Below are 232,228 nucleotides of genomic sequence, written 5' to 3'. Positions count from 1 at the left end.
AAAACATACAGTACAGAAACTAAGAAATTGATATGCAAGGTTGTAATTGTAATTAAGATGTTGAGATTAAACACTTAGTGAGAGGGAAACTGAAGTTTGCCTTCTTTTTTCAGTTTTAAAAAGTGGCAGTTGCTCGACCACAAAACTGGTTCATCAATGGACAACTACACGCTACTATAGAGGCAAAGGAGGCAGCTGCCGCAGGGCCCCAGAGCTTGTAGGGGCCCCCAGTGGCTACAAGAGGAAAAAAATTTCAAATCGACCTTATAGTTTTTGAGAAAATCGATTTTAAAATTTCAAAGGAAAAAAATACACATTTAAAAACCAGCCGATTTTAATGGTTAATAGCAAATCCACCTTAAATTCTAGAAACCCTAAATTTGCAGGATATGTTAAGGAGATCATTGGGAATAAGAGGAAAAAACAATTTTTCAAAAAGACCTTATAGTTTTTGAGAAAATTGATTTTAAAGTTTCGAAGGAAAAAAGTATACTTTTAAATGCGGTAAATGGCACTTTTAGTACCTAACAGTAGTGTAATTTTACATGTATCAAAAGAAAGAGCAATACATTTCCTGACGGGGTTTCCAGGGGGTCCATACGCAGCCGCAGCACTTTGGCCAGGGATCGCTATACAGCCACAATATGGCTGTATGAAGATCCCTGGCATTTTTTTCCTCCGACTGGATATCTCCACGTATAAAACTATGAGAGACTGTTGCCTTTTGATTTTTTCGGAGACATGGCTGGACCCCTCCATACCAGACGCTGCAGTTGAGCTTGCGGGTCACACGCTTCACCGTGCTGATCGAACGCATGATTCTGGCAAGAAAACAGGTGGAGGACTATGTGTTTATATCAATAATGCTTGGTGCACTAACGTAACCATAATCAACAAGTCTTGTTCACCTGATGTGGAATATTTAATGCTGAGATGTCGACCGTTTTATCTACCCAGGGAACATACAGTTATTATAATTATGGCAGTATACATTCCACCTCATGCCAATACTAAGTCAGCAAATGAACAAGTGTTTGATATCATTAGTAAGCAACAGAATTTACACCCTGATGCAATTTTCATCATTGCTGGAGATTTTAACCAAGCAAATCTTAAAGGGACTCCGAGCTCATAAAAAAAATGAAAGTTGTACTCACCTGGGGCTTTCTCCAGCCCAGTGCTGGTCGGGAGGTCCCACGACGGCGTCCTGGCTCTTCTCCCTGCTCCGGAATGGCTGACAGGCCGCAGCCCGGGCGACACTCAGCAGAGTGTCGGGCTGCTCCTTCCGCATATGACGCGGATTACGTCACACGCCGGCCGCCTCGCGTCATCACGGCGGCCAGCGTGGCAGTACGGCGCATGCACGCTTTAATCGCGCATGCGCAGTACTTTCACGCTGGCCGCCGTGATGACGCGAGGCGGCCGGCGTGTGACGTAATCCGCGTCATATGCGGAAGGAGCAGCCCGACACTCTGCTGAGTGTCGCCCGGGCTGCGGCCTGTCAGCCATTCCGGAGCGGGGAGAAGGAGAAGAGCCAGGACGCCGTCGTGGGACCTCCAGACCAGCACTGGGCTGGAGAAAGCCCCAGGTGAGTACAACTTTCATTTTTTTTATGAGCTCGGAGTCACTTTAAGAAGGTATTTCCCAGATTTTATCAGCATGTGGACTGTAAAACCAGAGGAGAAAACACCTTGGATCATGTCTATACAAACATAAAAAGTGCCTATAAGATCACCCAACGCCCCCCACTGGGACAGTCTGACCATCTATCTTTGTTTCTTATTCCCGCATACAAAGCCATTATCAACACTGCTAAACCAATTAGCAAGTCTGTTAAAGTCTGGCCTGAGACTGCCGTCTCTCAGCTCCAAGATTGCTTTGAAAATACGGATTGGGATATTTTCTTTCATGAAACAGACCTGGAGACAAGTACTTCCTCTGTATTGTCATATTTTAATTTCTGTGTGGACACCATCACTGTCAACAAAAGAATTACGGTTTACCCAAATCATAAACCATGGATAACAAAAGAACTCAAGGGACTTCTAAAGAATAGAAACAAAGCTTTTAAAATACAGGACAAAGACGCATATTCTTCAGCCAGAGCAAGTCTGAAAAAAGGCATACGAAATGCAAAACTTAAATACAAACAAAGGATTGAGGAAAACTTTGAAAATGACTCAAACCCAAGGAGGATGTGGCAAAGCATTCAACTATTCACAGGTTACAAAAAGAAGAATAGCACTCAATATACACTGGACAATAACATCCCCAGCCTAGCAGAGGAACTTAACAACTTCTTTGCTAGATTTGAAAAAGACAACAATCGGCCTCCAGTCAACTTTGGGCCCACTACAGACTCACAGCCATTAATCCTTCACATACATGAAGTGCAGCAAGCACTCACAAATATCAACACCAGGAAAGCTGCAGGTCCTGATGGTGTGCAAGGACGTGTGCTCCAGGCCTGTGCTGGTCAACTAGCGAAAGTTTTTACACAAATATTCAACCTCTCTCTGTCCTTGGGTGTAGTTCCATCATGCCTTAAATCTACAACCATTGTGCCAGTCCCAAAAAATCCTAGGATAACCTGTTTTAATGATTATCGACCAGTTGCTCTAACCCCTGTCATCGCCAAGTGCTTCGAACGACTGGTAGCCACACACATCAAGGCCTCCATCCCAGCAAATCTAGATCAACACCAGTTTGCTTACCGAACAAATAGATCGACTGAGGATGCCATCTGTGTAGCTCTCCATGCTGCCCTCTCACACCTGGAAAAGCCTAACTCCTATGTTAGGATGCTCTTTGTTGACTACAGCTCAGCATTTAACACCATTGTACCTAGCCAGCTGACCAACAAACTCCATGCACTAGGTCTTGCTCCCTCCATATGTACTTGGTTATTGGACTTCCTTACTAATCGCCCTCAAACTGTCAGACTAGGAAAACAGACATCCTCCACCCTTACCCTGAGCAGTGGCGTGCCACAGGGCTGTGTATTAAGCCCTCTCCTCTATGCACTTTTCACCCATGACTGCCAGCCTATCCATACCTCAAACGTAATTGTTAAGTTTGTAGATGATACGACTGTCATTGGGCTTATATCAGACAATGAAAATCTATTAACCCTTCGCACACTCACATGCAAATGTTCAAACAATTGCATTCACAGATTCACTCATCCAGGCACAACTGTTATCCCTACAGCTAAATTAAAAGCCAGGGTTTTAGTTCACAGAAGAATGCATTCTTATGCTTAATCACCTATACTGCGCAGAAGTACCCAGGTAAACATAGGTGTCCTAACTCTGGCCCTGTAACATGCATAGTGCAGACATGCAAACACATTCATTGCATCAAACCTATCAATGGATTAGGAGCACACATCCTAACTTCCTCTCCTGGGAAAGACAGTGCATCTTACCAATCGCACAAGGGAGCTAATGTTATGTGTCCATGTGCACAATGCGCATACACCAGCATAAGCTGTCTGCATGCTGACAAACATACAGGGGAAGGGGGGAGTGCACCGAATTGGACCCTAGCCACAGGGGTCAATGATAAGAATAAACATACATATATCCAGGCACATCGCCTCTAGTTAGGACATTAAATAAATTATTAGGGAAAGGGAGGTGCTGAAGGGGGTGTGGCTAGAAAACAGCAAAAATCTATTAACCCTTCGCACACTCACATGCAAATGTTCAAACAATTGCATTCACAGATTCACTCATCCAGGCACAACTGTTATCCCTACAGCTAAATTAAAAGCCAGGGTTTTAGTTCACAGAAGAATGCATTCTTATGCTTAATCACCTATACTGCGCAGAAGTACCCAGGTAAACATAGGTGTCCTAACTCTGGCCCTGTAACATGCATAGTGCAGACATGCAAACACATTCATTGCATCAAACCTATCAATGGATTAGGAGCACACATCCTAACTTCCTCTCCTGGGAAAGATTGGTAAGATGCACTGCCTGGATGAGTGAATCTGTGAATGCAATTGTTTGAACATTTGCATGTGAGTGTGCGAAGGGTTAATAGATTTTTGCTGTTTTCTAGCCACACCCCCTTCAGCACCTCCCTTTCCCTAATAATTTATTTAATGTCCTAACTAGAGGCGATGTGCCTGGATATATGTATGTTTATTCTTATCATTGACCCCTGTGGCTAGGGTCCAATTCGGTGCACTCCCCCCTTCCCCTGTATGTTTGTCAGCATGCAGACAGCTTATGCTGGTGTATGCGCATTGTGCACATGGACACATAACATTAGCTCCCTTGTGCGATTGGTAAGATGCACTGTCTTTCCCAGGAGAGGAAGTTAGGATGTGTGCTCCTAATCCATTGATAGGTTTGATGCAATGAATGTGTTTGCATGTCTGCACTATGCATGTTACAGGGCCAGAGTTAGGACACCTATGTTTACCTGGGTACTTCTGCGCAGTATAGGTGATTAAGCATAAGAATGCATTCTTCTGTGAACTAAAACCCTGGCTTTTAATTTAGCTGTAGGGATAACAGTTGTGCCTGGATGAGTGAATCTGTGAATGCAATTGTTTGAACATTTGCATGTGAGTGTGCGAAGGGTTAATAGATTTTTGCTGTTTTCTAGCCACACCCCCTTCAGCACCTCCCTTTCCCTAATAATTTATTTAATGTCCTAACTAGAGGCGATGTGCCTGGATATATGTATGTTTATTCTTATCATTGACCCCTGTGGCTAGGGTCCAATTCGGTGCACTCCCCCCTTCCCCTGTATGTTTGTCAGCATGCAGACAGCTTATGCTGGTGTATGCGCATTGTGCACATGGACACATAACATTAGCTCCCTTGTGCGATTGGTAAGATGCACTGTCTTTCCCAGGAGAGGAAGTTAGGATGTGTGCTCCTAATCCATTGATAGGTTTGATGCAATGAATGTGTTTGCATGTCTGCACTATGCATGTTACAGGGCCAGAGTTAGGACACCTATGTTTACCTGGGTACTTCTGCGCAGTATAGGTGATTAAGCATAAGAATGCATTCTTCTGTGAACTAAAACCCTGGCTTTTAATTTAGCTGTAGGGATAACAGTTGTGCCTGGATGAGTGAATCTGTGAATGCAATTGTTTGAACATTTGCATGTGAGTGTGCGAAGGGTTAATAGATTTTTGCTGTTTTCTAGCCACACCCCCTTCAGCACCTCCCTTTCCCTAATAATTTATTTAATGTCCTAACTAGAGGCGATGTGCCTGGATATATGTATATATCAGACAATGAGGAAGCTGCATACAGAGAAGAAGTTAGGAACCTGACTGCATGGTGTGACATTAACAACCTGTTATTAAATACAAAGAAGACCAAAGAAATTATTCTGGACTTTAGGACCACCAAAAAGACTACTCACCTACCGCTAATGATCAATGCAGAGGCTGTGGAGAGAGTTTCCAGCTTCAAATTTTTGGGAGTCACCATCGCAGAGAACCTGTCCTGGGCTGACAATGCTTTAGCTCTAACTGGCAAAGCACAACAACGCCTCTACTTTCTGAGAAAACTAAGGAGCGCTAACCTCCCACAGAAGCTGCTGGTTAATTTCTACAGATGCACTATAGAAAGCGTTCTGACCAATTGCATGACTGCCTGGTACAACAGCTGCACGAAGGCTACTAGAGAAGCCCTGCAGCGAGTTGTTAAAACAGCAGAAGCCATTATTGGCACTGAACTACCATCACTGGAACTTTTGTATAATACTCGCAGCTTGAGAAGGGCCAAAAACATTATCAAGGACAACACTCACCCTGGAAATGCCCTGTTTGAGCTCCTTCCATCAGGTAAACGTTTTAGATCAATCCGCACACACACAAACAGACTGAAAGACAGCTTTTTCCTATCCGCCATAAACTTGATAAACTCTGAATCCTCTCTGAAATAATTAACACTGTGTACAAATTGTTTAAACATCTGTAATACCTGGCATACTTGTATAATTTCTTCTCTTCCTTGTTACTATCACTATGTTCCCTATATGCACCGTGGGGTTGTCATGAAAAGTAATTTCGTTGTGTTACACAATGACAATAAAGTGAATTGAATTGAACTTTTTTTTTATGTTTAGAGTGTGGGAATTTTTTAAAAAAAAATTATGTGGGGTCCCCCCTCCTGAAACTTTTAAACCCCTTGTCCCCCTTGCAGGCTGGGGTAGCCAGAATGTGGAGCTCCGACCGATTGGGGCTTCAAAACCTGACTATACCAGCTGCAAAAAAGGTCCCTTAATGCCAATTTTTGCTCCTGGGTATCTGTTGGGGGGGCCCCCCAGGTTTACTTTGCCCTGGGGCCCCATTGTTGCTTAAACCGGCCCTGACTTACACTCATTAGCTCTTTAAATTAAAGTGTAACATGCTGCATACTTGGTGCACATCTTTGGTTAAAAAACTAAACTCACCAAGAGATCAACATAAGTCCTCATATGTCCTCATAAGTTTTAAAAATATATATGAATAAAAACATGAATTACAAACAAAAAGGAAAAAAGTACCCCTTTTATCTCACTTCAGATTATGACAGACAATGAGCTTGCGCAGAAAGAGGTAAAATATCTTGTTTAAAACTATTACACAAAAATGAAACTAAGGAACAAAATTATTCATAAAGATAATATGAAATGCAAACACTTACTTGAAGGAAGTGAAGATGTTCCATTTTCTTGTGGAGAAGAAACTGGACTTGTTGGTGATGGTGGAGTATGAATATCAATTGTTGTTAAAGTAGGACTGGTAATGATTGAACTAGGGGAAATACTGGAATGAAGTATAGTCGAGTGATGTGACGTAGTACTAAAATGTGTTGAAATTGTAGTAGATGCTGATGTTGTACTATGTGATATAGAGGGTGTATGAGTAGTTGGAGTAGTAGTCTTGGTACTTGTTAAACTGGAGTGAGTGTTGGATGTAGTGGAAGGTGTTGATGTTGTGTGTGTGCTGGTAGAAGTAGTAGTAGGTGAAGTGGTGACACTAGTGATTGTTGTTTCATTGGTAGATGGCGTGTGAGATGTCGGAGAAGAAGTGGATGCTGTTGTAGATGGGTGGGTGCTTATGGTTGAAGTGGTGGTTGATGATGTGCTTGGTGTATGAGTAGTTACAGTTGATGTAGTACTTGGAGTTGAGGAGGTTGTGGGGCTTGTTGTTGATGTATGAGATGTGGAGGGTGTATGAGTGGTCACAGTTGTAGTTGGTGTAGTAGTTTTAGTAGTTGTTAAACTGGAGTGAGTGGTTGATGTAGTGGAAGGTGTTGATGTTGTGTGTGTGCTGGTAGAAGTAGTAGTAGGTGAAGTGGTGACAGTAGTGGTTGTTGTTTCAGTGGTAGATGGCGTGTGAGATGTCGGAGAAGAAGTGGATGATGTTGTAGATGGGTGGGTGCTTATGGTTGAAGTGGTGGTTGATGATGTGCTTGGTGTATGAGTAGTTACAGTTGATGTAGTACTTGGAGTTGAGGAGGTTGTGGGGCTAGTTGTTGATGTATGAGATGTGGAGGGTGTATGAGTGGTCACAGTTGTAGTTGGTGTAGTAGTTTTAGTAGTTGTTAAACTGGAGTGAGTGGTTGATGTAGTGGAAGGTGTTGATGTTGAGTGTGTGCTGGTGGAAGTAGTAGTAGGTGAAGTGGTGACAGTAGTGGTTGTTGTTTCAGTGGTAGATGGCGTGTGAGATGTTGGAGAAGAAGTAGATGACGTTGTAGATGGGTGGGTGCTTATGGTTGAAGTGGTGGTTGATGGTGTGCTTGGTGTATGAGTAGTTACAGTTGATGTAGTACTTGGAGTTGAGGAGGTTGTGGGGCTAGTTGTTGATGTATGAGATGTGGAGGGTGTATGAGTGGTCACAGTTGTAGTTGGTGTAGTAGTTTTAGTAGTTGTTAAACTGGAGTGAGTGGTTGATGTAGTGGAAGGTGTTGATGTTGTGTGTGTGCTGGTAGAAGTAGTAGTAGGTGAAGTGGTGACAGTAGTGATTGTTGTTTCATTGGTAGATGGCGTGTGAGATGTCGGAGAAGAAGTGGATGCTGTTGTAGATGGGTGGGTGCTTATGGTTGAAGTGGTGGTTGATGATGTGCTTGGTGTATGAGTAGTTACAGTTGATGTAGTACTTGGAGTTGAGGAGGTTGTGGGGCTTGTTGTTGATGTATGAGATGTGGAGGGTGTATGAGTGGTCACAGTTGTAGTTGGTGTAGTAGTTTTAGTAGTTGTTAAACTGGAGTGAGTGGTTGATGTAGTGGAAGGTGTTGATGTTGTGTGTGTGCTGGTAGAAGTAGTAGTAGGTGAAGTGGTGACAGTAGTGGTTGTTGTTTCAGTGGTAGATGGCGTGTGAGATGTCGGAGAAGAAGTGGATGATGTTGTAGATGGGTGGGTGCTTATGGTTGAAGTGGTGGTTGATGATGTGCTTGGTGTATGAGTAGTTACAGTTGATGTAGTACTTGGAGTTGAGGAGGATGTGGGGCTTGTTGTTGATGTATGAGATGTGGAGGGTGTATGAGGGGTCACAGTTGTAGTTGGTGTAGTAGTTTTAGTAGTTGTTAAACTGGAGTGAGTGGTTGATGTAGTGGAAGGTGTTGATGTTGTGTGTGTGCTGGTAGAAGTAGTAGTAGGTGAAGTGGTGACAGTAGTGGTTGTTGTTTCAGTGGTAGATGGTGTGTGAGATGTCGGAGAAGAAGTGGATGATGTTGTAGATGGGTGGGTGCTTATGGTTGAAGTGGTGGTTGATGGTGTGCTTGGTGTATGAGTAGTTACAGTTGATGTAGTACTTGGAGTTGAGGAGGTTGTGGGGCTAGTTGTTGATGTATGAGATGTGGAGGGTGTATGAGTGGTCACAGTTGTAGTTGGTGTAGTAGTTTTAGTAGTTGTTAAACTGGAGTGAGTGGTTGATGTAGTGGAAGGTGTTGATGTTGTGTGTGTGCTGGTAGAAGTAGTAGTAGGTGAAGTGGTGACAGTAGTGGTTGTTGTTTCAGTGGTAGATGGTGTGTGAGATGTCGGAGAAGAAGTGGATGATGTTGTAGATGGGTGGGTGCTTATGGTTGAAGTGGTGGTTGATGGTGTGCTTGGTGTATGAGTAGTTACAGTTGATGTAGTACTTGGAGTTGAGGAGGTTGTGGGGCTAGTTGTTGATGTATGAGATGTGGAGGGTGTATGAGTGGTCACAGTTGTAGTTGGTGTAGTAGTTTTAGTAGTTGTTAAACTGGAGTGAGTGGTTGATGTAGTGGAAGGTGTTGATGTTGAGTGTGTGCTGGTGGAAGTAGTAGTAGGTGAAGTGGTGACAGTAGTGGTTGTTGTTTCAGTGGTAGATGGCGTGTGAGATGTTGGAGAAGAAGTAGATGACGTTGTAGATGGGTGGGTGCTTATGGTTGAAGTGGTGGTTGATGGTGTGCTTGGTGTATGAGTAGTTACAGTTGATGTAGTACTTGGAGTTGAGGAGGTTGTGGGGCTAGTTGTTGATGTATGAGATGTGGAGGGTGTATGAGTGGTCACAGTTGTAGTTGGTGTAGTAGTTTTAGTAGTTGTTAAACTGGAGTGAGTGGTTGATGTAGTGGAAGGTGTTGATGTTGAGTGTGTGCTGGTAGAAGTAGTAGTAGGTGAAGTGGTGACAGTAGTGGTTGTTGTTTCAGTGGTAGATGGTGTGTGAGATGTCGGAGAAGAAGTGGATGATGTTGTAGATGGGTGAGTGCTTATGGTTGAAGTGGTGGTTGATGGTGTGCTTGGTGTATGAGTAGTTACAGTTGATGTAGTACTTGGAGTTGAGGAGGTTGTGGGGCTAGTTGTTGATGTATGAGATGTGGAGGGTGTATGAGTGGTCACAGTTGTAGTTGGTGTAGTAGTTTTAGTAGTTGTTAAACTGGAGTGAGTGGTTGATGTAGTGGAAGGTGTTGATGTTGTGTGTGTGCTGGTAGAAGTAGTAGTAGGTGAAGTGGTGACAGTAGTGGTTGTTGTTTCAGTGGTAGATGGTGTGTGAGATGTCGGAGAAGAAGTGGATGATGTTGTAGATGGGTGGGTGCTTATGGTTGAAGTGGTGGTTGATGGTGTGCTTGGTGTATGAGTAGTTACAGTTGATGTAGTACTTGGAGTTGAGGAGGTTGTGGGGCTAGTTGTTGATGTATGAGATGTGGAGGGTGTATGAGTGGTCACAGTTGTAGTTGGTGTAGTAGTTTTAGTAGTTGTTAAACTGGAGTGAGTGGTTGATGTAGTGGAAGGTGTTGATGTTGAGTGTGTGCTGGTGGAAGTAGTAGTAGGTGAAGTGGTCACAGTAGTGGTTGTTGTTTCAGTGGTAGATGGCGTGTGAGATGTTGGAGAAGAAGTAGATGACGTTGTAGATGGGTGGGTGCTTATGGTTGAAGTGGTGGTTGATGGTGTGCTTGGTGTATGAGTAGTTACAGTTGATGTAGTACTTGGAGTTGAGGAGGTTGTGGGGCTAGTTGTTGATGTATGAGATGTGGAGGGTGTATGAGTGGTCACAGTTGTAGTTGGTGTAGTAGTTTTAGTAGTTGTTAAACTGGAGTGAGTGGTTGATGTAGTGGAAGGTGTTGATGTTGAGTGTGTGCTGGTGGAAGTAGTAGTAGGTGAAGTGGTGACAGTAGTGGTTGTTGTTTCAGTGGTAGATGGTGTGTGAGATGTCGGAGAAGAAGTGGATGATGTTGTAGATGGGTGGGTGCTTATGGTTGAAGTGGTGGTTGATGCTGTGCTTGGTGTATGAGTAGTTACAGTTGATGTAGTACTTGGAGTTGAGAAGGTTGTGGGGCTAGTTGTTGATGTATGAGATGTGGAGGGTGTATGAGTGGTCACAGTTGTAGTTGGAGTAGTAGTTTTGGTAGTTGTTAAACTGGAGTGAGTGGTTGATGTAGTGGAAGGTGCTGATGTTACGTCTGTGCTGGTAGAAGTAGTAGTAGGTGAAGTGGTGACAGTAGTGGTTGTTGTTTCAGTGGTAGATGGTGTGTGAGATGTCGGAGAAGAAGTGGATGATGTTGTAGATGGGTGGGTGCTTATGGTTGAAGTGGTGGTTGATGGTGTGCTTGGTGTATGAGTAGTTACAGTTGATGTAGTACTTGGAGTTGAGGAGGTTGTGGGGCTAGTTGTTGATGTATGAGATGTGGAGGGTGTATGAGTGGTCACAGTTGTAGTTGGTGTAGTAGTTTTAGTAGTTGTTAAACTGGAGTGAGTGGTTGATGTAGTGGAAGGTGTTGATGTTGAGTGTGTGCTGGTGGAAGTAGTAGTAGGTGAAGTGGTGACAGTAGTGGTTGTTGTTTCAGTGGTAGATGGCGTGTGAGATGTTGGAGAAGAAGTAGATGACGTTGTAGATGGGTGGGTGCTTATGGTTGAAGTGGTGGTTGATGGTGTGCTTGGTGTATGAGTAGTTACAGTTGATGTAGTACTTGGAGTTGAGGAGGTTGTGGGGCTAGTTGTTGATGTATGAGATGTGGAGGGTGTATGAGTGGTCACAGTTGTAGTTGGTGTAGTAGTTTTAGTAGTTGTTAAACTGGAGTGAGTGGTTGATGTAGTGGAAGGTGTTGATGTTGAGTGTGTGCTGGTGGAAGTAGTAGTAGGTGAAGTGGTGACAGTAGTGGTTGTTGTTTCAGTGGTAGATGGCGTGTGAGATGTTGGAGAAGAAGTAGATGACATTGTAGATGGGTGGGTGCTTATGGTTGAAGTGGTGGTTGATGGTGTGCTTGGTGTATGAGTAGTTACAGTTGATGTAGTACTTGGAGTTGAGGAGGTTGTGGGGCTAGTTGTTGATGTATGAGATGTGGAGGGTGTATGAGTGGTCACAGTTGTAGTTGGAGTAGTAGTTTTGGTAGTTGTTAAACTGGAGTGAGTGGTTGATGTAGTGGAAGGTGTTGATGCTACGTCTGTGCTGGTAGAAGTAGTAGTAGGTGAAGTGGTGACAGTAGTGGTTGTTGTTTCAGTGGTAGATGGTGTGTGAGATGTCGGAGAAGAAGTGGATGATGTTGTAGATGGGTGGGTGCTTATGGTTGAAGTGGTGGTTGATGGTGTGCTTGGTGTATGAGTAGTTACAGTTGATGTAGTACTTGGAGTTGAGGAGGTTGTGGGGCTAGTTGTTGATGTATGAGATGTGGAGGGTGTATGAGTGGTCACAGTTGTAGTTGGTGTAGTAGTTTTAGTAGTTGTTAAACTGGAGTGAGTGGTTGATGTAGTGGAAGGTGTTGATGTTGAGTGTGTGCTGGTGGAAGTAGTAGTAGGTGAAGTGGTGACAGTAGTGGTTGTTGTTTCAGTGGTAGATGGCGTGTGAGATGTTGGAGAAGAAGTAGATGACGTTGTAGATGGGTGGGTGCTTATGGTTGAAGTGGTGGTTGATGGTGTGCTTGGTGTATGAGTAGTTACAGTTGATGTAGTACTTGGAGTTGAGGAGGTTGTGGGGCTAGTTGTTGATGTATGAGATGTGGAGGGTGTATGAGTGGTCACAGTTGTAGTTGGTGTAGTAGTTTTAGTAGTTGTTAAACTGGAGTGAGTGGTTGATGTAGTGGAAGGTGTTGATGTTGAGTGTGTGCTGGTGGAAGTAGTAGTAGGTGAAGTGGTGACAGTAGTGGTTGTTGTTTCAGTGGTAGATGGCGTGTGAGATGTTGGAGAAGAAGTAGATGACATTGTAGATGGGTGGGTGCTTATGGTTGAAGTGGTGGTTGATGGTGTGCTTGGTGTATGAGTAGTTACAGTTGATGTAGTACTTGGAGTTGAGGAGGTTGTGGGGCTAGTTGTTGATGTATGAGATGTGGAGGGTGTATGAGTGGTCACAGTTGTAGTTGGTGTAGTAGTTTTAGTAGTTGTTAAACTGGAGTGAGTGGTTGATGTAGTGGAAGGTGTTGATGTTGAGTGTGTGCTGGTGGAAGTAGTAGTAGGTGAAGTGGTGACAGTAGTGGTTGTTGTTTCAGTGGTAGATGGTGTGTGAGATGTCGGAGAAGAAGTGGATGATGTTGTAGATGGGTGAGTGCTTATGGTTGAAGTGGTGGTTGATGGTGTGCTTGGTGTATGAGTAGTTACAGTTGATGTAGTACTTGGAGTTGAGGAGGTTGTGGGGCTAGTTGTTGATGTATGAGATGTGGAGGGTGTATGAGTGGTCACAGTTGTAGTTGGTGTAGTAGTTTTAGTAGTTGTTAAACTGGAGTGAGTGGTTGATGTAGTGGAAGGTGTTGATGTTGAGTGTGTGCTGGTGGAAGTAGTAGTAGGTGAAGTGGTGACAGTAGTGGTTGTTGTTTCAGTGGTAGATGGCGTGTGAGATGTTGGAGAAGAAGTAGATGACGTTGTAGATGGGTGGGTGCTTATGGTTGAAGTGGTGGTTGATGGTGTGCTTGGTGTATGAGTAGTTACAGTTGATGTAGTACTTGGAGTTGAGGAGGTTGTGGGGCTAGTTGTTGATGTATGAGATGTGGAGGGTGTATGAGTGGTCACAGTTGTAGTTGGTGTAGTAGTTTTAGTAGTTGTTAAACTGGAGTGAGTGGTTGATGTAGTGGAAGGTGTTGATGTTGAGTGTGTGCTGGTGGAAGTAGTAGTAGGTGAAGTGGTGACAGTAGTGGTTGTTGTTTCAGTGGTAGATGGTGTGTGAGATGTCGGAGAAGAAGTGGATGATGTTGTAGATGGGTGAGTGCTTATGGTTGAAGTGGTGGTTGATGGTGTGCTTGGTGTATGAGTAGTTACAGTTGATGTAGTACTTGGAGTTGAGGAGGTTGTGGGGCTAGTTGTTGATGTATGAGATGTGGAGGGTGTATGAGTGGTCACAGTTGTAGTTGGTGTAGTAGTTTTAGTAGTTGTTAAACTGGAGTGAGTGGTTGATGTAGTGGAAGGTGTTGATGTTGAGTGTGTGCTGGTGGAAGTAGTAGTAGGTGAAGTGGTGACAGTAGTGGTTGTTGTTTCAGTGGTAGATGGCGTGTGAGATGTTGGAGAAGAAGTAGATGACGTTGTAGATGGGTGGGTGCTTATGGTTGAAGTGGTGGTTGATGGTGTGCTTGGTGTATGAGTAGTTACAGTTGATGTAGTACTTGGAGTTGAGGAGGTTGTGGGGCTAGTTGTTGATGTATGAGATGTGGAGGGTGTATGAGTGGTCACAGTTGTAGTTGGTGTAGTAGTTTTAGTAGTTGTTAAACTGGAGTGAGTGGTTGATGTAGTGGAAGGTGTTGATGTTGAGTGCGTGCTGGTGGAAGTAGTAGTAGGTGAAGTGGTGACAGTAGTGGTTGTTGTTTCAGTGGTAGATGGCATGTGAGATGTTGGAGAAGAAGTAGATGACGTTGTAGATGGGTGGGTGCTTATGGTTGAAGTGGTGGTTGATGGTGTGCTTGGTGTATGAGTAGTTACAGTTGATGTAGTACTTGGAGTTGAGGAGGTTGTGGGGCTAGTTGTTGATGTATGAGATGTGGAGGGTGTATGAGTGATCACAGTTGTAGTTGGCGTAGTAGTTTTAGTAGTTGTTAAACTGGAGTGAGTGGTTGATGTAGTGGAAGGTGTTGATGTTGAGTGTGTGCTGGTGGAAGTAGTAATAGGTGAAGTGGTGACAGTAGTGGTTGTTGTTTCAGTGGTAGATGGCGTGTGAGATGTCGGAGAAGAAGTGGATGATGTTGTAGATGGGTGGGTGCTTATGGTTGAAGTGGTGGTTGATGGTGTGCTTGGTGTATGAGTAGTTACAGTTGATGTAGTACTTGGAGTTGAGGAGGTTGTGGGGCTAGTTGTTGATGTATGAGATGTGGAGGGTGTATGAGTGGTCACAGTTGTAGTTGGTGTAGTAGTTTTAGTAGTTGTTAAACTGGAGTGAGTGGTTGATGTAGTGGAAGGTGTTGATGTTGCGTGTGTGCTGGTAGAAGTAGTAGTAGGTGAAGTGGTGACAGTAGTGGTTGTTGTTTCAGTGGTAGATGGCGTGTGAGATGTTGGAGAAGAAGTAGATGACGTTGTAGATGGGTGGGTGCTTATGGTTGAAGTGGTGGTTGATGGTGTGCTTGGTGTATGAGTAGTTACAGTTGATGTAGTACTTGGAGTTGAGGAGGTTGTGGGGCTAGTTGTTGATGTATGAGATGTGGAGGGTATATGAGTGGTTACAGTTGTAGTTGGTGTAGTAGTTTTAGTAGTTGTTAAACTGGAGTGAGTGGTTGATGTAGTGGAAGGTGTTGATGTTGTGTGTGTGCTGGTAGAAGTAGTAGTAGGTGAAGTGGTGACAGTAGTGGTTGTTGTTTCAGTGGTAGATGGTGTGTGAGATGTCGGAGAAGAAGTGGTTGATGTTGTAGATGGGTGAGTGCTTATGGTTGAAGTGGTGGTTGATGGTGTGCTTGGTGTATGAGTAGTTACAGTTGATGTAGTACTTGGAGTTGAGGAGGTTGTGGGGCTAGTTGTTGATGTATGAGATGTGGAGGGTGTATAAGTGGTCACAGTTGTAGTTGGAGTAGTAGTTTTGGTAGTTGTTAAACTGGAGTGAGTGGTTGATGTAGTAGAAGGTGTTGATGTTACGTGTGTGCTGGTAGAAGTAGTAGTAGGTGAAATGGTGACAGTAGTGGTTGTTGTTTCAGTGGTAGATGGCGTGTGAGATGTCGGAGAAGAAGTGGATGATGTTGTAGATGGGTGGGTGCTTATGGTTGAAGTGGTGGTTGATGGTGTGCTTGGTGTATGAGTAGTTACAGTTGATGTAGTACTTGGAGTTGAGGAGGTTGTGGGGCTAGTTGTTGATGTATGAGATGTGGAGGGTGTATGAGTGGTTACAGTTGTAGTTGGTGTAGTAGTTTTAGTAGTTGTTAAACTGGAGTGAGTGGTTGATGTAGTGGAAGGTGTTGATGTTGTGTGTGTGCTGGTAGAAGTAGTAGTAGGTGAAGTGGTGACAGTAGTGGTTGTTGTTTCAGTGGTAGATGGTGTGTGAGATGTCAGAGAAGAAGTGGTTGATGTTGTAGATGGGTGAGTGCTTATGGTTGAAGTGGTGGTTGATGGTGTGCTTGGTGTATGAGTAGTTACAGTTGATGTAGTACTTGGAGTTGAGGAGGTTGTGGGGCTAGTTGTTGATGTATGAGATGTGGAGGGTGTATGAGTGGTCACAGTTGTAGTTGGTGTAGTAGTTTTAGTAGTTGTTAAACTGGAGTGAGTGGTTGATGTAGTGGAAGGTGTTGATGTTGAGTGTGTGCTGGTGAAAGTAGTAGTAGGTGAAGTGGTGACAGTAGTGGTTGTTGTTTCAGTGGTAGATGGCGTGTGAGATGTCGGAGAAGAAGTGGATGATGTTGTAGATGGGTGAGTGCTTATGGTTGAAGTGGTGGTTGATGGTGTGCTTGGTGTATGAGTAGTTACAGTTGATGTAGTACTTGGAGTTGAGGAGGTTGTGGGGCTAGTTGTTGATGTATGAGATGTGGAGGGTGTATGAGTGATCACAGTTGTAGTTGGCGTAGTAGTTTTAGTAGTTGTTAAACTGGAGTGAGTGGTTGATGTAGTGGAAGGTGTTGATGTTGTGTGTGTGCTGGTAGAAGTAGTAGTAGGTGAAGTGGTGACAGTAGTGGTTGTTGTTTCAGTGGTAGATGGCGTGTGAGATGTCGGAGAAGAAGTGGATGATGTTGTAGATGAGTGGGTGCTTATGGTTGAAGTGGTGGTTGATGGTGTGCTTGGTGTATGAGTAGTTACAGTTGATGTAGTACTTGGAGTTGAGGAGGTTGTGGGGCTAGTTGTTGATGTATGAGATGTGGAGGGTGTATGAGTGGTTACAGTTGTAGTTGGTGTAGTAGTTTTAGTAGTTGTTAAACTGGAGTGAGTGGTTGATGTAGTGGAAGGTGTTGATGTTGTGTGTGTGCTGGTAGAAGTAGTAGTAGGTGAAGTGGTGACAGTAGTGGTTGTTGTTTCAGTGGTAGATGGTGTGTGAGATGTCGGAGAAGAAGTGGTTGATGTTGTAGATGGGTGAGTGCTTATGGTTGAAGTGGTGGTTGATGGAGTGCTTGGTGTATGAGTAGTTACAGTTGATGTAGTACTTGGAGTTGAGGAGGTTGTGGGGCTAGTTGTTGATGTATGAGATGGGAAGGGTGTATGAGTGGTCACAGTTGTAGTTGGTGTAGTAGTTTTAGTAGTTGTTAAACTGGAGTGAGTGTTGGATGTAGTGGAAGGTGTTAATGTTGTGTGTGTGCTGGTAGAAGTAGTAGTAGGTGAAGTGGTGACAGTAGTGGTTGTTGTTTCAGTGGTAGATGGCGTGTGGGATGTCGGAGAAGAAGTGGATGATGTTGTAGATGGGTGAGTGCTTATGGTTGAAGTGGTGGTTGATGGTGTGCTTGGTGTATGAGTAGTTACAGTTGATGTAGTACTTGGAGTTGAGGAGGTTGTGGGGCTAGTTGTTGATGTATGAGATGTGGAGGGTGTATGAGTGGTCACAGTTGTAGTTGGTGTAGTAGTTTTAGTAGTTGTTAAACTGGAGTGAGTGGTTGATGTAGTGGAAGGTGTTGATGTTGAGTGTGTGCTGGTGAAAGTAGTAGTAGGTGAAGTGGTGACAGTAGTGGTTGTTGTTTCAGTGGTAGATGGCGTGTGAGATGTCGGAGAAGAAGTGGATGATGTTGTAGATGGGTGAGTGCTTATGGTTGTAGTGGTGGTTGATGGTGTGCTTGGTGTATGAGTAGTTACAGTTGATGTAGTACTTGGAGTTGAGGAGGTTGTGGGGCTAGTTGTTGATGTATGAGATGTGGAGGGTGTATGAGTGATCACAGTTGTAGTTGGCGTAGTAGTTTTAGTAGTTGTTAAACTGGAGTGAGTGTTGGATGTAGTGGAAGGTGTTAATGTTGTGTGTGTGCTGGTAGAAGTAGTAGTAGGTGAAGTGGTGACAGTAGTGGTTGTTGTTTCAGTGGTAGATGGCGTGTGGGATGTCGGAGAAGAAGTGGATGATGTTGTAGATGGGTGAGTGCTTATGGTTGAAGTGGTGGTTGATGGTGTGCTTGGTGTATGAGTAGTTACAGTTGATGTAGTACTTGGAGTTGAGGAGGTTGTGGGGCTAGTTGTTGATGTATGAGATGTGGAGGGTGTATGAGTGGTCACAGTTGTAGTTGGTGTAGTAGTTTTAGTAGTTGTTAAACTGGAGTGAGTGGTTGATGTAGTGGAAGGTGTTGATGTTGAGTGTGTGCTGGTGAAAGTAGTAGTAGGTGAAGTGGTGACAGTAGTGGTTGTTGTTTCAGTGGTAGATGGCGTGTGAGATGTCGGAGAAGAAGTGGATGATGTTGTAGATGGGTGAGTGCTTATGGTTGAAGTGGTGGTTGATGGTGTGCTTGGTGTATGAGTAGTTACAGTTGATGTAGTACTTGGAGTTGAGGAGGTTGTGGGGCTAGTTGTTGATGTATGAGATGTGGAGGGTGTATGAGTGATCACAGTTGTAGTTGGCGTAGTAGTTTTAGTAGTTGTTAAACTGGAGTGAGTGGTTGATGTAGTGGAAGGTGTTGATGTTGTGTGTGTGCTGGTAGAAGTAGTAGTAGGTGAAGTGGTGACAGTAGTGGTTGTTGTTTCAGTGGTAGATGGCGTGTGAGATGTCGGAGAAGAAGTGGATGATGTTGTAGATGAGTGGGTGCTTATGGTTGAAGTGGTGGTTGATGGTGTGCTTGGTGTATGAGTAGTTACAGTTGATGTAGTACTTGGAGTTGAGGAGGTTGTGGGGCTAGTTGTTGATGTATGAGATGTGGAGGGTGTATGAGTGGTTACAGTTGTAGTTGGTGTAGTAGTTTTAGTAGTTGTTAAACTGGAGTGAGTGGTTGATGTAGTGGAAGGTGTTGATGTTGTGTGTGTGCTGGTAGAAGTAGTAGTAGGTGAAGTGGTGACAGTAGTGGTTGTTGTTTCAGTGGTAGATGGTGTGTGAGATGTCGGAGAAGAAGTGGTTGATGTTGTAGATGGGTGAGTGCTTATGGTTGAAGTGGTGGTTGATGGAGTGCTTGGTGTATGAGTAGTTACAGTTGATGTAGTACTTGGAGTTGAGGAGGTTGTGGGGCTAGTTGTTGATGTATGAAATGTGGAGGGTGTATGAGTGGTCACAGTTGTAGTTGGTGTAGTAGTTTTAGTAGTTGTTAAACTGGAGTGAGTGGTTGATGTAGTGGAAGGTGTTGATGTTGAGTGTGTGCTGGTGGAAGTAGTAGTAGGTGAAGTGGTGACAGTAGTGGTTGTTGTTTCAGTGGTAGATGGCGTGTGAGATGTCGGAGAAGAAGTGGATGATGTTGTAGATGGGTGAGTGCTTATGGTTGAAGTGGTGGTTGATGGTGTGCTTGGTGTATGAGTAGTTACAGTTGATGTAGTACTTGGAGTTGAGGAGGTTGTGGGGCTAGTTGTTGATGTATGAGATGTGGAGGGTGTATGAGTGATCACAGCTGTAGTTGGCGTAGTAGTTTTAGTAGTTGTTAAACTGGAGTGAGTGTTGGATGTAGTGGAAGGTGTTAATGTTGTGTGTGTGCTGGTAGAAGTAGTAGTAGGTGAAGTGGTGACAGTAGTGGTTGTTGTTTCAGTGGTAGATGGCGTGTGGGATGTCGGAGAAGAAGTGGATGATGTTGTAGATGGGTGGGTGCTTATGGTTGAAGTGGTGGTTGATGGTGTGCTTGGTGTATGAGTAGTTACAGTTGATGTAGTATTTGGAGTTGAGGAGGTTGTGGGGCTAGTTGTTGATGTATGAGATGTAGAGGGTGTATGAGTGGTCACAGTTGTAGTTGGAGTAGTAGTTTTGGTAGTTGTTAAACTGGAGTGAGTGGTTGATGTAGTGGAAGGTGTTGATGTTACGTGTGTGCTGGTAGAAGTAGTAGTAGGTGAAGTGGTGACAGTAGTGGTTGTTGTTTCAGTGGTAGATGGCGTGTGAGATGTCGGAGAAGAAGTGGATGATGTTGTAGATGAGTGGGTGCTTATGGTTGAAGTGGTGGTTGATGGTGTGCTTGGTGTATGAGTAGTTACAGTTGATGTAGTACTTGGAGTTGAGGAGGTTGTGGGGCTAGTTGTTGATGTATGAGATGTGGAGGGTGTATGAGTGGTTACAGTTGTAGTTGGTGTAGTAGTTTTAGTAGTTGTTAAACTGGAGTAAGTGGTTGATGTAGTGGAAGGTGTTGATGTTGCGTGTGTGCTGGTGGAAGTAGTAGTAGGTGAAGTGGTGACAGTAGTGGTTGTTGTTTCAGTGGTAGATGGCGTGTGAGATGTCGGAGAAGAAGTGGATGATGTTGTAGATGGGTGTGTGCTTATGGTTGAAGTGGTGGTTGATGGTGTGCTTGGTGTATGAGTAGTTACAGTTGATGTAGTACTTGGAGTTGAGGAGGTTGTGGGGCTTGTTGTTGATGTATGAGATGTGGAGGGTGTATGAGTGGTCACAGTTGTAGTTGGTGTAGTAGTTTTAGTAGTTGTTAAACTGGAGTGAGTGGTTGATGTAGTGGAAGGTGTTGATGTTGAGTGTGTGCTGGTGGAAGTAGTAGTAGGTAAAGTGGTGACAGTAGTGGTTGTTGTTTCAGTGGTAGATGTCGTGAGAGATGTTGGAGAAGAAGTGGTTGATGTTGTAGATGGGTGGGTGCTTATGGTTGAAGTGGTGGTTGATGGTGTGCTTGGTGTATGAGTAGTTACAGTTGATATAGTACTTGGAGTTGAGGAGGTTGTGGGGCTAGTTGTTGATGTATGAGATGTGGAGGGTGTATGAGTGGTCACAGTTGTAGTTGGTGTAGTAGTTTTAGTAGTTGTTAAACTGGAGTGAGTGGTTGATGTAGTGGAAGGTGTTGATGTTGTGTGTGTGCTGGTAGAAGTAGTAGTAGGTGAAGTGGTGACAGTAGTGGTTGTTGTTTCAGTGGTAGATGGTGTGTGAGATGTCGGTGAAGAAGTGGTTGATGTTGTAGATGGGTGAGTGCTTATGGTTGAAGTGGTGGTTGATGGTGTGCTTGGTGTATGAGTAGTTACAGTTGATGTAGTACTTGGAGTTGAGGAGGTTGTGGGGCTAGTTGTTGATGCATGAGATGTGGAGGGTGTATGAGTGGTTACAGTTGTAGTTGGTGTAGTAGTTTTAGTAGTTGTTAAACTGGAGTGAGTGGTTGATGTAGTGGAAGGTGTTGATGTTGTGTGTGTGCTGGTAGAAGTAGTAGTAGGTGAAGTGGTGACAGTAGTGGTTGTTGTTTCAGTGGTAGATGGTGTGTGAGATGTCGGAGAAGAAGTGGTTGATGTTGTAGATGGGTGAGTGCTTATGGTTGAAGTGGTGGTTGATGGTGTGCTTGGTGTATGAGTAGTTACAGTTGATGTAGTACTTGGAGTTGAGGAGGTTGTGGGGCTAGTTGTTGATGCATGAGATGTGGAGGGTGTATGAGTGGTTACAGTTGTAGTTGGTGTAGTAGTTTTAGTAGTTGTTAAACTGGAGTGAGTGGTTGATGTAGTGGAAGGTGTTGATGTTGTGTGTGTGCTGGTAGAAGTAGTAGTAGGTGAAGTGGTGACAGTAGTGGTTGTTGTTTCAGTGGTAGATGGTGTGTGAGATGTCGGAGAAGAAGTGGTTGATGTTGTAGATGGGTGAGTGCTTATGGTTGAAGTGGTGGTTGATGGTGTGCTTGGTGTATGAGTAGTTACAGTTGATGTAGTACTAGGAGTTGAGGAGGTTGTGGGGCTAGTTGTTGATGTATGAGATGTGGAGGGTGTATGAGTGGTCACAGTTGTAGTTGGTGTAGTAGTTTTAGTAGTTGTTAAACTGGAGTGAGTGGTTGATGTAGTGGAAGGTGTTGATGTTGCGTGTGTGCTGGTGGAAGTAGTAGTAGGTGAAGTGGTGACAGTAGTGGTTGTTGTTTCAGTGGTAGATGGCGTGTGAGATGTCGGAGAAGAAGTGGATAATGTTGTAGATGGGTGTGTGCTTATGGTTGAAGTGGTGGTTGATGGTGTGCTTGGTGTATGAGTAGTTACAGTTGATGTAGTACTTGGAGTTGAGGAGGTTGTGGGGCTAGTTGTTGATGTATGAGATGTGGAGGGTGTATGAGTGGTCACAGTTGTAGTTGGTGTAGTAGTTTTAGCAGTTGTTAAACTGGAGTGAATGGTTGATGTAGTGGAAGGTGTTGATGTTGAGTGTGTGCTGGTGGAAGTAGTAGTAGGTGAAGTGGTGACAGTAGTGGTTGTTGTTTCAGTGGTAGATGTCTTGAGAGATGTTGGAGAAGAAGTGGTTGATGTTGTAGATGGGTGGGTGCTTATGGTTGAAGTGGTGGTTGATGGTGTGCTTGGTGTATGAGTAGTTACAGTTGATGTAGTACTTGGAGTTGAGGAGGTTGCGGGGCTTGTTGTTGATGTATGAGATGTGGAGGGTGTATGAGTGGTCACAGTTTTAGTTGGAAAAGTAGTTTTAGTAGTTGTTAAACTGGAGTGAGTGGTTGATGTAGTGGAAGGTGTTGATGTTGCGTGTGTGCTGGTAGAAGTAGTAGTAGGTGAAGTGGTGACAGTAGTGGTTGTTGTTTCAGTGGTAGATGGTGTGTGAGATGTCGGAGAAGAAGTGGATGATGTTGTAGATGGGTGGGTGCTTATGGTTGAAGTGGTGGTTGATGGTGTGCTTGGTGTATGAGTAGTTACAGTTGATGTAGTACTTGGAGTTGAGGAGGTTGTGGGGCTAGTTGTTGATGCATGAGATGTGGAGGGTGTATGAGTGGTTACAGTTGTAGTTGGTGTAGTAGTTTTAGTAGTTGTTAAACTGGAGTGAGTGGTTGATGTAGTGGAAGGTGTTGATGTTGTGTGTGTGCTGGTAGAAGTAGTAGTAGGTGAAGTGGTCACAGTAGTGGTTGTTGTTTCAGTGGTAGATGGTGTGTGAGATGTCGGAGAAGAAGTGGATGATGTTGTAGATGGGTGGGTGCTTATGGTTGAAGTGGTGGTTGATGGTGTGCTTGGTGTATGAGTAGTTACAATTGATGTAGTATTTGGAGTTGAGGAGGTTGTGGGGCTTGTTGTTGATTTATGAGATGTGGAAGGTGTATGAGTGGTCACAGATGTAGTTGGTGTAGTACTTTTAGTAGTTGTTAAACTGGAGTGAGTGGTTGATGTAGTGGAAGGTGTTGATGTTGTGTGTGTGCTGGTAGAAGTAGTAGTAGGTGAAGTTGTGACAGTAGTGGTTGTTGTTTCAGTGGTTGATGGCGTGTGAGATGTCGGAGAAGAAGTGGTTGATGTTGTAGATGGGTGGGTGCTTATGGTTGAAGTGGTGGTTGATGGTGTGCTTGGTGTATGAGTAATTACAGTTGATGTAGTACTTGGAATTGAGGAGGTTGTGGGGCTAGTTGTTGATGTATGAGATGTGGAGGGTGTATGAGTGGTCACAGTTGTAGTTGGTGTAGTAGTTTTAGTAGTTGTTAAACTGGAGTGAGTGGTTGATGTAGTGGAAGGTGTTGATGTTGAGTGTGTGCCGGTGGAAGTAGTAGTAGGTGAAGTGGTGACAGTAGTGGTTGTTGTTTCAGTGGTAGATGGAGTGGGAGATGTTGGAGAAGAAGTGGATGATGTTGTAGATGGGTGGGTGCTTATGGTTGAAGTGGTGGTTGATGGTGTGCTTGGTGTATGAGTAGTTACAGTTGATGTAGTACTTGGAGTTGAGGAGGTTGTGGGGCTAGTTGTTGATGTATGAGATGTGGAGGGTGCATGAGTGGTCACAGTTGTAGTTGGTGTAGTACTTTTAGTAGTTGTTAAACTGGAGTGAGTGGTTGAGATAGTGGAAGGTGTTGATGTTGTGTGTGTGCTGGTAGAAGTAGTAGTAGGTGAAGTGGTGACAGTAGTGGTTGTTGTTTCAGTGGTAGATGGTGTGTGAGATGTCGGAGAAGAAGTGTTTGATGTTGTGGATGGGTGGGTGCTTATGGTTGAAGTGGTGGTTGATGGTGTGCTTGGTGTATGAGTAGTTACAGTTGATGTAGTACTTGGAGTTGAGGAGGTTGTGGGGCTAGTTGTTGATGTATGAGATGTGGAGGGTGTATGAGTGGTCACAGATGTAGTTGGTGTAGTACTTTTAGTAGTTGTTAAACTGGAGTGAGTGGTTGATATAGTGGAAGGTGTTGATGTTGTGTGTGTGCTGGTAGAAGTAGTAGTAGGTGAAGTGGTGACAGTAGTGGTTGTTGTTTCAGTGGTAGATGGCGTGTGAGATGTCGGAGAAGAAGTGGATGATGTTGTAGATGAGTGGGTGCTTATGGTTGAAGTGGTGGTTGATGGTGTGCTTGGTGTATGAGTAGTTACAGTTGATGTAGTACTTGGAGTTGAGGAGGTTGTGGGGCTAGTTGTTGATGTATGAGATGTGGAGGGTGTATGAGTGGTCACAGTTGTAGTTGGTGTAGTAGTTTTAGTAGTTGTTAAACTGGAGTGAGTGGTTGATGTAGTGGAAGGTGTTGATGTTGCATGTGTGCTGGTAGAAGTAGTAGTAGGTGAAGTGGTGACAGTAGTGGTTGTTGTTTCAGTGGTAGATGGCGTGTGAGATGTCGGAGAAGAAGTGGTTGATGTTGTAGATGGGTGGGTGCTTATGGTTGAAGTGGTGGTTGATGGTGTGCTTGGTGTATGAGTAGTTACAGTTGATGTAGTACTTGAAGTTGAGGAGGTTGTGGGGCTAGTTGTTGATGTATGAGATGTGGAGGGTGTATGAGTTGTGACAGGTGTAGTTGGTGTAGTCGTTTTAGTAGTTGGTAAACTGGAGTGAGTGGTTGATGTAGTGGAAGTTATTGATGTTGCATGTGTGCTGGTAGAAGTAGTAGTAGGTGAAGTGGTGACAGTAGTGGTTGTTGTTTCAGTGGTAGATGGCGTGTGAGATGTCGGAGAAGAAGTGGATGATGTTGTAGATGAGTGGGTGCTTATGGTTGAAGTGGTGGTTGATGGTGTGCTTGGTGTATGAGTAGTTACAGTTGATGTAGTACTTGGAGTTGAGGAGGTTGTGGGGCTAGTTGTTGATGTATGAGATGTGGAGGGTGTATGAGTGGTCACAGTTGTAGTTGGTGTAGTAGTTTTAGTAGTTGTTAAACTGGAGTGAGTGGTTGATGTAGTGGAAGGTGTTGATGTTGCATGTGTGCTGGTAGAAGTAGTAGTAGGTGAAGTGGTGACAGTAGTGGTTGTTGTTTCAGTGGTAGATGGCGTGTGAGATGTCGGAGAAGAAGTGGTTGATGTTGTAGATGGGTGGGTGCTTATGGTTGAAGTGGTGGTTGATGGTGTGCTTGGTGTATGAGTAGTTACAGTTGATGTAGTACTTGGAGTTGAGGAGGTTGTGGGGCTAGTTGTTGATGTATGAGATGTGGAGGGTGTATGAGTTGTGACAGGTGTAGTTGGTGTAGTCGTTTTAGTAGTTGGTAAACTGGAGTGAGTGGTTGATGTAGTGGAAGTTATTGATGTTGCATGTGTGCTGGTAGAAGTAGTAGTAGGTGAAGTGGTGACAGTAGTGGTTGTTGTTTCAGTGGTAGATGGCGTGTGAGATGTCGGCGTAGAAGTGGATGATGTTGTAGATGGGTGGGTGCTTATGGTTGAAGTGGTGGTTGATGGTGTGCTTGGTGTATGAGTAGTTACAGTTGATGTAGTACTAGGAGTTGAGGGGGTTGTTGGGCTAGTTGTTGATGTATGAGATGTGGAGGGTGTATGAGTGGTCACAGTTGTAGTTGGTGCAGTATTCTTAGTAGTTGTTAAACTGGAGTGAGTGGTTGATGTAGTGGAAGGTGTTGATGTTGAGTGTGTGCTGGTAGAAGTAGTAGTAGGAGAAGTGGTGACCGTAGTGGTTGTTGTTTCAGTGGAAGATGGTGTGTGAGATGTCAGCGAGGAAGTGGATGATGTTGTAGATGGGTGGGTGCTCATCATTGAAGAGGTAGCTGTAGATGACTCTGTAGTAGCTTAAAAAAGAAGAGGACACTTCTGTGATAACTATTTGTGCATAACTAGTGGGTTTTTATAACATGGGCTGTATTTAAAAGCACAAGTACAGTAACCACATTATAGAATCAATATGTACATTATCTATATCATGTGTATTAATTTAGGAAATAATGGATATAATATGGACATTGTATACAATGTCTGCATACAACTATATTTTCGTTATACACATTTGTGCAATTTACATAAGTTGTGCTAACATTTACATACAGGACACCTTAAATTTTAGTTATTCTGAACTTTTGTGTTAAAAGTAACTACTTTTAAATTTCAAAACAGCATCTAAAAACTATACAGATATCACGTTTTGAAAATACACGTTTATATTGGAAATACCGGCAGTTCTTGCATCAATAAACTGATGAACAATCACTACTGTGAAACTTGAACTTATTATAGTGACATTAATGTCCATTTTATAAAATGAGATATTATCACATAATGCAAACTTAAAGGGGAACTGAAGTAATAGCTATACAGAGGCTGCCATATTTATTTCCTTTTAATCAATACCAGTTACCTGGCAGCCCTGCTGGTCTATTTCTCTGCAGTAGTATCTGAATAAAACCAGAAACAAGCATGCAGCTAGTCTTGTCAGATCTGACTTTAAAGTTTGAAACACCTGCTGCATGCTTGTTCAGGGGCTATGGCTAATAGTATTAGAGGGAGAGGATCAGCAGGGCTGCCAGGCAACTGGTATTGCTTAAACGGAAATAAACATGACAGCCTCCATATACCTCTCTCTTCAGTTCCCCTTTAAACTGTTCCATAGAGATTTTCAGGGTATTTTCTTTTGCCCTGTAAAACACACCCATTGCGATGTGGGCTATAAATACACTAGGTTATAGTAGGTAAGGAGCAAATCTAAGTAGTTATAGTAGGTAAGGTGCAAAAGAAACAATCGTACCACGTATGGCAATATCAGTATAATACTCCTAGTAGGTTAAGGGCCCTTATAAGCCTTAAAGAGGAACTGTCGCGAAAATCTTAAAATTTAAAGCATACAAATAAGAAGTAAATTTCTCCCAGAGTAAAATGAGCCATACATTACTTTTCTCCTATGCTGCTGTCACTTACAGTAAGTAGTGGAAATCTGACATTACCAACAGATTTTGGTCTAGCCCATCTTCTCATAGGGGGGTTATCAGGGTTTACTTTATTTTTAAAAGCACTTAGTGAATGGCATTTGCTCCGCCCAACTGCCAAAATATTGTGTACCGAGCAGGGAGGCTGGCCAGCTTCTTTGTATTAATCATTTTTAGAGAATGTCTTTATAAAGAATAAAGGCCATGCTGAGAATCCCCCATGAGGAGATGGACTATCCCAAAACCTGTTGGTAATGTCAGATTTCTACTACCTACTGTAAGTGACCGCAACATAGGAGGAAAGTAATTTATGGCTAATTTTACTCTGGGAGAAATGTTCTTCTTATTTGTATGTGTTTTAAATTTTAAGATTTTCACGACAGTTCCTCTTTAAGGATAAGTTGTATAGCAACAGGCTCTTCAGCCATGTTTTGGGCCATAGCACCACCAAGGGGATTAGATGAACATACGCCATTACCACTCATTGATTCACCGAGCCGGAGGTAACGTTCTAAAAAAGTAAATTTCTGCACCACAGGAAAGAATGGTTGCGAATGTTTGGCGAATGTTGTATATGTCCGTGTTCTATGTCATTTTTTGTTTTTGCCACTCCTCTCAGTGTTCCGCATGAGCTGGGCTCCAAGTGGAGCTAAAAATGATAAAATAACTCTAATTAAAGATACTGATATTTTACTATGTGCTATTCTAAACCATTGGCGTTGCTAGCCCTATATATCCGTGACACGTGCCACAGATATGGCTTTGGGGTTCCCCTTATGTCCGCACTGGAATGCCCAAATTGTGGTGCCCCGAATCCTGGCAAGCGTGGCAGCCATTTGCTCTACACTGCGCCTGCGGCCACAATGTTGGTATGTTGGGGGTGGCGCTCACGCATGTCATCAGGCAGTGCTTCCGGCATCCAAGGAGGCGTCACAGACCACCAGCATCCCAACCCCTTCCTAATCAGGAGCAGAGCAGAGAGTAGCTCCACCTCCTGCATGTGTAGACGCTGTTTGGCCAACCGTTGACCCCCGCCGAATGCCATCCTGGCGTCCTTACTCCTGCCACCTGCCGGATCTGCCTCGTCATCACCATTCAGTCCCCACCATCCAGCCTCCACAGACTACCTCAGCCTGGCTCACTCCCTGGCCTGCTGTTGCCAGATTCGGACTCGCCACCACCAGGATAAGGTGCCTTGTCACAGCCAGCCCAGCCAGATGCCCCAGAGACCACCAGACAGGTAGCCTGCAGCAGTTCCCAAACAGTAAATAACTGCTGGCAACTGCAAGTGGTGGGGGTTAGGGGGAAAGAGACAGACAGTAGTGGAGCAGCAGGCTAAGAACAATTCTAGCCACATCCAGCCCAGTAGCCCCCCCCCCCTCTCTCTTTCCCCTCTTTCTCTTCTCTCTCTCTCTCTCCCCCCTCTTTTCTCTCCCCCATCTCTCCCCTGTCTTTCTGCCCCCTCTTTCTCTTCCCCCTCTCTCCTCTCTCTCTCTGTCCCCTCCCTCCTCTCTTTTCCCCTTTCTCTCTGTCTCCTCTTTCTCCGCCCCTCTTCTCTCCCTCTCTCACTTCCCCTCTCTCCTCCCACTCTACCCCCTCTTTCTCTCTGTCCCCCCTCTCTTTCTCCCACTCTTTCTCTGCCTCCTCTCTCTCCTCTCTCTGTCCCCTCACTCTGCCCCCCTCACTCTCTGTCCCCTCTTTCTCTGCCCCCCTCTCTCCTCTCTCTCACTGTCCCCTCTTTCTCTGCTGCCCTTCTACCCCCTCTCTCTCTGCCCCCCCCTCTCTCTCTGTCCCCATCTCACTCTCTCTGCCCCCCCCCCCTCTCTCTCTGTCCCCTCTTTCTCTGCCCCCTCTCTCTCCCTCTCTCCTCTCTCTCTGCCCCCCCCCTCTTTTTCTCTGTCCTCTTTCCCTCTCTGCCCCTCTTCTCTCTGCCTACTCTCTCTCTCTCTCTCCCTCCCACTCTTTCTCTGCCCCCTCTTTCTCCTCTCTCTGTCACCTCTCTCTGTCACCTCTCTCTGTCACCTCTTTCTCTTCCCCCTCTCTCTTTCCCTCCCTCCCCCTCTCTCTCTCTGTCCTCTCTCTCTCTCTGCTCCCGCCCTTTCTCTCTCTCTGCCCTCTCACACTCTCGCTCCCCTTTCTCTCTGTCCACTCTTTCTCTGCCTCTCTCCCTCCCTTCTCTCTCTCCTCTCTGTCCCTTCTCTCTCTGCCCCTCTCTCTCTCTATCCCCCCTGCTGATCTCTGCTACTTCCATTATGTACAGAATAAGCTGTTACTCTGTGCCTGTACTAACATAAAACTAGTTGCAGCATGCTGATCACTGCTACCTGCAGTATGTACAGAATGAGCTGTCATTCTGTGCCTGTACTGATAGTAAACTAGCTGCAGTGTGTGCTTATCTCTGCTGCCTCCAGAATATACAGTATAAGCTGTTACTCTGTGCCTGCGCTCATAGTAAACTAGCTGCTGCATGTGCTGACCTCTGCTATCTCCAGTATGTGCAGTATAAGCTGTTACTCTGTGTCTGTACTGATAGTAAACTAGTTGCAGTGTATGCTGATCTCTACTGCCTCCAGTATGTACAGTATAAGTTGTTCTTATAGTAAACTAGCTGCAGTGTGTGCTGATCTCTGCTACCTTCAGTATTTACAGTATAAGCTGTCACTCTGTTCCTGTACTGTTAGTAAACTAGTTGCAACATGTGCTGATCTCTGCTACTTCCAGTATGTACAGTATCAGCTTCTGTACTTATAATAATAGTAAACTCACTGTAGTGTGTGCCGTTCATTTCTATCCTCAATATGTACTTTATACGCTGTTACTCTGTGCCTTTACTGATAATAAACTAGCTGCAGCATGTGCTGATCCCTGCTACCTCCAGTATGTACTGGATTAGCTGTAAAGCCTGCTACACACATACAATTTTGATTAGCCAATTTTACTACTTCTAGGTAATATGAGAGCCCAGCTCTGTTCATAGTATTAAGTCTGTTGGCCTTCATACGTCATTGTGGTGGTAAAATTGGTCAGTGTTTGACCAGTCAGAATTGAATGTGTGCATGATGCATCTTTACTCTATGCCATACATGTCAAACTCCGGCCCGTGGCCCAAATCTGGCCCTGAGAGCCATCAAATTTGGCCCTCAAGGGGTTTCCCTACTTTGCATTATGTTTGGCCCACTCTAGACCACCGGGGAAGCTATATTGGAGGTGAAGCCCTAGATCACCAGGGAAGTAATATGGGGGAGGTAGGGGGAAGGCAATAAACACCAGGGAACTGTATGGGGGGGCTCTAGATACCAGGAAACTGTATAGGGGAGGGAGGATGACCACTAGACACCTGGGAACTGTATAAGAGTTGGAGGGCTGGCAAGTAGACACCAGGGAACTTTATAAGCAAGTAGACATTGAGGTTGGCCCCCGACTTGGTCCCAGTGTTCAGTTTGGGCCCTCTTTGTATTTGAGTTTGACACCGCTGCTCTATGCCTATACTGATAGTAAACTATATAATTTAAGGATAGGGGCTCCATCCAACATTTTGCTGGGTAAGCCCTTTATCGCTAGGTTACACTGCTATTAGGTTCATGTAATTTGGTCCCACCTGTGGCCACGCCCACTCTGTGCATGGCCACACCCATTTTTGGCACAACACGGTCTGTGCGCTTCAGGCTTTAACGCCGTGGTGCCCATGGGTGCCCCGAATCTCCTAGGACTCTAGCAATTCCCCTGTTCTAAACCTAACCTATACCTATCCTTGGGCGCCCAAATGACTGATAGTTATAGCCAATCGGCTGAAATGCAATGTAGTAGCCTATCCTGTACTAGCAGCTTCGGGCACCCAAATGACCGCCTATGCACCCGATACCTGAAATTTAACATAGGCACCTATGAGACCCCTGCTGATCATGGCGCCCAAAATTACCTGACCAACTCTACAATGCCCACGACCAGCCATTCACAGATATGGTGTTGGATGAGCCCTATGGGGTTTAGGGCATGAAAAGCTTTTTTTTCCAATGGATTTGCTTGAGGTCAGAAACACAGCTAAAGAGGCAGCAATTATATAACAAATCCTTATGGCTCGTAAGAACTTCTATGAAGAGCTGCATATGAATCGGAGGCGGCCTTTGGGGGGGGGGGGGGCAAGTGGGGCGATCGCCCCAGGCCCCACACCTGAAGAGGGCCCCGCTTGTCATGCCCGCCATACCACGTTCATTTTGGTGGTGGTGAAGGAAAGGTCTACAGAAGTCTAGCTGTTTGTGTTCTGAGCAGTGTATCATTTACAAATACTCAGATCTTCCTATTTTGTTTTATGCACCTTATATTTTGCACCAACCTCCCTTTTATTGCTTAGGTTTTTGTCTTCAGCATGCTTTACTGTACTATGCCATTTTCATTTTTGTAATGAATTTCTGCACTGACATGAAGCCTGCCAAATGTCAAATTAAGGTAACGTGCAAGAGCCCCATCCTGATGGCCCCAGGGACATTTAGGTCAGTGGAGCATGGACTGGAGCAGGAGGGGGCTCAGGCTGGAGCCTCCAGACTGGCTGGGGATTGGTGCTAGGTTTGATGGGGAGCTAGGGATAGGTAGAGCCTGGTTGGGGAGCTCGGGATAGGTACAGGCTGGCTGGGGAGCTTAGGGTGTGTGCCAGACTGGCTAAGGCTGGGTTTTAGGCTGGATGGGGAACTGTGGATGGGTGGTAGGCTGGCTGGGGAGCTGGAAGTGGGTGCTAGGCTGCCATGGAGAGCTGGAGATTGTTGTTAGGATGGCTGGGAAGCAAGGGATGGGTTCTAAGCTGGCTGAAGAGCTGGAGATGTGTACTCCGCTGGCTGGGGAGATCGGGATAGGTACTAGGCTGTTTGGAGATCTGGGGATGGTTGCTAGGCTGGCTGGGGAGCTGGGGATGGGTACTAGGCTGGCGGAGGAGCTTGGGATAGGTGCTAGGCTGGCTGGGGATGGGTGCTAGGCTGGCTGGGGAGCTGAGAATGGGTGCTAGTCTGGCTGGAGAGCTGAAGATGGGTGCTAGGCTGGCTGAGGAGGTGGGGATTGGTGCTAGGCTGGGCTGGGGAGCTGGGGATGGGTGCTAGGCTGGCTGGAGTGCTGGGGATGGGTGCTAGGCTGGCTGGAGAGCTGGGGATGGGTGCTAGGCTGGCTGGGGATGGGTGCTAGGCTGGCTGAGGAGGTGGGGATGGGTGCTAGGCTGGGCTGGGGAGCTGGGGATGGGTGCTAGGCTGGCTGGGGAGCTGGGGATGGGTGCTAGGCTGGCTGGAGAGCTGGGGATGGGTGCTAGGTTGGCTGGAGAGCTGGGATGGGTGCTAGCCTGGCTGGGGATGGGTACTAGGCTGGCTGAGGAACTGGGGATGGGTGCTATGCTGCCTTGGAGAACTGGGGATTGGTTCTAGGCTGGTTGGACAGCAAGGAATGGATTCCAAGCTGGCTGAGGAGCTGGGGATGGGTACAAGGCTTGTTGAGGAGCTGGGGATGGGTGCTAGGCTGGCTGGGGAGCGTGTGTGGATAGAAATATAAAATTTGGAATCCCCATTCAGCCTAGCATCCATCCCAGGCCAGCCTAGAACCCATCAGTTGGTTAAAGGCCACTAAATCAATATAACAATAATTACAAAACGTAATGTAATCAAACGGCGAATGGTAGTACCATTAGCCATTTGTTTACATTATATATTGTAATTGTTCCTATATTGGGTAGCTTAGTGGCCTTTAACAAGTTTTTAAACAATAATAAGGCATATTGCATTAGAGGTGAACAAGCCCGTGAGCGTGGTGGAATGGTATATGGCCTACACTTATGGCTCTAGGCCCCGCATATGACACTCGCCCCAGGCCCCGCGTACTCTAAGGCCGCCTCTGATATGAATACTGTTGAACAGGAGGAGATTGTTCCTTTATGTTCTTTTATTCGACCTTACAGTAGATGGCTTTTACTTGGGTAACATAAATAACACAAGGGCACTAGTTTGTGTGTGTGTCATTTTTAAATGGATCAGGTGTTACTTTAAATCATGGGGCCCCTCATCAGAATTTTCATGGAGCCTCCTAATGTTCATCCCTCTTCCATTAGTGATCTCCACTACCAGGCGGCCTATCAATGCTGATGAAAAATGACTACTGGACTGTGAAAGATCAGCTTTCACTTGGATTTGTTTGCTTTAAGAATACATTATTAGTAGCTGCAACATACAAATGAGTCAACCTATAACACAGCATGACAAAGTCTGTGGCCCCTTTTAAATTACCACTTCTTCTGAATTTTCTCATAGGTAATATTTTCACACCTTATTAATAAAATACCTCTTAAGCCCCTAGCAAGGAAAAACACTCAAAATATGGTTGATATTACTTTTTTACCTGCTTTTTTGAAGGCATGGTGGGAATTGCAAAATTACGAATCCGATAAAATTCTAAAATTGCGCATGGTATTCAGAAGGTTTTCCGAATTTTATGGATTACGTGTTTCCATTGTGAAATTGCAAAAGTCTAATTTATTGCGAATATATATTCGCACTAATCATAAGATTTGGTATGGCTAGTGCAAATTTCGACGTTCACAGTGGGTTACATTATCGCATAGAATTTTTACGGATACTCACAGAATTGCATAATTTTGGTGGGATTTTGCGACTTAGGTGGAAAACTTTTGCTTATAATTAGAGATGGCCCGAACGGTTTGCAAAACTTCGGTGGTTCGCGTTTGCGGTGAATCGCGATCTGTATGTGAGTTTGACCCGCCCCCTATACTACATCATTAGGGTCAACTTTGACCCTTTACATCACAGTCAGCATACAGAGGGTAGCCAATCAGGCTACACTCCCTCATGGAGCCCCCATCCTCCATATAAAACGTAGGCAGTGTCAGCCTTTTCACTCACTCGTGTGGTTGCAGTAATTAGAGAAGGGAGTGAACCTGCTGACATAGGGAAAGCTCAGTTAGGCTCTTGTGTTAGGCTTGTAATTTGCTCCTTCTTGCTGATACTTATTGATAAAAAGCACTCCTCATCCTCAACAGCTCTTTTGAGAGCTAATGTTGTTCTTGTGTTCAATTTTTGTTGTGTGTGTCCCACAGACACTTGTGTTGCATATACAGCCCTGTTGCTGGACCTTTGTAATTCCTACTGTGCCACTGACAGGCCCAGTATATTCAGTGACTACCTGTGTGTGTGACAGCTGCACATTTGTAATACCAATCACTGCATACCCACCTGTTCAGTGCACCTACCTACCTACCTACGTGAGCGCACGCATTGTTATATACCACCAGTCACTGCACCTGTTGACGGTACCTGTGTGTGTGACAGCTGCACATTTGTAATACCAATCACTGCATACCCACCTGTTCAGTGCACCTACCTACCTACATGGTGTGACAGCTGCACCTTGTATTGATACCAGTCACTGCATACCTGTTCACTGCACCTGTGTGACTGCACATTGTATTAGTCAAGTCAGTGCATACCTTTCACTTCATCCCCCCCAATATGGGCAAAACAGGCAGAGGCACCCAAGATAATAAAGTCGTTGTTTCATTGTGGACAGACCAAATTCAATCAGCTGGACAGTCACTGTTCTGTCATTGAGCTACCTCAGCCTGATGACCATATGGGCTGGAAAGCCGCCATCACCTGCACTCTACTCATGGTGCGCACCAGTCCAGCACAGCCGTCACTACACAAACAGCTGTTTGTGGTGCGTTACACAGTGAGTTTGGTCTGTCAGTGTGAAGCAGTACACTAATTACACTACCTGATTGATGTATACACATGCAAGATGTTTTAACCTTCTGCCGCCCGCGTCACGCTAGCAGGCGTGGCCGCGGCGGCAGCCCCAGGACCGCCTAACTCCAATTGGCGTAAAGTCCTGGGGCTCTGTTTTGCGTGAGATCGCGCGCATGGTGCGCGCGCATCTCATGCTCGGAGGGCGGAGCTCCGCCCGCCTTCAGTCTCCGAGCGGCTATTGCCGCTCGGGAGACTGTTAGACGGCGATCACGCCGTCTATTTACTAGGTGCAGCTCTGCGATGAGCAGCAGCGCTGCACTGGGGACAGCCGTGTGACACGGCTGTCCCCATGTGGGACAAGAGAGCGATCGGCTCTCATAGGCAGAAGCCTATGACAGCCGATCGCCATAATTGGCTGGCTGTGGGGAGGGAGGGAGGGAGGGAGGGAAGAAATTTAAAGAAACAGGGGTTTTTCAGGAAAAAAAACAAACAATAATATTTATTTAACAAAAAATAAACATGGGGGGAGCGATCAGACCCCACCAACAGAGAGCTCTGTTGGTGGGGAGAAAAGGGGGGGGGGGAAATCACTTCTGTGCTGAGTTGTGCGGCCCTGCAGCTTGGCCTTAAAGCTGCAGTGGCCAATTTTGCTAAAAATGGCCTGGTCACTAGGGGGGTTTAGCCCTGCAGTCCTCAAGTGGTTAAAGCACTTGAGGCCTCCAATTTAGCATGCAATGTGATTTCTGCCCTTAAAACACTGTTTTGGGTCAAATCCAGATTTTTCCCCGGGACTTTTGGTGTGTATCCCACTCCCCCATGCAAAAACTCAGATGTTAGACCCCTTGAAACATCTTTTCCATCACTTTTGTGGCCAGCATAAATGTTTTTAATTTTCGAATTTCGCCTCCTCATTGAAGTCTATTGCGGTTCAAAAAGTTTGCATGAACCAAACTTTTTGTGGAGGTTCGCGTTCCAAAAATCGGAGGTTTGAGCCATCTCTACGCATAATACAAACATAATTTTGCAATACTATATAAATTTGCTTGTTGGAATTCCATGAATTGTAACTTACAACTTGGAATTGTGCAATCTGATGTGAAACTCGAAATTCTGAATTTCAAGGAATCTGTGTACTTGCTGAATAGTTGAATAGTTATTTTGTAGGAAAGAAGAAACATTATCAACCAGGAGGAGAACATTCAAAAGAGAAAAAATAATTTAGTAAGGGCCTTTGTGTGAATGAAAGTTCCAATGTGAAACTACACTGGCAAATTCACATGCCAGTGAAAGGCAAATAGTTACCGTAATTAAAATTATGAGAGAATATCTAAAGAAAATTCTGAAAGAAGTCATTTGTTCTCATTCAGAAAAATAAAAAGGTGAAAAAACACACAATACCTGAAAAACAGCATTTTCAGGTTTACTAAACATAATAAATAGCTGTTTACCAGGTGCGTAGCAATAGGAGGTGCAGAGGTAGCGACTACATCCGGGCCTCTGAACCAGAGGGACCCTCCTTCATGCACCTTATTAGTTTTTTATTGGTGTTATGCTGATGATGAACACCTCTATATGTGCATTGAATAGTATAAAATCTTTAGCAAACTGTTGCTTTTAGGGATCAGTGAATAATGGCGCACAGCGCCTATGCATAAAAATGGCGCCGCATTAAAAAGATACGCTTATCGCTATTTATCGTTAGTACTGCATAATAATGGCGCACAGGGAAAAAAAGAAGAAAAACGGCACACACTAACGTTATTTATCAATAGTGGCAGACACTAACGTTATTTTTATCAATAGTGGCACACACTAACGTTATTTATCAATAGTGGCACACACTAACGTTATTTATCAATAGTGGCACACACTAACGTTATTTATCAATAGCGCCCTACATAAGCCAAACTGCAGACGTTATTTAACTGCAAAACGGTGAATGGATTTAATGTAACACTGTCAAGGTTAGGGTTAGGCACTGGGGGGGGGGGGTGTCTTAGGGTTAGGCACCACCAGGGGGGTCTTAGGGTTAGGCACCACCAGGGGGGTCTTAGGGTTAGGCACCGCCAGGGGGGTGGTTAGGGTTAGGCACCACCAGGGGAGTCTTAGGGTTAGGGATAGGTACAGGGAGGGTTCTGTGTGAGAGTAGGGTTAGGTATACAGTACAATATACACAACCAGGGGGTGGTTAGGGTTAGGCACCACCAGGGGGGTGGTTAGGGTTAGGCACCACCAGGGGGAGGGGTTATGGGTTAGGGATAGGTACAGAGAGGGTTCTGTGTGTTAACGCTAAATAACGATAAGGCTTTAACGCTAAATAACAATAAGGCTTTAACGTTAAATAGCGATAAGCGGCAAACGGATTAGCGGCAACACTGTGTGCCATTATTCACAGGCGCCATTTTCAGATGGAAGCGTTTTTTTACTCTGATTACACTTTTCTGACACGGCAGCTGTCCTTGGTATGTTTTGGGACTCCATATCAATACAGTGCTTGGGGCCCCATGTAAAACATGCACCGGGGGCCGCAAGCTCCCTAGTTAAGCCACTGCTGTTTACTAAACATAAATAGCACAAAATCTTCTGTGCGAGAGACACATTTAACAGATCAGAAATTCACAAAGCGATTCTTTGCTATTGTTATCTTGCCAACAATTCTGCAGTGGTGGCAAGCAGATCCGTTTTATAAAAATGAATAGACAAATACAGTCCTGGCCAAAAGTTTTGAGACTGTCAAAAATATTATTTTTCACAAAGTTTTCTGCTAAACTGCTTTTAGATCTTTGTTTCAGTTGTTTATGTGATGTACTAAAATATAATTATAAGCACTTCATATGTTTCAAAGGCTTTTATTGACAATTACATGAGATTTATGCAAAGAGTCAGTATTTGCAGTGTTGTCCCTTCTTTTTCAGGACCTCTGCAATTCGACTGGGCATGCTCTCAATCAGGGGGAGTAGCTAGAAATGACTGGGCCCCATAGCAAATTTTTTTCATGGGGCCCCCCACCCCCCTTCCTTCCGGACCTCCCACCCCAACACCCACAAACTCCTCCCGGAGCCCCAGCCCCAACAAAGATTTTACATCTAGTCCGAACAATATTTTTGATTGCTTTGTGGTTAAAGTTTAATCTGGCTGGATGGAAAATCTCTGTTGATTAAGTACAGTTAGCTGAAGGTAGCAATACATTTATCAATTTTTCTATTCAAATTCCAGTAGATTCGATCACTCTTAAAGTCGCGGCATCACGCCAGTCATCGTAAGAGTCCTGCACAGGCACAGTTCTCTAAAGACTAAAGGCAACCAACGGGATGACGCGACGGTTGCGCTGGGGGGGCACAAACGCGCGACTTCACCTGAAGTCGCCGCATTACCAGAGCCACCAGCAGGAGAAAGGAAGGGACCAGGAGGATGCCGGGGACTTTGTGGAGTACAGTAAGCTGGAGGAAGCCCCAGGTAAGTCCAGTTTTTTTTTTTTTTTGCCACTGCACAGGGGGGTGTCAGTGGGGTACACCCAAATGTACTATATCTTCCTGTAGTACATTAGTGTACCTTCTAAGGTAGTGGATGGTAGTTTGGAAGTTAGGAGACAGGGGGGATGTCCGAGAGCGAATACCATTTGTCACTAGTAGTGTTGGGCGAACATCTAGATGTTCGGGTTCGGGCCGAACAGGCCGAACATGGCCGCGATGTTCGGGTGTTCGACCCGAACTCCGAACATAATGGAAGTCAATGGGGACCCGAACTTTTGTGCTTTGTAAAGCCTCCTTATATGCTACATACCCCAAATTTACAGGGTATGTGCACCTTGGGAGTGGGTACAAGAGGAAAAAAAAATTTAGCAAAAAGAGCTTATAGTTTTTGAGAAAATCGATTTTAAAGTTTCAAAGGGAAAACTGTCTTTTAAATGCGGGAAATGTCTGTTTTCTTTGCACAGGTAACATGCTTTTTGTCGGCATGCAGTCATAAATGTAATACATATAAGAGGTTCCAGGAAAAGGGACCGGTAATGCTAACCCAGCAGCAGCACACGTGATGGAACAGGAGGAGGGTGGCGCAGGAGGAGAAGGCCACGCTTTGAGACACAACAACCCAGGCCTTGCATGAGGACAAGAAGCGTGCGGATAGCATGCTTTGTACCACCATGCAGTCATAAATGTAATAAAGATAAGTGGTTCAATAAACAGGGACCACGCGGCAACGCTAACCCAGCAGCAGCACACGTGATGGAACAGGAGGAGGCGCAGGAGGAGAAGGCCACGCTTTGTGAGACACAACAACCCAGGCCTTGCATGAGGACAAAAAGCGTGCGGATAGCATGCTTTGTACCGCCATGTAGTCATAAATGTAATAAAGATAAGAGGTTCAATAAACAGGGACCACGCGGCAACGCTAACCCAGCAGCAGCAGCAGCAGCAGCACACGTGATGGAACAGGAGGAGGCGCAGGAGGAGAAGGCCACGCTTTGTGAGACACAACAACCCAGGCCTTGCATGAGGACAAAAAGCGTGCGGATAGCATGCTTTGTACCGCCATGTAGTCATAAATGTAATAAAGATAAGAGGTTCAATAAACAGTGACCACGCGGCAACGGTAACCCAGCAGCAGCAGCAGCACACGTGATGGAACAGGAGGAGGCGCAGGAGGAGAAGGCCACGCTTTGTGAGACACAACAACCCAGGCCTTGCATGAGGACAAAAAGCGTGCGGATAGCATGCTTTGTACCGCCATGTAGTCATAAATGTAATAAAGATAAGAGGTTCAATAAACAGGGACCACGCGGCAACGGTAACCCAGCAGCAGCAGCAGCAGCAGCAGCACACGTGATGGAACAGGAGGAGGCGCAGGAGGAGAAGGCCACGCTTTGTGAGACACAACAACCCAGGCCTTGCATGAGGACAAAAAGCGTGCGGATAGCATGCTTTGTACCGCCATGTAGTCATAAATGTAATAAAGATAAGAGGTTCAATAAACAGGGACCACGCGGCAACGCTAACCCAGCAGCAGCAGCAGCAGCAGCACACGTGATGGAACAGGAGGAGGCGCAGGAGGAGAAGGCCACGCTTTGTGAGACACAACAACCCAGGCCTTGCATGAGGACAAAAAGCGTGCGGATAGCATGCTTTGTACCGCCATGTAGTCATAAATGTAATAAAGATAAGAGGTTCAATAAACAGGGACCACGCGGCAACGGTAACCCAGCAGCAGCAGCAGCACACGTGATGGAACAGGAGGAGGCGCAGGAGGAGAAGGCCACGCTTTGTGAGACACAACAACCCAGGCCTTGCATGAGGACAAAAAGCGTGCGGATATAGCAGCAATGCTTTTTGCCGCCATGCAGTCATAAATGTAATACAGATGAGAGGTTCAATAAACAGGGACCGGAAACGCTAAACCATCCCAGATGTTCATCGGTCATGTTACTTGGTTGGGGTCCAGGAGTGTTGCGTAGTCGTTTCCAATCCAGGATTGATTCATTTTAATTTGAGTCAGACGGTCTGCATTTTCTGTGGAGAGGCGGATACGCCGATCTGTGATGATGCCTCCGGCAGCACTGAAACAGCGTTCCGACATAACGCTGGCTGCCGGGCAAGCCAGCACCTCTATTGCGTACATTGCCAGTTCGTGCCAGGTGTCTAGCTTCATGCCCGGTTTCAGGTCCAGCGGTGCCAGCCACAAATCCGTCTGTTCCTTTATTCCCCTCCAAATTTCCTCCCCTGTGTGCTGCTTATCCCCAAGGCAGATCAGCTTCAGCAACGCTTGCTGACGCATGCCAACAGCTGTGCTGCACTGCTTCCACGATCCTACTGCTGCTGGTGCTGGGTTAGCATTTCCGGATGAGGTACAGCTTTGAGATGCGTTGGAGGAGAAGGAGTCAGAGAGGTAGGTGCTGCTGTTGTTATCCAGCTGTTTGCGGCGTGGGCAACACCCGCGCCGTAGCAGGTGAGGAATCGCTGCCAGGCTCCACAAGGTTCACCCAGTGCGCGGTAAGGGAGATGTATCGACCCTGGCCGAACGCACTCGTCCAGGTGTCAGTGGTGAGGTGAACCTTGCAGGCAACGGCATTCTTCAAGCTTCGGGTTATTTAGCTGACCACGTGCTCATGCAACTCAGGCACTGCAGAGCGCGCAAAGTGGTAGCGGCTGGGAACCACGTAACGTGGGATGGCCACTGACATCATGCCCTTGAAGCTGTTTGTCTCCACCACTCGATATGGCAGCATTTCGCAGGCCAGAAGCTTGGCTATGCTGGCTGGCTGTTACTGCCACGGCCCGGGGGTCATTTGCTGGCAATTTCCTCTTGTGCTCAAACATCTCAGAAACAGACAACTCAACCGTAGCGCTGCACACCGAAGGGCTGTTGGTTGTTGTGTTTGATGAACACTGGGAGACCTCAAGAGCACTAGTCCGGAAAGTGACAGTGTCAGCATCGTCTGATGTTTGTGAATGTTGTGAACCACGCAATGGCTGGGCTACTGCTGCTGCTGAGGCGGGTCTGGTGGTGAGTCTGGTGAACCCAAGGGAGGCAGTGTTGCTGGTGGTACCCTGTCCTGCCGCGTTTGCCCACAGAGTGGGATGTTTGGATAGAATGTGGCGGCTCATGCTGGTGGTGGAGAGGTTGTTAATACTTTTCCCCCTGCTCAGGCGGGTCTTGCACACCTTGCAAATCGCCATGGTAACATCCTCAGTGCAGTCTTCAAAGAAAGCCCAGACTTTAACTGGCTGAGGACTCGGACCTCGTGCGTGATGTGCTGGTGCTGCTTAACCCACTGCTGGACGCTTGAGAGGTCATCCAAGTAATTATCTGGTCCTGTTCTTTTGGATCTGTGAGGGTTGTTGTCCTGGACAACATGGGCAGTATTGAGTGGGTTTTCTTGGGTGCTCCCCTGTGGCCTGTACGTGAACCGTCAGGGGAAACACCTCTTCCCTTGCCCCTCCCTCTTTCACCGGATTTCTTCCTCATTTCACTTATCCTTAAAGTACACGCTGACTGGCAGCAGTACAGTGGCAGTACAGAAATGCTATACAGTGGTGGGTGAGCGGTGTACCACTATTGTCAGCAGTGACACAGAGCACAATGCTATACAGTGGCGGGTGAGCGGTGTACTACTGTTCCCAGCAGACACAGAGTGGAAGTAAACACAATGCTATATAGTGTGGCTGAGCCGTGTACACAGAGTGGCATTAAACACAATGCTATATAGTCTGCTATATAGTCACCCCGAACAGGGTGATGTTCTGCAGAACCCGAACAGTGGCAAACACTGTTCGCCCAACACTACTGGGAGGGAACGCAGATTTTAGTACCTAAACACACGATACAACATGTTTTCCGGGGTCGGACTCTGAGGCACATACAGATGGTCCCGATCATCATCCTCATCATACAACTCTTCTCCTGAGTCTGACCCACCCACCACCTCTGCCACCCCAACATCCCCAGACACAGACCCCTCATCGTCCTCAACATTAACTTGGGATGCTGGCCTGAGCCAGACCTCCTCCTCCACATCAGGCCCCATCATCTCCTCAATGGCAGCCCTCATTAATCGCTCTGGCGACGGACTGATGGACACAACGTTCTCCTCCGGGGAGGGCTGCTGCTGACCACTGGCTGCTGGGGTGGATGTTATAGCTTGCGTGGGGCGTTGGCTGTTGCTGTTGTTGGGAGTGCTGCTCACAGCGGAGGTCTCTGGGGAACTCATGTTGAGCTCATATAGTGGTTGACGGTGAGTGGAGTATTACTGATCCCAGCAATATACACACTGACTGGCAGAGTACGCAATGCTATATAGTGTGGCTGAGCGGTGTACACAGAGTGGCAGTAAACACAATGCTATATAGTCTGGCTGAGCGAGCGGTGTACTACTGTTCCCAGCAGAATCAGAGTGGCAGTAAACAATGGTATATAGTCTGGCTGAGCGGTGTACATAGAGTGTCAGTAAACAATGGTATATAGTCTGGCTGAGCGAGCGGTGTACTACTGTTCCCAGCAGAATCAGAGTGGCAGTAAACAATGGTATATAGTCTGGCTGAGCGGTGTACATAGAGTGTCAGTAAACAATGGTATATAGTCTGGCTGAGCGAGCGGTGTACTACTGTTCCCAGCAGAATCAGAGTGGCAGTAAACAATGGTATATAGTCTGGCTGAGCGGTGTACACAGAGTGTCAGTAAACAATGGTATATAGTCTGGCTGAGCGGTGTACACACAATGCTATATAGTCTGCTATATAGTGTCAGTAAACAATGGTATATAGTCTGGCTGAGCGGTGTACACAGAGTGTCAGTAAACAATGGTATATAGTCTGGCTGAGCGAGCGGTGTACTACTGTTCCCAGCAGAATCAGAGTGGCAGTAAACAATGGTATATAGTCTGGCTGAGCGGTGTACACAGAGTGTCAGTAAACAATGGTATATAGTCTGGCTGAGCGGTGTACACACAATGCTATATAGTCTGCTATATAGTGTCAGTAAACAATGGTATATAGTCTGGCTGAGCGAGCGGTGTACTACTGTTCCCAGCAGAATCAGAGTGGCAGTAAACAATGGTATATAGTCTGGCTGAGCGGTGTACACAGAGTGTCAGTAAACAATGGTATATAGTGTGGCTGAGTGGTGTACACAGAGTGTCAGTAAACAATGGTATATAGTCTGGCTGAGCGGTGTACACAGAGTGTCAGTAAACAATGGTATATAGTCTGGCTGAGCGAGCGGTGTACCACTGTTCCCAGCAGAATCAGAGTGGCAGTAAACAATGGTATATAGTCTGGCTGAGCGGTGTACACAGAGTGTCAGTAAACAATGGTATATAGTGTGGCTGAGTGGTGTACACAGAGTGTCAGTAAACAATGGTATATAGTCTGGCTGAGCGGTGTACACAGAGTGGCAGTAAACACAATGCTATATACTCTGGCTGAGCGAGCGGTGTACTACTGTTCCCAGCAGACACAGAACAGTAAACAGAATGCTATATAGTGTGGCTGAGCGAGCGGTGTACCACTATTCCCAGCAGACACAGAACAGTGAACAGAATGCTATATAGTGTGGCTGAGCGAGCGGTGTACCACTATTCCCAGCAGACACAGAACAGTAAACAGAATGCTATATAGTGTGGCTGAGCGAGCGGTGTACCACTATTCCAAGCAGACACAGAACAGTGAACAGAATGCTATATAGTGTGGCTGAGCGAGCGGTGTACCACTATTCCCAGCAGACACAGAGTGGCAGTAAACAGAATGCTATATAGTGTGGCTGAGCGAGGTACACAGAGTGGCAGTAAACAGAATGCTATATAGTGTGGCTGAGCGAGCGGTGTACCACTATTCCCAGCAGACACAGAACAGTGAACAGAATGCTATATAGTGTGGCTGAGCGAGCGGTGTACCACTATTCCCAGCAGACACAGAACAGTGAACAGAATGCTATATAGTGTGGATGAGCGAGCGGTGTACCACTATTCCCAGCAGACACAGAACAGTAAACAGAATGCTATATAGTGTGGCTGAGCGAGCGGTGTACCACTATTCCCAGCAGACACAGAACAGTGAACAGAATGCTATATAGTGTGGCTGAGCGAGCGGTGTACCACTATTCCCAGCAGACACAGAACAGTGAACAGAATGCTATATAGTGTGGCTGAGCGAGCGGTGTACTACTGTTCCCAGCAGACACAGAACAGTACACAGAATGCTATATAGTGTGGCTGAACGAGCGGTGTACTACTGTTCCCAGCAGACACAGAACAGTACACAGAATGCTATATAGTGTGGCTGAACGAGCGGTGTACCACTATTCCAAGCAGACACAGAACAGTGAACAGAATGCTATATAGTGTGGCTGAGCGAGCGGTGTACCACTATTCCCAGCAGACACAGAGTGGCAGTAAACAGAATGCTATATAGTGTGGCTGAGCGAGGTACACAGAGTGGCAGTAAACAGAATGCTATATAGTGTGGCTGTGCAAGCGGTGTACTACTATTCCCAGCAGACACAGAGTGGCAGTAAACAGAATGCTATATAGTGTGGCTGAGCGAGGTACACAGAGTGGCAGTAAACAGAATGCTGAGCGAGCGGTGTACTACTATTCCCAGCAGCGACACACAATGACTGGGGGGGACCCTGGCTAGCGTGGCTGGAGCGCGAACTACCCTGCCTGCCTACCCAAAGCTAAACCCACAGACAAATGGCGGAGATATGACGTGGTTCGGGTATTTATTTACCCGAACCACGTGACAGTTCGGCCAATCAGAGCGCGTTCGGGTCCGAACCACGTGACCCGTTCGGCCAATCACAGCGCTAGCCGAACGTTCGGGGAACGTTCGGCCATGCGCTCTTAGTTCGGCCATATGGCCGAACGGTTTGGCCGAGCACCGTCAGGTGTTCGGCCGAACTCGAACATCACCCGAACAGGGTGATGTTCTGCAGAACCCGAACAGTGGCGAACACTGTTCGCCCAACACTAGTCACTAGATATAATACTCAGAGTGATGATATAGCAAAAATAATTAAAAGACATTGGTATTTACTCTCTTATAGTTTCCCTGATATACGGTTTTTCAAAAATCTTGCACTTATCTCCTATAATAGGGCTCCTAACCTGCGTGATCATTTAGTTCACGCAGATTCTAGTCCTAGAGGTCAGTCAAGGTCTAATCGCAGAGGTACGTTCCCGTGCATGAATTGTGTTCATTGTAATTCTGTGATCAGGGGTGATCATATTGTACACCCCCATAGAGGTATTAAATTTAAAATAAACAATTGTTTTACGTGTGATTCTAGGTATGTTGTTTATGCACTGAAGTGCCCATGCGGATTGTTATATGTAGGACAGACTACACAAAAAAAATCAAAAACCGGTTATCGTCGCATAAGCATGCGATTGGGGAATCCTTGACTGATCAAGCAGTGGCTTATCATTTTCACCAGGCACAACATTATGTTAGCCAATTGAGATATATGATTATTGAGTAGGTTAGTCCACTTAGGAGAGGAGGTGACAGAGTTAAAAAGTTGCTATACAGAGAGGCATTTTGGATTAAAAAACTGGACACAATGGAACTGAGGGGCCTTAATAGAGAATTTGATTTGTTACCATTTATTTGATTTAGATAGTTTTGGTTGAGCAGGTCCTATGTTCCATTGTGCCCAGTTTTGAGCATGATATATGTCTTTTTATATTTTGCTCACTCCATGATATGTGGTACGAATATTGCTTTGAGCATCTCCTTCATTTATATAATATGTGCTGATTCACTTTGTGAGGGCTGCCACTGCGTGCATGATCTATGTTTGCGGTGCTAGCCTCAGATATTGATGTGTACATTAGTATTGTATGCAAGATCGTCCTCCTCTTTGTGTCCCTGGCAGCCCCCCAGTGATAGGTTTAATGATGCATGGCTACGCAGTAGAATGTACGCTAGTTAGATACTATGCTAGGTGTACATAGTGTAATGATATGTGGTGACTCTGGATAGATCTCCTCCCATTGGTTGCCTTGGCCCTTCCTAGTTACATCTAACAGCGCAGAGCGGCGTTAGCAACGCCGCGTGCGTCTGCTGTTGCTGGGTGATGAGATGGGCGGAGTCACTCTCCGCACTACACGTCACGTTTGGCCAGTTCCCCATCAGGTCTGCCGGAGCGGCGGCCTGGTGGGAGTGGCCCCAGCCTAGGGTGTGCGCCGGAGTGGAGGCATCCGTTGGAGAGGTAGGAGAGGTGGGGGAGAGCCTAGTTTGAATCATCCAATAGCATAACCAGAAGATTAGTCTCCCATCAGGTCCGCATAAGGTGAGACCTTAATGATTGGCTAGATAGGTTTGGGAGTATATGATTGGTTGCTCTGGGATGCTGCTGGGGTAGATATACTTGGTGTAATTCATTGTTAGATTGTCTCTTGCACAGCATAGCTTGATAAAGAGGCGTCTGCCCTGAAACATCGCTTTGATTGCTGTTATGCCTTTGAAGAGCTAATAAAAGAGCTATATGGAATGGATGGTGCCGGTTCATTTGTATTCCATGACTGAATGACTGGAGTGCAGCTGGTCATACCGTGGCACATCCGCCTTGCTACATTGAGGAGTGCTCCACAACTACTTTCATATGTACAACATCTTCCGGCACGCATTGCTCCACCACTCATTATTGGTGCAAAAAAACAAGAGAAGAGGGGACATCATGGAAGGTGAAAAGAATGCTGGGGGGGGGCTACAAATCAGTCCCCCACAGGTTACGATCGATCGATGCATATGTACAGTATCGGCCCTGCAATGTCACCTGAGGGATCAAGTAACGATCCTTGGTTGGCGACTTTCCTTGTACGAGCTTGCCTTCTGCTACTGATAGTGGGTAGGATAGGTAATAGAATTGCTGTCCCTTTCAAGCTCCAGCTACCTGGTACTGCAGTCTGTGCTGCTGTCATCCCTGGCAGGTCTCTGCCTCTTCAGAGTTCAGCTTACCAGCAGGTGAGGTGAGGCACTGGCAGGCAGGTGACTGAGGTGAGATCAGATGAGGTTAGGCTGAGGGATGAATCTCACAGGCTGGCAGCACCAACTGAGAACATTAATGTCCTTCTGGCTGCTGGTCAGAGAGTCCCCCTGCAGCTCCTTGTTCACTCCCCATCAGTGTGCCCCACGGCCATTGCTCCCTCTTCTTGGTGTTAACTGACCAGACAGGGGGTGGAGCTATGAGCAGGGGGCGGGACCATGCCCAGCTCTGTGTAGGAGAGTCGGGGCCATGAGCGAGACGGGGCGGAGTCACCTGGGGGGGCACAACTACCACTGCTCTTCTAAGTTCCAGTAGGCCGGAACTTTAAAATAAGTGTCGGGTAAATCAATATGCAGAGAGGAGGCGGATGGAAAAATAGTCCCATTCCACCTGCCAGTCTCTGTGCAATGAGCGGCAGTGGGGGCCCCTTAGGTGGGCCATGTCACTCTGGCAAACCTGGCCAGCTGTGGGCCCATAGATTAAGAAAAAAAAAGGCAAAAAAAACAAAAATAGGCAGCAGGACAGTCGGGCCCCTTGTTGTGGTTAAGGGCTCCGGGCCCCATAGCAAATGCTATGGTTGCTATAGTGCTCTCATTCAACTTTTGGGCCAAATCCTGACTGATAGCAACCCATTCTTTCATAATCACTTCTTTGAGTTTCTCAGAATTAGTTGGTTTTTGTTTGTCCACCCCACCTCTTGAGGAATGACCACAAGTTCTCAAAGGGATTAAGATCTGGGGAGCCAAAATTTCAAAGTTTTGTTCCCCGAGCCACTTAGTCATCACTTTTGCCTTGTGACACCTTGCTCCATCGTGCTGGAAAATGCATTGTTCTTCACCAAACTATTGCTGGATTGTTGCAAGAAGTTTTTGTTGGAGGGTGTTTTGGTACCATTCTTTGTTCATGGCCGTTTTTTTTGGCAAAATTGTGAGTGAACCCACTACCTTGGATGAGAAGCAACTCCACACATGAATCGTCTCAGGATGCTTACTGTTGGCATGACACAGGACTGATGGTAGCGGCCGTAGTGCTCACCTTTTTTTCTCCTGACAAGCCTTTTTCCAGATGCCCCAATCAGAAAGGGGCTTCATCGGAAAATATGGCTTTGCCCCAGTCCTCAGCAGTCCATTCACCATACTTTCTGCAGATCAATCTGTCCCTGAGGTTTTTTTGGGAGATAAGTGGCTTATGTGCTGCCCTTCTTGACACCAGGCCATCCTCCAAAAGTCTTCACCACACTGTGCGTGCAGATGCGCTCACACTTGCCTGCTGCCATTCCTGAGCTACCTCTGCCCTGGTTGCCCTCCGATCCCGCAGCTGAATCCTCTTTAGGAGACGATCCTGGTGCTTGTTGGACTTTCTTGGACGCCCTGAAGCCTTCTTAACAAGAATCAAACCTTTTTCCTTGAAGTTCTTGATGATCCTATAAATTGTTGATTTAGGTGCAATCTTAGTAGCCACAATATCCTTGCCCGTGAAGCCATTTTTATGCAACGCAATGATGGCTGCACACGTTTCTTTGCTGGTCAACATGGTTAACAATGGAAGATCAATGATTTTAAGCATCACCCTCCTTTTAACATGCCAAGTCTGCCATTCTAACCCAATCAGCCTGACATTCTGGAGTATGTGCAAATTGCTATTATAAAAACTTAAGCACCAACTTTTCTCATTTCCAGTATTTTTGACAGTCTCGAAACATTTGGCCAGAACTGTAGGGATGTGTGGTGGAAAATCCAATTAAGTCCCAGAAGGGGTGAATCGAACATCCATCCGTGGGTCTTTTTTGAATCTCCTCCTGCTGAATCCCATTGGTCCAGATGGAGTTTGGGAGGCATGCTTTTTAAAAGTTGTTTTTTTTCCCCTCAAACAATGCGTTTGTGCTCATGCATGCATTCTTTAACTACTCTACGACCACCTAATGCTGATTGGCGGCTGCAGAGTGGCTCCCCAAGGACTGCCTAATGCTGAAAGGCGTCAGGTCCTGGGGGAGGAGATTAGTGGGCATCCCCGCATGAGCGATCGGAGCTGAGCTCCGTTAACTGTCTGCCAGTGGCGATCATCGTTGGCAGACTATATAGAAAAGAAACCACCATTTATGTTGTACAGCACTGCGATCCACTGCAGCACTGTACTGAGGACAGCCCTGTCACTTGGCTGTTCCCTTCAGTGACTCACTACATGATCAGATGCCACCAACACAAAGCACTGTTGGTGGCAACAAAAGGAGGAAAAATTCCTTTGTGTGGTCAGTTGTATGGCTCTGCAGCGAGCTGTTAAAGCTGCAGAGCAATGAATTGTAATAAATAGCCTGGTCACTAGCGGGGTGTAAGCCTGTGGTTCTTAAGTGGTTAAATAAAAATACACCATTGGGTATCACATTACATTCCCACTGGTCTTCGAGAAATTATGCAAGCGGCATGCCCAAATTGCAATGTGATGTCTGATTGCCCCAGGGCCCCTGAGCACTAACAGGACCTCCATGTGTCCCCTTGACTTGTACTCCCTGGGTTCCCTGCAATGTTTTGTTAGCATAACAACTCACCTGTCCTCAAGTGCTGCTTTGTCCGTGCTCCCCATCTTCATTCCAGCTGGCTCCCTCTTTTCTATAACCCGTCGCATGTCATGATGCAATAAAATGTGCCGGGTCACTGAAAAGAGGTAGCCAGCAGGGAAGTAGACGAGAGCGCATGAACTGAAGCAGCACAATTTGCCAAGTGAGTTGCAATGCTGACAAAAACAGTGCAGCAGCCCCAGGGAGCACTGTAAAGTTGAGGGGGGGGGGGGGGATCTGGGGGGAGTGTGGCATATGCAATAGGGGCGGGGGGTCAGGAGGCCCCCCAAGTTAATTCTTCCCTGGGGCGAACAGACCCTGCCTCCACTTGCCCACACTTACCTTTTTTAGATGCAGCCAAAGACTCATCTCTTCAGATAAGCATACTCGCTCTCTCTTAGGACACCCTGGCAACTGTCAACCATTTTACTATCTCATACACAGCTTCCCTTCTCCTATTGTCCTTTCCTTTAACCCTTAAAGAGAGACTAAAGCCTATTAAAATACTTATTTTTACCTGCTATTTATGTTAAGCAATGTTAGCAGTACTGAAACACTGCATTCCCACGGCAGAACGAGGGCTTTATACCCTCCAAATCCCTGGGGCAAAAATCAGGGAGCGCTTCCTGGTAGAGGCAGAGCTTTGTGCTGTAGCTCTGCCTCTACAGGAGTCAATCTCCGCTGATCGCTGCCTCTCCCCGCCCCTCTCATTCTTCTTTCACTGAGAGGGGCGGGAAGAGGTAGAGATTGACTCCAGTAGAGGCAAAGCTACAGCACAAAGCTCTGCCTCCCCGGCAGCAAAATCCAGTACCTGGAAAGTCGTCGAATTTTTCCTCGGTATTTGGGGGTATAAAGCCCTCGTTCTGCCGCAGGAATGCAGCGTTTCAGCACTGCTAACATTGCGTAACATAAATAGCAGGTAAAAAAAAGTATTTTAATAGGCTTCAGACTCTCTTTAAGACTGGAAGGCCGATTTGCTAGGGCTCTCTTTCCCTTTTGTCTTAATGCTGTGTAATGTGCGAGCATACCTTCCACTATTGTGTAAATATGTGTTATTAATTTGGTCACTGCATAAGCTGTAATCCACCTGTGTTTTGTACTGTATTGTACCTTGTATTCTGTTGTACAGCACCACAGAAGATGATGGCGCAATATAAATCAATAATAATAAACATGCTTTGCTTTCCTGTTCATTTTAGTGGCGCTACACATGGCTGCTCATGTAGCAAGGCCAGGTATGGGCAAACTTGGCCCTCCAGCTGTTAAGGAACTACAAGTCCCACAATGCATTGCAGGAGTCTGACAGCCACAGTCATGACTTATAAAGGCAAATGCATTGTGGGACTTGTAGTTCTGTAACAGCTGGAGGGCCGAGTTTGCCCATGCCTGAGCTAGGCTCTACTCTTCATGTACCGAGCACAATGGGAGATCATCCAAAGGTTTCCAGACTGCAATTTGTCAGTTTAAATAATCAGCCTCAGTATTGAGGTTTTATGTATCAAAGCCAAAATCACTTTGGTGACTTTAATTTGGTGATGACAGTAATTTTAAGTGCGCATCTGCACTATTGCTTTGCTCATGTTTGCCTGTGGTTGAGATTTATTGCTCTTCATAACAGGCAAAAGTACAGCTTAGGCAATACTTACAGATTAGCATAAAAGTTAAACTATTTCATACTGGCTTTTAAATAAGATATTGGCAACCTATAGGTAGCTCCTGTCTCTGTGGCTTGTCTAAATCCAGCCATATACTGTATAATACAATCAGGTCATTTAATAGGACAATTGGTACGATAGAACCCAATATGAAATCAAATGCAAAATTTCTCTGGTTTTGATTTTCCTGTTTACATGGTTACATCAATAATATTGTATATGGCCTACATTATACTACTGTAATAACTGAAGGGAGAATTGCCTTTGTTGCATAGTTATCCTTAATGGTCAGCATCATTCTTTCATGTTGCACCTTGTCTTTAAACACCTAGGCTTTAATTGGATTAACATTTCTGCTGAGTTTACTTCCAATTTTAATTTTTTATACATCTTATAGCATCTACAAAATAACTTTTCAAAAGTTAGCAACTGAACAAGTACTAAAACGTAGATAAAGATGTGATATTCAGCCTATTTTAAGTTTTTTTTTTTTTTTTTTTGATTGGGGCTTAAAAAGCATTTTATAGATGAGGTGTGAAAAAAATTCTCATGAAAAATCTCAGGAGAGAAGTCAGTTAAATAAGGTCCTTGTTGTTTATTTAGATTCTATAGGCAATGTACAAAAAACGTCATCCTTCAACCAGAGGACTATGCATGCACTACAAAGATGGGAAAAGAGGAGTGTTAAAGAGACTCTGAAACGAGTCTAAATCCCCCTTTTTAACTTGTATTTATGTTAAGCAGTATAATCCCTGCTAAAAAACAGCTATCCTGCGGCAAAACGAGGGGTTTATACCCCCCAAATCCCCTCTGATGAGTCTGGGAGCGCTTCCTCATAGAGGCAGAGCTAATGGCTGTAGCTCTGCCTCTTAGCGCATCAATCCCGGCTGATCGCCGCCTCTCCACATCCCTCTCCTTCACAGAGAGGGGCGGGGGAGAGACGGAGATCCGCGCGGCAATTGACGCGCATGGAGGCAGAGCTGCAGCCCATAGCTCTGCCTGCATGAGCAGCAAAATCCACGACCAAGAAAGTCTTGGATTTTGCAGGGGGGATTTGGGGGGTATAAACCCCTCGTTTTGCAGCGGGATAGCGGCGGTTTAGCAGGGATTGTAGTGCTTAACATAAATACAAGTTCAAAAAGGGGATTTAGACTTGCTTCAGAATCTCTTTAATCATGGCTGAGTTGCACTGATATGGTTCCCCTCTGTCAGTTGTTCTACTGGATGCCAATTTCTTATTATTTACAAAGCTTGCAACAACCTGTCACTTCCAAACATGTGCATTGCATGCATGGGCGGTGCTACACTGGGGCACACTGGGACGCTGGGACACTGCCCCCCCCCCTCCCCGGGAATCACTGTGCCCCTTCTGAGTGTCCTCCCTTGCTCAGTAACATACAGTTAACTGTTTCCAAGCTACAACAGCTTACAGTGAACAGGATAAGGTATGTAAAAAAACTTTCCATGTCAGTCTGAGACTATGTAGCTGAAAGCTTACTGTTTTTGTTTTAAATTAGCAAATAAACTAGAACTTAAAGTGGTCTGAAACTCCAACATAACATTCAATAAAAATGTGTAATATTGTCTGTTTACAAATTACAAGTTTTCAAAATGTAGTTTATCTTGCCCTGAAAGCTGGCATTGCATTTTATTCAAACTGCTTTTTATTATATATTAATATCTTCTAATTATCTGTTCTGAGCTGTTTGTGTGCTGTAACGATCTGCTAGTGTGTGTGGGCACTAGCAGACAGACAATAAATAGACTTTTCCTGAAAGGGTAAAGTCTTACATACAGTGACAGTAGAAGGCAGTACAAACAGATATATATAGAATGGTCAGGCAAATCGAGTCGGCAACAGATCAGATTGGTCAGGTACAAAATCGGCAGGCGATAACCAAGTGAGTAATCAGGCCGAGGTCGGCAACTGGTCAGATAGGCAGAGGTACAGAATCGGCAGGCAGAGAGTAGTCAGAAAAACAGGCAGAAGTCAATATACAGGTAAAACAATATATAATAGCTGAGCTAGTATGGAATCCCCGGGGTCCTGCCGGTTCAAGCCACACACGGAACTGACTAAGGTCTGAAGCCTTCACTGCGAAGTGTTAGCTAGAGCAGACAGTGTCAGAACAGAGCTTAAATAGCCCGGGTAAGCAGGAGAACACGCCCCCAAGCCGCTTGGCCAATCAGGAACCGGAGGTGGAGTCCTGCGTGTCAGCTGACAGCTGGTCAGCTGACCTGTTTCCTTAGAGCATAAGAGGAGCGAGGCTGACAGCCCGTGCGTCCACCCTCTTTTACAGTCTGAGTATCGTGCGGCCGGATTCCTGCAGGCACGCTGCTGACATCATCCCTGCCAATGCGGCCGGCTGCATCGGAAGCCCCAGATGCACTGCCAGCTCAGGTAACAGCAACTGAGCTGGTAAGTGCAGGATTACTGACATGTGCCTGAAGCACAGTGAGCTTCACAGAGAGCTCCTTTTCACTTGTTACACTGTGTTTATACACATTGTAACAACATTGGAATGTAAACAAAGATTCTGTTATCTCCAGTTTGGATGCGGGTTTGAAGCTGAATAGCAGGACAATGTGCTCTGTTTAACCATTTCAGTGATGTTCTGCTAAAAAAACAATTCTAGTAAAGTAGCTTTCAAGCTGTGAAGAATCTTTTAGAAAAAAAGTAGAAATGCTAACTTTCAGACCACTTTAAGTGTAAAATTCAAGCTCTGGCCTCCTGCAATAAAATACAAGCTCTAGTCTCTAGCAACGTACCTCCCTCCTGCCTCTTCCCCTCACCTTGCTTGCAGAGTTTTGAGACACAGGCCGGGGGCTGGAATGATTTGTCTGTGATCTGTCCACACAGGAGCAGTTTGCTAGCAAGAAAAGGATTAAAGCATGGCTGCAAACTAATCAAGTACATCTGTAGGTAACTTTTCCTCAATAATAGCACCATCATTTAAACAATCTGCTCTGTTCAAAAGCCTCTGAGTTCTGTTTGTAATGTTTACATTTGGTTCCTATCATTGCTAAACTAGTAAGCCTTCATTTTATTTCCGTGGCCCCACCAGCCAGCCATTGTGCCCCCTTTGTGCCTCCCCCCAATAATTTGAAGCTGGAGCCACCACTGATTGCAAGCTCTTTAGCAGATCAAAGATTTTACATATCACTCCCCATGTCTGGTATTTTCTTCCATATTACTGTCAGCAAACTGCAGTCCTTGACTCCTTCAAGACAAACTCTTAAAACTGACCTTTTCAGCCACCGTATGAACTTAATTACACCTTTCAGTCACTCCTCTTTGCTTCCTTGTGCACACTCTGACAAGACTCAAGTACTCAGAGCCATTTTGTTCATGGATATCTTCTTTGTTTAGTTTAAGTTCATCTATGCATATCCACAGCATTGTATTTACAATATGGATTCTTTGGCTCTACTTTTTTGTTTATACAGTATATTGAAATCCCTTTGATTTCTTCTAGAGCTGGTTACAACCACACAATGGCACATATGCAATTCACTTTTTCTCCTGAGTTTTCTCCTAGGTGATATTTTTAAACTTGTTATAAAATGTCTTTTAAGTCACCAGAAAGCAAGAAAATACGCAAAATAATTTTGATAGTACTTTTTCACCTACTTTTTGGTACTTTTTTAGTTGAAAAGTGCTGGAAAATTATTTAAGATTGAAGATTAAAAATTATCTCCTAGGCGAAAACTCAGGTCAAAAAGAGAATTACATATGGCCCCATGGATCTGGATCTTTTAGATGCATTGGAACAATTCTGGGAAGAACAACGGAAAACGCTTTATTAAAGATACGGTTAATGTGATGGGAACGGATGTATCTGAGGACTTGAAGCAGGAATGTTTTGAACTTAAGGACACTCATATCTCATATGTTAACTACCTAAAGACCGCCCCATGCCAATGGGCGTAGATGCGGCGGCAGCCCCAGGACCGCCTAATGCCAATTGGCGTCAGGTCCTGGAGCCTGCTACTGAAGGAGATCGCGCACAGGCTGCGCGCATCTCCTTCTTGGGGGGCGGAGCTCTGCCCTGCCTTCAGTCTCCAAGCGGCAATCGCCGCTCGGGAGACTGTTAGACGGCGTAATCGCCGTCTATTTACATGTACAGCGCTGCGATCGGCAGCAAGGATGTCCCCTCCATAGGCTGGACAGTGATCGGCTGTCATAGGCTGAAGCCTATGACAGCTGATCACCCTGATTGGCTGGCGGTGGGAGGGAGGGAGGGAGCAGGGAAAAATAAATAAAAAAAAAGGCTATTTTATTTTTTTTAAAAAAAGGAAATAAATATTTATATAAAAAACAAAAATAAACAGAGAGCTCTGTTGGTGGGGGGAAAAGGGGGGGGGGGGAAATCACTCGTGTGCTGTGTTGTGTGGTCCTGCAGCTTGGCCTTAAAGCTGCGGTGGCCAATTAAGGAAAAAACAGGCTGGTCTTTAGGGGGGTTTAACCACTCAGGTGGTTAAAACTTGGTAGAAGGTGAAATGCCTTGAGACTGAAGATATCTACCCACGAGGATTACGGATACAAATATTCCCATCAGGGCAGCTAAATGATGATAAAAGGAGATTATGGGAGGATGGTTTATCTAAATGTTCACATATAATTGTGGGGATTCTGCTTGACTGCTTGACTATGATTGACTATGATAACGAGCTACTCGGTCAACTAATGAACAATAGAAGAAAATTGAGAGCATAGATTAATCTAATCGACCTAAAGAACATATAGAAGCATTTCTCACTGATCTTAAAAAAATAATTAAATAAGATTGAACAAGAAATTATTAATTAATTAATTCTTTATAGGAAGAAATTAGAAATATTGAATGGACTATAATTTGAAAAAGGCCTATAAATTATGTATACATATGGGCAATCCCAAGTGGAGGAGGTTATGGAGGAATAGATGCCATCCCAGGAGAATCCGCCAGAGAGACCCAGTGACCCTAGTAATGTAACATCACCATATAAGTCTGACTCTAGGGACATTCCAAAATTAGAGGCAGAGGGGGCGATGCAATCTGTGAAGTGGAGAGTCACTGTCCACCACACTTCTAAACAGCCCAGGGATATGGGCCCAACAAAGATGAAGCTTGGAAATAGACTCACGTGCTGGAATAACATAAGTCTATACTGTATACCTGAACATTAGCATTTGTACCAGTGGTATTTTGATGCTTACCTTGGGCACTGAAGCCTGTTGACTTTGTTATAAGAAAACTCCTCAATGACCTCATGTACCATTAGGTGTGACAGAAAACTCACCGTACTGCTCCGGTATTGCCGTGACAGATGCTCACTGGAGTCGAGGCTAAATTAATATTTTTTGCTCCCCTAGGCAACCTGTTTTGTGTTACCTACCTGTCCCTCTCAGGTGCAGCGCCCCATTGTTTGAACAGCAGCTCTCCTCCTCTGTGTAAAGCAACTCCCTGCACCCACTTCCAACAGCCCCACTCCACAATATAAAGCAACTTTTTTTGGAAACTCTATTTCAGGTGCCATCTTTTCTGAGGTAACTTCCCTTCTCATTCATACCCCACTTTCAATGTGCCTCCAACCTCCTTATAGAATTCTCCCTGGGCCCCTTTGCAGAGGTTTCTGTTACTGTTTGTAGCTGATGGAGTTTGCTGTGTATAAAGAGTGGAGAGAGCTTTTGACTCAAGTTCATTTTACTATTTATCTAAGTGCAGAACTCCTGTTTGCTTTACATTTCAACATGCTGAAGATGAAGAAAGCCATTCAGCGTAAAGGTACCCTTATTTTTGTCTATTTTATTATTTGATTGCCTGCAGACTCGATACATCTGCTGGGAATCGATATTCCCCAAATGTCTGATCGATCAACTTTTGACAAAGAATCATTTAAAAGGATAGATTGGAACTGGATGGGAAGATATAGACCAATTGGGCACATACCATTCCACCTGATCAGACAGGAAGTGATTCCTACCACGCACAGCACGTCAATTTGCACAGCACTCAATGACAGCATTTTATTTGGAAAGCCCCGACTTACCTTTGTAAAATTGTGCGCCACTTTTCCTTATTGCATTGTCTTTACCTTGTTTGCTGTTTTCAATAATCCTGTTCCATAGGTTGTACATTTTATCTGCTTTTCTCAAATGCATATTCTGGGTTAAGTGGAGTAGATTACCATAATTTAGCCAGTTCACAGTTGCATATCTCACTAAGGGGACAAAACATCCTCTATGGTATTACCTAAACTGAATATTTTCACAGAAACATAGATGTATTATACAGGACAAACACATCTTTACTGTTGATATCACTTACCAAATATTTGCAGCATGTAACATACTCCTAATACATTAGATACAATTATCCCTGCCAGTAGTGTAGGCGCCCAGAGGTTGTATGCAATCAATTTTGAGTGGATAATAAAAAATTAATGAGTTCTGTGCATACAGCTACATTAAAGAGAATCTGTACTCTAAAATTCTTACCATAAAAAGCATACCCATCTGTTCATTATGTTCTCCTGGGCCCCTCTTTGCTGGTTCTGCCATTCCCTGCTGCAATCCTGGCTTGTAATTGCCAGTTTTATGCAGTGTTTACAAATAGGCTGAGAGGAGCTCTGTTTGTGACTCATACAGAGCCTGGAGGGGGCGTGGAGAGGGTGTGTATAACTTCTACCTATCACAGCTGAGCAGCACATTCCTGCCTGAGCTGACAAAGCTGACAAAATAAAGATTAGATTATATAACAGAGATAATACAGCCACTGTGCAACTAGGAAAGGCTGCAGTAAGACAAACTACATTAGAACTGGTATAGGAACCTATAGGATAGAAGAAATAAGGCTGAAAATTTTGTTATAGAGTCTCTTTAAGACATTGTACTATACACCTGAGAAAGTGGGCAGGTCCCGTGAAATACGTCATCCTTTCTGGTGTCAATAAAATTAAATTAATTTCTATACCTTAAGTATGAGGTAAGATTCCACTCAGAATTGATTGCATAGAACCCGTTAAGGCACTTCCTCCAAATTTGTGTTTAGTTCTCCCCTCCCCCTGGATGTGATATTTATCCAGCAAGTTCTTTGATTTTTTGGAGTGTGACCTAACCCATCCCATACTATGTATTAATGGGAGATGAAAGATGTCCAACATAAGAAGGGAGATGCCAGCAGTTGACAGGAATTAAAAACCCTCTTGCCCAGTACAGGTAACCTTACTTACTGTATTTCCATACACCAGAAGCCAATAAATTAATCATCGCTTCGATTCAAATCAATATTTTTGCATGCTTGTGTGTAGAAAACATCTTCCACACACATGAATGCCATTGTAATTATATCTTCTGTGCAACATGGCTGAGCAGATTCACACCTAGGTCACAACCTGATCCCTTACTGATCTTCCAACACTCTAAACTGTTACTGGGGACCATCAACAATCCAATCCAATAGATGATCAATGATTTCCGTTCATTGCTAGGCTACATCAGAAATGATCAGTCGTGCCCACTAATGGCTAAAAATCTGCTAACCACTACGATCAAATTGATCACATCAATCCAAAATTTGGATAGAGTCCATGATTCTGATGGAACTGGTGAGCAAGGTTTTGTTCGTTAGTGGACAAGACCTATCATTTCCGATCGATCATAATGATCATTGGAAACAATTGATCATCCCTGGGATTGTATCATTAATGGCCACCTTACAGGGATTCTTAAATGGATTCTTAAAGCCGACTGACGGAAGTGTGGGGTCCCGGTACCGGCGCTGCAGAAGACTGAGGACTGCGGCGTGGGAGCGATCGGAGCGTATTGGGCTGGAGGAAGCCCAGGTATGTATAAATGTTTTTATTTTCTAGAGCTCTGGTACACTTTAACTGAGAGGGATATGGATGTTTCCTTTTAAACAATACCAGTTGCTTGTCAGTCCTGTTGATCTCTTTGGCTGCAGTAGTGGCTGAATCACACATCTGAAACAAGCATGCAGCTAATCCAGTCTGACTTCAGTCAGAGCACCTGATCTGCATGCTTGTTAATGGGCTGTGGCTAAAAGTATTAGAGGCACAGGATCAGCAGGAGTTTCGTGCAACTGGTATTACCGTATTTTTTTTGATCAACAAAACTCACGCATTTAGTTGCAATAACCACATATTTAGAGTAAGAGGATTGTTTTTTTTTTTTCCACATTTGAAGAATCAGTTTTCTAGTTACAAATAACGATCTTAAAATTGAAGTTCCGGTATGATCAGATATAGTACCATCCTCAAATGAACCTAACACACAGACCACAGCCGTACGAGGGATCTTTATATTAAAGACTTGATCTATAGCATTCAGAATACCGTCCCATTACCTTCTAAGTTTGGGACAGTTCCATAACATATGAAGCAAATCTCTGTGGTCTCTAGCACATCTGGGACAAACTGGCGAGGGGAGCAATCCAAATCCAAATAAACATTTAAGCGTGTAGTGTGTCTTATGGATAATCTGAAGCTGTGTGAACTTTTGAGTAGTAGCGTTTACTGAAAGCAGAGGTATAGCCTCTAGAGCCTCCAACTAGAGATGGCCTGAACCTCCGATTCTCGGTTCGCGAACCGCGAACTTCCGCAAAAGACTTCAATGGGGAGGCGAACTTTGAAAACTAGAACCACTTACGCTGGCCACAAAAGTGATGGAAAAGATGTTTCAAGGGGTCTAACATCTGAGTTTTTGCATGGAGGAGTGGGAAAGACGCCAAAAGTCCCCAGGGAAAAATCCAGATTTTTTGCATGTATATACATCAATCAGGGAGTGTAATTAGAGTACTGCTTCACACTGACACACCAAACTCACTGTGTAACGCACCGCAAACAGCTGTTTGTGTTGTGATGGCCGTGCTGGACTGGTGCGCACCATGGCGAGATTGCTCTTCCTCAGTTATATCAGGTAATGCCTGACTTCCTAATCAACTTTCAATGGTTCTTTCTCTACCATTGTTAAAAAGACTCTGAAGCGAGAATAAATCTCGCTTCAGAGCTCATAGTTAGCAGGGGCATGTGTGCCCCTGCTAAAGCGCCGCTATCCCGCAGCGAAACGGGGGTCCCTTCACCCCCAAACCCACCCCCGCAAACCTTGGTCGTAGACTTGGTCGTTCCTGGAGGCAGGGCTAACGGCTGCAGCCCTGCCTCCAGTCGCGTCTATCAGCGGCGCATCGCCGCCTCTCCCCCGCCCCTCTTAGTGAAGGAAGACTGAGGGGGCGGGGGAGAGGCGGAGATACGCGCTGACAGACGCGCGTGGGGCAGGGCTGTGGCGGTTAGCCCTGCCCCAACCAGGAAGAGGGGATGCGCTGCACGGAGGGGGATCTGGGGGTGAAGGGACCCCCGTTTAGCGGCGCGATAGCGGCGGTTTAGCAGGGGCACACATGCCCCTGCCATCTATGAGGTCTGAAGCGAGATTTATTCTCGCTTCAGACTCTCTTTAAAGCTTACATCTATTTTTTTTTAAATTACATTTTCTGCTGGCTGTTCAGTGCCTGTAACGAGAATCTGTTATGAAGGGCAAGTCTGCCATTGTGACTACGGGTAATGGCTGGGGAATCAGGGTTCGATTCCGGTCCGGAGTGGGAGCCTGAGAACTGGCTACCACCACCACACATCCAAGTAAGGACCCATTTGCTGTATAAGTAATGTACCTGCCCTGACTGTACTTTGCAGACCAGGCATCTGTGGTCAGATGGACCCTTGACCCAGCGCAAGACGAACCAAATCGAAAGCATTTGCCAAGAATGTGTTATGGAGGGCAAGTCTGCCATTCATTCAACTGTGTAAAACTTTCGATGGTACTTTATCAGTAGCATGGTGACCATGGGTAATGGCCGGGGAATCCTGGTTCAATTCCGGTCCGGAGTGGGAGCCTAAGAAACGGCTGCTACCAACACCACACATTCAAGGAAGGCAGCAGGCATGGCATGCAAGTCCCGAGGTAGTGACAAAAAATAACAATACAGGAGGACATTCGAGGCCCTGCTGTATATGAGACTAATCAACTTTAATACCTTTAACGAGAATCTGTTATGGAGGGCAAGTCTGCCATCCATTCAAGTGAAAGGTATGCACTGACTGCCAGGTATAATGCAATGTGCAGTCACAGATGCAGTGAAAGGTATGCAGTGATTGCAAACAGCTGTTTGTGTAGTGACTGGTGCGCACCATGACGAGAGTGCAGGTGATGGCGGCTTTCCAGCCCACATGGTCGCTGGGCTGAGGTAGCTGAATGACAGAACAGTGACTGTCCAGCTGATCAAATTTGGTCTGTCCACAATGAAGCAACGACCTTAATATCGTGGGTGTGCCCCTCCCCTCGAGACTCTCATATAGCGGGTGGTCATTGCTTCATTGTGATACGCAAGCCCCTTCACCGCGGCAAGGTAATGATCACGAAGGGGCATTGGCACATGTACATGCCTTTTGTTTTGTTGTTGCAGCAGCTGCAGTGCAGGCAGAAAAATTAGGCAGGCGTGTACACGCACCGGAAAAATTATTATAGCGGCCGATGCTTAAAAATTCAGGAATCCACCTGGAGTCCTGGACCCTGTTGGTGGTGGCGTTTAAGGCAGTCAACCGGCCTGCGGGCAGAGGTGCTGTGTGGGGAGCAACTTAGTCTTGGGGCAGGCAGTCACACGGCGTGCAGGCAGTGATGCTGTGTGTGGGAACTGACTTCGGGCAGGCCTGAGCATGCTTTGCAGACCAGGCATCCGTGGACAGATGGAGCCTTGACCCAACGCTGTGTGCCAGAGATGTCGCCACTTGCCTTTCAACATCACGGTACAGTTTAGGTATCGCCTTTTTTGAGAAAAAATTGCGGCCTGGTATCTTCCACTGCGGTGTGTGGCTTTTCTTTTGTGTGCTGCTTTTCCTCAGGTGGTCATTCCATTGCAGTTTGTGCTTTGTAATCATGTGCCTTTGTAAGGTAGTTGTCCCTACACGGGTCTTGGTATTTCCACGGCTCAATTTTCGGTGGCAGAGAGTACAGATGGCATTGCTCTCATCTGAGGCAGACACACACAAAAATTTCCACACCGCTGAGCTCTGAGGTGATGGCACTTTGGTGGTGGCGGCCGAATGATTGTTAAGTGGAGTGCCAGAATCAGAGCAGGAGAAGGAAGATATGTCACGCTTCCGTGCGGAAGCTGAGAAAGATGAGGTGTTCTGTGTTAAATAGTCAACTACGTCCTGACAATATTGAGGGTTGATGGCACGTGCCTTCTTCTGAACACTGTACTTTGGTCGAGGGCCGCACAAAATCACGACAGCGCGACCTCGAACAGACCTGCCAGGTGGCCTGCCTCTGCCTTTTGTTTTGTCCATATTGGGGGGGATGAATTGAAAGGTATGCACTGACTTGACTAATACAATGTGCAGTCACACAGGTGCAGTTAACAGGTATGCACGGAGTGGTATATCACACTGCGTGCACTCACGTAGGTAGGTGGGTGCACTGAACACAACAGGTAGGTATATGCAATGATGGGTATTATAATGTGCACCTGTCACACACAGACAGGTACCGGACAGGCACAGTGACACTGCGGGCGCTCACGTAGGTAGGTGGGTGCACTGTGAACAACAGGTAGGTATATGCAGTGATGGGTATTATAATGTGCACCTGTTACACACAGACAGGTACTGGACAGGCACAGTGACACTGCATGCGCTCACGTAGCTAGGTGGGTGCACTGTGAACAACAGGTAGGTATATGCAGTGATGGGTATTACAATGTGCACCTGGCACAGTAGTAATAATTATACCACCAATGGGCCAAAGGCCAGCTGCGACTGACTGACAGGGCTGTATATAATGCAAGTGGGCCACACACAAGAAAAAAATAGATCACAAAACAAGATTAGCTCTCAAAAGGGGTGCTTTTTTAGCAATAACAATCAGCAAGGAACAAGCTATGAAGCCTACAAGAGCCTAACTAAGCTTTCCCTATAAGTCTCTGCACAGCAGCTCTCCCTTCTCTAATTACTGCAGGCACACGAGTGAGTCCAATGCCTGACGCTGCCTGCCTTTTATAAAGGGGGGTGGGGCTCCAGGAGGGAGTGTAGCCTGATTGGCTACAATTTGCCTGCTGATGTAGATGGTCAAATTTGGGAGGTATTACGAAAAGGTCTACTGGCATAATACAGGACTTGTTCCAATTCACGGAGAGACCGGAGTACTGTTTACATTTCTGAAGTAAATGGATAGTAGCTGCTAACTGTTATAATATATATACAATGGTGCCGATGAACCCTTCGTCTAGCAAAACAGGCAGACGGGGCCAGGGGCCGAAGAAGTTTTCAAGATATTCCACAGCAAAACTAGCGGAATAGACGCGGACTGGAAAAGCTTATCAACCTGATAAGCTGGTGTGGGGAGTATGCGTGAGCCGAGCACATGGGCTGCAATTCGAGGAATCAGCGGCGAAACTCTTGGACGTTACACTGTAACTGAATGTGCACACAGTTACAAGCCTAAACCTGGGTCGGAAGGAACCCTCCGAGGCTACGGCTGCTCGCAACTGGCGCTGGAGATTGATCCGCTGTGAGGGGAGGTGGGAGGCCCCCCCAGACGTTCCGGAGTCCAAATTTGACTTTCGCGGAGGGAAAGTTGCGAGAGCTGGTGAATTGCGAAGAGTCCGCAGATCAGGCATGTATGATTTACGTTGTTATATGGCGTTATCTGTGTTGTATTTGGTGTTATAACAATGGAGTGGTTAATATGTACATTCTGTGTTAATTGCAGCTTGGAGGCTGCGTGCTTCATTTTTTTTCTTTCTTTCTTTCCTCCTTCTATGTTTTTTGTTTTTGTTTTTCTTTCTCCCTGTCCAGAGACTGGGAAGGATGCCAGATGGGGGGGGGGGGGGGGGGTCCCGCGGCAGGGAGAAGTCAGCAGTGTTTCAGTCTGTTAGTAGTGGATGAGGGGAAGAGAGGAGGGGAGACGAGTAGACAGAAGAGGGAGTGAGAGACAGTGGTAAGCTGTTTTTTTTTTCTTTTCTCCCTTTTTTTCGGCGAGCTGGGGAGACAGGAAGGCACAGCCCATGGCTCTGGGTCGCTGTGACAGTAGAAGTAAGTTATAGCTACAGCTGAGATAATGGGTGAAGTGCGACTGTACTCTGGCGTGTTTTTTCCGGGCAGCATGTTTGTTTCCCTGTCCATAGGGGTGTTTGTGAGATGTTCTGCAAGCTTCTCTCGTTCCAGTCAGAGCTGCTACAATGTTTTTAAATGTCTGCATATGTTTAATGTTGTTGGTCAGCTTCGGCTGATAAATGTTCATTTCAGAAGAAGTTTCTAGATGGGATGGTAACAGTTAAAGTGGTTTAGAGTTCACAGCACGCTCTAGTGGGTCTGAGCTATGTCTGTGTTAAGCAGATAGTTGTGAAGAGAGAGAGCTTTCCACGTCCCTGGGTGATACTACGATGTATCGTATTTAGAATTGCAGCTGGGACAGCTATGTGTAACTATGCATAAAATGTTTGTTCTGTTTGAGTTTGTTTTTTTCTCCTAATGTTTATAGGATTGAGAGGTTGCTATGGGAGCAGCCATCTTAGCTGGCAGTCCAGAACTCAAAATGGCGGCAGTGGAGAGGGCCCGCCCCCAAGAGTCATGGCTCCCACACGTCATGGCAGGGGGGAGGAGGGGCTGGGGGATCCACGTCACGTCAGGCTGTGCTCGCGGCTCCGGGCAGAGCAGCTGAAAGGGAGGGGGGTAGAAATACAGAGACATTCTACTGAGTATCTCGGATCCCAAAGTATTTCCCCAGAGCTTTTCCCTGGGTCCATGGAAAGGAATGCCAGAACACGTGCACCAAGCTATTACTGTAAGACTAGCATGGTCACAGATAGGAAATGTTTCCCAGCTAGGTGCAGGGAGACAAGGAACAGCGCAGATCAGGAAAGGGTCTGTACTGAGTTGCTTATGGGATTATTCCTGTAAGTGGGACACCTTAATGGGTGTTGCAGCATGAGTTCCCAATAGAGAAAAGGGGGGACAGTGCAGCAAGCGGGTGCCGGAGTTGGAAAAAAAAGGGAGTTGACCAATCCAGGTATCCGTCGCCGCTACTGCAGAGCGGTAACGTTTTTTTTTTTCAGTTTTTGTCGTGGACAGGTCCAGAGTTTGATTAAGAGGTCTATGCTGGACTGGGGCTGTTTTTTTGTGTGTTTTTTTCCGTCCACTGATTGGTCAAATATGTTTTTTTCCAGCTCCTATCAAGTGTAGCACAAAGAACAAGAACTGACAGCAGTTCATGGGGCAATTATACAAATGAAAGAATTGCCATTTACAGAGTGACAGTGTATCAGGACAGGTTTGCCATACGACTACCTACCAAGTGGGCATTCAGGGATCTGCATACAGGCATTTGATGCTGGAATGCTTAGCCCTGCACCCTGTGTAGTTTAAGTGCAAAGTGCTCCTTCCTACAGGGAGGCAGCCAGTTTTTTTTGTGTAGTATGGGGGTAGTAGCACGGCAAACATTGGTCAGAGGGTACAATACACAGAACTTCTAGCAGAGCTGGTATCGCAATGAGGTTCTAGATAAGTAAATGCGATAATGAGTAAGAGCATTGCAGGCTCACCTGCAAAGCAACAGCAAGTGTGGCATCCGTAATCTGTGCATGCGACGGCCGCGCATGGACAGATAGGGGGGGATGTGGAGGGAGCTTGCAATGAGGTGAGAGCTTCCAAAGGTGAAGTCCGCGGGAGCATATTTTACACAGGTAAGTACTTCGGATAGTACTTAGGTAGGGGAGAGAGGTTTAACTCCAATCTACCAAAAAGAGTAAACAGAGTTCATGAGAACCATAAAGCAACGAGATCAATTACGGCATATATTTATCAAGTTAAAGTGTACAGAGTACAAGCCGCAGGGCGAATCCCAAATCATTAATAAGAATTGATTTGTTTGTATTTTGATTTCAGGAGTTTGGCAATATGGACTCGAGACAGCTGCAGTGCTGGCAGCAAAGATGGAGATGTCAGTCGGATAAGCGAAAGGTTCCAGATGCCAATCTGAGGTTGGAGAACAGCGAGATTCCTGAAATTGGAAAGAGACTAAAACACGAGATTCCTGAGATCGGAAAACGACTAAAAAAACTGACTGAGCAAAGCATAGTGCAAATTGCTAATGTTTTTCTTTCCCAAGGTGGTGCTTTTATAATGAAGAGTACCGTGCTGATGGTGATCCTAGGTTGCCATTTCGTCCTAGGAGAACGAAGAGAGGACATTCTCATGTATAATAAGGGGTTAATGAGAATGCAAGGCCCAAGCATGTTAATGTTTGGTGACAAAGGTACTAATCCTTTCACACCTCCCTCCGCTTGGCACAGATGGACCAAGCAGGGATGGAGGAAACGAGCACTTGTGCCAGGTGAAAACAAATTTCAGGGCACAAGGTGGGTGACAGGTCTGAAGGGTCTGGTGTTCGGGCAGTATGGATTGAATGGCAGGGTAAATCTGCTATTGAATGCCACACTCCCAGAATCGATGCACCGATCCAAAGTTTTGTTAAAAGGTACATTGCAGTACAATGGGTACATGCAAAAGGTGGAGTGTGTGATTCAGGGGTACCTTGTCTTGGTTATCCAGAGTGAGATGGTTCCAGATTGGAGAGGAATGAGCAGGAGGCGTCAATTCTCCTACCAGAGAGACGCAGGGGACAACATCACACTCTGGAACTACCAACAGAGAGTGCCTTTGAAACAACGATACACACGTAAAGGCTGGAAAGCCGAGGGGTGGTGGTTCTTGAAACAAGAAGTAAAAATCGAGATCGAGCCACATTTCCAGGTGACAAAGAGGGTGGGGAGAGCGATCCCGGGGGAGGGAAAGCCAACACAGGGAACCCCATTCACATTACACGGGTCACAACAGGGGACGATATTACACAGTCCATATGCAGCCGCTTATCCTTATGCTAGTTGGGTAAGTGAAGAGGTACTCTTAATTGAAAGATTGCAGAGAGTACAGTCTTCCCAACCTCTGGTACATATTGTGCCTCGGGACATAAGGGGGGAAGAGGTCCAATCAGGACAGTTGGGGACATATTTGGTCAGGGAGATGCTTAAAGATCCTGTCCAACTGAGATTGGACAAGGGGAGATATATTGATTTTTCTGGAGAAGGATCTTTTGCATGGAAGCTTCAAGAGGTTTGGGTGAACAAATGGAAATGGTGCAACATTCCTTTAGGCACCGCCACTTCCTTAGTTCCCACTTCCACACATGTCTTACACCATGACCTGAGAGGTCAAACTTTTTTTGGTGCTAGACGGGGAGGTGAAACGAGTAGAGTTGTCCTCATGCGGGCAATTCTCCCAGAGGTACCTGTGTTTGCCGGGGCAAGTCAAATTTAGTGAAGAAGCCTGCAGGCTCAATAACGCAGAATGCGAGGCTACCATTCAAAAGATCCACCCTGAAGCCAAACCGATAGTCCCGGTGGCTGAAGGAGAGGTTTGTTTTTTTAGCATCATGTCTAAGGACACATTCAAGGTACATTTTCATAATTGTTCCAATAAGGGGGAATCTGTCAAGGGGAACATATTGGGTGAGCGGAGATCCCATATGGATCCAGTCATTCAGGTTTGATGACGTTATTTCTCAAATGGTTGAGAGAACTCGTAAGGTCAAAATTTCACGGGTAGTTCCCGTCCTAAAAGAGAACACGACATGGGACAAAGGGGAACAGGGGTTGATCCAAGACGACCAAACTTTGATACAACGGTTAAACAAACAGTACACTAAGTTGGAGGTAAGATTTCACCATGATCTAAGTGATCTTAACGAGGTAGAACACAAAAATAAGCAGGTGAGTTCCAGTCTGACCTGGTGGAAAAGGTTTCCGGTGATGTTCCAGGGACACTTGGACTGGGCCTCTGCAGTTCAAAAGTTCTTCCTACACCCACTGGTCGTCTGGATGGAGATGACAACTTTAGGCATCATTATCCAGGTGAGGTTGTGTGTTAAAATTACGTAAAACAAATTAACCTGGTCAAGAGATTGGTGCCTCATAAACAATCTCATGAACCAATATTTTAAAATTAAGGGATATACAGGGTTACGGGTATAGGTTTAGTAGTACCGGTGATGGAGCTGATTGTATAAAGGCACTCTTTTAGAAGGCACCTGGCACTGCTCCATTGAGTAACAAACAAACGAGTTTCACTTTTCTGTGGTCATGCAAGTTTGTGAGTGATACGCAAGTGACGCAAATGCTGAGCATGTGGTATAGATGGATTTAGAAGTAGGGCCTCCCCAGAGAGCCTGGTTACAGGAAGACCAAGAGGTCTTGCTCTCTCTCTTCCAGGGATAACCGCCGAGAGCAGAGAAGTTGTGTGAGCACGAACATCGAAAAGTGAAACATAAAGGAAAGAAACCAGGTACGGTTAGGTTCAGAAGTTGGGATCTGCGGATCAAGCCTTTTTAGGGGGGATTGTTATAATTTAAGTAGGCCTCAATTATTTGGACTGAGTTAGTCAAAAAGGCTTGAGGAGCAGACCTGCCCTTTAAGGGGATTTTCTCTCTAAGAGAGAAAATCTGCAGTTCTGTCAGCAGAACTAGAACATACCAAGAAGCTGTTCTATGGACAAGGCCACAGGTCTCCCTGACCTGGGCATGTACGCCACTAGAACAATAAACATCAGCCATGTTTTATAAACACCCACATTCCTGTATGTATGTCAGAAGCCTCATTGAATATTAATCGAGTAGGTGTGTATGATGACACCACGAGTGGGTCCACCAATAGTCTGATCTAGGGGATGGCGAAGATGATGTCATATTTAACTCTTTCCTAGTCGGTATTAAAGCCTGAGTGAGCTATGGGAGCTCACTCTGCTTCTTACTTTCACACTAGCTCGCAAGGCTGACTGGGACCTCTAAGTATGTTCATTCCTTTCTGTAATCTGATATAATGTATGCTGTACATAGGTAGTCTAGTGTAACTTAGGTTAGAAAGAAGGTACCTGATTGACTTCAGCAGGAAGTCTAATCAGGAAGCTTGTAACGCAACATGAAGATTGGCGTGGCTAGGATATGATGAACTGTATCTATCTGTATTTCTGTTTCCTGAATAAACTCCGTAGACATTGAAGAAGCCTGAGAAAAGTCTATCTCCTGCTTGCTGTGTTGAGAGTCAAGTTATCTCACAGTCTGTGAGACGCAACTATAAGAAGTTGATGGTGTCGAAGCAAGGTGATTTAGAACAGGATCTAACACTAACGAGGACTGTGTGTCTGCCAGATATAACAATGTGTCATCCGCGTATAGCGAAATGTTTTCTTCAATATATATATATTGAAATCCAGAAATATGAGGAGAGCCCCTAACACATTCTGCCAGTGGCTTGATAGCGACTGCAAATAGCAGCAGCGGCAGGGGGCACCCCTGTCTCGTACCACGTTGCAATCTAAATTGGGATGACACAGAGCCATTGGCTCTTATAATTGGTAGTGTGTGTGAACAATACAGTGTCCCCACCCAACCGATAAAATATGGCTCAAATCCCATATGTTCCAATACCCCACATAAATATTTCCATTCTACACTATCGAAGGCCTTGGCTATGTCTAATGCAAGAATTGCCCTATAACCCGCATTAACTGCTTGAGCTTGAAGATTTAAATAGAGCCGACGAATGTTGTTTGGGGTAGCTTTTTGCGGCATAAACCCTGTCTGATCTGGCGAAATCAATGTTGTGATTACCTTAGATAATCTGTTAGCCAAGGCCTTTGATATAATTTTAACGTCTGTATTTAGCAATGAGATTGGGCGACAGGATTCAGTCAGCAACAGGTCCTTATCAGATTTAGGGATAAGGACAATTGTAGCTACATCCAAAGAAGGAGGTACACGTCCCACCTCTTGTGCCCTAGTGGCCATTTCTAGTAGTTTGGGCAATAGTATTTCTAAATACTGTTTATACATTTCAGATGGGAGTCCATCTGTACCCGGGGCTTTGTTATTTCAGATGGGAGTCCGTCTGTACCCGGGGCTTTGTTATTTGCCATAGAAGCCTCAGCAATTTCTAACTCCTCCAAAGTCAGGGGAGCCTTCAATAATTGCCTATCCTCCTCTGATAATTTGGCCAAAGGGATATTTTTTACAAACTCATTAATCTCATCAATGGAACAAGACAGTTTAGAAGAGTAAAGGTCAGCATAGTATCTTCGAAGTTCTTTTAAAATATCTGTTGGGTGATCAACCAGGTTTCCCATAGGGGTTTTGAGTAAAGAAATAAAATTGGATCCCTGCTGTGCTCGTACAATAGTTGCCAGTAGATGCCCTGTCTGGTCCCCCTGGTCGAACAACGCCTGTTTTACAAAAAATCTTTTCTGGTTAGCCTTGCAACTGGTATTATTTTAAAAGGAAAAATCCATATCCTTCTCAATATAGGTTCCCTTTAACATTGTGCACAGTACAGAACTACAACATGCATTCATTAGATACATTTATAAGATTGAGAATAGGCTTTTATATTCTGTACTGTACAAGTGTATTGCACCTTATAAATGTATGCAGCCGTCTTGTACTTTTACAAACAAGGGGAACCATGCTCCTCCTGCTGGGATTTAATTAAGTGAATAAGGGAAAAGTAGGCGCTGAGTGAGGTGGTGCTACGCATTTCTCGGCACAACTGCAGCTTTGACATTAAACTGGAGAACAATCATAACCCATGCAAACAGTAACAGCTTAATTTTTTATGAAGCTAAAGGGCCTTTAAAGGAAATGTGAAATGAGGTGACCATAGGCAGTACCACTGGTGACTCCCTTTTCAAAATGCTACTTTCCTGGCCATTGTGCTAATCTGTGCTAATAAGGTGTTCTAGTTCCACTGTGACTCCACTGGCTGCATACTTGTTGTATGTATGCGACTCAGAAACTACTCAAACTAAATGATCACCAACATGACAACCAGGCAAGCAACTGGCATAAAGGAAAGAAAAAAAGACAGCCTCCATATTTATTGGAACTCAGGTACGCGTTGAAACAATAAATTAAAAATTGATCAGCGTATGGCAAATATTAGAGGCTGTTCCCAGACTGCTTGGCTTACCTTTCAGGATCAGGACAGTCAATCATTTGCAGTAAATCACTAGTTTATTGACTATAGGCTTGTTGTACTTACCAATAAAATTAAAGTGACTAATGTTTTGTGTTAACAGAGTACTTACATGCAAAATTCACAGGTACAGCTAAGGTGGATGGATATCAAGATACATAATGCGTTAATGTACATCCTTGAAACTAGATTCTCCAGATGCATCAAGTCTGCTGAGCAGTGATTGAGTTAGATGGTTGTGTGCTTGGATTGCATGACAGATTTTTCAGTTTTACTCAATTTCTATGTTTTTTTCACAGGTTTTTAATGACTTAGGCTCCTTTTACATTGCAGTGCTGTGTTAGCAGTGAGATTCGGAACAATCAGACCGCACTGCAGCTGAAAAGTCACACTGTTATAACCATGGTGCCTCCGAAGGGAAAAAAAAAAACACGTGATGTGGTAAGTGCGGTATTTTTGCTAAAACTGGTATAGATATGTATTATTTTCATAAATGTTCCCTTAAAAAACTTTTTGTGCGACCTTGTTATGAAAATCAGCTTAAAACACTCCATACTACAACAGAAAGAAACCGAGAGCCCAATATAGTGTAGTATGTATTGGAATTGGAGAAAAATGAACGTAAGTAATAATAATACTCACAAACCAGGGTTACCGCTAGGGCAACCACTGTAAATGCAGGTGGGGAGATTAAGACCTCTCCCCACTCAGTGTTAAGATGTTTCTCTCTGTAGTTCAGGGAATAAGGGTATATCACCCCTCCACCCGGGGTGGACACTGGGTTCGAAGAAGGTGAACAGAGGCGCCAAAATGATAAAATATGCTAAAAATGTTAAAAAAAAATTGTCAGGGAGGCAGCGGTGGACTCACCTCCCCCAAACAGACATGAAGCTGTCAATTTTTCATCAAAATAAATGTATTCACATACTCCAAAGTACAAGCAACGCGTTTCATAGGTATATTCCTGCTTCCTCAGGCAATTAAGAATAGGAGTATCATACAGCAAAGTCTCTAGTGCACACCTAGACAGAGGCGCTAGGCGTGCACTAGAGACTTTGCTGTATGATACTCCTATTCTTGATTGCCTGAGGAAGCAGGAATATACCTGCAAAACGCGTTGCTTGTACTTTGGAGTATGTAAATAAATGTATTCTGATGACATACTACAATATCTTATTTAAGTTATAAAATAACATACCTACCATTTCAACTCTATTTAACTTATATTCATTGTGTACTGTGCCATTACTATAATATCAGTATGATTTCCAGAGGAAATGTCATTTTCTATAGGCTTTTCTATTACAGATTTCACAGCATTAGTAACTCCTAGGTTGTAGTGGGAACCTCTAGTGTTGTATTACATATTATTCCACAAGGAAGGGATGATGCTGAACTTGACACTTTTAAGATTTTAATTTTTTAGGCAGGAAAAAACCACTTCATCCATTTAAGTTTTAGGCCTAGTTCACAGTGCTGAGTTGCGCTGCAGAATAATTCTGCATGTCAACTCACTGCCCATACAATTCTATGGACCTGTTCACAGTTCTGCATCATAACATTATTCTAACTCACTGTATGCAGGTTTTGTTTCAAAGTCTGTGTCCAGTCTACATTTCTCACAAACATTATAACGCATGTGTGTTATAACTGACCACTGTGAACCTAGCCTTATATGCAGCAGTTTTGGCAAAGATGACATCACCTTGCATTCTTTGCCTCCATCTATACATATAAATACGGCACAATAAAGAGATTTCCAAGTTTGCATGTCTCTGCTTGGGAAAATGATCAAGTGACTTGTAGTCTGTTTCATGTCTATGGCCCGAGACTGCATACAAGTAAATAATTCCTTAGATGTGAAGTTCCTGTCTTATAAGCCTGAGCTATTTGTAGACACTCCCTTATATCACAGCTTGGCAGCTGAGGAAATTGTGTAAAAAAAAACAAATACCGACAGAAACAAGAGGCTGTAGTAAAGTTCAGTAAGTTTTTAACAATGTAGATAGCTGTTCTGGAATGTATTGTATAATCTTTCCTTTCGCAAACTTTTAGATATCTTTTATAAAAGCAACATCAATGTTTGCCTCTTTCTGGAATCATATTTGTTACCAAATAATGGATATGCTTTAATATCTAGGCATTGTTCTGCAACATAAAAACATATCTTTAGTGACTGTAATACAGGACCAGGCTAAAGAACTGCAGCCATAATTACAAAATAGAAATACTTACTCCTTAAATACCAATCTACACGATACGATCCGATTAAATCCGACATGTCCGATCAGGATTCGAGTCGATTCAATTCGATGTGCCATTGTTTTGCAATGGCAAATCAAATTGAATCAAATCGAATCCCGATCGGACATGTCGGATTTAATCGGATCGTAAATAGAATCGTAATCGAATCATATAAAGAATCGTATCGTGTAGATTGGGCTTGAGATGCTATGTTATATAGGCTGTCTGTGTAACATTAGCCAGATTATGCCATCAGCAGATACAGTAATGGATTACAGTATACATGTAACTAAATGTACCTTTGTGCTGTGTGTCTCTTGTAGGTGTACTCTTACAGGTGATGTGAATTTGCAGGGTGATGCTTCTGAAACTTCATCATATCTGAATTGGGAAAAGGATGATATATTGGGTACCAACCTGTGCTTGATGTTGGAGTTGTAGAATGAGATGTAGATGTTGCTGAAGATGTCGTTGATAGAGGGGTGGTAGTTGGTCCTGGTGTTGTAGATGATGGTTCAACTGAAGAGATACAATTACAACAATTTTGGGACCAGCATACAGCAACTTTATAGAATATTGCAACAATGTCAACTGTATTTTAACTCACTTATAGTCACTGTGTAATATAAACTACTAGGGTGAATTTTTCAAAAGTAAGATTAGTTCTCGTTACATTGTTCTGGCTCAAGTATTAAGATGACATATACTGTACAATCATGATATGATAATGCTGTATAAATATTATTATTTGTTAATAAAACTTACCACAAGGCACACACTTCTTCGTGTCTGGTTCGTAGTAGTGGGTAGGACCGCACTGATAACATCCTGTGCAGAAAGGTACAAGTCAAACTAGAGAAATCTCTGAATGTATTTGTATAATTAACTAATTAAAAAAAGAATCAGCATTACCAATGGGGTTCACAACTCAGAAATATTCACAGGTGCCTCAGTTATAGAAGAGTAAGACCCATTTTAACTTCCAGTAGATGTAGACTATTCAGGATGGGAATATGGGTGGAGAAGGGAGTAAGACAGCAACTGACTAAGTAAACATTGCAGTTTAGTGATCTGAGCTTTGCAGTGGCTTATTTTTGCACATGTCAGCAAATGTATGCAGCTGAGGCCTGTACTAAAATTACTGTTTAAAATAGACTTCCATTAAGGTCTATTTTGCCAATTACAATAACTAGGCCCAGAATTGAAGAAAGGACCATAGGATTTGGTTTACAATAGTAGCATAGCTAGTCGGGTCAAAAGAAGGAAATTTGGGTGCCCCTCTAAGGTCAGAAGTTTGGGTGCCGCCATAGGTGCCCATTGAAATAGTGGACATTGAGGGGAAATTTGGGTACCCATGGCGCCTGACAATTAGTGGGCTCTAAAATTACTGCTCAATGTTGCTATTTCAATGGGCGCCTATGCTTTTAACTTTTTCGTACGAAGAATCGTATCGTTAATGGCCATCTTAGTTATATGAAGGACTACATAAAGTATCCAATCAAAGTATATTCACTCAGTTTACCCTTCTACAAAACAGATTTGGTAAGATTAGACAATCAAAACTGTATCATTAGTGGGCACCTTAAGATCCTGGAAAGAAAGGAAAGGCAGATGAGGGGATGAAGGAAAGGAGAACATGTGCATTTAAAGAATTTCTTCTTTGGGAAGATAAGGTATCTTCATTCTGTAGCCTGTGTCATGAATGGGTGGAAATTAGAACTCTGCTACAAAATATGTGAATAGTGGTCACCATAGGTCTACGGAGGCAGGAAAAGGAAAGAAAGCCAAGAACTGTACTCTACAATGATACAATACCTTCATTGTTCAGATGTGGATAACCATGAGGTACAAATGGACACTGGCAAGGCTGGTAATGCCATGTGCAGTTCACATCAGGACTCAGTATAGAACCAACACCCGTCTCCGTTTCAACATGTGTGTTTTTGTAGTCACAGTAAACAGCTAAACAAGAGAAGGAAAAAATTATTGCAAAACATTAAAGAGAATCTGTACTCTAATATTCTTACACTAAAAAGCATACCATTCTATTCCTTATTTTCTCCTGTGCCCCTCTGTGCAGTTTCTGCCACTCTCTGCTGCAATCCTGGCTTGTAATTAACAGTTTTAGGCAGTGTTTACAAACAAACTAACCAGCTTGTGATAGGCTCACATAAACAGAGTGTGTGAGTCATACAGAGTGTGCAGGGGGCCTGCAGAGGGTGTGTATCGCTTCTATCCAATCACAAGCAGCCCTGCACATTCCACACATTCAAGCCTTAGCCCGACAGACACGACAGAGGAAAGGAGATAAGATTTATTACAGAGACAGTGCAATTATGAAAAGCTGCAGTAAGCCAGAGCACATTAGAACAGGCATAGGAACTTATAGGATAGAAGAACTAAGGCTGAAAAATTTGTTACAGAGTCTCTTTAAGGTTTAATAATGGAAAGAAACTCTCAATCATTAAAAACGTATGTGTTATTACCTATGCCAAAATGAAAGTTTACAGATAGATACAATCTTACAAATATTTATTGTATAATATAATAGAGTATTACAATTATAACATTTTCCAGAAATTCTCATTAACACTGTAGAATAGATCTCTGGTTGATAAAGTGTACCCACACACATTTTTGTATGTCTTTACCATTTAGGTAAAGCATTGATTTCCATTATGCAGTATTGAGAAATACGGTACAGTATATCTCATGTCAGAAAATATCTCATAGTGCATACCTATTCATTGGGAGCCGGGAGACTTGGGCGCAGGATACAGCCGATAAATGGCTCACCCTACTCCTGCACAAGTCCCGGCAGCATTTATTACTATTCCCCCTCCAGGCCACCATGGATAGTGGTCAAAATATGTAACCTGGCTTACAGCTATTGCTGGCAGCCGAATTACAGTGTTTTTCTTAGTAATTTGTGCTCCGGCTTTTGATGGCGCCCAAATTACTCACTGAGCGCCACTATAGCCATGATTCCTATTACGGCCTATGGTGGCGCCGACTGTGCCCGAATCTCTTGCACTCTTTTTACAGCGCTCGTCTCATAGCATCTTGCCAAAATATATGGTTAACATTTTTAACAACAAATGATTCCCATTATATACGGCCTAAGAAGTCTAATTTTTGGAGCCCTTGGGCAAAAGGATTATTATGAAGTAGATGACACATACATTTTGACATAAAACACACAGGTGCATAGGTGGCATTTGGCATATTACTACATCAAGGGCCAGCCAGGTCGGAAGCAGTAGATTTGGGCGCATGAGACAAGTGGACAAAAAGGGCGCCCCATTCACTTCCATTATAAATATCGTTTAATGGGCGCTGAACGGGGAAAATAAGGCGCCGGAGATTTTTAAGGATTTATAACGGCGCCCGGAGATTTTTAAGGATTTATAACTATGTTTGTGATGATTTAAGTTTACAAAATGAGCCCGTGACGAATAACGTTTATGAAGATAATAAATCACTATTTCTAAAACATTTCTAACACATTATTATCCACCCAAAAAAATAATTTACATTTTTTTTCTTTACATTTTTTATTTATTAATGTCTGTAAAACATTATTATCCATAGGGGGTTTTAGGTTTAGGCACCAACAGGGGGGTCTTAGGTTTAGGCACCAACTGGGGGGTTTTAGGTTTAGGCACCAACAGGGGGGTCTTAGGTTTAGGCACCAACAGGGGGGTCTTAGGTTTAGGCACCAACAGGGGGGTCTTAGGTTTAGGCACCAACAGGGGGGTCTTAGGTTTAGGCACCAACAGGGGGGTCTTAGGTTTAGGCACCAACAGGGGGGGTCTTAGGTTTAGGCACCAACAGGGGGGACTTAGGTTTAGGCACCAACAGGGGGGTCTTAGGTTTAGGCACCAACAGGGGGGTCTTAGGTTTAGGCACCAACAGGGGGGTCTTAGGTTTAGGCACCAACAGGGGGTCTAGGGGTTAGGGAGAGGTACAGGGAGGGTTTTTAATAAACGAAAATATAAGTTTCACTTTACAAACAGGGAAGATTAACGTTTTAAGAATTGCCGATCTCATACACATTATTTAGTGATTTATAAATTCTTAAAACACTATTTATAAACGAAATTCTACACAATAATTTCTATAAACGATATTTTCATTTATCGTTTATACCACGCGCCCTTTTCTCCCGACGCCCTTTTCGTACGTACGCAGCCAGGTCCACAGGTCCTTCTGTGACAACATCTCTTAACAAATCTTATTGCCCTTGTATAAACAAGCTTGCCTGCCATGCACTTCCAAGTGCAATTTTCTAACAAAGCAAGTGGCAGACCTTTGAAAGCAATCCCATTGTATGCAGCGAGGGTCTGCATGCTCCCAGGGGCAGTTCTATACTTTTTGCTGCCTGAAGCAATACATTGTGAGGACGGCCCCTTTTTATGTGTGTGTGAGACACATCGGGCTGTGCATTGCAGGCACTGGCTCTAGCCTTACCTCACACTACTTCCTACAAGACAGCATCTCCTTCCTGCTGACCCACAGCATGCAGGCTCTGATTCCAAGTATGGGCTGCAATGGTGCCGCATCACTCACCCGCTCTCAGCAGATTAGCAATGGAATCACCAGTCACACATTAAGTCCTGCTTCCTCTTTGACTACAGCGGTGCCTCATGTGACAGGCAGCTTGTCACAGGTCCCTTGAGACACCTCTGTAGCCATGGATTTAGGGAGCTGGACAGGCAGATGGAGATCCCATTGCTTGAACGCTGAAAGCACGTGAATGAAATGACACAGCACATTTAGGGAGGGGGAGATGGGGAGTGGGAGGAAAGGGACATTTTTGGGAGAGGAGCCGCCTCTTGTCTCCCTCTAATTGTTTCCGCCCTGAAGCAAGCGATTCACGTTGCTTCATGGAAGAGCCGCCCCTGCATGCATTCAGTTACTGACCACTGACTTACGGCAAAAATCTGGTCTTCTCCAGTCAATGCACACTCCAGCAGCAAGGCATGCGGCAGCATAAGCAGCAACAGCTTCACACAAGCATTCACAATCTCCTCCGGTGTCACATCCACAGGCATCTTGCACACAGGCATCAAGGTATGTTGTAAACGGCACCTGTAAAAAGAGAAACAGACGTTTTTTGGACCAAATGGCTCACCAATAGAATGGATTTTTGAGCCTTAAGGGCTGGTTTAGAAGGGCTGCTGCTTGTGATTGTCCCCTTTATTTATAGCTTGGGATACATCACGTTGTAATTGAGATGAAAGGCAACATTCATCTCACGTTGTTTACCATCATTTGCTATTGATTGCTCAAGTACCGTTGTTGACTGAGTTTTCCCGGAAGCTACATATAGCTTATGGAGTTGGCGGCATTCACAGCTACATTCTATCCACCTAGGGCTCTAAGCCTGTAGCATCAACAAACAATGGCAAATCCGTGTTAACCCGACCCTTAAATAATAGGCCTTATTAATGTATGACATTTATTCATGTAGCCCTTTACAGCAATGACATGGGCTCTTTTTAGAAATTGTCAAAAAATAATCCTGTACACATAAATGAATCATTTGGAAGCGGTGCGGATCACTACAAATTTCTGACTGAAGATCTGGTAGTGCACAGGAAGTGTTTTTCCGCATACTCCGCCCATGTGCTGGGTTAATCCAGAGAGTGCATCTTCCTAGAAATTGCCATGCCTGTACAATTATCTCATCTGGGGCCTGATGCACTAAAGTACGGTAAATGGCCGTTAATCCATTAGCGTCACATGTTTCTTTGAGCACCTCTGTCATTACCATTCGTCTTGTGTCAGCTATTCAGGTTTCAAAGTAGGTTGTACAGGCAGATATCTAGCATAGCTATGGGGACATGATTATTCTTCATTAAATGTACCCAGATGGGGAATAAAAATCTATATGATAATCCTGGACAGGGCCGGGCCGAGGCAGAGGTGAGAGAGGCTCCAGCCTCAGGGTGCAGAGTAGGAAGGGCACACAGCTCACTCAACTATCATTCCCCTATTGTGTTTTAAACAAAGAGAAATAAAAAAAGAGGATACATGGCAGTGACTGCAAGCCAGATAACTAGAGATTAAGGTGTTGGGGGGGTTGGGGGCCCTGGGGAGCCTCTTGGTCTAAAGGGGCCCATATACTTACTGATTTTCCCACTGATTTACAGCCGATTCGATCACTGTGATCGAATCGGCTGTAAAATAGTTGCGCAAACGGACCAAACGATCGATTTCCGTCCAAAATCGATCGTTCCCGTCGATTCCGGTCGATCTGTCCATGCGGAAGATTTCGCTCAATCACCGGTGGGTCGGGAGTGCGTTAATAGCGGTGTTCGAATGCCCGACGACTGACGCTAACGGCAATACATTACCTGATCCGGCCGGCGCGAGTCCCCGCTGTTCCTTCTCCGCTGGGCTCCGAGTCCGGCAGGCTTCACTTCTTCCTGTCCCGGCAGGAATTTAAACAGTAGAGCGCCCTCTACTGTTTAAACTTCCCCGGACAGGAAGTACAGTGAAGCTGGAGCCCAGAGCGAAGAAGAAGACAGCAGGGACCGGGAGACTCACGCCGGCCGGATCAGGTAATGTATGCGGGGGCCGGGGGCGGCGGCAGCGGCAGCAGCGGCACCTTCACAGATGGTGAATCGATTTCACAATCTGTTTGCAGTAAAGGCAGCCATACGATCCCTCTCTGATCAGATTTGATCAGAGAGGGATCTATCTGTTGGTCGATCTGATGGCAAATCGACCAGTGTATGGCCACCTTAATAGCAATCAGTGTGTGACGGCTGGGGTGGGAGGGATGGAGGGGCGCACTTTGGTGTCTCAGCCTTGGGCGCTGCAGGAGTCGGACCTTGTCACGGCTCTGATCCTGGAAAATGGCAATTTATATGTAGAGATAAAAAATGGAAAACCCATCCATGCACATGATGCAACTGGCTTACCAGGGAGGAAAGAACTACAAAACAGAGAAGTGTTTAAGGAGATGTTTCTGTATCTGGGGTGGTTAACACTGTATGTCTCCCTGTTTGTTCACTGATACCTTTTTAAAACTAGGTCAGCAATGGCAGATTTCATGATATCTCAGCCAATGTTCACTTTAATGCATCAGTTCTGGGCTTCACAGACTACATTAGTGACCAGTGTTAAAACCCTTTGTAATCTTTATAAACAGCCAGTGACTGCTCTTCTTAGGCAGGGATCACACTTGAGTCTGTGGAAAACGGAAGGCAGTTTTCCACGGACGATTCTGACAGCAGCTGACTGCCTGCAATGGCAATTACATGTGTTGTCTGAAAAAAAGGAACAAAGCTGGTACATTTTGTCTTGCACCTGGAAAAATGCACATTGTAACAAACGTCCATAGGAAAGCTTTATGAGCATTTTTTTTTCATGCAAATTTGCATTGCAGCAATTCCCCCAGGGGTGATTGCTGCCTCAAGGCTGCACTAGACCTAAAAAGATGGATAATGGGTGTTATTTTCATGTGTATACCAAAGTAGCCTAAGGCTGGATCCACACTATAAGCGCTTTTGTGAGCGCTTGTGATTGCTGAGCGCTTGCTGAGCGCTTTTTTCCCATTCACTTTCATTAAAATCACGGTAAAAATTACGTAAAAATCACATAAAACACACAAAATACATAATATAAAGATTTTACGTGATTTATACTGTGATTTTAATGAAAGTGAATGGGAAAAAGCGCCCAGCAAGCGCTCAGCAATCACAAGCGCTCAAAAAGCGCTGATAGAGTGGATCCAGCCTCATTTTATGTCACACTGTTTTTGCTTCCCCCATTGCCTTTAGTGTATTTCAGATTTGATAAAAATCAATTGAAATTGGGCAATTATGTCTCTCTGTAACAAAAAAATAGTAGTTTGCAGAAGAAACGTACAGTAGCATTGCTCAAATCTTACTTACCAGCTTATGGCACGGTTTAAAAACATCATTTGCAAGAATCTGACAGTTGCTTTCAGCCCAGGTCTTCCGCTTTGGGTTTAAGGAACAGGCTTCTACAGCAAATTCTACATCCATGCATGTCGGCCTGTCTTTCCATGAGTTGATGAACTCAAACTGAGTGGAAGCTATATACTTGCTTCTGGTCTCAAAATCATCCTTCATATTTCCATTGTAATTGCCACAAAGGCCGCACACCGATTCCTGAAGGAGGACAAGTCTATGTGAGGTCAGGCACTCAAACATTAAAAATCTCCAATCAGTTGCTTGTATCAGCCTGATAAACAATGATGCTACCATATCTGACTTACCAGAGGTCTAAGAATAACACCTACATATACAGTGTGTGTATATATATATATATATATATATATATATATATATATATATATATATATAATGCAAGCCCCAGGACTTTAAGCCAATCGGCGTTAGGCGGTCCTGGGGCTGCCGCCGTGGCCACGCCCATCGGCGCGACGCGGTCGGCAAGTGGTTAAAGGTTGCCTTAGCCCAAACAAAAATGTAAAAACGGGGGGAGCAGGCATGTGTAGTGGGCTCTTCTCATGCCCACCTTTCCTCCCGTTCTCCTCCGTGCCCGGTAACGCATGTCCTCCCGTTGCCGGGAGCACTGTGCGCATGCGCACTATGTAGTTGTGACGCTCAGAGTGCTCCCGGCCGCGGGTGTGTGATCAGGGACACGCGTCGCCAAACAACACCTGCGCAGTCTTCACCGACCCTCCCGACCAGGAAGTAGCTTCGGAGGGCGACGGAGGAGAACGGGGGGCATGAGGAGAGCCTACTACACATACCTGCTCCCCCCGTTCTCACATTTTTGATTGGTGTAAGGTATCTTTTAAGAGATACTATTGTACAATATAACCTTTGTCAGCGTATGTTAATGTGGGAAATAAGCAATTGTTTTAAATTTCACTTCTAGCTGCTCTCTTATGGTGAGCTGGAAGCTGGAGCTGTGTTTCTCTGTAGTTTTTGGAGTGGCCACCAGAGGGAACACCACCTGTAGGAACTGAAAGAAAGGGGAACCTTTGATTCTGATCTATCTTCTGGGAGGAGAGGAGAGGTTGGAACCAGAGGAAAGTGGAAGTTTAGGAGGGAACTTAGAAATTTCAGGAGAGAGAGCCATTGCATTAAACATCTGCTAGGAAGAGGGTGAGATTGTTTAAAATTGCCCATAAATGAATCCAAAATGTAGCTATTGTAGCTCATACAAGGTGCAGACACTCTGGTGTCAGTCTGTGTGATACTAAAGCCTGTGGACTATACAGAGGTCCCTCTCTACTGAGACAAGTATCTAACTTGGAACTTTTTTTTCACTCCAGGTACAGTTGTGTACCTGAAGGGAATAAAAATGCCTCTAAAGGTGGCCACACACCATACAATTTTTTAAATATCTGTTCAATTTAAGAATTGCAATAAATTTTTCTGACTAATTGTAACATTTAAAAAATATGACCAATGTACCACACACCTATGTTCAATTTTTTACTCAATTATGATAAAAATGTTTGGAAACTCAGAAAAAAATTGCTAGTGTGTGTATATTAATAGATTTAACCATCCAACACACACCATACAATCTTTAGTAAAGATTGAAGAGAAATATCTGGCATTCCGGATCGATTTAAATCGAAAAATCCGATCTGATTTTTCCGTCGATTAAAAAAAAAAGCTTTCAATTTTTTCGAGAGATACGATCTTTTTTATCGAATTACTGTAAAATCGGATCATTTTATTGTATCGTGTGTGGCCAACTTAAGGGGTAGTTATCTTGGGAAGAAGAAGCCTCTGGATCCTAAAGATGTTTCCCTGTCCTGCTCAGCAGAGGGGACTCCCCTGAACATCCGCTTCTCTGCCCCGTCACTGCACCTGCGAAGTTGCGCTAGTGACTTTCCCTCTGCCTCAGGAGCCGAGCCTAATTGGGTCAGCGCTACTGTCCAGACGCAAGCTGCCTGCACAGTAGAGCGGACACGATCGGGTTCGGATATTTCCACCAAAGCCCGAGCAGAAACCTGCTAGTGTAAAGTGTTAATATTGTGCCTGCTTGTGTGGGGGTGCTAGAACTGCATCCGGCTGGCGGAGGGAGACGGGGAAGACTCATTAGGATCCAGAGTCTTACCCCTCCTGAGGTATCTGTTTTTATTTTCAGTACTTATCCGATAGCCGGGCGCATCCGCAGTGGCGTAGCTAAGGAGCTGTGGGCCCCGATGCAAGTTTTACAATGGGGCCCCTCGAACACTATATACATAATAATTGATACGGTGCACCAAACCTACCAATGGCAACTACAGTGTCAGAGGTGCAAGAAGGGGATGGGGAACAGTTTAATGATTACCACTATTCAAAGTATCTATAGAAGTGATTATTATGAGCATAGGACCAATAGAGAGCTAATACTGTAGTTGAGGGAGGACCCTTTGGGGCCCCTCTTGCCCAAGGGCCCCGATGCGGTCGCTACCTCTGCACCCCCTATTGCTACACCCCTGCGCATCCGGCAGGTGGCGCTAATTACTATTCCCCCTCCAGGCCGCCATGGATAGTAGGGAAAGATGTAACGCTGGTGGAGTTTTGTCGCCACCTAGAGGATGCGCCCGGCTAATGGATAAGTACCATATTTTCTTTCTTAAATAATTACAGTTTATTTTAAGGCCTCGTTCACAGCATACGCGCTGTCATGCGCATTTCGACAGTGCGTATATTATGTGTTCAACAAGAACATCAGAAGTGCATAGAGAGCACTTCTGACGCACAGACTATGTGCGCTGCGCTATCGCACTGCTGCATACATTTTTGCTATAGTGCATTGCTGATTCCATTCACTGTAATGAATGAGATGAGCAGCGCAATGCACGGCAACACGGGTGATCGGGTGCGCTTGGGTAATGTTGAATATGTTTAAGATACATTATTGTTGTGTCATCTATGGGGAGGTAAGTCCACCAGCACCCCCTATTTTAAATGGTTTTTAATATATTTTATACTTTCTGGCACCTCTGTATACACAAATCATTGAATATCCACCTGGTGGATGGGTATTTCTGCCCTTTTTCTTCCTATCTACGGAGAGCAACTTCTTAGAATGAGTGGGGACAGGATAATCTCTCCATCTGCGCATATTGTGGTTGCCTGTGGCGGCAACCCATTTTTGTGAGTAAAATTTGTACTATTAATTGCTACTAGTACCATTCAACAGCATTACACTATTCGGGGCTCTCAAATATTTCTTTTTATCTTATCTATCGACTTGACTGCCAGTTGACAATCTGATTCAATAATTATTATGTAATTTGATGAAAATTGGTGCCCTCAAGAGCATGCCCGGTCGATGATGCAACCATTTTTGTGCCGAAATTGGTTGCATGTATCGATCATACATCTTGCACGATGTCGGGCTGTCATGGTCGATCGGGTGCATGGCAGTAACGGTGAGTGATATCGGGACTAGTGACAAAACACCAGGTGCTGCCCCCCCCAAAATGTGCCCCACTCGGTGCAGTATACTTTAACTATCCGCCCTGGGCCTAGGCTCCATCCGCAATCTGCATACATGTGGATGCCGTAGTAACGTGGGCGTGTGTGTGATGTCACAGTCACCTGTGTATACGCCGGCAACCACGTGGGCGTGTGTATGCGGATTGCAGATGGATAAGGACAGGTACAGTATACTGCATCGAGAGGGGCACATTTTACATTAGGGGGGACAGAGTGGGGGCTGGCGAGGCAGTGGATGCAGCATCACAAGGCAGATTTCATGCTGAAATCGATTAGGAATCGGCCTGCGGTGTATGGGCAGCCAACAGATCTCCCTCTAATCAGATACAATCTGAGAGAGACCTGTCTCTTGGTCGATCTGCCCATACATCGTACACCTTTACTTCTCTCCAAAAGAGGTGTGAAACACTGTGCAGCAGTATAGAACAATGTGTGGAGCTAGTCTACTTTAAGGGTCCCAGCAGGACACCTCATAGGTAAATTCCTCAAACGTGATTGGGTTGACGGCAGTCTCTTGAACTACTAGTTTTCCAGTAGGTTGTAGTAAACTATGCCCACACTATTTGGGCAAACACAATGCTTTTGTGCTGTAAGAGAGTGTTGTGATTGGAAAACTGTTCCCTATGAGGTTTCCTGCTGGGTCCCCTAAGGTAGACTAGCACCCAATATGTAGCGGTGTGGAATACTATATTCCAGTAATGTGCATAAACATAGCATATTTCAACACTGGAGAGCAGTCTAGTTACCATGCACAACATCCTGGTTGGGGTGTAGACAGTGTAACCGTTAAAAGAAGAGGGAATAAGCTTCACTATAATGTGTAATAAACTAAAATAGGGGAGAGTTCACATAGGTCTAATGTACACAGATCCACTTACCTTGCCAAGCTTTAGAATCTTAATGAACAGATTCATATTTTTGTTCCAGAGAATTGAGATGTAGAACTTATCTGGGATGGAGATATCAAAGATAATGAATAGGGTGTTGTTGTTCACTGTGATATCCACATTGGGTGCATCTTGGGTGATGGTGTATTTTTCATCCGACAGCGTCAGTACTGTGGTCTGCACAAGCCAAGAAGACATTTTAAGGTAAGCTTGATTATTTCCACCTTTTTCATACTGCTAGGATTTTTCTTTGACAATATGGTCAGATAGGGTTAGAGTTAGGTGATCATTTTAGTAAGTGGTTCCCCAGGTGCTTTAAACTAATGCAAAACAAGGGGAGCCCAGTTCTAAATGATGAAATATTTACTATAATAACAATAACAAGCTAATGTAAACTGTAGAATAATGTGCTTATTTATTACTTACCTCAACTGTGATGGTGATGGCACGAGAACAGGTAGATCCGGTGGTACCACAGATCACATTCTCGGTTACTATTTTAAATGAAGATTCTGATGCGTTTAGTCCACACCCATCCTAGTAACATATAAACAGTGCATAAATTTACAGTATATTACATTCATGTAGCAGCATAGTTTTATTCTCTTTATTACTGCCTTATGCAGACCTTTTGGCCTTGTTTACATGAATGGGAAGCTAAGGTAAAAGAACACATTTTACAAGCCTCCAATTATGTTAATGTGCCATTATACATAAGAGCAGATGGACAGTGTAGTTAAGAAATCTGATGGAGCATCCATCAAACCACTGCCCCAACTGCCCCCCTTCCCCGCAGATGTACCCAGTCATGCTTTTGTTTTATAAACCAACTTTGGAATTTTATCAGTTGGGTTTGCAAGAGTCTACAGCACGCTGGCAGATTTGATCAACGTAACTAAATCTGCCAGGAAATGTATCTTGTGCATGCCCACCTTAGCTCCAACTACCAAACTAGTGGCAGCAGCTAGACAAAGCCCAGATCTTACCGTCACTAAAGTATATTCACAGTTCCCATCAAATAAATACTGTTGTCCATCAAAGGTTTTGATGTGGCTTTCTCCATACATCATACATGTGGACGCACATTGTAGGTTCTCCTCACATTGCCAGTGACCTCCATTACAGGTGCTGCAGGTAGATTATACAGAGATACAACTTACTATGAACATAATATACTTTAAAAGCTAATATTCAAAGCAAGAAAAGCAACCAGGGGGGGAAATTAAACTAGACCTGGTGTGTCTATGGTCCAGGAGTGTCTTGTAGAGTCTGTCCCCCATGAGCCCCCTTTTGTCTTCCATGTGTCCCCTTTTGTCCCCCTTTGCTCTCCTTTGCTCCCCTCTGTGTCCCCTTTTGTCCCCCTTTGCTCCTGTGTTTTCACTTCTGTCCCCCTGTGTCCTCCTTTGCTCCCCATGTGTGTCACACTGCTACAGTGGCAAGCAAATACCTCTCCTTCTCTGCTCTCCTAGTGCCGGCTTCTGCTGATCGTGTCATCATCAGAAGCCAGCACTAGGGGAACAGTGAAGGAGAGGAGATGACTCTTATTGCCACTGGAGCCTTGGATTTGGTTAGCCGGTGCTGCTGCTACTTACAATTATGCACGGGGAGCGGAGGAGAACATGGGAACAATAGAGGAAGTCACCAACATCGTGGCGGGTCGGCATTTCGTATTGGCAGGCGTTTGTAAGTCGGGGACTGAATTTGGCATATAAGATGCAATTACTTTTTTCTCCTCATTATTTGGGGAGAAAAAGTGCGTCTTACATGCCGAAAAATATGGATTCTGTTAAGATTATGTAGTAGGAGAGATGGAGTTCTTAGCCTTCAGGCTGGGAGCACTATACTATACTTTTAAAAGCTAATATACAAAGTAAAACCAACTACCTTATTTTTCTGCATTTCAAGACGCACCCGACTATAAGACGCACCTAGGTTAGAGGACAAAAACCCAGGGGAAAAAACTAAACTAAACCTGGTGCGTCCATGGTCCAGGAGCATCTTGTTCTCCCCCAATTATTCTGTTCCCCCATGTGTCCTCATCTGTCCCACATGTGTTCACCTGTGTCCCCCTTTGCTCCATCTGTGTCCACGTGTGTCCTCCTTTGCTCCCCCTGTGTCCCCCCTTCTGTCCCCTCTGTTCTCCTCCGCTTTCTGTGCATAAATAGAAGTAGCGGCAGAAGAGTGTGCTTTTTCAGATTTTGTTTGTGCCATTTTTGCATTTGTGTTTTTCGTTGCATTTTTGGTGTGTTTGCGTTTTTTCAGTTTTCTCCCTTTTTCAGTGGTGGACAATAGGGGATTGTCAGGGCTCGTTTCCACTATTGCGGTGCAGAATCGCCTGGATTCCACCGCTGTTGAAATTCCATGAAATAGCATGCGGATGCGAATTTTTGCGCGTTTTTTGCCGCGAATTCGCATAGGTGAGGGTATATGCGAATTTAACCATGTCACTGCCTGTTTGAATTACATTGATACCTATGCGAATTCGCATGAAAATTCGCATACCATAGCCGCATGCGAATTTCCTATTAAATACATTAGCGGCGATTCGCATGCATTCCACTCGCAGGCGAATTCGTTGGCTTTTTTGTGCGTTTTTTTACCGCTGAAAAAAACGCACCTCAACAACGCTACAGTGGAAACAGGCCCATCCATTTGCATTACATGTGCGAATCCGCATGCGTTGGACGCATGCGGATTCGCGATAGTGGAAACAAGCCCTCAGGGTTTTCTTTGTTTTCAGCAGCATTTCCTGAAAGCAGTTTAACTGCCAAAATAGTGAGATACCAGCCAGCCTCCCTAATCACTTGAATGCTATTTTGTCAGTTAGGCTTTGCCACTGCTGTTCAGGAAATGCTGTTGAAAACAAAGAAAACCTTGAGAATCCCCCATGAGGAGATGAACTGACCCAAAACCTGTCGGTTCTGTCAGATTTTAACTGCCTACTTTTTTCCCCAGTAGTGGTCCTATAATAATAATAATAATAATAATAATAATAATAAAATAACTATCATGGAAGAGCCGTGAGTAATCGCTATAGCAATTGTGATTGCCCACTGATTCTTGATGGCAATCCAATCTGAGATTGGACAGGATACTTTTTTTTTTTTTTACTGCATGGATGAAAGCCAGAAACATCCCCCAGCTAGGAAGCCGACCAATAGGTGTGAACAAGCTTCACATGGGCATTTGGTACATTTGCTTGGCAGAGCCAGCCCTAAGGGTCCTTTTCTACTAGCAATCGATAGTGCTAAACGCAAGCGATTGAGCAAGTCCCTGTTTTTTTCCGCAATTGCGATCATGATTCTGCTATGCAAAATCGCAGAAAAAATCGCTCCAAGGCGTGATAAGTCTTTTGTAAAAATCGAATTGCAGTGGAAAATACCTACCGTGATTCCGATGTTATTTAGCAAACCCTAGCGATTTAAAAATCGATAGTGATTTGCGATTTTGCTATTCAGCTTTGCAAAAGCTGATAGTGGAGAAGGGCCCAGCAGGGGACAGACAGAGAAGACACAAGCAGCTTGTCCTGCCCATATTAATTATAACTGTACACTTTTTAATTTGTCTTTTTAAGAGATGATGTACTTCTGACCGCTATGGAAAATATGTCATTCAACTACTAATGTTCTGTCAAATTTTGGCATATCTCTTTCATGAAGTTGACATAAGCAAAAACCCCATTGTTAAATTTCTCTGTATTGGAATGCACTTCAATAGCCACATGTAGTCTCATTATGTTGTATATTTTTTAGCAGCTCATGAAAATGCTTTCAACAAGCCAGAGGCAAGACATGATCATGTCATGTATTTCTGATCATTTCTTGCCAGTGCAAACCAGGGGACACCCAGTCTCTATCACAGGGGCAGACCTTGAATACCGCCTTCAAAGCAGGGATGCATAAAAGAAAAAACTTCAAATCCAGCCGCAGTTCTCCATTTTGTAATATCACTTATAGGGAACCATAACTGTGAATACAAAAAAAGTCTCACGTAGCTGGGGCTTCCTCAAGCCCCCTGCAGACGTCCTTTGCCCTCATTGGTCCTTGACTATCTCCCCCCCCCCCCCCACCCCCGCGGGTTAGTTTTATTTTTGACCCACTGAGAGTCGGCCCCTTGCCATGCGCATCTTTGTACGCTTTCCCGTCGTCAAGCTCATCCTGCGCAGGTGCAGTAAGAGAAACCTCATCCTGGGCCTGCATAGGATGCGCTTGACGACAGGAAGCCCCAGGTAAGTGAAACTTTTTTTTTTTAATTACAGTTAAGGTTCCCTTTAAGGAATCTAAAGCTAGCAGAGAACCCAAGGCTGGCTTCCATTTTGGATGGACTCTTAAACAAAAAACTTTCTATTTGAACTATTATTAACAAAGGACAGAAATCTCCAATCTTAAGTTGTTGTTTTTTTTTTTTTAATCTCTCCATTTGTTCAATACTGTTGCTACAGTTTTCATATTTGTCACTTATAACATTTTTTACTGTAGCTATCAATTCTATTGGCTAATTTTAAAACCATTACAAGAAGTTACCTGTTTTGAGTACCGCAGAATAACCTTGCCTCTCCTGAGAGACACTACCCAGAGAACTGTATTGATTTAGTAAGAATGGGTTGTGCATAGCATTTTAGTAAGAGAGCTTTTTGGTCTCTTTCAGCCCTATACACATTTCTAGGAGTACTGGTTCATCGTGGGCTTGCTGGGCACTCTGTAACCGATAAAGAGCTAATGTAGGAACTAGAAGAGGGCCACATATTGGTTCCATAGGTCCAGTTATCCTGATGCGATTGCAACGTCTTCATGCCCTATTGCTACGCCACTGCTGGAAAGCCTAAAGAGAATGCTGCCTCACCCTAAGTGAACACTTTGTTGATCTTGACATTGTTCATTGAATCCAAGTGAATTTAGCCAATTAAATATTTTAGTATGTTTAGGTTCCTAGAATATGCCAGTGATTCTGTAATGTTTTTCTTACCAGCTCTGGCACTCTCCATACATGGACTCTCCACTCCTGTAGAGCATGCCTCCATATTCACAAGAACACTCACTTTCTGGTACGCAGCTGCCATCAAGGTCCTCATACGTACCAGCTGGACACACACATCCAGCTTCACACTTAGTTGGTACCTTTAAATGCAAGCAGCAGAGTGTCAAAATATACATAACTAAATAACCACATACACACCACCAACCATACGATTCAAACAGAAGAGTATTTTTTAAATTACCAGGACACAAAGTTAGTACTCATAAACACTAATGGTTTTAAGAATAGTAAACCATGGGTGTTTTACTACCTTCAGCATGCTGTCTGTCTTTACATGTCAGCGGTTGGAGAGCTGCACACTTAGGGCTATTTTCCACTGAGTGCGTTTTGCGATCACAATCGGATTGCAAAATGCTAGATACAATAATGGAAACTGCGCGGGGGTGTTTCCATAAGCGCACTGTGTTTGCGACGTGATATTCTCAGTCCATTTTCTGTGTGGTTGCCCTCCTATACAAAGTATAGGAACATAGGAAAATTGCATCGCAGTGATGCTGTTATACGATTTTCCTGGCCGTTTTGTCCTGTTGGAAATCGCAAATGCATTGTAATCATACTGTACATCTCATGGATCGTGGCAGAATTGCGGTAGGGGAAAAAAGAGGAAACGTGTTTTCAGCGGTGAATTGGTTCCCAACATTTTTTTCCAACAAAGCAGGTAATACATTTACCTGCAGTTTTGCTGACATAATGCTCTAATGTATTTGCATTTTTGAAAAGTTAGTCCCTGTAATTTCTATACACCAACGGGGCAGATATATAGTACACATATCATGAAACACGCAGTAAAATCATACAAAGAAGAATAGTTAGAACAAAACTTACACAACGGATTCCAGTAGCCAGAAGTTGGCACGTAGGGGCACATGCGGCACCAAATTTATCCGACAGGGAACCACAGGTTTTCATGACTTTTGGGGCCGTACAGGTTTCTTAAAAGAGAAAGTGGTAGTGAAATTAGAAAAATTCCCTTTGATGATCTAACAGTAAAATGTTAAAGGAAATTGTCATACCTGCGAAGTCCAAAGGCTGTCCGATGCAGTTAAGCCTTCCTTTCACACAGTAACTGGAAAATAAACAGTTAATCACTCTAAACAATGCTATTAAAAAACGGCTCAAATGAGAACTAAAATTGAAATTTAAAAAGTTGACTGAATTATTATAGATCAATTAATAATAACCAACTCCTGAGAATTGAGGAATGATTCCCTTAGGAAAACGAGTTAAGTACTTTTTGTTTTCACCTGCAATAAAATATCATTTTAACTTTTATAAACCAGCATTCATTACACTGAATGGGATCGCAGGCTGAAGCGCCCTCTATGTGAATGGAAACGGCAGACAGTGCAGTCAATGCACTGTCTGCCGTCACTGCGATCGTGTTTCCAGAAGCGCGCGTGAAAATGTGCTTTATGGAAACGAGCCATATCTCTGTTTAGCATGAACCCAACCTTGGCATTTACCCAGCTGTAAAACAGGGTGAGCTTCTTATGCTAGGTACCCACAATGAGATTTTCTGACAGATTTACTGCCAGATCGATTATTTCCAACATGTCCTACCTGATTTTCGATCGATTTTCTGTTCACTTCTATAGAAAATTGATCAGAAATCAGATTGGACATGTTGGAAATAATCTGTCTGGCAGTAACTCTGCCAGAAAATCTCATCGTGTTTAAAGGTGATTTAATTTATTATTCATTGATTTTCACTGTTTTAATAGTATTAGGAATACAATTCTGAAAACTGCAAATATGCTGTAATCATGATTTTATCTATTCACACTCTGTGATGTACGATTATTGTGAGATCAGGAGGGTTTCAACCAAGTGATAGCGTTAACGTAATTCATGAGGGAAAAAAAAATCAGGAAAGAAAATTAATATGGGAAATCCCAAAACATTGCATACACTGTGTTTTCTAAGAGATTTTTTTTTGCACACCCATTACTCAATCTCAGGAGAAGGTCTTCTTGCACTGCAATTGTGTAAAAATGGAATCCTACTAGTGGAAAAAGGGTCCCGTGATTACTATGTTAATAGTGCCCTTGTAGTTAGCCATTTGGATTTTCACATCCGAAAATGGGATCGAAATGTAGCCAGTGGAAAAGGACGCTTAATAGCAATTTAAGATCTAGTGCAGCAGGTTAAGTTCCTATGAATTGAAAGATCATCTCCACTTGTATTGAAAAGGCACCGCCTAAGGGTGACCATACATGGTACAATTTTTCATATTTTTTTTTCGATTAGATTATTTAGTTTGATTATTCCATTAGATCGAATATAAAGATTTTTCCAGCATGTCCAATCTGATTTTTTTTCTCGAAAAAACTGGATAATCGTTCGAATTTCTTGATCGAAAAAAAAAAATATTTTCAACTTTCATTTGTTCGATCATTTAAATCGAATAAAGGGGATAATCAAACGTTTTTATTGTACCATGTATGGCCACCATAAGGATGAGAACTTGTCTTACAGACAAAGGACCCATGTGACATCAGCAGGTGTGTGCAGCAGAAGCGCAGCATTGCTGAAGGTATGTTGGGTTTGTAGGCAGCTTACTGACTGCCAATTCCAAAGACAGAATATATATTTGTGTAACCGACTATCAAGATTGCCAGCCATCTGTAAATTTACAGTCGACCCTTTTTTGGCCCTGTCCATAATGTCTGTTGAAAATAGAATCAGAATCATTTATTTCGCCAAGTAGAACAGAATCTATGCCCAGAATTGTTTTTGGCACATACAGGGTCATGTGATGGTACAGATCAATAAGAAAAACATACAGTTTCATGTACAGTATGTATATACAAAGTGTTCATAAGTATAACACATACAGTGGGTTGCAAAAGTATTCGGCCCCCTTGAAGTTTTCCACATTTTGTCATATTACTGCCACAAACATGAATCAATTTTATTGGAATTCCACAGGAAAGACCAAAACAAAGTGCTGTACACATGAGAAGTGGAACGAAAATCATACATGATTCCAAACATTTTTTACAAATCAATAACTGCAAAGTGGTGTGTGCATAATTATTCGTCCCCCTTTCATCTGAGTGCAGTCAGTTGCCTTATAGACATTGCCTGATGAGTGCTAATGACTAAATAGAGTGCACTTGTGTGTAATCTAATGTCAGTACAAATACAGCTGCTCTGTGAGGGCCTCAGAGGTTGTCTAAGAGAATATTGGGAGAAAAAACACTGTGAAGTCCAAGAACAAACAAGACAGGTCCAAGACAGGTCAGGGATCATGTTATTGAGAAATTTAAAGCAGGCTTAGGCTACTAAAAGATTTCCAAAGCCTTGAACATCCCAAGGAGCACTGTTCAAGCAATCATTCAAAAATGGAAGGAGTATAGCACAACTGTTAACCAACCAAGACAAGGCCATCCACCTAAACTCACAGGCCGAACAAGGAGAGCGCTGATCAGAAATGCAGTCAAGAGGCCCATGGTGACTCTGGACGAGCAGCAGAGATCTACAGCTCAGGTGGGAGACTCTGTCCATAGGGCAACTATTAGTCATGCACTGTACAAAGTTGGCCTTTATGGAAGAGTGGCAAGAAGAAAGGCATTGTTAACAGAAAGCATAAGAAGTCCCGTTTGAAGTTTTCCACAAGCCATGTGGGGGATACAGCACCCATGTGGAAGAAGGTGCTCTGGTCAGATGAGACCAAAATGAAACTTTTTGGCCAAAATGCAAAACGCTATGTGTGGCAGAAAACTAACACTGCACATCACTTTGAACACACCATCCCCACTGTCAAATATGGTGGTGGCAGCATCATGCTCGGGGGGTGCATCTCTTCAGCAGGGACAGGGAAGCTGGTCAGAGTTGATGGGAAGATGGATGGAGCCAAATACAGGGCAAACTTGGAAGAAAACCTCTTGGAGACTGCAAAAGACTTGAGACTGGGGCGGAGGTTCACCTTCCAGCAGGACAATGACCCTAAACATAAAGCCAGGGCAGCAATGGAATGGTTTAAAACAAAACATATCCATGTGTAAGAATGGCCCAGTCAAAGTCCAGATCTAAATCCAATCGCGAATCTGTGGCAAGATCTGAAAACTGCTGAGGTAACACCGAGCTACACTCGTGGTAGCCGCCGGGAGGTGCATGGGAGAGCAGTGCGCACAGCAGGCGTTCTCACTCGCCTCCTGGGCGATCCAGGAACTGGAGGCCATTCCTCTTCCTGTCCACGAAAGCTCTGCATCCCCCGGTGAGATCCCTGACTGTCGTCACTGGATCCCAGTGAGGTGAGTAAGTTCAGGCGCTGCTCCAGGTTCTCTCGTGGTATGATTTTTTTTCTTGCTTTCAGGGTCTAAAAGCACATGAGAAAATTGTACCGCTTTTAGACCCTAAAACCAGGAAGGAATAAACATTTACAAAATAGGTTGAATGTTTTCAGATCAGTAGTTCATGTATTTAATCTCCCTCTGCTCTGAGAAATTGTATTTTGCCAGGAGAACTTTTATGGCTGTAATTTGCTTATCAGTGATGTTTACTATATTTCCGACAAGACAGAAGCTGTCACTTCCATGCCTAGAAATGAACTCTTTCAGGCAGAAAAATAAAACAAGTAAAACGGCCTGGTAATTAATATGTTTTACACTGTACATATACATGTTTATCTCATCATGTCACATCACCTCGGGTACATTTTAACCTATTTTAGTTCCTAGACGTAGAAACTACGTCCAGGAACCATGCACGCTCCCGTGGCCGATCACGCGCGTGCACGCGTGCTCCTGGCCCGCGGTTCGTTAGCCAGGCAATCAGTGAATCGGGCTATGGTTTCCAATCACTGATTCCTCTCCCCCGCTGATAAAGCGTCAGCTTCTCTCGGAAGCTGCGCTTTTTCTGGCTGTTGCCTCCCCCATGCGTCTCTCTAAGCATATGTTACGCTTAGAGTGACGTCATGTAAACAAACTCATGGCCGCCATCTTGCGGCCAAAAAGTAAAACTACAACTAAAAGTAAAAAAAAATAAAACTCAAGACACATTTACATTATAAAACTATTGTTTACATCCCACCCTCCCAAAAATACCCAAATAAAATGTTAAATATAAAAAAACAACAACATTACAATAAAAAAAAATAAAAATATGTAAATATTTACATAAGGGTCTAAACTTTTTAAATATCAATGTAAAGATGAAATATTTCTATATTTTTTTTTATTTTAAACTTGTATATAGTGATAGATGCAAAACGGAAAAAATGCACCTTTATTTCCCCAAAAAATATTGTTGCCATACATTGTGATAGGGACGTAATTTTAACGGTTTAATAACCGGGACATATGGGCAAATACAATACGTGAGTTTTAATTATGGAGGCATGTATTATTTGAAAACTATAATGGCTGAAAACTGAGAAACAATGATTTTTTTCCGTTTTTTTCTTATTCTTCCTGTTAAAATGCATTTACAGTAAAGTGGCTCTTAGCAAAATGTACCCTCCAAAGAAAGCCTAATTGGTGGCGGAAAAAACAAGATATAGATCAGTTCATTGTGATAAGTAGTGATAAAGTTATAGGCTAATCAATGGAAGGTGAACATTGCTCAAGTGAAAACGACGGAACGCGAATGGGTTAAGGATCACAGTTAGTGTGGAGTGGGTATAACGGTTTATCTTGTGCCGATTTTATTTCAATTATTGCATCTATCGGATGTGAAGTTTGTTTCTTGTCCACTCTCTGAGAAAGCCAAAACTCTGACTACCGCTAAGTGACGGATTGCACCATTACTTACCAGGTAAGTCCATTGAGAACAGTTTGCTGATTGGGCATGATGACAGTGTTCTCATTTACGTAGCAAGGGCATTGTGATTTTGGCACACACTTCTGCTTATCATTTAAGTAATATCCTAAAGGACAGTTGCAACCATCAATTGGGATGTCGTTAGGGTAACACTCCAATTCTACATTAGACAGAGATAAGCAAGTCCTGCCACAGGGAGTTGTGTCATAGCTGTAGGTCTGGTTACCACTGCAAGCAATATCTACAAGATAGAATATAGAAATTGTAGGGTTAAAACTAAATTTCCCAGTTCAGATATTCTGATGTAAAAATACTGTACAAATGTTCAACTTTTCATTCCGGTAGGATAATCGCTCAAGTTTGTTTGCTGTTTTGTGAGTAGTACAGCAGATGGCACTGTTGCTTTCATAGTAACCATTTCTTAACAGATAACTAAAAATAGTTGAAAACCTGCTTGCTAAAACCTGTATTTTGTTGCCCTTTTACATGAAGTGCATAAATAAGAAAACCAGTTTTTCTAGCAAACATTTTTGTTCGTTTTTTAAAGCGCTCCTACTGCTCTTTTGGATATCAAGAAAAAAGTGACAGAGCTACACTTAGAAACTTCACAAAGTGAGGATCGACTGGAAACAATATTAAGGCAGGGCTGGCTACTGTCCGCAATTTTACAAACAGTCTATAGAAATAGACGACATAGCCCTACCCCTAATGTTCATTAAAAAAATTCCTTGTTTGTAAATTTCCCCTGCGGATTATTCTGGCCTTCTTGCTTATTCACCCACTATGGCATGAGGAATTATAAGGGACAGAGGACACTATAATAGGTGGTATTTTTTTTACAAAGGTCACTATTCGAGGGGGCATTATAATTAAGCACACTGCAAGGGGATATAAGAGGAACACCATAAAAGTGAACATTTTAAAATGTTACATTCTAATGTAGGAAAATTTAATGTGGAGCATAATTATGGAGGGCATTATGACATGGGCATAATAACAGATGCGATTAGCAGCTAATACTATTAAAACGGGCGCGGGATACGCCCGATAAGATAGGGGGTGCCTTTTGTTTGTAGCCGCACATGGCTTGTTTATATATGTGGCCAAACTATCGCTGTCCATAACTACTGAATATAAACTACTATATTGCGGCTACAAGAAACTGTATTTATAATGAAATTGAAAAGGATAATATAAAATACTAAAATAACATTTATATTTGCAGCTACTAACACATCGAATTTGGTCTACTACATTCACTGTTGAATATGAGCTAGTATATTGCGGGTAAAGTTTTCTCATGGGAAAAGGGGGTATTGGTTACTGATTGAGATAAAGTTCAGTCCCGGGTTTGAAGTTCCTCTTTAAGCTTTATGTCCATAATTCAATTGTTGTATTTCCACACTGCACTTTATAAACTATGAAATGTTATAAAATCGATTCTGTATTAACATACTTGCGAAAGTTTTCACAACATACTTGCTAAAGTTTTCACACATCTGTGAATATGTAACGATCAAATTAGAGACATGGGCCCATATACAATTAATTTTCTCTTCTGATTTTTTTCCTAGGAGATAATTTTTCATCGCTTTAGTAACTTTTCAGCACTCTGCAATTGAAAAGCACCAAAAAGTAGGTGAAAAGGTACAAACAAATGTTTTCATTATTTTCTTGTTTGCTGGTGGTTTAAAGGCAATTTATTGTGTCAGCATATCACCCAGGAGAAAACTCAGGAGAAAAAGTTAATTGCACATGGGCCATGGTCTTATAAAAACAGTGTTGCGTAAAGTGATAGCTCTCAGATATCCATATAGAGCCAAGAATTTTGGGCAAATTAGGGCATGGAATAATTAATTAGAACAGAAGAGGTACACTACCCGAGGAATGTTAAGTGTGGTGCTATGCTGATTGTATCTGTCTATAAATTTACTGCATAACCACAATTATTGCAGCTGTGGGATCTGTGAATTGGTGTTCTAGGGACAAAAGCAAAAGAAAGCGCTTAGGGCCATTTTACACTTAATCAGTTGGTATGCGTTAGTGTGCGTTAGTATGTGTTAGTACGCGTTAGTGCGCGTTGGTAAGCGTGTTTTCCATAGCAGTGCATTGTGAACAAGATTTCAGTTAAAACGCGTTAAGTGTGAAAGGTGCCATAGGAAAACATGGGACTTACTTTGAAAATCAGTTTTCTTTCCGTTTTAACTGAGAGCAACTGATTAAGTGTAAAAGGGCCCTTAGGGGTTGATTCATCAACAGTAATGTGCTGCACAAGCGCAAGTTAAATGGCCTTATGCACACTCTTTATAGTAGCGCAACTTAAATCTCCCACGGCCACACTACGCGCGTTACTGGCAGCGTAACATGTGTTCCTTAGCAACGCCTGATACTTTGAAAGGCCGTGTGATAGTGGACTAGCGTGGCCGTGCTACTACGCTAATTAACGTAGTAGTGACGGTGCTAGTGAAGTCACTATCGTGCGGTCTTTCAAAGTATCGGGTGTTGCTAAGGAACGCACGCTATGCTGCCAGTAGAGCACGTAGCGTGCACGTGGGAGATTTAAATCGCGCTTCTATAATTAGTGTGGTACGGCCATTTAACTCATGCTGCTACAGTGCGTTACTGTAGATGAATCAACCCCTAGGTGGCGTAGAGTGTCCAGCGCCTCCAGGGAATCGGGCAGTGTGTAGCTTCTGCAGCTAATAGCAGTCTCACTCGCTCCACCAACAATCCTTCAGATGGGGAGATGTTTGGCCGCATAAGTCAAGTTCTAAGCTGCCTCTGTGTTGCTAGGCAACGCTGAAGACGCGGGTAGGCATTGAATAAATTAACAGCGTGATGGGGGGGCGGACCCCTCATATCTTCCCCCACATCAAGCTGTTAACTTATTCACTGCTTAGCCACATTCTCTTGCACCTATTTTTCTAGCGTATTGGACAGCTGCCTACATTGGGAAATGCCAGATTGCCCCAAACAAGGAGATATTCCACTCCCTTTTTGTATCTGTAAATTGGTGTTGGAATCTAAGCATCTGAAATGAAATTTATATTGCTGACCATACAAGAGTCACACATGGTCTTGAATAATTACGGTATGTACTTAATAAATAGACAGCTTGTGTTTCCATTAATTCATTACAGACTCCTTTTTCTTATTTGTTCAGTTCCTACTGTTTTGAAGAATAGTCTACTTACTGCAGTTGGTGGAAGCTCTCCAGTTGTTCAGCATGACTCCCTTAGATGCGCAGGCCCTGGCATAGGAACCCAGTTCAGAGCAAATGAAATTAAGGGTCTCTTGATAGTTGCAACCTTCATAGACGCATCTCTGAAAGGCAGGACTTAGTTTAGTTTAAAAAAAAAAGGCATCAAGATCAACCAGAAAAAAACCCAAACATTTATGATTTGAACCATTGTTACTGAAGGACACCTTTCTAAATGGCAAAAACTTTTTGCCTCCATATAGAGATCATATCCCCTTGTTCGTTACCTTTTTGTCCCTTTTTGTAGGGACAAAAATCTAAACTGTCATGCCTTTGTATTGCCCTCTGAAGTATTTATACATGTTAATCAGGTCACCTCACAGTCACTTTTTTTCCAAGCTAATTAAGCCCAGTTTGTCCAACCTTTTTTGGTAAGTGAGATCTTCCGTCTCTCTGATTGAATTGCCCATCTTTGAACCTGTTCTAGAAGGTCACTGTCCTTTCTTTAATGTGGTGCACCGAACTGTATCCCATACTCCAGATGTGGTCTTACGAGTGATTTATACAGAGGGAGTAGTATACTAGCATCTGAAGATTTTATTTCCCATTTTTTGCATCCCAGAATTGTATTTGCTTAGTATTGCATACCTTACTTAAAGCAAACCTGAACTCAGAACTTCCTCTCTGCTCTAAAAGATAAGCAACATCATAATAACCTTTAAAGAAAAACATTTATTTGTAACAGCTGATAAAATCCTGCAATAAATCTGCAGTGTGTCTACTTCCTACTTTAATGGAAGCAGGCATAGGTTTAACAACCTGTGTTTACAAATTAGCTGCTCTGCCGAGGAGCTTGAGAGATCAAATTATTGTTGTGATTAGTCACCGATGAGGGGGAATTAAAGAGGCTAAACTCTCTAAACGCATACAGGGTGTATTTCTCTATGTTTTCCTTCTGTCCTGTGCAAGAGTTCAGGAACACTTTAACTTGTTATCAACCAGTATTCCCAAGTCCTTCTCTGAGTCTGATGTTCCCAGCTGTATGCCATTTATTTTATATGTTGGGCTTCCATTGGTACTTACAAAGTACATGACTTTACATTTTATCAACATTACATTATATCTGCCATGTGCCAACCCATATGGCTATGTTGGCAAGATCCTGTTGTAATATTTCACTATTCGTCCTAGTGCTGATAATTCTGTATAATTTTTTCTGAGCCTGTCGCTGTCCACTGCATCTGCGCGGCCCTGGCCACGTGCGTCCTTGTCCGTGCTCCCAACCCTTGGGAGTGTCCTGCGCAGGCGCAGTGGAGATTTTCTTGTACTTGCGCCTGTGCAGGACGTTCCTGGCAATGGAAGCGTGAACAAGGATGTGCGGGCCACGCAGGCGCGTTGTCCAGCGACAGGCTCAGCCGGCAAAAATGAAACTGAGCCACGGCGGGGGAATGGAGGATCATAGAGTACCAGCACAGGAAGACTGCAGGGGGCCTGTAGAAGCCCCAAGTAAGTAAAACTGCCTTTGTTTAGGTGACTTAAACATACCTTTTAAGGCTTCCGTACACTATTAGGTTATATTTGTTTAATAATACTGTTTTTGGTAATAATGTGTTTAACAGATTAGGCGTTAGATTAGAAAAAGGTATTACATCTAATGGAAAGCTGTTGAAACATATACAGTACATCCGGAAAGTATTCACAGCGCATCACTTTTTTTTTTACGTTTGAGGTTTTGACAATTGTATTAAAAATAAACAAATTGAGAAACCACATGTGCATAAGTATTCACAGCCTTGGCCATGAAGCTCAAAATTGAGCTTATGTGCATCCTGTTTCCCCTGATCATCCTTGAGATTTTTCTGCAGCTTCATTGGACAGTTTATTGGACATGATTTGGTAAAGGCTCACACCTGTCTATAGGAGATTTGACAGTTGATACTGTAGTTCATGTCTGAGAACAAACCGAGAAGGAAGTCAATGGAATTGTCTGTAGACCTTCGAGACAGGATTGTCTCGAGGCACAAATCTGGGCAAGGTTACAGAAAAAAATCTGCTGTTTTAAAGGTCCCAATGAGCAGAGTGGCCTCAATCATCCATAATGATGTACACCATCTCTTCAGCAATCCACCAATCAGGCCTGTATGGTAGAGTGGCCAGATGGAAGCCACACCTTTGTACATGGCACATGGCAGCCTGCCTGGAGTTTGCCAAAAGGCACCTGAAGGACTCTCAGACCATGAGAAACTTTGTTGTGAATGCCAGGTTTAGAGGAAACCAGGCACTGCTCATCACTAGGCCAATACCATCCTTACAGTGAAATGTGGTGGCAACTAGTGTTGGGCGAACATCTAGATGTTCGGGTTCGGGCCGAACAGGCCGAACATGTCCGCGATGTTCGGGTGTTCGACCCGAACTCCGAACATAATGGAAGTCAATGGGGACCCGAACTTTTGTGCTTTGTAAAGCCTCCTTACATGCTACATACCCCAAATTTACAGGGTATGTGCACCTTGGGAGTGGGTACAAGAGGAAAAAAAAATTTAGCAAAAAGAGCTTATAGTTTTTGAGAAAATCGATTTTAAAGTTTCAAAGGGAAAACTGTCTTTTAAATGCGGGAAATGTCTGTTTTCTTTGCACAGGTAACATGCTTTTTGTCGGCATGCAGTCATAAATGTAATACATATAAGAGGTTCCAGGAAAAGGGACCGGTAATGCTAACCCAGCAGCAGCACACGTGATGGAACAGGAGGAGGGTGGCGCAGGAGGAGAAGGCCACGCTTTGAGACACAACAACCCAGGCCTTGCATGAGGACAAGAAGCGTGCGGATAGCATGCTTTGTACCACCATGCAGTCATAAATGTAATAAAGATAAGTGGTTCAATAAACAGGGACCACGCGGCAACGCTAACCCAGCAGCAGCACACGTGATGGAACAGGAGGAGGCGCAGGAGGAGAAGGCCACGCTTTGTGAGACACAACAACCCAGGCCTTGCATGAGGACAAAAAGCGTGCGGAGAGCATGCTTTGTACCGCCATGTAGTCATAAATGTAATAAAGATAAGAGGTTCAATAAACAGGGACCACGCGGCAACGCTAACCCAGCAGCAGCAGCAGCAGCAGCACACGTGATGGAACAGGAGGAGGCGCAGGAGGAGAAGGCCACGCTTTGTGAGACACAACAACCCAGGCCTTGCATGAGGACAAAAAGCGTGCGGATAGCATGCTTTGTACCGCCATGTAGTCATAAATGTAATAAAGATAAGAGGTTCCATAAACAGGGACCGGCAACGCTAACCCAGCAGCAGCAGCAGCAGCAGCACACGTGATGGAACAGGAGGAGGCGCAGGAGGAGAAGGCCACGCTTTGTGAGACACAACAACCCAGGCCTTGCATGAGGACAAAAAGCGTGCGGATAGCATGCTTTGTACCGCCATGTAGTCATAAATGTAATAAAGATAAGAGGTTCCATAAACAGGGACCACGCGGCAACGGTAACCCAGCAGCAGCAGCAGCAGCAGCAGCACACGTGATGGAACAGGAGGAGGCGCAGGAGGAGAAGGCCACGCTTTGTGAGACACAACAACCCAGGCCTTGCATGAGGACAAAAAGCGTGCGGATATAGCAGCAATGCTTTTTGCCGCCATGCAGTCATAAATGTAATACAGATGAGAGGTTCAATAAACAGGGACCGGAAACGCTAAACCATCCCAGATGTTCATCGGTCATGTTACTTGGTTGGGGTCCAGGAGTGTTGCGTAGTCGTTTCCAATCCAGGATTGATTCATTTTAATTTGAGTCAGACGGTCTGCATTTTCTGTGGAGAGGCGGATACGCCGATCTGTGATGATGCCTCCGGCAGCACTGAAACAGCGTTCCGACATAACGCTGGCTGCCGGGCAAGCCAGCACCTCTATTGCGTACATTGCCAGTTCGTGCCAGGTGTCTAGCTTCATGCCCGGTTTCAGGTCCAGCGGTGCCAGCCACAAATCCGTCTGTTCCTTTATTCCCCTCCAAATTTCCTCCCCTGTGTGCTGCTTATCCCCAAGGCAGATCAGCTTCAGCAACGCTTGCTGACGCATGCCAACAGCTGTGCTGCACTGCTTCCACGATCCTACTGCTGCTGGTGCTGGGTTAGCATTTCCGGATGAGGTACAGCTTTGAGATGCGTTGGAGGAGAAGGAGTCAGAGAGGTAGGTGCTGCTGTTGTTATCCAGCTGTTTGCGGCGTGGGCAACACCCGCGCCGTAGCAGGTGAGGAATCGCTGCCAGGCTCCACAAGGTTCACCCAGTGCGCGGTAAGGGAGATGTATCGACCCTGGCCGAACGCACTCGTCCAGGTGTCAGTGGTGAGGTGAACCTTGCAGGCAACGGCATTCTTCAAGCTTCGGGTTATTTAGCTGACCACGTGCTCATGCAACTCAGGCACTGCAGAGCGCGCAAAGTGGTAGCGGCTGGGAACAACGTAACGTGGGATGGCCACTGACATCATGCCCTTGAAGCTGTTTGTCTCCACCACTCGATATGGCAGCATTTCGCAGGCCAGAAGCTTGGCTATGCTGGCTGGCTGTTACTGCCACGGCCCGGGGGTCATTTGCTGGCAATTTCCTCTTGTGCTCAAACATCTCAGAGACAGACAACTCAACCGTAGCGCTGCACACCGAAGGGCTGTTGGTTGTTGTGTTTGATGAACACTGGGAGACCTCAAGAGCACTAGTCCGGAAAGTGACAGTGTCAGCATCGTCTGATGTTTGTGAATGTTGTGAACCACGCAATGGCTGGGCTACTGCTGCTGCTGAGGCGGGTCTGGTGGTGAGTCTGGTGAACCCAAGGGAGGCAGTGTTGCTGGTGGTACCCTGTCCTGCCGCGTTTGCCCACAGAGTGGGATGTTTGGATAGAATGTGGCGGCTCATGCTGGTGGTGGAGAGGTTGTTAATACTTTTCCCCCTGCTCAGGCGGGTCTTGCACACCTTGCAAATCGCCATGGTAACATCCTCAGTGCAGTCTTCAAAGAAAGCCCAGACTTTAACTGGCTGAGGACTCGGACCTCGTGCGTGATGTGCTGGTGCTGCTTAACCCACTGCTGGACGCTTGAGAGGTCATCCAAGTAATTATCTGGTCCTGTTCTTTTGGATCTGTGAGGGTTGTTGTCCTGGACAACATGGGCAGTATTGAGTGGGTTTTCTTGGGTGCTCCCCTGTGGCCTGTACGTGAACCGTCAGGGGAAACACCTCTTCCCTTGCCCCTCCCTCTTTCACCGGATTTCTTCCTCATTTCACTTATCCTTAAAGTACACGCTGACTGGCAGCAGTACAGTGGCAGTACAGAAATGCTATACAGTGGTGGGTGAGCGGTGTACCACTATTGTCAGCAGTGACACAGAGCACAATGCTATACAGTGGCGGGTGAGCGGTGTACTACTGTTCCCAGCAGACACAGAGTGGAAGTAAACACAATGCTATATAGTGTGGCTGAGCCGTGTACACAGAGTGGCATTAAACACAATGCTATATAGTCTGCTATATAGTCACCCCGAACAGGGTGATGTTCTGCAGAACCCGAACAGTGGCAAACACTGTTCGCCCAACACTACTGGGAGGGAACGCAGATTTTAGTACCTAAACACACGATACAACATGTTTTCCGGGGTCGGACTCTGAGGCACATACAGATGGTCCCGATCATCATCCTCATCATACAACTCTTCTCCTGAGTCTGACCCACCCACCACCTCTGCCACCCCAACATCCCCAGACACAGACCCCTCATCGTCCTCAACATTAACTTGGGATGCTGGCCTGAGCCAGACCTCCTCCTCCACATCAGGCCCCATCATCTCCTCAATGGCAGCCCTCATTAATCGCTCTGGCGACGGACTGATGGACACAACGTTCTCCTCCGGGGAGGGCTGCTGCTGACCACTGGCTGCTGGGGTGGATGTTATAGCTTGCGTGGGGCGTTGGCTGTTGCTGTTGTTGGGAGTGCTGCTCACAGCGGAGGTCTCTGGGGAACTCATGTTGAGCTCATATAGTGGTTGACGGTGAGTGGAGTATTACTGATCCCAGCAATATACACACTGACTGGCAGAGTACGCAATGCTATATAGTGTGGCTGAGCGGTGTACACAGAGTGGCAGTAAACACAATGCTATATAGTCTGGCTGAGCGAGCGGTGTACTACTGTTCCCAGCAGAATCAGAGTGGCAGTAAACAATGGTATATAGTCTGGCTGAGCGGTGTACACACAATGCTATATAGTCTGCTATATAGTGTCAGTAAACAATGGTATATAGTCTGGCTGAGCGAGCGGTGTACTACTGTTCCCAGCAGAATCAGAGTGGCAGTAAACAATGGTATATAGTCTGGCTGAGCGGTGTACACAGAGTGTCAGTAAACAATGGTATATAGTCTGGCTGAGCGAGCGGTGTACTACTGTTCCCAGCAGAATCAGAGTGGCAGTAAACAATGGTATATAGTCTGGCTGAGCGGTGTACACAGAGTGTCAGTAAACAATGGTATATAGTCTGGCTGAGCGAGCGGTGTACTACTGTTCCCAGCAGAATCAGAGTGGCAGTAAACAATGGTATATAGTCTGGCTGAGCGGTGTACACAGAGTGTCAGTAAACAATGGTATATAGTCTGGCTGAGCGGTGTACACACAATGCTATATAGTCTGCTATATAGTGTCAGTAAACAATGGTATATAGTCTGGCTGAGCGAGCGGTGTACTACTGTTCCCAGCAGAATCAGAGTGGCAGTAAACAATGGTATATAGTCTGGCTGAGCGGTGTACACAGAGTGTCAGTAAACAATGGTATATAGTCTGGCTGAGCGAGCGGTGTACTACTGTTCCCAGCAGAATCAGAGTGGCAGTAAACAATGGTATATAGTCTGGCTGAGCGGTGTACACAGAGTGTCAGTAAACAATGGTATATAGTCTGGCTGAGCGGTGTACACACAATGCTATATAGTCTGCTATATAGTGTCAGTAAACAATGGTATATAGTCTGGCTGAGCGAGCGGTGTACTACTGTTCCCAGCAGAATCAGAGTGGCAGTAAACAATGGTATATAGTCTTGCTGAGCGGTGTACACAGAGTTTCAGTAAACAATGGTATATAGTCTGGCTGAGCGGTGTACACAGAGTGTCAGTAAACAATGGTATATAGTCTGGCTGAGCGGTGTACACAGAGTGGCAGTAAACACAATGCTATATAGTCTGGCTGAGCGAGCGGTGTACTACTGTTCCCAGCAGAATCAGAGTGGCAGTAAACAATGGTATATAGTCTGGCTGAGCGGTGTACACAGAGTGTCAGTAAACAATGGTATATAGTCTGGCTGAGCGGTGTACACAGAGTGTCAGTAAACAATGGTATATAGTCTGGCTGAGCGGTGTACACAGAGTGGCAGTAAACACAATGCTATATACTCTGGCTGAGCGAGCGGTGTACTACTGTTCCCAGCAGACACAGAACAGTGAACAGAATGCTATATAGTGTGGCTGAGCGAGCGGTGTACCACTATTCCCAGCAGACACAGAACAGTGAACAGAATGCTATATAGTGTGGCTGAGCGGGCGGTGTACCACTATTCCCAGCAGACACAGAACAGTGAACAGAATGCTATATAGTGTGGATGAGCGAGCGGTGTACCACTATTCCCAGCAGACACAGAACAGTAAACAGAATGCTATATAGTGTGGCTGAGCGAGCGGTGTACCACTATTCCCAGCAGACACAGAACAGTGAACAGAATGCTATATAGTGTGGCTGAGCGAGCGGTGTACCACTATTCCCAGCAGACACAGAACAGTGCACAGAATGCTATATAGTGTGGCTGAGCGAGCGGTGTACCACTATTCCCAGCAGACACAGAACAGTAAACAGAATGCTATATAGTGTGGCTGAGCGAGCGGTGTACCACTATTCCCAGCAGACACAGAACAGTAAACAGAATGCTATATAGTGAGGCTGAGCGAGCGGTGTACCACTATTCCAAGCAGACACAGAACAGTGAACAGAATGCTATATAGTGTGGCTGAGCGAGCGGTGTACCACTATTCCCAGCAGACACAGAGTGGCAGTAAACAGAATGCTATATAGTGTGGCTGAGCGAGGTACACAGAGTGGCAGTAAACAGAATGCTATATAGTGTGGCTGAGCAAGCGGTGTACTACTATTCCCAGCAGACACAGAGTGGCAGTAAACAGAATGCTATATAGTGTGGCTGAGCGAGGTACACAGAGTGGCAGTAAACAGAATGCTATATAGTGTGGCTGAGCAAGCGGTGTACTACTGTTCCCAGCAGTGACACAATGACAGGGGGGACCCTGGCTAGCGTGGCTGGAGCGCGAACTACCCTGCCTGCCTACCCAAAGCTAAACCCACAGACAAATGGCGGAGATATGACGTGGTTCGGGTATTTATTTACCCGAACCACGTGACCGTTCGGCCAATCAGAGCGCGTTCGGGTCCGAACCACGTGACCCGTTCGGCCAATCACAGCGCTAGCCGAACGTTCGGGGAACGTTCGGCCATGCGCTCTTAGTTCGGCCATATGGCCGAACGGTTTGGCCGAGCACCGTCAGGTGTTTGGCCGAACTCGAACATCACCCGAACAGGGTGATGTTCTGCAGAACCCGAACAGTGGCGAACACTGTTCGCCCAACACTAGTGGCAACAGCATACTGCTGGATGTTTTCAGCGACAGGAACTGGGAGACTATTCAGGATAAAGGGAAAGGTCACTTCAGCAATGTACAGAGACATCCTGAATTAAAAAACCTGATCCACAGCGCTCTTGAACTCAGACTGGGGTGATAGTTCATCTTTCAGCACGGCAACAACCCTAACCACACAGTAGAGATATCAAAGGAGTGGCCCAGCCAGAGCCCATCCTTGAATCCAATTGAACATTTCTGGAGAGATATTAAAATGGATGTGTACTGACGCTTCCCATCCAACCTGATGGTGCTTGAGAGGTGCTGCAAAGAGGAATGGGTAAATCTAGCCAAGCATAGGTGTGCCAAGCTGTGCCAACATATTCAAAAACACTTGAGGTTGTAATTGCTGTCAAAGGTGCATTGACAAAGTATTGAGAACAGGCTGTGAATACTTATGCACATGTGATTTCTCATTTTTTTATTTTTAATAAATATGCCAAAAATCTCAAGTAAACTTTTTTTTTATACTGTCATTATGGGGTGTTGTGTGTAGAATTCTGAGGAAAAAAATGAATTTAATCCATTTTGAAATAAGGCATTAACATAACAAAATGTGGAAAAGGTGTTGTGCTGTAAATATTTTCCATGTGCACTATATATCGGGTTGTAATATCTATTGTATTATCACATGGAAAAGTCATTCTTTTTCATATTCAAATGCTGCTCTTGTTTGATGTTCTCAAAGCAAACAGGTTGCTTTATCTCGTGCCTGCTGCAAGGAATGTAACCTCTAATACTTTATCAGGAATAATTACACTACAGTTCAACTGCAGAGGATCTGCAACCCTTACATTAGAAAAAAAATGAGAATACAGAGAAGTTCTGAGAAGGATTGGGACTATCCATACACAGTTATCTCATCATATTACATGCCCCTTCAGGTATACTCTTTTGCAACCCACATTACTCAGGCTGATGACACACTGTTGTGACAAGAACTTACTGGGAAAGAAGACACAGGGACATTAACTAGATGAATGTATTAGCTGGCATCCCCCTATACTGTTCCCCAGAAGAGTTCTCCAGTAGAAATCAGTTTCTCCTACATAAACGTGATCAGTGTGAACATCAGATTAGTTTCAGATTGTCTTATGTTCAAGATGACAGGTCACTTCTGCTTCTTGGATATGCTTCTACTAAAGGATAAAATGTGTAGGAGAAACTGATCCTCTGTCTTCACCAGCAGTGATGTTTGTTTACTTACCTTGTAGTAAGGATCTGGATCTACCAGTGAATGACATGCCTCAAATGGGGTTCCTTTGCTCAGCAGAACTGTGCAGTGGGCCTGTGCGAATATTTCTGGAGAAAAAGTAAAATATTGACATTGAGTAAGGGCTGGTTCACATTGGGGTGATTCTTCAGCACTTTGCTGATCGCCGGTGATCAGCAAAGTGCTGCTATAATGTATACCTATGGATAAATTCATACTGCAGCAGTTGCGGTTTCGATTAATCGCAAACGCGCCGCATGCAACATTTTGGGGGCGATTGCTCTGTGATTCTCGTTCTGTTGAACGGGAATCACAAGCACAAATTGAGCTGAATCACAAGATTTTGCCCGCAAATCGCGATCACGGAGCCGAACGCGATTGCGGTCAAAGCGCAGAGTGTGAACTGGCCCTAATACAGTGCGAGGTGAAAAGGTAATTTTTTTTTTGTAAGGCTTGGTTCACACATAAATCTGTACATTTTCGGTCCAGTCCTGCCTAGTCCTGTCAGTTTTGCATCCGTTTATTATCAGTATTACCGGACTGGACCAGAAATGTACACCATTTATGGGTGTACACAGCCATAGAAACACATACCAAACTGATGCAAATGGTCAAAAACTGACAGGACAGGACACCTTATGTTTGAACCAAGCCTAATGAGATAAAAGCATGCACGCAGTGCGTTACCGGTAATCACGAGCGTTAATAGAAGAGGCGAAGAATACTTTTCATTGACTGTATGCTTCCCTGTACCCAATGCAAAGCAAAGATAACATGCAACACTGCTGTCCAGATCCATTGCCTTGCCTCTCTGCTGCTACAGGGAAAGCGACGCAATGGGTTCTGCAAATGTTCCTTCTCAAGTGAAATTTCTATCTTGTGAATGATGTTCTTGTTACCTTTACAAAAATGTAAACAAACAAGGCAATTTGCAGGATTCATGGGCATGTTGTTGGACTCACCATTAGACATACTCATAGAACATGGGTTGACATCCATATTCTGGGCTGCTTTGCAGTTGGTTGCAGCTCTCCAAGAGTCTACAAACACGGTGACTGTCCCTTCCACAATACCAGAGCTGGATGTGAAGTCATCCTTCGTCTCACTGTTAAAGTTGCCACACAGACCTGATTTTATGGTGATATAAAAAATGTGGTTACTTTTCATAACATCTTGGACAAAAACACCCAATTCAAATATATATTTATAAATGTTGCTTATTGTATGTGCTAATATCATTTTAGTAAGCAGTGTATGGTAATCCACAGGACAATATTTAATGTATTTTTCTAGAGCAAGCTGGATTAGTGCCAGTGGCGTAGCTAAGGAGCTATGGGCCCCGGTGCAAGTTTTACATGGGGCCCCTCAAGCACTCTATACATAACAATTGAGATGGCGCACCAAAACCTGCCAAGGAAAACCAGTGTCAGCGGTGCAAGTAGGCAATGGGAAACCATTTGTTAACAATTACTACTACTTAATGCACCTATAGACGTGATTATTATCCCCACAGGGCCAATAGAGAGCAAATAATGGGCTTGAAGGAGGGCTCCTCTGACCCAAGGGCCCCGATGCGGTCGCTACCTCTGCAATCCCTATTGCTACGCCACTGATTAGTGCTTAGCACTCCTATTTGGTAGCTTTGGGGTCCTGAGATTGAATATTACCATTGACACTATCCAGGGGCATAACTACAAGTCATGGAGCCCCCCAGCAAAACTTGGATGGGGCTCACCTACATTCACACTCCTTTTTTCTCTTCCCACGTGGTAACCTTGTATACCTAGTTAACTATCTGTTGGTGGACTTATAAATGTGGCCACCTGACCTGGAGATGGGATCCCTGTATTGGTGGACGTTTGGGGCCTCCCACAGCTCTGGGCCCTCCTGCACTTGCAGGGGCTGTTCACCATTTAGTTACACTTATTGAGATTATCAACATGGAGTCTACATTTCCTTTGTATCTTTTTTGGCTTCCTCTCACCATCTTTCCACTTGTAGAATAAATGGGCTCTTGCATGAATGTTCATACTGGGAGTATGCCTTAGAGAATACATGTTACACATAATGTGTGTTATAGTAAAACAGAAGTGTTTTTGTTACAATAAGAATGTTTTTGCAAAAGCAATCATCCACATTTCAGGAATTCGAAATATAGTGACTCAGTAAGAATGGTTTTTCATGGTATTCTACAACAGCACTACAAATTATTTCAGGACACGTACAGTATATGCGACAAACGTGGACAGCAAGGGCTTTTCCCATGGTGAGAAATGGGGGTCACAAGGGATTCTGGGAAGGTATAGTGAATAGGTATGGGTTCCACAAAATGTTTGACCCTCCTGTCTGGTTATGATTACCTTTTGTGTTTCCAAAGAAGCTTCTGCTCACTTTTATATAAGCACTGAAAATGGGTATTCTCTGCACCACAATCTCCAGACCCAACTCTGTGTACAGGATTATGGTTGTGGAGGACTGTCTTATCACGGTTATATTACCTGCAGCAACAAAAAAAGTACAGCAAGAAGAATGTTTAGGTGTAAAAGAAACAGACAGTGTATTAATTTAAGTAAACAAACAATTTCTGCTAATGTCATTAATAAAATCCCTTTAATCCCCAGCACAGTGATAAGGAGCTTTTCAGCTGACTAAAGGTGCATACACACGTCTGATTTTATGCCCGATTGTTGTTCAAAGCGGACATTTGAACGACTTGTCATTCAAACAAAAAGTCATCCAGACTCCTTGTACAGATGACAAAACATTTGAAATGCTAATTACAGTTAATTTACATGTCGTTAGACTGGTCAATGGACTTAATAGAACAATGGACTAGATCAAATGACTGATCAAACAACTTCTTATATGAAAGTCTATTAGTGTCAAATTTGTAGACTTTCAAACAAAAGTCGTTTGTACACATTTACAGACCTAACTGTCATTTGAATGACAGTTAAAGGTCCGTACACACGCCGGACTGGAGGCAACGACAGGTCCGTCGTCACCTCCCGCTAGGTGGGCGTTCCAACGACAGTCTGGCGTGTGTACGCACTGTCGGTGGACTGATACGGCTGTTTCTGAGCGATCTGCCGGGCGGATCGCTCAGAAACAGCCATATCAGTCTGCAGACAGACTGTACACACGCCGGACTGTCGCTGGAACGCCCACCCAGCGGGAGGGGACGACGGACCCATCGTTGCCTCCAGTCCGGCATGTGTATGGACCTTTAGGCCCATACAGACGTCGGATTTTTCCGAACGACGGGTTGGATCGCTCAAATTCAGTCTTATCACGCGAACGACAGTCTGTACACACGCCCGATTTGGCGTGCGGACGACTGAATGACAGGACGTTCAAACGACCCGTCGTTCGGAAAAATCCGACGTCTGTATGGGTCTTTAGTCCACGGATTCGCCAAGCAGATCAGTCAAAACTGCTGCTATCAGTCTAACGATCATTCGTACACACGCCAAACTGTCCAAACGACCGGTTTGAATGACAAGTCGTTCAGAAATATCAGACGTGTACGTACCTTAAAGGCATAGATAAAAGACGGCTGTGGTGACCAATAACCGATCGCCTTAGCTGATAATCCGGTGTGTGTACAGCCAGGTTGATCAAATTGGCCGAGTGACAGCTGATAGCGTTGCTCTCACCGCTTGCTCCACCCACTTCATGATGTCATATCATCGCCACTCAATTGTCCCTCCGCCTCTCCCACATTGCAGCAGAACACGTGGTAAGCATGTAAGCTAGCTATGCGTCTATACAGCGTTGGCCCAACAATGTCACCCAAGGGATTGGTTCCCGATCCCCATCAGAAGACATCAATCAAGAGTGTTGTATGGGCCTTAAAGTGTACCAGAGCTTAAATATATTCAACATTTTATACATACCTGGGGCTTCCTCCAGCCCCATCCGCATGGATCACTCCCATGCCGCCGTCCTCAGTTTTCTATGTCTTCTGTACCGGGTCTCGCAAGTTCGGCCAGTCGCGGCCAGTCTGTGCAAGCACAGTGCGCTCCCTCCGTCTCTCTCTGGTGGAGAATAGTACTGCGCCTGAAGCCCCAGGTATGTATAAAACTTTGAACATATCTCAGCTCTGGTTTCCTTTAACTGCTGTCACTGGCCTTAGGGCTCTTTTACTGCACGCAATTCAGATTTTTGATGCGATTAAAAAAAGCCTGGCATGCTGCTTTTTTTTGCATTTTCTTCTTGTGTTGTTAGCATCCAGTGAAAATCTGAATTGGAAATCAGAATTTCAATTTGCAGTGTAAAAGACGCCTGGATTAAATTTTATTCAGTAAGGAAGCCTTGGGAAAGACTCACTAAAAGTGCACACACACATCCAATTATGATTGGCCAATCCCTGACCAATTTTACCACCTCCATGTAGTATGGGGGCCAACTGACTTTGAATACTATGACCATAGCTCTCATACTACATGGAAGTGGTAAAATTGGCCAAACAAAATCTGATGTGTGTACCAGGCTTTACACTGCAGGGTGGCCTGTTCAACTTGTCCTTAGTGGCTGCAGGAGACAGAACTCACTTTAAGGCTTGGAATCCACTAGAGCAATTTTTTTTTAGCGTTTAGGGATCACTTTCAATCGCTAGCGATTTCCCTAAACGCTCTGCCATTGTAAATGGATGGGACAGATTCCACTGGAAAATGAAAGATCACAGACCAATCTTATCACTCTTCATGTAGTATGAGAGCCATACTCTACACAGTCTTTTCTATGGAGCTGAAGTCCCCATCAGACAGAAATCTTTGCAAGATGCTGCACACACAGATGCTGTACAGACACAAAAGATTAGTATCTGCAAAAGATCTGTTATTGCCAAAGATCCGTTCCTGCAAATTGCATTCATGTCTGATGTGTGTATGAGCCTTTACTCTCTTGGCAATAAAGAGCTAATGGATACAGCCTTCTGAAAGCCAGATATCTCTTACATAAAGTACACGTGAAATTAGAGATGGTCAATGAGATGGAAATAATTTGCACTCAAATTGCATTCCGGCTTGCAATTGGACCAATCAAAATTGTCATGCTGCGTAAAATTTGCATGAAGTTACCACACAAGCCAGAACTATGAGCATCTCACTTTCCGTCTGTGTTCAATAGGCAAAACTTTGTGCATTGCTAATTAATGCAAATGTACTCTCATCTGCATAAAAAAATATGACTTTCAGGCTAATCTAGTCAGTTTCAGTGAGTGGAATCCGCACCACAACCTACAATAATAGAAAACTACACGGGCGCCAAGCATTGCAAAATAACTCACAGCAGCTGCGTTACATAGTGTGGATGCGGCCTTACATAGAATAATGATATCAGGATGACTCACCTGCAGTAAAAGGCAGTGGCATAGTCTGACCATCTACTGTGATGTGATCCTCCTTGGACAATATTATTGCACCCTGTATTGAAATAATGATCGTGAAACATTATAATCTCTTCCTTTGGAATGATGTTGAGATGCAGAACAGTGTACCAAGGATTACATTAATACATTGGATTACTGTGGGTTTGTAAAATGGAACATGTATGCAAGTGTAAGAAAGGCACAGGAAGTGATTTAAAGAGGGATTGTCAACCACAAAATCAAATTCCATTTACCCACTGCTCTGTGATTAATATACAGTCTGCAACCTTACCCAACATTGCATGCACTCCAATCTATTCAGAAATGTTTCTGCTGTAATACATCTTATCTCAGTCAGCCTAGTGCTATATTTGCCATTGCCAACAAGAAGGAAGCTTTTCATCACCCGTCCCACATTTCTGATCCTCACTGATTGGCTGAGGGCAGTTCAGTGAGCTGCTGAAATCTAGTGTATGCTGTTCTCACATTACAAAGCAAGCTAGCTATGACAGTGCAGTTTCTAGGAGAAAAAAAAGTAAGGGAGGAAATTATATCAGGATTGGCTTCAGTCAGAAGGAATAAAGATGGATGCCAGGAAAATAATTATCTTTATTTACAATATAAAAAATTCACTGATATCAAAATGTGGACAGTACAAAAAATCTTTTATATATGTAGAACAAGTTGTTATCTACTAATATGTGTGTTTTTTTCCTGGGATAGTATGGCTGCCCCTGCTGATTTAAGGGGAACACAGCATAAAGTATTCCTGCAAACCTGAACTGCACTTTTAAAAACGTGTCTGCTATTAGGTGGCAAGCCTCACATTAGTCATATCAAAACCTAGTGAGAATGGCTGACAGGGAAGCAAATAAGCTGTCACATGTGCTGGACCCATAGTGATAATTTTTGTTTTAAATGAAGCAGAATTTACAAAAGATAATTATTGCTTTGCTGTATGGTGCAAGCGCAGCAGCAGCATGTCTAATTTAAAGGGGCACTACAGCAAAAAATTTGTTAAATTTAAAATATGTGCAAACCAACACAAATAAGAAGTACTTTTTTTCCAGAGTAGAATGAGCCATAAATTACTTTTCTCCTATATTGCTGTCACTTACAGTAGGTAGTAGAAATCTGACAGAAGTGACAGGTTTTGGACAAGTCAATCTCTTCATAGGGGATTCTCAGCAAACAATGATGCTGGCAAGCTTCCCTGCTCGCTACACCGTTTTTTGGCAGTTGGACAGAGCAACTGCCATTCACTAAGTGCTTTTGAAAAAAAATAAATCCCTGAGAATCCCCCCATGAAGAGATGGACTAGCCCAAACCCTGTCGCTTCTGTCAGATTTCTACTACCTACTGTAAGTGACAGCAACATAGGAGAAAAGTAATTTATGGCTCATTTTACTCTGGAAAAAAACATACTTATTTGTATATGTTTGCACATATTTTAAATTTTACAATTTTTCGCTGTAGTGCCCCTTTAATAATTCTATGCTATTTTGTCTCTATTCTGACAGTGGTATAGTAGTAAGGGATGTCAAGGCTCTGAGTGAACCAGTGCCCTTGGACCTAAATGGCACATGTGGGGCATACAACTAAAAAAAAGGTATTGGCAAATTTTGTCTGCCGGATATACCGATAGTAGAATATTGTTAGTTTCAGATATTCCACAATCGTCTTACCTAACCTATCTCTCCCACTAACCTATCCACCTACCTACTCCTAACACTAACCTACCCCCTACCTTCTCCCAATACTACCCCTCCACTTATAAGTCAAACAGCAGATGAGCTACATAATATCACAATGCCAGACGCCCTATCATTTACCCCCACCACAACCTCTGGCCCACTCTGCCGATATCAGGGGTTCAGCTGGAAATCCTTGGAAAGACAGACAGTATTATGTGATTTTAATACATACAATATGTTAAGAAAGGGGAGGGGACAGTGTAACTTTGCATTGAGGCCCATAGTGCTTTAGGTACGCCATAACAGTCATTCTGGTATAACCCAGGCAAGAGATACATATTTTTTTTAATTTCAATAGAGTTTATTAAATATGTAAAAACAGTATCAAAGAAAGGATGCACAGTGAGGCCTGGAACCCACTGCAAAACGCTATTGCTAATCGCAAGCGCTAGCATTTTGTATGAGCAGGTTGTCAGCGGTTTCATGAGCGTTTTAGGATTTTACAAAGTGTATCAATTTTCCAGCGATTGTGTAGCGATTAGCGATTAGCGTTTTAAAGTCTGATTGGTCCTTTCAATTAATTTTAATTTTGTTACAGTGTGTGTTAACTTTAAAATGCTAGCAAAATCGCTCCATGCAGGTTTTGATGAGCGATTATGCCAGCGTTTATCTACTTTACATTGAAGCACTAATGCTCCCAAAATGCTGCATGTCCAGTGGAAGTTGCCCCATCCAATTACATTAGCTGAGCGTTTTGGCAAAATGCTAGCGTTCTGTAACGCTCCAAAAATGCTCTCAAAATCGCCCTTGTGGGTTCCAGCCCTTAGGGCTGATTCACACTACAAGAACTTTTTAAGCACTAGTGATTTGAAAAGCTCTTGCTAATGCAATGCTTTGGGGGATTTTTACAAAATCACATCCCTCCAGTGAGAACACACACATAGGCAGTGGTGGCGCCAGGGGGGTGCTGAAGCACCCCCTAAAATTGTCCAAGCACCCCTAAAGCACCCCCCAGCGTGAAATGACTTTTGGCATCTAATAGACACCGTGTCAATTCACCAGCGGCAGAGCAGGGCTACGGTAAAATGGCGTCCGAAGCCCTGCTCTGGACACTTCGAGTCTGCAGTGCAGGGCTTCGGGCACCATTTTATCATAGCCCTGCTCTCAGCGCGGGAGTTTCAGTTTAGGCTGGCAGGCTGCAGAGGATTGTGGGAGTTGCGTGCTGGATGGAGGCTGGGACAAGGAGGTCTTCTGCAGGTGAGTAATTTTTTATTTTATTTATTTATTAGCAGATGCATTTTCTGGTCAAATCTGCCACATGGTTGAAGTGTTTTCTGGTGAAATCTGCCACATGATTGAATTGCTTTCTTGTCAAATCTGCCACATGATTGTGTTTTCTGGTCAAATCTGCCACATGATTGAAGTGTTTTCTAGTCAAATCTGCCACATGATTGAACGTATTTTCTGGTCAAATCTGCCACGTGATTAAACGTATATTCTGGTCAAATCTGCCAACATGGTTGAACGTGTTTTCTGGTCAAATCTGCCTACATGGTTGAACGTGTTTTCTGGTCAAATCTGCCAACATGATTGTGTTTTCTGGTCAAATCTGCCACATGATTGTGTTTTCTGGTCAAATCTGCTGACATGATTGAACGTGTTTTCTGGTCAAATCTGCCACATGATTGAAGGGTTTTCTGGTCAAATCTGCCACATGATTGAACGTGTTTTCTGGTCAAATATGCCATATGATTGAACGTATTTTCTGGGCAAATCTGCCGACATGATTAAATGTGTTTTCTGGGCAAATCTGCTCACATTGCGTGTAATTTCTTGAGAAAACCTGCATTGCCTTTGCGTTGCGTTTGCGTTACAGTTATCTCCGCCCTCATCCGGTCATGGCCATGCCCATGCCCATTTTTCGCCGCGCAAAGCTACCCCAGCAATTGGTCCAGCACCTGCATAGCACCCCCCCCCCAAAATAATCCTGGAGCCGCCACTGCACATAGGATAGCATTAGCAAGATCATTTCAAATCACAAAGCTCTTAGAAAAGCCTTTGTAGTGTGAACGAGCCCTAATAGCAGATACTTTTTAAGATATCAGGGCAAGGTTTGATGGGTCGCATACATTTTCCAATCGTTTCTACCCTTGGTAAACTAACTCCACAGTGCCTTTGTTTCCAAAGCGAACACATTTTGTCTTTCGTTGGACCAGATTGGTGGTTATAAATAATGTAGTAATAATTCCATGCTTTCGATTTAAGGGATATGTTATGCACCAAACAACTTGTCTATGTAATGTAGTTAAGAAAGATGGTACTTGATTGTAATAAGATTAAAAAAAATACATTTCTCTTAATACACAATCTCCACTGACTCCGAATCTTGAAAAACTGCTTGTGGCAAAGAATGATCGTAATGTGCTAATTTTACTAAAGAGGAATTGGTTGTGAAATTTAGCAATTACTATCAAGGACCGCCCAAAAGGAGCGCTCTGACTCCAAAGGATTCACCACACACATTCAATTCAAATGCTTGCCACCACGTGTGAGTCAGCGCACGACTAACTACTTTAACACACTGAGAACACTTAATTAACCCTTGGCAGTAGGCAGGGATCGGTGCTAGATCTATCTGTGCCCGTTCCAGCATACGGGTTGTAGATGCAAATTACTATAGAACACAAGGTAATGTTTTTAGAGGCACAAGTGCGATTGTGTATGTTCAGAAACAGGTCATAACCATTAAAAGGATTTTTAAATCTTTAAATAACAAAAATGCATTACACACCTTTATATACACTAATTCACTTATACACACAAAGCTTAAAATAAAAGGGGGCAACTGTGAAAGGTTTTACTTAGCTTAGCAGTCCGTGTGGTATACTGACTCAAATAAAGTCCAGTTCACCTGCAGGCACTGATATCAAAAAGTTCCTTAAAACAAAGCGCTCGGTCCTCCCATGAGCGCATGCCTAGAGGAAGTTCTTTGTCGATGGATTTTTGGAAGACAAAGATGGTCGTTGAGCGACCAGATTTTTATAAAATCTGCCTTGGTGGGCTGTCTTTTAGTAAAAGATGGGTGTGTCTACCCCCTGGTGAGTGAGGTAGGCAGACCCTTTCACAAGCAAAAAATGATACAATTTACCAATTATCTTTACCATTTCTGTCTGGATTGACCCACAGCAAATCCGAGGGCAGAATTGTAATCTGCGACCAATGTTTGATCAAATGGCACTACATTTGGATAGGTTATCATGTGTGGTCTGCAAACGCTGAACAACTCTGTTTCCATAGCCATTAGAATGCTATAAGTTATCATTCTAACTTTAAGAAACTGGAAAATGTATTTGTTTTCTCTCTGTGATAACCCAATCTCGAGTTATTAATAAATGGGATTTTCCTGCTGTCTAAATTCAAATTTGTGGAGGGAACTTTTGAGAGGGAAGTTTAACTGCCTTTGGGGATCATCTCTGGTTATCAATGAAAAGACATGTGCTCGTCACTTAGGTATTAATGCAGAGAAATTATCTCCATCTTGCTTTTAGTTGATTATATGTTTTAAAATGTTTTGCAGATTATAACATTTCAAGATTTTATGATTATAAGCAGAGTTATTCTTTAATAAGAGTAAAAGTGGCCATACACTGGTAGATTTGCCATCAGATCGACCAACAGATAGATCCCTCTCTGATCGCATCTGATCAGAGAGGGATTGTAAGGCTGCCTTTACTGCAAACAGATTGTGAATTGATTTCAGCATGAAATCGATTCACCATTGTGAAGCTGCCGCCGCCACCCCGCATGCATTACCTGATCCGGCCGGCGCGAGTCCGTCAGTCTCCGCTGTCTTCTTCTCCGCGCTTGGCTCCAGCTTCACTGAACTTCCTGCCGGGGGAAGTTTAAATAGTAGAGGGCGCTCTACTGTTTAAACTTCCTGCCGGGACAGGAAGTGAAGCCAGCCGGAACCTGGAGCCCAGCGGAGAAAAAGACAATTTCCGTCCAAAAAAAGACAGCAGAGACCAGGGGACTCACGCCGGCGGAGCAGGTAATGTATTGCCGCTAGCGTCGGCCATCGGGCATTCAAAAGCCGTTACCAACGCACTCCTGACCCGCCGGCGAACTAGCAAAATCTTCAGCACGGTTGGCTCGACGGGAATCGACGGGAACGATTGATTTTGGACGGAAATTGATTGTTCTGTCAGCGATTGCGCAAAGATTTTACAGCAGATTCGATCACAGTGATCGAATCTGCTGTGTGTCGGCGGGAAAATCGTTAGGTGTATGGGCCCCTTTAGATTATTGGTTAGAGTAACCCTTAATGTCAGTTTCTGCAATAAGCTGTCTGTTCCCTGTACAAGGTTATGTTTATATTAAGATAACGCTGGAGAAATGTTCTGATTTTACTCAATTTTTGCTGCAATGCCTGCTTAGCAAGGCTTGCCCATCAGAGACATGAACCGCAGAAGCTAAGCCTGCTATATGCTGATATATTAATCATGTATAGTGATCATAGAGTTATTAAAGAATGAGTTGATCAATAATAGACATATATTAAGGTAAATGAGTTTGCGTTTCATATCATTTAGCATGTATTAAAACAGATGGCTGTTTGTTATGAATATAAAACTAAAGCAATAAGCCATGTAATCAAGACAGTACAACCTGTGACCACAAGGGCCGTTTAGATATCCCCGTTAATTAATGATGTACCAGAGAACATCCCATATTTTTAGAATATAAGATAAGCTTGAACATACGCATATATCTTAGCGTCCATCAGATCCAGAAAGATGTCATGAGGACACCACTTGGGTCATAAGATCTAATCAAAATGTTATTGATGTAGTTTTGATTAGAAAAGATGTAAATTGCTTACGTTAATAAATATATGTACGCACCTGCTCAGATAACCTGATAATTTAAAATGTCACAGAATGTACCAGTTAAAAATAAGTTTGAATTTTGTGCGTCACCATAAATCCCCTAACAGACGCCATCTTAGAAGCTTTACAATAAAAAGCCCTGTCAGGCTAGTATATTTTATCATTGAGCCTGAAATCTCTACTGAGATCGACTGAGGCCTAGAGACTCTACCTTCCACTGTGATTCTAGAACCCAAGAGAGGTAATATGCATTATTCTTGGGGAATTTATTAACAATAGCTTATATAGACGCTAAAGAATTGTCATTTCATACTTCAGCAGTTTTACGTTTTTTAGATACATTTTTATGCTATACTTCATATACAATCAGTAAGCATTACTATTTAAAGAGACACTGAAGCGAAAAAAAATATATGATATAATGAATTGGTTGTGTACTATGAATAATTACTAGAAGTTTAGCAGCAAAGAAAATATTCTCATATTTTTATTTTCAGGCATATAGTGTTTTTTCTAACATTGCATCATTCTATAATATGTGCAGATTACACAACACTCAGCATTCAAAATGATTCTTTCAGAGCAGTCTGTGAACTAATGACCTCTCCTCTGGCAGAGGAAAAGTAAATAGTTCAATAACACTTGAGTTAATAAAAGTCAGATAACAGCCCTCTCCATGACTTTGAAAGTCACAGAGCTTAATTGCTTTTTTGCATAGAGATAACAACTGGAGTTTCTTAACTCTTCCTATACTGGAAACAATTAGACTGATGTATCTGATCTTAATGTTTTATTTCTTAGCTGTACTACACATACAAATCATAATATCATAATTTTTTTTCGCTTCAGTGTCTCTTTAAATGCAATTGCAAGCTTAGGGACAACTACCCAGCATTGCTTGATGAAGATATATCTACTTAAAGTTCTTTATACAAGAATAGAACTCTATATACCATTTTTAAGGATAAAGCTATATTTGTGTGTACCAAACACTGTACAATCTCGAGATAACAATTATCGATAGAGGATAAAATCTACAGCAGAAGAGTTGCTATATTGATATGGACTTGTTTCACTAAAGGAACTTTGAAAATGTATATTGGATGACGAACTACAACCGGAGAGATGTATATCCCTGTATATATGCTTTATCTATTTTTTATATATATCAATATAATTGTATAAAATTCAACAGATGAGTATTGCATATTTTTTCCAGAGGTAACCCTGTTAACCTATAAATATTCTGTTTATAGTGAGTTGCGTGCCCACTACTGGCTAATATTGATTATGGTGACTTTTAGGCTGGCCCTTTAAACAGTTGATAATCATTTAAGGCAGATATCGATAAGCTATTTGACAAAGGAGCCACTTGTGAAGTGGGTGAGGGGACTCTGCTCTCATTCAGAGTGGGTTATAGGGAGAAAGGCAAAAAAAAGATAACTTCTTCTACTATTAAAATGAGAATGACAGTAACGGTCCTGGACCATACGAAAATCGTTGGCGATTACACACGACTTTCTGTATCCTTTATGACAATTACCATTACATGTAAAGATTTTGAAATGTATTTGTGTAATCCATTTGTAAATTTTGCATGTTTTGCAAAATTAAGAACACTGCAGTCATAAACGATTTATTGTGTGAATTGCAAATTTTTTTTTTGAACAAACAAGAATGATTAGGGGGAATAGTGGGAAAATCAATTTTAAAAAATTTAAGAATTTTTTTTTTAACGCTTGGTAAAATTATGTTTTGCTGTGGTACATTCAAATATGTATCAAGTTCAAAGTTCTGTATACTTATTTTATACATTTTAGAAACAGAGAGCATAAGGCTGCTCCTCCCAAACCTTTTTAACCCATGCAGTCTGGTATAGATAGAATTTAGAGCCTTGACCGTGTGGGGCTCCGCACCCTGAGCTATACCAGTCTGTATGGTCCACGATGTGGGGGGGGGGAGGGGGGCTCAGGAAGAGAGGGGCTCCAAAGCCTTTTTCTCTCCCCCAAAGCCTTTGTCCATACCATGAGCGAGAGGCTCTTCCCCAACCCCTAAATGCCTACTCCACCAAGTGAATTGGATACAGGAGTTCTAATGTACCTCTTAACACATTTCCACAGAGGGTTAAAGTTAAATAAAAATGCTACAACAAAAAAAGTTCTCTATTGTACTTAATTAACCATTGAAGATCCCTGCCACACTTCCACGCACATGCCACACATGACGATCCCCATCGGCACATTTATAGACACACTCACACTCACTCTCTCACTCTCTCTCTCTCTCTCTCTCTCTCTCTCTCTCTCTCTCTCTCTCTCTCTCTCCTCTCTCTCTCCTCTCTCTCTCCTCTCTCTCTCCTCTCTCCTCTCTCTCTTCTCCCCCTCTCCTCTCTCTCTTCTCTCCCTCTCTGTCTTCTCTCTCTCTCTCTCTCTCTCTCTCGAATCCTCCTCAGGGTTCAAGCTGAATAAAAACTTGTTATCCTAAAAAAGTGAAAAATATACCTAGAGTAAGGTTAGGTTCACAGTGGTCAGTTGCAGTTGCACTGCATGTCAACTCGCTGCCTATACAATTCCATGGACCTGTTCACAGTACTGTGCTGTGACTCATCGTATTTTTCTAACTTGCAGCATGTACGAGAGCTGCCCCCATCCTCTAGAATCTTTAAGATGGCCTATCCAACCCCTTCCACACAGTAACTCTCTGAATATTTATTCCACAGCCCCACCTAGTGTTTCCACCCCACCCCCTTAGATTGTAAGCCTCTGGCAGGCTCCTCCCTTCCCTAGTGTAGTTTGTACCGTTTGCCTTATATAACTTTGTTCTATGTCAGTGATGGCTAACCTTGGCACTCCAGCTGTGGTGGAACTACAAGTCCCATGAGGCATTGCAATACTCTGACAGCTCTAAGCATAATCCAGGGAGGCAGAGGCATGACGGGATTTGTAGTATTGTCACAGCTGGAGTGCCAAGGTTAGCCATCACTGTACTATTGTTATGTCTGTCATCCTTGTATCATTGTATATATTTATTGTCCAGTCCTGCATAATATATTGGCGCTTTATAAATACAATAAAAAATTATAATGTAGGCTTTGTATAAAAGTCTATGTCCAGTCTCCATTGCAGTTCACACACATTATAATGGATTACAGCGAGTGCATTGAGTAACTGACCACTGTGAATCTGGCCTGAAACAAGAATAAATAAACTAAAAATAATATAGATAAAAATAAAATAATGAAAACAATTACCATAGGTTAGGTTGAAGAAACTTACATTCATTGTTGAGTAGATGACACTGCTAAAACAGGTTTCAGATGAACTCACGCCACACTTTTCAAATACTCCCATGACTGTGTCACCCTCAGGAAAATTGGGGCTCTGTAATATGAAACCCAACATCTATTCAGCACATATTTACTAAAAAAATAAAGGTTCTGTGGTCTATCAAAGTTCTAACACACAATATATCAATATGCAAGAAGTGACTTGAAAAAAAAAAAAGTTTTCTACAAATCAAATTTTGCAGATGATTTCCCATTCGGCATTTTATTGTTGGACTTACCTTGACCAGGACATAAGTGCAGATTCCATGGAAGCGATATGAGCTGGTGTCAAAGGTTGTGACTACAGAGCCGCCCTCTACAGCACATCTTCCGGGACAAGGAGTGTTTGTGCAGTTCCATTGGCCTGCGTTGCATTGACTGTATAATGAGATAACAATGAAGTGGCATTGGTAAAAGTTACTGAAAGCATGTAGTTCATGTTATACAAAAACTTCTTTGTTCAGAGAATAAGACCTCATCAATTTCATTTTTTTCCCTTTTAGTTTTTGTCAGAGTGCAGAGCATTGAAGGACTTTCGCCAGCTAACTATTTTTATCTTTCTAATGGGTATATACTATTGGGTTGATTTTCCTCATGGCCTTGTCCTTGACAAAGTAAATGTGAATGAAAGTTTTCCTAACAGGGGCACTGACAGCAATGACACCTAACAGGTTCTATTTATCTTTGGCCAAATACTTGTATAAAAATGTTGTTATTGCCATTTTTCATCTACGGTAATTGAAGAGCTTTTTTATGCAGTATTTCCAAATTAATTTATTCATTTCATCACATTGCTATTGGCTATTCCAACCACATTTCTCTATCAAAGGTACACACACATACATAATAAGAGAAAGGTTAACAAAACACAATAATGTCATTCTTGTACACATACATAAGGCATGTTGCCCGGGGGCGCAAGCGAAATGACGAACTGCACGATATGGCTGCAATCAAAACAAGCACACGTTACTTAAACGACTTTTACACACGTGTAATATCTGCAGGGCAATTGGGAGCATCCTTCTCTCACCTCCACACATCATAGATGTAGACATGGAATTTGTATGCATTATGTCAGATTTTTTTTCTGTGCAATATTAGGGATGTAATAGTAGCCACAGCAAATGCTATTGGGACCAGGGGCAAGTGGGAGACCCAATTTGTTCATAGCTCATGATGTTTTTGTATTCTTAGCACCTTGTACCCACCAACCACTTGTCATTTAAACTAAACACTGGACTTGTATAATATGTGTAATGTGTACAGTGTGGAGATTGAACAAATCCGGATATTCACATTGCAGCATTGATCCTGATAACTTTCACTGGATAAAATGGAGTTACTCACCTGCAGGAAGTGACATCACTGATCACAAGACCCTGCAGAGTAAGGTACGGGTATATATTATAGTGTTCTTACTATTTCCTGCAGTCTCTGCATTTGGGGGGCAGCTGTTCATTTCTGCCTCCATGGGAATATGAGCAATATTCACTCATATCTATGGGAAAGAATGTTATTGCTTAAAGAGAACCTGTACTGAGTAAAATTATTTAAAATAAACACATGAGGTAACTTCAAATGAACATTACATAGTTACCTTGCCATCAGTTCCTCTCAGAAACTCACCATTTTCTGCTGACAGTGATCCCTTCCAGTTCTGACAACATTTTGTCAGAAACTGAAATATATCAGTTGCTGTCAGTTATATATCAGTTGCTGTCAGTTACGGCTGAGAGGAGAACTACTGTGTCCATGTTTCCCTATGGCTCAAGTGGGCGATGTTACAGTTTAACTGTGTGCTGACCAGAAATCACACAGTCGTCAAACAGGATGCAGGAAAGGAGAAAGAGATTGAGGAGTAGACTACACAGGAGGCAAGTATGACTTGTGTATGCTTATTTTGACTTTTAATTTTCAGTTCAGGTTTTCTTTAAGTCTACCTAAGGTCAAGGGACTTTCCAAAATATCGCTGTGGGAACCCCATAATTTTTAAGTGCCCCCGCTGCACTGTGTATTTTTTTTTTAATTTCAAGCGAGAGTTTTTCTGCTTACAAAGTGTCTCTGACGGGGTTTTTGTTTTCTAAATAAGGTTTATTGTCAGAAACAATGTAACAGTGCCATAGTAAGTGGAGCAGTCATTTCGGATGAGAGCTCTCAGTAAAGGTGAGTTGTGTATTCTGTGACTTGTCGTTTAAAGCCTATTTAGCTTACATAGATCTTTGCTGAGTAATGTGCTGTTTGAGTGGCATTAGTGACATTTTTTTGTTTACCACACGCTCTAACTACCAGTAATAATGTCTATTCTTTAGAAATAGAAAGGCATTTTGTTTGCCCGGAAGTGGTATCCAAGTGTAAACAGTCTCTGTTTGCATTGCTCAATGGATAATTATGTATAATTGACTATAACGGGAACCTTACACAAGCGGAAGCATTACAAATCTTCCGACCCAATATTACCCCGACATCTATGGGAAATCACATTTCAGCTGCTGGGAATTGAGAAGGGAAAGTCTACTACCCACTACTTGTCACAGTTTACTCTGATGTGACATAGGTAAGAAATATGTGGCATATGAACAGATTGTGAAATATACATATATACTGCCACGGTACTTGCTAACAGACAGCTAAGCAGCAGCTTATACAGCAATTACAGTTAATCAGTTGGCTTTATTTGCCATGTGTGTAATTTTTATTGCAATTTGTTTACTTGCAGGTATATTTTTTCAGTACTGTGACTCACTTTTACTCCCTCTTGTCTAGAAACAAAAGCACTTAAATAATAAGTAAAACATTGGGAAGGAGGCTAGTGCTTATTGCTGCACTAGCTGATGGGCCTGCAGCAGCACATTTCTATAGGTAGAGTGTGGCCTTATCTTTAGCATGCCAGGGACTGTCAGATGCGACCATGGCACGATTTCTGAGATCCTATACTAACATTAGGTTCCTCCGTATCCCACAGCTACCATTGTGACAAAGATAAAGGAACGCTCTCTACTTCCTACTTAAATATGCTACTGTGAGGTTTAAAGAAAACCTGAACTGAAAATTAAAAGTCAAAATAAACATACACAAGCTATACTTACCTCATGGGTAGTCTACTCCTCAACCCCTTTCTCCTCTCCTGCGTCCTCTTTGTCCAACGTGATCAAAGGAATTCTCCATCCTCCATTTTGAAAATGGCCATTACCCCATAACTGATTCCTGGTCAGCACACTGTTAAACTGTAACATCGCCCACTTGAGCCATAGGGAAACATAGACATTACCTGGCGCATCAGTTTTCCTCTCAGCTATAACTGACAGCAACTGACATATAACTGACAGCAACTGATATCTTTCAGTTCTGACAAAATGTTGTCAGAACTGGAAGGGATCGTTGTCAGAAGAAAATGGTGAGCTTCTGGGAGGAACTGACGGCGATGTAAGTATGTTATATTCATTTTAAGTTACCTAATGTATTTATTTTAAATAATTGTACTTAGTTCAGATTCCCTTTAAGGGTCAATACTAGCTCAGTTTTTTCTTTTTTTAATAGGCTTTATATTAAAATGCTAATTTTTTCACATAGAATGGATCCAGATATTAAGCAAAACCTAATAAAAGTCATAAGAAACGCACTAGGAAATGTAATGGATTAAGTTATCTAAAGAAGAGTCAGATGAAGACTTAGCAGAGCCCTAGGTAAAGCAATGGTTTTGCACTCTCTTGCCCTGCCTCCCAGTCTATCAATAGTAATGGTGCTCTGACATGCTGGAGAATATTAAGCGGGTGATGAGAAAACGCAAATCACTTTTGGCTTTATGTGCGGGCCACAGTACAGTTATTAGACAGCTGTGTGGCCTTCAGATACAAGGTTTCCCTAGATACCAGAATTATGTAGTCATGTGCTCCCCAGATACCAATATCAAATATCTACATTCCCACAGATATAATATTTTAGCAGCTATGTGCCCCAATACAAGAATGAATTATCTGTTGTGCCCCAAGATATCTACATTAGGCAGCCATGCATTTGTGTGTCACTTTCACTTTCATAACACTGTTTTTAAACTGTTAGTTTTTTTAATATTTCCATGAATGACGGCTGTATACGTGGTGAGGACAGGGGTACTCATGGCAGTGTCTTTCAATGCAGGATGTGAATTTCATGACCTAGAATGTACAGGAGAAAAAACTAGGGCATGAAATCCACGTCCTAAAATCTAAAGAGGTTAAGAAGCTGTGTGTGTTTTCCCCAGATAGCAATGTCAGGTAGTGATGTGTGCCCTGTCAGATAGTAGTGTCAGGTAGTGATGTGTGCCATCCAGACACTAGTATAAGGTAGCTATGTCTGCCCACCTGATAGCAGTATCAGGTAGCCAAGTGTGCGCTCCAGATAGCATTATAAGGTAGCCTTGTGTGTTCTCCAGACAGTGGCATCAGGTAGTCATGTGTGCCTTCAACCCCCCATAGTAAACAGTAGTGGAGTGTGATATAGTAAGTCATTCACTTGTCCTGCCTGTGTGCTCCCTTCTCCAGCCCCCAATGTATCTCTGGTAATGCCTTGTCATGGTTTCCCAGGGGTAAACTGACATCACATGCTAGCTGGCCATGGGAGCAGAGACACAGCGATGCCAGGGAGCTATGACACCAGGACGCGCTGACCAGAGGAGGAGCATGCCAGCAGGACAGGTGAGTTATTTACCTCTCCAGTACACTCCATTGCTTACTCTGCATTTCCGCTACAGCATTTTTAGAGACCTGCATTGGGCTTCCTGATCACTAGACAGGCCCACAAAGACTGAGGCAAGAGCCTAACTTTTGTGTGGGTAGTCTGGCCTTGATTTAAAGCCCATATCACAGATATGAACAAATATACATATCATTCATTTTCACATAGTGAGTGGACCAAATTTAGTTAAGAGCACTCTAAAAGAGCAAATGTTCAGCCATGCTGAATCTAGATGCCACTGTATACTGCACCTTTGCAGAAGAGTGACGTATTCACTCAAAAATTACTACAAGAATGCTATACCAGAATCTTAAGGAAAATTTAGAAGCGGTAAGAAAAAAAACATTATTTGAAATATAGCTTCAAAGGGCCACAAGGCTATTTCTAAAGCTGCGATGCTCCACTGAACAACTGTAAGAACCATTATTTCTATCTGGAAAGAACATAGAAAGATGATGACTTTTCTTAAAGGACCACTGTCACGAAAATCATAAATTGTAAAATATATATATAAACATATACGTATAAGAAGTACATTTCTTCCAGAGTAAAATTAACCATAAATTACTTTCCTCCAATGTTGCTTTAACTTACAGTAAGTAGTAGAAATCTGACAGCACCAACAGGTTTTGGACAAGCCCATCACCTCATGGGGGGTTCTCAAAGTTTTCTTTCTTTGTCCAACTGCCAAACAAGTGTATGGTGAGCAAGGAGGCTGTCCAGCATCTTTGTATAAATCTTTTTCAGGGAGTGTCTTTATAAAGTGTCTTTATAAAGAATAAAGGCCTTGCTGACAATCCCCAATGGAGAGATGGACTAGCCCAAAATCTGTTGGTAATGCCAGATTTCCACTACTTACTGTAAGTGACAGCAACATAGGAGAAAAGTAATATATGGCTCATTTTACTCAGAAAGAAACATACTTCTTATTTGTATGTGTTTACATATATTTTAAATGTTAAGATTTTCGCGACAGTGGTCCTTTAACTGTAAGCTTATCTAGTCTAAGCTGAAATCAGTCCACATCACCAAACAATGAGAAAGATATTGAGCATGCGAGAGTGGCAGAGCTGAAAAACATTTTATATAAAATAAAGTACAGTAGATCACTGTGAAAAGTGTTACATGACCATTTCTATAACTCTGACAGTGTACCGAACCATTATTTAAAATGGGAATGATTTTTAACAGTGATTTCTTCCCAGCAATAGCTTGCCTGTCAATCTTGCTTTAAGAGTGAATCAACAACTCACTTTGAAAGTATCAAACCATGCCTGCTCACGATTCATGCTCAACCAACTGTAGAAGTATAAATATGCAAAAAAAAACCCCACTAGATGGCACTGTGTGTATTCACAATGTACTGCTGTTTTCTATCATTAGTTTTCTGGTTTCATGTCAGATTGTTCTGAATATGCCTTGCGCGTGTAATATGCTGCATATATGTTATCCATGATGCTATTGAAGTAAATCTGCTATACTGAGTGTGCTCTACCTGCTCAATCTTCATACAGACCAACTCTGCCAACAAGGACAACATATAGAAAACTGTTAGGACTCCCTAGTCTCAGCTAATGCCAACTTCTAGGACTCTACAGCAGTAAGCCATGCAGCAAGGTAAAGACTGCTGCAATCCCAACGTAATAAAATCAAGTAGACAAAATACAGCCCAGTGGAAACTAGAGGCCCCTTTATAAATGGTATAATGGAAATACGGTCAAAAATTGTGGCAGTCATGTGATGATATGGAAATGTTATGTTGCCTCCAGAACAGGAAAATTGCATTGAGGAACCATACATTGTGCACTGTACCAGTAAATTGTTAAAAGTCTCCTCTGTTGTACATAAAAATCACCAAGGTATTCTAATGATTGGAAGTTATAATTAATCTGCTGCATGCCACCCGTGTAATAATGTTAACCAGAGTCCTGAATCAGCCGGTTTCTGGCATATAGCTCCACCCCTTGCCCAATATGGCAGTGGTTATTCTCTATGCGATATATTGAAAGGCCTGAAGCCTTTTTGGGCAGGGGGAGGTGCTATGCACCGGAAACCGGCTGATTCAGGACTCTGGTGAAGATTACAAGGATGGTATGCCTTGTAACTATTACTTTTAATAATTAGCATACCTCTGTGTTTTTATGAGAATGTCTGATAAACTGTTGATGAGCTGAAGCTCAAGTATAATTATGTCATCTAACAAGGCAACGGTCTAAGACCTAAATATACATATACATTTGGGCTGTCTTAGTTAAAGACCTGACTTGGATCCAAGAGAGATGCTGTAAAGGCTTAAAAGAAGCACTTCATGCTTGAAAGCCTCTCAAGGCTTATGATCGCAAACACACTGCAATGTAATCAATGCAATGTGGTCACCAGTTTGGAAAGAGGAAGCTTCAGAGTCGAAGCAGAACATAGACCGCAACCCTGTGACGCTGTCCACTAGCTTGGGTGCTGAAGTTTGGTGTTAAGCATAATTCGGATTTCCGAATGCAGGATCCCGAATTTGAACACCAACACTTATCACGAGTTCCTCTTTTTACGCTGCCCGTGTTTTGACGAGATTATCTCACGTATGTCATTCACACAGCACTATTGCATCTGCTGTTTCCAACGAGGGAAAAAAAAAAAATTCTAAACTAATAAATAATTCAGGAAAAATACTGGCATACAGTTCGTTTAAGACTTGAATCACAGTGGTGGAAAAATGTCACTGCAATTACCATGGTAATTGCAATGCCCTAGCGATCAGTAAATTGTGTGTCAGTCCAAACATGGAACCAAAATGCCGCCCAGGGAAAAGGGCTCAAAGTCAAAAACATTTAGATAAATATGCCCAGCTTATTTTTTCTGCCAACATCAGCCTAAGACTTCTTTCACACAGGAGGCTGAAGGCGATGAATTCACTGCCTGTCAGCTGCTCCCATATACCGTCTGGGCCCTTTGCAGCACTCTGTATGGGTGTTGAAGAGGTAGGCCCCCATGGAAGCAATTTTTTTTTAGTCGCTGAGCACCACTGCCGAATATTACAAATGTTGGCATAGCAGGCAAGCACACATTTCAGTCTCCCATATGAAATAGCCATAAATGAGATGAGATTTCTCCAACAAAGGAACTAGGCCTTATCCTGGTGCTAGGAATCTACTGTGCAACAAAGATTTCATAAAAAAGAGAGGAAAGCTTCTTCCCCTTCTTATTTTCCCTTTCTACCTCTGTATTACAATCTTCCCATGCCTACTCGTGGCACTAAATAGGTAGAAATATAGAACCAGTATCTTACCAAACACTGCAGTCTGTGCGAATGAAATCTCCAGGGTTGTAGATTTGTCCATTAGAAAAACAAGGGCAGCCACTGACTGGGACACAGGTGTTGTTGCTAGACAGGTCATCAAGGACAGTTCCTAAAGAAAGAAGGTGAGAAAACATTCAACGTGACTTGATAAGTTGCTAATGGACCCTTTTACTTTATACATTTCTCTGAAAATATAATGGCACCCCAACTACTGGATTTAAATGTCTTCTCCATGACTTCTCATTGGCCACTTAATAAAATCAACATTTGAAATGTCTACCTTTTAGGAGCTGCTCAAGTTAGAAGCTAGATTCACAGTGGGATGTTGATGTTCAGCAGGAACACAACGCAACAAGAAAGGTTGTACCGCACATTACCACCGTGTTACTGTCGCATACAGTAGGTGCAGTGAAGCATACAGACAATGAAAAGTATGCTTCCCTGTATCTGTTAACATGTGCGTTTAGAAGTAACGCAACATGTTACACCGCAACGCTAACGCCACTCTGTAGACGTTGTATAGACTTATCATTTGCAGCGCAGTAAGCAGCGTTATAAGACTTTATAATGTGCGGCCATAACAACCCACTGTGAACCTAAACACTTCTCTAGCCAGCTATCTGACTCACCTGTTTGAATAAGTCAGGTTACAAGCAAAGAAACAGGTAATTTGCTATACAACGGGTTATAAAGAAGCTTAAAGTGTGCCTGAGATGGTACACTTTGCCTTATTTATACTTACCTGGGGATTCCTCTGATCCCATGAGATCCGTGGCCTTCCTTGCCCTCGAGTCTGGCTCCTCTGTTCACTAGATATCCTCGTCGGTAATCCGGTCAGTTGCCATCAGTCGTGGTCCTCTGTGCATGCACGGTCCAGTCGCGCGCTCCCCCGCCGCACTTCCATGCCTGGAAGCGTTCTGTGCCTGGGATGTAGTACTATTGCTTAGGTGCAGAATGCTCCCAGGCACGGGAGCACGACATGAGATGCGTGCACAGCTGAGCTGAGCATACGCAGAAGAGCGCAACCGGCCGGATTACCAACGAGGATATCTAGTGAAAGGAGAGGACGGCGAGGAAGGCCACGGACCTTATGGGGCTGGAGGAAACCCCAAGTAAGTCTAAATAAACTAATTGGAGCAATCTCAGGTTCCCCTAATGCTTGGGAGGAGGGAGTTATCTGAGTTATGTTTTTATTAAAAAAACTTTTATAAAAAACTTTTTAAGAATGTAGTCATGATGTAAAACTAACATCTTAAACCACTAATTATATCAGGAGAAAAGAATATGGGACAATTAAGACTTACATTTCCAACAAGCAAGTTTGTTCTTGCCTGACACTTATTTCTTAGAAGGCCACTATTGTGAAATAGTGTCAAATTTCAAGTGTTTGTGTGTTTACATGAGATTTAAAATTCTCATAAATGGAACCTGAAGTGAGAGGTCTATGGAGGCTGCCATATTAATTTCCTTTTAAACAATCCCAGTTGCCCGGCAGTCCTGCTAATCCTCTGCCTCTAATACTTTTAGCCATAGGCCCTGAACAAGCATGCAGATCAGATGTTTCTGACACAAATCTGACAAGATTAGCTACATGCTTGGTTTAGGTGTGTGATTCAGACACTACTGCAGCAAAAGAGATCAGCAGGACTGCCAGGTAACTGATATTTTTTAAAAGGAAATAAATATGGCATCCTCCATATACCTCCTAGCTTCACGTTCCTTTTAACATTAGTGATAAAGTGTACCTGAGAGGGTACACTGTGCCTTATTTAAACTTACCTGGAGCTTCATCCAGTCCTATGAGGACCATGGATTCCCTCACCTTCCTCCCCAGCTGCTCTGTTGTTTCAGGATTGCATTCGGTATCTTCTTTAGTCGCAGCCAATCGTGGAGTTCTGCGCATGCGCAGCCTGCCACACTCGCACAGCCAGGAACACAATGCGGGCGTGCGCATGCCTGGGCCGCACATGCACAGAACACCCCCTCTGAAGAAGATACTGGAGGTGATCCTAGGACAACGGAGCACTGGGGAGGACAGCGAGAGAGCCCTTGGCCCTCATGGGGTGGGAGGATGCCCCAGGTAAGTATAAATTAGGCACAATGAACCGTCTCATCTTCTGTTTAATGAAAGTGAATCAGGGACAGAGACTTTTATTTTAAACTTACTGTTGCATCCTTAAAAACAAGGCACCCTGACACAGTATACATTTCGGTAGAGTATTTATAAAATCTTGTACTTGCATAACTCAAATATACAGTTTTTTTGTGTGTTAAATTTCACCCAAACTGTCTTTCAATTCAAAGGACAGGTGCACTTACAGACAACTGCACATTTCTATTGGATGTAGGAGATATAGGCCTTTTTGTGCATACTTTTACTTAATTATTTTTTTTAATTATTTACAAATCCATACTTTAATTGCTTTGTATTCACAGATATGAACATATAAATGAATAGCGTCCAAGTTACCTGGTGGGCAGAAGCAGCCATACACACAGTTGGCATTACACGTGTATTGAGGGTTTGAGCAAGTGGGGCTACAGGGATTTGCACATTCTTCATAGATCTGATTGGCTGGACATGTTCCCAGAGCTAGAATGTGAGAGAGCACAAAAAGCAACAATGTTAGATTAGTGCATATTGATAACCTGTATTCATAATGGTCTCAGTTCATTTTCAACATACAATATATTGAAATTGAATTAATGTTTAGTTGTGAAAGGCACTAACCCCTCAAACCAAAGCTTCAAGGAGCAAGTAAGGCTACTGGGATAACTCTGGTAGCATGTACCCACTTTTTTTTTTTTTTAAAGTTAGCTAGAATGGTTATTTTGCAGCATCTGTAGATATCATGCCCGTCATTAAACTGGCTTACAGATGTATTCTCCGCTGCTCACTTAGGCTGCCCTAACAGTGGATATCTCCTCTGTCCCCAGGAACATTGTCATGTGTCTGCAGTAGGAGAACAGAGGCGCCAGCAGAATAAAAGTGGATAAAACCTTTAAAATTTGCTTGGAGGAAGTGGTGGACTTACCTCCATAAAGCAGACACGAAAGACTGTTTGAAAAGTAGCAATCACATTTATTATATGGTACCCCAAAAGTGCAACGCGTTTCGCAGGCTGAGCCCGCTTCATCAGGCAATAAAGTGGGGACAAAACAGAATTCCAGCAGTAGTAGGTGTAGCGCCTCACATGTGTCTGACTTTCCAGCAAAGCTTTAAAGTGTATCCAAGGGTTCTTTTGTAATACAAATGGGACACACAGCCATTTACTTAATGACATGCCTCTGTGTCCTCTCTGTTCCCCCTTTGTTGGTATGTTGACTGCTGCCATAGACCACAATGTAATTTGGGCATCGGTATATTCAGTATCTCTGGGTGTCAGGGTTTAGCTATTACATAGCTACGGGTATAGTCAGGGGTCACTTAGCAGCACATAGAGGTCAGCTATTATGTAGCTAAGCTTAGGTTAGAAAGCTGATAGTTGAATATCATTAGAATAACATTACTTATATTATAAATATTGGAAACTGTTTACCGAACGCCTCTATTAAGCGCACACCAACACAAAGAGGTACAAAGGTAATGATAATATACTGTACATATAATAATAATAATTCCAGGCATTTGTCTTTCCATTAGGAATTTTCAGTTCCTCATATGGCCACGATTTTATCCAGGTGCAGTGGAAGATAATACAAATGCATTAGAGCCGGCGCCACTAGAACGCTTATTACAGTGCTTTATGATCACCAACAAGAACCCAATGAGAGCACTTTCCAAAATTGGGAAGCTGCTTTTAGTGGGCCCTTCATCCGGGGCCGGATTTAGGCCAAGGCCGCCTAGGCCACGGCCTAGGGCATCACAGGAGGAAGGGCACCAAAGCAGCAGGCTAAACTGGTGCAGCATTTGCATGCTTGCAAATGCTGCAATGCAGGGAGATCAGGCGAGCGCCTGACCGTGATACTCTGCTGCTAGCCGCCTGTGCAGCGGCTAACTTGCTCTCTGTGCACGTTTGTATTGTGGCCAGCAGCTATGGACATGGGCAGCATTGGAGAAGGAAAGGAATAGGAAGCTTTTTCACTGAAGACGAGCAGAGAAATGAGTGACACTGATGGCTGCTGCAGTGTGAAGGCAAGCTGGCTACCTATACTGAAAGACGGGGGTGAGAAAAGGAGGGGTTAAGGGAGTCATCTGGCTACCTATACTGGAGGGAAAGGGGGAGGAGTCATCTGGCTACCTATACTGGAGCGAAAGGGGAGGAGTCATCTGGCTACCTATATCGGGGAGTCATCTGGCTACCTATACTAGAGGGAAGGGGGAGGGGTCATCTTGCTACCTATACTGAAGTGGGGCGGCTGGGAACAGTGGCCTGGGGCAGTAAAGAGTACAAATCCGTACAGCCACCTAGCATGCAAAGAACTGCTGTGTCAGACCTGGGGTTAATCAGTAAATAAAGGTGTCACAGCAGTGTCAGCTGTGAAACTTGAACATCCAGGAACTAACAGGCAAATGGACATATTGCAACATCCAAGCACACAATAGCTCCCTGCAAAAGTACACAAGGCAGCAAATTATCCAGAAAATTGTGTACCTATTGTTGTACTGGGAAAGTTACACAGCAATGACCCCAGTGTCCCCTAATTATCTATTATACCTTTGCCAAAAGGATTGAGGTTGCATACTGTATTATTTTTGATTGTTAAAAGACCACTATAGGGACATTCTACTGTTTGTTACTATAATCTGTTACTATAGTCATTCATTTAATAGGAGCAAGATTTAGAGGCCTTATTTACAAAGGCATCGTCAGAGATCTTAACCACTGATGCTTTATTTCTGCTGGATTTTTGTGCAAAAAGTGGTTCAATTAATTTTCATATCATTTTTTGCCTGTAATTTTTCCAAAATGTGTCATGCAAGAGTCTAGTATAAATGTTGAGTATAATAAAAGTTTCACACAAAATCATGTCAAAAAGTTAATTCAATTTTCCCTTTCTGCCAGGCCACAATTTCCCCAATGTACAACTTTTTGGTAAAAAACGTGCAGTTTTTCAGATGTGGTGTTTTGGTTGCAGGTTTCAGGAGCATGTGGAAATTTGAATATGAACGCAAATTTTAATGCGAAAATTGGAACCCTGCTTTAGCACTGCTGGGCGACCCTGATTCGTCTATAACGGTTTCATTTATTTTTTCCTGGGCAAGTTAGACTCGTCTAAATAGCTAGAAAGGTTGAAGGACACCTGAACTAGAAAGGGATATGGAGGCTTCCATATTTATTTCCTTTAAACAATGCAGATTGCCTAGCTGTCCTGCTGAGCCTTTACCTTTAACACTTTTAGCCATGAGACCCTGAACAAGCTTAGCTGCTTGTTACAGGTGTGTGATTCAGACACTACTGCAGCCAAATTGATTATCAGGACTGCCAGGCAACTGGCATTGTTTAAAAGGAAATAAATATGGCAGCTTCCATATACATCGAGAATGTGTAAATCTCTGTACTGTACATACATAACTCAAATATACAATGGACTATTTTTAAAAACTACACCCATAATTGCTTTCAATTCAAAGGATTGGTACACCTACAGATAACTGCACATAACTTTTGGATGCAGGAGATACTTTATGCATATTTTTACTCAAATCGTTTTTTTTACTTATACAATTATTTACAGTGTGCAGCAGCGCAATACACTACTTGCAGTGCATTACCGCAAAACACGCATGTTGACAGTGAAACATACTTTTCATTGACTGCATGCAACGCAATGCGCAGATTACATGAGGCACAGCGTTCCTGTTCCATTGCATTGCGCTCCTACTTTTACAGGGAACACCCACTCTGAACATAGCCTTAGAAGTCTTGCAATGTAGAACATTTCAGTTTACTGATGCAATATAGTCTGTACTAATAGGAAAATAAAAGCTCAATTCTTCGATATTATTTGACCTTTTATATGTAGCAGTCAGTCATTGCTATTGTGAAATGGAAAGTCTACGTTCACAGTTATCTAAATTTCCATGCTTTGTGTGGAATTGCGACTGCACATCTGTCTTGCAGCTAACGTATTTCAATGGCATCACAGTTTGAATGTAATCAGATTCATTCTATGACAGAACAAGTGTGAACCCTCTCTAAAGGGGTTTACTAATGATCCAATTTCTAGCGTAAAATCGTTCGAGTGATCAGATAATTCTGATCGGAAGAAAAATCGTTCACTACACCATCAACGAATCAATCTTTGCTTCCTATCTATCACAACCAATAATAAAATCCAAATTTTGGTTTGACCAAAGTCCAATCGAAGACTTTTTATAATCGTTCATAATTGATTGTGCCCATCAATGGAGATTATTTACTACCAATCCGATCAGAATTTCTGATCGCTCGAATGATTTTTTGCCAGAAATTGGACCATTAGTGGCCACCTTTAGGTAACGCTCAAAGTGAAATGTTGCGGTGCGTATCCTGTAAAAACAGGATCGCAATGGAAGGGAAAAGTGGCATCGCGTGTTGTGTGTGCGGGGCAATGCATACAGTGAAGTGCACAGTGCATACAAAGAATCATTCACTGCAACTGCATGCATTGCATAATGCTGACTGGCCACACTGCTAGCGTGCCAATGGGAATATACCATAGCAATCTATTTGCATCGCGTTAGCAATGCCATTGTATTGTTCGACACAGTGCACCACAACATGTAACTATGAACACAGCCTAAAGGTGGCCGAACACTGGTCGATTTGCCATCAGATCGACCAACAGATAGATGCCTCTCTGATCGAATCTGATCAGAGAGGGATCATATGGCTGCCTTTACTGCAAACAGATTGTGAATAGATTTCACTATGAAACCGATTCACAATCTGTGGAGCTGCTGCCCACGCATACATTACCTGATCCGGCCAGCGCGAGTCCCCCGGTCTCCGTTGTCTTCTTCTCCGTGCTTGGCTCCAGCTTTACTTTACTTCCTGCCGGGGGGAAGTTTAAACAGTAGAGGGTGCTCTACTGTTTAAACTTCCTGTCGGGACAGGAAGAAGTTAAGCCTGCCGGAGGCCAGCGGAGAAGGAACAGCGGTGACAGCGGGGACACGCGCCGGCGGAGCAGGTAATGTATTGCCACTAGCGTCGGTCGTTGGGCATTCGAATGCCGCTATCGACGCACTCCCGACCCGCCGGCGAAATCTTCCGCACGGATGGATCGACGGGAACAATCGGACGGAAATCGATCGTTCGGTCAGCGTCTGCACAACGATTTTACAGAAGTTTCGATCACAGTGATTGAATCTGCTGTATATCGACGGGAAAAGCGTTAAGTGTATGGGCTCCTTAATTCATGGGTCGAGTTACTATCAGTATTTGTGTTGTGATAGCTGAGGGACTGTTATACAGAGACTGTTATACAAGTCTCTTACAAGTGTGTGCACCTCATACTGTATCGCAACACTGACATGGCTCCAGATCTACAGGAAAAGCACTCTCATGTGGGCATACTGTGCCATGAGAAAATTAGGATTTAGATCCCCTTGAGGTAATGTAATTTTTTTTGAGATTTAGGCTAGGTTTACAGTGGGAGTGCTTTGCATTCCCTGTGACAGCATTGGTAAAGCCGTTCCACACATTTCATACAGTGAAAAGAATGCTTTACTGTTATTTTTAATGCGTACGTTTTATGAACTGCATGCAGTGTGTTACGATGCAGCACACCGTTATACCGCAATGTACCCACCACACTGTAAACATTGCATAGGGGGTATCTTGCAGTGCAGCAAGCTACAAAGCGACCGTTATGCTGCATTGCAACGCACCCCTGTGAATAAGGCCTTTAACCCCCTCCCGACCGCCTAACACCAGTCAGTGTTTGGAGGGTGGCAGCCCCACGTCCACCTAACCCTGAAAAGCGTCAAGTCCTCGGGCAGGGTTTTGCATGAGATCGTGTTCTCCGATGCACGCGCATCTCCGCTTAACCACTTGCCGACCGCACACTCATACCGTGCGGCGGCAAAGTGGTAGCTGGAGGACCAGCGTCGCCAGGTGCCTCCCTAATTAATCAGGAAAGGCCGCTCGCTGATCGTGGCTCGCAGACCAAATGTAAACGCAGGAGACTTTTGTCTCCTTTGTTTACATTGAACGGCGCTGCTGCTACAGCAGCGCCGTAAGGCAGATCGGCGATCCCCGGCCAATCAGCGGCCGGAGATCGCCGCCATGTGACAGAGGACAGCCTGTCACTGGCTGCACAGGACGGATAGCGTCCTGTGCAGCGCCGATCACCAGGGGGGAGAAGGAGGAGAGGGAGGGGGGGGGGGGAATTTCACCGCGGAGGGGGGCTTTGAGGTGCCCCCCCTGCAACACCCAGGCAGGCAGGAGCGATCAGACCCCCCCTGCACATCATCCCCATAGGGGGGAAAAAAGGGGGGTGATCTGATCGCTCTGCCTGCAACCTGATCTGTGCTGGGGGCTGCAGAGCCCACCCAGCACTGATCATAAAAAAAACACGCTGGTCTTTAAGGGGGGGGGGTAAAGGCTGGGTCGTGGTTAAATGACTATTTACATTGTACAGCACTGCGATCTACGGCAGCGCTGTACTGGGGACAGCCGTGTCACTCGGCTGTCCCCTAGAGAGGTTCAAGAGCGATCGGTTCTCATAGGCTGATGCCTACGACAGGCGATCGCCGTCATTGGCTGGCGGGGGGAGGGATTGGTTAAAAAAATATATAAAAAAGACAAATTAAAAAAAAAAAATACCGGCACATAAAAAAACAAACAAACATCGCAGGAGCGATCAGAGCCTACCAACAGAAAGCTGGTGGGCAGAAAAGGAGGAGGGATTTACTTGTGTGCTGCATTGTATGGCTCTGCAGCAGCGTACGAGAGAGAACGGCGCCGGAGACTTGGGCGCAGGACACAGCCAGTATATGACTGATCCTGCTGCCGCACAAGTCCGGGCCGTGTTAATTACTATTCCCCCTCCAGGCCGACATGGATAGTGGGGGAATGAAATAATTCGACTTCCAACAATTGCTGGAAGCCGAATTATTGTTTTAAAAGCAACTTCAGGTCCGTCTTCTGACGGCGCTGAAGTTACTCCCTGTGCCTGCGATAGCCGTAGTTCCTATTACGGCCTATGGTGGCGCCGGCTGCGCCAAAGTCTCCTGCGCTGCTGCGCCCAAGTCTCCAGCGCTGGATTTACCGTGTTCGCTGCAGCAAGCTTTTAGAGCTGCAGAGCACAAAATTGTAAAAAATTGCTTGGTCACAAGGGGGGTGTAAGCCTGTGGTCCTGAAGTGGTTAAATAGGGTACGTTCACACTATATTCATATCAAATATATGGGCATGTTCACATCTCTGCATTGTAACAGATTGCATTATTCTAAATCGCTGCGTGTAGGCTTTGCATTAAAGTTTATGTGCAGCGTTTATTGCAGTTTACACACATTATAAAATGTTATGCAATGCACACAGTGTGGATCCATCCACCCCTAATAAAATTAAAAAAAAAAGATAATTTTAACCACTTCACAACTGAGGGGTTTTACCCCTTCAGCATCCAAGCAATTTTCACCTTTCAGCTCCTTCCATTCATTTGCCAATAACTTTATCTCTACTTATCAGAATGAAATGTGTTAAATGTGTTTTTATCACCACTAATTAGGCTTACTTTGGGTGGTAAATTATGCCAAGAATTATTTTATTCTAAATGTTTTTTAATGGAAAAATAAGAAAAAAATTGGAAAAAATCCGTATTTTGCAGTTTTCGGCCATTATCACTTTTAAATAATGCATGCTACCATAATTAAAATCCACGTAATTTATGTGCCCATTTGTACTGGTTATTACACCATTTAAATGATGTCCCTATCACAATGTCTGGCGCCAATATTTTATTAGGAAATAAAGATGCATTTTTTTCAGTTTTGCATCCATCATTAATAAAAAGCTGATAATTTATAAAGTAACAGTATTATACCGTCTTGACATACATATTAAAAAAGTTCAGTCCCTAAGAAAACTATTTATGCATTTTTTATAATTGTAAATTTATTTCATTGTATTTTTTTACAAAAAAAAATAAATGTTGGTAACTATTGGGAAGTGTGGGAGATAAGGGGTTAATTTAAAATGTAAAAACAGGTCTTTGCATTTAAAAAAAATACTTTTAGATGTAGTTTTACTATTTGGCCACAAGGTGGCCTCAGTCTTTTTTTTTTATACGTCCTGTAAGCAAAATATGTATGCTTACAGGAAGTGTACTGAAGATGGGAAACTTTTATTTATTAGAATGATCGTGCAGCTTCTCATAAAAGGCGCCGATAATTGCTATGGGGACTTAGATCAATGATTAGGAATTGCTTTCCCATTCATTGATCTCCTGGTGGGCAGATGGCAACATGAACGAGCGCACAAATAAGCGGGAGCGCTTACAGCAGTGGTAGCAGCGGGAGTACGTATATTTACTCCCCTGGGCGGTTAGATGAAGTCTGCAGGGGAGTAGATATACTGTACTGGAGCTGTGAAGTGGTTAAAACTGCAATGCCAGAGTTCAGGTCCCTTGCCATAGTTCTCTTTGCCTGCTATGCCTTGCAATAGCTCTCTTTGCCTGCTATGCCTTGCAATAGCTCTCTTTGCCTGCTATGCCTTGCAATAGCTCTCTTTGCCTGCTATGCCTTGCAATAGCTCTCTTTGCCTGCTATGCCTTGCAATAGCTCTTTTTGCCTGCTATGCCTTGCAATAGCTCTCTTTGCCTGCTATGCCTTGCAATAGCTCTCTTTGCCTGCTATGCCTTGCAATAGCTCTCTTTGCCTGCTATGCCTTGCAATAGCTCTCTTTGCCTGCTATGCCTTGCAATAGCTCTCTTTGCCTGCTATGCCTTGCAATAGCTCTCTTTGCCTGCTATGCCTTGCAATAGCTCTTTTTGCCTGCTATGCCTTGCAATAGCTCTCTTTGCCTGCTATGCCTTGCAATAGCTCTCTTTGCCTGCTATGCCTTGCAATAGCTCTCTTTGCCTGCTATGCCTTGCAATAGCTCTTTTTGCCTGCTATGCCTTGCAATAGCTCTCTTTGCGTGCTATGCCTTGCAATAGTTCTCTTTGCCTGCTATGCCTTGCAATAGCTCTCTTTGCATGCTATGCCTTGCAATAGCTCTTTTTGTGTGCTATGCCTTGCAATAGCTCTCTTTGCGTGATATGCTTTGCAATAGCTCTCTTTGTGTGCTATGCCTTGCAATAGCTCTCTTTGCGTGATATGCTTTGCAATAGCTCTCTTTGCGTGCTATGCCTTGCAATAGCTCTCTTTGCCTGCTATGCCTTGCAATAGCTCACTTTGCCTGCTATGCCTTGCAATAGCTCACTTTGCCTGCAATGCCTTGCAATAGCTCTCTTTGCCTGCTATGCCTTGCAATAGCTCTCTTTGCCTGCTATGCCTTGCATTAGCTCTCTTTGCGTGCTATGCCTTGCAATAGCTCTCTTTGCATGCTATGCCTTGCAATAGCTCTCTTTGCGTGCTATGCCTTGCAATAGCTCTCTTTGCCTGCTATGCTTTGCAATAGCTCTCTTCTTTATCCTGTTCTGAAATTACTCACAGCATAGGTTGTTGGTCCTCCAGTTGCTCAGTGGTTGAGAGCACAAGGCACATCTGGTGGAGTACTCTGACAGGGTGGCACATGCACAGTTCCTGTCTCCGGGAATGTCACACTGCTGCAAGTCCTGCTGGCACCGCTTTATAAATGGAATTTTAGATACCATGCACATGGCAGAGACTTGATCCAGGAGGTTGTAACAATCAGTCATCTACAAAATGACACATCATCCACAATTAATTGGTTGTATTAAGAAATTGTGAGCAAGTGAAGGATGTATAAATAACTTACATATTGATTGCTGTTTAGCGTGTCTAACTGTGGCAACGCAGGGGGGCAAATTACATTTGGATCATCAATCTGTTGTAGATTGGCGTACTGATATGGTGTCAGCAATTTTCCTGTAAGCAAATTAAAGAGGTTTATTTTATTTCTTTACAATAAAATAATCCATAAACCTGCCTATGCTCTAACAATATATCCATTTCTGTCCAACACTTTAGAGCTAAATTGGGCTAAATTGTATTGGGCTTTTAGATCATATACAGTTCTGCAGTAAGCACCTTAGCAATGGTCACAGCCAGAGTTAGATGCTGCTTTGGGGCATATTGGTTATTAGCTGAAAAAAAATCTTTACTGTCCAATAAAGTAAGTACTGTGAGTTTGAGTGAGTTCACATCTATCTGCAATACCCATCCAACAGTCAAGCAAGAGATTATTATATATACATATTGATATAATGAATTGTATGTGTAGTGCGGATAATTAATAGAATGTTAGTAGTAAAGAAAATAGTCTTATATTTTTATTTTCAGTTATATAGTTTTTTTTTTATAACATTGCATCATTACACTCAGCATTTTAAATAATCTTATGGCAGGCTAGTGAACTTTTGAACTTTACTCTGCAGAAAAACAAAATACAGTGACAGACACTTGAGATAATAAGCTTCAGAAGACAGAGCTCTCTGCGACTTTGAAAGTCGTGGAGCTCAGATAAGCTCTATTGCATAGATAACAACTGGACTTTCTTAAAGGGGTTCTGTGGCCCCTTTTCTGATTGCAATTTAAGTGAATTGATATGTTCCTTTAATAAGTACAAATCCTTATTTACCTCTCTTGTGTTGAAAAAGCTGTGCTGTCTCTGTCCAGCTCCTTTCTAATTATTCGTCTTGTTAGACAAATATTGTCCTTCAGGAAGAGGCAGACTAACAGCAGCTGTTCCCCCTTGTCTTTCCCTCCCCCTGCTGTCTGGATTGTGCACAAAGGTCAATGATGACTTATGGTGACGTGACAGCAGGGGGAGGGAAAGACAAGGAGGAACAGCTGCTGAGTCTGCCTCTTCCTGCAGCACAATATTCCTCAACAAGACAAATAATTAGAAAGGAGCTGGAGAGAGACAGCACAGCTTTTTCAACAGGAGAAGTAAAAAAAGATTTGTAGTTATTAAAGGAACATATCAATTCATTTAAATGGAATGCAATCAGAAAAAGGGCCACAGAACCCCTTTAACTCTTCCTGTACTGGGAACAATATTAGACTCATATCTCTGCTGCTAATGTTTTATTTCTTAGATGTACTACACATACAAATCATTATATCATAAGTTTATTTTTACTTCAGATTCCCTTTAAAAGGGTTCTCTTGGTTCCCTGACTTCTCGTCAACTATCACCATTGGAGCAAACCCGAAGGCCTTCAGGAGAGTGCAGATTTACAGCGAAAGTCAAACATCCCTTGGTGGATGCTAGTCCAGTTTAGAAGATCCAGAATGAAACTTCATTGGAAAACAGTTTCCAATCACAGCACCCTCTACAACACGAACCGTTGTGATTTTCTGAATAGTGTGAGTGTACTTTACTACATCCTATCTGACACCTACTAGGTTAAGTTGGTGCTGTACTCCCAATCACATTAGCGGATTAACTTTGACTAGCGCCCCTTGGTGTGGACCTGGTTCTCATTACATTCTGTGCCTTGGCATGAGTCCACAGATACTGCCTATAACATGCTGGATTCAAATACCCCTGTGGCAACACATACCGCTGCATCACAAGAAAAAGTCAAATGTTGTAATGCTGATTTACCATTCACCACAAATTCATCCTTGTTAATCCCATTGAAGTTCCCGCAAAGTCCACATGTTCTGTTCATATAGTTTCTATCCACTTCAACCTGTTCATTTGGAAACACAATAATTAGAAAGCACCATAAAACATATTATGATGATTACATACATTTTTCAGTATATAAAGGACCACTATCATGAAAAATTGTACAACTTAAAAATACCTGTGTACATAAATATAATGTGCATTTTTACCATAGTAAAATGTTCTCCTAATTACTTTTCTTCCTATGTTGCTGTCACTTACAGCAGCTAGTAATAATCTGACAAGATTTGGAGTAGACCATCTCCTCTTGAGAGAGTCCGTATTTCCTTTAGGCTAGGACCACACATGCAATATTTCCACATGCAAAACTGCATTACAACTGGTAACCAATGTTAGTCAATGAGAGGGTTTATAGTTGAATGCAATTTTCACATGCAGGAACAAAACGTACTTTTTGTAACATGAACTCTCACATTGTGCGTGTTTTTCCACTGAAAATCCTCAGCTACTGTGGAAGAACTCATGCAAAACACATACAGATGTGGAGAGTGTGCAAAAATCGTGTGTGGAAAAATGCACATGTTTTGCCCTGGTAAGTGTAGTCCCAGCATGGACAGGTGTGGTGGTGGACAAGTGCTGCATGAACAAGTGTGGTGAGTCTGAGGTTCCCACAGCGGTGTTTCATACCCTAAGACTGCTTTCACAGTAAGACGTTACAGGCGTACGTTAGTGCAGTCTGTAACGCAGCCCTACTCACAGTAATGAAAAATCAATGGGCTGTTCACAGTGCCTACATTGCGTTACATTGTAACGCTACATGTTCAAATAAAGTGCAGCATGCTATGCGTTCTACGCGGTTTTAGCTGCGTTAGACTGTGTACACATGCTCCGGTATGTTGTCTTTTGGGTTTTTTTTGGGCCAGAGAGGAGGCGGGGAGAGTCCTCTATTGTAGCCAGCCACATGGCTACTTCATATTCACTGCACTGCAGTGTTTACTTCCTGGAGCGGCCGCTGATTGGCTGGCGGGACCATGTGATGCGGAGTGATCCGATCACGTGGTCTCCACAGCGCATAGGACACAAAAGGCGCACCAAGAGCTGCATAACGCAGTTCTAGGTAGCGTCCTCCTCCAACACCACCAGGCGTTGTGTTAGGGACACGTTATGCTTCCTATAACGTCCCCTAAAATGCAACTGTAATGATCTGCTCAGCTGGCTGCACAGGCAGACAGCTGTTTGACCATTCCTCTAGTCTGTGGGCTGCAGGTCTCTGGAAGAGAGACCTGTCTTTCCTTTGCAAGTTTCTGACCTGCTCTGCTGCTGAGGAATTTGCATACATTTGTTATGCAAATCAAATCGGTAGCGGCTGTGGATCCTTCTGATCTATGTTCTTGGAGTGTAAGCTGGAGCAACGGTTGCTACTGGTTACCTCATCTGTCTGTCTTGCTTGGATCGCACTAGCCTCTAGCGGCAGCGGCTGTGGATCCTTCTGATCTGTGATCCTGTTCCTGTACCCGGATCGCACTCGCGCTGGCAGAAAGAGCAGTGGACCTTTCCTATCCTGTTCCTGAACTCTGATCGCACTCGCTCTGGCGGAAAAAGCAGTGGATCTTTCCTATTGTGTCCCTGAACCCGGATCGCACTCACTCTGGCGGAAGAGCGGTGGATCTTATCTCTCATATTCCTGTTTTCCGTTTGTCTGTCTTGTCTGATACGAACGCTTGCTGTAGGCTCGGTGAGGTAACCGTTTAGCAAGCGTTCATGTTCTCTCTTTTCGTGTTCGTCTGTCATTGGTTAGTCAGGGTGGCATGCTTGTCTCTGTTGCGCTCTTCGTGCGGAGACCGCGCCGTAAACGCATTCGCTGTTGCGAATGAGTGCGGTGTTCGCGTTTAGCTAGCGTTTGTTGTTTTCATTATTTTCTCATTGTTGTTTGCTGTGCCTTTGCTCCTCTCGTGCTCTGTCCTTTTCTGTCTGGTGTCTGTTGGCAATCGCCATTCTTTGCGATTGCTTTCTTGCTTTTTTTTCTGCTGACGTGTGTTTATTGTCGCTGGGTGGCGACTAGATTGGTGGGCACACATTCATCCTGTATCTGTGCTCTATCTCTTTAAGGGCTGTTCAGCCCTGCATTGCCTAAGATCTGTACAATTCCCATCTGGCATCTGTGGCTGTGCAGAGGCTGTGCTCGTCTGCACTCCACAGCGCCATCTGCCGGTGGGAATTGCCCTCTGCTGGTGCATTGCACCTAGCCTGGGTTCACTTAATTATACGCTTGTGGAGGGTTTCCGCTGTGTCCGCGCTGACCACGAAAACAATTCCGCAAATGTTACAGCAACGTCCTGGTGGGAAGGAGGCCTAAAAAAGCAGGATCACAGTGCAACAGAGGAGCAAAGTAGAATTGTGCATCTGTTGTGACACATACAATGAAGCATACAATTAATGAAAAGTTTGAGCATGTTGTCCTGTAACGCACAGCATGTCTCCTGTTATGTGGACAGATTCCATAGCACTGTAATGTGCTGATGTGAATGTATCATAACAATATAATTGCACCGCATTAGGAGTGGGATCAGATTGTCTGACGCAATGTACCACAACGTCCCAGTGTAACCATAGCCTTATTCATTACAAAAACACCCCCTTGACCTACATAAAGATGCTAGCAAACCTGTCTTCTCATGTGCCAGTATTCTGGCAGTTGGACTATGCCACTACCATACAGATGGTGATTTTTTTCTTTAGATATAGGAAATCCAGAGACTCCTCCATGAGGGAATGGAGTAGTTTAAAACCTGTCCGATTTCACAGCTACATTGGAAAAAAACCTAACTAATCTAAAAAATGACACATGATAGAAATATTACTTCAGTTTATGTTTAAAACTCCTTAAAGGCAATCTAAAGTGAAAAAAAGTATAATGATTTGTATGTGTAGTACAGCTAAGAAATAGAGCGTAAGTAGCAAAGATTTGAGTCTCATATTGTTTCCAGTACAGGAAGAGTGAAGAAACGTCAGTTGTTATCTATGTGAAAGAGCTTCTCTGAGCTCTTCGACCAAACTTGGTTGGCTACAGTGCTGTTTTCTGAAGCACAAATCTCAACCTATCTCTCACTGCTTCTTGTTTGTTTAAGGTATCATTGCAGGAAAGTTGTGGGTCATTAGCTCTGCACATTTTCATATTTAAAAAAACAGTGTGGTTTTTTAACTGCAAATATTAGATAATGATGCAATATTATAAAAAAAAAGGCTATATAACTGAAAATAAAAATATGAGGCTCTTTTCTTTGCTACTAATGTTCTATGAACTATAAGAACTACTCATACAATTCATTATATCATAGTTTTTGTTTTTGCTTCAGTGTCACTTTAATAGTAATAATTGCATGAAGTATTATTATAGGATGTAAACCTTTGGCAGGGCTCTCCTTTCTTGTGTATGATACTTGATTGTGCACTCTACCCACAGAATAATGTGAACTTGTATCATTGTGTGAACAGTGTATGATCTGTGAGAACAGTGGATGAGCTGGCATTGTGTATCTTATTGCTTATTTACCTGTATTGTCATTGTCGGTAATCTTATTTATTGTACAGTGTTGCGTAATAAATAATAATAGGTAGTCTAGACCAGTGTTTCTCAACATTTTATTGGTATGTACCCCTTTTAAAACCCTGTACTCACCAAGTACCCCCTGACATAGTAAACATTATCTCAAGTACCCCTTGACAAATATATTTTTAATCATAGTAAATAATAATTGGTTCTAAACCATTTCCAAGCATTTATTATTGCTTTTAATTAGCTAAAATACTAATTGGTGTTGTTTATATAGGATTTATCATAATCTAAAACTCTAAATTTGTTATACTTGGTTAATTATATCAAGCCCGAGTACCCCCTGGAACCATCAGAAGTACCCCCTGGGGTACGCGTACCACACGTTGAGAACCTATGGTCTAGACCCTTGCAGCCAATTTGCTGTGTTTAAGGCTATGTTCACAGTGGGCAGGGTCGGACTGGAACACTAAGGGCCACCAGGAAAGTTTCAACCTGGGGCACATCGCCCCCACCCCCCGCGGCACGGTATCGCACCCACATTTTGAGCTCACATACGCATGTTCTCCAGAAATGTAGCACTATATAAATACATCATTTGGTAGGACATTAGATTATGGTAGAGAATAGATTGTGAGCACTTCTGAGGACAGTCCAGGGACACAGACATATGCGGCGTGCGCAGTGCACTGCAGCACAAAAAGAGTGGGTGTCACCATGCACTGGAACATGAGAGTGGTCATGATGAGTCATTGGCAGATCCAAAAATACACAAAATATCAAAAAATACACAAAATAAGTAGCGGTGCTATTGACAGAGAGTGGCTCTGACCAGATAAACTTAAGATAAAATAATCAAGTAGTAAAAATATTAAGTAGTCACACACCCCCATAAAATAATTAAGTAGCCATGTGCCTTACAATGAACAAAATATATAGCCAGGTGTGTCAAAATAAAATAATTTAGTAGCCAAATGGGCCTTGTATACATAAATTAAGTAGCCATGTTCCCAAGAAAACAGAATTAAGTAGCCATGTGCTGATATATATCAGTATTAGGTAGCCAGCTATAAGTGTCCCCTGCATAGGTAGTTAGATATAGGTGTTCCCAGTTTAGGTAGCCAGGTAGGTGTCCCCAGTTTAGGTAGCCAGGTCTATAGGTGTCCTCAGTATAAGTAGACAGGTGTATAAGTGTCCCCAGTTTAGTTAGTGAGTTCTATAGGTGTCCCCAGTGTACAGGTAGCCAGGTCTATAGGTGCCCCCAGTTTAGTCAGGTCTATAGGTGTCCTCAGTTTAGTGTCCCCAGACTAGGTAGCCTGGAAGGAGGAGCAGCGTCGGGCACAGAGCAGCGGGGAGGGGGGGCTGTCTCCCTTACCCGGGGCCCCCCCTTTGCCGCCCCCTCATGCAGGAAGTATGTAAGTTGTTTCCCGCTCGCTGCTGCAGCACATTCTAGCTTGGAGGGGGGAGCGGGGAAGGGGGGGGCCCAGGTGAGGGAGGGAGAGGAGAATGCTCCCCCTCCCCGCTGCTCTGTGCCCGCTGCTGCTCCTCCTGCAGTGCTCGGGGCCCCCGGGTGCCACTAAAAGGGAGGCCTGCCGGGCAAAATCCCGAGCTCCCACCCCGCCGGCCCTGTCCGATGCTGACAGTGGGCATTTTGTTTTCTATAAAAGCAGGAACACAACGTAATGGAACATAAAAGTGGCATTGTACATGATTTGCGTGTTGTCATATACATATAAAGGATGCAGTGCTTTGGTCTGCACTCCTTACATGCTCCTGGAAAAATGACTAGGTTGTGTGAGAATGTATTTGACATTAAACTATTTTCTACATTATTAAGTAATTAGCTATTTGTGCACCTTTCCTTAAAGGGAGTTGCAACACCAGAAATTAAAACAAGTCTGAAATTTTTTTTTTGTCCTTAATACTATGTATACCCCTTTAATTTTTTAAATGGGGTACGAGTATGCCTCTCCTTCATTTCCCCTCCAACTCACCCATGCCTGTGCCATTTGCCGAGTCACTGGACTAAGAGGTGGTGGGTAAACCTGCTGGATTGTGGGGAAGGTTTTTTTTTCCTCCTCCTCCCCTCCTTTGCCATTTGAAAGTCTCCCATGTAGTGATGGGAAGTTCAGATCTTTTCAATGAACCGGTTCATTTGAATCAGTTCTTTGAATCATTGAGCCAAGAAACTGTTCAGAATGGATCAGTTAGGAGTCTGCTGCTGTAATCTGATCCCTGAGTGAGCTGGGAGGAGTTCCTTCTCTCACTACTTACAGCTCAGCAGCTGCAGTACCTGTTTCATCCACTGAACTGTTACAAATGAATCATTCAGTGTGATGAATCGGATCACACGGCTCACAAGGAAGAACCAGTTCAAATGAACCAATCGTTCATGAACTGGATAACACTACTTTTCCACTATGATGTTTCGTTCGCGACTCATTTTTTTATGAATTGCAATCGGCGTAATTCTTGTTGCAATCACGCTACATTCTCGGTGGCGGTACAGCACAACGTGGATAGTGGAAAAAGCAGCTTGCACGATCGCAAGTGCAGGTGATTTGCCCTTGCGATCGCACTTGCTAGTGGAAAAGGGCCCTTATGCCTCATTCACACTATATGCACTCTTGTGCGCATTTCATCAACGTGTATAGTATGCAATCAGCTAAAACATCAGAAGTGCATAGAGAGCACGTCTGATGTTCATACTATGAGCGTTGCGCAGCAGTGCGATGTTATATCGCACTGCTGCATGCATGTTTGATTTCTGATCGCTGATCTCATTCACTGCAATGTATGGGATCAGCAGCGCAATGCATGGCAATGCATATGGCGTCCCGAACGCACAGCTATAAGCGTTGCCTAATGTAAACGAGGCCTTAGGGAGGTTTACACATTAATGTTAGCTTGTTGTCAAGGTGATGTGTGCTGTGGGAGGGACAGCAGAGAAGAGAAAATAAAACACTGGGCTGGGTTGAAAAAGAAAAAAAGAAAAAGTGATGTCACATCTGGCATCACAGAGAAGCAGTCAAGATGGAAACCAGCATAAAATGTTTTTTTTCATATTACTTTTTTTAACTAAATGTTGCCAGTGAACACGAAAATCAATGGGAAAGGTGGGCTGAACAAGTAATTTCCGATTGAATGATATTTTATTATTTTTTTCACTTAATATGGATTTCCAACCCACTTTAACTTACCATGAGATTACTTTCACCACTCCATGTCACAATAAGTTCAAAACCTTTCTGCTTTGCAAACAGCTTGGTTATCGCTCCAGTCTTGAAAATTTCAATTCCACTTGTGGTGTAAGGCAGGTTTATTTTCCTAAACAAAAAAGCAGTAAATACAACATGATAGAAAGGGATCAACTTAAAAGAGGTTTTCTCATGAACTTTCATTTTATGAAATTGCATGACCTGCTTGAGAAGCTCTGTGCCGTTGCTGTGTAGGCTCGTAATCTTACCTTCCCAAGATGGTTATTGTGTCTCCATTTACCACCACATTGATGGCTCCAATCTGTATCATAATCCTGGTAATAGAAGATGCGCTAGATCTCTGCACTTGGACATTGAATTCTGGGGAGTTGGTGTTGCAGACAGTTGCAAAGACGTAGTTGCACGTCCCGCTGAACTCGTAGAGATCATTGTCAAATGTGAAGAAGTGGTTGTTTCCCCAGGTGGAACAAGCTCCTTTGTTGGAACCTGGATATGGAGCAGATAATCAACGTCAGTTTATGAAAATGTGCATGGACCATTTACAATCACATTAACTGAATTTTTTTGACAAATAATAATTATTCCATTTATTTTTTGTGATGATCAATTTGGTGATCAATATTTTTCCCTTTTCATTATGCTTGATTAGGTAATCTCTTTTGCCTCATAAACCAGGTTTAATTGGGCCCCTAAGATGAGGAATAACAGCAGCTCCAGAGAAAGTTTTGAGTGTTAAGCTGGCCACTAACGGTCCAATTTCTAGCGAAAAATCGTTCGAGCGATCAGAAATTCTGATCGGACGAAAAATCGTTCACTACACCATCAACCAACCAATCATTGCTTCCTATCTATCACGACCACCAAGAAAATCCAAATTTTCGTTCGACGAAAATTCATTCGGGCGACATTTTTTTCACTCGTTCATAATCGATTGTGTCCACCAATGGAGATTATTTACAACCAATCCGATCAGAATTTCTGATCGCTCGAACGATTTTTCGCTAGAAATTGGACCGTTAGAGGGCAGCTTTAGAAAGGCCAGGAGAAATGTGGGTAATTAGTGTTAGGAACTTGGAATCCCTTTAGGGTAGGTTTCAGCTATAGACTGGATTAACCAGTTTTGTTTAATGGATGGGGTAAAGATTATGATTTGTCATGGAGAGGAGGTTATTGATAGGACTTCAGTTAAGAGACACTTCCAATATTTTTTGTCCTGGGGCAGAGCAACTGGGTAATTCAACCTTACTGACCGTTTCCAGGCAAAACCAGCTCAAGAACATTCTGGAAAAAAATGGTAAAACTTAGAACTGTTGAAAGTATGGTAGTAAGAAAAAAACTTACAAGTTGAAAAATTAGCAGGACCTAATCCAAGCCCTCCAACGAAATAGTCATCTGTAAGAAAGAAGAGTAAATAAATGACTGTGCAGTTAAGATACATTTGACTGCAGACTCTGCTGTGGGAGAAATGATGAGGCTGCTGTAGCTTTGAGGACTCCATGATCAGCAATCCAGTAGTAAGGCTGCATTCACAGCTATGTGATGTATTATTGGAGCGGTGCCACATTCTTACGCTCTGCATGCAATATGTTACTGCAAAACGCGTGCATTAACAGTGGTGATGGAGCATGCAACATGCGGATAATGTGTGGTACAACCCATTCCATTGCATTCCTGCTGTTACAGGGACCGTGAACATAGCCTTGCTGAAATTATGAAACATCAAAAGTTGATTGGCTCTTGTTTGCAGTAATTACATGGTCACAGGTCACTCATAGGATCCATCTGAAAATGGCGCCTGCGTATAATGGCGCACGGTGTTGCCGCTAATCCGTTTGTCACTTATCGCTATTTAACATTAAAGCCTTATCGTTATTTAGCGTTAAAGCCTTATCGTTATTTAGCGTTAACACACAGAACCCTCTCTGTACCTATCCCTAACCTCAAACTCCCCCCCCCCCGGTGGTGCCTAATCTTAACCACCCCCCTGGTGGTGCCTAACCCTAAGACCCCCCTGGTGGTGCCTAACCCTAAGACCTCCTGGTGGTGTCTAACCCTAACCACCCCCCTGGTGGTGTCTAACCCTAACCACCCCCCTGGAGGTGCCTAACACTAACCACCCCCCTGGAGGTGCCGAACCCTAAGCACCCCCTGGTGGTGCCTAACCCTAAGACCTCCCTGGTGGTGCCTAACCCTAACCTTGACGGTGTTGCATTAAATCCATTCACCGTTTTGCAGTTAAATAACTTCTGCAGTTTGGCTTATGTAGGTTAGCTATTGATAAATAACGTTACTGTGCGCAATAACGTCTGCTGTTTGGCATATGAACGGCACTATTGATAAATAACGTTAGTGTGTGCCGTTTTTCTTCTTTTTTCCCTGTGTGCCATTATCATGCAGTACTAACGATAAATAGCGATAAGCGTATCTTTTTAATGCGGCACCATTTTTATGCATAGGCGCAGTGCGCCATTATTCAATGATCCGCACTCATAAACAAGTCTCTGTGAACTGACTGTTAATAATAAAATACTAAACACATCTACACCATGTAGTTTGTATACGCGGTACAGTGCAGGGGGGACTATTTGTAAAGCAGGTGTGAAAAAGTATACTTTTCATTGCATTGTGTTTGATGTGATGATATTGTTTATTGCTACACAACACAATGGATATATTGTGCAAGGAGCCAAAAAGTATTAGAAGCAGAGGCTCAGCAGGTCAGCCAGGCAATCTGCATGGTTTGAAAGGAAATAAATATGTCAGCCTCCATATCCCTCTCATCTTACAATAGGTGTGCTGAAATGGTGCATGCAACTTTTTTTGAAGTTAATTTAAACTTGCACTTACTACCAGAGGAGTCATATTCTGCTTCTACTGGATTACTGGTATCTGCAAAAACAAATACATTAAATAAAATAAACTAAAAAAGTTGAAATATGAAAGTTCACAAATCTACAAGTAAATTAAGTGTCCACATAAAAAGGCACTGGCAGCCTAACTACAGTGTTTATATTATAATGTGGGCTCCGGCTATTGCTGGCGTCCAAATAACTCAGTCAGTGTCACTATAGTTAACTTATATAATAGCCCATGGGGGGGGGGGGGGGGGGGGGGCTTTTTACCAGTCTCGTATGAGACATTCCAGTTTGAAGAAGACCAGATTAGGCCCCTGAAGCTGGTAGGCTCCAGTCTATCTCCAGTTAATTAGGATGCAGGCTGTCATAAACTGATTGCTGGGCTCATAACGTTATTCATAACGTTACTCTTAAGAATCTGCCACTGGCCAGCTACCCATCTGAGCATAAACTAAAACCTTCCATATGCTTCGGTAGTGCACATTTTTTAATAATTCAGACATTTGATTGGACAAAACATTTAATCTAAATAAGGAGTTAGGAGAAGTTTCACTGTATAGCAGTGAACCAGCTCACAGTCTGAGGACAGCTATTCTATAAACAGAGAACTACTGGTTAAGACTCTTACCATTGGAAAGTGTGATCAGGAGCCGTTGAAATGCTGCAGAAACAATAATATATCGTCATGAGCTGAAAGTTATAAATGTCAGAACAATTCTGCAATAGGCATACTCATTACAACTGCAGCATTCTGGTAGGTCTAGAGCAGGCATGGGCAAACTTGGCCCTCCAACTGTTAAGGAACTACAAGTCCCACAATGCATTGCAGGAGTCTGACAGCCACAGTCATGACTCATAAAAGCAAATGCATTGTGGGATTTGTAGTTCCGTAACAGCTGGAGGGCCGAGTTTGCCCATGCCTGGTCTAGAGAAATAACAACTACCAGTCACAAATGCAGTTCTATAGTAAGGGCCCTCTTCCACCAGCGCGTTTGCGCTGGCTGAATCGCAAAGACGCAAACCGCTAGCGATTTTACAATCACTACGGTTTGCTTTTTAACATAGGAATCGCGGTAGGTCATTTCCACTACCGCGATTCATTTTTTACGGGAACGCGCGGCGGAGCGATATTTGCCGCGTTTTTGCTATGCAGTGCATAGCATAGCAAAATCGCGGCCGCAAACGTCGGGAATCGCCGGTAATTGCGATTCAGCAATCGCTAGCGTTCAGCATGAACGCTAGCGACTGCTAGTGGAAAAGGGCCCTAATTGATGAATATATATATTATATACACTGATCTAAAAAATAAAAATATACAAAGTAGCAATCATAATACTACCCTCTAAACCAGAAATGATTAGAGATGTTGGTGTGTAAGTATGTGTTACTTACCCTGACAGTAGAGGGGGACTAAAAGTCATCATTAGTAAAGGTTTTGGATATTTAAGATTTTTTTCTGTACCCACTGAGTTGCATCAAAGTGGTGAGCACTGAGCTTACTACTGTACTGGTTAGTACCCTTCCTTAGTGCAATAGCTAACTAAACATAGTAGGTAATTATCACAGACAGCTGTGAACCACATGCTTCCTGTAGAAGTTGGGCTATAATGCCGTGGCAATTGGTAGGCATTTAGTTGTGGCAGTGTGTGGTGATGGTTCTTGTCACATGCTTCTGTTTTTAGTGGGTTGCAATTGGCAAGGAAACCGTGCAACAGGTGAGCACTGGCAACTTCGTGAATAATTCCACTTGTGATGAAGAGATCAGAAACAAGCAAAGCATCATTATTCCTCAGCTATGGTCATCTATTGTAAATAACAATGTCTTACAAACACCGCAAAGATCAATTTCATTGGTATAAGTGAGGGCTGTCCTACTCCAGTCCTCAGTGGTCGAGGTCCTCACACATATTTGGCACAGCTCAAATTAATTGATAGGACTAAATCAGGAAAGGTATCCATCCTAAAACACTGGCATGGATATGGCCCTCGAAGACTGGAGTTGGACAGCCCTGGGTTACATAAATGTTGCCACAAAGATGACAGCAGTGCATTGACCTCCACTGTTGAGCTCATCACTGAAGCAAGGGTCACACTTGTCGGCTTTCATGCATGTTTTCTGCACAGAAAAACTGATTTTAACTGAGAACTCATGTTAATTGATGAGCTAGGTCACACTTGAATGCAGATTTCACGCGTAGAAAAAAACTGACATCTTGCACAATTTGTCAGTTTTCTCTATAAAATACATTAGCTGCTGTAAGGCAGGGGTCACACTTGCCTTTCAGTTTTCTGAAAAGTGTAGAAAACTGAAAGGCGAGTGTGCCCGCTGCCTAAAAGGTTCTGAGGGATTGTGTATCAGTTAGGTGCACCAATCAGCTTCCTTCTGATGTTTTGTCATCTGTGCTAGAAGCAAGAAAGGGTGATTCTGAATGGCCACTATAGATAATAGAGTTCCTTTATGCAATACCTTCCATTTTGATTGGCCAATTTTGCCACCTCCTTGTAAGGTACAGCTGAATAACATACTGGTACTGACTCAGGCCATTTTGTAAAACAGTTAGGAGTCTTTGGGCAAGGCTCCTCAATGATCCTGGTCACCCATGGAGCGTGCCTTAAGTGGCTGCAGCCTTGAAGCACTTTGAGTCCACCAGGAGAAAAGCACTATATATGTTTCTTGTCTTGTCTAGTATAAGGGGCAACATATTTAGAATACTATGAACAGATTGTGTAGGTCAGGGATGTCCAACCCAGGCCTCAAGGGCCATATCCATGCCAGTGTGGACCGAGAAATAGCAAATGTGTTCTGCTTGATGAGCCACATCTTTCCTGATTCAGTCCCATCAATAAAATTGGGCGGTGCCAGCAATGTATGAGGAACATTTGTGCATCCCTGGTGTAGGTAAACTCTCATGGAGGTAAAATTGGTCACTGATTGGTCAATCAAATTTGAAGGTGTGTGTATAAGGCTTTAGTCATAAAGCCCATTGAGTTAGTATAAACATTCAAAACAGTAAAATGACACACAATGCATTAGACTTACTCAGCTTATTATTTGGACTCAAGCCTAGAAAACAGAAACATTATGGTAAATACATTTTAAACAATAAATTAGGTTGAAGATGAGAGACAAGAATCTTGGTGTACATAGAGCCTAAACTTCCAATACCAGCATCCAATTCCAATCTGCAGCCTTTAAGCTAGCAAGACTTGTGCGTGTAATAAAATAGGGACAAATGCAATAGAGAGAGGCTTATTTTTGCCCTCATACATACCACTAAAACCCCTCACCTTTCTATACACATCTCAGTATTAGAGGCTAAGTTGTTTTTTATAAACAATATTTTGGAACTGAAGCGTGAGCAAAGAAGGGCAACCACCAAATGCAACTTTTACTACAGACATATGTTGACCATACCGGATGCAATCTTTGAAGCAATTAACTAAACAATTCCACCAGTACAATCAAAGTTACATTACAAACAAAGGAATTAAGTTTGGTGACAATTTTCGATTTAATTTTAAAAAACGATTTAAAGGACAACTGAAGTGAAAGAGGTATGGTGACTGTCATATTTATTTCCTTTTAAACAATTCACATTGCCTGGCTAGACTGCTAGCCCTCTACCTCGTATATGTTTAGTCCTAGACCCTGAACAAGCATGCAGATCAGATGTTAGTTTGGCTGAATTTGCCACATGCTTGTTTCAGATGTGAGATTCAGACACTATTGATGCATGAAAGATCAGCGGATTGCCAGGCAACTGGTATTTTTTTTAAAAAATAGGGCAAACTCCATTTCCCTCTCACTTCAGATGTTCTTTAAGCAGAAGTGAGTATTCAGGTACTCTTATTGTAAAATGTATGGGTAACTTAGTTTAGTTTTTTTTAGCTATGCGCTCAACCCCAGGATCTCATCCAAATCACTAGTCTCAACTTTCTAAGCAGGATATTGTTAATTAGGCCAAAACAATCTAGGAGTGACACCTAAGGCCCGGATCCTTTATAACATAAAAATGCTGTTTAACACATTGGCAGGCCTCAATGGCTTTACTTCACGATTGCTTGGTTTTCACTCTAATGAGATCATTGTTTAATGCTGTGCTACTACACATTGCTTACAAAAACAATTAACCTTGATAATTTATTTAAAAAATTTCTGAACATAAAAGCAAGCGGGTAAAGCACTGTCTGAGCATCACTTATGGCTACCCATCTCATATGCAGTTTTAGGCAGTTTAAAGTGCGCTTTACTTCATATGGATTCTTGACAGCTGTTCTCAAATGAACTGGGACATATCTTTTTATCCATCCAATGGCTAACTAGGGTGCTGCAGAGATTCCAATGACAACTGGGACACTTCTCACAAGACAGGAATAGATCTGCCTTTATGTGGCTGTACTAAAAGCCGCTATTTAACGGTGGTAGCTCTTCACATAGAGAAATGGAACTTACCTGGTTGGATATAACCTGCTGCAGGTATCTGGATTCCAACTGTTGAAAGAAGTGAAAAGGTATGTTAAAACTTCAAATCACAACATTGTCATTATCATGAAGTGCACTATAATACTGAACATCTGACTCAGTACAAGCTGTGGTTATTTAAAGGGCAAATGAGCAGTTTTTATTGCAATATTTGATAGTGATCATAATGCTATACTTGGATATAATGTTTTGAAAGTTACATTTTTTCTTTTGTTAAGTTTATCGTTTTTTGTTTTTTTTTATTGTATCTAAGCATGCATGCAGCCATTTTGTTATGTTGCCAATACAGGCCTCTGCTTAAATTGCAACTCCAGATACAAAAGTGTTTTCATATTTTCACTGTGACTAGGTTTAAATCATATTGATAGTAATTATTAATGTTTTCTTTAGATCCTTAAATTTGATCCACATTGCTATGTGACAATTTTCTCTCCTTTCATTTGATTCTGACTCCTGTTTGTATAACTTCTGTATGCAGCAATTCAGAGCAGAACTTCTCTTGAGTCAACCCTAAGTTCTGTTCTTCAACCTGTTCTTCTCAGAAGAAATAACACTCTGGTGCTGGACTCAGCTGCACAGGTCTGAAGGAAAGACTCAGATAGGAAACTTAAATTTAAATGGATTTACATATCCATTTGGATAAGGCAGTAAGAAAAAAATGTGGTACAGAAAGCATGAACAGTTGCATTAAACTCACTGCATGTAATTAAAGTATTTATGCAAAACGGGCACTGAAAACATGCTATGGTTTTACATTAAGGCCACATGCAATGATTACTGTAGATATAAATGCAACCAATAGACTATCCACAATCCACTTTTATTCAAGTGCTGATTTAAAATGAGCTTGTGCATGCTGCTACATTGTTAGATGCCTAGGTTGGCTGTGTAAGCGGGCAAATATCCCATAAGAACAAAACCTGAAATGTAATATACATTTAATATTTTTTTTAAAAAGCTTCTTTTTGTTAATAAACAATGGTTGCTTCAGAATCCAGTTATCCAGATCTCAAATGTGAGGAAAAAAGTAACCACTTGGTTCCATCATGTCAGATATCATGTGTATCATGTCAGATATCGTGTCAGATACCATTAATAGCTGTAGTAGTGTCTTGGGATAATATGGATCCAGGTCTACTCGTAGGAAGGTGATGCAGTCAGTGTCATTGGACCATGTGAGGTGTAGTGTGTTCCTGTATCCACATAGAATGTGTATGTGTGATGTGATGATTGGTGTTTGTGCTTAATTGTTTGATTGATCCTCATGTTCCTTATATTGTTGTTACGTACCTGTGCTGCCCAGCAAGATGCTAAAGCAAAGAAGGACGTGGGGGATCATGGCAGGTGTCTTGCAGTTGGCCCCTCTACTTCAGGCTTTTTGTTCAATTACACCCTTTTGTATGGCAGACCTGCTTCTGCCCCGGGGATTTGGTAGAACAGGTTGTACCAACCTTAAATCTTATATATAGTCTTTTTGGCACCTCCCTGCCCAGAATGTGCTACGTTCATCTAACAGGATCTGCACCTTATCAGCCTTCATCGTTGAAGCAAATTACCAAATGCATTGATAAGTGCTTTAACTTATTATCTAATTTTCTATGCCTGAACCAGGATACAGTAATGGCTCTAATGTGTGTGCTCTAGGCCTCATATTTACCCACAGTGTAAAACTATTTTATCTGCAAATACCTTGAAAGCTTTGGGCTGTTGTTGGATGCTAGATGGACAGTTTATGAAAACTTTGAAAAACTGGATTTTACTAGCTGTGGGAATGGCTTTAAATAAATAAAAAAACATGTACTTAATGGATATGAAAATGTAAAAACATGTTTTCAATACTAGCAAGGAGGAATATGTGAAAGTCTTACTTGACTACCTCTTAGTCAAAGGGAACTTGAATTGATCTCATCAAAATTAAAGGAAAGTTAAAATTGCCCTTTAAGCATCCTTAAAGTGTACCTGAGACAAGGGGGCATAAAAGTTTTATACATATCTGGGGCATGTGCATTCACCCGACTGGCCGTGAAGAATGGGGCTACGCTAGAATCTAAGAGGCTTTAGACCGCGGCGAGGGAGCGATCTGTGCGGAGGGGCTGGAGGAAGCCCCGGGTATGTATAAACTTTTATGGCCCTTTGTCTCAGGAACACTTTAAAGGGAACCTGAAGTGAAGCTGGGTTCCCATTTGTGCCGGACCATGAACGGCCAGTGGGAGCGGACAGTGTAGTGTCTGCTCCAATAGTCCTTTGTAGTCTAGCTAGAGCCCGGGGTGGATGCATTTCAACTGTATGCTATATGGGAAAGGTATCTGCTCTTCTGATCCAACCGCTGCAGACCAACAAGTATGAACGCGTTAGTTTTGTGATGTGGTAAATCGGACAAAGACCTGTCTCTGTTCAGGCCCGGATTTACATCACAGGAGCCTATAGGCACAGATGTCCTGGCACCCTAAACTTCAGCCTCCAGAAACCTACAACCCCCCGCTGAATTGCACCACAAGTGTGCTAGCTGGGCCAGCTGTCACTTCTCCCATTATAGGTAGCTACAGCTGTCCCTTAGTATTAGGTAGCGAGAGGTACCCTCAGTATTAAGTAGCTAGACATCTTGTCAGTGGAATGCCGAGAGCCGGTGAGGAAACTCTTTTATGCTCTGCTCGAGACTCAGCATAGGGAAGGAGGGAGGCGCTAGGGGAAGGGAAGGAGCCGCCCCTCCATCATCAGGCGCCTGCAGGCACGTGCCTACAGTGCCTTATGGTAAAGCCATCCTTGTCTGTTTTACACTGCATATGACCCTGTCACGGTGGCACAGGATCACATGAAGGCTCATTGCACCGCTACTAATAGGTTTGAAACCAGCATACAGATCAACCTTTCCTTTTCTTTGAACAAAATTGATTCAGATTTTTAGAAGTAGACACAGGAGAAATGAAATCATAGTACTCATATGCCCATTAGCTTTTAACCACAGTGTAGCAAACCAGTGATTTGTCTGGTAACTGGTTTTAAAAGTATTCAGGGGCAGGGCAGTTTCTAGGCTAAATTGCACCTAGGGCGAGGGTGTAAAAATTGCGCCCCTTGCCCCCACCCCCATGGACTCGCAAACTCTTACTCTTTAGGGCCAGTCACACAGTCACATGTCACAAGTAGTAGATCTGCCTACTTACTAGTGACCAGCCGATCAGGAAGCAGGGTCCAGGAAAACACACAGGCGAGGAGAGAGGCTGTAAAGCCGACTCCTCCATGGGGCGCCACACACTGACAGCCTGCAGAACCACTACAGGACATCAAGTGTCATCATATGGTGATGACGTGATGATGACTTGACGTCTGACGCAGGCAGCCCAGAAGGTGATCGCGCTGGTAATCTTTCTTCTTCCATTTGGCTGCACCGCTTGTCACCAGCTCCCTAGCGGTTATGTCCTTCTGCCTGTGCCCCCCCTTCTTCTACTAGCCGGTCTGCGCCCAAATATTAAGTTTCACTTTTTGGGTGGTTAGTGGTAAGCATAGAGTTAAGGTTAATATTAAGAGTGGGGAGTTAGTGTTAGGTACATTGCATAGGTCAAGACTATGGTTAGCCATAGCCAACAAATCTTTTTTTTTTCCCTGATGAAAAAGTCAGTCTATTTAGAGACATTAGTACATAATGGTTGGTGATTGCTATCCTGCCATCTGCAGACTCAATCATTGTGTCTATGCTTCAATTTCTGTAAGAGTGGTAAGGACTAGGAATGCCACTTTGATCTGACTGTCAAAAGAGCACATGTAAAAAAAACAGTGTTTGCCTTAAAGTGACTCTGTAGTGACAAGAAGCAGACAAACGTGTTTGTACAGTCCCAGTCCTACTTAAAGAGAACCTGAGGCATTATAATTGTAAAAAGTGAATACTTAACCAATGGTATCTTGTATGCTGTAATATCATGCATTTACCTTTCCCCAAAAAACTTTTGTTTAATGGAAAAAAACAATACTTAACAAGAGGGAGATCTTTGGATCCTGCTGAACCTTCCCACGCTATCCTCCGCTGCTGCCCGGGACCCTCCTCAACATGGTGGCCATGGATGTGCCTGGATGTGCCTGCGCAGTACAGCAGTACAGTACAGCCACGCTCATGTTTGAAGAGGGGTGTGGCCCCAATCAGATTGCCTACAAGCCCTTGTTGGTATCTTTGGAGGGTCTGTGAGTGGCAACACGGGGGCCAGAGAATGCCATGGGAAGCCTCTATAGACTCCAGAGCCTTCCCTCTTCTTAAAGGGCAACTGTAACGAGAGGGATATGGATGCTGCCATATTTATTTCCTTTTAAACAATACCAGTTGCCTGGCTATCCTGATGATTCTCTGTCTCTAATACTTCTAGCCATAGACCCTGAACAAGCATGCAACAGATCAGGTGTTTCTGACGTTACTGTCATATCTGACAAGATTAGCCACATGCTTGTTTCTGGTTTTATTCAAACACTACTACAGCCATATAGATTAGCAGGGATGCCAGGAAACTGGCATTGTTTAAAAGGAAATACATATGGTAGCCTCTGTATTCTTCTCGCTACAGTTGTTCTTTAACCACTTCACCACTGAGGGGTTTTTCCCCCTGACCACCAGAGCAATTTTCACCTTTCAGCGCTCCTTCCATTCATTTGTCTATAACTTTATCATTACTTATCACAATGAAATGAACTATATCTTGTTTTTTCCGCCACCAATTAGGCTTTCTTTAGGTGGGACATTATGCCAAGAATTATTTTATTCTAAATGTGTTTTAATGGGAAAATAAGAAAAATGTGGGAAACAATTATTTTTCAGTTTTTTCGGCCATTATAGTTTTTAAATAATGCATGCTACTGTAATTAAAACCTATGAAATGTATTTGCCCTTTTGGCCCATAGTTTATAAAGTAATAGTGTTGTACCCTCCTGACATAAATATTTAAAAAGTTCAGTCCCTAAGGTAACTATTTATGTATTTTTTTTAATTGTAAATTTTTTTAAAAAAAATGTATTACAAAAAAAAGGGGAGTTTGGGAGGTAATGAGTTAATTTTTTGTGTATAACTAATTCATTTGTATGTGAAAAATGTTTAAGGTGTAGTTTTACTATTTGGCCACAAGATGGCACCAGTAACTTTTTGTTTAATGCGACCTCCAAGCGTCCTTCCGGACGCTTGGAGGAAGTAGTAGGAGGCTGGGTTATTTTTTTTCACAATGATCGTGCTGCTTAGCGGAAAAGCAGCTGATCATTGCGGGGCTTGGATCAACGAACGGGAATGGATTTTCCTGTTCATTGATCTTCGGGCGAGCGGCCGGCGGCGTGTTTACCCGCGGGAATGCGCGCTAGAGCGAGCGGGAGCGCGGGCAGCGGCGGGAGCGCGGAAAGTACGGATTTCTCCGTCCCTGGGGGTTAAAGGATGGAAAAAGGGACAGAGAAATTCGTACGGGCGGGGGTAAAGTGGTTAAGTATATGATTTAGTACCCGAGCCTCGGGCACACTTTAAAACTTGCCAGTGGTGTTTTATTTTATCTCTTTATAAAGAGAACCTGAGGTGGGTTTTAAGAATCCTTTTAGCACACAGAGGCTGGTTCTGCATATAATCACCACCTCGGGTTCTCTTTAAGGCCCTTATTCAATTCACTTTCTCTCCTAACTTTTCTCCTTGGTGATAGTTTTTCATTAAAATTTGTTATGCACTTTTGTCATCAGTTCATCAGACTCATCAGGGGCCCTTGATAAGTCTTATTAACGGTTAATGAAACGTGCATAGGGCGGGGCTACCAGAGTGTGATTTTACATGGTGTGGAAAGGAGCTGAGAACACCCAGGCAGAAAACAGCAGGGAGGATCGGAAGGTAGGTTAATGTGGGATGCTGCAGGAGACCAGGCCTGATGACCACACATACTTTACATGCTGTCAAACGTTTTTATTACTATTACTTTTGGTATGCTATGAGCTGTACTCTGATTTTTTTATGGTGATCTTTACCAGCCTTCAGTCCAGTTTATATCTGGTGAGCATTGCATATAAGGGGTGTTGCATGGTTTGTTCACCCTCACAATCAAGGTGAAAGACACAGTGGTTGGTGGTGGCAATTTAAAGGGACCCTGAGCAGTAGGCCTTGGGTATGCATATAAGCAGCATACACAGGTCTATCTGGTTAAGAGGATACACTCACCTTCTCCTTATCTAAGCTCTCTATGAATTACATTGGTTAGGCGACTCTGAAATAAAGTCGTGCTATGACCCGGAACAGGAAGACTGTGGGTCCTCCTCTCTGCGCATGATCTCATTGATCATTCCTATAGCCAAACTTACATAACAACTGTTGAGTATAATATAGACAAACCCTGAGCCTGCCACAGGATCACCGCACCACACAAATCTGCACTTCATATGACCCTGCAGCAGAGTGCGCCGACAGGGCCATATACATAGGCCCGCACCCGTTCAGTGGCTTACTCCCTGCTGGACAGGAAGGCCCACCTTTAGGTATCTATGGGTGTAGGCTAATGTGAGGGGAGTATGGAGAGCAGCAAGATAATACTGACATTATAGTCATTGGTAACCTCTTGTTCCCTTTTGTGTGATATTGGTGGGTACAATGCAACGGGCTACAGTGCTTCCATTCATTCCTTATCACATTTCTACTGAAATCTGATAAAGATCAAGTGGAATCACATAGCAAAATGACCACTAGCCTCTGAGTTGGAAATAATTGATTATTGGGCCTTTAACTATGTGTAACTTTTGCTTTATCCTACATCATCATTTCAAAAAAGAATTAATTTTTTTATTTTTTGGGAAAAAAGTACAGCAAAAATCCAGGATTTTTGGATTATGCCTGTACTTCCGAATGCAAGATCAGAATTATGGGCATCTTAGAAAATGACAGAGAAGTTTTCTCCTGCTGCTGATTCATGTACTCCTATTGACAGATCTTGGCAATAAAAGTTGGGGAACTGTTGCCAGGTTTTACCTTTTCAATATTTACACGGGGAGATCAAGTTATCGCTATCAGGAACAAGGACAATACGTTTATCTAGGGCAGTGTTTAAAGAGGGCCTGTATCAGCCATGAGAAACAAACTTTGCTCAGTACAGCTCTGGGTTGTACTTCACAGAAAAGAAATCCTGGAATGTTTTTTAAGAGTCTGTGTATGGTGAAATGCTGTGACGTGCATTGACAAGATATGTCTGATCATATTCTCTGCGTCACATAAATCACACAGACTAACAGCATCCTGCTGCATAATGTAAATATTCTTTTTTTGTTTTATAACCTGTTTTACTGGTTTTTCTATGTGTTTATGTGGAGAAATATTTCTTGTTTACGGGTGACTTGATGAACATTTTAAAACCATTCTGTGAAGCAATTTTAAAACAAACACAGGCTGGGTACTGATGCTTTACATGTGTCATCCTGATATTACAGTGTGATTGACGCATGTCCCAGCTGTTGTGCAGGGTTATGGCAAGTGGAAAGAGCGTATGAATTTAATGAACTGAATCATTAAACGGCAGGTGTGTTGCTTGACCTTCGTATGTACAAACACTTAGGCTGGATTCACAGTGTTCAATTACATAACGCACGTGTTAAAATGTGTGTGAACTGCAGTCTGCAACTGATGCTGGACATAGACTTAAAAAATATCTTTGCCAATAACTTGGCATCTAAACCTTACCTCTAAAGAAGGACTGAGCCTGTAGAAGTATTTATTAGAACTCAGACACTTAGGTCCATATGCAATTCACTTTTTCACCTGAGTCTCAAGGTCACGATTAGCGCCTCTGTCAGAGGCGCTAATCGTGACCTTGAGACTATACTGTGTACTCCTATCTGTTTATTGCCTGAGGAAGCGGGAACATACCCATGAAACACGTTGCACTGTTTGCTTTGGAGTATATCAATAAACCTGTTGTCATAAAACTGACGGTATCTTGTCCCTCCTGAGGGATTTAAGCCTTTTAGAACCTTTTATCTGCTGGCGCCTCTGTTCACTCTTACATTATCAATAAATAAGCATTTTTGTTTTTCTTACTTTGTAAAGCGCCATGGAATATGTTGGCGCTTTATAAATCAATAATAATAATAAGAAGATTGAAGGAACAGAAGACATGTAAGTCTATTTAGGGAGTAGGTCTTCATTGCTTATTTATGATGGCTAATCAAATATTTCTGAAAGCTTGTTAAAAATATTAAAACAAATTTAAAATACTTTTAGCCGCAGTGAAATGTTCAATAAATGATTGCTGTAGCTCTAACCTGCTGGCTTCTCCTCTGGCGCTGAGGGCGGAGCCTTGGGTCTATTGCTAAATGTTTTTAATGAAAAAATGTGAATCCATAGCTTATTATAGACATAGCCTGGACCTCTAGCACATTAGGCTTTGAGTGTCAGTCTGCATCCACAGTCAGAAATCAGCACACACAGTGTGTACACTCAGTACTGCAGCCACATTACAGCTATTTTACGCCTGCTAAAAAAAATGTATGCAAGTGTAACTAGAGGGGCCCATACACATAACACTGTGGTTTACCATAAATCGGTTTAAAACCCTTACATAATATTCAATAATAACATGTTTTCCTACTTTTTATATGCCATACGGTTATCATATTTGTATTTGTGCATAAGTATTATTATTCATTTAGAAGTTATAGGTTCCCAAAAGTACAGTTTTTTGCGTTGTGAGCTGACTTTGCATTTTATTAATAACTGTTTTTTTCATTCATTCATTCATGCTTTGACTCTCTGTCTGTGTTGAGAGGCTTCTCCAATGTGTCACATTCCTCACTTGATACATTTAAGTAAACACAAGATAACATAATCTACAAGTTCAAATGCGTCCACATTTCATGGCACTGAACTTTCAAGCTCTGTGTGTAACCCTTCCAATGCTCGTCTAATAAAAAAAAAATGCTGGTTGCACATAATATGCTGTAAATAATATTTTAGAGCAAAGATGAAATGCTGTTATATTCCTCTTTAAGTGAAATCATAGAGCCTATTATTAAATGTAATTATTTTAGTAGACTCTAAAATTCTTGTCTGTAAACTGCTATTTGTGGGTCTTGGTCTATTGTCTCTGATCCTCAATAACAGAAACAAATCAAGGTAAGGATCAATAATCACATGAGGTGGGTCCATATCATGAGGGATAGAATTATACCTGTATACGCAAAAAAAGGAACAAAACGAACTATCCTCTGAAAAAGGTTAGACCCGGTAGAGGTGAATAAAATTAGTGGCAAAAAATTAATGACCTGTTTTTAATGACTATTATCTTTCAATGTTTATTTGTTGATATTGAATACAACTGTTGTTACTTTTTCATATTTATAGTGTGGTGCTGTTTTGATGAGCTTAATTCTTCCCTTGGTCCTATTTGATATGAGCTCTAGCACACACTTTAGTATGAGTGCAGTGATCTTATGTAAATGCAACAAATTAAAGTAAATATAATTGTCAATCTTTTATTTTACGGACATGTAAAAACAATTAGGAGTATCCAGAGGTAGGGGTTCCTATGTGCACACTTTTTGAAGCACACAGGAACCCCACCTCTAAATACTTTTAATTATTTTTAAAATGTTGTTAATTGTTTGAGGCTATGTCCATTAAATAAAAGATTGACAATTATATTTACTCTAAATTGTAGCACCTGATTTTTTTTTTTGCCTCTAACACTTTTTAAGGGATAGGCGATGACTCTGGGGACACAATCCCGCAGGCCACACACACATTGCCACTCTGCAGGTGCAGGCTAGCAATGCATTCAGTAGCTATGGAAGGGGGGGGGGGGGGTGGAGGAATGACAATCGGCACATGATGGAGTAGGCAAAGGAATGAAAATAACATTGCGAATAGGCATGCTTGGGCGTTGGGGGTCGTTAAGGACCCAATATGTACACACATGTACACACACTAGAAATGCAAACAGTAATCGTTTAAAGCAGCCATTACTGACCACTATGGCCGACTTTTGTCTATTGTGTTTACATCCCTTATTTTAAAATAAAATAAAAAAAAAAAAACAAATAAAGGTCATCAGTCAATCACATCTTGCTCAGTGCTTGTTCACTCTACAAGTGCTTTGAGATTTTTATAAGCGCTGGATATTTTAAAAAGCATTTTAAAAGTGCTTGAGCAATGAATTTCAATGTGAATGTTCTCACATGAGCGAGACGCTTTCTTTCCAATTGCAAACACGGGTCCTGCACCAATTTCAGAGTGTTTGTGCTTCAATGGAAGGTATAGGATAAGTGATTTTGTGAGCACTTTTAATTACAAAGTATGTTGAAAGATATTCAGTTCCAGGTGAAAGAGTTCATTTCCTGATTGTCTGCTGAAAAAAAAAACTGCAAATCGCCAAACAAAAGAGCTTACAAAAGCACGTATTTAAATTGCACTCACAATGTGAACAAAGCCTGAGGCCGGGGTCACACTTTTTCAGTTTTCTGAAAAGTTTCGAAAACTGAAAGACAAGTGTGACTCCTGCCTTTTTTTTCTGCGCTTGAAAAAAAGTATGTTTTCACAGCAGCAAAGGTAATTGATTGAGAAAACTGACAGAATTATCCTGCAGGATGTCAGTTTTTTTTGTTTTTCTGTGCACAAAATCTGCATTGAAGTGTGACCTTACCCATTCATTAACATGAGTTCTCAGTTGAAATTAGTTTTTTTTTTGTGTGCAGAAAACATGCACGAAAGCAGACAAGTGTGACCCCCTGCCTGATATAGCAAACCTCTGGATAGGGTAAACTCAGTCCTCGGGTCCCACCAAATGCATCTGTATAAATATACAATGTATGACCAATTCTGGTATAGTAAACCTCTGATATAGTAAACTACTTTTACTGGTCCCTTGGAGTTTACCATTAAGGGGTTCTACGGTGTCGGCATTGAAGTGGCAATACACATTACAATTTTTTTAATGTTTAGGTTCGAGGAAACTGATCAAATTTTTCAATTGATTGAAAGTCCTGAGGAAGTTGTTTGAGATACCACGAGTATGTTTGAGATTGCTGAAATTTCATAAAAGAAGATTGTATTGAAGTTGGTTGGATTGAAAAACATTTTACTCAATAATCAACTTTTGATGTTTTTGTTTTTTAATCTGAACACCTTTTTAATACAGATTTTTCTTTTTTAACATCTCTGTACATATATCAATATCTCATGCCAACATAATTCTCTGTATAGCACTATAATTACCACGTTGCTACTTAAAACTTAATTATAGGGCACGTTTCCATTAGAGATGGCCCGAACCCCCGATTTTCTGTCGCGAACCGGGTTCACGAACTTCCGCGAAAGTTCAGTTTGCGCAAACTTTCGCGATCCGCAATAGACTTCAATGGGGAGGCGAACTTTGAAAACTAGAAACATTTATGCTGACCACAAAAGTGATGGAAAAGATATTTCAAGGGGTCTAACACCTGGAGGGGGGCATGGCGGAGTGAGATACACGCCAAAAATCCCGGGGGAAAATCTGGATTGGACACAAAGCAGCGTTTTAAGGGCAGAAATCACATTGAATGCTAAATTGCTTGCCTAAAGTGCATTAAAACATCTTGCATGTGTATACATCAATCAGGGATTGTAATTAGAGTACTGCTTCACACTGACACACCAAACTCACTGTGTAACGCACCGCAAACAGCTGTTTTTGTAGTGATGTCCGTGCTTGACTGGCGCACACCATGGCCAGAGTGCAGGCCGTGGCGGTTTTCAAGTCCATTTGATCGCCGGGCTGTGGTAGCTCTATGATAGAACAGTGACTGTCCAGCTGATCAAATTTGCTCTGCCACAATGAAGCAACTACCTTATTATCTTGGGTTTGGGAAGGCAGTCACACAACGTGCAGGCAGATATGCTGTGTGTGGGGACTGACTTAGTCTTCGGGCAGGCCTAAGCGTGCTTTGCAGACCAGGCATCCGTGGTCAGATTGACCCTTGACCCAACGCTGTGTGCCAGAGATGGCACCACTTGCCTTTCAACATCACGGTACAGTTTAGGTATCGCCTTTCTTGAGAAAAAATTGCGGCCTGGTATCTTCCACTGCGGTGTGTGGCTTTGCTTTTGTGTGCTGCTTTTCCTCAGGTGGTCATCCCATTGCAGTTTGTGCTTTGTAATCATGTGCCTTCGTAAGGTAGTTGTCCCTACGCGGGTCTTGGTCTTTCCACGGCTCAATTTTCGGTGGCAGAGAGTACAGATGGCATTGCTCTCATTTGAGGCAGACACACAAAAACATTTCCACACCGCTGAGCCCTGGGGTGATGGCACTTTGGTGGTGGCGGCCAACTGAGTGTTAAGTGGGGTGCCAGAATCAGAGCAGGAGGAGGAAGATATGTCACGCTTCCGTGCGGAAGCTGAGAAAGATGAGGTGTTCTGTGTTAAATAGTCAACTACGTCCTGACAATATTGGGGGTTGATGGCACGTGCCTTCTTCTGAACACTGTACTTTGGTCGAGGGCTGCACGAAATCACGACAGCGCGACCTCGAACAGACCTGCCAGGTGGCCTGCCTCTGCCTTTTGTTTTGTCCATATTGGGGGGGGATTAAGTGAAAGGTATGCACTGACTTGACTAATACAATGTGCACAATTAGGGTATAAGAGGCGCCCTGGTGTAATAAAAGCTTCTAAAAGCAGTTTAACGGGAAATAAATTTGAGGTAGATTACCTCAGTGCCGAAAAAATCTTTGTATTTAACAAAGGTTTTTATTAGTAGCACAGGCAACGCGTTTCGCGGGTCAGAGCCCGCTTCCTCAGTCCAATAACAGTGCCAAACTAAATGACAGATTCGGCAAAGGGAGCCTCTGAATACAATGTGCAGTCACACAGGTGCAGTTAGCAGGTATGCACGGAGTGGTATATTACACTGCGTGCACTCACGTAGGTAGGTGGGTGCACTGAACACAACAGGTAGGTATATGCAGTGATGGGTATTACAATGTGCACCTGTCACACACAGACAGGTACCAGACAGGCACAGTGACACTGCGTGCACTCACGTAGGTAGGTGGGTTCACTGACTGAAGTGAACAGGTAGGTATATGCAGTGATGGGTATTACAATGTGCACCTGTCACACACAGACAAGTACCGGACAGGCACAGTGACACTGTGTGTGCTTTCATAAGTAGGTGGGTGCACTGTGAACAACAGGTAGGTAATTATATGCAGTGATGGGTATTACAATGTGCACCTGTCACACACACAGGTAGTCACTGAATGTGCTGGGCCTGGCAGTGGCACACACAGTAGGATTTACCAAGGCTGTCTATGCAACACAAGTGTCAGTGGGACACACACAAAAAAATAGATCACAAGAACAAGATTAGCTCTCAAAAGAGCTGTTGAGGGGTGTTTTTTTTTTTTTTAGCAATAAGAATCAGCAAGGAGCAAGCTAACAAGCCTACAAGAGCCTAACTAATGTTTCCCTATGAGAGTCTGCAGCAGCTTTCCCTTCATTAATTACTGCAGGAACACGAGTGAGTCCAAAGCCTGATGCTGCCTGCCTTTTATAAGGGGGGGGGGGCTCCAGGAGGGAGTGCAGCCTGTATGGCTACAATGTGCCTGCTGACTGTGATGTAGACAAACTTCCGGAAAAGTTTGCGGTTCTTCGCGATCGTGAACCACGGAAGTTTGCCGGGAACCGTCCGTTGCCGAACCGTTCGAGCCATCTCTTGTTTCTATAAGTGCAAATTCGTTGCATCTCCCTGCAAGTGAATTTGGACTGTGAAGCAGCCTAGTGAATGCGGGTAAAAAATTGGACAGCATGCTGAATAAAAATGCATTGCACATCCAAATCCCTATAGCCGAGCATGGCATGTTCACAGCTGTGATGGCATTGCATCTCGCAAGATAATGGTACACAGTGGAAACGGGCTCTAATGCTGGGCATACACGGTTAGTTTTTTATTATCAATCGAGCTGCTGATGGCTCGATTGATATCTGATGTGTCCGATGACCCGCCGGATTTATTCCGTGCTCGATACCGGCGGCCAGGACAAAAGAAAAAACGAAGCGCAGATAAGGAAGGGACGAGCGGCAATCGATCGGGCGCCCGCGGGGACGAGCGGGGATGCGCCAGGATCGAGTCAGCAGCAAGATTTCAGCGCAGAAAACGAGCCGTGCATGCCCGGCATAATGCCGGGCATACACGGCTCTTTTTTTTTTTTATTAATTGAACCGCTGATGGCTCGATTGATAATTTCCGACAGGTCCGTTCACCACACGGATCGATTCCCCGCTTGATACTCGCAGGCGGATAATGTCAAAAAACGAAAAGAAGATAAGGAGCACCTGCGAGGACGAGCGGAAATCAATCCGTGCAGGGACGCGCCGGTATCGAGCCGCTGGCTCGATTCCAGCGCATAATCTAGCCGTGTATGCCCGGCATAACACACTTTCTTACTGTAACCACTCATTGATCTCTGTTTATTAATTAAAATCAATAAAAGTACAATACATTTTATTATAATTCTACCTAACAATCACTTTATCATATATGTTGTTTTCACATTACACACTATACTTTTTTCCATCTTGTTTTTCTTTAATATGCAAAAGCACACACTTTTTCATAATTCTATCCTTTTTTTTGTATACAAACAATACATTTTGCTATGTACTTACCTGTTTAATGCAATTTATTTAGGTTGAAGACAATCTTAAGATGGCACCGGAAAGGTAGCCATGGCACACGGGGCTCTGGTCTTTTTCTAACCTTTTACCTAGATTTCCTCTTTCGGACTCCCCTGTCCTCCTGGGGAACACCCATGTCCTGCTGGCCAATGGGTACTTGATCGCAGACTTTGATAACCTGGGCTGCAGGTGGCCTGTCCATGATGTATCCTGGTAGCATTGAGAATACCATTTGCCTGATACCTGCATCCAGACAGCATTACATGGAATTGCTCACACTGCTACCAGGAGAACCAGGATGCCACCTTTTCGGAAGCCAACAAGACCAAGACCCATGGCTCGATTGATAATTTCCGACAGGTCCGATCACCGTGCGGATCAATTCCCCGCTCGATACCCACAGGCGGACAATGGCAAAAAAACTAAAAGAAGATAAGGAGCGCCCGCGGGGACGAGCGGGAATCGATCCGGGCGGCCGCGTGGATGCGCCGGCATCACTTGGGGGCTGATCAAAGACACTGCCAAGGAGACCAGGATGCCGCCATTAAGGAAGCCATGGGCTGTTACTCTGCACATGGGGGACCGCTCCATAGCTGTGGCCACGACAAGTAAGTACTGCTGCTCCTCTAGCCTGGCCACAGATGCCTGCTGCTGCCTGGGATTCATTCATCCCACCACCCTGCGCTAGGTCAGCAAGCTGGCAACCAACAACCAGGCGTCATACACTGCTAGGCGGACTGCTGTTCCTGCTGCCTGCCGCCAAACCCCTCACACTGCCACACAGATACGAACTGTATGGCTTGGGATCCCTGCAGCCCAGTATGGCCTCCTAGAATTCCTGCTCTCCGCAGCAGGCCGAGTCCCCTCCACCTGCAGCCACTGTTCATCTGATCTCTAGGTTTCCTCACCGTCCGCATTGGACTAGGCCGCAAGCCAAGTTCTACATGTCTATTTCTCTCCCTATCTCTCTCTCTCTCTCTCTCTTTCATGGACTTTCTGAGGGGCTTCTGAATAACTGCAGAGCATTCAAGCGCTGCTGATAACTGTATCATCTTGTTATAATAAACTCGGGTATAGCAAACATTCTGGTATAGTAAACTACCTCTTCAGGTCCCGGACAATCTCCATTATACGTCTATGGGAAGAACGCCTGATATAGTAAACCCGGATATAATAAAACTTCTGTTATAGTAAACATGTTTTTTGGCCTCTACGTGATGCTGACTCTGGATATAGTAAAAAGTGGGTGGTGCATGCATCATATGTCAGGGTAGAACCCATAGTCTGGTGCTCTCTTCAGATTGGAGCAACAAGGAACATGTTGCAAGTCATGGGTGTGGCTGCCTCTATTCAGTGACGGCTGCAATTTTTAAGGACCCCTGGATACTGTACCAGCAATTTGTCCAGCCTGGCTATGCAGCCCTAAGGTAACCTTGTAGTCCACCAAATGTGCAAGTGCTTGTACTGTACCTCCAATGGGAGGACAGAGTTTCTCCTTTGCAGAAGAGAATCTACCAGGGCATGTTGGGCCGTTATTGGGACAATTTCTGATATAGTAAACTTCTGATATAGTAAACCACTTTTCCTGGTCCCTTGAAGTTTACTACAATAAGATTATACTGTAGAGTGACAGCTCTGCTCAACATAGCACTGACTATCCCTCTGGTCCTTCTCAGCTGTATTTCGATTAGCTGTGCACATAAATACTATGTATATTCTACTGTACCTGAATTACATGTTTTACTTTATTTGTATTGTTCCATCATTTGACAATCTATCAAACACCATACAATTCTTAGAGACAAAAATAAGACAGATCGGGAGCCACAACAGTGTATTATTGATGGTATGTGAGTTTGGTTAGGTGAAAGAATGTTATACTCAAAAGGGTGGATATACAAAACATTTGGAGATTACAGAGGCGTCAGTGATGCATAACATAATTAAAAACCATCTAAAAATGAGGTAGGGAGGGGGGGAATTTCTGGTGGATCTACCTTCCCACAACAAAAAGATACAATAGTATGTATCATATAAAAAAAACACCTGGACAGGACATTATTCCTGGGACATTTGCTCACTGCAAATAAAACTTGCAAGTACCAGATCTTCTAATTTCCTATTAGGTCATCCATTTAGCTGTTATACAGCCACCTAAAATAATTTCTGTATATTTGTCACGCATATTAATATCCTCATCTTCAAGAGTACAGCATTCCTCGGACATTTAGTGAGCCACTATAGTGGATTGGGACACATTTTTATTATTCCTATTGTATTTTTAATTTTATTTTCATTTTATATATTTTTTTGTCACATTTTTAACTTGGGTCCAACACTTTCCCTTCATTGGGGGAAATATATAATCGCTGCTGGACTGCGCTCTCCACCTCCTAGAAAATGACACAAAACCGCTTCACATAGCGTGACTCTGTATAATCGACATATACACACTGCACCCGTGTCTCAGTGAATAAAGTGCTCCACACGTGCTCACGCCTTTAAACAAGATTGCGCTCACCAACTCGTAGCCACCTCAAACATCAGGTGGGTCTAGCGCTCAAAGTAATATCCTCAGGCACTTGATACTGTTCTTCACCTTTTTCTTTAATATTAAAATTTCCTCCATATAAAAACATAAAAGCACAATAGTGTAATATTGCAAAACACTTGAAAGCCTCCCGCGCACTAAATGCGCACTTACGTGATCTCCACTTGTGTCTTAGCGCATCACATATGGTGTAACAGCGAGGTCTGCCCCAGGTCTGGTGGATAAGCGGCGTCCCGTCTCCCCGACCCTCTCCGCGGCGTTCCTCCCGCTACTACGTGCGTTTCCTAAACTGCTCAGCTGAGCAGTTTAGGAAACGCACGTAGTAGCGGGAGGAACGCCGCGGAGAGGGTCGGGGAGACGGGACGCCGCTTATCCACCAGACCTGGGGCAGACCTCGCTGTTACACCATATGTGATGCGCTAAGACACAAGTGGAGATCACGTAAGTGCGCATTTAGTGCGCGGGAGGCTTTCAAGTGTTTTGCAATATTACACTATTGTGCTTTTATGTTTTTATATGGAGGAAATTTTAATATTAAAGAAAAAGGTGAAGAACAGTATCAAGTGCCTGAGGATATTACTTTGAGCGCTAGACCCACCTGATGTTTGAGGTGGCTACGAGTTGGTGAGCGCAATCTTGTTTAAAGGCGTGAGCACGTGTGGAGCACTTTATTCACTGAGACACGGGTGCAGTGTGTATATGTCGATTATACAGAGTCACGCTATGTGAAGCGGTTTTGTGTCATTTTCTAGGAGGTGGAGAGCGCAGTCCAGCAGCGATTATATATTACCTTAACTGGAAAAGTGTGACAGCGATCCCACGGTGTGTTGTAAGGACTTCCTTGTGAGGTGGACACTGGTTCTCTGGTACAGCGCAGCCTTTTGTTTGAATATTAATTCATTGGGGGAAAGGGGCAATATTGCCATTGATTGCAACAATATATGACCGCTATCTTATAAAGTTGACAGATTTAATAAAATTCTCTAGCGCAGTCTGATATCTGATTTTATTTATTTATCCTTTTTTGGGGTTGGCAAACCCAATGCATCAGATCTAGCTGCTTACCTAAAAACATTGGCGCAACATCACAATTAACTACTGTAAATAACTAAAACAAACAAACAAAAAACGTGTAATTTTTTTTTTACTGTACAATCAATAGTTTTCATCGTTTTCATTTGTTCCCCCCCCCCCCCCCCCTCAATTTTTTTTTCCAGCGCACACATACAAATAAGATACACATTGAGTAAAATGCAGTGTAAATTACTTTTTGACCTGTGTAGCTGCCATGTAGTTCTCTTGCCTTATGTGGGATTGAAAGCCTCTCGCATGCAGCAGTACAAATGTTCCTGACATAATTGTCAGGTCTGACAAGATTAGCTGCATGCTTGTGTCTGGTGTGATTCAGACACTACTGCAGCCAAATAGATCAGCAGGGCTTCCGGGCAAATGGTATTGTTTAAAAGGAAATAAGTATGGAAGCCTGCATATTCTTCTCACTTCATTTGCCCTTTAAGAATAACTACTGTGAGTGATGGTTACATTTATATTGTATCTATGTGTCTATATATTCTACGTGTACACATGTATTTAAAAGCTTTGTCAAAAAGGTCATTTACTAACAAAAATCTAAAGCAACCTCATATGCATTACAGAAAGAAAATTGTTGCCCAGATAAGAAAATATGAGTAAACCACAATTACATGGTGCTTTTCATAAGTGTTGTAGCACTAAGTTTAACTTTTCTCTTAAAGGGTAAAAATATCGTAATGAATACAATTGCTTATTTTTTACAATACTCATGTATAAATGATCTGTGTTTGCTCATTTTAAAATCTTTCCTCACCCTGATTTACATTATGAAATTTCACAGGTGATGCCATCTTTAGTCCTATAGATTTATTTTTATTTTATTTTTTTTTGCTGGGAGTTCTAAAACCAGTTGAAGATATCTGTTCTCCCAGAATGCTATAAGGGAATGGGGGGCTGTGTGAGAATTAGGCATAATATGCTACACATAATTTGGGAGAACAGGACTACATTCCAATATATGCAATAAATACTGTAAATATTGAAGGTGTTTCTGATGCAGAAATCAGAAAAATTACCATACAAGTTGGTATCCTGAGTAACGTTACTGCATTCTAATATAAGTCACTACAGTGCCTCTTTAAAACAACCGCTCAAATTCTCCCTTCCCCCTTTTAGCATCCTGCAGCAGGCAACACAGTTTTTGCCGCTTTGACAAATAGAGACTGCCTTTAATGTAATAAACTTCAGAGTCACCAGAGTCACATATACATATCAAATGTTGATGAAATGAGGTTTGAAATTGACAGCAGCAGAGCTTATCTAAATTACTGCAGAAAGTAGCAGTTCAGTGAATTAATAAGTAACCAAAATGGCTCAGGCAGAACATAAATGCGCTCTCTTGTGTGTGGTATATACATGCATTTCTTTTTTTAGAATTAAACAGCATTTTCTCAGAATGGAGTGCTTTAAGATCTTCCAGGTCTGTCTGCATAGCTGGGTCATGTCCTCTTGACTTTAGCCACACCTAAATCTTGCGCTACTTTATTCTTGAACACCCGGATGCTGATATAAACGAGTAAAAAAGTACCTCAGTTAAACATAGTCTCGCTGAGCAGCTGTCAGACTGCGTAACAGGAGCTGTATTTGTTGCTGCAGGTATCCAGGTGATAGCCGTTTCAGAAGAGACATCTATCACTATTACTGAAAGAGCTGTGCTATAGTCTGACATTATTTCACTTAGTTTTTTTTATTTGTATAATGAAAGGGGCTCTAAAGAAAACTTAGCAGCCCATTGAGTCTGAGAGGTTTAAAGTTGGATTTTCAAAATAAATGTGTGGTCCAGATTTCCTAGTGGGGCTTATTGACATTTTTCATTTTAAAGAGTTTTAGTGGGTTAAAATGTTGAAAAGTAGAGTAGAAAAGAAAAACAATAGAAAGGTCTATTTAACTGAAATAATGGAATCATGAGAACAAAGAAAATAAACTGGATAGAGAACTCGGGGCTATACAGATTTTATATACAGGTTCAACCCCTGGCAATTTAACCACTTGAGGACCGTGGGCTTTACCCCCCTTAAGGACCAGGCACTTTTTTCCATTCAGACCACTGCAGCTTTCACGGTTTATTGCTCGCTCATACAACCTACTACCTAAATGAATTTTGTCTCCTTTTCTTGTCACTAATAAAGCTTTCTTTTGGTGCTATTTGATTGCTGCTGCGATTTTTACTTTTTATTATATTCATCAAAAAAGACATGCATGTTGTCAAAAAAATGATTTTTTTTTAACTTTCTGTGCTGACATTTTTCAAATAAAGTAAAATTTCTGTATACATGCAGCACAAAAATGTGGACAAACATGTTTTTAATTAAAAAAAACCCATTCAGCCTATATTTATTGGTTTGGGTAAAAGTTGAAGCGTTTACAAACTATGGTGCAAAAAGTGAATTTTCCCATTTTCCAGCATCTCTGACTTTTCTGAACACCTGACATGTTTCATGAGGGGCTAGAATTCCAGGATAGTATAAATACCCCCCAAATGACCCCATTTTGGAAAGAAGACATCCCAAAGTATTCACTGAGAGGCATAGTGAGTTCATAGAAGATATTATTTTTGTCACAAGTAAGCGGAAAATGACACAAAAAAAAAGTTTCCATTTCTTCTAACTTGCGACAAAAAAAAAAATGAAATCTGCCACGGACTCACCATGCCCCTCTCTGAATACCTTGAAGTGTCTACTTTCCAAAATGGGGTCATTTGTGGGGTGTGTTTACTGTCCTGACATTTTGGGGGGTGCTAAATTGTAAGCACCCCTGTAAAGCCTAAAGGTGCTCATTGGACTTTGGGCCCCTTAGCGCAGTTAGGCTGCAAAAAAGTGCCACACATGTGGTATTGCCGTACTCAGGAGAAGTAGTATAATGTGTTTTGGGGTGTATTTTTACACATACCCATGCTGGGTGGGAAAAATATCTCTGTAAATGACAATTGTTAGATTTTTTTTTATACACAATTGTCCATTTACAGAGATATTTCTCCCACTCAGCATGGGTATGTGTAAAAATACACCCCAAAACACATTATACTACTTCTCCTGAGTACGGCGATACCACATGTGTGGCACTTTTTTGCACCCTAACTGCGCTAAGGGGCCCAAGGTCCAATGAGTACCTTTAGGATTTCACAGGTCATTTTTGTTTCAAGACTACTCCTCACGGTTTAGGGCCCCTAAAATGCCAGGGCAGTATAGGAACTCCACTAATGACCCCATTTTAGAAAGAAGACACCCCAAGGTATTCCATTAGGAGTATGGTGAGTTCATAGAAGATTTTATTTGTTTGTCACAAGTTAGTGGAAATTGATTTTAATTGTTTTTTTTTCACAAAGTGTCATTTTCCGCTAACTTGTGACAAAAAATAAAATCTTCTATGAACTCACCATACTCCTAACGGAATACCTTTGGGTGTCTTCTTTCTAGAATGGGGTCATTTGTGGGGTTCCTATACTGCCCTGGCATTTTAGGGGCCCTAAACCATGAGGAGTAGTCTTGAAACCAAATGTCGCAAAATGACCTGTGAAATCCTAAAGGTGCTCATTGGACTTTGGGCCCCTTAGCGTACTTAGGGTGTAAAAAAGTGCCACACATGTGGTACCGCCGTACTCAGGAGAAGTAGTATAATGTGTTTTGGGGTGTATTTTTACACATACCCATGCTGGGTGGGAGAAATATCTCTGTAAATGACAATTGTTTGATTTTTTTTTTACACACAATTGTCCATTTACAGAGAGATTTCTCCCACCCAGCATGGGTATGTGTAAAAATACACCCCAAAACACATTATACTACTTTTCCTGAGTACGGCGGTACCACTTGTGTGACACTTTTTTGCAGCCTAGGTGCACTAAGGGGCCCAACGTCCTATTCACAGGTCATTTTGAGGCATTTGTTTTCTAGACTACTCCTCACAGTTTAGGGCCCCTAAAATGCCAGGGCAGTATAGGAACCCCACAAGTGACCCCATTTTAGAAAGAAGACACCCCAAGGTATTCCGTTAGGTGTATGGCGAGTTCATAGAAGATTTTATTTTTTGTCACCAGTTAGTGAAAAATGACAGTTTGTGAAAAAAAACAATAAAAATCAATTTCCGCTAACTTTTGACAAAAAATAAAATCTTCTATGAACTCGTCATACACCTAACAGAATACATTGGGGTGTCTTTTTTCTAAAATGGGGTCACTTTGTGGGGTTCCTATACCGCCCTGGCATTTTACGGGCCCAAAACCGTGAGTAGTTTGGAAACCAAATGTCTCAAAATGACTGTTCAGGGGTATAAGCATCTGCAAATTTTGATGACAGGTGGTCTATGAGGGGGCGAATTTTGTGGAACCGGTCATAAGCAGGGTGGCCTTTTAGATGACAGGTTGTATTGGGCCTGATCTGATGGATAGGAGTGCTAGGGGGGGTGACAGGAGGTGATTGATGGGTGTCTCAGGGGGTGGTTAGAGGGGAAAATGGATGCAATCAATGCACTGGGGAGGTGATCGGAAGGGGGTCTGAGGGGGATCTGAGGGTTTGGCCGAGTGATCAGGAGCCCACACGGGGCAAATTAGGGCCTGATCTGATGGGTAGGTGTGCTAGGGGGTGACAGGAGGTGATTGATGGGTGTCTCAATGTGTGATTAGAGGGGGGAATAGATGCAAGCAATGCACTGGCGAGGTGATCAGGGCTGGGGTCTGAGGGCGTTCTGAGGGTGTGGGCGGGTGATTGAGTGCCCTAGGGGCAGATAGGGGTCTAATCTGATAGGTAGCAGTGACAGAGGGTGATTGATGGGTAATTAGTGGGTGTTTAGGGTAGAGAACAGATGTAAACACTGCACTTGGGAGGTGATCTGACGTTGGATCTGCGGGCGATCTATTGGTGTGGGTGGGTGATCAGATTGCCCGCAAGGGGCAGGTTAGGGGCTGATTGATGGGTGGCAGTGACAGGGGGTGATTGATGGGTGGCAGTTACAGGGGGTGATTGATGGGTGATTGACAGGTGATCAGTGGGTTATTACAGGGAAGAACAGATGTAAATATTGCACTGGCGAATTGATAAGGGGGGGTCTGAGGGCAATCTGAGCGTGTAGGCGGGTGATTGGGTGCCCGCAAGGGGCAGATTAGGGTCTGATCTGATGGGTAACAGTGACAGGTGGTGATAGGGGGTGATTGATGGGTAATTAGTGGGTGTTTAGGGTAGAGAACAGATGTAAACACTGCACTTGGGAGGTGATCTGACGTCGGATCTGCGGGCGATCTATTGGTGTGGGTGGGTGATCAGATTGCCCGCAAGGGGCAGGTTAGGGGCTGATTGATGGGTGGCAGTGACAGGGGGTGATTGATGGGTGATTGACAGGGGATCAGGGAGATAGATGCATACAGTACACAGGGGGGGGGGGGGGGGTCTGGGGAGAATCTGAGGGGTGAGGGGGGTGATCAGGAGGGGGCAGGGGGGGGGATAAAAAAATAGCGTTGACAGATAGTGACAGGGAGTGATTGATGGGTGATTAGGGGGGTGATTGGGTGCAAACAGGGGTCTGGGGGGTGGGCAGGGGGGGGGTCTGAGGGGTGCTGTGGGCGATCTGGGGCAGGGGGGGGGGAAATCAGTGTGCTTGGGTGCAGACTAGGGTGGCTGCAGCCTGCCCTGGTGGTCCCTCGGACACTGGGACCACCAGGGCAGGAGGCAGCCTGTATAATACACTTTGTAAACATTACAAAGTGTATTATACACTTTGTATGCGGCGATCCGGGTGCTAGTAACCCGCCGGCGCTTCCGAGCGGCCGGCGGGTTACAGCGTGAGGTGGGCGGAGCCAGTCCCCGGCGGCCGATCGCGTCACGAATGACGCGATCGCGCCGCCCATGCCCGTAAAAGGACTGCCGCCATTTGTCAATACGGCGGTCCTTGCGGGGTCCACTTCCCGGCCGCCAATTGTCTATACGGAGGTCGGGAAGTGGTTAAAGTGAACATCCAGACTTAAGATCTACTCAGCAGCACTGGAAAGGCTTGGTGTTTCTTTAACAGTTTAACATATCAGAACTTTGTTTTTCTTATGCAAGCCTCATTTTTAGCTGCACAGACGAAAACTGCCTGGGCCTTTTTCCCCTGATGCTGTGCAAAGCATGATGGGATTTCTGATGTTGTTGTTCTCGTTCTGCTGTTTTGGCGCAAATTTGCTTTTTTCAACTTTCAGTTTGAGATTTGAAGCCTAGCGCGTGCAGCTGGTAGGGTGATCAAGACACAGGGCAGTTGGAACTGTGTCTCATCCTCCCTGTCACCTCCTTTCAACCAAAAAGATGGCTGCCCCATGAAATCACAAACATTTGCCTGTTCTTTTAAAACAGTGTGGGCAAGAGATTATATTACCTATTTTAATTAACATAACTAACGTAACTTAATGACAGTATGTTTGTTTAGGCTGAAGTTCCTCTTTAAAATGTATTGAAAGCATAGCTTAGACTAATGCTGGGAATACACGGTCTTTTTTCGCGGCTCGATTCTGCTGCCTGATCAATTCCCCGCTTGATACCGCGGGCGATTCTCTTCTCATCTGCTTGTGTTCCTTATCTTTATCCATTGTCCCCCATGCGGTATCTAGCGCGGAACCTATCGGGCGGGTGATCGGACATGTCGGAAATGATCAATCGAGACATCTTAATGGCTCAGAAACGTACTGTGTATTCCCAGCATTAGTGTTTTGTATCCACAAAATCCAGGGATTCCATGTGAAACCCCACAAACAGAGGCGTAACTATAGGGTAGCATCCCCAGCGACGGCAGGGGGGCCAGAGCTGTATAGGGGTCCACTTATTCTAACATTCCCTTCCTCTGATATAGGGGACATCCTCCAGATCAGGTTGTTGTTTTTGTGACACTTGTTGTGGGTGTGACTTGTTTTAGTCTCCAGGCTGTGAAGGTCACCAAGGGAAGGCAAGAACATTGGCGGCCCTATCAAAGTTTTGCTGGAGGGTCTCATGATTTGTAGTTATGCCACTGCCCACAAATTATCCTGAAGTTTGGCAGGCAGGTTACCTGCCGACATATCAGTCAGCAGGTTGAAGGTCTTGATCTGGATTAATCTGTAAACAGGGAATTTAGCTTTCTTTGGTTTATTGTCCATAATAAATACACAAGGATCAACAGGGAAGTGGTATGACGTGACCATGCAGACTTTATTCTTTATTGAAATATTGTGCTGAGGATTCCCATTGATTCAGAAGAATGGACCCAAAGGAAACCTCGGGGGCAAATTCATAGAGAGTATGCCGATGCCAGGGCATCTGGTTAATGTGTAATTAGGACATGGTAGGAACAAACAGTGGAGCAGCATTCTACAATTGTTCATGGGCCGATTTGGCACAGTGGGTTTTCCCAGGAAAGCATGCCCGCAAGTGAACAAACAAATGGTGAATGCCAAAATCTTGACATGATTGTGCATTTTGGGGGAATGGACGTTGGTGCAGTGAACGCCGTCCCTATTGGCTAGCTGACATTAGTTTTAAGATCATAATGGGCATTAATAGACAAGCATTAGCTGCTGGAAATAACGCTTTAGGAACACCAGCAGTCGCAAATGAGCAAACTCCATCATTAGTTGCAAAGAAGCAAGAAAATGACAAATGAACAGAGAATCACAAAAGAGAACAGGGTTTCAGCACTGGCTTTTCATATCAACTCGGTTTATTTATGTAAAACATTGTTTTTACCATGGTGCCAGGTTTTTTTTTTCTTTACATGTTAAGGTTTTATATGTAAATTGGTAGAGAGTGGCTATTTGGTGTTTCCTTTGTTAAAGGGACACTACCAAACCAAATGTTTTAAATTGCCAATGTACAAATAATGTCAAAGTAGCTGTGTAAACATTTGCCTTTTTATGTTAAATATCAAAGTCAAAAGCTGTAATTCATTGTGTGTAGATTTGTTGGAATGCCTCATTTGCATAGGTGGATCTCTGCAGTCTGACCTGTTAAGAACAGTGTAATATAGAAACAGATATATGAAATGCCTCTGGTGTCAGGTTTCACTTACTATTACAAATGTTTATGTTGCACATAAGATACTGCAGACAAAAGATTTCTGCAGACAGCTCTCAGAGACAGGCAGCTGCAGTAAGAGCTTTCTCTCACACACAGGGTCAACAGATGTAGAGTGAGGGAATCCCCTCTCCTCTTATGATGTAGTCCGTCAGATTTTGGCAACACTGAAGTGTGAAAGGAATTTGATAACAGTAAACAAAGAGATAAGCATTGAAATGTATACACCCATCCTTTATGGCACTTCCCAAACTATTCCTATCTCAAATGAAAACAAACAAACTGTTAATTGATAGCATTCCTTTAAGCATGAAACAGCCAGGGGGAAGTGGTAGAAAATTTCCATAGCCTTTTCAGGGTATCACCCCCATATGTTAAAAGCATTGTTTAGAAGGTGGAACGCACACTGATTCGCTCCATCCCCTGGCCTTTGTCATGCACGATAGATACAATCCTAATGAGGCTATTTTAATTAATTTAGCTCTTGTTGTCACACACTGTGCATACATACAGATGCACCATATGTTTGCCAGGACTTGCAGTGAGCAGTTGTAGCTTATATTTTTGATAAATGACAAAGGTCATCTGCAGCCAAGGCCACGTGATGCTTTTTAATGAATTGGCACAATGTTCATGCACATTTCCTTTTTCATTACAACAGAACAAATTGCTGCATATTAAGTTCATCCCACCCAGTGATTTCGCTCTCTATCGTGGACTAAGCTTAAAGGGAAGGTCCAAGCAAAATAAGAAAATGAGTTTCACTTACCTGGGGCTTCTACCCGCCCCATGCAGCCATCCTGTGCCCTCGTAGTCACTCACTGCTGCTCCAGTCCCCTGCTGGCAGCATGCCGACCTCGGAGGTCGGCAGGCCGCATTGCATACATTTTTACGCATTCCCGCTAGTGCAGGAACATTATCGCATACATTTTTACGCGTTAGTGGTTCAATGCGTAAGAATTTACGCATTGAACCACTAACGCGTAAAAATGTATTTGTTACTGTTCCTGCACTAGCGGGAATGCGTAAAAATGTACGCAATGCGGCCCGCCGACCTCCGAGGTCGGCATGCTGCCAGCAGGGGACTGGAGCAGCAGTGAGTGACTACGAGGGCACAGGATGGCTGCATGGGGCTGGTAGAAGCCCCGGGTAAGTGAAACTCATTTTCTTATTTTGCTTGGAACTTCCCTTTAAAGCAGCTGGGTCAGCCATACTATCCCAGGAAAGAAAAAACCCATATACAGTAAGTAGATAACTTTATGGGTATAAGGGAATAATGTAAAGCTAATACTACAGAATATTCCTAATGCACTTTGCTACAGATATACTTGAAATACAAAAAGGGGAACCCGAGAACCCAGTGCATTGTATTAAGTAAGTCTGAAGTCTAGTTTTCTCACAACTGGATTAGAGGGATACTCACAAAGGTAAGTTGCCTCAAAGGCAACCACTGTGTTGGCAGGTGGAGAGAATAACACCCAACCCCATTCTGTAGAATTAGGAAATGGGTAATAAGGGTGGGCGATAAACAATGCAATGATGAGTAGGTAAGCAGAGGTGGCAACACACTTAAACATGTTTAAAAGGGAGGTAGTGGTGGACTTACCTCCAGGTATACGACACAGATAGTCTATTTCAAAAACTGCTTTATTCAGATGATAAAACCACAATTGCAATGCGTTTCGCAGTACTCGCTTGCTTCTTCAGGAAACAAATTATGGGAGCATCTGACAGGTACAGACCAGCATGCTAAGACACTGTTCTACAGAATAAATGCAATAAATTAAAGCATACTAAAAGGATATTTGAAAAAGATTACCTGGGGCCAAATTCATAGATAGAGTGCCTTATGTCTAATCTGTCTAATTTGGATAGGATCTTGTTGCAAAAATGAAATCAAGAGTCATTCATCTAACAGCAAATGGATATACTGCGCTCCAATGGATTATTTACTCCTTTTAGTACTCAGGGGTTCGCAGATAAAAACAGCAGGTCACTTCACCACACTTTACAAACAATCCAATCGATTTACTGCGCTTCTCAAACCCTGTAAAATCAATTAAAAAACGCACATAGTGCAAAGTATTGTCTAAAAAAGGCTACAACTTGCACCCCGTGCTCGCACTCCTGGGGGTAGTGCCTCCACCAGATAAGGGAAAAACTGCGTCACTCTCCCCCTCGTGAATGCACTTACCAGAAGCGCATCTTGAATGTCAGCATATCACAATCATCCAGTAGTCAGCCAAGAAGGACCAGATTGTAAAAGTAGCATCCAGCTTTAATATAGCACTTATGCAGGATAACAGCGGGTACATACGCTCCTTACCATGGATACAATGGAGCCGCACGCCACCACACTGCCTTTCCTGCTCGTAACTTCGTGACGTCAGCGCGCACACCTCCGACTCCGCCCTACGCGTTTCGTCACAATGCGTGACTCATTCTGAATGAGTCACGCATTGTGACGAAACGCGTAGGGCGGAGTCGGAGGTGTGCGCGCTGACGTCACGAAGTTACGAGCAGGAAAGGCAGTGTGGTGGCGTGTGGCTCCATTGTATCCATGGTAAGGAGCGTATGTACCCGCTGTTATCCTGCATAAGTGCTATATTAAAGCTGGATGCTACTTTTACAATCTGGTCCTTCTTGGCTGACTACTGGATGATTGTGATATGCTGACATTCAAGATGCGCTTCTGGTAAGTGCATTCACGAGGGGGAGAGTGACGCAGTTTTTCCCTTATCTGGTGGAGGCACTACCCCCAGGAGTGCGAGCACAGGGTGCAAGTTGTAGCCTTTTTTAGACAATACTTTGCACTATGTGCGTTTTTTAATTGATTTTACAGGGTTTGAGAAGCGCAGTAAATCGATTGGATTGTTTGAAGAGTCATTCATCTATTATATACTAAGGTGCTGATCGCCTGTGCATGTGACTATAGGAAATGGTGAGGGTATATGCTGGTGCCTGAAGAGAGGGCTAATTTAGAAGTACTGTATGTAATCTTATTAAATAAAAGGGAGGTCGGGAAATGGGGAAGAAAAGTTAAGTTAATGGCAAGAGTTGTGAGGAGAGCGGAGAATAGATTTGGGCTAGATAGTTACCTGTGAACACAGATTTGCGCCTCTGTGTCGCTCATAACGGGAGCGAGGACATAAATAAGTGAGTAGTAAGCACTGAGCTAATCTACACACGGAATCCATGTATCCAATGGCTTGACGTCATATGCACTGTATGGATAGGTGAAAACAATGGGCAGTGTAGAGTGATATGTGGGCAGCTTGTAGGTGCACCAATCAGATCAAGTGTAGCACATGATGTCACACATTGCAGCGTGTGCAGTGGAAAGTGTTATAGCTGTGCCATTGTGTATAATGGCTGACTACTCCTGACTATTTCAGTTGAGAATAAAGTAAAGTAAAATTACTGTATTTAACCTCTTGAGGACCGCAGTGTTAAACCCCCCCTAAACACCAGACCATTTTTCTACAAATAGGCCACTGCAGCTTTAAGGCCTAGCTGCAGGGCCGCACAACTCAGCACACAAGTGATTCCCACCAACAGAGCTTCCTGTTGGTGGGTCTGACCCCCCCCCCCTTCCCCACAGTGTTTATGTATTTATTTATTTTTACAAATATTTACATTATTTTTTTTTTTTTATAATACATTTTGCTATTTATTTATTTATTTTTTCTAAAATCACTCCCTCCCCTCAGCCAGCCAATCCTGGCGATCAGCTGTCATAGGCTTTTGCCTATGAGAGCCGATCGCTCTCTAGTGTCCCAGGGGGATAGCCATGTAACACGGCCGTCCCCAGTACAGCGCTGCTGCAGACTACAGCGCTGTACACAGTTTCGCCGTCTAACAGTCTCCCAGCGGCAGTTGCCGCTGGGAGACTGGAGGCGGAGGAGAGCATGCCTACCAAGCAGGAGATGCGCGCGCAGCCTGCGCTCGAACTCCTGCAGTAGCCGGCCCCAGGACTTGACGCGAATTGGCGTTAGGCAGTCCTGGGGCTGCCGCCACGGTCACGCCCATTGGTGTGACGCGGTCGTTAAGCAGTTAAAGTAAAATGAACTGAGAGGGATATAAAGGCTACCATACTGATTTTATTTTAAACAATACCAGTTGCCTGGATGTCCTGCTGATCCTCTGCCTCTAAAACTTTTAGCCTTGGACCCTGAACAAACATGTAGATTATATGTTTCTGAATGAAGTCCGACCTAATCTAATCAGACTTCACTTGCAAGCTGCATGCTTGTTTCAGATGTGTGATCCAGATATTACTGCAGCCACAGAGATCAGCAAATTGCTAGGTGACTGGTGAGGTTTAAAAGTTAATTAATATAGCCTTTATATTATTCTAAGTTTAGCTATCCTTTAGTAATCAAATCAGAAAGATAATATACAAAATGTTTTGAATGAGAATTAACAAGATCTATAATATTACATCAGGTGTAATTCAACCTGCTTTGTAAGATATGCTGCCATCATGTGGCCTAGAACAGGGAAAACATATGTTAGTACTTGAAAAGGGGAGTACAAAATTGTTCCCATAAAAATGATATATAAAATCGTATAAAAAGACAGTAGAGAAGAGATCACAATATGAAAATAATAAAAACCGTAAACGTGATACAATGGAGAAATTAAGCACGAGTGACTCTGTTAAACCTGTAATTAGTTGGATATGGAGGCTGCCAATGCCATACTCATCTGCTTTTCAAAACAATATTTAGCAATGATTTGGCAATTACCCTATCTGTGTATGTTTTGGGGAATGAGTGGAAACCTGCGCACGCATGGAGAACATACAAATGCCTTACAGATGAAGCAGAGCTGGTTTTTTTTTCTTCATCACACTTCCAAAAGTTAGAAACTTGGGTTATAAATGCATACATGTGACTGCTAATTTGCCACACAATGGCATAAATGCCATCCAAAATTCTGACCGTAACTAGCAAAAATGCCACTTGCAGTAAGGGCTGGGTTGCTGCAAAGACCACAAAGGCCTGGGGATCATTTATTTACTATTCTTGTATTTTGCAAAGATACACCAAGGTGGAGGCTGCAAAAATCAGAATTCTTAGGGCTGGGACAAAAAATTACAAAATGCCAAAGATTTTTACACAGCATGTTTCTCCATTATGGGTGGCCATAGAATCTGCGTTGCTCGCTCCGTTGTCCATTGAAGCTGCGGTTTGGTCATCCCACCTCACACAGCACTTTTCATCCTCTCCCTACTATTGCACACCCTTAAAATTTGGAAGCGATAAAGCTACTGTATACTTTAAAACTACAGGCCAAGCCATCTCTATCTACTCGCTTCTCCCTGGGTACTACCCTGGCCTTTGCGTGGCTGGCCCCTAAACTACGCTCTCAGCATTTGTGCGATTTGGGAAATTGCGCCCCCCCTGACCGGAATAGCTACCGCTCATGCATGTAGCCCCCCCCCCCCCCCCCTTCAAATCTATCACCTGTACCAATTCTTTCACTATTGGTCTACTCTAGGCCCTATACACACAGATATAGCCGCCCCTACATACTTTGCATCTTTTTGTGCTAACTTTTCACTTGAAGGGGGCATAATATCATACTTAAATGATTTACTTATTTTCTCAAAACATGCTGTCAACTTTGGATGCCTGGGACGGGGACATAGGCCTTACTATTTCAACTCCTAAATGGGCTCATTGCTTTGACTCTCTGATGAAGGGCAGTTTTTATTATTCCTACCTTGAAATGAATATAAAACTTTTACACAGGGCTTATCTGACCCCAGTGAGACTGGCCAGGTTATATCCCTCCATATCCAACTGTTGCTTTAGGCAATGTGGACAGTGTGGCACGCTCTTTCATGTGTGGTGGACGTGTCTCGTTTCTGGTTTAAGTAGTAAGCTTGTTTGCAGACGTCCTCCATATTCCCTTCAGAAAGGATTCATCGGTGTTTCTACTTGGCAATAAGCCACCTTCCCTTCACCCAGAACAATGGCCGGTTCAGCATATTGCAAACTCAGCCAAATCTTATCTAGCCAGTAAATGGAAGAACGGATGTCTTAACTTAAACCATATGATTACCAAATTGCTTCAAGTTATGATTTGTGAGAGGATGGCTGCAATCACTGAGGACCATTTGGAACAATTCGAAAAGACATGGTCTCCTTGGATAGATTATGCGGATGCTGAAGGACTTACATACCTAATATATTTTTGACCTCCTATGGAGCTCTATATTGATCAGCCTTCCTGGTTTCATATCTGCATTATTGGCATATATTATGCTCTCTCTATTTCCCATGGAGATCTTAAATATTTTCTCCTGATTTTGTTTCTAATTCTATTTTCCCTCCTCTCTTTTTTATTTTTGATTATCTGACATTCATAATTATCTACTGTATGTTCCGCTGATGTCATCATTGATATCTTGCCCCCCTGCGTGGGGATATGGTCTTTTGACTCTACCATAAATTAAAACCTTTGAATCTAAAAATGCCAATGATTTTTAAGAGCAATTTGTCCCCTAAAAAGAGAGATTTCCAGAGCAATTTCAGGGAATGCAATCTTAGGTCCGAGATTCCCTGAATTACATCGCTCCAAAAATGCTGCGATTTTGCATCGCGTTAGTGGAATACCAGTCATAGGTGTTCACAGGGCCAGATTTACAGCTCAGAAGCCTATAGGCACACAAGTTCTGGTGCCCTAAACTCCGCCAACAGCACAGGCCACACCCCCAATTCACTTTCCTTTTTTCTTAAGAAATAAAACAATGCATGTAATGTAGATATTACCTAAGACAAGTAGTGAATACCAACAATATAGAAATATTTCAAATGACACACAGAATTTATCAAATTTAGGCCAATAATACCAACAAGCAGATGATACAAATAACAAGGAAATGATGCTAATAAAACACAAAGATTGGGATAGTTTCTAAAAAGAGACAGGTAATAATAAGTAGATTTTTAGTAATGAGTAGAGTCTTGTAATATGAAGGTGGTGATAGGTAAGATGGTCAGTTGATGCAAAAATTTGGTTGCATCATTTGGTTGCTGTGAGCTTCCTCACGTCCTCCCAGTACTGTCCATTCTGTCACTGTCCTACATGATAGTTTGGGACTACTGCGCACGTGCAGCTGTGGCCGCATGTGTCCGAGCCACGCATATGCAGTGGAGTGCGACTAAATTTAATTGCGGCTTTAACCGTTAAGTCCCAGGTAAGTATAAATTCAATTAGTTAAAAAGTCTTAATTACAATATAAGCTCACACCAACAACACACAGGCCCTCCCTCAACAAACCCACATCACCAACCCACAGATGACCCCCCCCCATTAACCCACACCAAAAACACATACACAGACCCTTTCCTCCCCCCCAATAAACCCACACCACCAACATGCACAGACACAGACCCTCACCAATAAACCCACACCACCAACACACACAGAACACACCCCACCTACCCTTCCCTCACCCCCCAATAAACCCACACCACCTGACACAAACACTTCCCACCTGCCCCCTCTATAAACTCACACCACAACACACAGACACCCCCCAGTAAACCCACACCACCACACACAGACCCCCCTCCCCAATAAACTCACACCAGCACACAGACAACCCCCCACAATAAACTCACATCAACACACACAGACAACTGCCCCCCAATAAACCTACACCACCACACACAAACCCTTACCTCATGCCCCCTCAATAAACTCACACCACAACACACAGACTACCCCTAGTAAACCCACACCACCACACACAGACACCCCCTCCCCAATAAACCCACACCAGCACACAGACAACCCCCCAGTAAACCCACACCACCACACACAGACAAACCCCCCCCCCAATAAACCACCACCACACACAAACACTTCCCACCTGCCCCCTCAATAAACTCACAACACACAAACACCCCCCAGTAAACCCACACCACCACACACAGACACCCCCTCCCCAATAAACCCACACCAGCACATAGACAACCCTCCCCCCCCGATAAACTCACACCACCACACACAGACAACCCACCCCCCAATAAACCTACACCACCACACACAAACACTTCCCTCATGCCCCCTCAATAAACTCACACCACAACACACAGACACCCCCCAGTAAACCCACGCCACCACACACAGTCACCCCCTCCCCAAAAAACCCACACCAGCACACAGACAACCCCCCCAATAAACATACACCAGCACACACAGGCACTCCCCCAATAAACCCACACCAGTACACAGACACCTCCCCCCCCCAAAAAAAACCCCCACACCAGCACACACAGACCCCCCCCAATAATAAACCCATGACAGCACGCACAGATACCCCCCCAATGAACCCACACCAGCACACACAGGCACCCCCCACCCAATAAACCCACACCAGCACACACAGACCCCCCCCCCCAATAAACCCACACCAGCACACACAGACCCCCCCCCCAATAAACCCACACCAGCACACAGACCCCCCCCCCCTCAATAAAACCACACCAGCACACAGACACCCCCCCCTCAATAAAACCACACCAGCACACAGACCCCCCCCCCTCAATAAAACCACACCAGCACACTTAGACACCCCAATAAACCTACAACACCACACACAGACACATCCCTCCTGCCCTCCTCCAAATAAACCCACACCACCACTCACAGTCATACACACACCCCCAATAAACCAACACCAGCACACACAAACCTCCCCTTCCCCCCAGCCAGACGTTGAGACCCATAGCAAAAATAAGGAGTATTCTTCAACACAGGGTGCTGTTGAAGGTGCCACTATCTACACACTCTGGAGCCGCAGCAGCAGTGAGGTGGCTGTTGTGAGGACGCCAAGCTCATGGAGAATGCAGCTGCAGTGTAAGCTGCTGTGTCCATGCCTGCTTCAGCCTCCCGACCACCGCAGTGTGTGTGACTCTCTGTGACAGGGCAGGCACGCTGTAGGGGGCCGCGGGTTTACAGTTCAATGTGTCTGTGCCTCCCTCATATGACAGGACAGGCGCTGGAAGTTGGGAGGCACGGGTTTGCACTTCAATGCAGAGCAGGGACTAGGAGGCGCAGGCAGCATTATCGCTACTAGTGGTTGCCGCCACAGATTTACATGTGCCCTACCCCCGATGGCTATGCATGCTGACACTGCATGCTGCTGTAGTGCCGTGGTGCATACATGAGTGAATAGTACGGCGGCCACCGAGCAGGCAGGCCGGGGTGGGGGAATAACTAAACACTCACGTGTTTGCTGTACATACAAGGGGACATTTGGGGATCTGCCCCTGTCCTGTAAGGCCCTGTAGGCATGTGCCTACAGTGCCTTATGGGAAAGCCGGCCCTGGGTGTTCATTAACCTCACCAGTGATTTCTCAAAAGCTTCCTGTGTTCCCCAATCTCTAAAGGATATTAAAGACCTGGGAAACATATTGTGAGGATCCGCGCGGCTGCCTGTGCAGGCAGGCAGCCTTTTGACCACTGTTCAGGTCTGCATTCTGCAGGTCTCTGGAAGAGAGACCATTTGTCAGTTGTGCAGCTTGCTGCTGAGAAATTTGCATACGTTTGTCATGCAGATTGCCTAGCCACATCCTTTGTGGGCTTGCTCTATAAAGAGCTATGTTTCCCACAGTAAGTTGCTGGTCATAAGGATTCTTCCTGTGAAACACTCTGGAGAGTGTCAGCCTTGTTCATTGTTTGAAGATGAGCTTAGAGTAATTCCTGGGACTGCACTAGGCAGGTTTCCCTAGTGCAGTTAGGATTGCATATCTGTTCTGTTTGTCTGTTGCGATTGTCCTGTCCCTGCGGTGGTCGACATGAAGTCGTTATGATCTTTGTTCTTGGAGTATAGCTGGAGCAGCGGTTGCTACCAGCTATCTCCTCCATCTGTCTTGCCTGGATCGCACTCGCCTAGCGCTAGTGCTGTGGATCCGTCTGATCTCCATCTCTCTGTCTCCCTGGATCGCACTGGCCTCTTTTCGCTAGTGCTGTGGATCCTATCTCTCGCCTGTTCCTGTTTTCGCGTGTCTGTCTTGTCTGCTACGAATGCTTGCTGGAGGCTCGGTGAGGTAACCGTTAAGCAAGCGCTCGCGTCCTCTGTTTCATGTTTGTCTGACAGTGGTTAGTTAGGCGTGCTTGTCTCTATTGTGCTTATCACGTGGAGACCGCGCATAAACGCGTGCACTGTTGCGGATGAGTGCGGTGTTCGCGTTTAGCTAGCGTTTATTTTCCGTATCTCCTCATTGTATGATTTGCTGTGCCTTTGCTACTCTCATGCTCTGCCTTGCTGTAGCCTTGTGTCACGTCTGGCGATCGCACCTCTCTACTTCGTATCTGCTGTGGTGTGTGCACCGTCGCGGGTTGGCGACTGGTTTGGTGCACACACATACAATCTGTCTCTGTGCTCATTCTCAATCGCCTCTCTTGCGATTGCGTTTCTTCCCTTCGTACAATTCCTGTCTGGCGTGTGTGGTAGGGCAGAGGAGCTGTTCCTCTGCACTCCACAGCTCCACCTGCCGACAGGAATTTCCCTCTACAGGTGCATTGCACCTTCTGCTGGGTTTCCTCAAATTATACGCTTGTGGAGGATTTCCGCAGTGTCAGCGCACGTCTTGTGCGCTGATCACGGAGAGAATCCCACAATCGTTACACATATTTGATATGTTGTTGTTGGCATATTCTATGGTGTTCTAGGTAATAGTAATTTCTGCGTAAAGTCCCTTGTGGACCTTTTTGTGCTAAGTTAGAAACGCACCTTTACAAGGGCAGTCACAGTCAGAGTTCCAGCCTTATACCAAATGACAACAGAGCATAAAGGATACATTATAAATAATGTTTATTAATATTAATTACTGAGATCATCGAAACATTCTGTAGATCCTGCATGTGTAGATCATGTAGTTCCTGCATATGTAGATCTTGTGGTTCCTGCATCTGTAGATTTTGTAGTTCCTGCATCTGTAGATCTTGTAGTTCCTGTGTATGTAGATCTTGTGGTTCCTGCATCTGTAGATCTTGTACATGCAGATCTAGTTGGCTTCAGCAGGGCTGCTATGTTTTCTGAAAAGTAAGCTCACCAATCACATTATTACATCGGATCACTTTACCTGTTTTTATATTTTACTCTCAGTCTCAGTAAAGCTATTTTTTTATGAGCTAATTAAAAACAAAACAAAAATGATACCATGTAAAAAGAGATGTCCCTTTTATTCCTCCTGTGATGTCAGCCCTTTATATACTACATGTGGCTTCCAGTGTCTATGAAAGGAATTACTGACAGGAATCCACTTGTGTGCAGTAAAATGTCTCCCTTCAGGACCAGCACAAGTGGGATATGACAGAGTGGGATATACACGAGGACTCCATAATGTGATACTCCAAGTATAAGGTTGTAATGAGTGGACAATAAACAAGGGTAAGCATAATGTTACGGCCATGAATGGAATCTATAAGTGTGCTGTGGATTGATCAGTGGCTGTACATAGAAACAGAGAAGTAGTTTTGTAGTAAGTGCTGCTCTTAGACTCTTCTTGGGCAGGACCAACACTACACTACGCTACCCTAATCTAATAGATGCTAGTCATCTTTCACCACACACGTACTAAAAGGTAATACTATTAATTTAATACAAATTAGATTCTCATCTGATGCAGGATTAGCTATGTGCTATTACTGTGTCTCTGTGATGTTCCATTCCTGACATATTCCCTTTTCCTCAGTGAAGTGACTAGCAACAAATCTACATTGAAGTGGGATATCAAAGGAATGGGACTTCACAGAGGTAAAGGCATATAGTTAATTATGTTTTATAGGAAAATAGCCTATTTTACTTTGTCTGTTTTGATACTCAATTTTTCAGGTATTCTCACTTCCGCCCTGTAGACTAGCAGGAAGTGGGAATATCTGCAGAATGGGACTTCACAGACAATCAATCAAGGTAATCATGCTTCAGAGAATGTACATATACCATTATGTTAATTAGATGTCCAGAGTTCAGGTACACTTTAACCCTACATCTCCTAACCTGTGTCCTCTACCCTACCACTACAGTCACTGAGCATCTGTCTAACCCTATATCTCCTAACCCTGCCACTACAGTCACTGAGCATCTGTCTAACCATATATCTCCTAACCCTACCACTACAGTCACTGAGCATCTGTCTAACCCTAAAGCTCCTAACCTGTGTACCCTACCCTATCACTACAGTCACTGAGCATCTGTCTAGCCCTACAGCTCCTAACCTGTGTACCCTGCCCTATCACTACAGTCACTGAGCATCTGTCTAACCATATATTTTCTAACCCTACCACTAAAGTCACTGAGCATCTGTCTAACCCTAAAGCTCCTAACCTGTGTACCCTAACCTTTCACTACAGTCACTGAGCATCGGTCTAACCATATATCTCCTAACCCTACCACTACAGTCACTGAGCATCTGTCTAACCCTACGCCTCCTAACCCTACCACTACAGTCACTGAGCATCTGTCTAACCCTATATCTCCTAACCCTACCACTACAGTCACTGAGCATCTGTCTGACCCTACACCTCCTAACCCTACCACTACAGTCACTGAGCATCTGTCTAACCCTATATCTCCTAACCCTACCACTACAGTCACTGAGCATCTGTCTGACCCTACAGCTCCTAACCTGTGTACTCTACCCTACCACCACAGTCACTGAGCATCTGTATAACCCTACATCTCCTAACCCTACCACTACAGTCATTGAGCATCTGTCTAACCCTACATCTCCTAACCCTACCACTACAGTCACTGAGCATCTGTCTAACCCTACCACTACAGTCACTGAGCATCTGTGTAACCCTACAGCTCCTAACCTGTGTACCCTGCCCTATCACTACAGTCACTGAGCATCTGTCTAACCATATATTTTCTAACCCTACCACTACAGTCACTGAGCATCTGTCTAACCCTAAAGCTCCTAACCTGTGTACCCTAACCTTTCACTACAGTCACTGAGCATCGGTCTAACCCTACATCTCCTAACCCTACCACTACAGTCACTGAGCATCTGTCTAACCCTACACCTCCTAACCCTACCACTACAGTCACTGAGCATCTGTCTAACCCTATATCTCCTAACCCTACCACTACAGTCACTGAGCATCTGTCTAACCCTACAGCTCCTAACTAGTGTTGGGCGAACATCTAGATGTTCGGGTTCGGGCCGAACAGGCCGAACATGGCCGCGGTGTTCGGGTGTTCGACCCGAACTCCGAACATAATGGAAGTCAATGGGGACCCGAACTTTTGTGCTTTGTAAAGCCTCCTTACATGCTACATACCCCAAATTTACAGGGTATGTGCACCTTGGGAGTGGGTACTTTTAGCAAAAAGAGCTTATAGTTTTTGAGAAAATCGATTTTAAAGTTTCAAAGGGAAAACTGTCTTTTAAATGCGGGAAATGTCTGTTTTCTTTGCACAGGTAACATGCTTTTTGTCGGCATGCAGTCATAAATGTAATACATATAAGAGGTTCCAGGAAAAGGGACCGGTAATGCTAACCCAGCAGCAGCACACGTGATGGAACAGGAGGAGGGTGGCGCAGGAGGAGAAGGCCACGCTTTGTGAGACACAACAACCCAGGCCTTGCATGAGGACAAGAAGCGTGCGGATAGCATGCTTTGTACCGCCATGCAGTCATAAATGTAATAAAGCTAAGTGGTTCAATAAACAGGGACCACGCGGCAACGCTAACCCAGCAGCAGCAGACGTGATGGAACAGGAGGAGGCGCAGGAGGAGAAGGCCACGCTTTGTGAGACACAACAACCCAGGCCTTGCATGAGGACAAGAAGCGTGCGGATAGCATGCTTTGTACCGCCAGGCAGTCATAAATGTAATAAAGATAAGTGGTTCAATAAACAGGGACCACGCGGCAACGCTAACCCAGCAGCAGCAGACGTGATGGAACAGGAGGAGGCGCAGGAGGAGAAGGCCACGCTTTGTGAGACACAACAACCCAGGCCTTGCATGAAGTACCGCCATGCAGTCATAAATGTAATAAAGATAAGTGGTTCAATAAACAGGGACCACGCGGCAACGCTAACCCAGCAGCAGCAGACGTGATGGAACAGGAGGAGGCGCAGGAGGAGAAGGCCACGCTTTGTGAGACACAACAACCCAGGCCTTGCATGAGGTACCGCCATGCAGTCATAAATGTAATAAAGATAAGTGGTTCAATAAACAGGGACCACGCGGCAACGCTAACCCAGCAGCAGCAGACGTGATGGAACAGGAGGAGGCACAGGAGGAGAAGGCCACACTTTGTGAGACACAACAACCCAGGCCTTGCATGAGGTACCGCCATGCAGTCATAAATGTAATAAAGATAAGTGGTTCAATAAACAGGGACCACGCGGCAACGCTAACCCAGCAGCAGCAGACGTGATGGAACAGGAGGAGGCGCAGGAGGAGAAGGCCACGCTTTGTGAGACACAACAACCCAGGCCTTGCATGAGGACAAGAAGCGTGCGGATAGCATGCTTTGTACCGCCATGCAGTCATAAATGTAATAAAGATAAGTGGTTCAATAAACAGGGACCACGCGGCAACGCTAACCCAGCAGCAGCAGACGTGATGGAACAGGAGGAGGCGCAGGAGGAGAAGGCCACGCTTTGTGAGACACAACAACCCAGGCCTTGCATGAAGTACCGCCATGCAGTCCTAAATGTAATAAAGATAAGTGGTTCAATAAACAGGGACCACGCGGCAACGCTAACCCAGCAGCAGCAGACGTGATGGAACAGGAGGAGGCGCAGGAGGAGAAGGCCACGCTTTGTGAGACACAACAACCCAGGCCTTGCATGAGGTACCGCCATGCAGTCATAAATGTAATAAAGATAAGTGGTTCAATAAACAGGGACCACGCGGCAACGCTAACCCAGCAGCAGCAGACGTGATGGAACAGGAGGAGGCGCAGGAGGAGAAGGCCACACTTTGTGAGACACAACAACCCAGGCCTTGCATGAGGTACCGCCATGCAGTCATAAATGTAATAAAGATAAGTGGTTCAATAAACAGGGACCACGCGGCAACGCTAACCCAGCAGCAGCAGACGTGATGGAACAGGAGGAGGCGCAGGAGGAGAAGGCCACGCTTTGTGAGACACAACAACCCAGGCCTTGCATGAGGACAAGAAGCGTGCGGATAGCATGCTTTGTACCGCCATGCAGTCATAAATGTAATAAAGATAAGTGGTTCAATAAACAGGGACCACGCGGCAACGCTAACCCAGCAGCAGCAGACGTGATGGAACAGGAGGAGGCGCAGGAGGAGAAGGCCACGCTTTGTGAGACACAACAACCCAGGCCTTGCATGAGGACAAGAAGCGTGCGGATAGCATGCTTTGTACCGCCATGCAGTCATAAATGTAATAAAGATAAGAGGTTCCATAAACAGGGACCGGCAACGCTAACCCAGCAGCAGCAGCAGCACACGTGATGGAACAGGAGCAGGCGCAGGAGGAGAAGGCCATGCTTTTTGAGACACAACAACCCAGGCCTTGCATGAGGACAAAAAGCGTGCGGATATAGCAGCAATGCTTTTTGCCGCCATGCAGTCATAAATGTAATACAGATGAGAGGTTCAATAAACAGGGACCGGAAACGCTACACCATCCCAGATGTTCCTTGGTCATGTTACTTGGTTGGGGTCCTGGAGTGTTGCGTAGTCATTTCCAATCCAGGATTGATTCATTTTAATTTGAGTCAGACGGTCTGCATTTTCTGTGGAGAGGCGGATACGCCGATCTGTGACGATGCCTCCGGCAGCACTGAAACAGCGTTCCGACATAACGCTGGCTGCCGGGCAAGCCAGCACCTCTATTGCGTACATTGCCAGTTCGTGCCAGGTGTCTAGCTTCGATACCCAACAGTTGAAGGGTGCAGATGGATTGTTCGACACAGCTACGTCATCTGACATGTAGTCCTTGACCATCTTCTCCAGGCGATCGGTGTTGGAGGTGGATCTGCACGCTTGCTGTTCAGTGGGCTGCTGCTGCATGGGTGTCAGAAAATTTTCCCACTCCAAGGACACTGCCGATACCATTCCCTTTTGGGCACTAGCTGCGGCTTGCGTTGTTTGCTGCCCTCCTGGTCGTCCTGGGTTTGCGGAAGTCAGTCTGTCGGCGTACAACTGGCTAGAGGAGGGGGAGGATGTCAATCTCCTCTCTAAAGTCTCCACAAGGGCCTGCTGGTATTCTTCCATTTTGACCTGTCTGACTCTTTCTTCAAGCAGTTTTGGAACATTGTGTTTGTACCGTGGATCCAGAAGGGTATAAACCCAGTAATTGGTGTTGTCCAGAATGCGCACAATGCGTGGGTCGCGTTCAATGCAGTCTAGCATGAATTGAGCCATGTGTGCCAGAGTCCTACCAGAATCCTCATCATCCTCTTGTGAGCGTTGTGATAGTTGTTGTGATGCATCATAGTCGTCACCTTCCTCCTGGTCTGCTTCTGCTGACCATTCGCGCTGAATTGTGGAAGTCCAACGTGCACCGCTCTGGCCCTCGTCAGTGGTGGCATGAAATTCCTGCTCCAACTCCAGCTGTTCCTCCTCCTCTTCTTCGTCATAGCTGCTGGGGCCAGCGTTCCCTGAGGCGGATGGCCTGATGTTGGTACCATCACGCTGATCGTTTTCTCCTTCAGATTCCCCCAGTTGCATCATGACAGCTGTTTCCTTGATTTTCAACATTGACCTCTTCAGTAAACACAGCAGTGGTACGGTAATGCTGACTGAAGAGTTGTCACTGCTCACAAGCAACGTGGATTGCTCAAAATTTTGGAGGACTTGGCAGAGGTCCAACATGTTGGCCCAATCGGATCCACAGAAGCTTGGCAGCTGTCCGGATGCGCCTCGGTACTGCGCCGTCATGTACTGGACCACTGCACTCTTCTGCTCACAAAAGCGTGCTAGCATGTGCAGCGTAGAATTCCAGCGCGTAGGGACATCACACAGCAAGCGATGGTGGGGGAGATTGAAGCGCTCCTGCATCTTGGCGAGTGCCCCCGAAGCAGTACTGGAATTTCTACAATGTTTGGCCACTCGACGCACCTTCAACAGAAGATCGGCCACGCCTGGGTATGTCCTCAGGAACCGCTGAACTACTAGGTTCATCACGTGCGCCAGGCAAGGGATGTGTGTCAGCTTAGCCAACCTTAAAGCGCGAATGAGATTACTCCCATTATCACACACAACCATGCCCGGTTTCAGGTCCAGCGGTGCCAGCCACAAATCCGTCTGTTCCTTTATTCCCTTCCAAATTTCCTCCCCTGTGTGCTGCTTATCCCCAAGGCAGATCAGCTTCAGCAACGCTTGCTGACGCATGCCAACAGCTGAGCTGCACTGCTTCCACGATCCTACTGCTGCTGGGTTAGCGTTTCCGGATGAGGTACAGCTTTGAGATGCGTTGGAGGAGAAGGAGTCAGAGAGGTAGGTGCTGCTGTTGTTATCCAGTGGGAGGGACGGCGGTGCAGCTGTTTGCGGCGTGGGCAACACCCGCGCCGTAGCAGGTGAGGAATCGCTGCCAGGCTCCACAAGGTTCACCCAGTGCGCGGTAAGGGAGATGTATCGACCCTGTCCGAACGCACTCGTCCAAGTGTCAGTGGTGAGGTGAACCTTGCAGGCAACGGCATTCTTCAAGCTTCGGGTTATTTTGCTGACCACGTGCTCATGCAACTCAGGCACTGCAGAGCGCGCAAAGTGGTAGCGGCTGGGAACCACGTAACGTGGGATGGCCACTGACATCATGCCCTTGAAGCTGTTTGTCTCCACCACTCGATATGGCAGCATTTCGCAGGCCAGAAGCTTGGCTATGCTGGCTGTTACTGCTACGGCCCGGGGGTCATTTGCTGGCAATTTCCTCTTGCGCTCAAACATCTCCGACACAGACAACTGAACCGTAGCGCTGCACACGGAAGGGCTGTTGGTTGTTGTGTTTGATGAACACTGGGAGACCTTAAGAGCACTACTCCGGAAAGTGACAGTGTCAGCGTCGTCTGATGTTTGTGAATGTTGTGAACCACGCAATGGCTGGGCTACTGCTGCTGCTGAGGCGGGTCTGGTGGTGAGTCTGGTGAACCCAAGGGAGGCAGTGTTGCTGGTACCCTGTCCTGCCGCGTTTGCCCACAGAGTGGGATGTTTGGATAGCATGTGGCGGCTCATGCTGGTGGTGGAGAGGTTGTTAATACTTTTCCCCCTGCTCAGGCGGGTCTTGCACACCTTGCAAATCGCCATGGTAACATCCTCAGTGCAGTCTTCAAAGAAAGCCCAGACTTTGGAGCACCTGCCTCCTTGATAGCGATTTCTGTTTGCTCCTCTTTTGCCTCTCACTTGAACTTCCACGCTTGTGGTGCCTGAAATTGCGCGCTGCCTACCTTGTGGCACAAGGCGAACTCGTGCAGCAGTGGGTTCTTCAACAGACTCATCTGTGCTGCTGCTACGACGGCGATGTTCTCGTTCAGAAACAAAATCTGGGTCTATGTCCACATTGTCCATACCCTCCTCTTCCATCTCCTCAAACTCGTCATATGTCATTGTGGGGGGCCGCCGCCGTGGAGTAGAGCTCCCCAGAACAACCTCTGCGCAGCTCACTCCAACGTCGTCTTCCAGATCTTGTCGGCCGACCTCCTGCAATTGCAACCCCTCCTGCCCAACTTGCTCTGGGATTTGGGTTTCCGAGTCCTCCTCGGACTCGCCTTGTATTTCAGTGCGCGGTGCATTTCCCACAGTTAATGGTTGTGAATCCGGGCACAACATTTCTGGCTGTTCCTCCATTGACCTTTGAAAGGTGGAAGTTTGTTGGGCTGGGAATAGCTCCTGCGAATACCCCATTGTGTCCTGAGGTAATTCATCGGACTGGTTATCTGGCAGTTGTGTGCGTGGTGTCCTCTGCCGGTTGTGTCAGCTTTGTGCCCACTGGCTCCTTGTAACTGGCTGAGGACTCGGACCTCGTGCGTGATGTGCTGGTGCTGCTTAACCCACTGCTGGACGCTTGAGAGGTCATCCAAGTAATTATCTGGTCCTGTTCTTTTGGATCTGTGAGGGTTGTTGTCCTGGACAACATGGGCGGTATTGAGTGGGTTTTCTTGGGTGCTCCCCTGTGGCCTGTACGTGAACCGTCAGGGGAAACACCTCTTCCCTTGCCCCTTCCTCTTTCACCGGATTTCTTCCTCATTTCACTTATCCTTACAGTACACGCTGACTGGCAGCAGTACAGTGGCAGTACAGAAATGCTATACAGTACCACTATTCCCAGCAGCGACACAGAGCACAATGCTATACAGTGGCGGGTGAGCGGTGTACCACTATTCCCAGCAGCGACACAGAGCACAATGCTATACAGTGGCAGGTGAGCGGTGTACTACTGTTCCCAGGCCCAGCAGACACAGAGTGGAAGTAAACACAATGCTATATAGTCTGGCTGAGCGGTGTACACAGAGTGGCAGTACACACAATGCTATATAGTCTGGCTGAGCGGTGTACACAGAGTGGCAGTACACACAATGCTATATAGTCTGGCTGAGCCGTGTACACACAGTGTCAGTAAACAATGCTATATATAGCGTGGCTGAGCGAGGTACACAGTGGCAGTACACACAATGCTATATAGTCTGGCTGAGCGGTGTACACACAGTGTCAGTAAACAATGGTATATAGTCTGGCTGAGCGGTGTACACAGAGTGTCAGTAAACAATGGTATATAGTCTGGCTGAGCGGTGTACACAGAGTGGCAGTACACACAATGCTATATAGTCTGGCTGAGCGGTGTACACAGAGTGGCAGTACACACAATGCTATATAGTCTGGCTGAGCGGTGTACACAGAGTGGCAGTACACACAATGCTATATAGTCTGGCTGAGCGGTGTACACAGAGTGGCAGTACACACAATGCTATATAGTCTGGCTGAGCGGTGTACACAGAGTGGCAGTACACACAATGATATATAGTCTGGCTGAGCCGTGTACACAGAGTGGCAGTACACACAATGCTATATAGTCTGGCTGACCCGTGTACACAGAGTGTCAGTAAACAATGCTATATATAGCGTGGCTGAGCGAGGTACACAGTGGCAGTACACACAATGCTATATAGTCAGGCTGAGCCGTGTACACAGAGTGTCAGTAAACAATGGTATATAGTCTGGCTGAGCGGTGTACACAGAGTGTCAGTAAACAATGGTATATAGTCTGGCTGAGCGGTGTACACAGAGTGGCAGTAAACACAATGCTATATATAGCGTGGCTGAGCGAGGTGCACAGTGGCAGTACACACAATGCTATATAGTCAGGCTAAGCCGTGTACACAGAGTGTCAGAAAACACAATGCTATATATAGCGTGGCTGAGCGAGGTGCACAGTGGCAGTACACACAATGCTATATAGTCAGGCTGAGCCGTGTACACAGAGTGTCAGTAAACAATGGTATATAGTCTGGCTGAGCGGTGTACACAGAGTGTCAGTAAACAATGGTATATAGTCTGGCTGAGCGGTGTACACAGAGTGGCAGTAAACACAATGCTATATATAGCGTGGCTGAGCGAGGTGCACAGTGGCAGTACACACAATGCTATATAGTCAGGCTGAGCCGTGTACACAGAGTGTCAGTAAACAATGGTATATAGTCTGGCTGAGCGGTGTACACAGAGTGTCAGTAAACAATGGTATATAGTCTGGCTGAGCGGTGTACACAAAGTGTCAGAAAACACAATGCTATATATAGCGTGGCTGAGCGAGGTGCACAGTGGCAGTACACACAATGCTATATAGTCAGGCTGAGCCGTGTACACAGAGTGTCAGTAAACAATGGTATATAGTCTGGCTGAGCGGTGTACACAGAGTGTCAGTAAACAATGGTATATAGTCTGGCTGAGCGGTGTACACATAGTGGCAGTAAACACAATGCTATATATAGCGTGGCTGAGCGAGGTGCACAGTGGCAGTACACACAATGCTATATAGTCAGGCTAAGCCGTGTACACAGAGTGTCAGAAAACACAATGCTATATATAGCGTGGCTGAGCGAGGTGCACAGTGGCAGTACACACAGTGCTATATAGTCAGGCTAAGCCGTGTACACAGAGTGTCAGAAAACACAATGCTATATATAGCGTGGCTGAGCGAGGTGCACAGTGGCAGTACACACAATGCTATATAGCCAGGCTAAGCCGTGTACACAGAGTGTCAGAAAACACAATGCTATATATAGCGTGGCTGAGCGAGGTACACAGTGGCAGTAAACAATGCTATATATATAGTGTGGCTGAGCGAGCGGTGTACTACTGTTCCCAGCAGCGACACACAATGACTGGGGGGGACCCTGGCTAGCGTGGCTGGAGAGCGAACTACCCTGCCTGCCTACCCAAAGCTAAACCCACAGAGAAATGGCGGAGATATGACGTGGTTCGGGTATTTATTTACCCGAACCACGTGACCGTTCGGCCAATCAGAGCGCGTTCGGGCCTGAACCACGTGACCCGTTCGGCCAATCACAGCGCTAGCCGAACGTTCGGGGAACGTTCGGCCATGCGCTCTTAGTTCGGCCATGTGGCACCGTCAGGTGTTCGGCCGAACTCGAACATCACCCGAACAGGGTGATGTTCTGCAGAACCCGAACAGTGGCGAACACTGTTCGCCCAACACTACTCCTAACCTGTGTCCTCTACCCTACCACTACAGTCACTGAGCATCTGTCTAACCCTACATCTCCTAACCCTACCACTACAGTCACTGAGCATCTGTCTAACCCTACATCTCCTAACCCTACCACTACAGTCACTGAGCATCTGTCTAACCCTACATCTCCTAACCCTACCACTACAGTCACTGAGCATCTGTCTAACCCTACATCTCCTAACCCTACCACTACAGTCACTGAGCATCTGTCTAACCCTACATCTCCTAACCCTACCACTACAGTCACTGAGCATCTGTCTAACCCTACATCTCCTAACCCTACCACTACAGTCACTGAGCATCTGTCTAACCCTACATCTCCTAACCCTACCACTACAGTCACTGAGCATCTGTCTAACCCTACATCTCCTAACTTGTGTCCTCTACCCTATCACTACAGTCACTAAGCATCTGTCTAACCCTATGTCTCCTAACCTGTGTCCTCTACCCTACCACTACAGTCACTGAGCTTCTGTCTAACACTACAGCTCCTAACCTGTGTACTCTACTCTATCACTACAGTCACTGAACTTCTGTCTAACCCTACAGCTCCTAACCTGTGTGTTCTACCCTATCACTACAGTCACTAAGCATCTGTCTAACCCTACAGCTCCTAACCTGTGTACCCTACCCTATCACTTCAGTCACTGAGCTTCTGTCTAGCCCTACAGCTCCTAACCTGTGCTCTACCCTATCACTACGCTCCGGGAGTCACTCTAATAACGTCAGGTCTATGTATTTTGTCTGTCTTTGTTAAAGTGGGCAAACGTTATTAGACATTTTTAAGAATTTAGAAATTTCACTGTTCAGTATAAATAAAATTGAATGAAACATAAGTCATTAAAAAAAAGAAAAGTCAAATGATTTTTGATTGGCATACCACTCAACCCTTAATTTACAAATTTAGAAAGGCTTCCCATTTCTTGATTAAACAGGGAGTGCAGGGGTCACCCACCAGTATTCGGCATCCACATAACTTTGCACTGCTCCCAAGTGACATGGCATTTGGAAATTAGACTAAATATCTTGGTTCAAGGTGGTAATCAAGTAAAGGATCAACATCAGGGGGATATTGAGCTGTTATCTGACCTACAAAAAAATCTAGTGGTGTATGCCCAGCATTATTCTGTCTTTTAGTCCTCTCATCTGTGTCTGTGTTAACATCACAAATATAAGAAAGAGCCAAAACCCCCCCCAAAACAAACAAAAACATTGAATGTTTAAAAGAGGTTGTGGGGATTTTTTAAATATATTTTTTCTATATACTTACTGTGACGCTGGGTATTAGACGTAATCATTGAATAGATAAACTGTGGTCAGATTGTCAGCTAAAGTCATACACGTGTAGTCAGAAATACTGCGGTACAATAGGACTGAGAATAACAATCAGAATAATATACAATTCACAATATATATATATATATATTTATATATATATATATTTATATTTATATACATACAGGGAGTGCCGAATTATTAGGCAAGTGGTATTTTTGAGGAATAATTTTATTATTGAACACCCATGTTCTCAATGAACCCAAACAACTCATTAACCACTTCAGCCTAACTGGACGAAAATGTTTGTCCAGTTAGGCTGCGCGCACTCCCGCGGGTCGCGCGCTCCTGCGGGCCACCCCGTGCACGCCCCCACTGCTGGCCGTTAGCCCACCGATCAGTGAAAGGGATTATAAATCCCTTTCGCTGATCGGACACCCCCGGAGAAAAGCCGACAGCGTCTCTTCAGACGCTGCGGCTTTTCTGAGCTCTGGTCGCCTTATTTTTAGCTGCACAGAAGAAAACTGTCCAGGCATTTTTCCCCTGATGCTGTGCATGATGGGATTTCTGATATTGTTTTTCTCGTTCTGCTTTTTTGGCACAAATTTTGTTTTTTTTAATTTTGAATTTGAGGTTTTAAGTCTAGCACGTGCAGCTGGGAGGGGTGATCAGGACACAGGACAGTTGGAACTGTGTCTCATGCTCCCTGTCATTATTATTATTATTATTTATTGTATTTATAAAGTGCCAACATATTACGCAGCACTGGACAATAAATATATACAATATTACAAGGATGACAGACATAACAAGGTTATACAACATAGAAAAAACGTATACAAGGCAAACGGTTCAAAATACATGATCATGCGATATGGGCTGGTTAGTTAGGCCCAGTAATACAAGTACAGGCTGTCATAGGAAAGGAGCACACAATCCTGTAGACTACACTAGGGAAGGGAGGACCCTGCCAGAAGCTTACAATCTAAGCCTCCTTTAACCAAAAAGATGGCTTCCCCCATGAAATCACAAACATTTGAAGTGCATTATTTCAGTTTTGTGTCCTTAATCATTTGCAAGCCCATATTTTCAAAAAATAAAGTAATATACTCTCTTTGACATACATACTAAAAAAGTTCAGTCGCTAAAGGTAACTGTTTATGTATTTGTTTTAATTTAAAAAGTTTTTTGGGGTATTTATAGGACAGTGTGAGAGGTAAGAAGTTCATTTTAAATTGTGTAGGTTTTTTTGTTTAATATACGTATGTAGGTGTCATTTTGCTATTTGGCCACAAGATGTTCTCACTTTTTGCTTTCCTGAGAGTACTATTAGTATGTGAACAGGAAGTAATGTGTGCATGTGTAATTCAGTTTGTTAAAATGACTGTATGCGTGAATTAGTATACATGAACTATTTGCCTTTTTTTATTTCTCCCCTGAGCTCAGAAATTGTATTCTGCCAGGAAAACTTTAATGGCTGCAATTTGCTTATCAGTGATATTTACTATATTTCTGACAAGATACCAACAAGACAGAAGCTGTCACTTCCATGCCTAGAAATTAACTCTTTCAGGCACCAAAATAAAACAAGTAAAACAGCCTGGTTATTAAGATGTTTAGTACTATACATACACGTTTATCTCATCCTGTCACTTCCTGCTTCCAATCAAGGACAGCATGTAGTGAACTGGTAAGTAGTCCAAAATACTTTTTGTAGCAGTTCACATGTCAGGAAAATCATCACAGTTCATAACTTGTTTCAGGCAGGGAACACACTTGACTTTCAGTTTTCCGCGCGCCTTTTTCTGCATACTTTTTCTGCACACTAAGTGTGTTTTCACAGCAGCTGATGTAATTGATACAGAAAACTGCCAAAATCTGCAGAATCAGGATGCAGAATGTCAGTTTTTTTTCTGCGCGCGAACAACACAGCAAGTGTGTACTAGCACATTGATTAACATGGGTTCTCAGTTTTGCTGTGCAGAAAACGCGTACGAAAACAGTCAAGTGTGTTCCCTGCCTCAGAAGAGTTTCAGCAATTTGTTTTTTGTAACAAAAACAAAAGTATGTATTTTGAATAATATTACTTCAGTGATATATTTGCTTTGCACTAAACAAACAGTCCATCCCCTACTTGTTTTCAGTAAGGCACTTGACAGGGTTGACAAAATAAGGAAGAAGCTGCCATCAATGAGGATGTGTTAGGCCACAGAATACGGAAAATGGAACATATTACGTTGGTAAAATGAATGATAGACAATGAGTAAAAGCGTTTCCTCATAAAGATGTTGTAAGAAGAAACTTTCTGCAGGTAACATGAGGGTGTATTGGTGTAAAGGTGCCCATGAACTTCCTTGGATTTTAAGTTCTAAAAGCTGTGCAATTTTTCTGTGCTTTTAGACCCATCAAGGGAATCTAAAGTCTAATATAAAAAAGCCAGTTTTACTTACTTGGGGCTTCTACCGGCCCCCAGCAGTTGCCCTGTGCCCGTGCCGGTACTCATACTGTGCCTGCACAGGATGTGCCCGGCGACGGCTGCGCGAACGAGGATGCTCGTAGCCAGGGATGTGCAGGTGCAGTGTCCATCGACAGACTCAGTCGACAAAATCGAAACTGAGCTGTGGGGGGGAGGGGACTGGAGGATCGTTGAGTACTGGCACGGGTACAGGGCAACTGCAGGGGGCTGGTATAAGCCCCAGGTGAGTAAAACTGGCTTTTTTAACCATTTTAGCCGCCTGGATGTGATCCGGGCGGCTCTTGTAGCGCTGCTGCACGCTCCCGTGCCACCTACCGTTAGCCCAGAGATCAATGAATGGTAACATAGTTCCTATTCATTGATCTAAGTACCCGGAAGGAAGACCATCGGCTTCTAATCAGAAGAAGCAGTTTTTCTGAGAAAAAAAAGTTTCCCATCCTCCCTATACTTCCTAGAAGCGAGAGCGTACGCTTCCAGGACTACAAAAAAAATGTTTGACTGTTGCCATCTTGTGGCCAAATAGTAAAACTACATCCACATACATTTTTTATTAATTAAACACATATTATTACATGTAAAATTAACTGTTTACCTCCCACACCAAAAATTACCCAAATTAAAATTTTAAATGAAAAAACAAAAAATAGTTACCTAAGGGTCTGAACTTTTTTCATATGCATGTGAAGAGGGTGTATTACTAATATTTTTTTTTATTATTATAAGCTTGTAAATGATGATGGACACAAAACTGAAAAAATGCACCTTTATTTCCAAATAAAATATTGGCGCCATATGTTGTGATAGGGACATAATTTAAAGCGGGATTGTCACCATAAAAATCAAATTTCAACAGCAACTGGTCTGAGTGTATTAAGTGATAAATATGCTAATGCTTCATTCAAAACTTTTTCTGCTGTTATGATTTGTGTTTACAAGCAAGGCTGAGGCGACATGATTGGAGGAGAAAAGAAAAAAAAAGTAAAGGGCAGAAATGACAGGATTTAGCCTAAACTGTGGGCAAAAGACATGGTTCCCACCAGGAACAAAATTCTCCTCATTTACTATATAACATTCACTGAAATCAAAACGTGGATAGTACAATACATGTGTTATGTAAAGTAGATCAAGTATTTATCTACTTATACAGTGGAGGAAAAAATTATTTGACCCCTCACTGATTTTGTAAGTTTGTCCAATGACAAAGAAATGAAAAGTCTCAGAACAGTATCATTTCAATGGTAGGTTTATTTTAACAGTGGCAGATAGCACATCAAAAGGAAAATCGAAAAAATAACTTTAAATAAAAGATAGCAACTGATTTGCATTTCTTTGAGTGAAATAAGTTTTTGAACCCTCTAACAAGAGGTCAAAAGTTTCTTGTAATTGATGACCAAGTTTGCACACATTTTAGGAGGAATGTTGGTCCACTCCTCTTTGCAGATCATCTCTAAATCCCTAAGGTTTCGAGGCTGTCTCTGTGCAACTCTGAGCTTGAGCTCCCTCCATAGGTTTTCTATTGGATTAAGGTCCGGAGACTGACTAGGCCACTCCATGACCTTAATGTGCTTCTTCTTGAGCCACTCCTTTGTTGCCTTTGCTGTATGTTTTGGGTCATTGTTGTGCTGGAACACTGATCCACGACCCGTTTTCAGTTTCCTGGCAGAGGGAAGGAGGTTGTCGTTCAGGATTTCACGATACATGGCTCCGTCCATTTTCCCGTTAATGCGATTCAGTTGTCCTGTGCCCTTAGCAGAAAAACACCCCCAAAGCAAAATGTTTCCACCCCCATGCTTGACGGTGGGGACGGTGTTTTGGGGGTCATAGGCAGCATTTTTCTTCCTCCAAACACAGCGAGTTGAGTTAATGCCAAAGAGCTCTATTTTGTTCTCATCAGACCACAGCACCTTCTCCCAGTCACTCACAGAATCATTCAGGTGTTCATTGGCAAACTTCAGACGGGCCTGCACATGTGCCTTCTTGAGCAGGGGGACCTTGCGAGCCCTGCAGGATTTTAATCCATTGCGGTGTAATGTGTTTCCAATGGTTTTCTTGGTGACTGTGGTCCCTGCTAATTTGAGGTCATTCACTAACTCCTCCCATGTAGTTCTAGGATGCTTTTTCACCTTTCTCAGAACCATTGACACCCCACGAGGTGAGATCTTGCGTGGAGCCCCAGAGCGAGGTCGATTGATGGTCATTTTGTGCTCCTTCCATTTTCGAACAATCGCACCAACAGTTGTCACCTTCTCTCCCAGCTTCTTGCTAATGGTTTTGTAGCCCATTCCAGCCTTGTGCAGGTCTACAATTTTGTCTCTGACATCCTTGGACAGCTCTTTGGTCTTTCCCATGTTGGAGAGTTTGGAGTCTGCTTGAATGATTGATTCTGTGGACAGGTGTCTTTTATACAGGTGACTAGTGAAGACAGGTGTCCTTAATGGGGGTGACTAATTGAGTAGAAGTGTCTAACCACTCTGTGGGAGCCAGAACTCTTAATGGTTGGTAGGGGTTCAAAAACTTATTTCACTCAATGAAATGCAAATCAGTTGCTATCTTTTATTTAAGGTTATTTTTTCGATTTTCCTTTTGATGTGCTATCTGCCACTGTTAAAATAAACCTACCATTGAAATGATACTGTTCTGAGACTTTTCATTTCTTTGTCATTGGACAAACTTACAAAATCAGCGAGGGGTCAAATAATTTTTTCCTCCACTTTATATGTGTTTTTTTCCCTGGCATAGTATGGCTAATCCTACTGCTTTACATAGTGTAATAACCGGGACAAATGGGAAAATAAAATACATAGGTTTTAGTTAAGGCAGTATGTGTTATTTTAAAGCTATAACTGAAAACTGACAAATAATGATTTTTTTCAATTTTTTTCTTAATATTCCTGTTAAAATGCATTTAGAAAAAAAATTATTCTTAGCAAAATTTACCCCCCAAAGAAAGCTTAATTAGTGGCAGAAAAAACAAGATATAGATCAGTTCATTAGATTATTAGTTATTGGTGAATGAATGGGAGGTGAAAATTGCTCGGATGCATAAGGTGAAAAACAACTGAGGGCTGAAATGGTTAAATTAGACTTTAGGTTCCCTTTAAATCCAGAAAAAACATACCCCAGAGACATTTTCCAGCAGCCCCTGCACAGCACTTACCTCCCTGGGATCCGGCGTGGCATTTCTTCCTCCTGTCCTCCGGGTGGCACTCTATATCTATGGTGAGATCGCCGTCTTTGTCATGTGACAGATGACAATCTCACCTGAGAGAATCTCAGAGGACTGGAAGAAGATGGGTTGCGAGTGTCCAGATCTCGGAGGAGGTGAGATCTAAATGCTGCTGTGTTGTGCGCTCTGCGGATTTCTCCCGGCGGCTACCCTGATCCAGGCTAGAGATTATCGCTAGCAGAATCTTTTTTTTTTCTCACCCCAAATTGGGAATATATGCCAAGGAGTTTAATGGGAAAAGTTTTGGAGAACAATCACATTATTGTTAATCTCATTCAGTCGATCCACACCAACTTGTGGTCATACCAACCAGTTATGATCATGTATATGAAAAATGTGCCAAGTGGAAGATTATTTCTTTAACCACATCCTGTTCCTGGACATGATTCTGACATCCAAATTAGATTCCTGAATGTGAGACTCGCATCCAGCACTAAAAGCCGTTAACCCCTGCCAGACCAATTAACCAATTGTGTCCCCTATACTTGCCCTAAAGATTCATGGACATCGGATGCGATCACTAGGGCGACAGCTCGGGGACCCAACGCTGCATAGATGCATCAAAATGTTGTTGCAGTACAGCATGGGGTCCTCCAACTGTGTGCCCTACGCACAGGCTGGTGATAATGGTACACTGCATGCCCAACTTGTGATGAACTATGGCATGTATGGTATTGTTTTTACCATGACAAGCCAAATTATGTATTTTCAGGTGTTTTAAAACCGTGGCACTTATGTAAAAATTAGGAAGGGCAAAATCCCAAAAAAGTGTAATTTTTGAATTTAGGCCTTATTTTCCTCGTTAAAATGTCTATGAAGTTAAACAATTAAAATATATTACCCAAATATTACCTAAAAAAGCCTAGATTGTTCTGAGAAAAAAATATGTATCACTTTAATGGTATAGGTAATGAAAAGTTATTGCTTTATCAATAGCGACACAGCTGATATGCCAAAATTGTCAGAAACCTTAAAGGACAACTGAAGTGAGAAGATAATGGAGGCTGCCGTATTTATTTACTTTTAAACAATACCAGTTGCTTGGCAGGCCTGCTGATTTATTTGGCTGCAGTTGTGTCTTAATAACACCAGAAACAAGCATGCAGCTAATCTTGTCAATAATTTACAATAATGTCAGAAACATCTGATCTGAAAGCTTGTTCAGGGTCTATGGCTAAAAGTATTACAGGCAGAGGATAAGCAGGATAGCCAGGCAACTGGTATTATTTAAGAGGAAATAAATATGGCAGCCTCCATATCCCTCTCGTTACAGTTGTCCATTAAGGGGTAAAAATGAAGGAACCTGAAGTGGTTAAAGTGACATTCGATAAATATATAACACCTTAGTGAATTCAAAATTAGGTTTTACTCATGAGGTAAATTATCAAACGTTTGATAAAGCTCAGTGAATTGAGGCCACTGAAGCGGAAAAAAAGTATGATATAATGAATTGTATGTGTAGTAAGGATAATAAATAGAACATTAGTAACAAAGTTTCATATTTTTATTTTCAGTTATATAGCTTTTTTTTTTTTATAACATTGCATCATTCTCTAATATTTGCATCGTAAAAACTAAAGTCTGCATTTAAAATTATGAAACAGAGCAGAGCTAATGACCCTTTGACCTTCCCTGCAGTAAAATCTTATCTGAAGTTGCCTTTCGCTGTTTCTTTGATATGTAAATGCTTCAGAAAATAGCACTGCTCTATGACTAAATTAATCGCTCAGAGAAGCTCTTTTGCATAGATAACAAGTGAAGTTTCTTAACTCTTCCTATACTGGAAACAATATGATTTATGGCTAGCTGCATCCATGTGCTTCAGGCAGTTTGCATTCAAATATTGAGAATAGGGATTAGTGCATAATGTGCATATGATTTGTATCCAAGGTATGTAATTTAAGCCTAGTACACACTAGCAATTTTGATAGGCCAATCATTGGTCAATTTTACCACCTCCGTGTAGTATGACCATTTACCTATATAATCTGCATAGAATTGAAAATCTGTTTGGCCCTCATACTACATGGAGGTGGTAAAATTGACCAATCATTGGCCAATCAAAATTGCTAGTGTGTACTAGCCTTTAGCTCCGGGAGGATCTGCATGCCTCTTTTGGTTTCATTTCATTTGCAGCCTAGAGCGCTGTCAATGGTGTGTTGTTGTTTGGAACAAAGAAAAAAATGACTAGCAGCACTAGGTAAAAATTATGTTTTTAATTGGTACTTAAGTGGTTAGATTGGCTTGCTGCATCCATGTGCTTTAGGCCTGGAACCCACTAGAAGCGCTTTTCTGAGCACTTTGTAATTTGAGATTTGAAAAGCTCTTGCTAATGTAATGCTATGGGTGTGATCTCACTTTAGCAATGTGATTTAATTAAAATCCCCCATAGCATAGCATTGCATCAGCAAGAGCTTTTTCAAATCACTAGCGCTTAGAAAAGGCTGCTAGTGGGTTTGAGCCCTCAGGCAGTTTCCATTCATTTTTTTAGAATAGGGATTAGTGCATAACTTGCATATAATTTGTATTCAAGGTATGTAATTTAGCTCCTGGGGAATCTGCGTGCCTCTGTTGGTTTCATTTAATTTGCAGCCTAGAGCACTGTCAATGGTGTGCTGGTGTTTGGAAACTATATAAGACTCGTATCTTTGCTTCTAATATTCTATCAGTGGTGCTCGGATACTCCTTTTTATAATTCGAGTTTGGTCGAATTCGAATAGTAAATTATTCGCGTTCGGTCGAATATTCGAGGCGAATATTTTTTACTATTCGATTCGACCTCGGACTTCGAGCTCACTATTCGAGTCGGTATTCGAGCTCATTATTCGAGCTGACTATTCGAATGGGCCTTAAATAGCTTCCAGCCTTCCAACACTTGTTTTGAGGGTGAATGATGCAAGAAACATCTTTTTTTCCAAGTAACAACAGCAAGTGATTATGTGGGGATGTTCCTTTAAAAAAAAAGGTGGAAAGAGAAGTTGTGTCCAAAATTTTGTTCAGTACTGTATATACTTCTTCTTTATCTTGTATATCTTCTTCTTCTTCTTCTTCTTCTTCATCTTATTCTTCTATACCTTCTTCTTCTATATCTTCTTCTTCTATATCTTCTTCTTCTTCTTCTTCTTCTTCTTCTTCTTCTTCTTCTTCTTCTTCTTCTTCTTCATCTTCTTCTTCTTCTTCTTCATCTTCTTCATCTTCTTCTTCATCTTCTTCATCTTCATCTTCTTCATCTTCTTCTTCATCTTCTTCATCTTCATCTTCTTCATCTTCATCATCATCTTCTTCTTCATCTTCTTCTTCTTCTTCTTCTTCTTCTTCATCTTCTTCTTCTATATCTTCTTTTTCTATATCTTCTTCTTATTATTATTTTTCTATTTCGTCTTCTTCTTTTTCTATATCTTCTTCTTCTCCTTCTTCTTCTTCTCCTTCTTCTTCTTTTTCTATATCTTCTTCTTCTTCTATATCGTCGTCTTCTTCTTCACTTATTTCTCTTTTATATATATTTTTTTAAAGAAATGCAGCTATTTTTGAGCATAACAAATAGCTGGTGGCGCACGCATGTTGGAAGCGCCATTGTATGTGCTCCCTGGCAGTGGAAACACACAGACAGCAGGAGGTAAATTCAGCAGCAGGAGGAGGAGGATGAGTGTGTGGCAGCAGGCAGTCAATGAGGCAGGCAGCGAGACATAATAGCCCTGGTACCTAGCGGTGATACCAGGCCGTAATTAAACACAGCAGGCAGGAGGTCCCAGACAGCGGTCGTGCAGCCCACATCGTGTCCAAAACACAACTGGGACAAAACAGTTTTCAACCCGGGCACCTCAGAAAAAATTAAACCTTTTTTTTGTAATGGTTTTTTTGTTTTGTTTTTAACACAAATTACACAGATATATAGCTATTGTTTGACGTAATAGCTGGTGGCAGACTGGCAGCAGAAGGTAAATCTGTGTACCCTGGCAGTGGGAAACACAGACAGACAGCAGCAGCAGCAGCAGGAGTAATGGAGGAGTAATGTGAGCAGCTATTGTTTGACGTAATAGCTAGCTGGTGGCAGCAGAAGGTAAATCTGTGTACCCTGGCAGTGGGAAACACAGACAGACAGCAGCAGCAGCAGGAGGAATGGAGGAGTAATGTGAGCAGCTATTGTTTGACGTAATAGCTAGCTGGTGGCAGCAGAAGGTAAATCTGTGTACCCTGGCAGTGGGAAACATAGACAGAGAGCAGCAGCAGCAGCAGGAGGAATGGAGGAGTAGTGTGAGTGTGGCAGCAGGCAGGCAGCGAGACATAATAGCCCTGGTACCTAGCGGTGATACCAGGCCGTAAATAAACACAACAGGAGGTCCCAGACAGCGGTCGTGCAGCCGACATCGTGTCCAATACACAACGGGACAACACAGTTTTCAACCCGGGCACCTCAGAAAAAAATTAAACCTTTTTTTTTGTAATGGTTTTTTTGTTTTGTTTTTAACACAAATTACACAGATATATAGCTATTGTTTGACGTAATAGCTGGTGGCAGACTGGCAGCAGAAGGTAAATCTGTGTACCCTGGCAGTGGGAAACACAGACAGACAGCAGCAGCAGCAGGAGGAATGGAGGAGTAATGTGAGCAGCTATTGTTTGACGTAATAGCTAGCTGGTGGCAGCAGAAGGTAAATCTGTGTACCCTGGCAGTGGGAAACACAGACAGACAGCAGCAGCAGCAGGAGGAATGGAGGAGTAATGTGAGCAGCTATTGTTTGACGTAATAGCTGGTGGCAGCAGAAGGTAAATCTGTGTACCCTGGCAGTGGGAAACACAGACAGACAGCAGCAGCAGCAGCAGGAGGAATGGAGGAGTAGTGTGAGTGTGGCAGCAGGCAGGCAGCGAGACATAATAGCCCTGGTACCTAGCGGTGATACCAGGCCGTAAATAAACACAACAGGAGGTCCCAGACAGCGGCCGTGCAGCCCACATCGTGTCCAATACACAACTGGGACAACACAGTTTTCAACCCGGGCACCTTAGAAAAAAATTAAACCTTTTTTTTGTAATGGTTTTTTTGTTTTGTTTTTAACACAAATTACACAGATATATAGCTATTGTTTGACGTAATAGCTGGTGGCAGACTGGCAGCAGAAGGTAAATCTGTGTACCCTGGCAGTGGGAAACACAGACAGACAGCAGCAGCAGGAGGAATGGAGGAGTAATGTGAGCAGCTATTGTTTGACGTAATAGCTGGTGGCAGCAGAAGGTAAATCTGTGTACCCTGGCAGTGGGAAACACAGACAAACAGCAGCAGCAGCAGCAGGAGGAATGGAGGAGTAGTGTGAGTGTGGCAGCAGGCAGGCAGCGAGACATAATAGCCCTGGTACCTAGCGGTGATACCAGGCCGTAAAAAACAACAACAGGAGGTCCCAGACAGCGGTCGTGCAGCCCACATCGTGTCCAATACACAACTGGGACAACACAGTTTTCAACCTGGGCACCTCAGAAAAAAATTAAACCTTTTTTTTTTTTATTTCTACAGCAAATTACACAGACAGATATAGCTATTGTTTGACGTAATAGCTGGTGGCAGAGCGGCAGCAGAAGGTAAATCTGTGTACCCTGGCAGTGGGAAACACAGACAGACAGCAGAAGGGCAGTACACAGCAGCCCACTGTAGGTGTAAAATGTGTGGCTGCAGGCGACGTAATAGTCAAAGTGAACCAGGCTGGCTTAGTGAGCAGGAGCCAGGAGGTGGTAAAGGGTGGTAAGGCACATTAACGATGGTTCTTAGCCAGTTCATGTCCCCTCTCGCCGACAACAGGGGTCAGTAACTCGCCTTCCACCCACGCCTGGTTCATCTTGAGAAACGTCAGTCTGTCCACAGACTTGTGAGACAGATGTGAGCGTTTCTCGGTGACCACGCCACCAGCTGCACTGAAGCAGCGCTCAGACAGCACGCTGGAAGGGGGACAGGACAGCACTTCCAGGGCGTACTGCGCCAGCTCGCTCCAGATCTCCAGGCGCTTGACCCAATACTCCATGGGATCAACAGGGGCATCGCTGTCAAGCCCGCTGTAGGACCCCATGTAGTCAGCCACCATACGGGTCAGGCGCTGGCTGTGACCGGAGGAGGATGCTGCTGCATGCACCTCCTCTCTAGTCACTGCTGCCAGAGCCTCTACAGTCCTGTAGAGCTCGTTGCTGAGAGACAGCAGGTCTGTGGGGCGCTTGCTGCTGGATGCAGGCACCTGCTGCTGCCTCTGTGCTAGCTGCTGGACAGTGGGGGTGGAAGGCTGGGGGAAGGCTTCCTCCAAGCGCTCAACAAGGGCCTACTGCAAGCTCCTTATTTGTTGCGCTGGGTCTCCTCCTGCAGGCGGCAGGAACTGGCTCAACTTCCCCTTGAGGCGTGGGTCCAACATCATGCTGATCCAGATGTCCTCCCTCTGCTTCATCTGGATCACCCTGGGGTCCCTGCGCAGGCATGTCAGCATGTGAGCTGCCATTGAGAAGAGGCGGGCCACGTCTGCTGGCACATCGACGGCAGTGCTGCTGTCCTCATCCTCCTCCTGCTCTGCCTCCTCAGCCTCATCCTCTCTCCACCCCCGCACCAACTCAGCCTCACTGTGCTGATCCCCCTCATCAGCAGCAAGGTCAGGGACCTCCACCAAGTCCTCCTCCCCCTCAGAGGTGGACTGTGCAGCTGCATGCTGCTCCTGCTGGTCCAAGGCTGCCGCTCCCTGTTCCAGCAAAGCATCGAGGGCCCTGTTCAGCAGACAAACCAGGGGCACCCACTCGCAGACCATAGCATGGTCCCTGCTCACCATGTTAGTGGCCTGCAGAAAGGGAGGCAGCACTAAGCACACCTGCTGCATGTGCCTCCAGTCATCATCGGGGACGATGGACGGGATGTTGCTGGTCTTGTCCCTTCTCTGAGCGGCGGAAACAGTGGCCAGGGCAAGGTACTGGTTGACAGCGTGCTTCTGTTCAACCAGACGCTCCAACATCGCCAGGGTGGAGTTCCAGCGAGTTGGAACGTCAATGATCAGCCGATGGCGTGGCAGCTCCTGCTCCTTTTGCACGTCTTCCAGGCTCGCACAGGCTGCAGCCGAGCGCCGGAAGTGACGCACAACGTTCCTTGCCGTTTCCAGCAGTTCGCCCATCCCCTGGTGGGTGCGCAAGAACTTCTGCACCACCAGGTTCAGCACGTGGGCAAGACAGGGGATGTGGGTCAGGTTTTCCCTGTCAATTGCGGCAACCAGATTGGCCCCATTGTCGGCCACCACCTCTCCGACTCTGAGGCCTCTGGGGGTCAGCCAAATCCTCTCCTGCTCCTGGAGTTTGGCCAACACATGGGTTGCCGTCAGTTTGGTCTTCCCAAGGCTGACCAACTGCAGCAGCGCTTGGCGGTGGCGGGCCTTCACGCTGCTGCTGAGGCGGGGGGTTTGGCCAGGTGTGCCGGAGGATGGCAGAGGATCGGAGGAACCTGCTGCAGTTCCCCTGACCCTGCGGGCTGCCACCACCCACTGTGTTGCTGCTGCTGCTGTGCCCGCTGCTGCTCTCCCATCCTCACCCCCTTCCACCAAGCTGACCCAGTGGACAGTGAAAGACAGGTAGCGGCCTGTCCCGAAGCGGCTGCTCCAGGAGTCCATGGTGACGTGGACCCTTTCACCAACCGCGTGCTCCAGCCCTCGCTCCACATTGGCCATCACAAAGCGGTGCAGTGCAGGAATGGCCTTGCGGGCGAAGAAGTGTCTGCTGGGGAGCTGCCAGTCTGGGGCTGCACAAGCAAGCAGCGCACGCATGTCGCTCCCCTCCTGCACGAGCGTGTACAGCAGGAGTTGGGAGCACATGGCCCGTACCAGCAAGCCGTTCAGCTGCCGCACGCGACGGCTGCTGGGAGGCAGAGCCCTAACCACCCCCTGGAAGGACTCGCTCAAAAGGCTCTGGCATGGCCTTTTGCTGGCACGGGAATCAGCGGACACAGCAGAGGAGGCCACTGAGGACTGGCTGCCAGAACAGGCCTCAGTGTCGGCGGCAGGAGTTGCAGAGGGGGGAGGAGCAGTGCGTTTCCGCACTCCTGCTGGTGCTGCTGGAGGAGCAGGAGGGCGGGTGGCTGCTGTTGCTGCTGCTGCTGCTGAAGGCTGTGCAGTGATGGGTGTGGTGCCACTGCCAGCACCAGATGCCTTCAGCCTCTGGAACTCCTCATGCTGGTGGAAATGTTTAGCAGCAAGGTGGTTGATGAGCGAGCTGGTGCTGAACTTTAAGGGGTCTGCACCTCTGCTCAACTTCCGCTGACAGTGGTTGCAAGTGGCGTACTTGCTGTACACTGTGGGCATGGTGAAAAATTGCCAGATTGGTGACAAAAACAACCCCCTACGGCCTGGAGCCGCTGCTGCCTGTCTCCCTGTGGTGGTTGGGGGGGGGGGGGGCTTGGGTGCGGCTGGTGGTGGTACTGGCAGATGCTGCTGCTGCTGCTGAGCCTGAGACACCAGCAGGCTGTGGGACCTGCCTACTGCTGCCAATGCTTGCAATGATGCGCCTCCTTGCAAGGCCCACAAGCGCATCCTCCTCCTCCTCCTCAGAGCTGCTGATGACGACATCCCCTGGAGGTGGTGGCACCCAGTCTTTGTCTGTCACCGTGTCATCATCATCATCATCATCCCCCTCCTGAAACATGTCCTGCTGGGATGATAACCCCCAAACTCCTCTCCTGATGCATGGATGGGCTGCTTGACTGTCGCCACAGTCTTGCTGTCCAATCCCTCCTCCCCCAAAGTGCCCATCAGCATCTCCTCCTCAAAATCGCCAACAACAGCAGACAATACCCTGATGGTGCCTGGGGTCAAAAGACTGCTGAGTGACAGGTCGGCGACTGACGGTGAACTGGCCTCCTCCCCAGGCCCTGCTGGGCGGCTGCTGCGAACAGGGGTGGTGGTGAGGGTGGAGGCCTCGGATGCAGAGCTGATGGCGGGCTGCTCATCCTCCATCATCAGTTGCACCACAGTGGATGCATCCTTTTCCTCAATGGGACGTTTCCGACCCGGCTGGAGGAAAATAGGAGCAGGTGCTACACGCTGCTGCTGCTGTGTCTCTGCAGCGTGAGTTGCAGATGCTCCTGCTGGGCGGCGCCCAAGGCGTCCACGGCCAGTGGCTATAGGAGGAATGTTAGCCACTGACGCTGCTGCTGCTGCTGCGGAACTGTGCATGGTGGCGCGGCCGCGGCTTGCCACAATGCTGCTCCCTCTCCTCCTGATTCCCTTGCTGCCCTTCCCCTTGCCCAAACCGCGCTGGCTGCCACTTCCAGACATCTTAGATGTTTTGGGCGTAAACACAAAAGTTTTTTAAAAGTGCGGGTGAAAAGTGGGGTACTTTAATGGAGTGGGTTGTTGGGTGAGGTGACACTAATCACTAAGTGATTAGATCGCTAAGTGATTAGTACAGTACAAATACAAAATACAAAAATCGGTAATCAGTAAGTGTGAACAGTGAACAGTGAGTGTGTCCCCTAGTACACTAACTAGAAAATACACTAATCAGTAGTAATCACAAGGAAATAGAGTGTGTGTACACTACAGACAGTGAGTGCACGCACGCGCAAACACGCGCAGGAGCTAGCCTATGAACAGTGACTGAGTGAGTGTCCCTACTACAGTAAGTAAGTAGTAACAGTCAGGAAGTACAACTAGCAGTTACAATAATCAGTAGTAATCACAAGGAAATAGAGTGTGTGTATACTACAGACAGTGAGTGCACGCACGCGCACACACGCGCAGGAGCTAGCCTATGAACAGTGACTGAGTGAGTGTCCCTACTACAGTAAGTAAGTAGTAACAGTCAGGAAGTACAACTAGCAGTTACAATAATCAGTAGTAATCACAAGGAAATAGAGTGTGTGTATGTCACAAGAGCCCCACTGGCCGTGAACACGCAAAACCGTCCGATCCGATTCTAGCACACAGATTGAGAGCTATGGACGCAATCTGCGTAGAATTGGCGGAGTTTGAGCGTCACGACGCAGTAGGGAGCCTGTGAGGTTACGAAAATACACTTTTACTCCAACCCAGGGGTAGATTTGCCACCATCTCTGTTTTCTATCAGCCCAGAGATAACTGCTAACTGGCTATAGACCTGTGAAACAAACAACCGGTTAAAACTGTGCAATTCCTATCTATCTATCAAAACAGTAGCGTCCCTTCGGAAGTTTAGGTCTCGTCTGTGTATACTGAATAGAAGGTTTTACTGAGAGGTAAAGACCTTTTAAAAAGCCTTTATTTGTTACAATATAAATAATTAATATATACAGACAATCGTGAACAATTAAACGATGAGAGACAGTGATAACACAGTACATAAAAGAAAAAGGGATAAAAAGAACGAATACTTATGATTCTGTGGAAAGTCCGTTCGGGAAAAGACAAAGTTCCTTTGTTGCAGTTAGTTCGCAATATGGCCGAACCACATGGCCGTTGCTCCGCCTGCAAGATGGCCACTGCTATTTCCCCAAGCAGTGGCAGTCTTTTCGGTATGATGGAAAGTGGGGGAATTGGCTGGGGGTCCTCATGCAATCAGTTTTGAGCACTGACATTTCTGGGCGGAGTCTCAAGCTCAGCCCAGGGGCGTGTCAGGCAGTGAGTTCTCAGGGGAGGAACTTCCAGCCATCCACAAAATATGTCCAATTTCATACCCCGCCGGGGTTTTGTCGCACATGCAAACCGATTTCATATTCAGATTGGGCTGAGAATACACGTTCATAGGACATCAAACTTGCAATATTTGGGGCGCACGGGGACCCCATTATTCATATCTCAGCCCCTGCTCGGGTTACCTGGCTATGTCTAGTATCACCATATTCTACAGAATTAGGGAAACAAAATTATGTAATTTTCATATTCCTCCCATGGATGGTATTTGCAAAATGTGACAAAGTTATCAACACCATGCATTCCATACTCAGTTTAGTCGGTGCCGTCAAGACTGGGAGGAATGTAGGTGTCAATAGACCTCATGCTGTGCTAGCTTCCCCTGTTGAATAGACTCTGTTGGTATTTCAGCTCTGCCCAATTAGCACATTAGTGTCACCAGAGCTTTTCCGGGAGCCTTAACAGGATTTCTTGCTAAACCAGGTTGCTTTAGCCATATGCTAACGCAGGCCCATTCAGCCCTCATGGCAAAAGGGGGGGGGGAAGGCAGGAAGGAAAAACTTCTATTGTAAAAATAAAGAATGTCAGTTTTCCGATCACGGTTGCGATCGGACAATCGGCCGCGAATCCTCGGACGACTGGGCGTCGCCCGGCGTCACACCTCCCCCTTCCCGAGCTCTGCTCAGGGAGGTGTCAACAGGACGCCTTCCGTAGCAGCTATTGGCGCTGTTGGGTCGGGTTCCCCCTGACACCGCGACAGCCCATCAGCGTTTTGGTGTCGGCTGCCTGCTTTGTGTTGGATCGTAAAGTCGTACTGCTGCAATGACAGGCTCCACCGTAGGAGCTTGCCGTTGGTTCCAGCAGTACGGTTTAGCCAACTCAGGGGATTGTGATCAGTGACGATCGTGAAGGAGCGGCCGTACAGATACGACTGCAGTTTCTGTAGGGCCCACACGATCGCCAGGCACTCCTTTTCAGTTGTGGAGTAGGCTACCTCTCGGGGCAGGAGCTTCCGGCTCAGGTAGAGGATAGGGTGTTCATCCCCCTTTCCATCCACCTGGCTGAGGACTGCGCCGAGACCGTAGTCAGAGGCATCGGTTTGCACCACAAACCGACGACTGAAGTCTGGGGCCTGAAGCACAGGGGCGCTTGCGAGGGCCTGCTTCAAGGCCTGGAAGGCATTCTCGCAAGCGGGGGTCCAGCTAACAACCTTGGGGTGCTTCTTGCTAGTGGCATCGGTCAGGGGCTTCGCCAGTGTACTATAGGCGGGAACAAATTTCCTATAGTAGCCGGCGGTCCCCAGGAACGCCTGGACCTGCTTTTTCGTGATAGGTCGAGGCCATGCCAGGATGGCGTCCACCTTTCCCGTGTCAGGTTTCAGGGTGTTACCCCCCACCCGGTGACCTAAGTACTGCACCTCGGTCATGCCAATCTGACACTTACTCGGTTTAACCGTCAGATTGGCCATGGCCAGCCTCTCTAGTACCTGGGACAGGTGTTTGAGGTGTTCTTCCCAGGTGGGGCTGAACACCGCAATGTCATCCAGATACGCTACAGCGAACCCTTGCATTCCCTCTAGCAGGTCGTTCACGGCCCGCTGAAACGTGGCGGGGGCGTTCTTCATCCCAAAGGGCATCATCGTGAACTCGAAGAGGCCGAAAGGGGTGATGAAGGCCGACTTTTGCCTCGCGTCAGGTGCAAGTGGTATCTGCCAATACCCCCGGCTCAGATCCATGATTGATAGGTACCTGGCTGATGCCAGTGTATCTAGCAGCTCATCAATGCGAGGCATGGGGTAGGCGTCTGTAGTGGTGATGGCGTTCAGTTTCCTGTAGTCTACGCAGAACCGAGTTGTCTGGTCCTTCTTGGGGACCAGGACAACAGGGGCTGCCCAGGCACTACTGGACTTTTGAACCACCCCTAACTCCAGCATCTCCCTCACCTCCTTCTGCATGTCCGCCTGTACCTCGGGAGAGACACGGTAAGCGGATTGCCTGATGGGGGGATGGGTACCTGTATCTACCCCATGCACCGCCATACTGGTCCGCCCCGGGATACCGGAGAAGGTGTGCTGGTACTGGCCCAGCACCTTCTGTAACTGCTCTTGCTGGGCTGAGGCGAGCTGTGGATTGACGTTTAGGTCGCCGTCCACATCTCGTACGTCAGCCAGCAGGTCTAACAGGGGGTCTGCCTCTCCCTGCTCTAACCGGCTGCACACTGGCAGCGCATACTGGGTCCTGTCATGGTGGGCCTTCAGCATGTTTACATGAAAGCTCTTCTGCTTCCTGCCCCCCATGTTCACTAGATACGTCAGAGGGTTTAACCGCTGCACTACAGTAAAAGGCCCCTCCCAGGCTGCTTGCAGCTTGTTCTGCCTCACGGGAAGAAGGGCATATACCTTGTCACCCACATCAAATGACCGCTCTCCAGCAGTGCGGTCGTACCATGCTTTTTGTTTGGCCTGAGCCTGGGCCAGGTTGTTGGTCACTACTGCGGACAGGGACTCCATTTTGTCCCTGAACTTGAGGACGTAATCGACCACGGAGACATCAGTGGGGTCGCCCTTGCCCTCCCATGTCTCCCGCATCAATTGTAAGGGTCCTCGGACATTCCTCCCATACAGGAGTTCAAACGGGGAAAACCCGGTTGACTCCTGCGGCACCTCCCTGTACGCAAACAACAGATGAGGCAGGTATCGTTCCCAGTCCCCACCTTGCGACTCAACAAACGTGGTCAGCATTTGCTTCAGCGTCCCGTTGAACCGTTCACACAGTCCATTGGTCTGCGGGTGGTAGGGACTGGAGACAATGTGCGTCATGTGTATCTTTTTGCACAGGGCCTCCATGAGTTCGGACATAAACTGGGATCCCTGATCGGAGAGCATCTCCGCAGGGAACCCGACTCGGGAGAAAATGTTAAGTAGCGCGTCTGCTACCTTGTCCGCCCTCAGGGAGGAAAGCGCCATGGCCTCAGGATAGCGGGTGGCGTAATCCACCACCGTCAGGATGTACCTTTTGCCACTGCTGCTGGGAGTGGGCAATGGTCCAATTATATGTCGACTGCCACTCTGTGAAAGGGCTCACCTATGATTGGCAGTGGACACAAGGGAGCCTTGCGGGGGTTCCCAGCCCGTTTTACCTTTTGGCAAACAGTACATGAGCGGCAATAGTTGGTCACATCGATCCGCATCCTGGGCCAGTAGAAATGACCCTGGATACGGTCAAGTGTCTTGTGGATTCCCAAGTGCCCTGCCAGGGGAATGTCATGTGCGGACTTCAGCACATGCCCCCGGAAGGCACTGGGTACCACAAGCAACTTGGTACCCACACTTGTTTCACCTTCGGTGGGCTGTACAGGCTCGCTGTACAGCTTACCACCTTCCCAATATACCTTGAAGGTATCTTCATTCGTGAGGGGCTCCGAAGCCTGTCTTCTGAGTGCCTCGAGGCTAGGGTCAGTCTGGAGTGCTTGCACAAATGCAGCACTCTCGCTCTCAGCCAGCTGGCCCGTGGCATATGCAGTTAGTGGCTGAAGGCTACCATCCCTGTGGTCAGAGGAGGGGGAGGAGGCCGGAACCTCTTCCACCTGCTCTGAGCCCAGGTTCTGAGCAGCGCGGCTGCGTGTTACTGCCAGTACAGGTACACCTTCAGACTGGCACATACTGGCATTACTCACATCCTGGCTGCATGCATGAATTACAGTGACAGGTACAACAACATTTTCATCACAAACAATCGGTATATCAAACACAGGTACCTGTGACACAGGTACTATTGGACTCGGTACCCCTGGACTGGGCACATTCAACCCACCTCCCCCCTGTTCTTGCCCCTTGGTGCAAAGTACCTTAGTGTGGGCGGAGAGTCCGTCTCCCTCCTGGCAGTCTGAGGGGCTTGGGGCAGGTTCATAATAGGACACAAGCTTGCCCAGGTCGGTCCCCAACAAAACTGGGACCGGCAGTTGGTCCAGGACCCCAACAACCTTCTCTTGAACCCCCACCCCCCAATCGATGGACACCCGAGCCTGGGGAATGCGAGAAAGAGTGCCCCCCACTCCAGTGAGGGTAAGGTATTTGTCAGGGAGGATATTTTCCGTCGGGACCAGGTGCGCACGCACCAGGGTGACATCCGCTCCAGTGTCGCGGAAACCGGTAACAAGCTGGTCGTTCACTGTAACCAGCTGGTGGTTGCTCGTAGCGGAGTGGATCCCTCTCCCACCTGCGAACATGACGTTGTTGGGTGCTCCCGGCTGGGGTGCGCTGGCTGGCGGCAGTTGCCGTGGGCGAGGTGTAGGTGGTGCAGGAGCTGGCGCGGTCTGCCTCCGCTCCGGGCAGTTAAACTTCATGTGTCCGGGCTTGCGGCAAAAGTGACAGGTGATGCCCTCTGTTACTGCAGGCCTGGACGCAGCAGCTGCGCTGGAGGGCCTCTGGGGTGCACGGCTCACAGAGGTAGGAGAGTCTGCAAAATTGTGGGACTGACCTCCTCTCCAGCTAGATGGGGCAGTCCTGCGGGTCTCCGGCACCCTGGTCGTTGCAAAGGTCTCAGCGAGGTCTGCAGCGACCGTCGCTGACGCCGGTCGGCGCTCCAGCACAAACTGGCGTACATCAGCCGGGCAAATGTTCAGAAACTGCTCCAGGACGATTAAGTCCTCCAGGACACCGTAAGACCCTTTAGTGAGGCCTAGCGTCCACTGGCGGAGTGTGGTGAGCAGACTGCTGACCACATCTTGATAAGAATCCGTAGATTTTTTCTGCCAGGACCTGAACCTTTTCCGGTAGGCTTCTGGCGTCAGCTGGTACTTAGTGATTATAGCCTCCTTTATAGCGGTATAATCATTGTCCTTTTCCACAGGCAGCTCTGAGAAAGCATCAAGCGCTTTGTAGCGCAGCAAGGGTGTCAGATGTCTGGCCCACTGGTCTTGGGACAGACGATACTGACGGCAGGCCTTTTCGAAAGACCTCAAAAACAAGTCAATGTCAGTGTCTTTTTCGATAATAGCAAATTTAAATTTTGCACTTACTGGAGCGGCAGTCCCTTCAGCAGGGAGGCTGGGCGTTGAACTCCGGCTGGCTTGCTGCACTTTCGCCATGTTCAGCTCATGCTGTCGTCTCTCCCGCGCCTCTGCAGATTGGCGTTCCTCTCGCTTTTGCTCCGCCATGTACTGCAGGTACTTGTCCACATCAGTTTCCATCAGCTTTTGCAATGCCTGCTGCATTACTGGATCAACATAACTGGACAGTCCAGTACTGGCCGGTTCCAGGCGAGTACTTTCAGGGGTTCTGGGGTCGGGGATCACACTGACAGCCTCCTGCGTATCTGTTGCCGCATTGCCCGCGGGTTGCTCAACCTCGGTACGCACAGGATCTTCAGTCTCTGGTTCCCCTCGACTTGCGTTAGATGAGCCGGTGTCCTCCACAGTGGACACCTCCAGCGTCCGCAGATTCTGGCTATCCCATCGGTACAAGTCCGTTATCAGGTCCTGCTGTTTCTTGCCGCGGATGTCCAGGCCTCTCGCCTCGCACAGACTCTGCAGGTCGGATAGGACCATGACCTTGTAATTCCCGGACATTTCCATGCCAAATAAAAGAAAACTTAGGGGAGGGGTACTGGTTACACAGTCTCTCTGTATATATGAAAAATATATTGCACTCAGTCACTACCAACGAATTAGTTCGTTTCTCGATAGGGCTAATTCGATAGCCCTACCT

The 232,228-nt window shown here is 44.3% G+C and overlaps 2 protein-coding genes across 2 annotated transcripts; both read right to left on the bottom strand.

Moving 5' to 3' along the window:
- Nucleotides 1-6,532: 6,532 nt before the first annotated feature.
- LOC137537878 (mucin-2-like) lies at nt 6,533-49,714 on the bottom strand. Its single transcript, XM_068259824.1, has 5 exons — nt 49,638-49,714; nt 18,905-19,342; nt 9,749-18,832; nt 6,663-9,622; nt 6,533-6,594 (listed from the first exon to the last, which is right to left on the bottom strand). Exons 1-5 carry the CDS (start codon nt 49,712-49,714, stop codon nt 6,533-6,535), a joined length of 12,621 nt encoding a protein of 4,206 aa, XP_068115925.1.
- An 18,230-nt stretch (nt 49,715-67,944) lies between these two features.
- LOC137537877 (mucin-6-like) lies at nt 67,945-214,397 on the bottom strand. The gene is made up of 33 exons (XM_068259823.1): nt 214,242-214,397; nt 160,926-160,964; nt 158,528-158,588; nt 156,465-156,506; nt 154,959-155,009; nt 153,866-154,103; nt 153,600-153,726; nt 146,820-146,907; nt 145,026-145,135; nt 144,738-144,945; nt 135,628-135,750; nt 133,146-133,266; nt 125,389-125,527; nt 125,100-125,204; nt 115,227-115,299; nt 112,234-112,371; nt 110,836-111,000; nt 109,868-109,962; nt 99,943-100,072; nt 96,740-96,989; nt 91,999-92,051; nt 91,811-91,917; nt 90,914-91,065; nt 86,935-87,076; nt 86,375-86,485; nt 85,940-86,125; nt 81,519-81,758; nt 78,549-78,705; nt 75,430-75,576; nt 74,380-74,442; nt 74,032-74,133; nt 70,259-70,497; nt 67,945-67,962 (listed from the first exon to the last, which is right to left on the bottom strand). The coding sequence occupies exons 1-33, from the start codon at nt 214,395-214,397 to the stop codon at nt 67,945-67,947; spliced, it is 4,176 nt and encodes a 1,391-aa protein (XP_068115924.1).
- Nucleotides 214,398-232,228: the final 17,831 nt, after the last annotated feature.

This window comes from Hyperolius riggenbachi, chromosome 11, assembly GCF_040937935.1.
Source record: "Hyperolius riggenbachi isolate aHypRig1 chromosome 11, aHypRig1.pri, whole genome shotgun sequence".
NCBI classification, from domain to species: domain Eukaryota; kingdom Metazoa; phylum Chordata; class Amphibia; order Anura; family Hyperoliidae; genus Hyperolius; species Hyperolius riggenbachi.
This window is presented reverse-complemented; position numbering and strand designations above follow the sequence as displayed.

Coding starts and splice junctions, on each gene's coding strand:
- LOC137537878 (XM_068259824.1), bottom strand. CDS start 49,714: ATGCGACGGGTTATAGAAAAGAGGGAGCCAGCTGGAATGAAGATGGGG. Junction 19,343..49,637: donor AAAGCAGCACTTGAGGACAG/GTGAGTTGTTAT, acceptor CACTCACTCCAG/TTTAACAACTACTAAAACTA. Junction 6,595..6,662: donor AACATCTTCACTTCCTTCAA/GTAAGTGTTTGC, acceptor TTTGTGTAATAG/TTTTAAACAAGATATTTTAC.
- LOC137537877 (XM_068259823.1), bottom strand. CDS start 214,397: ATGGACGGAGCCATGTATCGTGAAATCCTGAACGACAACCTCCTTCCC. Junction 125,205..125,388: donor GCACTTATGTCCTGGTCAAG/GTAAGTCCAACA, acceptor TTCATATTACAG/AGCCCCAATTTTCCTGAGGG. Junction 91,066..91,810: donor TGGCTACTGGAATCCGTTGT/GTAAGTTTTGTT, acceptor TTGCATTTAAAG/GTACCAACTAAGTGTGAAGC.